Source organism: Bombina bombina, chromosome 3 (genome assembly GCF_027579735.1).
Source record: "Bombina bombina isolate aBomBom1 chromosome 3, aBomBom1.pri, whole genome shotgun sequence".
NCBI classification, from domain to species: Eukaryota; Metazoa; Chordata; class Amphibia; order Anura; family Bombinatoridae; genus Bombina; species Bombina bombina.
Genome location: NC_069501.1, coordinates 468,312,649 through 468,585,139, shown reverse-complemented (window position 1 = coordinate 468,585,139; position 272,491 = coordinate 468,312,649). Strand labels below are relative to the sequence as shown.

The window sequence follows — 272,491 nt, the reverse complement described above, 5'->3', positions numbered from 1 at the left end:
CAAAGAAGGGACCACAAATTCAATAACTGATATTGTCTGAAGACACAAACTTTATGCAAGAAATCAAATTTAGTCCTTAAGACTAAAGATAAGGAGGGTCACAAGAAAGAGCACACAATTCAGAAACTCTTTTAGCAGAAGAGATAGCCAAAAGGAACAAAACCTTTCAAGACAGAAAGCTTAATATCTACTTCATGCATAGGGGCCCGACAGTGCGGATCAGGTCCGCAAGACCTCGTATTGCTCTCCGCATTTAACATTGCACCAGCAGCTCACAAGAGCTGGTGCAACGCCGCCCCCTGCTGACTCGGGGCCAATCGACCGCCAGCAGGGAGGTGTCAATCAACCGGATCGTACTCGATCGGGTTGATTTCCGGCGATTACTGTCCGCCTCATCAGAGCAGGCGGACAGGGTTATGGAGCAGCGGTCTTTAGACCGCTGCTTCATAACTGGCGTTTCTGGAGAGTCTAAAGACTCGCCAGAAACGCGGGCCCACAAGCTCCGTCGGGAGCTTGATAAATGGGCCCCCTAGGCTCAAAAGGTGGTGCTTGCAAATCCTTTAACACAAAATTAAAACTTCAGAGAAGAGAAATTGGCTTGATCACAGGCTTTATTCATGCCAAAGACCGAACAAAACCGAAGGATTAGAGAGGGACTGAAGGTTCAGACAGGCTGACACCAATTTTTGCCTTCTCTGATCTGCTAGATAAACACTCATGGATTCTGAATCTATTTGAAACCCCAGAAAAGAAACCTTTATCTGAGGAGCCAAAGAACTAAAACTAAAATTGATCTTCCAACCATGCTGTTTGAGAAACAACAACAGTCTGTTGGTGTGAGATTCTGCTAAATGAAAAGATGGAGCTTGAACCAAGATATCATTCAGGTAAGGAAACACTGCATTACCCTGAGACCTGATCACAGACAATAGGGCACCTAGAACTTTTTTTGAAAATTCTTGGAGCTGTAGCCAGAACAATGATATAGCAACAAACAGAAAATGCTTGTCTAGGAAGGCAAACCTCAGAAACTGGTAATGTTCACTGTGGATTGGAACATGAAGATAAGCATCCTTTAAAACTATTGTGGACATAAACTGACCTTGCTGAACAAAAGGCTAATTAGTCCGAATAGATTCCGTCTTGAAGGAAGGAATTCTGACAAACTAGTTCAGAGCCTTCAGATCAAGAAATAGTCTGAAAGTACCTTCCTTCTGTAGAAAAATGAAGAGATTTGAATAAAATCCCATCCCCTGTTCCTACAAAGGAACTGTAACAATCAATGCCATATTTGACAGATCTGAAACTGACTGAAAAAAAGGCTTGGGCCTTTAAGGGGTTCTTTGGAACATTGGACAGAAAAAAACATTCCTCTCGGAGGCCTTGTTCTGAATCCTATTTAATATCCCTGGGCAACTATATTCAGAACCCAGAAATCTGGAACAGACTGAAACCATGCCTCATGTAAAATGCATAACATGCCCCCTTACTAGAGCCACACCTTCATGCAGACTTGGATTTTTTGGCTTGCCTGGGCCTGTTACAATTAGCACTAGGCCTCCAGACTGGGCCAGGGATGCTCTGCTTCTGAGAGGAATTAAATTTATGTTCCTTGTTCTGATGAAAGGAATGGAAATTATTTGAAGCTTTAGATTTCCCCTTGGACTTTCTGTCTGAGGAAGAAAAGCCCCTTTACCTCCAGTAACACAATAAATTATGGAATCTATATCAGAACCAAACAATTTATTTCCTGTCACGGATACCAGACGGCTAAGGCTACCCCCACCCCCCTGTTTTTTCTCAGTGGTTTTGGGCTCCTCAGAGCAACCACAATCTCTGGAAGCTTTTGGTTGCATGGTTTTGTGTTCCAAACTTGTTTAGAAAAGAGCTGGTCTATGACCTGGAAAACCCTCCTAGGCTGGCTGGGCTCCTGGAACTCCCGGTCGGCCACCCCCAAAACGGACACCCACCTAACTCTTCTCAGACTGGCCGGGCTCCTGGAACTCCCGGTAGGCCACAGGACAGCAGGACTCCTATGGAGGTGCCGGGCTGTCTGGAGGGGCGGGAAAATTGTGGGATTGTCCTTTGTGTTATCAAGATGAGCTGTGTGTATAAAAGGAGTGAATGTTTTACAATAACATCAGTTCTTGTTTAACCTGAATGCTAGTCTGTCTAGTTATTTGGGTGGGCTCCAGCTAAAATCACTTTCCTGGGCTACATTGCAGCCTGTTCCAGGCAGAGAAAGGATCATCAGGCAGAGCTATCCAGTCTGGGTAGCTGGAGTCTGCCACAGGGTGGGACCCTGGGTACTGATGCTGTCAGGCATCAGGGGTGGCTAAAGGCTGTGGTCACTTGCCAGCTACATAGCTGCAGTCGGCAGGGAGGAAGCAGGACCCGTTTGGCGGAGCTACCCAGTCGGGGTAGCCGGGGTATCCGTGACATTGGTTGGTAGGATCTGCTTCTTTTACACAGTTTCTGCTGACAGAGGAGACGTACCACAGTAGCCGGTAAATATGGAGGCAGAGTTCCTAGGGAGAGTACAAAAGATGCTGACCGGAACAAATGATCCTTGTTCCGAACAGGACATTATGGCATGGAGGAACCTTGCCCTCCGAGACCTCTGGTGGGAGGCTCTTCAACAGGAGCAGGAAAATGGAAAGGTCCTCCCACGAATGACACGAGATTCCGGGTTCGGTGGACCGTGAGACTGCCTTTCCTGGGAGAACAGCCAAAGAAGGAATGGCTAGCTCTATCAAGCCCTCCAATGGCTCGCTATGCAAGCGCAGCCATGGCTGGAGGATGGCTCCCCCACAGAGGGCTTTGGCTTTGGTGGCCCTGGATTGCTGTTTACAAAAAGTTTAGATAAAATTGTGTGTAACCCTGCGCAGGATTTTCTAAAATACCAATATGCCAGTAGGTAATGGAGAACCCCTGTCTCCACAAATAAAATAGAGAAGATAATAAAATAACTACCTTAAAAAAGATAAGATATTTTAAAACCTCTGGCGCTGCAAAAAATTGCTGCTAAAATTGGAAAATAGAAAATTGGATGAATATGATATGACCTACTTAGTTTAAAAATCGATATTAAAATATTATCAAACAAACTTTGGTCTTAATGATAACCTATGAACGTTTGTAACATGTGCAAAAAAATATATTTATTAGACACAAAATAAATAAACAGAAAAAATATGTAGATAAAAAATATATATATAGCTGATCAGCTAGTGCAATTGAAAATAAAAATAAAAGTAAAAATAAATAAGTGCAGTATCAATCAATAAAATAACATAAACACAACAGAAATACACAATAAAACTTGATCCAAAGAAAGTCCATAGGCCTTCAAGGGTTAATATAGGTTTGATCCAGAGCGGAAAGAATTCAGAAACTCCTTCAAACAGCTGAGATGTCGAATGCCAATTATAGCTGGAAGGGAGCTGAAATGACAATGAATCCAAATCAAAAGAACAGCAGAGAACCAAAATTAAGGTGTTCAATTTTACTTACACCGTGTTTTGGTCTCTGCAGCAGCGGTCAAACACTGAAAGATAACAGTGGAAGCGGGTGTTTTCTCTAATGTAGAAGCCGATGTCAGATAACTGCTCCACTCAGGGATTCTCACAGTATCGAAGCCGGTCTGTAATGACTACGTCACGTAACGTCAGAGTGGGCGGAGCAACGCGTTTCAGCCCGTTCAGGGCCTTTGTCAAGCTCCAGAAGAGAGTGTGATAGGTTCTTTTATACCTATAACTTTTATGTTAATTGGTTGGGTGCCATAAGTAGGAGTGTCTTGCAATTTAAAGACAAGGTTAGTAATGGCAGTGTGCGATCAAACAGTTACAAATAATGATACGTTGTTCATAAGTGCAAATTTGTTACCATATTGCTATATGTATTTTTTAAAAATTTCCATATTTAAAACAAAGATATGCAGTGATGTATGATCATGATTCAAAAGCGATACATAATTTGTTATCACCAAGACCAAAGAGCTAAACTAAAATAAATAAATAAATAAATAAATAAATAAATCAATCACAATCCATCCAATTGATCATAATAAAACTATTATAAAGAAAAAATATATATATAAAGAAAATATATATATATATATATATATATATATTAAAATGTTAAAATAATCTTTATAAAAACATTAAATAGACCTGTACATATAAGAGTTATTATCTTAAAAATAGGGGGAATTAAACGAATCACAATATTATATAATATATGTTTGCATATATCAAGACCAACACATATACACATATACAATGGTACTTAAAGGGATATACTAAGCACAATAACCAAACAGTAGTTGTGCATATCTTTCCTTTGTCCACATATACATGTGCTTATATTTTCAGACAATTGTTTAATTTTCAAAAGTAGTTTGATATTAAAACGTAAAAAATATATATATAAAAGACGTGGAATAAAAATAAATTTAAATTTAAATTACTTGACCTGCATATCTTTGCTTTAAATATGGAAATTTTTAAAAAATACATATAGCAATATGGTAACAAATTTGCACTTATGAACAACGTATCATTATTTGTAACTGTTTGATCGCACACTGCCATTACTAACCTTGTCTTTAAATTGCAAGACACTCCTACTTATGGCACCCAACCAATTAACATAAAAGTTATAGGTATAAAAGAACCTATCACACTCTCTTCTGGAGCTTGACAAAGGCCCTGAACGGGCTGAAACGCGTTGCTCCGCCCACTCTGACGTTACGTGACGTAGTCATTACAGACCGGCTTCGATACTGTGAGAATCCCTGAGTGGAGCAGTTATCTGACATCGGCTTCTACATTAGAGAAAACACCCGCTTCCACTGTTATCTTTCAGTGTTTGACCGCTGCTGCAGAGACCAAAACACGGTGTAAGTAAAATTGAACACCTTAATTTTGGTTCTCTGCTGTTCTTTTGATTTGGATTCATTGTCATTTCAGCTCCCTTCCAGCTATAATTAGCATTCGACATCTCAGCTGTTTGAAGGAGTTTCTGAATTCTTTCCGCTCTGGATCAAACCTATATTAACCCTTGAAGGCCTATGGACTTTCTTTGGATCAAGTTTTATTGTGTATTTCTGTTGTGTTTATGTTATTTTATTGATTGATACTGCACTTATTTATTTTTACTTTTATTTTTATTTTCAATTGCACTAGCTGATCAGCTATATATATATTTTTTATCTACATATTTTTTCTGTTTATTTATTTTGTGTCTAATAAATATATTTTTTTGCACATGTTACAAACGTTCATAGGTTATCATTAAGACCAAAGTTTGTTTGATAATATTTTAATATCGATTTTTAAACTAAGTAGGTCATATCATATTCATCCAATTTTCTATTTTCCAATTTTAGCAGCAATTTTTTGCAGCGCCAGAGGTTTTAAAATATCTTATCTTTTTTAAGGTAGTTATTTTATTATCTTCTCTGTTTACAAAAAGGACAGAGGACCCACAGTTTGGGAGCAAGACAGACCAGGGTCTGGAGGATATCTCTGGGCTCCAAGAGGAACTGCTGGACCTCTTGGAGGAGACCTGGCTGCTGGACGATCTGGATTTTATAATTGACCAGGAAGAGCCACTGGTCAAGGAATACAAGAGGCTGCTGGATCTTGCTAAGCAGCGTGCCAGGGGCATACAGATCTGGGGGTGCAGCCCTCTGGGATTCATGGAGCTCGACCGTGGAGGAGTGGCAGCAAAGAAAAAGGGAACCAGGGCTGCGGGATCCTGATCAGCAGTCTAGTTCTGAGCTTATAGACTTGGACAAGGGAGCCACCCCAGCAGAAGTGCTGACAACAGGGCAGAGAGCCGCCGGCCTCTGCCCAGCACCTATAACAGCTCCAGGAAACCCGGGAGCGGAGGTAGTCGTCCTCCCTCCCCTTACAGAGAACCCCTTGCAGGGAGAGATGGATGTCAATAACTCTCCCCAGCAGCAAAACCCCCTCCTGGGAGAAGAGACAGTCTGTCTCTCTCCCCAGCGGCAGAGCCAGGAGAGGAGACAGTCGGTCTCTCTCCCCAGCGGCAGAGCCATCCCCTGGGAGTGGAGGTAGTTGTCCTCCCTCCCCTTACAGAGAACCCCTTGAAGGGAGAGATTGATGTCAATAACTCTCCCCAGCAGCAGAACCCCCTCCTGGGAGAAGAGACAGTCGGTCTCTCCCCAGCGGCAGAGCCAGGAGAGGAGACAGTCGGTCTCTCTCCCCAGCGGCAGAGCCATCCCCTGGGAGTGGAGGTAGTTGTCCTCCCTCCCCTTACAGAGAACCCCTTGCAGGGAGAGATGGATGTTGATAACTCTCCCCAGCGGCAGAACCCCTTCCTGGGAGAGGAGCCAGTCGGTCTCTCTCCCCAGCGGCAGAACCAGGTACAGGGAGAGGAGACAGTCGGTCTCTCTCCCCAGCGGCAAAACAATCCCCTGGGAGTGGAGGTAGTCGTCCTCCCTCCCCATACAGAGAAGCCCTTGCAGGGAGAGACGGGTATCGAAATCTCTCCCCAGCGGCCGAATCCCTTTCTGGGAGAGGAGACAGTTGGTCTCTCCCCACAGCGGCAGAACCCCATACAGGGAGCAGAGACAGCCGGTCTTCCTCCCCAGCGGCAGCACAGTCTCCCATGGAGCGGAGGTTGCAGACCTCCCTCCCCAGCGGTAGATCTCCTTCTTGGGAGAAGAGACAGCTGGTCTCTCCCCTCAGTAGCTTGGCAGGGTCTCTACCCTTTTCTTGTCCCGGACTATTTCTCACCGGGGGCAGGCGTTACATTAGGCGAGGAGAAAAGCTTATACAGTTGGTGCCACATGTTTGGGCACCCGAGCTTTGCCTGCCCCACCAAGGAGCAACCTCCCCCTCTGTTCTGGGGTGGGTCCGCCAGTACTAAACCGAGTATCACGAAGAGAGACAGTGTGGCCCTAGAACTTGAGGACCCTGGAACTTGTGGGACAGCAATTGTTTGGGAGCCGGCCTTGGCATACTTGTTTGTGACGTTGCCTTATGTGACTATCCCTGCGCCCAGTATAAATGCCAGCCGGAACCCCCCAGGATGCCCCAAGCTCTGGAGAGATGGGATTACCTCTCCCAACAACCGAGAATTGGAGGGCCACCGTCGGACAGCCCCAGGCCAACCCGTTAAGGGTCTAGCCGGGTCTGCCGAACTGGAGGGGGGGAGATGTCACAGATACCAGACGGCTAAGGCTACCCCCCACCCCCCTACAATATCACCCCTGTTTTTTCTCAGTGGTTTTGGGCTCCTCAGAGCAACCACAATCTCTGGAAGCTTTTGGTTGCATGGTTTTGTGTTCCAAACTTGTTTAGAAAAGAGCTGGTCTATGATCTGGAAAACCCTCCTAGGCTGGCTGGGCTCCTGGAACTCCCGGTCGGCCGCCTCACAACGGACACTCGCCTAACTCCTCTCAGGCTGGCTGGGCTCCTGGAACTCCCGGTCGGCCACAGGACACCCGCTAACTTTACCCCTGGTCGCTCCAGCAGCCCTATGCCCCAGAGCTCCGCTCTTTTGGGGATTGGTAGCCCCTAGGGAGGACAAGAGCTGTGGCAAAGAGGGGAGCTCCTTTGGGAACTGGGGGTTTTGGACACCCCTAACCCCATAAATTCAACGGACTGTAACTCCGGTCCCCAGTAACGAATTATGCTGATTTTTGGACTGTGGCATCTGGGAGCTTTAAAATGACACCCTGGAAGTGCCGCCGCACCACCGGGTTCACCCGAAACCGCCACCCCGAGGTATTGGGATTATGTGAGACTGTGGCTCCTATGGAGGTGCCGGGCTGTCTGGAGGGGCGGGAATGGCGGGAAAATTGTGGGATTGTCCTTTGTGTTATCAAGATGAGCTGTGTGTATAAAAGGAGTGTATGTTTTACAATAAAATCAGTAGTTGTTTAACCTGAATGCTAGTCTGTCTAGTTATTTGGGTGGGCTCCAGCTAAAATCACTTTCCTGGGCTACATAGCAGCCTGTTCCAGGCAGAGAAAGGATCATCATGCAGAGCTACCCAGTCTGGGTAGCTGGAGTCTGCCACAGGGTGGGACCCTGGGTACTGATGCTGTCGGGCATCAGGGGTGGCTACAGGTTGTGGTCACTTGCCAGCTACATAGCTGCAGTCGGCAGGGAGGAAGCAGGACCCGTTCGGCGGAGCTACCCAGTCGGGGTAGCCGGGGTATCCGTCACATTTCCCTTAAAAGAAAGAGACAAAAGTCTGAATTTAGACACCATATCAGCAGGCCAGGACTTAAGCTCTTGTAGATATTACTGCCAAGGACATGCTTTTGACATTAATTTTAATAATATCAAATACAGCATCACAAATAAAAGAATTAGCACTTTTGAGTAAACCCAAAGTGCTGGCAAAATCATTAGAACACTGTTTAGAAAGACTAGCTAAGCCAGTAAGAAGCAGCAGCTACATCAGCAATATAGATAGCAGGCCTAAACAAATACCCTGCTTGCAGAAAGGCCCTTCTAAGAAAGGATTCTAACTTCCTATGTAAAGGATGCTTAAAAGAAGTGCCATCTTCCAAAGGGATAGTAGTATGCTAAGCAAGAGTGGAAATGGCCACACAGTTCAACATTAGAGGCAGGCAGTGACGTGCAGTAATAGGAGGCAGGGGAGGCAGTGCCTCCCCTGTCCAATGAGGGAAAAAAGATTTTAATTTATATTTATTAAAAAAAATAAAATGTTTGTTATTAGCTCGCCCCCAAGGGTACCCCCCCTCACCCCCATGGCGATTACTCTCATTCATTTTCATTACGATTTTGCGCATGCGCTGTGTGCACTGTAGATATTCACCGCATCCAATTTCCATTGTTGCCCAATTAGGAGGCAGTGAGCCGGCCCGCTGCCCTCCATTAATTGCGCAACAATGGATCTAAAGCTCACTTAGAGCTGCGCCACCCAGTGGTGACTCGCAGGGCCCTACTACAAGCTCAATGGAGGCGGTTCTCAAAACCGCCTCCATGATGAGCTCGGTCACTTCAGCCAATCACAGCATTCAGCAGCACTGCGGGGAGGCGTGCCTGCTGGGTTGCTGATTGACAGGTGTGGGCCATGTGACCATTGCGCGCGCTGACAGATCGAGTCAGATTCGCGGTTGGAAGACTCAGTGGAGGGAGAGCTGAGAGAGTCTCTGGCTCTGCGTGCCCGTGCTGTGCTGCCTAAAGTGCCCACTTGTAGTGACAGACTGTCACTGTTGTGGCTGTCTGTGGTCACGGAGGAGGTGCTGCCAGTGCCTGGCTGGAGTGGACTGGGAGTGGAGGAGACTGAAGAGGAGTGACTCGTCTCACTCAGGGACACCAGTGGGACAGAGAGGAGGACGACGGAGGAGCGGAGCCGGTGCCACGTGGGTGGTGGACCCGGTGTAGTGACAGTCAGAGAGGAGTCAGTGACAGTCATCTCGAGTCGGTTGTTGTGTCTGTCTGACAGTGTGACCGTGACGACCCGGATTCTTATTCTCAGCCAGGTAAGGAAGGAAACGACCAGAACACTTACTGGTTAACTTAAATAAAAAAATGTTGAACTGTTCATAATGTGGGACTGGGAGTCTGTCTGGGACTGGGACAGCTAGTTATATACAGATCAGTTTTACAGTGCTGATCATACTGTCAGTGTTATTATTTACCTACAGCTAGTTATATACAGATCAGTTGTACAGAGCTGATCATACTGTCAGTGTTATTATTTACCTACAGCTAGTTATATACAGCTCAGTTGTACAGTGCTAATCATACTGTCAGTGTTATATACATATAGCTAGTTATATACAGCTCAGTTGTACAGTGCTGATCATACTGTCAGTGTTATTTACCTACAGCTAGTTATATACAGCTCAGTTGTACAGAGCTGATCATACTGTCAGTGTTATTTACCTACAGCTAGTTATATACAGCTCAGTTGTACAGTGCTAATCATACTGTCAGTGTTATATACATACAGCTAGTTATATACAGTTCAGTTGTACAGTGCTGATCATACTGTCAGTGTTATTTACCTACAGCTAGTTATATACAGCTCAGTTGTACAGTGCTGATCATACTGCCAGTGTTATTATTTACCTACAGCTAGTTATATACAGTTCAGTTGTTCAGTGCTAATCATACTGTCAGTGTTATTATTTACCTACAGCTAGTTATATACAGCTCAGTTGTACAGTGCTGATCATACTTTCAGTATTATTTACCTACAGCCTCTGTACAACTGAGCTGTATATAACTAGCTGTAGGTAAATAATACTGACAGTATGATCAACTCTGTACAACTGAGCTGTATATAACTAGCTGTAGGTAAATAATAACACTGACAGTATGATCAGCACTGTACAACTGAGCTGTATATAACTAGCTGTATGTATATAACACTGGCAGTATGATCAGCACTGTACAACTGAGCTGTATATAACTAGGTGTAGGTAAATAATAACACTGACAGTATGATCAGCACTGTACAACTGAGCTGTATAGAACTAGCTGTAGGTAAATAATAACACTGACAGTATGATCAGCACTGTACAACAGAGATGTATATAACTAGCTGTAGGTAAATAATAAAACTGACAGTATGATCAGCACTGTACAACTGAGCTGTATATAACTAGCTGTAGGTAAATAACACTGACAGTATGATCAGCACTGTACAACTGAGCTGTATATAACTAGCTGTATGTATATAACACTGGCAGTATGATCAGCACTGTACAACTGAGCTGTATATAACTAGGTGTAGGTAAATAATAGGTAAATAAAAAGCGCATGCAGCTTTCAAGTTGAAAGTCATAATTACATTTCCATCATTCAGATAGATATTGCACACAAAAAATAAATAAATAAACTTTCTATTTTACTTTTATTATTATGTACTTCCTTCTTTTGGTATCCTTTGGTGTCCTTTGTTGAAGAGCATACCTAAGTGGGATGTGCACGTGCGTTTCTTGAACACCATATTGCAGCAGCAGCTGTGTTGGCAGTATTGATAACTTGTCCTTTGTGTATAACTTGTATAGTAAATTATTTCTATTTTTACAATACAGTAGTGAGTATAGAAGAGATTGTGTATCATTCTAATTGCTTAGTAACTGGCACTGTGCCACAGAATTGTGTGAGTGTGTATGTGAGCAGAGTGTGTGTGGGTGTCAGTGAGCAGAGTATGTGTGCTTTATTCTCCAGGTAATCAATACATTTCCGATGAGCTAGTGCTTTAGTGCAGTGTTTCTCAACAATGGTCCTCAAGTACCCCCAACAGGCCAGGTTTTCATTATAGCTGAATCAGTGCACAGGTGAAGTAATCAGCTGATCAGTAACTAAGTGGTTACTAACTTGCTCTCACCCATCACCTGATTATGTCACCTGTGCACTGGTTCAGCTATCATTTAAACCTGCCCTGTTGGGGGTACTTGCGGCCCTCTGTATATGTGTTTCTCCATCGTATCATATCTAGTGCCTCACCAGTCTCTGACCTCACTGCACGTCACTGGAGGCAGGTAAAGGATATAACTTCTTAATCCTTGCAGAAGGATTAAAAGAATTACCTGGCTTAGACCATTCCCCAGAAACTATCTCAGAGACAGCACCTGGAATAGGAAAAACCTCAGGGGATTTAGCAACAGTTTTAAAAACTGAACCTGAACAATTTGAAGGCTTATCATTAGAACCCTTAGATTCTTTAACCCCTAAAGTAAGTAAATCATTTTTCAATAGAGAACGGATATGTTTTAGGATGTATCAGGTACAACATCAGAGGAGGATTCCTCATCATCAGAGGAAACTTCCCTCTCCGAAGAAACAACAGTATTCCTGGCCTCAGAAGACATAGCACTAGTAGTACAAATTATGAATTTACCATTTACGCTTACTTGAAAACGGCAGAGCTGACAACACTCACCTGTAAATAACAATAAGAAGGACCAGTAATACCCATAGAAGCAGCATTAGGTTAGTCTGAATTCATTAACATATTTAAACATATTGGTATGAAGGTGTTTGGGGAATCAGCTTCTAAGGTAGATTTAGGGACAGAATCAGAAAGTTCCATTATAGCATTGAACTACAATAGCATAAACATTTATATCCCCTTAAAAAAGCTTTTTGAGGAACGGAAAACTTACCCCCTCCTAAAGAAGCCATATAAAACTTACAAACTCAAAGCATGCTAAGCTGAACTGAAAAATAACGCAGGAGACAAGTAAACTCCACATTCAAAGCATGGATAACACTAGGCTGAATAGGAGGATATGCGTGAACACTCAACTGTTATAAGAGAGATTAGTGCACCAAACCCAACGTGCATGCACAAGACAACATAAGTGCGCTAACCTGATGTACGTAAACCCAAAAGCTAAAGCAGATAAAAAAAAAAGTGTGCACAAAAATCCCCACAACGTGTGCAATCCTGAAGGGTCATGTGCACTATCCTGACCCGCGGAGACCCAAAGGGCGACGCACAGTAAAAAATTTAAACCAACTAAGTGCACCAAAACAATCAGACACACACAAAAAATCAAAGTGGAATAATATATAGATTCTGTCCCAAGGCTGTATATATGCATAAATACCTGATAATTTTCTTTTCTTCCGATGGAAAGAGTCCACAGCTGCATTCATTACTTTTGGGAAATAAGAACCTGGCCACCAGGAGGAGGCAGACACCCCAGCCAAAGGCTTAAATACTCCTCCCACTTCCCTCATCTTCCAAATATCTGGGTGAAAAGGTGCCAGAAGAATAAAAAACAAAGATACCCCACATAAAAAAGACGGGTGGGGAGCTGTGGACTCTTTCCATTGGAAGAAAAGAAAATTATCAGGTAAGCATAATTTATGTTTTTCTTCCTAAATGAAAATAGTCCACAGCTGCATTCATTACTTTTGGGAAAACAATACCCAAGCTACAGAGGACACTGAATGCCAAAAAGGGAGGGTATAATAGTCGGCCCATTCTGAGGGCACCAGGCCTGAAACCCATACCTAACAAAAAAAACCTGCTTCGTCCGAAGCCGAGAAACAAAAAGGGTAAAGGCCCCAAGGACACTGACCAGCAGATAGCCCGGAAGCCTAGCTAGAGACCGCAACATCAGACATAACTGAGCCAACAGTCCTCCAGGAGACACGGTTTCCCAACAGTCGGTCCCCCCACCACACACCCTTTACTAGCGAAGGGAACCCCCGCCAAAACACCCAAAAGAATAAGGCAAGTAAGAACCAAATGGGAACCGAAAAGGTTACCACAAACACCAAAAAAAAGGAAAAACCTCCATCAAACCAAGCTCGCAAGACCTAAATGGGTCCTGACAACAAGGGGAGGCAATGCCCAATCCAAATAGAAACCACAAGGTTTAGAACCGGTAGCAGAACAAAGAAAAAGGTCTCCCAACATCCTGCAAGGATTGGAACAGCTAGCTAGCACTCGATAAAGACGCAAATAGCTGTAGCTGGTTTCAAAGAGCAACCCTTTACTTGCCAGGCAGCAAGTCAACCAGCGCATAGGAACAACTGAAAACGAAGACCAAACATCATCCGAACTCAGAACCCTGAGGAATTCAGGCAAAATTACATGTAGCAGACCCAGACGAAGGTAAACACCTGAGTCAAGAATACGCAGCCATCCTCAGGATGACACAGAAGAAATACTTGCGAAAAGTGGTTCTGTAGTGCTAAACCTTCACTACAGAAGGCACACTCTAGGCAACCGAAACCGCCAGACCTACACATAGGTCTCGAAAATAAAAAGGAGAAACCAGAACCTCAACGAGGACAAATGCGCCCCCAAGATCCGAGAACAACGGATCTCAGGACCTACCTCCAGCCGGGCCAGCCCAAGCATTGGCAGGTCTGAAACCAGGAGACCAGAAAAACCCCAGGCTCAAACAACGAGCGGAAAAAATGGCACAGCCATTACAATAGTGCTTGGGTGCCCACCCGAAATACTACATGGAGACCGTAGACAAGGCCGTAGACCTAGAGATCTAGCTAAAGGCCCAACATAGACTTAAGGCGGAGCCAGCAACTCTCCAAATGGACAGAACAACCCAGAAAGCGTACCTCTCTCCGAAATAGGTTAACCCGTCTGTCCTAACCTCCTGAAGCCAGGAGAAGTCCTAAGATAGGGACCACACTTCACTTCCAAAGACAAAGGGGGCCGGCAAACGGGCCGGAAGGACAGAGCACCTGCCCCCAGGACAAATTTTGAATGCCCTAACCTGGAAGGAATCCCCTGAAGTATTAAACTGGCTAGCACACAGACAAGGTGCCATAGCTGCAGGGGTTCTACAGCAAACCCCTTTGCTTGCAGAGCAGCGAAGCCATCACACTCTTTCAGCAAGCTGACCAAGGGAAACCGTCCAAGGGCGAAAGGCAAACTCAGGGGGCATCGGCACCCAGAAAGACCTTGATCATCAGAACCAGTTCAACTAGCCCAACCAAAGGACACCGCCAAAGTTTCCTAGAACTGGGGAACCAGCTCTAGATCCTAACAGTCCGGTACAACCCGCAACGGGAGCCACAAAGGAAATGCTGAGAAAAACCTCAGCCACCGGAAGAACCAGAGTGAGGAGAGGTCCGAGCCCCCAAATAAACAAGAACCCGGAAACTGAAATCCCCCATATGATATAAAATCAGACCCCAGGGAGATACCATACAATGTCCAAAGTAAAATGGACAACGAGAAAAACTCGCAAGTACCGACCAGAAGATGAAACTACCCCTTGCTGGAGTCCAACGCTCCAAGAAGCTGAGGAAGCAAGACCGAACAAGGTCACTAGAGCCCTAGGCGCAATAGTCACACTACGACCAAGAAAAAGGGGATACCTCAAGGACAAAGTCACTCGAACAAAGGCTAGTCTCCACATCACCCCCCAAAAAATCAGAGAAGATGAAAGAAGGATGCAGAACATCCCCCAGCTACAGGGAAGAAACCCTAAACAGAGCTCAAGGAGACCACACTGCCCATGTCCCTACAAAGGAACCAACTCCCGAAGGAAACCAGGTCCCCCTAAGGAACCCGAGGAACAGAACAGCAGGAACAAGTCCAAGGACAATTTCAGAGCCTCAGAAGGCCATACCACTCAAAACAGCGGTAAGGAGGCGCTAAGCCCCCAATCCTCCCAAGAGAGGAAATAAACTCTAGACCCCGAGGAAATCGGAGCAAAGATAGTGACGCAGCGGAACTCCACTAACTCGGTCACCAGATTGAATGCTGAATAAGGACTGACACAATCCTCCAAGCCATACGGATTCTTTTAGAGTGTTTAGCTGAACTTGTAAAGAAAAACAAGAAAACACACAAATAATAATGTGAGCACTCACACCAGGCCAGCCAGGCAGAAAAGGTGCCACGTGTCTGAATAAGCCACAGGACAGAAGATCTGAATCCCAGCAGGACCAGCCGCAGCTGGGGTCATAACTGTCAAGTTGGCTAAATCCTCCCTCAGAGGGGAAGGTAAAACAGACACACCTAGGACTAACGTGTCCCTTAACAAACTTCCGAAGAAGCAACCAGAGAGAATCGATCCCAGAAGTTCCCGAAGGAAACACATAATCGAAAGTAAAAGACAGCCTAACCGGATAAAAAGTAAATATAAGGCAACCCGTAGGTTAATGCCCAGGAAGAAAGCAGGCATACCAGCAGGACCAGCCAAACGGAACCCTGATCTTCCAAACAAAAACTGGGAAATATTTCGATAATCAGACAATTTGGAAATTACGTCATTCCCCTCATGTCTAATGAGATGAGTCATTCGAAATAGAAGACTGCGGATTCCCGTATCCATTAAGGATAGGATCCTCTAATAACTCAAAGACGTGTCTGATTTAAATGCGAAGACGCGCTATTCTGTAATGAAAGGCACAACACTCAGGGACAGCTACACCCACAGGGAACTGTATAGGCCCACCCAAGGTCGGTAGACCCGGGACGATCGGGCACAAGCACAAACGCAAATAAACGTCTGGACTTTGCAGACGCAATATCGCCAAAAATATGTGAAAGCAAAAACAAGCTGCAACCTCCGGGGGGAACAAGCCGCCTTTAAGGAGGGATAAACATATTCTGGGTTACCCGCATGTGTAGTAGTAGGGAGCGGTAGGGAACTCGCCTCTTGGAGGACAGAACCCCAAGAGCGGATGGCTCAGCAGACCCCCGATTCCCCGATCCCGAGGAACAGGGCACTCTAATACGTCATATGGAACATAACTGATTGACCTGTGTCAACGGGGGCCAATTCGCATTCTTCACAAGTCGAAGAATCTGACATTTGAACAGTCTCAGCATCAGAATCCTCCATAACTAGATGGAGAATAAGGAAATTTATGCTTACCTGATAAATGTATTTCTTTTTTGACACGATGAGTCCATGGATCATCTTAATTACTAATAGGATATTCACCTCCTGGTCAGCAGGAGGAGGCAAAGAGCACCACAGCAGAGCTGTTAAATAGCTCCTCCCTTCCCTCCCACTCCAGTCATTCGACTGAAGTTAGGAAGAGAAAGGAAAAGCCAAGGTGCAGAGGTGTCTGAAGTTTATAATAACCCACAACCTGTCTTACAAGAACAGGGCGGGCCGTGGACCCATCGTGTCAAAAAAGAAATAAATTTATCATCAGGTAAGCATAAATTTCCTTTTCTTTTTTAAGACACGATGAGTCCACGGATCATCTTAATTACTAATGGGATTCAATACCCAAGCTAGAGTACACAGATGATACGCGAGGGACAAGACAGGGAACTTAAACAGAAGGCACCACCTGCTTGAAAAACCTTTCTCCCAAAGACGGCCGCAGCCGAGACAAATTTGAAGAACATTGGAAAAAGAGTGAAGAGAGGACCAAGATGCAAACTTGTTCCACAAAAGCTTCACTTTTGAATACCCATGAGGAAGAAACAGCCCGCGTGGAATGTCCAGCAGTAAAACATAAGATACTTTTCAACCAAAAAGAGAGAGAAATAGCTGTAGTTTTCTGACCCTTACGTCCCGAGAAAACCACAAGGTAAGAAAAAGACTGACAAAAGTCCTTAGTCGCCTGCAGATAAAACTTTAACGCACCGACCACATCCAAATTGTGCAGAATTCCTTCCTTCTGGAAGAAGGATTAGGATACAAGGAAGGAACAACAAGCTCCTGATTAATGTTCCAATCAGAAACAACTGTAGTAAGAAATCCTAATGTAGTACGAAAAACTACCTTATCTGGATGGAAAATAAGATAAGAAAACTCTTACTGCAATGCCAAAAGTTCTGACACTCTCCGAACAGAAGGAATAGCAACAAGAAATAAAACTTTCCAAGATAACAACGCAAAATCTAAGGAATGTATAGGCTCAAACGGAGTTCCTCTAAGAACTCAGAAAACTAAATTCAGACTCCATGGAAGAGTAACTGGTTCGAACACAGGCCTGATCCTGACCAAGGCCCGACCAAAAGATAGTACATCTGGGACATCTGCCAGACGTTTGAGTAACAAAATAGATAAACCATTCTCCAAACCCTCTTTGAGAAAAGACAAAGGTCTAGGAATCCTAACTCTACTCCATGAGTAGCCCATGGATTCACCCAATAGAAATATCTATGATAACCTTCTAGTGACAGGCTTACAAGCCTGAAACATGGACCTCAACGAAGAGAAAACCTCACTTGGAAAAAAAGGAAGCGTCCAATCTCCAAGGAATCTTCAGAGAAACTAGATGCGTGAAAAAGGAGGGGCCCTTGAATTTGAAGGTCCTTCCTTGCGGAAACTTCTAAGGTGGCAAAAATGACATGGTCACCAGATCGGCATACCAAACCCTGCGAGGCTAAGCCGGTGATATGAGAATCACCGATGCCCTCTCCTGCTTGAGTTGAATAAAGACCCGAGGAAGAAAAGAAAACGGGGGAAAAAGCTGGAGAACACTTCCGAATGGAGTTCCCACTCCTCCGGATGAAGGTCCGCCTGCTCAGGAAATCCACTTCCCAGTTGTCCACCCCTGGGAAGTGGATCGCCAACAGACAGCAAGAATGGACCTCCGCCCACTGAAGTATTTGGAATACCTCTATCATCACTAAGGAACTCCCCGTACCTTCCTGATGAATGATGTAGGCCACTGACGTTATTTGTCCGACTGAAACCTGACAAACTGGACCAAAACCAACTGAGGCCAGGCAAGGAGAACACTGTAGATCGCTCTCAGCTCCAGAAAGGCTTACAGGAAGAACAGCCTCTGGCTGAGTCCAAACCCCCTGAGCCCTTAGGTAGCCCCAGACCCCACCCTAGAAGGCTGGCATCTATTGTCACAATCACCTAAGGTGGTCTGCGAAAGCAGATTCCCTGATAAAAAAGATCCAGAGACAACTACGATAGAAGAGAATCCCATGTCTACTGTTCTAGAAGCATACGAGGAGACAAATCTGAATAATTCCAATCCAATGCCTGAACCTGCTTAACTGCAGAGGTCTGAGATGGAACCAAATAACGGGATGATGTTCTGCCAAACCTGAGCGAGACGAAAAGTCAGCCCGATTAACTCCATGCACTGAGTTGCTGATAGCTGAGTAGTAGACTAAAGAGCTAGACAAGTATCGAAGATCTCTGACTTTCCTGACTACTGTCAGAAAAAACTTCATTGATAGAGAACCTAATATGGTTCCCAGGAAAGCTACCCTTGTACTTGGGACAAAGGAACTCTTATCCAAATTTACCATCCATCCGAGAGATCGCAGGAAGGATAACAACATTTCCGTGTGGGATCCTGCTTGTTGTAAAAATGTCGCCTGGACTAGGATGTCGTCCAGATAGGAAGCCACTGCAATGCCCGGCAACCGAAGCACCGCCAACAGTGGACCCAGAATCCTTTGAGAAAAATCTGTGAGTTATGGCAAGACCGAAGGGCAGAACCACGAATTGGAAGTGTTTGTCTAGACAGGCAAACCTTAGAAACGTGATGATCCCTGTGAATGGGAACATGCAAGTACCCTCTTGGACCAAAAGGAGAATGGAACGAATAGTTTCCATCTTGAAAGACTGTACTCTGAGAAACGTGTTTAGACTCTTGAAATCTAAAATAGACCTGAAGGTTCTCTCCTTGATTGGGAACCACAAACAGAATGGAGTAAAATCCCAGATCCCGTTCCTGAATCGTAACAGGAACTATTACTCCCAGGTCGGAGAGGTTTCTTACACAGAGCAAGAACACCTCTCTTCTTATCTGGTCTACAAATAATCTTGAAAACAGAAACCTGCCTCTGGGAGGAAAACTTTTGAACTCTAACTTGTATCCCTGGGACCTATTTTCTAATGCCCAGGGAACCTGAGCATCTTGAACCCAAACCTGAGCGAGACGAAAAATCTGCCCCCTACCAGATCCGGTCTCGGATTGGGGGTATGTCCTACATGCTGTCTTTCATTCAACAGTAGGCTATTTATTTATTTTCTATATAGAAATTCTGTAAATTTCAAAAGAGATTATTTTCGTCAAGCCGAGTCCCAACAAGGTCTTCCCCTTGTAAACTTAATGAGGTCTAAATAAAAAATAAAGTGTCTAACCGTCTTCTGAGTTTACTTCAACTTCTCAAAAAGAAAGTCAGCACTTGCCTCATTTTCTGCCTGACAGCAAGGCAGTTCCAGGTTTAAGAGGTCCTCTCCCTCCCATGGACCTGTAAGATAACAAAAATCCTGAGTAAATATCCCTCAGATTTTCTTGGTAAGGGCAGCATTAGTATGGGAGGCACAGTGAGAATTATGTCCCACAAGTTCCCATTGCTCTAAAACCACCAAAAGCTCTACTGTAGAGACTGATATGGACTACGGCTACACCCTAGAACAAAGCAGAACAATCTTGCACTACTTTAAAAATAATAAACTCTTGATTGAAGAATCTAATCTAACACCTCACTTTACTCTTCCTATCACTAACGTAGGCAAAGAGAATGACTGGAGTGGGAGGGAAGGGAGGAGCTACTTAACAGCTCTGCTGTGGTGCTCTTTGCCTCCTCCTGCTGACCAGGAGGTGAATATCCCATTAGTAATTAAGATGATCCGTGGACTCATTGTGTCTTAAAAAATAAATAATAATATGGACTAAGAAAAAACTTAAACGGCACCTGACACCCACAATGGATGGGGCACTCACTCCCTCCTAGAACCAGACACAAGCAGACTCTAATTTTTCAGTCGCCACACGATCAGGAATGCGGAAATGGAAGACCAGAACGTAAACACGTCTAGTCACAAGGTGAACCGTACAATCCAAAAAAAGCGCGCCCAACTATAAGGTCGCGTTACTTCCAAAGGCCTTTATGTTCTAAGCCAAGAGCCCAGTTAACACTACACATAAGCAGATTGAATCACATAACAAACATGATTAAAAAAAACCCTGTTCAATAATCCTCCTCGGGAGATATTAACCCTCAATTCCAAGATACCAAAGGAGCCTCACTGAGGCCCTATAAATATACTTAAGTCCCGCAAGATAGTTCCTTACGGGAAACAAATTACAGTACATTCTGATTAAGTAAAATGAAACGATCTTACCGGAATCTACGCCGTGGAACAGGAATAGGCCCTTCAAAAATGACGAATAGTAGCAACGTCTCCGCCATGGACTTGAGAGAAGAAAGCAGGCAGCGAAGCGAAGTTTGACAACGCTGATTGCTTGTGGAGCTGTTAATATGAGACAGGATGGTTTCGCAGAAAGACTCTCCCTGCATCTCCAGATTCTAACTTGCATCCAGGCCTTCACTGAGAGACTGATAGGATTACTTAAATTTCCCGTCCCATGTCGAAGAGCACTACCCTCTATAAGAGACAAAACAAACTTCTGACACTTCTCTGCCAAACTCCTGGGATAAAAGGCAAAGAATGACTGGGGGATGAGGGAAGTGGGAGAAGTATTTAAGCCTTTGGCTGGGGTGTCTGCCGCCTCCTGGTGGCCAGGTTCTTATTTCCCAAAAGTAATGAAATTTAGGAAGAAAATATAACTATAATTGCCCACATAAGGCTATAGAGTATAATATAGATAAAAATATGAAACTTACCTACAGATACTCATCTACCAGTAAACCAGTAGAAAGCCAAACCAGTACTTAAATGTATTAGCAGAGGTTATGGAACAGGATTATAGTGTAGATCCATAGAAGGAGGGAAAAGACAAGTCCATGCGACCAAGCCACTAACAATACACCATATACATACTTCTGGCAAACGACTGAAAGCCCCTCTCACTGAAGAATCATATGCACACCTTCATTCTTCACCTTCCTGCAGTGGAGGCAAAGACAACACTAACGTACCTGTGAGGCGGGAGGGGTTTTATAGAGCTCCTGGGGTTTAGGAATCTTTGCCTCCTCCAAGTGGTAGGGAAGAATTATTCCCAGAAGTAATGGATTATGGACTCTCCCCACCTGTACGAAAGGAAACTGTGTGCAAGTGCACCTAGAAGAAATGACTGATTTGATTTAGATTTTTCTTCATTTTGCTCACTTTGTATTTTGTTAATTAATAAAAATAAACTATTACAATTTCTATTTTTAAAAGCATTCCTACTTTACAACATTTTTCTTACTTTCCTAAAACTTTTGCACAATACTGTATATTAATTGGCCAGTTATATGTATGTCATTTTTCACAGCACATGAAAACCAATACAAACGAAGAATACATAAATCATGATTGCAACATGTAAAAAAAAACCTCCTTCATACTATGCCTGTGTGTATTTAAAGGGATATAAAACCCAATATTTTTCCTTCATTATTCAGATAGCGCATAAGATTTTAAACAACTTTCCAATTAACTTATATTATCAAATTGTCTTCATTGTCTTGTTATCCTTTGTTGCAGAGCAGGAAGGTAAGCTCAGGAGTGTGCACGTCTGCAGCATTATATGGCAACAGTTTTGCAACAATGTAATACATTAGCAACAGCACTAGATGGCAGCACTATTTCCTGTCATGTAGTGCTGCAGATATGTTCACTCTACCTATCTTAGATATCTCTTCAACAAAGAATAACAAAAGAACAAAGCAAATTTGATAATAGACGTAAATTAGAAAATACAATTTTAAAGAAGTTTCCATCTAAATCATGAAAGAAAAAAACACAATTTATGCTTACCTGATAAATGTATTTCTCTTGTGGTGTATCCAGTCCACGGATCATCCATTACTTGTGGGATATTCTCATTCCCAACAGGAAGTTGCAAGAGGACACCCACAGCAGAGCTTTAATATAGCTCCTCCCCTAACTGTCATAGCCAGTCATTCGACCGAAAACAAGCCGAGAAAGGAGGAACCATAGGGTGCAGTGGTTACTGTAGTTTAAATTTAAAAATTACCTGCCTTAAAATGACAGGGCGGGCCGTGGACTGGATACACCACAAGAGAAATAAATTTATCAGGTAAGCATAAATTGTGTTTTCTCTTGTAAAGTGTATCCAGTCCACGGATCATCCATTACTTGTGGGATACCAATACCAAAGCTAAAGTACACGGATGAAGGGAGGGACAAGGCAGGAACTTAAATGGAAGGAACCACTGCCCGTAAAACCTTTCTCCCAAATATAGCCTCCGAAGAAGCAAAAGTATCAAATTTGTAAAATTTTGAAAAAATATGAAGCGAAGACCAAGTCGTCGCCTTGCAAATCTGATCAAAAGAAGCCTCATTTTTAAAGGCCCAAGTGGAATGAGCTGTAATCCTTTCAGGAGGCTGCTGTCCAGCAGTCTCATAGGCTAAGCAGATTAAGCTTCTTAGTCAAAAAGAAAAAGAGGTTGCCGAAGCCTTTTGACCTCTCCTCTGTCCAGAGTAGACAACAAACAAAGCAGATGTTTGACGAAAATCTTTAGTAGCTTGTAAGTAAAACTTTAAAGCACGGACCACGTCCAGATTGTGTAACACAAGGATGGAACAACAATCTCTTGATTGATATTCTTGTTAGATACCACCTTAGGTAAGAACCCAGGTTTGGTACGCAGGACTACCTTATCCGTATGAAAAATCAGATAAGGAGAATCACATTGTAAGGCAGATAGCTCAGAGACTCTACGAGCCAAGGAAATAGCTACCAAAAAAAGAACTTTCTATCTATGGAATGAAGAGGTTCAAACGGAACTCCTTGAAGAACCTTAAGAACCAAGTTTAAGCTCCATGGTGGAGCAACAGGTTTAAACACAGGCTTGATTCTAACTAAAGCCTGACAAAATGCCTGAACGTCTGGAACATCTGCCAGACGCTTAACTAGCTGACAATCCTTTTTCAAAACCTTCTTGGAGAAAAGATAATATCCTAGCAATCCTGACCTTACTCCATGAGTAACCCTTGGATTCACACGAATAAAGATATCTACGCCATACCTTATGGTAAATTTTCCAGGTGACAGGCTTTCGTGCCTGTCTTAAGGTATCAATAACTGACTCGGAGAAGCCACGCTTTGATAAGATCAAGCGTTCAATCTCCAGGCAGTCAGCCTCAGAGAAATTAGATTTGGATGGTTGAAAGGACCCTGAAGTAGAAGGTCCTGTTTCAGAGGCAGAGACCATGGTGGAAAGGATGACATGTCCACTAGATCTGCATACCAGGTCCTGCGTGGCCACGCAGGTGCTATCAGAATCACCGATGCTCTCTCCGGCTTGATCTTGGCAATCAGTCGAGGGAGCAGAGGAAACGGTGGAAACACATAAGCCAGGTTGAAAGACCAGGGCGCTGCTAGAGCATCTATCAGTGTCGCCTTGGGATCCCTGGACCTGGATCCGTAACACGGAAGCTTGGCGTTCTGGCGAGATGCCATGAGATCCAGTTCTGGTTTGCCCCAATGATGAATCAGTTGTGCAAATACCTCCGGATGGAGTTCCCACTCTCCCGGATGAAAAGTCTGACGACTTAGAAAATCCGCCTCCCAGTGCTCTACACCTGGGATATGGATAGCTGATAGGTGGCAAGAGTGAATCTCTGCCCAGCGAATTATTTTTGAAACTTCTAACATCTCTAGGGAACTTCTCGTTCCCCCTTGACGGTTGATGTAAGCTACAGTCGTGATGTTGTCCGACTGAAATCTGATGTACCTCAGAGTCGCTAACTGAGGCCAAGCCTGAAGAGCCTTGAATATCGCTCTTAGTTCCAGAATATTTAATGGAAGGAGAGACTCCTCCTGAGTCCACGATCCCTGAGCCTTCAGGGAGTTCCAGACTGCACCCCAACCTAGAAGGCTGGCATCTGTCGTAACAATTGTCCAATCTGGCCTGTGAAAGGACAGATGGACCCGAGATAGCCACCAGAGAAGAGAATCCCTGGTCTCTTGGTCCAGATTCAGTTGAGGGGACAAATCTGTGTAATCCCCGTTCCACTGACTGAGCATACATAGTTGCAGCGGTCTGAGATGTAAGCGTGCAAACGGCACTATGTCCATTGCCGCTACCATTAAGCCGATTACTTCCATACACTGAACCACCGAAGGGCGCGGAATGGAATGAAGAACCCGGCAGGAATTTAGAAGCTTTGATAACCTGGACTCCATCAGGTGAATTTTCATTTCTACAGAATCTATCAGAGTCCCTAGAAAGGAAACTCTTGTGAGTGGGGATAGAGAACTCTTTTCCTCGTTCACTTTCCACCCATGCGACCACAGAAATGCCAGTACTACGTCCGTATGAGACTTGGCAATTTGGAAGTTTGACGCCTGAATCAAGATGTCGTCTAAATAAGGGGCTACTGCTATGCCCCGCGGCCTTAGGACCGCCATAAGCGACCCTAGAACCTTTGTAAAGATTCTTGGGGCTGTAGCTAATCCCAAGGGAAGAGCTACAAACTGGTAATGCCTGTCTTGAAAGGCAAACCTGAGAAACCGATGATGATCTTTGTGTATTGGAATGTGAAGATAAGCATCCTTTAGATCCACTGTAGTCATATATTGACCCTCCTGGATCAGTGGTAGGATGGTACGAATAGTTTCCATCTTGAACGACGGAACTTTGAGGAATTTGTTTAAGATCTTTAGATCCAAAATTGGTCTGAAGGTTCCCTCTTTTTTGGGAACCACAAACAGATTTGAGTAAAAACCCTGTCCCTGTTCCTCCTTTGGAACTGGATGGATCACTCCGATAACTAGGAGGTCTCGTACACAGTGTAAGAATGTCTCTCTCTTTATCTGGTGTGCAGATAATTGTGAAAGGTGAAATCTCCCTTTTGGGGGGGAAGCTTTGAAGTCCAGAAGATATCCCTGGGATATAATTTCCAACGCCCAGGGATCCTGAACATCTCTTGCCCACGCCTGGGCAAAGAGTGAAAGTCTGCCCCCTACTAGATCCATTCCCGGATAGGGGGCCGTTCCTTCATGCTGTCTTAGAGGCAGCAGCAGGCTTTTTTACCTGCTTACCTTTTTTCCAGGTCAGGTTTGGTCTCCAGACCGTCTTGGATTGAGCAAAAGTTCCCTCTTGTTTATTATTAGAGGAAGTTGATGCCGCACCTGCCTTGAAGTTTTGAAAGGCACGAAAATTAGACTGTTTGGCCCTAGATTTGGACCTGTCCTGAGGAAGGGCATGACCTTTTCCTCCAGTGATATCAGCAATAATCTCCTTCAACCAGGCCCGAATAGGGTCTGCCCCTTGAAGGGAATGTTAAGTAGCTTAGATTTTGAAGTCACGTCAGCTGACCATGATCTAAGCCATAACGCTCTGCGCGCCTGTATAGCAAAACCAGAATTCTTAGCCGTTAGTTTAGTCAAATGAACAATGGCATCAGAATAAAAGAATTGGCTAGCTTAAGTGCTCTAAGTTTGCCTAGTATGTCATCCAATGGAGTCGCTACCTGTAAAGCCTCTTCCAGAGACTCAAACCAGTACGCCGCAGCAGCAGTGACAGGGGCAATGCATGCAAGGGGCTGTAGGATAAAACCTTGTTGAATAAATATTTTCTTAAGGTAACCTCTAATTTTTTATCCATTGGATATAAAAAAAAAAGCACAACTGTCCTCGACAGGGATAGTAGTACGCTTTACTAGAGTAGAAACTGCTCCCTCCACCTTAGGGACTGTCTGCCATAAGTCCCGTGTGGTGGCGTCTATTGGAAACATTTTTCTAAAAATAGGAGGGGAAGAGAATGGCACACCTGGTCTATCCCATTCCTTATTAATAATTTCTGTAAACCTTTTAGGTATTTGGAAAAACATCAGTACACACCGGCACTGCAAAGTATTTATCCAGTCTACACAATTTCTCTGGCACTGCAATGGTATCACAGTCATTCAGAGCAGCTAAAACCTCCCTAAGCAACACACGGAGGTGTTCAAGCTTAAATTTAAATGTAGAAATATTAGAATCAGGTATCTTTCCTGAGTTATTAACATCACCCACTGAATGAAGCTCTCTTTCCTCAGCTTCTGCATATTGTGAGGCAGTATCAGACATGGTTCTTAAAGCGTCAGTATGCTCTGCATTTTGTCTCACCCCAGAGCTATCTCGCTTACCTCTAAGTTCAGGTAGTCTGGCTAATACCGCTGACAGTGTATTATCCATGACTGCCGCCATGTCTTGTAAAGTAAGCGCTATGGGCGCCCTAGATGTATTTGGCGCCATTTGAGCGTGAGTCCCTTAAGCGGGAGTCAAAGGGTCTGACACGTGGGGAAAGTTAGTCGGCATAACTTCCCCCTCGTCAGATTCCTCTGGTGATAAATTTTTTTAAAGACAGAAAATGATCTTTATTGCAGAAAATGAAATCAGTACATTTGGTACACATTCTAAGAGGGGGTTCCACCATGGCTTTTAAACATAATAAACAAGGAGTTTCTTCTATGTCAGACATGTTTATACAGAATAGCAATGAGACTAGCAAGCTTGGAAAACACTTTAAATCAAGTTAACAAGCAAATATAAAAAACGGTACTGTGCCTTTAAGAGAAACAAATTTGGCAGAATTTGAAAGACAGTGAAAAAATGCAGTAAATCAAACGAAATTTTTACAGTGTGTATAATAGGCTAACAGAGCATTGCACCCACTTGCAAATGGATGATTAACCCCTTAGTTCAAAAAACGGATAAAAAAAAACCCGAAATAGACGTTTTTTAACAGTCACAACCAACTGCCACAGCAAGCTGTGGCCCTACCTTCCCCAATAAACGACTTTGGAAAGCCTTTGGGCCCTTCAGAGATGTCCTATAGCATTCAGAGGGCCTTTGAGGGAAGCTGGATGTCACAGTTTGTAATTTTAACTGCACCAACTGTAACTTTTATACTACAACAGTGGAAATTGTTTCTAGTCAAAATTTAAGCCAGCCATGTGGAAAAAACTAGGCCCCAATAAAGTTTTATCACCAAAGCATATATAAAAACGATTAAACATGCCAGCAAACGTTTTATATTGCAATATCATAAGGGTATTACCCCTGGGAGTAAGCATGATACCAGTCGTTATTAAATCACTGTATTCAGGCTTAACTTACATTAATCCAGTATCAGCAGCATTTTCTAGTGTTTGCCATCTCTAGAAAAAATTATAACTGCACATACCTGATAGCAGAATAAACTGCACGCCATTCTCTCGCTGAAGTTACCTCATCTGTGTAATCCCCTCAGACATATGTGAGAACAGCAATGGATCTTAGTTAGAACCTGCTAAGATCATAGAAACCTCAGGCAGATTCTTCTTCTATTTACTGCCTGAGATAAAATAGCACAACTCCGGTACTATTTAAAAATAACAAACTTTTGATTGAAGAAAATAAACTAGCTATATTTAACCACTCTCTCCTACAACGTCCTTGCTTGTTGAGAGTTGCAAGAGAATGACTGGGTATGACAGTTAGGGGAGGAGCTATATTACAGCTCTGCTGTGGGTGTCCTCTTGCAACTTCCTGTTGGGAATGAGAATATCCCACAAGTAATGGATGATCCGTGGACTGGATACACCTTACAAGAGAAATTTGGGTTTCACGCCCCTTTAATTTTTTGCACTAGTGTAATATTAAGTTTCAGTATTATCATATTTTTAAAACATGATTTTTTTCCCCTATGTAAATATGTGAAGGCAAACAGGATCTTATACTTTGTGCATATGTGTTGATTTTATTGTACACGTTTTTAAACATAATCAAGAAGAAAAATATGCAATAGACGCCATTTTGAAAGTACAGTATCTCGTGTAATAATGTGGTGACAATAGCAGCAATATTTAGAAATTGTGAAATTAATGGTAATTAAAAAAAATATTACTATATTACTGATTAATCAATCTAATTAATCAATCTATGTGTAAGATGTGTTTTTAGATGCACTATACTGTAAAATTATGTATGAAGATGAACAGTGCAGGATATTAATATCTCGCACAAGAAAGTGACCACAACATTTCCCATTTACAAAAGTGGGCTTTAGACAGTTCTCACACTGTTTTTTTTTTTTTTAATTTGTAACTGAAAAGGTTAATTTCACACATATAAACAGTTATTGTCTTTTTCACACTGCTAGATATCTTGCACAAAACAGCTCTCCATTTGTAATCTAAGTCCTAATGTTGTTAAAGGGACAGTCTACACAAAAATTGTTATGGTTTAAAAAGATAGATAACGCCTTTTACTACCCATTCCCCAGCTTTGCACAACCAACATTGTTATATTAATATACTTTATAACATTTAAACCTCTAAATGTCTGCCTGTTTCAAAGGCTCTATAGACAGCCTCTTATCACATGCTTTTTTATTTGCTTTTCACAATAGGAGACTGCTAGTTCATATGAGCCATATAGATAACATTGTGTTCACCCCCGAAGAGTTATTTAAGAGTTAGCACAACACAATACTAAATACAAGTCAATAGATTTTAAAGTCACAGTCATCTGATCAGGGGGCAGTCTACAGAGGCTTAGATACAAGGTAATCACAGAGGTAAAAAGTATATTAACATAACTGTGTTGGTTATACAAAAACTGGGGAATGGGTAATAAAGGGATTATGTATCTTTTAAAACAATAAAAACAAAATTTATGCTTACCTGATAAATTGATTTCTTCTACGATACAACGAGTCCACGGATTTTATCCTTACTTGTGGGATATTAAAGGGACAGTTCACCCAAAAACTTTCTCTCCTTTAAATTATCCCCAATGATCCTTTCTACCTGCTAGAGTGTATTAAATTGGTTGCAAGTAGCTCCTTTACTCATATTGCGGCATTTGAAATAGCTGATTTAGCCTGTGGTTTCCCAACCTATACTGAAAGTTTTGATACTGACGTATACGCTATTGACAAGCCTAAGTAAACACAGCCAGCAGAAGGAATTAAACTCACAGTGGGGGGCAGGATAGTTTAGTAATAAAATGATCATTTTCCATTGTTCTCTCTATGTATTGAGCTTTGGTGTTCCAGACAAATATAAGATACGGAAGCAAGTGTGTGTACACCAAGTGTTAACATAATGAGATCTGATATTACCTGAAGCTCAACCCATTGTAATAGGCTGTGGTCTCAAAGCACAAAACCAGCTACTTCAGATAAATAAATAAACCCGAAAATGCAATTTCTCAAATATTTTATACTCTGCAGTTGGTATAACAAGTAATTTAAAATACATTTATGGAAAAACAATTTTACAGTGTACTGTCCCTTTAACCTCCTGCTAACAGGAAGTGGCAAAGAGCACCACAGCAGAGCTGTATATATAGCTCCTCCCTTCCACCCCCAGTCATTCGACCAAAGGTTTAGGTAGAGAAAGGAAAAGCTAAAGGTGCAAAGGTGACTGAAGTTGTAAAAAATAAAATATAATCTGTCTGCAAAAATGACAGGGAGGGCCGTGGACTCGTCGTATCTTAGAAGAAATCAATTTATCAGGTAAGCATAAATTTCCTTTTCTTCTACAAGATACGAGTCCACAGATTTAATCCTTACTTGTGGGATACAATACCAAAGCTACAGGACACGGATGAAACGGAAGGGACAAGACAGAGATCTAAACGGAAGGCACCACTGCTTGAAGAACCTTTCTCCCCAAAAACAGCCTCAGAATAAGCAAAAGTATCAAATTTGGAAAAAGTATGAAGAGACGACCAAGTCGCAGCCTTGCAAATCTGTTCAACAGAAGCATAGTTTTTAAAGCCCATGTGGAAGCCACAGCCCTAGTAGAATGAGCTGTAATTCTTTCAGGAGGCTGCTGTCCAGCAGTCTCATTTGCCAGGCGGATGATACTCCTCAGCCAAAAAGAAAGAGGTAGCCGTAGCTTTCTGACCCCTACGCTTTCCAGAATAAACAATGAATAATGAAGATGATTGACGGAAATCCTTAGTCGCCTGTAAGTAAAACTTCAAGGCATGGACCACGTCCAGGTTATGTAACAGACGCTCCTTCTTAGAAGAAGGATTAGGACACAAGGAAGGATTAGGACACAAGGAAGGAACAACAATTTCCTGATTAATATTCTTATTTGAAACAACCTTAGGAAGAAATCCAGGTTTGGTACGCAAAACCACCTTATCAGAATGAAATATAAGATAAGGCGAATCACATTGTAACGCTGAAAGCTTTAGAAACTCTACGAGCAGAAGAAATAGCAACCAAAAAGAAAACTTTCCAAGATAACAATTTAATATCTATGGAATGCATGGATTTAAACGGAACCCCTTGAAGAACTCTAAGAACTAAATTCAAACTCCAGGGAGGAGTATTTGGTCTAAATACAGGCTTAATTCTGGTTAGAGCCTGACAAAAAAACTGAACAACTGGAACATCTGCCAAACGTTTGTGAAGCAAAATTGACAAAGCAGAAATCTGTCTCTTTAAGGAACTCGCCGATAACCCTTTCTCCAATCCTTCTTGGAGAAAAGACAGGATCCTGGGAATCCTAACTTTACTCCATGAGTAGCCCTTGGATTCACACCAGTAAAGATATTTACGCCATATCTTATGATAGATTTTTCTAGTGACAGGCTTACGTACCTATATCAAAGTATCGATGACCGAATCTGAGAATCCCTGCTTAGATAAAATCAAGCGTTCAATCTCCAAGCAGTCAGCTGCAGAGAATTTAGATTTGGATGTTGAAAGGCCCTTGAATGAGAAGGTCCTGTCTCAAAGGAAGTTTCCACGGAGGCAGAGAGGACATGTCCACTAGATCCGCATACCAAGTCCTGCGTGGCCACGCAGGCGCAAACAGGATTAACGAAGCTCTCTCCTGTTTGATCTGAGCAATCACGTGTGGAAGGAGAGGAAACTGTGGAAACACATAAGCTAGGCACTGCCAAAGCATCTATCAGTTCGGCCTGGGGATCCCTTGACCTGGATCCGTATCGTGGAAGCTTGGCATACTGTCTAGATGCCATCAGATCCAATTGCGGTCTGCCCCATTGGAGTATCGTGAGGCAAACACCTCCGGGTGGAGTTCCCACTCCCCCGGATGAAAAGTCTGACGACTTAGAAAATCCGCTTCCCAGTTCTCTACTCCTGGGATGTAGATTGCCGACAGATAACAAGAGTGGGCCTCCGCCCATCGGATTATCTTTGATACTTCTATCATCGCTAAGGAACTCCTTGTTCCCCCCTGATGATTGATATAAGCCACAGTCGTGATATTGTCCGCCTGGAATCTGATGAATTTGGCCGAAGCCAACTGAGGCCACGCCTGAAGCGCATTGAATATTGTTCTCAGTTCCAGAATATTGATTGGAAGTAGAGACTCCACCTGAGTCCAAACACCCTGAGCCTTCAGGGAATTCCAGACTGCACCCCAGCCCAGTAGACTGGCGTCCGTTGTCACCATCACCCACGAGGGTCTGCGGAAACACGTCCCCTGGGACAGATGATCCGGCGACAACCACCAAAGAAGAGAGTCTCTGGTCTCTTGATCCAGATTTATCTAAGAAGATAAATTTGCATAGTCCCCATTCCACTGTCCCAGCATGCACAGCTGCAGTGGTCTGAGATGAAAGCGAGCAAACGGAATGATGTCCATTGCCGCTACCATTAATCCAATTACCTCCATACACTGAGCCACTGATGGCCAAGGAATGGACTGAAGTGCTCGGCAAGTATTTCGAATTCTTGATTTTCTGACCTCTGTCAGAAATATCTTCATGTCTACCGAGTCTATCAGAGTTCCCAAGAAGGGAACCCTTGTCCTTGGAACTAGTGAACTCTTTTCTAGGTTCACCTTCCAACCGTGAGTTCTCAGAAAGGACAACACTGTGTCTGTATGAGATTTCGTCAGATGATAAGTTGACGCCTGAATCAAAATATCGTCCAGATAAGGCGCCACTGCTATGCCCCGCGAACTGAGAACCACCAGAAGTGACCCTAGAACCTTTGTAAAGATCCTGGGTGCTGTGGCCAACCCGAAGGGAAGAGCCACAAACTGAAAATGTTTCTCTAGGAAGGCAAACCTTAAGAACTGATGATGATCCTTGTGAATAGGTATATGAAGGTATGCATCCTTCAGGTATATGAAGGTATGATCCCTCTTGGATCATCGGTAAAATTGTTCGGATAGTCTCCATCTTGAACGATGGGACTCTGAGAAACTTGTTTAGACACTTGAGATCTAAAATGGGTCTGAAAGTACCCTCTTTTTTTGGGAACCACGAAAAGATTTGAGTAAAACCCCTGTCCTTGTTCCAGTCTTGGAACAGGACGAATTACTCCCATGGTAGAGAGGTCTTTTACACAGCGTAAGAACGCCTCTCTTTTTATCTGGTCTACAGACAATCGTGAAAGAGGAAATCTCCCTCTTGGGAGAAAATCCTTGAATTCCAGATGATACCCGTGGGTCACGATTTCCAATGCCCAGGTATCCTGAACAACTCTTGCCCAAGCCTGGGCAAAGAAAGAAAGTCTGCCCCCTACTAGATCCGGTCCCGGATCATCAGCAGACCACGATTTTAGCCATAATGCTCTACGCGCTAAAATGGCAAAACCTGTGTTTTTCGCCGCCAATTTAGCAATTTGAAAGGCGGCGTCTGTAATAAACGAATTAGCTAGCTTGAGAGCCTTAATTCTATCCAAAATGTCCTCTAAAGGGGTCTCAACCTTCAGAGACTCTTCTAGAGCATCAAACCAAAAAGCTGCTGCAGTAGTAACTGGAACAATGCAAGCTGTCGATTGTAAAGGAAAACCCTGATGAATAAATAATTTCTTTAGAAGACCCTCTAACTTCTTATCCATAGGGTCTTTGAAAGCACAACTGTCCTCAATAGGTATAGTTGTACGCTTAGCCAGGGAAGAAATAGCTCCCTCCACCTTAGGGACCGACTGCCAAGAGTCCCGAATGGTGTCTGATATGGGATACATTTTCTTGAAATTAGGAGGGGGAGAGAATGGTATACCTGGTCTGTCCCATTCCTTTTTTATAATTTCCGAAATTCTTTTAGGAACCCGAAAGACATCAGTGTAAGTAGGAACCTCTAGATATTTGTCCATTTTACACAATTTTTCTGGTGGTATCACAATAGTGTCACAATCATCCAGAGTCGCTAAAACTTCCCGAAGTAACAGGCGGAGGTGTTCAAGCTTAAATTTAAAAGACATGACGTCCGAATCTGTCTGAGGTAACATTTTCCCGAGTCTGAAAGTTCTCCCTCAGACAGCAATTCCCTGACCCCCAACTCAGAGCACTGTGAGGGTACATCGGAAATAGCCAATAAAGCATCAGAGGATTCAGTATGCACATTAATACTTGACCTACTGCGTTAACCCTGTAATACTGGTAATTTAGATAATACCTCTGTAAGGGTAGTTGACAGAACTGCAGCCATATCCTGCAGAGTGAAAGAAGTAGACGCACATGAGGTACTTGGCGTCACTTGTGTGGGCGTTAAAGGTTGTGACACTTGGGGAGTATTGGATGGCATATCCTGATTCTCTTCAGACTGAGAATCATCCTTAGGCACACTTTCATTACCTAAAATATGCTTCTTACATTGTAAGGCCCTTTCAGTACAAGAGGCACACAAAGTAAGGGGGGTTCCACAATGGCTTCTAAACACATAGAGCAATTAGTTTCCTCAATGCCAGACATGTTGAACAGACTAGTAATGACCACAATAGCCGTAGAACACTATTTATTGATTTCAACAATTTTTTAAAAAATGTGTACTGCGCCTTTAAGAAATAAAAAAGGGCACACATTTTCCTAAACTGCCTAAAACGTTATATAACGCTTCACAATTAAATATACAGATTCAATTGGGCCAAAAATTATTGCACCCTATAAGCAACGGGTGAATTTAACCTCTAAAAGACATTTTATAGCAAAAAATATATTTTAAGTGAAAAAATGACCCCTGCACCTCGCCCCAGCTCTGCTGTGCCGCCTACCTGCCCCCAGGGTACTGCAAAATGACTCGACTACGATCCGGTGAACAGAACACAAGTTTAGGCTCCACTGGAGCTAATGCCAGCTGCCTTCTCAGTTGGAGTAAACTGCGCGTCTGAGCGCGCGAAATAGGCCCTGCCCATCATGGACGTCGTCCTAAGAGTCTGATTAACCGCATGGGAAGCGGTTTAGAAAACAAGCCATGTGGTCCACTTATAAATTTTAAATAAAGCTTGCAGCCCTACTTTCTCATGTAAATAACATCTAAAATGTCCAGCTGCCTCTCCCAGTGTCAAGCCCATATAATGTTAATATTGCTTCTATATGTCCCAGCAATATGAATAAACATAGGATTTTCAGTAACACCCTCAGTGCCTAGGTCTACTGCATACCCCTTCCCTTGCAGGGAAAAAATGTCACCCAGTTCTGATATAACAAGTCTCCTCAGAATAAAAAGACTGAACATACCTCAATGTTGCTTGTAGCATGACACCGTTCTCCACACTGAAGATTTCTCTTGCACTACCTTCAGAAGCTCTGTGGGAACCAACATGGATCTTAGTAACATCTGCTAAGATCATCAACCTCAGGGCAGAAATCTTCTTCATTTCAAATCTCCCTGAGGAAAATAGTACTCACCGGTACCATTTAAAATAAAAAACTTCTTGATTGAAGAATCTAAAACTAACACCTCACTTTACCTCTTTCTATTACTAACACAGGCAAAGAGAATGACTGGGGGTGGAGGGAAGGGAGGAGCTATATATATATATATATATATATACACACAGCTCTGCCTGCTGTGGTGCTCTTTGCCACTTTCTGTTAGCAGGAGGTTAATATCCCACAAGTAAGGATGAAATCCGTGGACTCGTCATATCTTGTAGAAGAAAATTATATTGTAGACTGTCCCTTTAAAGCATTTAAAACTGTCATATTGTTAGCAACATTTTCATTGTTTTGCAATCCAAGTTCAGACCCCTTGAAAAGTATTTTGAGAGCTATTATCACCTTGCTGTGGCTAATTAGGGACGGATTAAAATGAGCTCATGCACATATTACACAGTTTGATTTTAATGTTCTTTTGACCAGCAAAAAAAAAAAAAAAAAAGTCAATGCAGCTATAACTACAAGGCAAGTGAGGAAAGAATTTGACCTGTACCTTTCTGCTCAGTCAGCACTGTAAGGTTTGATATCCCTTTTTAATCAAACAGAAGTTAGTAGTACACCCTTATGCTATTAGTTACAGTAGTAGATGAGGTTGGAAAAAAAAAAAGAAAAAAAAAAGAAGTCTATAGAGTTCAACCTATACAAATCTTAATATATTTACAACAAAAGCTCCAGTTGAGCTTAAATTAATCTCATTAAAAAGGTGACCGATTTAATACCAGCAATCATATATCTTAATTCTGTTTCTAGACAGAAATCTATCTAAACCATTTTCAAATGTATCCAAGGTATCGGCATTTACTACCTCCTTAGGTAATGAACGAGTTCCACAATTTGATTGCTCTTATAGTGAACAAAATGTTTACATTGCTGGAGATTCAATTTCCTTTCCTCCAGGCATAAGTGGTGCAAGAGGGCTCATGTCCATGTTTGTTTTTTAATATATATTTATAAATATTTAATTAAATATTTAATACCCATGTGTCTCTTGAATAGATTTGCATTTAGGGCCTGATAATCGAAAATTTGGCATCATGTACAGAAAGAAACCACGCAAAATATTTGAGGATTCAATTGTAGTGTAGGTGTCTCTCCTTTCCATCCAGAACCCTGAATAGCAAGATAAACAGCTCTCAAGCTAAAATGTTCCTGTCAAAAATTATTTAAGGGGACCTTGAAGTACTGGTGAGACTTTGTAAATAATTTCACCAGAGCTGAGAGCTTTAGATCATCAAACCAATAGCCTGTTAAAAATCAAAACAAAAAACAAACACAATAAAATACAATATGATTGGCAAAATGCCCTTTGTTAAATAAATCTTCCATACAGGCACTTTTCAAACACTGCCCCCAATTATCAAATTAAATATAATTGCCTCCTTTTATCTACATCAGGGGTCGACAAATCTGTTTAAAATGTAGGAGCTAGTAAGAATATATAGGAGCCACACATGCTTTTATAAAAGAGAGAGAGATTAACCAAAACAAGTTAGGAGTCAGGGGTAAAATTCTAGGAGCCAGTGGCTCCCTGGATTTGTCGAGCCCTGATCTACATTATATAATTTCAATTCACATTGATTATATGGGAGTCTGATATAATTGTAATATCTTTTATTCCACACAGTTTGTATGTGGGATTCATGCAACACAGTGTGCAATTTTCACATGACCTGTACCAGAACATAATATGTTATTGATTTTTAAGGCATATATTCACTGCTGATTTGATCGTATAATCTACTTTTTTGAAAAAATATTTTTTTTAGGGTTTATATAGAAAAGTTACAGACCAGCATGGAAATGTTACATTGCTCTATTATGTGGATTTTGAAAAATAAGATTGTGTACTATTTTTTTTTTTTGGGTTTTAGAAATCCAAACAAATGATCACAATAAGAGAATAAAAAATTCTGGGTATGGAGAACCTAGATAATGCGCACAGTTCTAGGCTCCCAAAATACCCTATTAGAAAAAGCAAAAGCAAGTAGGTGTACAAAAAAGGCACTCTGGAGTTAGGTTTCCATAAATTTACAATGCAGGAACTTCCTTGAAGCTTAGATCCTGGAAGTGTAGTATTTTAAAACCAAAGATGTAGTAACAAATAATGTCACATTAGTAGAATGTAAAATTGAATTGTTTTATACCTATGGTAGATGCTGCAGTTTATATCTAGCAATGCATGACCTGAAAGAAATTTTATTATTATTATAATTATTACCACCAAGAGGTTTATATTTTCCGCTCCTGAGTGTCTTGTGACATATAATACATAGGTTAAACTCCTGAGAATTTGGCAGGATTCTGCAGAAACAATAAGGCACCATGACATTTCAATAGTTACAGCCATAATATCAGCTGTGTAGAGCCATGTTAGTGAAATATAATAGTACTTATAAAACACAACAGTTAGGGTGTTATTAAAGGCACAAACGGACTTAAAGGGAAACTGTAATCAAGCAATTTCTGTCATCCATATTAAAAGGACCACTAAATAATAATGAATAATATAAAGACAATGCAATAACACTGAATTTCAAATAAGTAGATTTTTTTTTCTGACAAATGTATCTTTTCCCCATTTGCCGGTGTTCTAAAGTAAATGGTACACCATAGGAATGTGTATACTATGTCACTTCCGGTGACATATTATCAGCTGTTGGAGCGGCGTGGTGCACAGTGCGCATGCGCAAGAGCACCAACCTCCTACAAAAAGCTGTTTAAGGAGATTTACTTGCGAACAACGGGTCGAGGTTATTAAAAATGTTACTGAAATGTGTAATGGTGCTCATAAATCACAAGAAAGAATGCATGCTTCTGTCCAACTGACGTGACTGTGAAAATGCTAAATCTGAGGGTTTGTGTTGCGGTGACTCCTGATGTCCTATTACTTTCAAGATCATGTAACATAAATTTGTGACTACATGGAGGTGGATGGAAGATTTTGAGTCTTAGATATTTACTCTTTGATTCAACAACCCCCCAGATTAAATTGAATATAGCGACCGCAGTGCACGCATGCACAGTGAAGGCTATTAGCCTCTATAAATTATAATTACGGGCCATATATATCCTCGACCCGTTGCTTAATTTCCATCAGCTGTTCGGAAGAGGTTGGGCCTCTTGCGCATGTGCATTAAGCGCAACACCCCTCCAGCAGCTGAGTCACGTTACCTAAAGTGACGTGGTATACACATTCCTATGCGGTATACCACTTTCTTTAGAACACCGGCCCTCCTGCATTATGTGACAGCCATCAGTCATTTGCAGACTAGTATATATATATATACTCTATGAACATGTGCACATGCTCAGTAGGAGCTAGTGACTCAAAAAGTGTGTATATAAAAAGAATGTGCCAAATTTTATAATAGATGTATATTGGAAAGTCTCTTAAAACACATGCTCTATCTGAATCATAAGAGTATAAATTTTGACTTTAGTGTCCCTTTAAAGCAAAGCATTTAAAATGTCAACTTTTTTTTTTATAAAAACAAATATGAAGTAAAAGCAGTTTAAATTTAAATTGAAGCTTAAACAGCTGTACCAGTTGTGTACTTCTTAATAATGCGCATAGACTGATAGTTACTTCCTGCTAATGCTCATTGGCTGATAGTTACTTCCTTCTAATGCTCATTGGCTAAAAGTAATAGTTCCTGCTAATGCTAATTGGCGGACAGTAACTTACTTTCTGTCGCCAATACCCATTGAGTATTAGTATGAAGTACCTATAAGTCAATGATTATCAATAGGAATTGCAAAAAAAGAGGCTGCCATCTTAGTTAAAATTTAAACTTGAAGTGATTGTAAGGTTTTCAGATTTACTACACCTTACAGCAAATCATTCATAAAAACAGGGGCACTTTAAGTCATGAAATTTTTTAAGTACAGTAAACCTTGTGCCGTTCCTCCACCCGCATATAATACTTTATTTAGCAAATCAGTGACAAATCTGGCTTTATCCAACTGTTGCGTGTGGCACTTGCCGTTGAGCTCGTGGGGCACACAACGATTGAATAAAGCAAGATTCGTCAAGTATTAGATGCGGGCGGAGGAACGGCGCAATGTTTACCATTTCTAAATGGTAATGATTATACATGACTTAAAGTGCCCATGTTTTTATTAATGATTTGATCTGAAAACTTTACAATCACTTTAAAACCGCATTTACTTCGAATGTATCCAGGCAATACAAATGTTTAAATGCTACTTTTTAATATGGATGATAGAAAATGTTTGTGTACAACGTCCCTTTAAATTATTGCTGCATAGTAATAGTGGTTTCAGAAGATCAAGCAACTCCCCCATTATCTTTACAAGGGTAGAGACAAACCTTACTCAGTTATACAAAGGGATTTACACAAATAAACACTCAGCTCTCTATATACATGTAAGCTCACAGTCGTACATATGCAGAAATAAAATTATTCTCAAACTGAGAAGACAACAATAATATTTAAGGGGCCGTCACTGAAACATCAGACAGTTACAGACACTCAAAAACATACAAACACATTAAAAAGGTGCACTACACTTCTATACATCACAAGCCCACACACTGTAACAATTCAGGCAAACAAAGTCCTGCATACACAGGTATGCAATCCTACGCTTAGGTACTGCCCTGTCAGAATAATATGAGGCATTTTGTGGCAAATAATCCCTGTGATGCAAGTTACAGAGCAGTTTAAGGCAGTGGATGCCAGAGCGTACCACTCCTGCACATCTTTGGGTGATTGCTCCATGTTTATTAGTCCATCCTTCGCTTTAGGCGTCATTCCTACAATAATAGTGATGCTTTCTGGTGTGATATAGGTATCAAAGAACATTTGTGTCTCTGTATATGTGTACTGCACAGCTTGAATGCGTGTATATACATGGATAACTGTATCCATCCATACTGTCCTGTATAAAAGGCAGTGTGACTTCAGATTTTTCCTCCCTTCTCATAGCAGGGTAACAGTTACATTCCAGCAGGGTCACAGCCCATCCACCTCATCTATGCTGAAACTGCTCCGTCGACTACTGGCCTTGGAAGTGCCAGGGGAAAGGGTGGACATCAGAGGGTCACAGGTTAACATGGGGTCAGAGGTGAGCATGCTATCCTCCATCAGCATGAGGTCAAGTTCCGTCCTCGACAGAGATGGGAAGGTGGAGTCTGCACAAACATTGCTCTGGCAACCCAGCTCAGTGGAGAAGTCCAGCTGTTGCTGGTAGCATGTTTGTGGAGGAACTGTGAGTTGATTTTGAGCACTATGCATAGGATCCTGCTCCTGCTTAACGGGGTTTGATGGGCTTAGATTCTGTGGGGAGGGTGTTGGAAGGCCATATGCCTTGGCCTGCATCTCTAGCTCCTGTGAAAAAAATGGAGAAAAGACAAGAGTTCAAAAAACATAATTTATGCTTACCTGATAAATTTATTTCTCTTGTGGTGTATCCAGTCCACGGATCATCCATTACTTGTGGGATATTCTCATTCCCAACAGGAAGTTGCAAGAGGATCACCCACAGCAGAGCTGTTATATAGCTCCACCCCTAACTGCCATATCTAGTCATTCGACCGAAAACAAGCAGAGAAAGGAGAAACCATAGGGTGCAGTGGTGACTGTAGTTTAAATTTAAAAATTACCTGCCTTAAAATGACAGGGCGGGCCATGGACTGGATACACCACAAGAGAAATAAATTTATCAGGTAAGCATAAATTATGTTTTCTCTTGTAAGGTGTATCCAGTCCACGGATCATCCATTACTTGTGGGATACCAATACCAAAGCTAAAGTACACGGATGAAGGGAGGGACAAGGCAGGTACTTAAACGGAAGGTACCACTGCCTGCAAAACCTTTCTCCCAAAAATAGCCTCTGAAGAAGCAAAAGTATCAAATTTGTAGAATTTTGAAAAAGTATGAAGCGAAGACCAAGTCGCCGCCTTGCAAATCTGTTCAACAGAAGCCTCATTTTTAAAGGCCCATGTGGAAGCCACAGCTCTAGTAGAATGAGCTGTAATCCTTTCAGGAGGCTGCTGGCCAGCAGTCTCATAAGCTAAGCGGATTATGCATCTTAGCCAAGAAGAAAGAGAGGTTGCCGAAGCCTTTTGGCCTCTCCTCTGTCCAGAGTAGACAACAAACAAAGCAGATGTTTGACGAAAATCTTTAGTAGCTTGTAAGTAAAACTTTAAAGCACGAACCACATCCAGATTGTGTAATAGACGCTCCTTCTTTGAAGAAGGATTAGGACACAAAGATGGAACAACAATCTCTTGATTGATATTCTTATTAGATACCACCTTAGGTAAAAACCCAGGTTTGGTACGCAGGACTACCTTATCCGCATGGAAGATCAGATAAGGAGAATCACATTGTAAAGCAGATAACTCGGAGACTCTACGAGCCGAGGAAATCACCACCAAAAAAAGAACTTTCCAAGATAAGAGTTTGATATCTATGGAATGAAGAGGTTGAAACGGAACTCCTTGAAGAACCTTAAGCACCAGATTTAAGCTCCATGGCGGAGCAACAGGTTTAAATACAGGCTTGATTCTAACTAAAGCCTGACAAAATGCCTGAACGTCTGGAACATCTGCCAGATGCTTGTGCAAAAGAATAGACAGGGCAGAAATCTGTCCCTTTAAAGAACTAGCTGACAATCCTTTTTCCAAACCTTCTTGGAGAAAGGATAATATCCTGGGAATCCTAACCTTACTCCATGAGTAACCCTTGGATTCACACCAATAAAGATATCTACGCCATATCTTATGGTAAATTTTCCTGGTGACAGGCTTTCGTGCCTGTATTAAGGTATCAATGACTGACTCGGAGAAGCCACGCTTTGATAAAATCAAGCGTTCAATCTCAAGGCAGTCAGTCTCCGAGAAATTAGATTTGGATGATTGAAAGGACCTTGTAGTAGGTCTTGTCTTAACGGCAGAGTCCAAGGTGGAAAGGATGACATGTCCACTAGATCTGCATACCAGGTCCTGAGTGGCCACGCAGGCGCTATCAAGATCACCGATGCTCTCTCCTGCTTAATCTTGGCAATCAGTCGAGGGAGCAGAGGAAACGGTGGAAACACATAAGCCAGGTTGAAAGACCAAGGCGCTGCTAGAGCATCTATCAGCGTCGCCTCGGGATCCCTGGACCTGGATCCGTAACAAGGAAGCTTGGCGCTCTGGCGAGACGCCATGAGATCCAGTTCTGGTTTGCCCCAACGATGAATCAATTGTGCAAACACCTCCGGATGGAGTTCCCACTCCCCCGGATGAAAAGTCTGACGACTTAGAAAATCCGCCTCCCAGTTCTCTACACCTGGGATATGGATAGCTGATAGGTGGTGAGAGTGAATCTCTGCCCAGCTAATTATCTTTGAGACTTCTAACATCGCTAGGGAACTCCTTGTTCCCCCTTGATGGTTGATGTAAGCCACAGTCGTGATGTTGTCCGACTGAAATCTGATGAACCTCAGAGTTGCTAACTGAGGCCAAGCCTGAAGAGCATTGAATATCGCTCTCAGTTCCAGAATATTTATTGGAAGGAGTGTCTCCTCCTGATTCCACGATCCCTGAGCCTTCAGGGAGTTCCAGACTGCACCCCAACCTAGAAGGCTGGCATCTGTCGTTACAATTGTCCAATCTGGCCTGCGAAAGGTCATACCTTTGGACAGATGGACCCGAGATAGCCACCAGAGAAGAAAATCCCTGGTCTCTTGATCCAGATTTAGTAGAGGGGACAAATCTGTGTAATCCCCATTCTACTGACTGAGCATGCAGAGTTGCAGCGGTCTGAGATGTAGGCGTGCAAACGGCACTATGTCCATTGCCGCTACCATTAAGCCGATTACTTCCATGCACTGAGCCACCGAAGGGCGTGGAATGGAATGAAGAACACAGCAGGAATTTAGAAGTTTTGATAACCTGGACTCCGTCAGGTAAATTTTCATTTCTACAGAATCTATCAGAGTCCCTAGGAAGGAAACTCTTGTGAGGGGGGATAGAGAACTCTTTTCCTCGTTCACTTTCCACCCATGCGACCTCAGAAATGCCAGTACTATGTCCGTATGAGACTTGGCAATTTGGAAGTTTGACGCCTGTATCAGGATGTCGTCTAAATAAGGGGACAGAAGCGACCCCAGAACCTTTGTAAAAATTCTTGGGGCTGTAGCTAATCCAAAGGGAAGAGCTACAAACTGGTAATGCCTGTCTAGAAAGGCAAACCTGAGAAACCGATGATGATCTTTGTGAATCGGAATGTGAAGATAAGCATCCTTTAAATCCACTGTAGTCATATATTGACCCTCCTGGATCATAGGTAGGATGGTACGAATAGTTTCCATCTTGAATGATGGAACTCTGAGGAATTTGTTTAAGATCTTTAGATCCAAAATTGGTCTGAAGGTTCCCTCTTTTTTGGGAACCACAAACAGATTTGAGTAAAATCCCTGTCCCGTTCCTCCTTTGGAACTGGATGGATCACTCCCATAACTAGGAGGTCTCGTACACAGTGTAAGAATGCCTCTCTCTTTATCTGGTTTGCAGATAATTGTGAAAGGTGAAATCTCCCTTTTGGGGGGGGAAGCTTTGAAGTCCAGAAGATATCCCTGGGATATAATTCCCAATGCCCAGGGATCCTGGACATCTCTTGCCCACGCCTGGGCGAAGAGTGAAAGTCTGCCTCCTACTAGATCCGTTACCGGATAGGGGGCCGTTCCTTCATGCTGTCTTAGAGGCAGCAGCATGCTTTTTGGCCTGCTTACCTTTGTTCCAGGTCTGGTTAGGTCTCCAGACCGTCTTGGACTGAGCAAAAGTTCCCTCTTGTTTTGCATTAGAGGAAGTTGATGCCGCTCCTGCCTTGAAGTTTCGAAAGGCACGAAAATTAGACTGTTTGGCCCTTGATTTGGACCTATCCTGAGGAAGGGCATGACCTTTTCCTCCAGTGATATCAGCAATAATCTCCTTCAAACCAGGCCCGAATAGGGTCTGCCCCTTGAAGGGAATGTTAAGCAGCTTAGACTTTGAAGTAACGTCAGCTGACCATGATTTAAGCCATAGCGCCCTGTGCGCCTGGATGGCAAAACCAGAATTCTTAGCCGTTAGTTTAGTCAAATGAACAATGGCATCAGAAACAAAAGAATTGGCTAGCTTAAGTGCTCAAGCGGAGGTGTTCAAGCTTAAATTTAAATGTAGAAATATCAGAATCAGGTTGCATCATCTTCCCTGAGTCAGAAACATCACCCACAGACTGAAGCTCTCCTTTCTCAGCTTCTGCATATTGTGAGGCAGTATCAGACATGGTTCTTAAAGCGTCAGTATGCTCTGTATTTAGTCTAACTCCAGAGCTATCTCGCTTTCCTCTAAATTCAGGTAGTCTGGCTAATACCGCTGACAGTGTATTATCCATGACTGCCGCTATGTCTTGTAAAGTAAACGCTATGGGCGCCCTGGATGTACTTGGCGCCATTTGAGCGTGAGTCCCTTGAGCGGGAGTCAAAGGAGCTGACACGTGGGGAGAGTTAGTCGGCATAACTTGCCCGTCGTCAGATTCCTCTGGTGATAAATATTTTAAAGACAGAATATGATCTTTATTGCTTAAAGAGAAATCAGTACATTTGGTACACATTCTAAGAGGGGGTTCCACCATGGCTTTTAAACATAATGAACAAGGAGTTTCCTCTATGTCAGACATGTTTACACAGACTAGCAATGAGACCAGCAAGCTTGGAAAACACTTTAATTCAAGTTAACAAGCAAATATAAAAAACGGTACTGTGCCTTTAAGAGAAACAAATTTTGTCAGAATTTGAAAAACAGTGAAAAAAGGCAGTAAATCAAACGAAATGTTTACAGTGTGTATAATAAGCTAGCAGAGCATTACACCCACTTGCAAATGGATGATTAACCCCTTAATTGAAAAAACGGATCAAAAAACGTTTTTTAACAGTCACAACAAACTGCCACAGCTCTGCTGTGGCCCTACCTTCCCAAATAAACGACTTTGGAAAGCCTCTGAGCCCTTTAGAGATGTCCTATAGCATTCAGGGGACTCCTGGAGGAAGCTGGATGTCTCAGTCTGTAATTTTAACTGCGCAAAAAAGCGCTAAATTAGGCCCCTCCCACTCATGCTACAACAGTGGAAAGCCTCAGGAAACTGTTTCTAGGCAAATTTAAGCCAGCCATGTGGAAAAATTAGGCCCCAATAAAGTTTTATCACCAAAACATATATAAAAACGCTTAAACATACCAGCAAACGTTTTATATTGCAAATATATAAGAGTATTACCTCTGAAAGTAAGCATGATACCAGTCGCTATTAAATCACTGTATCCAGGCTTACCTTACATAAATCCGGTATCAGCAGCATTTTCTAGTATTTACATCTCTAGAAAAAATTTATAACTGCACATACCTCATCGCAGGATAACCTGCACGCCATTCTCCCGCTGAAGTTACCTCTCTCCTCAGTCATATGTGAGAACAGCAATGGATCTTAGTTACAACCTGCTAAGATCATAGAAAACACAGGCAGATTCTTCTTCTATTTACTGCCTGGGATAAAATAGTACAACTCCGGTACCATTTAAAAATAACAAACTTTTGATTGAAGAAAAAAACTAACTATATTTCACCACTTCTCTCTTACTACCTCCATGCTTGTTGAGAGTTGCAAGAGAATGACTGGATATGGCAGTTAGGGGTGGAGCTATATAACAGCTCTGCTGTGGGTGATCCTCTTGCAACTTCCTGTTGGGAATGAGAATATCCCACAAGTAATGGATGATCCGTGGACTGGATACACCTTACAGTCCCCCATGATCCTATCCCAGCCTTTTTCAAGCTCCCAGCATGAAGGGGTTAAAGGATCATTAAATGCAGTAGAACTGCATAATCAACAAGTGCATAATAAAAAAGATAATTAAATAGCACTTAGAAATGAGCAGCAGGTAAATTTGAAAAAAGAAAATTTATGCTTACCTGATAAATTTCTTTCTTTCTTGACACAGTGAGTCCACGGATCATCATAATTACTGTTGGGAACATCACTCCTGGCCAGCAGGAGGAGGCAAAGAGCACCACACCAAAGCTGTTAAATTTCACTTCGCTACCCACAAACTCCAGTCATTCGATCAAAGGGAAAGGAAGTAATACAAGGTGCAGAGGTGCCTGAGGTTTATAGAAAAATAAACTGTCTGACAAATACAGGGCAGGGCGTGGAATCACCGTGTCAAGAAATAAATACATTTATCAGGTAAGCATACATTTTATTTTCTTTCTAATGACACGGTGAGTCCACGGATCCTCATAATTATTGTTGGGAACAAATACCCAAGCCAGAGGACACAGATGATAAGGGAGGGACAAGACAGTTAACCTAAACAGAAGGCACCACTGCTTGAAGAACCTTTCTTCCAAAAGAAGCCTCGAAGTATCGAACTTATAAAATTAAAAAAAAGTGTGTAAAGATGACAAAGTGGCAGCTTTGCAAATCTGTTCCACAGAAACAGCCCTTGTGGAATGAGCCGTGATTTTCTCAGGAGGCTGCTGTCCAGCAGTCTCATATGCAAAGCGAATAACACTCCTCAGCCAAGAAGAAAGAGAAGTAGCCATAGCTTTCTGACTCTTGCGCTTCCCAGAAAAAACAACAAACAAAGAAGAAGACTGGCGAAAATCTTTAGTCGTCTGCAAATAATATTTCAACGCACGAACCACATCTAGGTTGTGCAACAAACGCTCCTTATGTGAAGAAGGATTAGGACACAAAGAAGGAACAACAATTTCTTGATTAATTTTCTTATCCAAAACCACTTTGGGAAGGAAACCTAAGGAAGTACGCAGGACTAACTTATCAGAATGAAAAATAAGGTAAGGAGATTCACAATGCAACGCTGAAAGCTCCGAAACTCTTAGAGCCGAAGAAATAGCAACCAAAAACAAAACCTTCCAGGATAACATCTTAATATCCAAAGAATGCATAGGCTCAAACGGAGCCTGTTGAAGAACTCTAAGAACCAAATTAAGACTCCAAGGAGGAGTAACAAACTTAAACATAGGCCGGATTCTAACCAGGGCCTGACAAAAAGATTGAACATCTGGCACATCCGCCAGACATTTGACCCTTCAAGGTACTTGCAGATAAACCCTTCTCCAGACCCTCCTGGAGAAAAGACAAAATCCTAAGAATCATAACTCAACTCCAAGAGAACCCTCTGGATTCACACCAATACAAATATTTATGCCATATCTTATAGTAAATTTTTCTAGTTACAGGCTTGCGAGCCTGAATCAAAGTCTCAATTACCGACTCAGAAAACCCCCGCTTAGATAATATCAAGCGTTCAATCTCCAAGCAGTCAGCTTCAGAGAAACGAGATTTGGATGAAGGGAAGGGCCCCTGAAGTAGAAGGTCCTTCCTTAACGGAAGTCTCCAAGGTGGGAAAGATGACATCTCCACCAGCTCCGCATACCAGATTCTGCGAGGCCACGCCGGAGCAATGAGAATCAGTGACGCCCTCTCCTGTCTGATTTGAGCAACGACCCGTGGAAGGAGAGCGAACGGAGGAAAAACATACGCTAGACTGAAATTCCAAGGAACTGCCAGAGCATCTATCAGCACAGCCAGAGGATCCCTTGACCTCGACCTGTACCTCGGAAGCTTGGCATTCTGACGAGATGCCATGAGATCCAGCTCCAGCTGCCCCCACTTGAGAACCAAGCTGGTAAACACCTCCGGGTGAAGCTCCCACACCCACGGATGAAACGTCTGTCTGCTCAGAAAATCCACTTCCCAATTGTCCACCACTGGAATATGGATCGCAGACAGACAGCAGTTGTGAGCCTCCGCCCACTGAATAATCTTGGCTACCAAGGAACTCCGAATTCCTCCCTGATGATTGATGTAAACCACTGAGGTTATATTGTCCAACTGGAACCTGATACACTGGACTGAAGCTAACTGAGGCCAGGCCAGAAGAGCATTGAAGATTACCCTCAGTTCTAGGATATTTATGGGAATAACCGACTCCTCCCGAGTCCATAAACCCTGAGCCCTTAATGAGCCCCAGACAGCTCCCCATCCGTGGTCATGATCACCCAGGTAGATCTGTGAAAGCAGGTTCCCTGGGAGAGAAGATCTTGAGACAACCACCACGGAAGAGAATCTCGTTGCCTGACCCAGAACAATTTGCGGAGACAGATCTGCATAATCCCCATTCCATTGACTAAGCATGCATAACTGCAGAAACCTAAGATGGAACTGAACAAACGGAATGATGTCCATAGCTGACACCATCAGACCAATGACCTCCATAAACTGAGCCACTGACGGCTGAGGAGAGGCCTGAAGACAAGAGTTGAAGATCTTTGTTCTTCTGGCCTCTGTCAGAAAAATCTTCATAGATAGAGAATCTATGATTGTTCCCAAGCACACCACCCTTGTAGATGGAATCAAGGAACTTTTTCCTAAATTCACCTTCTATCCATGAGAACGCAGAAAAGACAACAACATCTCTGTGTGGGAGTTTGCTTGTTGAAAAGATAGCGCCTGAACCAGAATGTCATCCAGATATGGCGCCAAAGCAACACCCCTCAATCGGAGCACCGCCAGCAATTCTCCCAGGACCTTTGAGAAAATTCTGGGAGCTGTTGCAAGACCGAACGGAAGAGCCACAAACTGAAAGTGCCTGTCTAGGAAAGCAAATCTCAGAAACTTGTGATGGTCCCTGTGGATGGGAATATGCAGATACGCATCCTTCAGATCTACCATTGTCATGAAATGGCCCTCTTGAACCAATGGAAGAATGGAACGAATAGTGTCCATCTTGAAAGACGAAACTCTGAGAAACTTGTTTACGCTCTTGAGATCTAAAATTGGTCTGAAGGTTCCCTCCTTTTTTGGAACCACAAACAGATTGGAATAAAATCCCAGACCTTGCTCCTGTATTGGAACAGGAACCATCACTCCCATGTCCGAAAGATCCTGAACACAATGTAAGAACGCCTCTCTCTTTATCAGGTCTACAGATAACCTGGAAAGAAGGAACCTGCCCCTGGGAGGAAAAGTCTTGAATTCTAACTTGTAACCCTGGGACACAATGTCCACTGCCCAAGGATCCGGGACATCCCGAACCCAAGCCTGAGCGAAAAAAGAAAGTCTGCCCCCCACAAGATCCATTCCTGGATCGGGGGCAGACCCTTCATGCTGACTTAGAGTCAGTAACGGGCTTCTTAGATTGCTTCCCCTTAGTCCAAGACTGATTGGACTTCCAGGAGGACTTAGTCTGTTCCCGCTTGGAAGAAGAGGGGGAAGGCTTACCTGAAAAGTTTCGAAAAGGAACGAAAATTACTTTGAAGACCCTTCTGCTTATTCCTCTTATCCTGAGGGAGAGAATGCCCCTTTCCTCCCGTAATATCAGAAATAATCTCAGCTAAACCCGGCCCAAACAAGGTCTTACCCTTGTAAGGAATCAACAAAATCTTAGACTTAGAGGACACATCCGCAGACCAGGACTTCAACCATAAGGCTCTGCGCGCCAACACAGCAAAGCCAGAAATCTTTGCTCCCAACTTGATGACCTGTAGAGAAGCATCCGTAATAAAGGAATTGGCCATCTTAAGAGCCTTGATCCTACCCTGGATTTCCTCAAGAGGAGTATCTATTTGAATAGAATCAGACAACGCATCAAACCAATATGCTGCCGCGCTAGTGACAGTAGCAATACACACCGCAGGCTGACATAGCAACCCTTTGTGAACATACATCCTTTTAAGTAACGCCTCCAACTTCATATCCATAGGATCCTTAAAGGAACAGCTATCCTCAATAGGAATAGTTGTTCTCTTAGCCAAGGTGGAAAATGCTCCCTCCACCTTGGGAACCGTCTGCCAAGACTCCTTAAAAGAATCAGCAATAGTAAACATCTTCTTAAAAAATGGAGAAGGGGAAAAGGGAATCCCAGGCTTCTCTCACTCCCGTGCAGTAATCTCTGAAGCACGGTCTGGAACAGGAAATACTTCCACCGCAGAAGGAACGTCAAAATACTTATTAAGCTTACTAGACTTCTTAGGAGTCACTATGACTGTCGTGTCAGTCTTCCAAAGTAGCCAAAACCTCCTTAAGCAACAGACAGAGGTGTTCTAGCTTAAACCTGAAGGATACAACCTCCACATCAGAAGAAGGAATTATACTGTCAGAATCTGAGACCTCACCCTCAGACGCTACAGAAGTATCTTCCTCCTCAGACTTATGGGAAGAAACATTCGACATAGCCGCAACTGAATCAGAAACCTTATACTTCCTTTTGCGCTTCCCCTGCAACATAGGAAAAGCAGACAGAGCATCAGACACTGCCGAGGATATATGGGTAGCCATGTCTTGCAGCGTAACTCCAACCGGAGTATGAGAGGAAACGCAGGGCACTGCATGTGAAGAGGATAAGTTTTGGGACGCCGGAGGAGAAAGCTGCTGCATAGCTTGAACAGGAGACCCCTGAACAGCATCCATCTTAGATAATGATGGCTCAGATTCAAAAAGTCTATCCCTGTAATGCAATGTTCTCTCAATAAATGAGGAACAAAAAGGGATTGGTGGTTCCACATTTGCATCAAAACACAAAGAACAAGTAGCATCTTGCGGGGCATCTTTACCCCACAATGAATAATAAAAATATATATATATATATATATATATATCTTTATTCAGCTTTAAACAACTTCAGAAATAAAGCCCAAAAAAAACGTTACTGTCCCTTTCATTTTTAAAGTAACGTTAAAATATTACTGCAAAGCAACAGCTCTAAGAAAAATAACTAACTCAAGCAGCCTCTACACCTCAGCAAGCTTTGCTGAGGTGCCTACCTGCGCTGCTGGATACTGGAGAATATTGTAGCAAAAACATCCGGACTCAACCCACTTTCTACCAGGCGACCTCACAACAGACCGCTGAAAAAGGAAATTTATTCTTACCTGATAACTTTGTTTCTTTTACAATACGATGAGTCCACGGATTTCATCCTTACTTGTGGGATATCGCCTCCTGGTCAGCAGGAGGAGGCAAAGAGCACCACAGCAGAGTTGTATATATAGCTCCTCCCTACCCTCCCACTCCAGTCTTTCGACAGAAGTTAGGAAGAGAAAGGAAAAGCCAAGGTGCAGAGGTGACTGAAGTTTAATAAAAAATAAAGACCTGTCTTAAAAAACAGGGTGGGCCGTGGACTCATCGTATCGTAAAAGAAACAAATTTATCAGGTAAGAATAAATTTCCTTTTCTTTTACAAGATACGATGAGTCCACGGATTTCATCCTTACTTGTGGGATACAATACCAAAGCTATAGTACACGGATGAAACGGGAGGGACAAGACAGGGAACCTAAACGGAAGGCACCACTGCTTGAAGAACTTTCCTCCCAAAAACAGCCTCAGACGAGGCAAAAGTATTGAATTTGTAAAATTTGGAAAAAGTGTGAAGAGACGACCAAGTTGCAGCTATGCAAATCTGTTCAACAGAAGCATCATTTTTGAATGCCCATGAGGAAGCCACAGCCCTAGTGGAATGAGCCGTAATTCGGGCAGGAGGCTGCTGTCCAGCAGTCTCATATGCAAAACGGATGATACTCTTCAGCCAAAATGAAAGAGAGGTAGCCGTAGCTATCTGACCCCTACGCTTCCCAGAAAACACAATAAACAAGGAAGACAATCGACGAAAATCCTTAGTTGCCTGTAAGTAAAACTTTAAAGCACGGACCACGTCCAAATTATGTAACAGCCGCTCCTTCTTAGAAGAAGGAATAGCCGTAATTCGGGCAGGAGGCTGCTGTCCAGCAGTCTCATATGCAAAACAGATTATACTCTTCAGCCAAAATGAAAGAGAGGTAGCCGTAGCTATCTGACCCCTACGCTTCCTAGAAAACACAATAAACAGGGAAGACAATCAACGAAAATCCGTAGTTGCCTGTAAGTAAAACTTTAAAGCACGGACCACGTCCAAATTATGTAACAGCCGCTCCTTCTTAGAAGAAGGAATAGGACACAAGGAAGGAACAACAATTCCTGATTAATATTTTTATTAGAAACAACCTTAGAAAGGAAACCAGGTTTGGTACGTAACACCACCTTATCGGAATGGAAAATAAGATAAGGAGAATCACATTGTAATGCTGAAAGCTCAGAAACTGCAAAGCAGAAGAAATAGCAACCAAAAATAAAACTTTCCAAGATAATAACTTAATATCTATGGAATGCATAGGTTCGAACGGAACCCCTTAAAGAACATTAAGAACTAACTTCAAACTCCAAGGAGGAGCAATTGGTCTAAACACAGGCCTGATTCTAGTCAGAGCCTGACAAAAAGATTGAACATCTGGAACATCTGCCAGATGCTTGTGTAGCAAAATAGACAAAGCAGAAATTTGTCCCTTTAAGGAACTTGCTGACAACCCTTTCTCCAATCCTTCTTGGAGAAAAGACAAAATCCTGGGAATCCTAACCCTACTCCATGAGTAGCCCTTGGATTCGCACCAATAAAGATATTTACGCAATATCTTATGGTAAATCTTTTTAGTAACAGGCCTACGTGCCTGAATCAAGGTATCAATGACCGAATCAGAGAACCCTCGCTTAGATAAAATCAAGCGTTCAATCTCCAAGCAGTTAGCTGCAGAGAAACCAGATTCGGATGATGGATGGGTCCCTGAATGAGAATGTCTTTCCTCAAAGGAAGCTTCCACGGTGGCTGAGATGACATGTCCACCAGATCGGCATACCAAGTCCTGCGAGGCCACGCAGGAACGATGAGGATCCTCTCCTGTTTGACTTGAGCAATCACCCGGGGAAGGAGAGCAAATGGAGGAAACACATAAGATAGGTTGAACTGCCAAGGCATCTATCAGTTCGGCCTGGAGATCCCTGGACCTGGACCCATATCTCGGAAGCTTGGCATTCTGACGAGATGCCATAAGATCCAACTCCAGCCTGCCCCATCTGAGAATCAGATTGGCAAATACCTCCGGATGGAGTTCCCATTCCCCCAGATGAAAAGTCTGTCTGCTCAGAAAATCCGCTTCCCAGTTTTCCACTCCTGGAATGTGGATTGCCGACAGATAACAAGAGTGAGCCTCCGCCCACTGAATTATCTTGGCTACTTCTGTCATCGCTAAGGAACTCCTTGTTCCTCCCTGATGATTGATGTAAGCTACAGTCGTAATGTTGGCCGACTGGAATCTGATGAACTTGGCCGAAGCCCACTGAGGCCAAGCCTGAAGTACATTGAATATTGCTCTCTGAACTCTAGGATATTGATGGGAAGTAGAGACTCTGATTGAGACCATACACCCTGAGCCCTCAGGGAGTTCCAGACTGCTCCCCATCCTATCAGGCTGGTGTCCATTGTCACTATCACCCATGAGGGTCTGCGGAAGCATGTCCCCTGGGATAGATGATCCAGCGACAACCACCATAGAAGAGAGTCGCTTGTCTCCTGATCTAGATCTATTTGAGGAGACAAATGTGTGTAATCTCCATTCCACTGTCTGAGCATGCTCAGTTGCAGAGGTCTGAGATGAAAACGAGCAAACGGAATGATGTCCATTGCTGCCATCAACAATCCAATTGCCTCCATGCACTGAGCCAGACGGCCGAGGATTGGACTGAAGGGTTCTGCATGTATTCAGAATCTTTAACTTTCTGACCTCCGTCAAAAAGATTGTCATGGATAGAGAGTCGATTAGAGTTCCCAAGAAAGGAACCCTTGTCTGTGGAACTAGCGAACTCTTTTCCAGATTCACTTTCCACCCGCGAGTCCTCAGAAAGGACAGAACAATGTCGGTATGAGACTTTTGCTAGCTGATAAGACGACGCCTGGATCAGAATATCGTCCAGATAAGGTGCCACTGCAATGCCCCGCGGTCTTAGAACCGCCAGCAGAGACCCCAGAACTCTTGTGAAAATTCTGGGTGCCGTGGCCAGACCGAAAGGAAGCACCACAAACTGAAAATGTTTGTCCAGAAAGGCAAACCTCAGGAACTTGCGATGATCTCTGTGGATAGGAACATGAAGATATGCGTCCTTTAGATCCACGGTAATCATAAATTGACCCTCCTGGATCAATGGAAGAATGGTACGAATAGTTTCTATCTTGAAGAATGGAACTGAGAAACTTGTTTAGACTTTTGAGGTCTAAAATAGGTTGGAATGTTCCCTCTTTCTTGGGAACTACAAAAAGATTTGAATAAAACCCTTGTACCTGTTCCTGTATTAGAACGGGACATATTACTCCCATGGAGGAGAGATCTCTTACACAGCGTAAGAACGCCTCTCTTTTTATCTGGTCTACAGACAATCGTGAAAGAAGAAACCTTCCTCTGGGGAAGGAATTTTTGAACTCCAAATGATACCCCTGAGACACACTTTCTAGTGTCCAGGATTCTAGTGTCTCTTATCCAAGCCTGGACAAAGAGAAAAAGTCTGCCCCCTACAAGATCCGGTCCCGAATCGGGGGCCGACCCTTCATGCCGACTTGGTAGTGGCAACCGGCTTCTTGGATTGCTTACCCTTGTTCCAAGACTGGTTAGGTCTCCAAGTGGACTTGGTTTGTGAATAATTCCCTTCCTATTTAACGGAAGAAGGAACTCCCTTGCAATTTCGAAAGGAACGAAAATTACTCTGACGCCCCCTCCGTTCGAATTCCTTATTCTGAGGGAGGGAATCGTACCTCCTGTGAAGTCAGAAATAATCTCCTTCAAGTCAGGCCCGAACAGGGTCCTCCCCTTGGAAGGAATAGTCAAAAGCTTAGATTTAGCTGACGCATCCGCAGATCAAGAATTCAACCATAAGGCACTGCGTGCTAAAATGGAAAGTCCCGAACTCTTAGCCGCCGACTTGGTAATCTGCAAGGAAATATCAGAAATTTTATAACTGAAACAGCTAAGTTAAGAGGTTTAATTCCTTGTACATCTTAAAGGAAACTCTATTGTTGTGTGCTGCTGTTCCATCCTAAGTCACAAAGGATGAATGCACACCAAAGAACAGCAGTAAGTCCTAATTAAAATGACCCTTACTGTCCCTTGAACTGTAAGAACAGAGATTATTTACTTATTGTACAAAAGCAAATGAAAGTCGCGTGCAATATTGCATCACATAGCTTCAGAAAGTTATCTAAAAACTAAAACCTCACTTTACCTCTTCCTATCACTAACACAGGCAAAGAGAATGACTGGAGTGGGAGGGAAGGGAGGAGCTATATATACAGCTCTGCTGTGGTGCTCTTTGCCTCCTCCTGCTGACCAGGAGATGATATCCCACAAGTAAGGATGAAATCCGTGGACTCATCGTATCTTGTAAAAGAAAAGAGCCGCACAAACAAACCTCACCCTTCCGATATTAAGGAAGTAAATGAGGAAAAAGTGCGCAACTCGTTGCTGTGCCAGACAAGCCCCGCCCAAACCTAACAGAACCTCCTGGCTGGCATTACACTCACTACGCAGAAAAAGCAGCCGGGAGTAAAAGCAAACACACAGACAAAAACCGGAACCCACCAAGACTGAACCAAAGTAAATGTTTAAACATATAAACTCCTCTCCAGTGCCCACACGAACTGCCATACAATAACCTGTTCAGCTAACAGGAATAATGTACACATCCCCAACAGAATTAACTGCCAATCTTTCTTTCCCATACAGAAAATAAAACTCAGCACTTATCTCCACAACAATCTGCCTGGCAGCAGGGCAGCTCACAAGGTTTGAAAGGCATCTTCCCTCACATGGACCTGTGGAAACAAAGGAAAGACTGAGTAAACCTACTCAAGCTTTCAAATAAGGGCAGCAACAAACAACTTGGGAGGCACAGTGGGGATTATACCCCACAAGTTCCCAAATGCATAAAAGCCACCACTGCTCTACTGAAGAGACTGACATGGACTACGGCTAGACCCCAGAAAAAGATCAGAGCAAACCTGCTCTGCTTTGAAAATAACAAACCCTTGATAGAAGAATTCTTTCAGACACCTAAACTTTACCACCTCCTTGCAACTGTTACAGGCAAAGAGAATGACTGGGGTTTGTGGGTAGGGAAGTTATATTTAACAGCTTTGCTGTGGTGCTCTTTGCCTCCTCCTGCTGGCCAGGAGTGATATTCCCAACAGTAATTATGATGATCTGTGGACTCACCGTGTCATTAGAAAGAAATTGACTTAAATTTGCCAGTCGCCTGTACCATGTGACAGCCATCAGCCAATCACAAACTCATATAAGTATACACTGTTAACTCTTGCACATGCTCAGTAGTAGCCGGTGCCTCGGAAAGTGTGCATATAAAAAAAAAACAGTGCAATTTGACAATGGAAGAAAATTGGAAAGTCTTTTAAAACTACATGTTCTATGTTAATAATGAAAGTTTAATTCTGACTTCAGCGTCCCTTTAATGTGAGTACTAGTATTTTGTATTTTAATGCCAGCATGTAGTGTTAATTGTGGTTATGTGCAGCAGTGTGTAAAACGCGATGCAGCATCACCTGAATCCGCAACCATAGATGCTTGTTGGCTTGCTCCAGTTGCTTAGAATGTGTCTCCAGTTCCCGGCTCCTTTGCTGATCCTTTTGCATGTGTTTGATGTAGTCCACGGATGCTCTCAAAATGGTGCCTTTATTCCAGCGTGAGTCACTGCTTTGGGGAAGAGGGACACACATTACTGTACTAACCAATCATCTGCCACTTCTGTCACTCTGCACAATAATAAACTGACTGACCACTTGTGCCTGTAGGGTTATCACAGGCCCTCAAAGTGGTCAATATATATTGTAAAGAAAATAGATTTTGTGTGTAACAAATACAGTGTTCTCTCTTCATGGTGCACCACCCAGCTGGTTTTACTGCCTACTTTGCTAATTTCTAGCCAAAAAGAAGCTAAGATTAGTTAATATTTAGTCTGTTTCAATATTTATTACTCAATTTATCATTTAATAAATGTATTTTAAATGATGCATTTAATTGTGATTTGGATAGCAGAAAGTGTTACATTATTAGAAAGTTACACTGCCCCACACCCAGCAACTTTATAAGGCAACATTTTCTGTGGAGAACCCAGAGATATCTGTATAATATGCTACCAAATGTACAGTATATGTATATTACATGCTATATCTGTATAATGTGCTATAACATTTATATGTATGATATTACATTATATATCTGTATAATGTGCTATAACATTTAAATGTATGATATTACTTGCTATATCTGTATAATGTGCTGTAACATTTATATGTATGATATTACATTATAAATCTGTATAATGTGCTATAACCTTTTATATGTATGATATTACTTGCTATATCTGTATAATGTGCTATAATATTTATATGTATGATATTACATGCTATATCTGTATAATGTGCTGTAACATTTATATGTATATTACTTGCTATATCTGTATAATGTGCTATAATATTTATATGTATATTACATGCTATATCTGTATAATGTGTTATAACATTTATATGTATGATATTACTTGCTATATCTGTATAATGTGCTGTAACATTTATATGTATATTACATGCTATATCTGTATAATGTGCTATAACATTTATATGTATATTACTTGCTATATCTGTATGTGCTATAACATTTATATGCATGATATTACTTGCTATATCTGTATAATGTGCTATAACATTTATATGTATGATATTACATGCTATATCTGTATAATGTGCTATAATATTTATATGTATGATATTACATGCTATATCTGTATAATGTGCTATAACATTTATATGTATATTACATGCTATATCTGTATAATGTGCTATAACATTTATATGTATGATATTACTTGCTATATCTGTATAATGTGCTGTAACATTTATATGTATGATATTACATGCTATATCTGTATAATGTGCTATAATATTTATATGTATGATATTACTTGCTATATCTGTATAATGTGCTATAACATCTATATGTATGATATTACTTTATATATCTGTATAATGTGCTATAACCTTTTATATGTATGATATTACTTTATATATCTGTATAATGTGCTATAACATTTATATGTATATTACATGATATATCTGTATAATGTGCTGTAACATTTATATGTATGATATTACTTGCTATATCTGTATAATGTGCTGTAACATTTATATGTATGATATTACATGCTATATCTGTATAATGTGCTATAATATTTATATGTATTATATTACATGCTATATCTGTATAATCTGCTATAATATTTATATGTATATTACATGCTACATCTGTATAATGTGCTATAACATTTATATGTATGATATTACTTGCTATATCTGTATAATGTGCTATAACATTTATATGTATGATATTACATGCTATATCTGTATAATGTGCTGTAACATTTATATGTATGATATTACATGCTATATCTGTATAATGTGCTATAATATTTATATGTATGATATTACATGCTATATCTGTATAATGTGCTATAATATTTATATGTATATTACATGATATATCTGTATAATGTGCTATAACATTTATATGTATGAGATTACATTCTATATCTGTATAATGTGCTATAACATTTATATGTATGAGATTACATTCTATATCTGTATAATGTGCTATAATATTTATATGTATGATATTACATGCTATATCTGTATACTGTGCTATAACATTTATATGTATGATATTACTTGCTATATCTGTATAATGTGCTATAACATTTATATGTATGATATTACATGCTACATCTGTATAATGTGCTATAACATTTATATGTATGATATTACATGCTATATCTGTATAATCTGCTATAACATTTATATGTATGATATTACATGCTATATCTGTATAATGTGCTATAACATTTATATGTATTATATTACATGCTATATCTGTATAATGTGCTATAACATTTATATGTATGATATTACTTGCTATATCTGTATAATGTGCTAAAAAATGTATATGTATGATATTACATTATATATCTGTATAATGTGCTGTAACATTTATATGTATGATATTACTTGCTATATCTGTATAATGTGCTGTAACATTTATATGTATGATATTACTTGCTATATCTGTATAATGTGCTGTAACATTTATATGTATGATATTACTTGCTATATCTGTATAATGTGCTATAACATTTATATGTATGATATTACATGCTATATCTGTATACTGTGCTGTAACATTTATATGTATGACATTACATGCTATATCTGTATAATGTGCTGTAACATTTATATGTATGATATTACATGCTATATCTGTATAATGTGCTATAACATTTATATGTATATTACATGATATATCTGTATAATGTGCTATAATATTTATATGTATGATATTACATGCTATATCTGTATAATGTGCTATAATATTTATATGTATGATATTACATGCTATATCTGTATAATGTGCTATAATATTTATATGTATATTACATGATATATCTGTATAATGTGCTATAACATTTATATGTATGAGATTACATTCTATATCTGTATAATGTGCTATAACATTTATATGTATGAGATTACATTCTATATCTGTATAATGTGCTATAATATTTATATGTATGATATTACATGCTATATCTGTATACTGTGCTATAACATTTATATGTATGATATTACTTGCTATATCTGTATAATGTGCTATAACATTTATATGTATGATATTACATGCTACATCTGTATAATGTGCTATAACATTTATATGTATGATATTACATGCTATATCTGTATAATGTGCTATAATATTTATATGTATATTACATCCTATATCTGTATAATGTGCTATAACATTTATATGTATGATATTACTTGCTATATCTGTATAATGTGCTATAACATTTATATGTATATTACATGATATATCTGTATAATGTACTATAATATTTATATGTATGATATTACATGCTATATCTGTATACTGTGCTATAATATTTATATGTATGATATTACTTGCTATATCTGTATACTGTGCTATAACATTTATATGTATGATATTACTTGCTATATCTGTATAATGTGCTATAATATTTATATGTATATTACATGCTATATCTGTATAATGTGCTATAACATTTATATGTATGATATTACATGCTATATCTGTATACTGTGCTATAACATTTATATGTATGATATTACATGCTATATCTGTATAATGTGCTGTAACATTTATATGTATGATATCACTTGCTATATCTGTATAATGTGCTATAACATTTATATGTATGATATTACATGCTATATCTGTATAATGTGCTGTAACATTTATATGTATATTACATGCTATATCTGTATAATGTGCTATAACATTTATATGTATTATATTACATGCTATATCTGTATAATGTGCTATAACATTTATATGTATCATATTACTTGCTATATCTGTATAATGTGCTATAATATTTATATGTATATTACATGCTATATCTGTATAATGTGCAATAACATTTATATGTATGATATTACTTGCTATATCTGTATAATGTGCAATAACATTTATATGTATGATATTACTTGCTATATCTGTATAATGTGCTATAACATTTATATGTATGATATTACATGCTATATCTGTATAATGTGCTGTAACATTTATATGTATGATATTACATGCTATATCTGTATAATGTGCTATAACATTTATATGTATGATATTACATGCTATATCAGTATAATGTGCTATAACATGTATATGTATATTACATGCTATATCTGTATAATGTGCTGTAACATTTATATGTATATTACATGCTATATCTGTATAATGTGCTATAACATTTATATGTATATTACATGCTATATCTGTATAATGTGCTATAACATTTATATGTATATTACATGCTATATCTGTATAATGTGCTATAACATTTACATGTATATTACATGCTATATCTATATAATGTGCTGTAACATTTATATGTATATTACATGCTATATCTGTATAATGTGCTATAACATTTATATGTATATTACATGCTATATCTGTATAATGTGCTGTAACATTTATATGTATGATATTACATGCTATATCTGTATAATGTGCTGTAACATTTATATGTATGATATTACATGCTATATCTGTATAATGTGCTGTAACATTTATATGTATGATATTACATGCTATATCTGTATAATGTGCTATAATATTTATATGTATATTACATGCTATATCTGTATAATGTGCTATAACATTTATATGTATGATATTACATGCTATATCTGTATAATGTGCTATAACATTTATATGTATCATATTACATGCTATATCTGTATAATGTGCTATAATATTTATATGTATGATATTACTTGCTATATCTGTATAATGTGCTATAACATTTATATGTATGATATTACTTTATATATCTGTATAATGTGCTATAACATTTATATGTATATTACATGCTATATCTGTATAATGTGCTATAACATTTATATGTATATTACATGCTATATCTGTATAATGTGCTATAAAATTTATATGTATGATATTACTTGCTATATCTGTATAATGTGCTATAACATTTATATGTATGATATTACTTGCTATATCTGTATAATGTGCTATAACATTTATATGTATGATATTACTTGCTATGTCTGTATAATGTGCTGTAACATTTATATGTATATTACATGCTATATCTGTATAATGTGCTGTAACATTTATATGTATGATATTACTTTATATATCTGTATAATGTGCTATAACATTTATATGTATATTACATGCTATATCTGTATAATGTGCAATAACATTTATATGTATGATATTACTTGCTATATCTGTATAATGTGCTGTAACATTTATATGTATTATATTACATGCTATATCTGTATAATGTGCTATAACATTTATATGTATGATATTACATGCTATATCTGTATAATGTGCTATAACATTTATATGTATGATATTACATGCTATATCTGTATAATGTGCTATAACATTTATATGTATGATATTACTTGCTATATCTGTATAATGTGCTATAACATTTATATGTATGATATTACATGCTATATCTGTATAATGTGCTGTAATATTTATATGTATATTACATCCTATATCTGTATAATGTGCTATAACATTTATATGTATGATATTACTTGCTATATCTGTATAATGTGCTATAACATTTATATGTATATTACATGATATATCTGTATAATGTGCTATAATATTTATATGTATGATATTACATGCTATATCTGTATACTGTGCTATAACATTTATATGTATGATATTACTTGCTATATCTGTATAATGTGCTATAACATTTATATGTATGATATTACTTGCTATATCTGTATAATGTGCTATAATATTTATATGTATGATATTACATGCTATATCTGTATAATGTGCTATAACATTTATATGTATGATATTACTTGCTATATCTGTATAATGTGCTATAATATTTATATGTATGATATTACTTGCTATATCTGTATAATGTGCTATAACATTTATATGCATGATATTACTTGCTATATCTGTATAATGTGCTATAATATTTATATGTATGATATTACATGCTATATCTGTATACTGTGCTATAACATTTATATGTATTATATTACATGCTATATCTGTATAATGTGCTATAACATTTATATGTATGATATTACATGCTATATCTGTATACTGTGCTATAACATTTATATGTATTATATTACATGCTATATCTGTATAATGTGCTATAACATTTATATGTATATTACATGATATATCTGTATAATGTGCTGTAACATTTATATGTATGATATTACATCCTATATTATGAGGATTTAATACATATAAAAATAAAACTAGGATAACTGTAAAACACAGTATTGCAGTCTCAAAGGGACATCAAGGTACAAAACAAAACTACTCTATTGTGAAAGAACAACACATAGTTTAAAGTCAGCTCCAGAGCAGCAATGCACTACTGGGAGCTAGCTAAAAACATCTGCTGAGATAATGGCAAGAGGCATATCTTTATAGCCACCAATCACCTAGTAGTGCATTGCTCTTCTGAGCCTACCTAGGTATGCTTTTAAAAAAAAGAATACCAAATGAATTAAGTAAATTTGATAATAGAAGACAAAACTGAAAAGTCTCTTATAAAATTGCATGCTCTATCTGAGTCATGAAAGTTTAATTTGGACTAGACTGTCCTGTTAGCTATGTATTATTTATAGAACATGCAGAGACAACCAAATAGACCCAAAAGTCCTTATGTTCTGAGAATGATTTGTTAGTACTTGTTTCTCTGGCTTCTAGTGTTGGGGTAGGGGGTGAGTGCGCGGGTCAAACTACTTACAGGTCATTGGATCTTGGGATTAGAGTACCCAGTTCCTTGATACGGTCGTTTATGTTAAACCGTCTCCTTCTTTCAACTGAAAAACAAGACATTGACAAAATAATATACAAACGGCTAAAAAATATGAGTTATAAAAGAATAGTAAGAGGTAATGAAGTGAGAGCAGTTAGGCCAGGGGTGGGTAACAGGTATCGTGCACAGCCCCTGAGACTTCATTAAGGCCACAAAGTTCATTTAAAGGACCAGTAAACCTAGGAAATAATGTTATATTGTTATAATGTTATATTAAAATCAATGTAGCTTGCTCCCGCTCTGATCTGGTAGCGGGAGCGAGTTACATTGATTTTAATAGCGCGATCGGGCCGGCTGTGATTAGACAGCGTGCCTGTGATGCGCTTAGGAGAAGAAAACAGACCCGCTCAGTAGAGCCAAGAGCGGTGTTCTGTTTTCGTTGCGTGATATCTATTTAACCCTTCACTTTAGAAATCTGGAGCTAAGCTAATGTTATATATTTCTGCACTTATATAGGTCCCACAAAAAAAGTTATGAAACTGACTATGTGTGGCGGAAATTTTTTTTTTATGCTTACCTGATAAATTTAATTTTCTTGTGGTGTATCCAGTCCACAGATCATCCATTACTTGTGGGATATTCTCCTTCCCAACAGGAAGTTGCAAGAGGATCACCCACAGCAGAGCTGCTATATAGCTCCTCCCCTAACTGCCATATCCAGTCATTCGACCGAAACAAGCTGAGAAAGGAGAAACCATAGGGTGCAGTGGTGACTGTAGTTTAAATTAAAATTTAGACCTGCCTTAAAAAGACAGGGCGGGCCGTGGACTGGATACACCACAAGAGAAATAAATTTATCAGGTAAGCATAAACTATGTTTTCTCTTGTAAGGTGTATCCAGTCCACGGATCATCCATTACTTGTGGGATACCAATACCAAAGCTAAAGTACACGGAGGAAGGGAGGGACAAGGCAGGCTTAAATGGAAGGAACCACTGCCTGTAGAACCTTTCTCCCAAAAATAGCCTCCGAAGAAGCAAAAGTATCAAATTTGTAAAATTTTGAAAAGGTATGAAGCGAAGACCAAGTCGCCGCCTTGCAAATCTGTTCAACAGAAGCCTCATTCTTAAAGGCCCAGGTGGAAGCCACAGCTCTAGTAGAATGAGCTGTAATTCTTTCAGGGGGACTGCTGTCCAGCAGTCTCATAGGCTAAGCGTATTACGCTCCGAAGCCAAAAAGAAAGAGGTTGCCGAAGATTTTTGACCTCTCCTCTGTCCAGAGTAAACAACAAACAGTGTAGATGTTTGGCGAAAATCTTTAGTAGCTTGTAAGTAAAACTTCAAAGCACGGACCACGTCCAGATTATGTAAAAGACGTTCCTTCTTTGAAGAAGGATTAGGACACAATGATGGAACAACAATCTCTTGATTGATATTCTTGTTAGAAACTACCTTAGGTAAAAACCCAGGTTTTGTACGCAGAACTACTTTATCTGAATGGAAAATCAGATAAGGAGAATCACATTGTAAGGCAGATAACTCAGAGACTCTCCGAGCCGAGGAAATAGCCATCAAAAACAGAACTTTCCAAGATAAAAGTTTAATATCAATGGAATGAAGGGGTTCAAACGGAACCCCTTGAAGAACTTTAAGAACCAAGTTTAAGCTCCATGGGGGAGCAACAGGTTTAAACACAGGCTTAATTCTAACCAAAGCCTGACAAAAAGCTTGAACGTCTGGAACTTCTGCCAGACGCTTGTGCAAAAGAATAGACAGAGCAGAAATCTGTCCCTTTAAAGAACTAGCCGATAATCCTTTTTCCAAACCCTCTTGGAGAAACTACAATATCCTAGGAATCCTAACCTTACTCCATGAGTAATTCTTGGATTCACACCAATAAAGATATTTACGCCATATCTTATGATAGATTTTCCTGGTGACAGGCTTTCGTGCCTGTATAAGGGTATCAATGACTGACTCGGAGAAGCCACGCTTTGATAAAATCAAGCGTTCAATCTCCATGCAGTCAGTCTCAGAGAAATTAGATTCAGATGATTGAAAGGACCTTGTAGTAGAAGGTCTTGTCTCAGAGGCAGGGTCCATGGTGGAAAGGATGACATGTCCACTAGGTCTGCATACCAGGTCCTGCGTGGCCACGCAGGGGCTATCAATATCACTGATGCTCTCTCCTGTTTGATTTTGGCAATCAGTCGAGGGAGCAGAGGAAACGGTGGAAACACATAAGCCAGGTTGAAGAACCAAGGCGCTGCTAGAGCATCTATCAGTGCCGCTTCTGGGTCCCTGGACCTGGATCCGTAACAAGGAAGCTTGGCGTTCTGGCGAGACGCCATGAGATCCAGTTCTGGTTTGCCCCAATGATGAACCAATTGAGCAAACACCTCCGGATGGAGTTCCCACTCCCCCGGATGAAAAGTCTGACGACTTAGAAAATCCGCCTCCCAGTTCTCTACACCTGGGATATGGATTGCTGATAGGTGGCAAGAGTGAGTCTCTGCCCAGCGAATTATCTTGGAGACTTCTAACATCGCTAGGGAACTCCTGGTTCCCCCTTGATGGTTGATGTAAACCACAGTCGTGATGTTGTCCGACTGAAATCTGATGAACCTCAGGGTTGCTAACTGAGGCCAAGCTAGAAGAGCATTGAATATTGCTCTTAACTCCAGAATATTTATTGGGAGGAGTTTCTCCTCCTGAGTCCACGATCCCTGAGCCTTCAGGGAATTCCAGACTGCACCCCAACCTAGAAGGCTGGCATCTGTTGTTACAATTGTCCAATCTGGCCTGCGAAAGGTCATACCTTTGGACAGATGGACCCGAGAAAGCCACCAGAGAAGAGAATCTCTGGTCTCTTGATCCAGATTTAGCAGAGGGGACAAATCTGTGTAATCCCCATTCCACTGACTGAGCATGCATAGTTGCAGCGGTCTGAGGTGTAGGCGCGCAAATGGCACTATGTCCATCGCCGCTACCATCAAGCCGATTACTTCCATACACTGAGCCACCGAATTTGTTTAAGATCTTTAGATCCAAAATGGGTCTGAAGGTTCCCTCTTTTTTGGGAACCACAAACAGATTTGAATAAAAGCCCTGTCCCTGTTCCGTCTGTGGAACTGGACAGATCACTCCCATAACTAGGAGGTCTTGCACACAGCGTAAGAATGCCTTTTTCTTTATCTGGTTTACAGATAATCTCGAAAGGTGAAATCTCCCTTGAGGAGGGGAAGCTTTGAAGTCCAGAAGATATCCCTGAGATATGATCTCCAATGAACATCTCTTGCCCACGCCTGGGCGAAGAGAGAAAGTCTGCCCCCTACTAGATCCGTTACGGATAGGGGGCCGTTCCTTCATGCTGTCTTAGAGGCAGCAACAGGCTTTCTTGCCTGCTTGCCTTTATTCCAGGACTGGTTAGGTTTCCAGCCCGGCTTGGATTGAGCAAAAGTTCCCTCTTGTTTTGTAGCAGAGGAAGTTGATGCTGCACCTGCCTTGAAATTTCGAAAGGCACGAAAATTAGACTGTTCGGCCCTTGATCTGGCCCTGTCCTGAGGAAGGGTATGACCCTTACCTCCAGTAATGTCAGCAATAATTTCCTTCAAACCAGGCCCGAATAGGGTCTGCCCCTTGAAGGGAATGTTAAGTAATTTAGACTTTGAAGTCACGTCAGCTGACCAAGATTTAAGCCATAGCGCCCTACGCGCCTGGATGGCGAATCCAGAATTCTTAGCCGTTAGTTTAGTCAAATGAACAATGGCATCAGAAACAAAAGAATTACCTAGCTTAAGTGTTCTAAGCTTGTCAAGTATTTCAGTCAATGGAGTAGCTGTCTGAAAGGCCTCTTCCAGAGACTCAAACCAGAACGCCGCAGCAGCAGTGACAGGCGCAATGCATGCAAGGGGCTGCAGGATAAAACCTTGTTGAATAAACATTTTCTTAAGGTAACCTTCTAATTTTTTATCCATTGGATCTGGAAAAGCACAACTGTCCTCGACAGGGATAGTGGTACGCTTTGCTAAAGTAGAAACTGCTCCCTCCACCTTAGGAACCGTCTGCCATAAGTCCCGCGTGGTGGCGTCTATTGGAAACATTTTTCTAAAAATAGGAGGGGGGGAAAACGGCACACCGGGTCTATCCCACTCCTTATTAATAATTTCTGTAAACCTTTTAGGAATTGGAAAAAACAGAATTTATGTTTACCTGATAAATTACTTTCTCCAACGGTGTGTCCGGTCCACGGCGTCATCCTTACTTGTGGGATATTCTCTTCCCCAACAGGAAATGGCAAAGAGCCCAGCAAAGCTGGTCACATGATCCCTCCTAGGCTCCGCCTACCCCAGTCATTCGACCGACGTTAAGGAGGAATATTTGCATAGGAGAAACCATATGGTACCGTGGTGACTGTAGTTAAAGAAAATAAATTATCAGACCTGATTAAAAAACCCGGGCGGGCCGTGGACCGGACACACCGTTGGAGAAAGTAATTTATCAGGTAAACATAAATTCTGTTTTCTCCAACATAGGTGTGTCCGGTCCACGGCGTCATCCTTACTTGTGGGAACCAATACCAAAGCTTTAGGACACGGATGAAGGGAGGGAGCAAATCAGGTCACCTAAATGGAAGGCACCACGGCTTGCAAAACCTTTCTCCCAAAAATAGCCTCAGAAGAAGCAAAAGTATCAAACTTGTAAAATTTGGTAAAAGTGTGCAGTGAAGACCAAGTCGCTGCCCTACATATCTGATCAACAGAAGCCTCGTTCTTGAAGGCCCATGTGGAAGCCACAGCCCTAGTGGAATGAGCTGTGATTCTTTCGGGAGGCTGCCGTCCGGCAGTCTCGTAAGCCAATCTGATGATGCTTTTAATCCAAAAAGAGAGAGAGGTAGAAGTTGCTTTTTGACCTCTCCTTTTACCGGAATAAACAACAAACAAGGAAGATGTTTGTCTAAAATCCTTTGTAGCATCTAAATAGAATTTTAGAGCGCGAACAACATCCAAATTGTGCAACAAACGTTCCTTCTTTGAAACTGGTTTCGGACACAGAGAAGGTACGATAATCTCCTGGTTAATGTTTTTGTTAGAAACAACTTTTGGAAGAAAACCAGGTTTAGTACGTAAAACCACCTTATCTGCATGGAACACCAGATAAGGAGGAGAACACTGCAGAGCAGATAATTCTGAAACTCTTCTGGCAGAAGAAATTGCAACTAAAAACAAAACTTTCCAAGATAATAATTTAATATCAACGGAATGCAAGGGTTCAAACGGAACCCCCTGAAGAACTGAAAGAACTAAATTGAGACTCCAAGGAGGAGTCAAAGGTTTGTAAACAGGCTTAATTCTAACCAGAGCCTGAACAAAAGCTTGAACATCTGGCACAGCAGCCAGTTTTTTGTGAAGTAACACCGACAAGGCAGAAATCTGTCCCTTCAGGGAACTTGCAGATAATCCTTTTTCCAATCCTTCTTGAAGGAAGGATAGGATCCTAGGAATCTTAACCTTGTCCCAAGGGAATCCTTTAGATTCACACCAACAGATATATTTTTTCCAAATTTTGTGGTAAATCTTTCTAGTTACAGGCTTTCTGGCCTGAACAAGAGTATCGATAACAGAATCTGAGAACCCTCGCTTCGATAAAATCAAGCGTTCAATCTCCAAGCAGTCAGCTGGAGTGAAACCAGATTCGGATGTTCGAACGGACCCTGAACAAGAAGGTCTCGTCTCAAAGGTAGCTTCCAAGGTGGAACCGATGACATATTCACCAGATCTGCATACCAAGTCCTGCGTGGCCACGCAGGAGCTATCAAGATCACCGACGCCCTCTCCTGATTGATCCTGGCTACCAGCCTGGGGATGAGAGGAAAGGGCGGGAACACATAAGCTAGTTTGAAGGTCCAAGGTGCTACTAGTGCATCCACTAGAGCCGCCTTGGGATCCCTGGATCTGGACCCGTAGCAAGGAACTTTGAAGTTCTGACGAGAGGCCATCAGATCCATGTCTGGAATGCCCCACAGCTGAGTGACTTGGGCAAAGATTTCCGGATGGAGTTCCCACTCCCCCGGATGCAATGTCTGACGACTCAGAAAATCCGCTTCCCAATTTTCCACTCCTGGGATGTGGATAGCAGACAGGTGGCAGGAGTGAGACTCCGCCCATAGAATGATTTTGGTCACTTCTTCCATCGCTAGGGAACTCCTTGTTCCCCCCTGATGGTTGATGTACGCAACAGTTGTCATTGAAACCGTATGAACTTGGCCCTCGCTAGCTGAGGCCAAGCCTTGAGAGCATTGAATATCGCTCTCAGTTCCAGAATATTTATTGGTAGAAGAGATTCTTCCCGAGACCAAAGACCCTGAGCTTTCAGGGATCCCCAGACCGCGCCCCAGCCCATCAGACTGGCGTCGGTCGTGACAATGACCCACTCTGGTCTGCGGAATGTCATCCCTTGTGACAGGTTGTCCAGGGACAGCCACCAACGGAGTGAGTCTCTGGTCCTCTGATTTAAAAACACTAAAAAACTCTAAGCCATCTCCGTGGAGATGTTGCCTGTACAACGGCAAAGAGAATGACTGGGGTAGGCGGAGCCTAGGAGGGATCATGTGACCAGCTTTGCTGGGCTCTTTGCCATTTCCTGTTGGGGAAGAGAATATCCCACAAGTAAGGATGACGCCGTGGACCGGACACACCTATGTTGGAGAAAACATCAGTACACACCGGCACTGCATAGTATTTATCCAGTCTACACAATTTCTCTGGCACTGCAATTGTGTCACAGTCATTCAGAGCAGCTAATACCTCCCCAAGCAATACACAGAGGTTCTCAAGCTTAAATTTAAAAGTAAAAATATCTGAATCAGGTTTCCCCGAATCAGAAATGTCACCCACAGACTGAAGCTCTCCTTCCTCAGCTTCTGCATATTGTGACGCAGTATCAGACATGGGCCTTAAAGCATCTGCGCACTCTGTATTACATCTAACCCCAGAGCTATCGCCCTTTCCTCTGAATTCAGGCAATCTGGCTAATACCGCTGACAGGGTATTATCCATGATTGCCGCCATGTCCTGCAAAGTAATCGCTATGGGCGTCTTTGATGTACTTGGCGCCATTTTAGCGTGAGTCCCTTGAGCGGGAGTCAAAGGGTCCGACACGTGGGGAGAGTTAGTCGGCATAACTTCCCCCTCGTCAGAATCCTCTGGTGATAATTCTTTTAAAGATAACAGCTGATCTTTATTGTTTAAAGTGAAATCAATACATTTAGTACACATTCTCCTATGGGGTTCCACCATGGCTTTTAAACATAATGAACAAGGAGTTTCCTCTATGTCAGACATGTTTATACAGACTAGCAATGAGACTAGCAAGCTTGGAAAACACTTTAAATCAAGTTAACAAGCAATATAAAAAAACGTTACTGTGCCTTTAAGAGAAACAAATTTTGCCAAAATTTGAAATAACAGTGAAAAAAGGCAGTTAAACTAACGAAATTTTTACAGTGTATGTAACAAGTTAGCAGAGCATTGCACCCACTTGCAAATGGATGATTAACCCCTTAATACAAAAAACAGATTAACAAAACGAAAAATATGTTTTTTAAACAGTCATAACAACTGCCACAGCTCCTACTTTTGAAGCCTTTTGAGCCCTTCAGAGATGTCCTATAGCATGCAGGGGACTGCTGAGGGAAGCTGAATGTCACAGTTTGTAATTTTAACTGCACCAACTGTAACTTTTATACTATAACAGTGGAAAGCCTCAGGAAACTGTTTCTAGGCAAAAATAAAGCCAGCCATGTGGAAAAAACTAGGCCCCAATAAGTTTTATCACCAAAGCATATATAAAAACGATTAAACATGCCAGCAAACGTTTTATATTGCACATTGATAAGAGTATATACCTCTGATAGCAAGCCTGATACTAGTCGCTATTAAATCACTGTATTTAGGCTTAACTTACATTAATTCGGTATCAGCAGCATTTTCTAGCAATTCCATCCCTAGAAAAACTTAAACTGCACATACCTTATTGCAGGATAACCTGCACGCCATTCTCCCTCTGAAGTTACCTCACTCCTCAGACATATGTGAGAACAGCAGTGGATCTTAGTTACTTCTGCTAAGATCATAGAAAACGCAGGCAGATTCTTCTTCTAAATGCTGCCTGAGATAAAATAGTACGACTCCGGTACCATTTAAAAACAATAAACTCTTGATTGAAGAAAAAACTAACTATATTACACCACTTTCCTCTTACTACGTCCAGCTATGTTGAGAGTTGCAAGAGAATGACTGGATATGGCAGTTAGGGGAGGAGCTATATAGCGGCTCTGCTGTGGGTGATCCTCTTGCAACTTCCTGTTGGGAAGGAGAATATCCCACAAGTAATGGATGATCCGTGGACTGGATACACCTTACAAGAGAAAAGTGGATTAAAAATAAAAATAGGAGTAGAAAGGGAGTTACGATGTCTGGTGGGGAAATGTACAACATATTTGTTTCCTTTTGGTTAGAAATTGGACATTAAAAGTGCAAAACGAAAATGCTCTCATATATTTTGTCATTTTATTATTGTACCATTGCTTTTATATAATGACATGTTTAACCCCTGGACATGGGTAAACACATAGTTAAAGTCAGCCCCAGAGCAGCAATGCACTAATGGGAGCTAGCTGAACACATTTGGTGAGCCAATGACAAGAGTGATAGATAGGTAGCCACCAGCTAGCTTCTAGTAGAGCACTACAGTTCCTAAACCTACCTAGGTATACTTTCAATAAAGGATACCAAAACAACAAAGTAAATTTGGTAACAGAATTGAGTTTAAAAGTGTCTTAAAATCACATGCTCTGTGTGAATGCCCTGAAAGTTTAATCTTTCCGCCAGCGGTGTAACCACACTAATTTTCCAAGCCATCCGGATGGAGTAATAGCACGGTTGTGCCGCTTGCGGCAAGACCCGCACTATTATAGGCACACAATCCCTTAACGACCAGCAATATACAGGGTATGTCATGGTCGTTATGGGGTTAAGAACAAAAGGTTAACACAGACATTTAAATTTAAAGGTGCTCCTCTACAGTAGGACTTACTCATGTTGTGGGTATCCTTCTTCTGACGTTCTCGTACAATGGCACGGTTTTCTGCATCTGTGGGCAAGGACCAATCAGGAAGAAGGATTCAGGTAACATGTTGGTTGAGCATAAAATAAACAGAATTTATCTAAGCAATGACAATAGAGGCTACAAAAAAATCAGCACTTCGGTGGATCACAGCGCACAATACATTGTACAGTCACAATACGCATTTTACTAACCTGTGAGCTCCCTTTTGATGGGAAGGTCAGCAGGACAGGAGTTACTGGTGACAGCGACAACAGTGTCACTGAGATGGGAATCCTCACTGTACAAGGCTAAATGGCTGCTGGAAAATGGAAGCTAAAGAAAAATGAGTGAATGAGTGAGTGTCTAACAGAGAACAAAAACTTACAGAGGGAGAGAGAGAGAATATATAAACACACTACTGGGCAAAAGTTATAGGCAGCTGTGAAAAAATGCTGTAAATTTAGGGTTGACCAAAAGAAAAATCAAAATCAAAACCAATATTTGGGGTAGTCACTTTTTCCCTTTAAAACCACATCAATTCTTCTAGCTGCGTCTGCAGGCAACAGTGAAGCACAGGTGGAGGTATATTGCAAGTTTGGTGCTGCATTTCTACAAATGGAGTTGGGGATTTGGTCAGAATGAATGGTCTCCTCACTGCTGAGAAGTACAGCCAGATACTCATCCACATGCTATATATACACCCATCAGAAAGGCATCTGATTGGCCTTAAATTTATTTTGTAGCATGACAACTGCCCCAAACATACAGCCAAAATCATTAAGAACAAGGAGTCCTGAAAGTGCTGGTATGGCCCCAATAGAGCCCCGATTCCCAACTTCATGATGAAACAGAAGAAACTGAGACTGCCTAAATCCACGGATGAAACTGTGGTTAGTTCTCCAAGGTGTTTGGAACAACCTACCTGCTGAGTCCCTTAAAAAACTGGGTGCAAGTGTATCTAGAAGAATGTATGCTGTTTTGAAGCTAAAGGGTGGTAACACCAAATATTGATTTGATATAGATTTTTCTTCTGTTCACTCACTTTGCATTTTGTCAATTTATAAAAATAAACTTAACATTTCTATTTTTGAAAGCATATATATATATATATATACACATATATATACACACACACACACTGAAATATATATACATATATATATATATATATATATATATATATATATATCCAAAAACAGTAGTCCCCAGCACAGTTTTTTTCAGGAAAGAGTCCTTTATTCAAGTGACAAGACAGACAGCAAACAGCTGTGTTACGGGCCTACATTGCCCTTAGTCATGCAGGCATGACTAAGGTCGATGTAGGCCCAAACATAGCTGTTTGCTGTCTTTCTTGTCACTTGAATAAAGGACTCTTTCCTGAAAAAACAGTGCTGGGACTACTCTATGTTTTTGGATCAATATATGCACACGCATACATATACATAACACATACCATACATACAAACTATGCACTAAAACCTAATTGCAACGCACCGTGTTTGGCATGGAGATTGCAGGCCTCTGTGTACCCAAACAGGTTATCCAGACCTATTATGTTTTCGATTACATCATCCATCTGTCAAAGAGTACCAATGATTAAGTCATTAAAACTCAGCATCATGTTACTCACCAAAATATTTGAAAGACTTTTAAAAAAAAAAAAATCTTAACTGTAAGTAAAACGTGAGTTAAAGAGACATCTTAATGGTCAATCTTGTAGCAAACTGTATATACCAAATATCACCATTAAAGTCTATTGGGGGAATTCCGAAGATAAATCATTTGCTTCATAAGCTTTTCTAAAGGCTTGTGATCCTCCAAAGGGGTTAAACACATAGTTAAAGATCTGGATAGAATCCTCCAGCATTGCAGAGGTTCGTGAGGGCATGGCTAGCCAGCCAATCGAGTGGCATTTGCATGTAGCCATCAATTGCAGGCTGTTTGAGACAAAAGTAACTGTCCAATCACAAAATAAAGGAGAAGTTGCTATTTGTAGACAATTGAATACATTAATGACAACACATTAAAGGGGAGAAAATGTTACAGTACATGGTTCCTTTAAGGCTCAGCTCTGTCAATATAATATAATAAATAACATTTTAAACAGTCACCAGATCCAATAGTAGCGGTTCTCTTTGTGTCTCCAATAAAGGTTTAGTTTTTTTTTGCATACAGTGCCTTGGTGAGTGCTTGTTTATAGAAAACCAGCCTTTGTATGCGGTATACTCCCAGTGACTGTGGATTGTTAATTGGCCATATTGGAATTAAAAGGAATTTCCAGCCAAAATTGGAATCCACATGGATGCATTTCAGTTGTGAATAGAAGCATTTTTGTACTATACATGTATTAGCATTAATGCTTTTAGTAAAAGGTATAGCGGTTTCAAGTGTGTATGTAAGTATTAACCGTGCACCAGCATTTTTAACCCAGCACTTTCTCAGAAAACCTAAGGTGCTTGTACCATCTGGTACTGACTATTTGTTAATTGCTGACATGATATAAGCCCCACTGGTGCTCTGAGCAGCTGCAGTACTTAAAATACTGGTGCACTGAGAATATCTATCTATTCCTCACATGCACGTGCAGAGGAAAAATCCTAACACTAAAACAGTGATAACTTTTACTAGAAGCATTTTTGCCAATACATGTATATTTCAAACATGTTTCTATTCAAAGATGAATACATGTTTATGCATTAAAATTTTGTCTAGAATGTTCCTTTAAAGGGACACTGAACCCACATTTTTTCTATCGTGATTCAGATAGAGCATGCAATTTTAACCCCTTAATGACCACAGCACTTTTCCATTTTCTGTCCGTTTGGGACCAAGGCTATTTTTACATTTCTGCGGTGTTTGTGTTTAGCTCTAATTTTCCTCTTACTCATTTACTGTACCCACACATATTATATACCGTTTTTCTCGCCTTTAATTGATCTTCATCATATCTTATAATTTACTATAAAAAAAATTATAAAATATGAGGAAAAAATTAAAAAAAAAAACACACTTTTTCTAACTATGACCCCCAAAATCTGTTACACATCTACAACCACCAAAAAACACCCGTGCTAAATAGTTTCTAAATTTTGTCCTGAGTTTAGAAATACCCAATGTTTACATGTTCTTTGCTTTTTTTGTAAGTTATAGGGCCATAAATACAAGTAGCACTTTGCTATTTCCAAACCATTATTTTTCAAAATTAGCGCTAGTTACATTAGAACACTGATATCTTTCAGGAATCTCTGAATATCCATTGACATGTATATATTTTTTTTTAGTAGACATCCCAAAGTATTCATCTAGGCCCATTTTGGTATATTTCATGCCACCATTTCACCGCCAAATGCGATTAAATACAAAAATCGTTCACTTTTTTACTAATTTTTTCACAAACTTTTGGTTTCTCACTGAAATTATTTACAAACAGCTTGTGCAATTATGGCTTAAATGGTTGTAAATTCTTCTCTGGGATCCCCTTTGTTCAGAAATAGCAGACATATATGGCTTTGGCGTTGCTTTTTAGTAATTAGAAGGCTGCTAAATGCCACTGCGCACTACACGTGTATTATGCCCAGCAGTGAAGGGGTTAATTATGGAGCATGTAGGGAGCTTTTAGGGATAATTTTAGCTTTAGTGTAGTGTAGTACAGTGGTTCTCAACCTAAGTGACCTCAAGGCCCAGTAAGTTTTAGCCGGACCGGTCCAGGGGCCCGGTAAGCATCGGGAGTGGGTTGCAGTAGGTTTGGAAGAAATATATATATATATATATATATATATATATATATATATATATATATATATATATATATATACATACACAGTCCTCTTTCTCTCCTCCCCTCTATCTCTCTCCCCCCCCTCTCTCTTTCTCTCTCCCCCCCTCTCTCTTTCTCTCTCCTCCCCTCTCTTTCTCTCTCTCCTCTCTATCTCCTCCCCTCTCTCTCTTTTTCTCTCTCTCCTCCCCTCTCTCTTTCTCTCCCTCCTCCCCCTCTCTTTCTCTCTCTCTGTCTCTATCTCCTCCCTCTCTCTCTCCTCTTTCTCTCTCCTCCCTCACCCACTGACACCAATGAATTATAAAATTAACCCACTATAAACCATTTATATATATTATATATGGATCCCACACCACTGAATTATCAAATAATTATAATATATATATATATATATATAACAGTGGGTTAATTATATGATAATTCATTGGTGTCAGTGGGATCCATATATATATATACACACACACACACAGTTTACAAATACACATTGGTGTCCAGTGGCCACCCTAAATATATACATTGGTGTCAGTGGCCGTAATTATGTAATTGGTGTCAGTGGGCTTACTTACCTGTGAGCCGATGCTTCACGCTCTGCACGCCGCCAGCCGCTTCTACCCGGTCACAGTGCCCCGCCCGCCCCGCCGCTACATGCTCACAGTGCGCAAAACTGACATGCGCAGTGGCACTCTGACAGGCCCGTCCAAAATTTAGGAGATGTGTAAAGGCGAGCCTGTCAGAGCGAGTGTCTGGAGGCAATGTCGGGTCGCGGCCCACCAGCAGGGCCGTCGCGGCCCGGTAGTGGGCCGCGGCCCGGCTGTTGAGAAACACTGGTGTAGTAGACAACCCCAAGTATTGATCTAGGCCAATTTTGGTATATTTCATGCCACCATTTCACCGCCAAATGCGATCAAATTAAAAAAAACATTAAATTTTTCACAATTTTAGGTTTCTCACTGAAATCATTTACAAACAGCTTGTGCAATTATGGCACAAATGGTTGTAAATGCTTCTCTGGGATCCCCTTTGTTCAGAAATAGCAGACATATATGGCTTTGGCGTTGCTTTTTGGTAATTAGAAGGCCGCCAAATGCCGCTGCATTTCACACGTGTATTATGGCTAGCAGTGAAGGGGTTAATTATGTAGCTTGTAGGGTTAATTTTAGCTTTAGTGTAGAGCTCAGCCTCCCACCTGAAACATGAGCCCCCCTGATCCCTCCCAAACAGCTCTCTTCCCTCCCCCATCCCACAATTGTCCCCGCCATCTTAAGTACTGGCAGAAACTCTGCCAGTACTAAAATAAAAGCTATATTTGGGCTTTTTTTGTGTTTTTTTTAAGCATATTTACATATGCTGCTGTGTAGGATCCCCCCTTAGCTCCCAGCCTCACTGATCCCCCACCAAACAGCTCTCTAACCCTCCCCCGCTGCCTTAATGGGCGCCATCTTGGGTACTGGCAGCTGTCTGCCAGTACCCAGTTTAGTAAAAAAATTTGCCTTTTTTTTAAAAAAAATGCCCTTTTCTGTAGTGTAGCTTCCACCCCCCCCCCCAAGATCAACCCCCCACCCCTTCCAGATCCCTTAGCTGTTTATTTACAGCTTTCAAAACTTTTTATTTTTTTACTTTTCACAGTTTATTTTTCTGTAGTGTAGCGGTTCCCTCCCGCTCCTGCCCCGTGCACGCACCCGCCCCCCGCCCCCCCGTGCACGCGCGCGCGCGCGCTCCCATGCGCGCTCCCGCCCCGTCCCGCCCCCCCTCCACTCGGCACATCGATGGCCGCCCACCCGCCTCCCAGACTTGCTCCCACCCACCAACGATACCGGCCACCGATGTCCGGTGCAGAGAGGGCCACAGAGTGGCTCTCTCTGCATCGGATGGCCAAGGGGGGTTATTGCAGGATGCCTCGATATCGAGGCATCACTGCAATAACCGGAAAGCAGCTGGAAGCGAGCAGGATCGCTTCCAGCTGCTTTCCAGACCAAGGACGTACGCCACACGTCCTCGGTCATTAACTGTTTTTTTTTTGAGGACGTGTGGCGTACGTCCTTGGTCATTAAGGGGTTAAGCAACTTTCTAATTTACTCCTATTATCAAATTCTTTTCATTCTCTTTTGTATCTTTATTTGAAATGCAAGAATGTAAGTTTAGATGCCGGCCCATTTTTGGTGAACACACTGGGTTGTTCTTGCTGATTGATGGATAAATTCACCCACCAATAACAAGTGCTTTCCATGGTTCTGAACCAAAAATAGCTTAGATGCCTTCTTTTTCAAATAAAGAAAGCTAAAGAACAAAGAAAAATTTATAATAGGAGTACATTAGAAAGTTGTTTAAAATTGCATGCTCTATCTGAATCACGAAATAATTTTTTTTGGGTTCAGTGTCCCTTTAAGTGAAGTTCATGCAATTCTTTGCACTAACAACTATTTCATACCAAGGTGTGTTTCCCTGCATACAACACAGCGGTCAAAGGCTTATTTGACCTCTACCAGAAAACATATGAGGTACTCTGTGCAGATGTCAATGTCCCTCCTAGCCATGGGCACACAATGCAAAGATCAATGCCAGCTAGTGGCATACCATGCAGTAGGCCAAAGTACCAGCTACCTATCACTCTACTCACCTCTCTCTCGCTGGTGGAACACAGATTCATTCTGGACATCGGACTGTTTGGCGCACTGTTGCCTGTGGAGGAGGAGAGTCGTGCAGCGCGGTGAGCGGGAGAGGAAGGGGCAGGAGGCGGCTTTGGGGACAACCTGTGCGGACTAATATGAGATGAAAACTTGTTCCCATAGGTGTCAGACAGGTAATCTCGCACCTTTCGATCCCGGGATTGCTGGATGTGATATGTGGTTGGGTTCTCCAGATGAGTTCTAACCTGTTATAAAACAGTAATGGAAAAAAGCCAAACTAGAGTGATACAAGACACAAGATGGTGAACATATCTATGGATTAGAGACAAAGGTAAGCTCTTTCATGATTCAGATAGAGCATGCAATTTTAAGCAACTTTCTAATTTACTCATATTTTCAATTTTTCTTTGTTCTATGAACCTGAACCTAAAAAGGTCTGGCTCCTAAGCTTTACATTCCTGCTTTTTAATTAAAGATAGCAAGAGAATGAACAAAAATTAATAGGATTAAATTAGAAAGTTGCTTAAAATTGCATGCTCTATCTGAATCATGAAAGAAAAAATTTGGGTTTAGTATCCCTTTAAATGGCGGTATAATCAAAATGTAATTCACCATAAAAGGGATTTTAAAGATTTAACCCCTAAACTATACTTACCTTACCTTCCTCGCCAGCCTCTTCTGCTCCTCTGTTTCCTAAAAAATGCATTACACTGGGTAAAGCTATCGGTTGCTTTACGTATCACGAATACACACTACATTTATTTCAACTGAGCTGTTGGGTTTACAAGTGTCCCTAGATTAATGTCTAACATTAATTTCTACGTTTATTGTCCCTTTAAAGTGATGGTAAATCCTAGCGTTTTTTTTTAAACAAATTGGAACAAATAAAGGGGGACTTTTAGTCATGAAGTATAATTTGTTTGAAGCATTTGCTGCACTGAGCTGCTCAGGAAGCCTGCGGCAGAACGCTATTTTGCTGAGAAGGGACGATTCCACCTCTTAGCCAATAGCCGTGTGGGCTATCCGGCTTGGTGCAAAATTGCGTTCTGACGCAGGCTGCCTGAGCAGCTCAATGCGGCGAACTCTTCAGACAAATAAAGGGACTTTTAGTATGAAATATTTTATACTTAATGACTGAAAGTTCCCTTTATTTGTTCTAATGGTAAATCCCAGCGTTTCCCAAATGCTAGGATTTACCATCACTTTAATTAGGCATAAATGGAAAAACAAACAAACAAAAAAAAACGTTGCTATGTACTTACTTACAGTTCCACCATAACAGGCTTCAATTGTGATTCTACAGACTTCAGAACCCTGGCCATATAACATTCTACACAATGATTGTTTGACCAGCGCATGAGCTCATTTTTATTTGTCCCTAATTAGCCACAGAAGATAATATATAAACACTCTAAAAGTATGAGGTATATCAAGTGCATTCATTATGAACTGAGTTCTCCGTGGTGCTATGAGTCCTTCATCAACACTAAGCAGCTAAACAATGCAGTCAAAATGTGTTTAAAGGGACATGAAACCCAGATATTATCTTTCATTATTCAGGAAGTAGACCTAGAGCCTATCAGAGAGGCCCAGTGTCCCCTTTGGAACAAAGCCAGGAAGAGGGCAGCGTAGAGGAGGGCGCAAACATTAGAAATGGAAAATGGATGAACAACCCCATGCCCAGGCGATCGAATCGGAAAAACAAACCTACATCACGCAAGTAGATAATTTCAATGTCGATAGCACTGTGGTTAATGTGTCTAGTTGTGAACTATCACTGCAGGAAATTCAATTGCTTGATATGGGCTTGTCATTCTGCCCTAGGACGGACACTGACTTTTTTTTAGTTAGACAAGGATATGCAGAAATTATACCGCAATATAAAGTTGAAAAGATGGCATGCTTTGAGAGAGAATAGCGGTAGCACATCTTTGTCTAGCCAAACTGAGGACACAGAATGGTCCTTACATTTTTTTTTAATTTGTATAAAAAAAAAAGCACCTTTAATCCTGTATTAAATGACTATAATGTAAATACTTTTATCAGACTGGTTGACTGGTTGATAAAGAATTGAATAAATTAAAGGAGAGTACTAAACATAAAGTGTTTGGGAAGACCAATTTTAAACATAACAATTTTTCAAAGTCAGATAGACAGTCTCTATTGCAATTAAAGAAAAATCCTAACATTATACTTAAGGGGGCAGACAAGAGAGGAGCCACAGGACTTTTGGATAAATCCTATTACATCACAGAGATTAATACTCAACTTAATGACACTGACACACACATAAAGTTTTGTCACATAATCCAATAGCTGAAATACAGAAAGAAATTAAGAATGTCCTAGACAGAGGTTTAAGACAAGGACATATTAATAAACAATTATTGGATTACTTAACAAATAAAAATCCTAGAACCCCAATATTTTACACTGTCCCTAAGATTTACAAGAGTGTTGAGAAGCCCCTGACAACACTGACTGTCTCCACTGTGGATTCCGTCTACACTAACATCTCTAAATTTTGGATAAGATTCTTCAAACAGAGGTAGTTAAGATGTCCTCATATTTGAAAGACACTGGAGACTTTTTAAATAAAGTCTGCAATCTAGAGTTAAACTCAGACAAATTCCTTCTGTATACTATGGACGTGAAAAGCCTGTATACAGCTATTAAACATGAAACAGGTATAGGGGTTATCATTAAAAATCTTAGAATCAATCAGGGGCACTCATTCTTAAAATGTGATTTTCTTGAAGTTATTGAGGCTGGTACTGTACTGTTTAAGTAAAGGGCACAGCTATAGGATCCAATGTCGCACCATCATATGCCAATCTGTTCATGTGTGAATTTGAGGAGAGAGTTGTCTATGAAAATGAGATATTTAAGAAAATGGGAGCAGTCTGGTGGCGTTACATAGACGACGTGTTTGGCATATCGTGGGGCGACATTGGATCCCTGAACAAATTTGTTGGAGAGCTTAATTCAGCCGTGAGGGGTCTTGAGTTTTCTGTAACCGACAGTGAGGAATCTGTATCTTTTGGATACTGTGATACATAAAAAGGAGAATGTGATTACTTTTGATATCCATACCAAAGATACAGACAAGAATACTTTGCTGTTTTACAATAGCTTTCACCCTAAGAAATTAATAGATTCACTACCTAAAAGTCAACCTCTAAAGGGGAAAAAGAATAGTAAGTAAAGAGAGGGAAGTGCATCAATGACTTGAGGAAAAGCAGCTTAAAAGGCCATAATACCCAAATGTTTAAACACTTGAAAGTGATGCAGCATAGCTGTAAAAAGCTGACTAGAAAATATCACCTGAACATCTCTATGTAAAAAAGAAAGATATTTTACCTCAAAAGTTCTTCAGTAGCCACATCCCATTGTAAAGGATTTCTAAGCAGCCTTTTAGTATGTCTGTCCTGGGACAGCTGAAAGGATGAGCCTCATGAACTCTCATATTATTTCACCAATCAGGTAAAGGAAGCTTACTATGAAATCTCATGAGAGTTAAGTCAAATCTCATGAGATCACAGTAAGAGTTCATGACCTCAGCACTGCTGATGCTGATTGGCTGCTGTTCATTTCTTCATTTTCTTTTTTTTTACCTGCAGCTGGGAGCAGCTGAGTATAACTTTTTACACAGAACTTACTCTGCTGAGCTGAGGAGATTGTGAGGTAAAATATCTTCCTTTTTTACATAGAGATGCTCAGGTGATATTTTCCTGTCAGCTTTTTACAGTTATACTGCATCAGTTTCAAGTGATTTTGCATATGAGTATTATGTCCCTTTAAGTTTAAGAAGAGAGGATACCCAAGACACGTTTAGATCAGAAGATGTGTGAAATTATTGATAGGGAGCCTATGACCAACAGAAAGAAGGCTGAGAAAGATTGCATGTATTTGTTACACAATACAGTCCACTAAGTCAGCAAACTAAATACATAGTCAATAAGCATTGGCATATACTGCGAGACTGTAATGAGGGAATACAGGCCTTTATGGAACTCCCTCTAATGGCTCATAGAAGAGTCAAAGATCTGAGAGATCACCTGGTATGCACTGACATAGGATCAGGAAAGAAATCAACGCATACACACATAGGAAAAAAAAGGTGACAGGCAGTTATCCTTGCCTCAGCTGCATGAGTTGCAGCTCTATAATCAAAGGAGACTCTTTTTACCACCCACATAATGGGGAAAAGATATAAAATGAATGAGTTTTTCACTTGTGAGTCCAAATTTGTGATCTATCTTATCAAGTGTCCTTGTTGGTTAATTTACTTGGGTGAAACTACTAGAAAGGTGAGAGACAGAATGAGCCAAAACAGGTCCAATATCAGGTTGTAGAGATTTAGAGGCTCCTCTGTCAGCACATTTTGTAGAAAAAAACACCAAGTCAGTCAATTAAGGTGGCAGGTGATTAACCACATAGGGCCACAGAGAAATGCAATGGACAGGGAGAAGATTTTAATAGAAAGAGAGATGCAATGGATCCATAGGCTAGAGACACTTAGGCCTTAATAAAGATTATGATTTAGTGATACATAGTTACAATTACATAGATTGCTGTCTCAAGAAATGTAATATATGTGACTGCAATAACTGGTTTTGTCCACTAGATGGCAGTAGATAACCAGGAATGGAGAGATTGGCGCCAAAAAAAGCCTTTAAAAGTTTGTAGAAAATGAATGCACATGTATGATTAAGGGGGAGACCCCGAAACGCCACTATTGTTTTTATCTGTTGCCAATAAAGTAAAGCTATACTTTTAAGGTGCTGATGTCTTTGTGATTTTCATTATTCAGAGCATACAATTTTAAACAACTTTCCAATTTATTTCTATTATCTAATCTGCTATTCTCTCTTGGTATCCTTTGTTGAAAAGCATACTACTAAACATATATGCCTCTTGTCACTAACTCACTAGCTCAGCTAGTTCCCAGTAGTGCATTGCTGCTCCTTCAAGGATGCCAACAGAATAAAGAAAATTTGAAAATGCAAATAAATTGAAAAACTGTTTCAATTGTATGCTCTCTTAAAGGAATACTAAACACACATTTACTTTTAGTGATTCAGATAGAGCATGCAATTTTAAGCAACTTTCTAATTTACTCCTATTATCAATTTTTCTTCGTTCTCTTGCTATCTTTATTTGAAAAGCAGGAATGTAAAGCTTAGGAGCCGGCCCATTTTAGGTTCAGTACCCTGGATAGCGCTTGCTTATTGGTGGCTACATTTGGCTAACCAATAAGCAAGCGTAACCCAGGTTCTGAACAAAAAATGGGCCAGCTCCTAAGCTTTACATTCCTGCATTTCAAATAAAGATAGCAAGAAAACGAAGAAAAATTGATAATAGGAGTAAATTAGAAAGTTGCTTAAAATTGCATGCTCAAAAATGTGGGTTTAGTGTCCATTTAATCATGAAAGAAACATTTTAGGTTTCATATTCTTTTAAACACTTAAATGAAATTAAATCTAGTGAATATTTTTTCTTTATATAATTACTGTGGAGAAAACACGGCCATTAGGACGAAGATTGTACACACTCTAGGAGGGCAACCTATCCTACAGACCTGAAGGTTTCTACCAACTATACAACCCCCATACTGACCTTACACTGCACCAGTATTTCTTGCGCTTTATATCACAAAGAACATGTGCACAAAAATGTCCATTTATCAGAAACTATTTACAACACAACACAAAAAATTGTCCATAATTAAGATGAATGTGCAGTCACCAACCGACAGCTACATCTGAGTAGTGCATTGCTTACTCCTGAGCCTACCTAGGTATGCTTTTCAACATAGGTTTCCAATACGATAAAGCAGATTAGATAATAGATGTAAATTGGAAAATTGTTTAAAATTGTATGCTCTAATTGTCCGTAATTAAGATGAAAGGGAAATTAAATTAAATTTTTAAAAGAAATCGCTACACCACAAAAACATAGATTATGCTTACCTGATAATTTCCTTTTCTTCTGATGGAAAGAGTCCACAGCTGCATTCATTACTTTTGGGAATTAAAAATCTGGCCACCAGGAGGAGGCAAAGACACCCCAGCCAAAGGTTTAAATACTCCTCCCACTCCCCTCATCCCCCAGTCATTCTGCCGAGGAACAAGGAACAGTAGAAGAAATATCAGGGTGAAAGGTGCCAGAAGAATAAAAGGACACCACACATAAAATCACGAGTGGGGAGCTCTAGACTCTTTCCATCAGAAGAAAAGGAAATTATCAGATAAGCATAATTTATGTTTTTCTTCTTAAATGGAAAGAGTCCATAGCTGCATTCATTACTTTTGGGAAAACAATACCCAGGCTATAGAGGAAACAGAATGCCAAGACGGGAGGGTACAAAAGGCGGCCTATACTGAGGGCACCAAGCATGAACCTCTACCCAATAAAAAAAAAATGCTTTGTCCGAAGCCGAGAACATTTTTTAAAGGAAAAGCCCCAAGGACACCGACTCGCAGCTAGTACACAAGCCAAGCTAGAGACCGCAAAACAGACTTCACTGAGCCAACAGTCCTCCAGGAGACACCGTTGCCCAACAGACGGTCCCCAACCACTCACCCCCCACTAATGAAGGGAACATCAGGGCAAAGGAGAACCAAGGAAATCGAAAGGTCCCCTCCAAAAAAGAACACCAATAGTGTTCAATAGTGAGCCCAACTCACAAAGACCCAAAGGGGCCCAAACAGGGAAAGGAGGCAACGCCTATACCAGCGAAACCCGGGATAAAACCGGGCACAGAGACAGAAAAGACTGCTCTGCAACATCCTGCAAGTACTGAATGCAACCAAAAAGGCAAAGTCCTCCCAGCGTCGGAACATAGAATACCAAAGTATTCATCCACAAAAAATGTGCAATAGACCCAGTCGAAAACCCCAAGTTAGAGAACACAGAGTCCATAACAGGACGACACAGAGGAAGAAAAAGCAGTTAAGCAAGAAAAGACTGCAAAAGCAACCCCCAGACAGAGGGCACACTCCAGGCAACCTAAGCCGCCGGACCCAAACACAGGTCTCTAAAAAGGGGAACACAAAACCTCAATCGAGGCCCCCCGAGAAGGAGAGTATACCTTCAAAAGGAAGCAGAGACCCCCTTCTAAAAGCAATGGAGCAAGTTGAAAGGAAAATCCATATCCTAGCAGACTGAGCCAACAGGATAGATTCAACAAAGCCCACACATCCAGAGGAGACTGCGACCTGAACGCAGCACCTTAGATGACTCCGCCATCCTGACCTGCAGACTCCCACTCAGCTGGACCAACCCAGCCTCAGGGATCCCTGCCCGGGGAACAGAAGCATCCCGAAACTGGTACAGGAACGAGTGTAAGGATAGCACAGCCATCCCCACAAAGTACAGGGACAACCTGACTCCAAAAACAGACGACAGGACCATAGACCTAAGGATCTGAAAAAAAAAAGGCCAAACAAGTCTGACTTGGAGCCAGCAAAACCCCAGGGGGAACCCATCCCACCTTTCCACCTCCCAACCAGGAGAACCCCGAAGAAAGGACTCTATCCCCATAGGGAGGAGAATATCCCCTAAAGAAAAGGGATGAGGCCAAAAGGGCATTAACTCAAGGCCCGAAGCCACCGGCTAATGGGAAGATAAATCCCCAACATGAATGTCTTGGAAAAGGACCTCCCCACAAGTAGCTTGCCAAGCAGAGACACAGCCAACCCATTCGGGAATCCACAGGTTACACTGGCAAGCTGACCAAGGGACTGCAACCGTAAGGCGCACGAGAAGTTGGACATCTAGTGCCAGCAGCTGGGTATGAACCAACAACCTTTGAGGCGCAAGTCACAAAGCTAAACCTAGAGCACCTGGGCGGCTCTGTTACAAAGAGTAATAAATACTCCGAAAACCTGGCCACCATGACCAGGTCAGATAGATGGAGCAAGGACACAGCCCAAGTTCCCACTACCGTGGAACACCCCAACCAGCCCTGAGATCCAAGATTCCAAAACAACCCAAGACTGGGTCAGGAAAAAGGACAAGCGAAGCCTCAACAACCGGAAGTCTCAGGAAGAAAAACAGGTCCGGGCACCTAATAGTTCAGGCAACCTTACCCTAGAACGAAACACCCCAACTGGCCAACAAGCCAGACACAAGGGATATGAATGCATATCCAGAGAATCTGGATAGCTAGAAGAACTCTAAAACCTTGAACAAAGGAAGGAACCACCCCTAACATAAGCCCACGGCTCCAAGGAGCAAGGCTAGAAGTCTTAAGAAGAGACTTCTCAAGGCCTCAGGACAACAAAAGGGATACCTCAAGGTCAAAAAAACCCTTCTAGCAGGGCTAGTCTCCCCATCACCTCCACACCAGCAGGACACAGGGAAGAGAAAGGTGCTAAGCCTTCTCAGCTTTGGAAAACCCCAAGCTAAACAAAGTCCCCACAGGGATCAACCAACACCTAGAACTACAGATCCCTAAAAGGAGATCCAACTCACCCGGAGACAATGGAAGGAGACCCGAAGGTCTCATCAATCAAACAGACAGTACACGTCAAGAGTAAGAGTTGTATCTAGATACACTCTAAATAGAGTATGCGCACACCTGCAAGGTGCCAAGAGCGGCAACAGGTTTCAAACTGAAAACCCTCTGCATGCTAGACAGCCTATTCTGATACAAGCTGTTAGATCAAGCCCACAAGGGCAATCCAGAGCCCTAAAACCAAAGGCCAAACCTTTTTAAATTGCGGCAATGGGGTGCTAAGCCCTCCAACCGTCCACCGCATGGGGGAGGAAAACACTAGGTTCTGATGATATCAGATGCCAGAGTGACTCAGCGGAAAAACTCCCCTGACCCGGTCATCTATGACTGAAGGCTATAAGGACTGAAAGAATCCTTCCCGTCTTACGGACCCACTGGTCCTCTCAACTGCTTAGTTGAACATGAAAACCAATGATAACCTGAGCACTCTGCACTTCTACTGTACCAGCCCAGCAGAACAGCGCCACGTGTCTGAACAGCCGCAAGACCGAACGAACCCAACAGGACCAGCCTGCACTTAGGATCCCAACCGGCAAGCTGCATAAATTCTCCATCATAGGGGAAAAAAAGAAAACAGACATTTTAATATAGGACTAACGTGTCCAAAACAGCTTCCGAAGAAGAAAAAGAGTATCGATCCCAGAAGGTTCCTGAAGGAAACAAAACCAAATAAAAGACATCCCATTGGATACAAATAAAATATAAGGCAACCGAGGTTAGCGCCCAAAAAGACACAGGCCTACCCGCAGGACCAGTCAAGCGGAGCCCTATCTTCCAAAAAACTGTGAAAGATCTCAATCAAATGACAATCAGGAGATTACTTAATCCCCACATGTCTAATGAGGTGCACCATTCAAATAGGCAGACTCAAAATCCCCATACCTACTAACAATAGGGTCATTCAATAACTAAAAACATGTCTGAGCAATACGCGAAGGCGTGCAATCCTGTAACGAAAGGCACAACACTCAGGGACAGTTACACCTGCGGGGAACTGCAGAAGCCCTTTCCCAAGGCGGAAGGCCCGGGACAATAGGGCACGAGCACAATCTCAAATAAATGTCTGGACTCTGCAGACGAACAATCGCTAACATTATGTGGAATTGAAAATGTGCTGCTACCTCTGGGGGGGGGGACACGTCACCCTGCATGGAGGAATCATAAACTGGGTTACCCGCATGTGTAGAAGTATGAATTGGTAGGGAACTTGCCTCTCGGAGGACAGGACCCCCAAAGGCGGATGGCTCAGCTGTCCCTTGATTCTCCGAGCCCGAGGAACAAGGCGCTCTCATATGGCATACTGAACAAACCTGGTTGACATGTGTCAACGAGGCCAATCCGAATTTGTTACCGGACACAGAATCTGAAATCAAAATAGTCTCAGCATCAGAATCCTCCATAACTGGATAGAGGATATATAAATATGGACTAAAGTAGTAAAACAAAAACGGCACCTGACACCCCCAATGGCTGGGGCACTCACCATCTCCTATGACCAGACCCCTGCAGACTAGAATATTTCCTTCGCTACACGGTCGGGAATGAGGAAATGGAAAACGGAACGTAACCCCGCCCGATCACAAGGTGAACCGTACAGTCCAAAAAAGCACGCCCAACCAAAAGGCTGTGTCACTTCCAAAGGCCTCAATGTTCCAAAACACGAGCTTATAAACATAACACATAAGCAGGTTGAATCACATAACAAACATGATTATAACCCCCCCTGTTCAATAACCCCCCTCAGGAGATATTAACCCTTGATTCCAAGATACTAAAAGAGACTCACTGAGACCCTTATGTTAAATTGGTAGGGTGGTAGCCTCTTGGGAAACATTCACATTACAGTACATTGCGAATAAAGTAAAATGAAACGATCTTACCGAAATCTATGCCGTGGAACAGGAACACGGCCCTTCAAGTGTGACGGATAGTAGCATCGCCTCCACCATGGACTTGAGAGAAGAAAGCAGGCAGCGGAGCAAAGTTCGACAACGCTGATTGCTTGTGGAGCTGTTATTATGAGTCGGGATGGTTTGCAGTAAGAAACTCCCTGCATCTCCGAACTCTAACTTTCATTCAAGCCCTCATTGAGAGGCTGACAGGACTACTTAAAACTCCTGTCCCATGCTGAAGAGTACTACCCTCCATAAGAGACAAAATAAATTCTGACAACCTCCTGGGATGAAAGGCAAAGAATGACTGGGGGATGAGGGAAGTGGGAGGAGTATTAAAGCCTTTGGCTGGGTTGTCTTTGCCTCCTCCTGGTAGCCAGGTTCTTATTTCCCAAAAGTAATGAATGTAGCTGTGGACTCTTTCCATTTAAGAAGAAAAAAATCTGCATACAAAATAATTTAAAGGGACATGAAATCCAAAATCTTATTTTCATGATTCAGATAGAGCATGCAATTTTATTCTATTATCAAATTTTCATCATTCTTTTATCTTTTGTTGAAAAGCAGTGACGTGTGCTCAGGAGCTTACAATGGCTGGAGCACTATATGGCAGCAGTTTTGCAAGAATGTTATCCATGTACAAGAGCACTAGATGGCAGCACTATTTCCTGCCATGTAGTGCTACAGACACCTACCTAGGTAGCTCTTCAACAAAGAATAGCATGGGCATGAAACAAATATAATAGAAGCAAATTGGAAACTTTAAAAATTGTATGCTCTGAGTCACAAAAGAACATTGTTAGGTTTCATATCCCTTTAATTCATAAAGCTTGTATATATCCGTTTCTGATTGAACACTGTAAAGGAGCTAACACTCAAAAAGCTTTTCAAAGGGTGTGCCCATAAACTGTAAAACAATTCTAATTTTGAAAACAAAATTACAGTTTTAAAAGGGACAGTAAAGTCTAAAGAAACATTCATAATTCAGACAGAACATGCATTGTTAAACAACTTTCCAATTTACTTCTATTATATAATTAATTTTTTTTTCTCTTGGTAAAAACATACCTAGGTACGCCAAGGAGCAGCAATTCACTACTGGCAGCTATGTGGTTATTGGTGGATGCACTCAAATGCTTCTTATCATTGGCTTAGTAGTGCATTGCTGCTCTTTAAACAAAGGATACCAAGAGAACAAAGCACATTTCATAATAGAAACAAATAGGAAAATTGTCTGAACGTGCATGCTCTATCTAAATCATTTAACAAAAGTTTTGGTTTTGTGTCCTTCTAATTTTGAAAGAGTGCATAGTAATAGTGAAATAGACCATTTACAAAGTGGTTTTCGGTTATTTTAATTTTAAGCACACTCTAACCTAACCCTAAAATGTGCAAATATATTGAAGTATTCCTGTAAAAATCATAGTTAATGTTGCTACATAATGAGACTGCCCATATGATACATACTGGCGACATTAAGAGTACAAAATAGCTTAACAAAGCATTCATAGTAAAACTGAAACCACAAATTGTAGTGTTTGCTTCTCAGGATTATTAGATAGATAGAATACACATCACAGAAGAAGTCACATGACAGCTTCCCCTTTCTCTCAAATTCATTTTTATTTATATTGAAGTGACTATCTTTTTCTGCTGATGCTTAAAAACCCATTATTTTTCTGTCGTGATTCAAATTAATTATAGAGATTTTTAAAATGGTTTCCAATTTACTTCTATTATCAAATAGAATTTGTCCTGGTATTCTTTGTTGAAGAGAATACCTAGGTAGCATGTAAGTGTCTGGAGAACTTTATGGCTGCAGTTTTGCAAGAACGCTATTGAGCACTAGATGGCAGCAGTGTTTTCACAACGTATAACTGTTAAAAGCATTTTGCAAAACTGCTGCCATGTAGTGCTAGGTATGCATTTCAACAAAAGATACCAAGATAACAAAGTAAATTTGATAATAAGTAAAACTGGAAATATATATATATATTTTAAATTGTACATTTTATCTAACATTTTGGAGTTTAATGTTCCTTTAAAGGGACACACAATATTTTTTTTATTGTGTTAAATATAAAAAGATAGCATTTTAAGGTACTTGCTTTCTTCCTGATAACTATTGCATGGTTTTGTGATAGGAAGAGCCCCGGACGAATGGAATAGAGGGAGGGGGTAACTGAACCCTATTGGAGGAGTGGAGGGTCAGGTAAGGGACAAGGGGCGGAGACTTGGAGGTGAGCCTATTTGTATTGGTGGTTCAGTGTGTTTGGCGCTCTTTTTACTTACCTGGCTGGAGACAACAGCTTAAGTACCCATACTTACCATGGAAGGCTTGCTGGAGGAGTTGACGGCTGTGGCCAGACGCAGAGGCGCCGATTGGATCCGGGAGCAGCTTCGGACGGCGGTGGAACAGGGAGGAACACCGGTGTGGGATGCTGGCCGTGGAGGATCCAGGAGACGGAGGCCGGTGTGGTGGGAGGGGCCTCCGGCGAGGCCGAGTCCTGAGGTGGCATCCGGTTCCAGGAGGAGATCCGCGGCGAGGCCTGGTAAGCAGAGGGCGTCGGGGTCCAGGAGGAGTGCGGAGAATGTGGCGGCAGGATGCGGTGGAGAGGCAATGGCGCGTGGTGATGACGTCACTGCGCCCCGGAGTTCCAGGAGTGCAGAGGAGCCGGGCAGGACAGGCGGTAGGAGTGGGGCCAGTATGAGGTGGAGATTGGATGCGGGAGTGTGGCGGTAGTGAAAGTGGGGTTTAGGCCTAGTGGTAGTAGCATGTAAAAGGTTCAAGTTTAGCAAATTAGAGTGTGGATTCTTGTTACCTGGAGTGCCCCTTTAGGCTATTGTTATAGTAATGGATATTCAGCAAAGTTAGTAGGTAGTGAGGAGTGGTTTAGGTGGTGTGTCCTAAGTGTTATCATTGATAAGGATATTAAAGTTAATAGATAGTGTGTTGCTTGTTAGGGATTGGTAAGTAGTAGGGGTCTTAGGTGTTTGTTAGTCGGGGGGCATTGGGTTGACTGTGCTGATGGTTGGGGGGTTTTTTAAAAAAAAAAATAATAATAATGTTGGTGGGTATGAAACTTAAGGTTTTAATTTTTTATACAGAAGATATCTTGGAGACTCACAGCCTTTCCAGTCGAGGGGAAGAGGCCCCTACAGCACAACGGGAGCAGGGGACGAAACCGCTGCTGGAATTGGACGCTGGAAGCGACATTGAGTACTCCTCCTCAATGTCGCTTCCAACGTCCAATTCCAGCAGCGGCTCCGTCCCCTGCTCCTGTTGTGCTGTAGGGGCCTCTTCCCCTCCACTGGAAAGTCTGCCCCGTCTGGAGGTGGTACGGCTGGTCAGGTAAGCGATGTGTCTGTCCTTGCGCTGCTATTGCAGTTAATTTTGCCCCAAAGAGGGGTTAGGGAGGTAGGCTTAGGGGGGTCTGGAGGAGTTAGGGTTAGTGGGGCTAAGGATAGTGTTGAGCTTCACACCCTCCTGTCCTTTGCAGTCCCCAAGAGCTGGAGCTAGTACGGTGCCTAGCAGGCATCGGAGGAGGAGATCATTGTCTTGTTGTGGCCAGCGAAGTCAAAGGAAGGTGGCGGGAGGAGAGAGAGAGGGCAGTCACTGCCAAAGAGATCGAGTGGGGGACACAGATCAGGGCGTAGCGAAGGAGACCAGAGAAGTGATGCGGGAAAGGTATCCCAAGCTGGAGCTAGTGGGGAAGTGGCTAATCTGGAAGGATCGAGGACAGAGACCCAGTCTGTAGGTGAGAAGGCTGGGGGTGCCTGGGTGGGGTGGATTCTTGAGTGGTGAACGTGAGAAGCTACTGAGTGGTTTGAAGACTTTGATGGCAAGCTTGGAGGCTCTGAAGGGGGGAGGATTCAGTGGCAAAGGCGTGGGCTCCGGGCAGCAGTGTGGCGGTGGAAGGGTCGGTTACTGCTGCAAGTGGCGTGAGTACGGTCGCAAGTGGTTTGGGGGGAGCGGGATGTTCCTTGAAGGTGGCTGAAGAGGCTTTAAGGCGTCCGTGCTTGTGTTCCATTGGCCCACTGGGAATCCATCTTATGAATGAGGTAAAAGAGAAAATCTGGAAGCGTGAGTTTCTGGAAATCTTCTCCTTGTTACCGTTGGATCAGGTGTTAGAAATCAAAGAGGATGACAAATCGGAAAAAGGGAAGAAGGAGGAGGAGGAGGAGCATAAGAAGAGGTATTGTAAGCTTCCTAAGATACTGGGGAACTGGTCCAAGGCATTGTGTATCCTGGCAAGTGTGCAACGGAAAAATCTCTGAAGCAAGGGGGGCCCTCTTCTGTTACTTTGATGAGATCTAAGGTGCGTATAGGACGTATGGGGGAATGGCGTGGTGGAGGTATGATGAAAAGTTTCATCAGAGGTTGGCGGTCAGGCCAGAGATGAGGTGGGATGACCGCGATATGGGTATCTGGGTCGAGGGTTGGATCTGCCGGCCCCGTGTCTGGGGGCAGTGCAGCAATCGTCATGCGCAAAGGACTTTGTTTCCAATTTAATGATGGGGTGTGCCGGTTCGGGGGGAAGCTGTAAGTTCAAACACGAATGTTCGGGATGTGGGGGTTCCCATGGGTATGCCATGTGTTTCAAAAAGGGAAAGTTTGTGGGAAAACCGGGTGATGCCGCTTCGAGCGCGGACGCCAGTGAAGGTAGGAAAGATGGTGGTGTGGTTAGAGGCTTACGCCAGTAGAGGGGGGGGGGAATGGGAAGGCGCGGAACTGCTGTCGTCAGGGTTTATTTCCGGGTTTGTGATTCCTTTTAAGGATCAGAGGGGTGGGAAATTTTCTGGTAATTTAAAGTTGGCAAGGGAATTCCCGAATGAGGTTCAGAAAAAAATGGAAAAAAGAGGTGGCTTTGGGACGGATGGTGGGCCCCTTTGTGGACCCTCCTTTTCCCAATATGAGAGTTTCGCCATTGGGGGTGGTGCCCAAGAGGTCTGAAGGTCAGTTTCGTATAATCCATCACTTTTCGTATACGAAAGGTTCGTCCGTCAATGATGGCATTGATCCAGAGTTAGTCTCAGTTAACTATGCGTCATTTGACAAGGCAGTTAATTTGGTGAGAATTGCAGGTCCTGGGGCTTTGTTGGCTAAGGTGGATGTTGAGGCGATGTTCAGGCTTCTGCCGGTTCACCCTTGTCATCATTTGCTTGGTTGTAAGTTTGAAGGGGTGTTTTTTGTTGACCTGTGTTTGCCTATGGGGTGCTTGAAATCATGCTCTTATTTTGAGAAGTTCAGCACGTTCATAGAATGGGTCGTTAAACAACGTTCAGGCTTGTCGTCCTTGGTTCATTACCTGGACGATTTTTTTTTGTGGGTCCTGCTGATTCGGCGGTCTGTCAGAGCCTTATGGATATGTTTGGGTTGGTGGCTTCAGAGTTTGGGATTCCAGTCGCAGAAGAGAAATCTTTGGGCCTGGTGACTTAGTTACGTTTTTTGGGCATTGAGTTGGATTCAATGTTGATGGAGTGCCGACTTCCATGGGACAAAGTGGTGGACCTGAATTAATCTATTCAGGGTGCTTTAGCAGCAGAAAAAAATTAAGCTAAGGCAGCTTAAATCTCTGTTGGGTAAATTGAACTTTGCATGTCGTATTATCCCAGTTGGAAGGGTTTTCTGTAGGAGGCTGTCTTTGGTGACGGTGGGGGTCATGCCCCCCATCACTATATTCGTTTGTCAAAGTAATTGAAAGATGACCTTAGGGTATGGACGGCTTTTTTGAAGGACTTCAGTGGCCGTTTGCTGATTCAAGAGATTGGTTGGTCTGATGAGCGCGTATGTTTGTTCACGGACGCGGCTGGTGCATGTGGTTTTGGGGCTTACCTAAATGGTAAATGGTGAGCGGAGGTGTGGCCTGTGAGTTGGGAAGCCTCGGGGCTAACAAAAAATTTGACGTTCCTGGAACTGTTCCCGTTGGTGGTGGAGTTGAAGGTTTGGGCAGGCGAGCTTCCATTCTGACAACATGGGGGTGGTGTATTCAATCAATAACTTGACTGCCAAATTGCCTCCTGTGGTGCGTCTGTTGCGGGTGTTTGTTCAGGAGTGTTTGAGGCTTAATGTTTCCTTTAGGGCAGTGCATGTAATTCAATTCAATTGCTGATGCCTTGTCCTGTTTTCAGTGGGAGCTGTTCTGGCTGGAGGCTCCGGAGGTGGAAATGGAGGGTGTGGCTTGCCCAAGGGAATTGTTGAGTCTGGGATTTCAGAAGCGTTGGATCTGTTAAAAGGGGCACTAGCTCAGTCTACGTGGAGGGCTTACGCCTGGGTGTGGCGATTGTGGGAATCTGTGGCGGGAAACCGGGGGTGGATGGCTTCTGGTGATACCTGTTTGGAAGTTTTTCTGGGTTGGATCAAGCAATGGGGGGGGTCAGAATGGCGGTGCAAGGTTTATGTAGGAGTAGGGTTGCTAGGGATGGGAGGCGGCCGGTGGTTTTCTCACTATTGGAAAAGGTGGTGGGAAGGTTGCTGGATGTTTGTTAGTCGGGTTACGAGGTTGTTTTGTTTAGGGCCGTTTTTGTTTTGGCAGTTTTTGGGGCTTTTCGGGTCTCAGAGCTGGTGGGAAGTTATAGGAAGTTGGCGAGTGGCCTCAGGGTGCAGGACGTGTGGTTGAATAATGGGGTTTTGGAGGTTTGGTTGCGGCGGTCTAAAACTGACCAGATGGGTAACGCAGTTGGGGGTTGTTGTTGTCCTGTGGGTGCTGTGGTTGAATTTTTGAAAAGGAGGCCTGAGGGCAGCGGGACTTTCTTCATTCATGAAGATGGTTCAGTTTAATCTATTTTACAATTTGTGGCAGTTTTTAGAAAGGCTTTAGGGTTTTTGGGTTTAGAGGCCAGGGAATTTGGTTCGCATTCGTTTCGGATAGGGGCTGCAACAGAAGCTCAGGGGTTGGGGTTGGAGGCTTCGGTAATTAAAAAGATTGGAAGATTGGGGTATGAGCGTTTTAGGGTGTATGTGAGGCAGTTGGGAAAGGGTCCTAAGTGTTGTTCTTTTTCTGCAGGTCCTGTGAGGTGCTGGCTGGTGGGACACTCTTACGTGTATTGGGCGAGGAAGGTGGCAGCTGTTAAAGAAGACGGGGTTCAGCTTGGGTTTTGTAGGGAGGTGTTGTTGAGATGGTTTGGCGTTAGGGGTATGAGGTGGGACCAGCTGGTGGGGACAATTGTTAATTATGCTAGGCTCTTTGCCCCTCCACATATTTTGGTCATTCATCTGGGTGGCAATGACCTTGGATTTATGGCTCAAAAGTGTTTTGTGTATAGGATCAAGTGGAACTTGAACAGATTGGGTGTTTTGTTTCCAGGGCTGGTTATTGTTTGGTCGGACATTAAATGTAGGTTGGTATACCGGTCGGCTTGGAATGGGGCTAAGCTGGAGAATTCTAGGCGAAAAGTAAATAGGATGATAAGCAGCTATGTAAGGAAGTTGGGGGCCTCGCTTTGAGGCATGTGGAATTTAAAAGGGGAGTCTGGGAGGTGTTTTATCCTACAAGATGGGGCTGCATTTATTCAACTTTACATTGAAGGAAGGAATTGAAATGGCCGTAGCTGTTTTGGCCAGTGCTCGTCGGTAGGTTGAGCTGTGGCGGGGTGCTTGCCCTGGGTGTGTTGGCTTACGCCATTGTGTGGGCTGCTGGTACCTCCTGTCGGAGTGGACAGGAGAGGTGGTTTTCATGGGGAGGCGTGCCTTATGTTGGCAGGCACGGGGAAACAAATTATTTGGTGGGGCAAGCTCTGGTTTGGGTTTTCAAAGCTATTTATGTTTGAAAAAATGGTTAATAAAACAAGCTGCAGCCTTTTTTTTTATCCCATATTGGTATAATTGTCTTATTTGGGGATTGGTAGTGGGGTGAACGGAATGAATGTACATTTTGGGGTCAAGTGTCTGATGATAGGTTTTCATTTAGATTCAATAATATATTAAATATGAAGTTCATTGAAGGTTTTAATGCTTAGAACTGTGGTATATGATGGTAGAAATACACGTCATTTGCTCTCTCTCTTTGTAGCTCATGTTCCCATTTTTCTTTCCTCCACACTCTGCTCAGAGCCCCACTCTAGCATTTTCCTTTAATCCCTCTTTTTATTTTTAAAGGGACATACAAGTGGGAAAAAAATGCTGTAATATGTAAGAACATTTTATATTTTTCTGTTCCTTGCACATAACTATATGTTTAACTCCTGCAAAGGGATTTGCCTAAGTAAACATGCACTTTCTGTTAGCTTTACCTAAGCAAACTTGCATTTCCTGTTAGCTTTACCCAAGTAAACATGCACTTCCTGTTTGCGTAAACATGCACTTCCTGTTAGCTTCAAAATCAATATAAACAGCTTGTAAGTTCCCACGGGAATAGGGCCCTCTATTCCCCCTGTATTTGTCTTATTGTATTGTTTTTCCATTGTACTGTTATCCTTGTACCCATGGGCAGCGCTGCAGAATCTGTCGGTGCTTTATAAATAAAGAATAATAAATAATGTAACCATAAGCATTACAGGTTTTTAGTTTGTAGCTTTATTACTTAATTTTCTCCATCTCCATTCTTGCCCTCTTTCATCTATTTCCAACCACTTTTCTAACTGCTCTTCCTATGCTTCTTTGTTTCTCAATTCTCCATTTTTGTCTCCCACTTCTCCTATAACATTCTCTCCCATAATTTTCCTTATGTTTAACAGGGTATATAACATTGTTAAAAGAACTGATGCAAATCTGCTGCCATATACTGCTTTAGATACAGGCATGCTTGTGACCCTACCTAGGTATGCTCTCCAACAAAGGATAATAAGAAAACAAAGTACATTTGATAATAGAAGTAAATTTGAACATTTTTTTAAAATGATATGCCCTATCTCAGGGGTGATCAACCTTGGGCCTCCAGAGGTTTTGGAACTACATTTCCCATGATGCTCAGCCGTTGGCTGAGCATCATGGAGAATGTAGTTCCAAAACCTCTGGAGGGCCTAGGTTGATCACCCCTGCTCTATCTGAATCATGAAAGAAAAACTGGGTGTTTTAGGTACCTTTAATGTAATCATAAAATACTCAAATTCATTAGTTACACAAGAACTGACATGTGATAAAAAAAATACACTTTGTTTTAAACCACCAAAATGTCATGATTGAAAGCTGCAATGCAGTAACTCCTTAGCCAATCAGGATTGGCATATGCACCCAGCCACCAATCACAGACCATGTCCTGCTCATGATTGGATTGTTTACCCCTCTGTATAGGTTATACACAGTTACCAAACAACTTCTGTATAAAAATAAAATTCTCCTAAACGGACACAATTTTAGTTATTACAATATGTCACATTAACTGCTTATACTTTACTGCAGACGTGTTAACAAATGACAATATCCACATTAGAAATGAAAAATAAATAGATAACACTTTTCTGCATCACACCATTTAGTATAAAATGTTTTGAATTTCAAGATTCTCATATAAATCGGAAATAAAAAAGTACGCCCCTTGACTAGTTCTCATTTCTCCCCATGGTGCTTATGCGTTAATGACACGGGGTAGAAAGAGAAAGGTGTATTATAGAATGAGAGTCACCTGCAGCACCTCCATGGGGACAGGAGGGGGTTGCTGGTACGATGCAGGGGTGTTGATGGCAGTGGATGTATTAACAGACAGGCCATGATGTTGTTGCTGATGAAAATGCTGCTGATTCTGAAGCTGTATTCTTTCTCTCTGCTCCTCCTGCTGCGCCTGCTCCCTCATCAGCTGCATGCGCAGCCCGATGCGAGATGCCATGTTGAAGTGGCCAATGTGCCCAGCAAATGGAGATTACGTCCTACAAACAAACAAAACAACAACACATCAATACATCATTTACCATGCATGCATGTGCAAATATCATTATTAACTATCCTATCTCTAAATTTTACTTTCTTCTCACTATAGGGCATGACAGCAAGAAGGAGTTAAGCATTGCTGTGCTTTAATGTCCTCTCCATCAGTAGCTAATCTATACAATGCATACTTCTATAACAATTCAACAGGTTAAGCACTGCACTTTAATTCATAGAAATAAATACACACATACACACACACAAGAAAAGGAGAACAGTTTGTAAGCTAATCATACCATTTGGTCATTGATTATTCAATTAGCTCATTAATTACTTTTATTGTGTAAGAAGCATACACGTGTTGAATTACTTATATACTTTTAACATTGGGATTTTAATTTGAAATATCTTCCCATAAATGCCGAGTCCCTTCCTGTGGGCTTAAAGGGACAGTCTACTCCAAAATTATTATTGTTTAAAAAGATAGATAATCCCTTTATTACCCATTCCCCAGTTTTGTATAACCAACACTGTTATATTAATATACTTTTTACCTCTTGAATCTAAGCCTCTGCAGGCTGCCCCCTTATTTCAGTTCTTTTGACAGACTTACATTTTAACCAATCAGTGCTGACTAAATAACTCCACAGGAGTGATCAAGATGTTATCTATATGACACAAATGAACTAGCACCCTCTAGCTGTAAAAAACCCTGTAAAAACACCCTGAGATAAGAGGTGGCCTTCAAGGGCTTAGAAATTAGCATATGAGCCGACCTAGGTTTAGCTTTCAACAAAGAATACCAAGAGAACAATGCAAATTTGATAATAAAAGTAAATTGGATCATGAAAGTTTTATTTTTGACTAGACTGTCCCTTTAAATCCGTCTATCCCATTTGCAGGGATTAAACACAGTTATATGCAAGCAATAGTGCAATAATAAAATACTAACACATTAGAGCATTTCCTTTTGGCACTTTTATGTCCAAATTGCATTTCCTGTTATCATTGAAAATAAAACGAACATCTATTCCTTTTAATACACACAGACACACACAGCAGATGCGCGCACACAGACACCCACAGCAGATGCGCACACACATACACACCCACGGCAGACAGATACATACATACACCCACGGCAGACAGATACATACATACACCCACGGCAGACAGATACATACATACACCCACAGCAGACAGATACATACACACACACAGCAGACAGATACACACACACACAGCAGACAGATGCATACACACACACACAGCAGACAGATGCATACACACACACACAGCAGACAGATACATACACACACACACAGCAGACAGATACATACACACACACACACACACACACAGCAGACAGATACATACACACACACAGCAGACAGATACATACACACAGATACATACACACACACAACAGACACGCGCGCACACACACAGCAGACAGATACATACACACACACACACAGCAGACAGATACATATACACACACACACAGCAGACAGATACATACACACACACAGCAGACAGAAGCGCGCACACACACACAGCAGACAGATGCGCACACACACAGAAGACAGATGCGCACACACACACACAGCAGATACATACACACACACAGCAGACAGATACATACACACACACACAGCAGACAGATGCGCGCACACACACACACAGGAGACAGATACACACACACACACACACACACACAGACAGATGCGCGCACACACACACAAACAGCAGACACTAGAACTTGTGTGTCTGTAACAAGGCCAAAAATTCAAGGTTGGCTAATTAGCTCCTACACTGATCAAACCTGTATACCCTATTGGATGCTATACAGCATATCTGAGCAGGAGAAAGAAATAATAAATATGATCCATGTATTTTACATCAATATTAGTGGTTTTTAAGAAGTTATAGGCAGGAAGTCAGAGATTAGCAACACTCTTGAAAAAGTTCCAGCAAGGAACGAAACGTACGTCGAGTGAGGGGGCAGTAATATTGCTCTTAACATTGTTATTTGTACTAGTCCAGTGAGGCCGCAGTTGTGTATTTCCTGTGATTGAATTACACCTAGCGGGCTGAGGATTTCATGTAATGCATGGTTAATATGCCATCGTATGGTTCAGTATAATTTTCCCTGTGTGAAAGAGACTTATCGCTCTATTGGGAGAAGGATTCCAACTACCAGCATAAACCAACCAATAGCGGTGAGTCTATCCACGGAAGTAGCCACCGGATTGGTCAAAATCCAACACACCCACAGACAGCCGGGTTACTGACGCCGCACGCAACGCTATTGAAGCTGAAGGAAAGGAGAACTCATCGGGTGATATTATACACCGCTTGTTTTATTCTTTTAAATTGTGAGTGTGATTCTTACGTGTGATATATGTATTTTGTGTAATAAATTTGTACAGACTGTCTGCACTTAGATGCATTTGGGCGCTCTCTTTTCTCTATTTTTTTCCTTAGATTACTGCAACAAGTTCGTTATGGGACTTTTTTAAGGAGCTGCCTGCATTTTAACTATCTGAAAGGAACACTGACTTTTAATTGGACATTCGTTTCTGATATTTGTAAGAACTTATTTTTACTTTTTATATCGAATGTTATCTCTGCACTTTACTAGGGATATTACCTTTAAGTGTATTTAAATAATATTACTCATTAGAGGAAAACTAGTACATAGATTTAAAGCAGCTCCTGTATATCCTTTCTTTTTTGTGTGTCTTTTTACACACAGCAGACAGATACACACACACACAGCAGACAGATGCGCACACACACACACACACACACACACAGCAGACAGATACAAAGACACACACACACACAGCAGACAGATACATACACACACAGCAGACAGATGCGCACACACACACCCAGCAGACAGATACATACACACACACACAGATACATACACACACACACAGCAGACAGATACATACACACAGCAGACAGATGCGCTCACACACACAGCAGACAGATGCACACACACACGCACAGCAGACAGATACATACACACAGCAGATGCGCACACACACAAAGCAGACAGAGACACACAACCAGACACACACAGACTCACAAAAACAAAACACTTGTAAAATGTTTAAATAGTGTACTTTCATATGCATCACAAAACATGTTAGTTTTTAATTCCTTTAAAAGCAGTACAGGTACAAATCCCCAAATCCAGAATTGCAAAATCCAAACTTATTCTGAAATCAGAATTTTTTAATTAATAATTATTTTTTTAAATTAAAATGACCAAAAATGACCCCCCCCCGTCTGTAAGTCACAATCCTCTCTGCATGTGTCTTTAGTTTGGTTGTTGTGTTATAAAATGCAAAAAAAAAAAAAAAGGTCTATATTTATTTAAAACACAACATTTACTTTATAATTCTAGTACTGTTATATCATTGAGGTACTATATATACAAAAGTATTAAAACTACATTTAGGTTGCATCTTGTATGTATACGCTGTATTACAAAATGTAAATATTGCCTAAATAACATAATATGTTGTTTACACTTTGTCCCATCCCCTCTCAAAACTATCCCATTTTAAAGATGCAAATATCCCAAAATCCAACCTATTCCGAAATCCAAACCTTTTCCAGACCCAAGCAGTTTGGTTAAAAGGGTTTTCCACTTTGAGGAAGAATTTGTTTCTCACAGACCAGGCAGCCTGTTCATCAGGTTGATTTCAGTAGTAAATCAATCAGTGAAATACCATTGCAAGGCAGTTATGTTTATCTTTAGCAGGTGGTAAGAGAATATATAGATCAAACACTTTAGTATCCTACTTCCTCAACCATTCTAACCAAGCTATAACATTAACTGTATGTTTTTCAAAATTATTTGTCTTATTAAAATAACAAAAAAAAGTGCAACCCCCCCTTTTTTTAATATTTGCCTTATTTATAGAAGTTAGGTAAAATACTGGAATAGGAGAAAGGAATATTATAATGATTTATTTGGCAAAGATATTAATTATACCAAATCCAATACTTTTACACAAATACATTATTTTCACATTTTTCCTGGACAAAATAAAAGTTCAAATACAGGTAGAAAACCTTTTATCCAAATTGCTTGGGACCGGAAAAGGTTTGGATTTCGAAATAGTATGGAGTTTGGAAAATTGGTATCTGTAAAATGGGACAAATTCCCTCTTTCACACTGCTAGGCAAATTAATCTGAGTACAAACACCATTCCTGCATTAAAGGAACATAATACTAATATGCTAAATCACTTAGTAATGCAGCATAACTGCAAGAAAAACAGAATTTATGTTTACCTGATAAATTACTTTCTCCAACGGTGTGTCCGGTCCACGGCGTCATCCTTACTTGTGGGATATTCTCTTCCCCAACAGGAAATGGCAAAGAGCCCAGCAAAGCTGGTCACATGATCCCTCCTAGGCTCCGCCTACCCCAGTCATTCGACCGACGTACAGGAGGAAATATGCATAGGAGAAACCATATGATACCGTGGTGACTGTAGTTAGAAAAAATAATTCAACAGACCTGATTAAAAAAACCAGGGCGGGCCGTGGACCGGACACACCGTTGGAGAAAGTAATTTATCAGGTAAACATAAATTCTGTTTTCTCCAACATAGGTGTGTCCGGTCCACGGCGTCATCCTTACTTGTGGGAACCAATACCAAAGCTTTAGGACACGGATGAAGGGAGGGAGCAAATCAGGTCACCTAAATGGAAGGCACCACGGCTTGCAAAACCTTTCTCCCAAAAATAGCCTCCGAAGAAGCAAAAGTATCAAATTTGTAAAATTTGGCAAAAGTGTGCAGTGAAGACCAAGTCGCTGCCTTACATATCTGATCAACAGAAGCCTCGTTCTTGAAGGCCCATGTGGAAGCCACAGCCCTAGTGGAATGAGATGTGATTCTTTCAGGAGGCTGCCGTCCGGCAGTCTCATAAGCCAATCGGATAATGCTTTTAAGCCAAAAAGAAAGAGAGGTAGAAGTTGCTTTTTGACCTCTCCTTTTACCAGAATAAACAACAAACAAAGAAGATGTTTGTCTGAAATCTTTAGTGGCCTCTAAATAGAATTTTAGAGCACGGACTACGTCCAAATTGTGTAACAAACGTTCCTTCTTTGAAACTGGATTCAGACACAAAGAAGGTACAACTATCTCCTGGTTAATATTTTTGTTGGAAACAACTTTCGGAAGAAAACCAGGCTTAGTACGCAAAACCACCTTATCTGCATGGAACACCAGATAGGGCGGAGAACACTGCAGAGCAGATAACTCAGAAACTCTTCTAGCAGAAGAAATTGCAACCAAAAACAAAACTTTCCAAGATAATAACTTAATATCTACGGAATGTAAGGGTTCAAACGGAACCCCTTGAAGAACTGAAAGAACTAGATTAAGACTCCAGGGAGGAGTCAAAGGTCTGTAAACAGGCTTGATTCTAACCAGAGCCTGAACAAACGCTTGAACGTCTGGCACAGCTGCCAGCCTTTTGTGAAGTAAAACAGATAACGCAGAGATCTGTCCCTTCAGAGAACTTGCAGATAATCCTTTCTCCAAACCTTCTTGTAGAAAGGATAGAATCTTAGGGATTTTTATCTTGTTCCATGGGAATCCTTTAGATTCACACCAACAGATATATTTTTTCCATATCTTATGGTAAATTTTTCTAGTTACAGGCTTTCGAGCCTGAATCAGAGTATCTATTACAGAATCTGAAAACCCACGCTTTGATAAAAACAGAATTTATGTTTACCTGATAAATTTCTTTCTCCAACGGTGTGTCCGGTCCACGGCGTCATCCTTACTTGTGGGATATTCTCTTCCCCAACAGGAAATGGCAAAGAGCCCAGCAAAGCTGGTCACATGATCCCTCCTAGGCTCCGCCTACCCCAGTCATTCGACCGACGTTAAGGAGGAATATTTGCATAGGAGAAACCATATGGTACCGTGGTGACTGTAGTTAAAGAAAATAAAATATCAGACCTGATTAAAAAAACCAGGGCGGGCCGTGGACCGGACACACCGTTGGAGAAAGTAATTTATCAGGTAAACATAAATTCTGTTTTCTCCAACATCGGTGTGTCCGGTCCACGGCGTCATCCTTACTTGTGGGAACCAATACCAAAGCTTTAGGACACGGATGAAGGGAGGGAGCAAATCAGGTCACCTAAATGGAAGGCACCACGGCTTGCAAAACCTTTCTCCCAAAAATAGCCTCAGAAGAAGCAAAAGTATCAAACTTGTAAAATTTGGTAAAAGTGTGCAGTGAAGACCAAGTCGCTGCCCTACATATCTGATCAACAGAAGCCTCGTTCTTGAAGGCCCATGTGGAAGCCACAGCCCTAGTGGAATGAGCTGTGATTCTTTCGGGAGGCTGCCGTCCGGCAGTCTCGTAAGCCAATCTGATGATGCTTTTAATCCAAAAAGAGAGAGAGGTAGAAGTTGCTTTTTGACCTCTCCTTTTACCTGAATAAACAACAAACAGGGAAGATGTTTGTCTAAAATCCTTTGTAGCATCTAAATAGAATTTTAGAGCGCGAACAACATCCAAATTGTGCAACAAACGTTCCTTCTTTGAAACTGGCTTTGGACACAGAGAAGGTACGATAATCTCCTGGTTAATGTTTTTGTTAGAAACAACTTTTGGAAGAAAACCAGGTTTAGTACGTAAAACCACCTTATCTGCATGGAACACCAGATAAGGAGGAGAACACTGCAGAGCAGATAATTCTGAGACTCTTCTAGCAGAAGAAATCGCAACTAAAAACAAAACTTTCCAAGATAATAACTTAATATCAACGGAATGTAAGGGTTCAAACGGAACCCCCTGAAGAACTGAAAGAACTAAATTGAGACTCCAAGGAGGAGTCAAAGGTTTGTAAACAGGCTTGATTCTAACCAGAGCCTGAACAAAGGCTTGAACATCTGGCACAGCTGCCAGCTTTTTGTGAAGTAATACCGACAAGGCAGAAATCTGTCCCTTCAGGGAACTAGCAGATAATCCTTTGTCCAATCCTTCTTGAAGGAAGGATAGAATCCTAGGAATCTTAACCTTGTCCCAAGGGAATCCTTTAGATTCACACCAACAGATATATTTTTTCCAAATTTTGTGGTAAATCTTTCTAGTCACAGGCTTTCTGGCCTGAACAAGAGTATCGATAACAGAATCTGAGAATCCTCGCTTCGATAAAATCAAGCGTTCAATCTCCAAGCAGTCAGCTGGAGTGAAACCAGATTCGGATGTTCGAACGGACCCTGAACCAGAAGGTCTCGTCTCAAAGGTAGCTTCCAAGGTGGAGCCGATGACATATTCACCAGATCTGCATACCAAGTCCTGCGTGGCCACGCAGGAGCTATCAAGATCACCGACGCCCTCTCCTGCTTGATCCTGGCTATCAGCCTGGGGATGAGAGGAAATGGCGGGAACACATAAGCTAGTTTGAAGGTCCAAGGTGCTACTAGTGCATCCACTAGAGCCGCCTTGGGATCCCTGGATCTGGCCCCGTAGCAAGGAACTTTGAAGTTCTGACGAGAGGCCATCAGATCCATGTCTGGAATGCCCCACAGGTGAGTGACTTGGGCAAAGATTTCCGGATGGAGTTCCCACTCCCCCGGATGCAATGTCTGCCGACTCAGAAAATCCGCTTCCCAATTTTCCACTCCTGGGATGTGGATAGCAGACAGGTGGCAGGAGTGAGACTCCGCCCAAAGAATAATTTTGGTTACTTCTTCCATCGCTAGGGAACTTCTTGTTCCCCCCTGATGGTTGATGTACGCAACAGTCGTCATGTTGTCTGATTGAAACCGTATGAACCTGGTCCTCGCAAGCTGGGGCCAGGCCTGGAGAGCATTGAATATCGCTCTCAGTTCCAGAATATTTATCGGTAGAAGAGATTCTTCCCGAGACCAAAGACCCTGAGCTTTCAGGGATCCCCAGACCGCGCCCCAGCCTATCAGACTGGCGTCGGTCGTGACAATGACCCACTCTGGTCTGTGGAACATCATCCCTTGAGACAGATTGTCCAGGGACAGCCACCAACGGAGTGAGTCTCTGGTCCTCTGATTTACTTGTATCTTCGGAGACAAGTCTGTATAGTCCCCATTCCACTGACTGAGCATGCACAGTTGTAATGGTCTTAGATGAATGCGCGCAAAAGGAACTATGTCCATCGCCGCCACCATCAAACCGATCACTTCCATGCACTGAGCTATGGAAGGAAGAGGAACGGAATGAAGTATCCGACAAGAGTCCAGAAGCTTTGTTTTTCTGGCCTCTGTTAGAAAGATCCTCATTTCTAAGGAGTCTATAATTGTTCCCAAGAAGGGAACCCTTGTTGACGGGGATAGAGAACTCTTTTCCACGTTCACTTTCCAGCCGTGAGATCTGAGAAAGGCCAGGACAATGTCCGTGTGAGCCTTTGCTTGAGGAAGGGACGACGCTTGAATCAGAATGTCGTCCAGGTAAGGTACTACTGCAATGCCCCTTGGTCTTAGCACCGCTAGAAGGGACCCTAGTACCTTTGTGAAAATCCTTGGAGCAGTGGCTAATCCGAAAGGAAGCGCCACGAACTGGTAATGTTTGTCCAGGAATGCAAACCTTAGGAACCGATGATGTTCCTTGTGGATAGGAATATGTAGATACGCATCCTTTAAATCCACCGTGGTCATGAATTGACCTTCCTGGATGGAAGGAAGGATAGTTCGAATGGTTTCCATCTTGAACGATGGGACCTTGAGAAATTTGTTTAAGATCTTGAGATCTAGGATTGGTCTGAACGTTCCCTCTTTTTTGGGAACTATGAACAGATTGGAGTAGAACCCCATCCCTTGTTCTCTTAATGGAACAGGATGAATCACTCCCATTTTTAACAGGTCTTCTACACAATGTAGGAACGCCTGTCTTTTTATGTGGTCTGAAGACAACTGCGACCTGTGGAACCTCCCCCTTGGGGGAAGTCCCTTGAATTCCAGAAGATAACCCTGGGAGACTATTTCTAGCGCCCAAGGATCCAGAACATCTCTTGCCCAAGCCTGAGCGAAGAGAGAGAGTCTGCCCCCCACCAGATCCGGTCCCGGATCGGGGGCCAATATTTCATGCTGTCTTGGTAGCAGTGGCAGGTTTCTTGGCCTGCTTTCCCTTGTTCCAGCCTTGCATTGGTCTCCAAGCTGGCTTGGCCTGAGAAGTATTACCCTCTTGCTTAGAGGACGTAGCACCTTGGGCTGGTCCGTTTTTACGAAAGGGACGAAAATTAGGTCTATTTTTTGCCTTGAAAGGCCGATCCTGAGGAAGGGCGTGGCCCTTACCCCCAGTGATATCAGAGATAATCTCTTTCAAGTCAGGACCAAACAACGTTTTCCCCTTGAAAGGAATGTTTAGTAGCTTGTTCTTGGAAGACGCATCAGCCGACCAAGATTTCAACCAAAGCGCTCTGCGCGCCACAATAGCAAACCCAGAGTTCTTAGCCGCTAACTTAGCCAGTTGCAAAGAGGCGTCTAGAGTGAAAGAATTAGCCAATTTGAGAGCATTGATTCTGTCCATAATCTCCTCATAAGGAGGAGAGTCACTATCGAGCACCTTAAGCAGTTCATCAAACCAGAAATATGCGGCAGTAGTGACAGGGACAATGCATGAAATGGGTTGTAGAAGGTAACCCTGCTGAACAAACATCTTTTTAAGCAAACCTTCTAATTTTTTATCCATAGGATCTTTGAAAGCACAACTATCCTCTATTGGAATAGTGGTGCGTTTGTTTAAAGTAGAAACCGCTCCCTCGACCTTGGGGACTGACTGCCATAAGTCCTTTCTGGGGTCGACCATAGGAAACAATTTTTTAAATATGGGGGGAGGGACGAAAGGAATACCGGGCCTTTCCCATTCTTTATTAACAATGTCCGCCACCCGCTTGGGTATAGGAAAAGCTTCTGGGAGCCCCGGCACCTCTAGGAACTTGTCCATTTTACATAGTTTCTCTGGGATGACTAAATTTTCACAATCATCCAGAGTGGATAATACCTCCTTAAGCAAAATGCGGAGATGTTCCAATTTAAATTTAAATGTAATCATATCAGATTCAGCCTGCTGAGAAATGTTCCCTAAATCAGTAATTTCTCCCTCAGACAAAACCTCCCTGGCCCCCTCAGATTGGGTTAGGGGCCCTTCAGAGATATTAATATCAGCGTCGTCATGCTCTTCAGTAACTAAAACAGAGCAGCCACGCTTACGCTGACAAGGGTTCATTTTGGCTAAAATGTTTTTGACAGAATTATCCATTACAGCCGTTAATTGTTGCATAGTAAGGAGTATTGGCGCGCTAGATGTACTAGGGGCCTCCTGAGTGGGCAAGACTCGTGTAGACGAAGGAGGGAATGATGCAGTACCATGCTTACTCCCCTCACTTGAGGAATCATCTTGGGCATCATTGTCATTATCACATAAATCACATTTATTTAAATGAATAGGAATTCTGGCTTCCCCACATTCAGAACACAGTCTATCTGGTAGTTCAGACATGATAAACAGGCATAAACTTGATCAGAAAGTACAAAAAACGTTTTAAAATAAAACCGTTACTGTCACTTTAAATTTTAAACTGAACACACTTTATTACTGCAATTGCGAAAAAACATGAAGGAATTGTTCAAAATTCACCAAATTTTCACCACAGCGTCTTAAAGCCTTGAAAATATTGTACACCAATTTTGGAAGCTTTAACCCTTAAAATAACGGAACCGGAGCCGTTTTGAGCTTTAAACCCCTTTACAGTCCCTGGTATCTGCTTTGCTGAGACCCAACCAAACCCAAAGGGGAATACGATACCAAATGACGCCTTCAGAAGTCTTTTCTAAGTATCAGAGCTCCTCTCACATGCGACTGCATGCCATGCCTCTCAAAAACAAGTGCGCAACACCGGCGCGAAAATGAGACTCTGCCTATGCTTGGGGAAAGCCCCTAAAGAATAAGGTGTCTAAAACAGTGCCTGCCGATATTATTATATCAAAATACCCAGATAAAATGATTCCTCAAGGCTAAATATGTGTTAATAATCAATCGATTTAGCCCAGAAAAAGTCTACAGTTTAAATAAGCCCTTGTGAAGCCCTTATTTACAATCGTAATAAACATGGCTTACCGGATCCCATAGGGAAAATGACAGCTTCCAGCATTACATCGTCTTGTTAGAATGTGTCATACCTCAAGCAGCAAGAGACTGCAAACTGTTCCCCCAACTGAAGTTAATTGCTCTCAACAGTCCTGTGTGGAACAGCCATGGATTTTAGTTACGGTTGCTAAAATCATTTTCCTCATACAAACAGAATTCTTCATCTCTTTTCTGTTTCTGAGTAAATAGTACGTACCAGCACTATTTGAAAATAACAAACTCTTGATTGAATAATGAAAAACTACAGTTAAACACTAAAAAACTCTAAGCCATCTCCGTGGAGATGTTGCCTGTACAACGGCAAAGAGAATGACTGGGGTAGGCGGAGCCTAGGAGGGATCATGTGACCAGCTTTGCTGGGCTCTTTGCCATTTCCTGTTGGGGAAGAGAATATCCCACAAGTAAGGATGACGCCGTGGACCGGACACACCTATGTTGGAGAAATCAAGCGTTCAATCTCCAAGCAGTCAGTTGGAGAGAAACCAGATTCGGATGTTCGAATGGACCTTGAACAAGAAGGTCCTGTCTCAAAGGTAGCTTCCATGGTGGAGCCGATGACATATTCACCAGGTCTGCATACCAAGTCCTGCGTGGCCACGCAGGAGCTATCAAGATCACCGAAGCCCTCTCCTGATTGATCCTGGCTACCAGCCTGGGAATGAGAGGAAACGGTGGGAATACATAAGCTAGGTTGAAGGTCCAAGGTGCTACTAGTGCATCTACTAGAGTCGCCTTGGGATCCCTGGATCTGGACCCGTAACAAGGAACCTTGAAGTTCTGACGAGAGGCCATCAGATCCATGTCTGGAATGCCCCATAATCGAGTTATTTGGGCAAAGATTTCCGGATGGAGTTCCCACTCCCCCGGATGGAATGTCTGACGACTCAGAAAATCCGCTTCCCAATTTTCCACTCCTGGGATGTGGATTGCAGACAAGTGGCAGGAGTGATCCTCCGCCCATTGAATTATCTTGGTCACTTCCTCCATCGCCAGGGAACTCCTTGTTCCCCCCTGATGGTTGATATATGCAACTGTCGTCATGTTGTCTGATTGAAACCTTATGAATTTGGCCTTTGCTAGATGAGGCCAAGCTTTGAGAGCATTGAATATCGCTCTCAGTTCCAGAATGTTTATCAGGAGAAGAGATTCTTCCCGAGACCATAGACCCTGAGCTTTCAGGGGTTCCCAGACCGCGCCCCAGCCCACCAGACTGGCGTCGGTCGTGACAATGACCCACTCTGGTCTGCGGAAGCTCATTCCCTGTGACAGGTTGTCCAGGATCAGCCACCAACGGAGTGAATCTCTGGTCCTTTGATCTACTTGAATCGTCGGAGACAAGTCTGTATAATCCCCATTCCACTGTCTGAGCATGCACAGTTGTAATGGTCTTAGATGAATTCGTGCAAAAGGAACTATGTCCATTGCTGCAACCATCAATCCTATTACTTCCATGCACTGCGCTATGGAAGGACGAAGAACAGAATGAAGTACTTGACAAGAGCTTAGAAGTTTTGATTTTCTGACCTCTGTCAGAAAAATCCTCATTTCTAAGGAGTCTATTATTGTTCCCAAGAAGGGAACTCTTGTTGACGGGGAAAGAGAACTTTTTTCTATATTCACTTTCCATCCGTGAGATCTGAGAAAGGCTAGGACGATGTCCGTATGAGCCTTTGCTTTTGACAGAGACGACGCTTGAATCAGGATGTCGTCCAAGTACGGTACTACTGCAATGCCCCTTGGTCTTAGAACCGCTAGAAGGGACCCTAGTACCTTTGTGAAAATTCTCGGAGCAGTGGCTAATCCGAATGGAAGTGCCACAAACTGGTAATGCTTGTCCAGAAAAGCGAACCTTAGGAACTGATGATGTTCCTTGTGGATAGGAATATGTTGGTACGCATCCTTTAAATCCACCGTGGTCATAAATTGACCTTCCTGGATGGTAGGAAGGATCGTTCGAATGGTTTCCATTTTGAACGATGGAACCCTGAGAAATTTGTTTAGGATCTTGAGATCTAAAATTGGTCTGAATGTTCCCTCTTTTTTGGGAACTATGAACAGGTTGGAGTAAAACCCCATCCCTTGTTCTCCTATTGGAACTGGATGAATTACTCCCATCTTTAACAGGTCTTCTACACAATGTAAGAATGCCTGTCTTTTTATTTGGTTTGAAGATAATTGAGACCTGTGGAACCTTCCCCTTGGGGGTAGGTCCTTGAATTCCAGGAGATAACCTTGAGAAACTATTTCTAGTGCCCAAGGATCCTGAACATCTCTTGCCCAGGCCTGAGCAAAGAGAGAAAGTCTGCCCCCCACCAGATCCGGTCCCGGATCGGGGGCCATCCCTTCATGCTGTTTTGGTAGCAGTGGCAGGCTTCTTGGCCTGCTTACCCTTGTTCCAGCCTTGCATCGGTCTCCAGGCTGGTTTGGGTTGAGAAGTATTACCCTCTTGCTTAGAGGATGTAGAAGTAGAGGCTGGTCCGTTTCTGCGAAAGGGACGAAAATTAGGCTTATTTTTAGCCTTAAAAGACCTATCCTGAGGAAGGGCGTGGCCCTTTCCCCCGGTGATGTCTGAAATAATCTCTTTCAAATCAGGACCAAACAGTGTTTTACCCTTGAAAGGGATGTTAAGCAATTTTGTCTTGGAAGACAAATCCGCTGACCAAGACTTTAGCCAAAGCGCTCTGCGCGCCACGATAGCAAACCCTGAATTTTTCGCCGCTAATCTAGCTAATTGCAAAGCGGCATCTAGAATAAAAGAGTTAGCCAATTTAAGTGCTTGAACTCTGTCCATAACCTCTTCATACGAAGATTCTTTATTGAGCGACTTTTCTAGTTCTTCGAACCAGAAACACGCTGCCGTAGTGACAGGAACAATGCATGAAATTGGTTGTAGAAGGTAACCTTGCTGAACAAACATCTTTTTAAGCAAACCCTCTAGTTTTTTATCCATAGGATCTTTGAAAGCACAACTATCTTCTATGGGAATAGTAGTGCGTTTGTTTAGAGTAGAGACCGCCCCCTCGACCTTAGGGACTGTCTGCCATAAGTCCTTTCTGGGGTCGACTATAGGAAATAATTTCTTAAATATAGGGGGAGGGACAAAAGGTATGCCGGGCCTTTCCCACTCCTTATTTACTATGTCCGCCACCCGCTTGGGTATAGGAAAAGCATCGGGGGGCACCGGAACCTCTAGGAACTTGTCCATCTTACATAATTTCTCTGGAATGACCAAATTGTCACAATCATCCAGAGTAGATAATACCTCCTTAAGCAGTGCGCGGAGATGTTCTAATTTAAATTTAAATGTTACAACATCAAGTTCAGCTTGTTGAGAAATTTTTCCCCCTCCTGGCCCCTTCAGATTGGTGTGAGGGTATGTCAGAAACGTTATCATCAGCGTCCTCTTGCTCTTCAGTGTTTAAAACAGAGCAATCGCGCTTTCTCTGATAATTAGGCATTTTAGATAAAATATTAGCAATAGAATTATCCATAACAGCCGTTAGATGTTGCATGGTAATAAGTATTGGCGCACTAGATGTACTAGGGGCCTCTTGTGTGGGCAAAACTGGTGTAGACACAGAAGGGGATGATGCAGTACCATGCTTACTCCCCTCATTTGAAGAATCATCTTGGGCAATATTATTATCTGTGGCATCATTGTCCCTACTTTGTTTGGACACTATGTCACAATTATCACATATATTTAAATGGGGAGACACATTGGCTTTCATACATATAGAACATCGCTTATCTGATGGTTCAGACATGTTAAACAGGCTTAAACTTGTCAACAATGCACAAAAAACGTTTTAAAATAAAACCGTTACTGTCACTTTAAATTTTAAACAAAACACACTTTATTACTGAATATGCGAAAAAGCATGAACCAAAATTTCACCACAGTGTCTTAAAGCCTTAAAAGTATTGCACACCAAATTTGAAAGCTTTAACCCTTAAAATAACGGAACCGGAGCCGTTTTTACATTTAACCCCTATACAGTCCCAGGTATCTGCTTTGCTGAGACCCAACCAAGCCCAGAGGGGAATACGATACCAAATGACACCTTCTATAAGCTTTTTCAGTGGTTCTTAGCTCCTCACACATGCATCTGCATGCCTTGCTTTCCAAAAACAACTGCGCATTAGTGGCGCGAAAATGAGGCTCTGCCTATGACTAGAGAAGGCCCCCATCTGAAAAAGGTGTCCATACAGTGCCTGCCGTTTTTTAACAACAATCCCCAAGATTATAATAACTATAAAGAGTTATAATCTGCCAAATATGCTTAGCAAAGTAATCGTTTTAGCCCAGAAAAATGTCTACCAGTTTTTTAAGCCCTTATAAAGCCCTTTATTCTTTTACTTAATCTAAGAAAATGGCTTACCGGTCCCCATAGGGAAAATGACAGCCTTCCAGCATTACAAAGTCTTGTTAGAAATGTGGCCAGTCATACCTCAGGCAGAAAAGTCTGCCAACTGCTTCCCCCAACTGAAGTTACTTCATCTCAACAGTCCTGTGTGGAAACAGCAATCGATTTTAGTAACGTTTGCTAAAATCATCTTCCTCTTACAAACAGAAATCTTCATCTCTTTTCTGTTTCAGAGTAAATAGTACATACCAGCACTATTTTAAAATAACAAACACTTGATTGAAGAATAAAAACTACATTTAAACACCAAAAAACTCTTAACCATCTCCGTGGAGATGTTGCCGGTGCAACGGCAAAGAGAATGACTGGGGTAGGCGGAGCCTAGGAGGGATCATGTGACCAGCTTTGCTGGGCTCTTTGCCATTTCCTGTTGGGGAAGAGAATATCCCACAAGTAAGGATGACGCCGTGGACCGGACACACCTATGTTGGAGAAATATCACCTGAACATATCTATATAATAAGGGAAGATATTCTACCACAAAATTTCTTTAGCTCACCAGAGTAAGTGCTCTGTGACTAATTATACTTCAGCTGCTGTCTAGCTGCAAGTTGAAGAAAAAAAACAAAACAAAAACAATAGCAATCAGCATCAGCAGTGCTGAGGTCATGCATTGCTTTGTTGCGATCTCATGAGATTTCACTGAAATCTCGTGAGATTTCATAGTAAACTTCTTTAAACTGAATAGGAAAATAACATGACTATGCCCGCACATGCCAGATGCATACTCCCTTGCAAGTCCTGGGACTAACATCCTAACTGGTTGCTTTATTTAAAGTCTCTTTACAGTGGGGTGTGAAATTTGACATAAAAACATAATTTATGGGGCGTGTCTCTGGGCAGCACCTTGAATGGTAGCAATATCGGTTGCTCCAAGGGAATCACAGATAATCTGCCTTTTATCAGTGGCCAGGAAGATCATCCAACTCCCACACCTTGATATTAAAAATCCACAGACCAAACTGAGTCGGGTGATAGTAAATTTTTGGTATTATAACCTTTGGAAATCGATCTGGAGCGTTGAGGCCTAAGGCAGTTACTTCAGTAAAGGCTCTCAACACCCCCCCCCCCCGGTATCTTGTACGCCGGGTATGCAGTGCAAAGACACTGACACTTTTTGCAGAAAAAGGGACTGAAGTAAAGTAAAACGACAGCATAACTACAGTTGGAATCTCCATTCTACTGCCTTTCGTGATAAGGGACATCATATAGCTGCTCAAAATATAGCGCACCATACATAAAAAATGGCGCTGGATACTACGCTGATATTAAGGGAAATGAAAGTCATGCTGGATGCACACTTTAAAAAAATTTGCACAATATTTGGAGAAGAATTTGCATCCCTAAAAGACACATGTGTCAAGGCTAAGGGAGAGAAGCAGCCTTCACTAGAGCTCCCCACCAAACCTCCTCCATACCCGATCCAAACACCTGCATCTAAGCCAGTAGAAAAGTTTCTCCTAACACCAGAAACTTACCCAAGCATAGTCATGATGGCTGCAACTGCGAGTGACCCATCGGGCAAACGGATGAAGCAGCCGGCTAGTCTGGAGCGGAGAGTCGCGCCGCCGGGTTGCGCAGAGTATAGTGAGGTGGATTCGATTGGACTTGGGCCAAATAGCAGCGCTCCGGTCATGGGCAAATTGACTTCAGCTAATCGCAGGAGGAGCCCTAAAGTGGAGGATCTGGCCATAGCAATGGGACTTGCAGCTGCACATCACCGTATTCCTCCGGTAAGAATGGGGCTGAGAGGCAGACCATCAGTGTGGGACATTTATCAGGACACTTGCTACCAGCCCGCGGTTTATGCGGACACACTACAGTACTGCAGGCCCTTTGACCCCGGAGGCTACTCTCCTGACCCTGGCGAACAGGGAAGTTTCCGCCATGGCAGACCGCTACCTCACTCCTGGTTCCACAAGATCTGCGCAATTAGCGCATATAACGATCCCCACTTTTTGGAAGCGGCCCTTTCTCAACTTGAGGTCTCATGCCCATAGTGCTTCCCTAGATGTGAGACATGGAGTAGGGTAAATTATAATTATGCACCAAGAACTGCTTTTGGGACGCATGCTGATACCGGGAGTTCAGTGGGGTATTATTATTGCAGATCAGGGTTTGTTTGTTTCTTATGATTTGGTGTGCATGTATGAGTCCTGTTTTGGGTTAATTAGCTAGTAGGTTTGGGAGGATTGTACCATTCAAAAATCTTGCTACTAGCTTTAATCCGCTATTTACTAGCCCTCATGCATGTATATCCCCCAAGTTGCCTAATAGTAATTGTGTTGAGAGCCCTAAGAAACCCCCATAAGCCCTGTCTAAACTGTCCCTTTTCAGACTAATGGTTCTCCTCCATGTTTAACCTCAGACTGAATGTATTATTTAACAACTGTTTTGATCCACTGTACAACTGTGCTATATTGATATGCTATCTTTAGGACCTCATCACATCGTTAACTGTTCTGGCTCAGTTGCTCCATACAAGATCAGTATTCCCTAATCTTAACCTATAGTTAACCTATTGGTTAGGCTCATACTGTTTGTTTCTTTTATGTTGAAGTTATTGTGAATCTCAGTTACCCTCTATCATCCTGACCCTTTACAATATATGCATTTTATATCTAATAGTCCCTATAGGTCCCTGGATAAAAATGTACCATAATCAATAATCCTGACTAATTTATTGAGCATTTATTGATGGTTCCCTTTTATATTTATTTTTATTATTATCTCTCATTTTCATTTTACTCATCAATGTTAGAAATTGGGTCCAAAAGTGGCCCTCCCAACCTTATACCTTAGTAGTCCCCTTTCCAACAGTACACTGTCATTAGCGGTCCAAGAGTGGCCACTCTTTTCCAACTGGGGGAAATCATTTTACTCCATAATGTAAGTACTTTTAAAAATGAGGTTCCTGTAAAGCAAAGTCAGCCCCTTGATACGGGTACACATGTAATATGATATGGTTAATGTTTCACACTGTATTGTACTATTCTTTTATTTTTATTTTTGCTTGCTTACTTCCTTGTACACTACTTTTAAAACCTCAATAAAATATTAAAAAAAAAACAAAAACAAAAAAACATAATTTATGTAAGAACTTACCTGATAAATTCATTTCTTTCATATTAGCAAGAGTCCATGAGCTAGTGACGTATGGGATATACATTCCTACCAGGAGGGGCAAAGTTTCCCAAACCTCAAAATGCCTATAAATACACCCCTCACCACACCCACAAATCAGTTTAACGAATAGCCAAGAAGTGGGGTGATAAGAAAAAAGTGCGAAGCATAAATATAAGGAATTGGAATAATTGTGCTTTATACAAAAAAATCATAACCACCACAAAAAAAGGGTGGGCCTCATGGACTGTTGCTAATATGAAAGAAATGAATTTATCAGGTAAGTTCTTACATAAATTATGTTTTCTTTCATGTAATTAGCAAGAGTCCATGAGCTAGTGACGTATGGGATAATGACTACCCAAGATGTGGATCTTCCACGCAAGAGTCACTAGAGAGGGAGGGATAAAATAAAGACAGCCAATTCCGCTGAAAATAATCCACACCCAAAACAAAGTTTAAATCTTATAATGAAAAAAACTGAAATTATAAGCAGAAAAATCAAACTGAAACAGCTGCCTGAAGTACTTTTCTACCAAAAACTGCTTCAGAAGAAGAAAACACATCAAAATGGTAGAATTTAGTAAAAGTATGCAAAGAAGACCAAGTTGCTGCTTTGCAAATCTGATCAACCGAAGCTTCATTCCTAAACGCCCAGGAAGTAGAAACTGACCTAGTAGAATGAGCTGTAATCCTTTGAGGCGGAGTTTTACCCGACTCGACATAAGCATGATGAATTAAAGATTTCAACCAAGATGCCAAAGAAATGGCAGAAGCCTTCTGACCTTTCCTAGAACCGGAAAAGATAACAAATAGACTAGAAGTCTTTCAGAAATTCTTAGTAGCTTCAACATAATATTTCAAAGCTCTAACTACATCCAAAGAATGCAATGATTTCTTCTTAGAATTCTTAGGATTAGGACATAATGAAGGAACCACAATTTCTCTACTAATGTTGTTAGAATTCACAACCTTAGGTAAAAATTTAAAAGAAGTTCGCAACACCGCCTTATCCTGATGAAAAATCAGAAAAGGAGACTCACAAGAAAGAGCAGATAATTCAGAAACTCTTCTGGCAGAAGAGATGGCCAAAAGGAACAAAACTTTCCAAGAAAGCCATTTAATGTCCAAAGAATGCATAGGTTCAAACGGAGGAGCTTGAAGAGCCCCCAGAACCAAATTCAAACTCCAAGGAGGAGAAATTGACTTAATGACAGGTTTTATACGAACCAAAGCTTGTACAAAACAATGAATATCAGGAAGATTAGCAATCTTTCTGTGAAAAAGAACAGAAAGAGCAGAGATTTGTCCTTTCAAGGAACTTGCAGACAAACCTTTATCCAAACCATCCTGAAGAAACTGTAAAATTCTCGGAATTCTAAAAGAATGCCAGGAAAAATGATGAGAAAGACACCAAGAAATATAAATCTTCCAGACTCTATAATATATCTCCCTAGATACGGATTTACGAGCCTGTAACATAGTATTAATCACAGAGTCAGAGAAACCTCTTTGACTAAGAATCAAGCGTTCAATCTCCATACCTTTAAATTTAAGGATTTGAGATCCTGATGGAAAAAAGGACCTTGTGACAGAAGGTCTGGTCTTAACGGAAGAGTCCACGGTTGGCAAGAGGCCATCCGGACAAGATCCGCATACCAAAACCTGTCAGGCCATGCTGGAGCCACCAGCAGAACAAACGAGCATTCCTTCAGAATCTTGGAGATTACTCTTGGAAGAAGAACTAGAGGCGGAAAGATATAGGCAGGATGATACTTCCAAGGAAGTGACAACGCATCCACTGCTTCCGCTTAAGGATCCCTGGATCTGGACAGATACCTGGGAAGTTTCTTGTTTAGATGAGAAGCCATCAGATCTATTTCTGGAAGACCCCACATTTGAACAATCTGAAGAAATACCTCTGGGTGAAGAGACCATTCGCCCGGATGAAACGTTTGGCGACTGAGATAATCCGCTTCCCAATTATCTATACCTGGGTTATGAACCGCAGAAACTAGACAGGAGCTGGATTCCGCCCATACCAGAATTCGAGATACTTCTTTCATAGCCAGAGGACTGTGAGTCCCTCCTTGATGATTGATGTATGCCACAGTTGTGACATTGTCTGTCTGAAAACAAATGAACGATTCTCTTTAGAAGAGGCCAAGACTGAAGAGCTCTGAAAATTGCACGGAGTTCCAAAATATTGATCGGTAATCTCACCTCCTGAGATTCCCAAACCCCTTGTGGTGTCAGAGACCCCCACACAGCTCCCCAACCTGTAAGACTTGCATCTGTTGAAATTACAGTCCAGGTCGGAAGAACAAAAGAAGCCCCCTGAACTAAACGATGGTGATCTGTCCACCACGTCAGAGAGTGTCGTACAATCGGTTTTAAAGATATTAATTGAGATATCTTTGTGTAATCCCTGCACCAATGGTTCAGCATACAGAGCTGAAGAGGCCGCATGTGAAAACGAGCAAAGGGGATCGCGTCCGATGCAGCAGTCATAAGACCTAGAATTTCCATGCATAAGGCTACCGAAGGGAATGATTGTGACTGAAGGTTTCGACAAGCTGATATCAATTTTAAACGTCTCTTGTCTGTCAAAGATAGAGTCATGGACACTGAATCTATCTGGAAACCTAAAAAGGTTACCTGTGTCTGAGGAATCAATGAACTTTTTGGTAAATTGATCCAACCATGATGTTGAAGAAACAACACAAGTCGATTCGTATGAGATTCTGCTAAATGTGAAGACTGAGCAAGTACCAAGATATCGTCCAAATAAGGAAATACCACAATACCCTGTTCTCTGATTACAGACAGAAGGGCACCAAGAACCTTCGTAAAAATTCTTGGAGCTGTAGCTAGGCCAAACGGCAGAGCCACAAACTGGTAATGCTTGTCTAGGAAAGAGAATCTCAGAAACTGATAGTGATCTGGATGAATCGGAATATACAGATATGCATCCTGTAAATCTATTGTAGACATATAATGCCCTTGCTGAACAAAAGGCAGGATAGTCCTTACAGTTACCATTTTGAATGTTGGTATCCTTACATAACGATTCAATATTTTTAGATCCAGAACTGGTCTAAAGGAATTCTCCTTCTTTGGTACAATGAAGAGATTTGAATAAAACCCCAGTCCCTGTTCCAGAACTGGAACTGGCATAATTACTCCAGCCAACTCTAGATCTGAAACACATTTCAGAAATGCTTGAGCCTTCGCTGGGTTTACTGGGACACAGGAAAGAAAAAATCTCTTTGCAGGAGGCCTTATCTTGAAGCCAATTTTGTACCCTTCTGAAACAATGTTCTGAATCCAAAGATTGTGAATGGAATTGATCCAAATTTCTTTGAAAAAACGTAATCTGCCCCCTACCAGCTGAGCTGGAATGAGGGCCGCACCTTCATGTGGACTTAGGAGCTGGCTTTGATCTTCTAAATGCTTGGATTTATTCCAGACTGGAGATGGTTTCCAAACTGATACCGCTCCTGAGGATGAAGGATCAGGTTTTTGTTCCTTGTTGTGACGAAAGGAACGAAAACGATTATTAGACCTAAATTTACCTTTAGATTTTTTATCCTGTGGTAAAAAAGTTCCTTTCCCTCCAGTAACAGTTGAGATAATAGAATCCAACTGAGAACCAAACAATTTATTACCCTGGAAAGAAAGGGAAAGCAGAGTAGACTTAGAAGACATATCAGCATTCCAAGTTTTAAGCCATAAAGCTCTTCTAGCTAAAATAGCTAGAGACATATACCTGACATCAACTCTAATGATATCAAAGATGGCATCACAAATAAAATTATTAGCATGTTGAAGAATAATAATAATGCTATGAGAATTATGATCTGTTACATGTTGCGCTAAAGCTTCTAACCAAAAAGTTGAAGCTGCAGCAACATCCGCTAAAGATATAGCAGGTCTAAGAAGATTACCTGAACACAAGTAAGCTTTTCTTAGAAAGGATTCAATTTTCCTATCTAAAGGATCCTTAAAGGAAGTACCATCTGCCGTAGGAATAGTAGTACGCTTAGCAAGAGTAGAGACAGCCCCATCAACCTTAGGGATTTTGTCCCAAAACTCTAATCTGTCAGATGGCACAGGATATAATTGCTTAAAACGTTTAGAAGGAGTAAATGAATTACCCAAATTATTCCATTCCCTGGAAATTACTTCAGAAATAGCACTAGGGACAGGAAAAACTTCTGGAATAACTACAGGAGATTTAAAAACCTTATCTAAACGTTTAGATTTAGTATCAAGAGGACCAGAATCCTCAATTTCTAATGCAATTAGGACTTCTTTAAGTAAAGAACGAATAAATTCCATTTTAAATAAATATGAAGATTTATCAGCATCAACCTCTGAGACAGAATCCTCTGAACCAGAAGAACCATTATCAGAATCAGAATGATGATGTTCATTTAAAAATTCATCTGAAAAATGAGAAGTTTTAAAAGACTTTTTACGTTTACTAGAAGGAGGAATAACAGACATAGCCTTCTTAATGGATTTAGAAACAAAATCTCTTATGTTATCAGGAACACTCTGAGTATTAGATGTTGACGGAACAGCAACAGGTAATGTAACAGTACTAAAGGAAATATCTGCATTAACAAGTTTGTCATGACAAACAGTACAAACAACAGCTGGAGGAACAGATACCATAAGTTTACAGCAGATACACTTAGCTTTGGTAGCTCCAGCACCAGGCAGCGATTTTCCAGAAGTATCTTCTGACTCAGTTTCAACGTGGGACATCTTGCAATATGTAATAGAAAAAACAACATATAAAGCAAAATTGATCAAATTCCTTAAATGACAGTTTCAGGAATGGGAAAAAATGCCAGTGAACAAGCTTCTAGCAACCAGAAGCAAAAAATAATGAGACTTAAATAATGTGGAGACAATAGTGACGCCCATATTTTTTAAGCGCCAAAAATAACGCCCACATTATTTGGCGCCTAAATGCTTTTGGCACCAAAAATGACGCCACATCCGGAACGCCGACACTTTTGGCGCAAAAGAACGTCAAAAAATGACGCAACTTCCAGCGACACGTATGACGCCGGAAACTGAAAAAAAATTTTTGCGCCAAAAAAAGTCTGCGCCAAGAATGATGCAATAAAATGAAGCATTTTCAGCCCCCGCGAGCCTAACAGCCCACAGGGAAAAAGTCAAATTTTAAGGTAAGAAAAAAAAAATTGATTTATTCATATGCATTATTCCAAATATGAAACTGACTGTCTGAAATAAGGAATGTTGAACATCCTGAGTCAAGGCAAATAAATGTTTGAACACATATACTTAGAACTTTATATAAAAGTGCCCAACCATAGCTTAGAGTGTCACAGAAAATAAGACTTACTTACCCCAGGACACTCATCTACATGTTGTAGAAAGCCAAACCAGTACTGAAACGAAAATCAGCAGAGGTAATGGTATATAAATAAGAGTATATCGTCGATCTGAAAAGGGAGGTAAGAGATGAATCTCTACGACCGATAACAGAGAACCTATGAAATAGACCCCGTAGAAGGAGATCATTGAATTCAAATAGGCAATACTCTCCTCACATCCCTCTGACATTCACTGCACGCTGAGAGGAAAACCGGACTCCAACCTGTTGCGGAGCGCATATCAACGTAGAATCTAGCACAAACTTACTTCACCACCTCCATAGGAGGCAAAGTTTGTAAAACTGATTTGTGGGTGTGGTGAGGGGTGTATTTATAGGCATTTTGAGGTTTGGGAAACTTTGCCCCTCCTGGTAGGAATGTATATCCCATACGTCACTAGCTCATGGACTCTTGCTAATTACATGAAAGAAATATCTTCCTTTTTACATAGAGATGTTCAGGTGACATCTTCTAGTCAGCTTTTTACAGATATGCTGCATCACTTTCAAGTGCTTCCTACATTTGGGTATCTTGTCCATGTAATCCCCATGTCAAACAACTACTGGTTTAGCCACAATAATTCAGCATGTCAGTTAAACTGAAGAGATCATTTTATAAAACCTTGATAACTAATCAAATAAGGCAAGACTAGCCACGTTACTGAAAGCATGGCATTTTCTTTAATTCACCCATTTTTAAACCTGTTAGATAAAATTAAGTTTTCACACAACTACGCATTAGAATTGAAAAGGTATAATTTTTCAGTATTTCATACTGAACATGTAAATAGTTACACTTGATTCACATAACCTTTAGTCATACAGATACATGAGTAATTAAAGGTTAATAAATATTAATTATAAGAAAGGCTAGTTCCCTAGATATACAAGTAATGGTGACATTAGGATTCATTTAGTAATTGTAGGTCAGTAAAATCTGTCAGGTGGTGTGCCCAATAAGGGTTATATTACAAGTGGAGCTAGGGTTGCCACCTCAGCCATGTTTTCCTGGAAACATATGAGATACACATGCTGCAGGGTAAGCAGGTCAGAACATGTATTGTGCTTCTGGACATTACATGAATAGTGCTGATGAACAGCACAATACATGTTCCTCCCTGCACACCCTACAGCATGTGTAACTCATAAGTGTCCAGGAAAACATGGCCCAGATGGCAACCCTAAGTGGAGCACAATTTAACGCTCACACTCGAGCATAAACTACGGAGGCTTTTTGCGCACAATGGGTTGTGCTAGCATTACAAGTTAAAAGCGATAACCCAACGCGTGTGAAATTCAATTGCGCTCAAGAAAATGTGTTTAATTTCAACAGCACGCTATTTCTGACGCAATCAAAATAATGAAGTGATATAAATGTAAAAATGGGTGTGTTTATGTGTGAGATGGCTGCACTATATTTTTAGTTGAGCTAATTTGGAAAACACTTTATTTACAAAAGGCCCTTAACTTAAAGGACCATCTAAATAGGGGGTACTTGAGAACCACTGTTGAGAAACACTGTTTTAGATAACTCCAACAGGTCAGGTTTTTAGTCTAACTTAACCAGTGCACAGGTGAAATAATCAGCTGATCAGTAACCATGGTTACTAACCTGCTTGCACCCATCAGCTGATCATTTCACCTGTGCACTGGTTCAGCTATAATGAAAACCTGGCCTGTTAGGGTACTTGAGGGCCGCGGTTGAGAAACAATGATGTAAGAGACAAAAATTTAACAACAAGCTGGTTGCCTAATAAACAAATATGCATTATAAGATGTAACTCTTGCAATGCATGTAGCCTACTACGGCCTAGTTTCCATTGATGTGATCAATATTGGAAACCGTTGATAAAAACATTTATCTCCATTAAAGTCTATGGAGAATTTGTATTTTACCACCAGTTTCCAAACGTTACCACCTCAGTGGAAAGTAGGCCCTAGATGGAAGAAAGCTGTTTATGCTTACCTGATAATTTTCTTTTCTTCAGATGGAAAGAGTCCACTGCTTCATTCATTACTTTTGGGAATTTAGAACCTGGCCACCAGGAAGAGGCAAAGACACCCCAGCCAAATTCTTAAATAATCCTCCCACTACTCTCATCCCCCAGTCAGTAGAAGAAACATCACGATGAAAAGGTGCCAGAACAACAAAAATAACGCCCCACAGAAAAAATACGGGCGGGGAGCTGTGGACTCTTTCCATCAAAAGAAAAGAAAATGATCAGGTAAGCATAATTTAAGTTTTTCTTCATAAATGGAAAGCGTTCACAGCTGCATTCATTACTTTTGGGAAAACAATACCCAAGCTATAGAGGACACTGAATGCAAAAACGGGAAGGTACAAGAGGCGGCCCATTCTGAGGGAAACTGGCCTGAAAACCCCTACTCAAGAAAGTCCCGCTTCATCCGAAGCCGAGAACAACTTTGAAAAAAAGGAAAAGGCCCAAGGACACTGACCAGCAGATAGTCCATAGCCTTGCTAGAGACCACAGGAACTAGACTCGACTGAGTCAACAGCCTCCAAGAGACACCGTCCCCAGCAGTCGGTCTCCAAACAACACACCCCTTACTAAAGAAAAGGGAACAAACTAACATATTCTTCCACAAAGAAGAAAAGGCACTGAGAAAACATGATTGTACTTGTAAAGCGCGGCTAATTCCCCTTAAGGGACTCAAGTCTCTGCTCATTTTATCAACCTCGAAAGGAGGAAAGGCTGAGTAGACCTCGCCGGGGATCGAACTTGCAACCTTCGGTTTGCTAGAGTGCAGAGTAGCCACAGTGCATTAGTATGCTGAGCTAGCTTCTAGCTAGCATAAGGAACTCCAGAAAAAAAACCTAAAAAGGGCACAACGAGTCCTAAATAAAAACACAGAGCAAAAACCTGAGAAACCGGATCAGGCTAACAGAGACCCAACCAGTCTCATAGAAACAAGGGGAGGCAACGTCCAGACGCCAGAAATACAGAAACCACGGTATAAGGCCAGGAGTCTGAAACAGAGAGAGGATCTTCCCCTAACACAGTGCAACCGCACTCTAGAAAGCAACTGAAGACGAAGGTCCCCAAGTCGCAAAATTGTATCTCAGAATACCGAAATATTCAGAACGAAACCTCGTGCAGCAAGCTCAGATAGGTTTGACGAACAACACCTGAAGCAAAAACACTGCACGCTGCAGTCATCTAAAAATTACTCTGAAGCTTAAATACTTGCAGGGCAAGTAGAAAGCAGCTGAAGATAGGATCCTTCAGATTGCTAAGTATCCACTAACCAGCGGATAACGTCGTAGGCTAAGAGCCGCCAGTCCTTCTGGCTTACTGTACCTCGAATGCTCCGAGGACGAATAGCAGAGCAACAGATCTCAGATCCTGCTCCAACACCAGACCAGCCCAAGTGACAGACATGTCTGATAGACAGGGGGACAGAAGACCCCAACCACAAGCCCCCAGGAAATGGAAGAAAAAAAGGGGGGGGACTCACCCACCCCAACAGAGCTCGGGTGCCAACCCAATCCGCAGGTGGAACAGAGCCCACAGAGGAGCAGATACTGCCTTTTACAGAAATAAGCCACCTGATCCCACCTCCTACACACAGGGCAGGACAAGGACCCTCCAGAGAGAGGAAACCCCAACTCATAAGGAAGATAAACTATCCCCTCCAAAGGGAATGGCACAGATAACAACAGCGTACATGTCCACAAGACATGAAGCCATAGTATGATCAAAACAAGGACCAAATGAAAACTCATCCAGACACCACTGTTGACCCAACAGAGAAAAAAACTCCCCATAGAGGAGCACACTCCGTCCGAAGGACAAGTCAGGCCTTAAAGTTTATAACCAGTACCCGAAGGTGGATGAGAACTATGGCCTACATGCTTGCAAGCCCAATGAGCTAGCGTCTATGTCGCAACATAGGTTCCCTGAAAAAAACTGGGACGTCGCGAACCAGTCCATCGGATGATAAGTCTCCAGACATCCAAGAAGGATCCAAGACAAGAACTCCAGACCCGGGACCCATAATCGTCCTAAAACGAACGACACCCTCAGAGAACACAAGATACCCCGTCAGAAGCAATCAGATCTCACAGGGGATGAGAACCGGGAAACCCGGAGAACGGGTACAGGACTCTTAATTCCCAGTCCAAAGGGAAAAAACACCCTTAGCCGGTGGTCAACACCCCCCAGCAAGGTACTAGGTCGCGACAAAGTCATTCAATTTCTCTAGAGCTCAAAGGCCCCAAGGACAGCACTAAGGGGAATGAAAATGAGAACAGTCACCCGAAAGAGAGTAGAAGAAAGGCTAGTCTCCATAATCCTTTCAGATTAACGTTCCAGAGGACCACACCCAAGGGAGAAGAAGGCAAAGCATCCCGAACCCAGGCAGAAAAACATCCCCTAAGCAAAAAGCTTTGAAAACGGACAACACCTCCTATCGCCCCTGATATGGAGACGACTAACTCCTGAAGGAAGACAGAGCCTCACGGCCTTCACTTCCTAATTAAGCGGCCAAGGCCGCCACAAAAATCGGATGAAGTCCAGAAAATCTCGACCCAAAGGAAGAGAACCTCTAAAAGGAATAAGTCCTAATAGGACACTTCCAAAGAGACCAAGAAGGGCAAAACCGTAAGAACGGCGGTATGAAGGACCTAAATCCTCCAAGCCTCCAACCCACAAAGGGGAAGAACACTCTAGTTCCCGAAAAATTCGGAAACGACTGAGCATGTCGCTGTGGATCTCAACGGAGTCCCGGACCACTAGATTGAAAGGCGAATGAGGACTGAACCAATCCCCCATGCCCCTAAGCAACCACAGACCCTCAAGTTGAAGCTTGTAAAACAAGACGATCACACAATCATATTGTGCTCACTAGGCGCCCTCACCAGACCAACTGGACATAAAAAAAAAGTGCCACGTGTCTGAACTAGGCCTCAAAGACAGAAGAATTTGTACCCAGTCAGGACCAGCCTGAAACCAAGGGCCCCAGCACTGTCAAGGCCACATAGAGTCTCCCCCGATGATGGAGGAATAAAGAACAGTCAGACAGACTTTTGTAAACACAGTGAACAAAATCGCGAGTATCAATTCCAGAGAGGAAAGTACCCGAAGGAAACATCACACCACAACATGAGCTTTAAACCAAATAAAAATCATCCTCACAGGATGAAAATAAAAGATAAGGCAACCTGTAGGTTATCGCCCAGGAAGAACGGAGAGACCTGCAGGACCAGCCAAACAGGGGTCCGAGACTTCCAAGCTCAGAACTGGAAAAGGATACACAAATATCCAAGACTATAAGAAGATTACTTCATCCCCTTATGTCTATGTATGCAAGCCAGTCGAAGAGTAAGATTGAGAATCCCCAGACCCATTATGAGTGGGATCCTCCAGCAACGCCAAAAACGTGCCTTAGTAGGACACAAAGGCGCGCCAGTCTATAATGAAAGGCGCAACATAACTCCGCCGGGACAAAAGGAAACACCAGCCCGGAAGGTTAACCCCGAGGCCTCAGGGGCAGTCGCTCCCCCGGAGGCTAAACTGGACCAGGCGATCCCACGCCTGACGAGCCCCGGTTAACAAAACATTGACAATATCGTAAGCACACTCCCGGGAGGTGCAGATGCGCCAGTGCCAAAGATATGGCCATGCTGAACAGTATCGTAACCTCCGCTGGGAACAGGCCACACTCCCTAGAAAGGATAAGTAGCGTTTGGGTTACCTGCATGCGTAGTAAGAGTTGATGGCAGGGAACTCGTCTCATGAGAAAAAGAATCCCCAGAGTCGGATGGCTCAGTGGGCACCCGATTCCTCGATCTCAAGGAACAGAGCACTCTAAAACAGTATTCGGAACATAACTGATGGGCATCTATCACCCGGGCCAATTCATATTCTTCGCAAGAAGTAGAGTCTGAATCAGAGACATCCGTCTCCAAGAATCCTCCATAACTGGGACACTGCCGCCTCCAGAGAACCAGACACCAGCAGACCAGGATTTCTCCGTCGCCACGCGGTCAGGGAAATGGAAATGGGGTTACAAGGTAAACCGTGCAGTCCATGCAAAAGCGCGCCCGACCGAAAAGGCCACGTTACTAGACATAGGCAGTTATGTTCCAAAATAGCCATGAGCCGAAGCAACACTACACAGTATAAACAAATGATTATAAACCCCCCTGTTTAATAATCCCCATCAGGAGATATTAACCCTTGATTCCTAGATACAAAAAGGAGCCTCACTATGTTAAAGCTATCCTCGAAAGGTTGTTGCCCCTCTCGGATAAATAGTTGAAATTACAATACATCCATGATGAAAGTAAAATGAAACAATCTTACCGGAATCTACGCCGTGGAACAGGAACACGGCCCTTCAAGTGTGACAGAGTAGCGTCGCCTTTGCCATGGACTTGAGAGAAAAAAGCAGGCAGCGAAACTCGTCAACGCTGATTGCTTGTGGAGCTCTGGAGCTCTTAATATGAGTCAGGATGGTTTCACAGAAAGACTCTCCCTGCATCTCCGGACTCTAACTTTCACCCATGCTCTCACTGAGAGGCTGACAGGACTACTTAAAACTCCAGTCCCACACCGAAGAGTACTACCCTCCATAAGAGACTATTGAAAACTTCTGACACTTCTCTGCCAACCTCCTGGGACGAAAGGCAAAGAATGACTGGGGGATGAGGGAGGTGGGAGGAGTATTTAAGCCTTTGGCTGGGGTGTCTTTGCCTCCTCCTGGTGGCCAGGTTCTAAATTCCCAAAAGTAATGAATGCAGCTGTGGACACTTTCCATTTATGAAGAAAAAGAGAATTTTCAGAAATAAGAATACTAATAATTTGTACTAGCAAAATTGTGGTGCACACGTCCCCATGACCTCTTCTCTTGAAAACACGTTTATATGAACATATATGTAGGAAAATTAGGATTTTTTTCCAATTCAATTGTCTTACACTATAATATTTTTCTTTTCACATAGAGTAAAATACTATATATTGTAATATGGAAGTCTTGTTCTGATTTTAAAGGGACACTGTAGCCAAAAAACAAAGTAAATAAAGGAATTACCTAAATAGAATTTTTGAAATATATCTGTAATAATATTTTTGTATCTAGTTGTTAGAATTAAGAGTGAAAAAGTTGTGCTGGGCTCATGGGGCCCCTTAGCCCAGTGGGCCCCTGACAGGAGTCACCCCTTTCACCTCCTGGTGGCGGCCCTAATCACAAGGACAGTTGTAGCCCAGTTACAGAGAGCTTCATGGATGGGAATAGACCGCTGAAGGAAGATTTTAGCTCTATTTGCTGCCATCTGGACTAAACATAGACTTTTGTGGTCATATTAGGAAACATAATACCATTACCCCAAGTGACTGTTAATTGTTAAATTAACTATACAATAAAATAAAAAGTATTAAATAAAACTATACAGATTTTACGCTTTTCTGTAAAAAAATGTGCTTGTCCTGCACTCCTTCGAGAGGTCAAAAAGCAAAATTTGTAACAGGTTTTCTTGAAAATATTGTAAATTGTCCAAACCCGTTTTTAATTTGCAGTATATTGAAGAAAGCATAGATTAGAACATTTAAAATGACAAAAAACATTATTTATTAGATTAGTTTAAAATGAGAGCACCCACATAAGATTTAATTCTATTTTACTTGTTAAAGGGACATTAAAGTAATTGTTTATATATGTACTGTATATGTCAACATATAAGTACTGAATTCCAAATATCTGCATACAAAATAAATGTCACTTTATTAATGATTTTAAAAACTCTCCACATTTTGCTCTAAGCAATTACTGTCTAGTATGTAGCTGGTTTAGGTAATTTGCAGCATTTGCTTTTTTCACAAATCTGACCATTTTATACCTAAAAACTAAAATAAAAAAAAGGTATGCTGCAATGTGGTTTCATTTTAATGAATTTATGGGGAATAATTATTATTGAGTTTAATATTTCCCTTTAATTAATGAAAAGTACTTCATATGAATGACACTGTTTGGAAAATAGCTGCCGTCTCAGAGCGACATGAGTTAGCAATTCATTTAGGTATAGAAAAATCAAAAATGTAATTATGCATGGGTGCATATTAATTTTAAATAGAAGCATTTTTGCTATATACAGTACTTCCATTAGCAAAAATGCTTCTAGTAAAAGTTATCACTATTTTCAGTGGCATATGCACCAGCATTCACACAACACACCTTCACCTTCTTAGAGAGTCAGCAGTGACTTGTATTTAGGGTGACCATATTGCCGCTTTAAAAAGGGACAAATATGAAAAATACATATGTCAGGGTTCTTGCAAAAAATATTTATTTAACCCCTTAATGACCGGACCATTTTTCAATTTTCTTACCCTTAATGACAATGGCTATTTTTACATTTCTGCAGTGTTTGCGTTTAGCTGTAATTTTCCTCTTACTCATTTACTGTACCCACACATATTATATACCGTTTTTCTCGTCATTAAATGGACTTTCTAAAGATACCATTATTTTCATCACATCTTATAATTTACTAAAAAAAAAATGATAAAATATGAGGAAAAACACACTTTTTCTAACTTTGACCCCCAAAATCTGTTACACATCTACAACCACCAAAAAACACCCATGCTAAATAGCTTATAAATTTTGTCCTGAGTTTAGAAATACCCAATGTTTACACGTTCTTTGCTTTTTTTGCAATTTGGCAATAAATACAAGTAGCACTTTGCTATTTCCAAACCACTTTTTTCAAAATTAGCGCTAATTACTTTGGAACCCTGATATCTGTCAGGAATACCTGAATATCCCTTGACATGTATATATTTTGTTTTAGAAGACATCCCAAAGTATTAATCTAGGCCCATTTTGGTATATTTCATGCCACCATTTCACCGCCAAATGCGATAAAAAAAAAAAAAAAAAGTTCACTTTTTCACAAATTTTGTCACAAACTTTAGGTTTCCCACTGAAATTATTTACAAACAGCTTCTGCAATTATGGCACAAATGGTTGTAAATGCTTCTCTGGGATCCCCTTTTTCAAAAATAACAGACTTATATGGCTTTGTGGTTGCTTTTTGGTAATTAGAAGGCCGCTAAATGCCGCTGCGCACCACACATGTTTTATGCCCAGGAGTGAAGGGGTTAATTAGGGAGCTTGTAGGGTTAATTTTAGCTTTACTGTAGTGTAGTAGACAACCCCAAGTATTGATCTAGGCTCATTTTGGTATATTTTATGCCACCATTTCACCGCCAAATGCGAGCAAATTAAAAAAAAAAAACTTTACATTTTTCACAATTTTAGGTTTCTCACTGAAATTATTTACAAACAGCTTGTGCTATTATGGCAGAAATTGTTGTAAAAGCTTCTCTGGGATCCCCTTTGTTCAGAAATAGCAGACTTATATGGCTTTGGCGTTGCTTTTTGGTAATTAGAAGGCCGCTAAATGCTGCTGCGCACCACACGTGAATTATGCCCAGCAGTGATGGGGTTAAATTAGGTAGCTTGTAGGGAGCTTGCAGGGTTAATTTTAGAGATCAGCCTCCCACCTGACACATCCCACCCCCTGATCCCTCCCAAACAGCTCTCTTCCCTCCCCCACCCCACAATTGTTACCGCCATCTTAAGTACTGGCAGAAAGTCTGCCAGTACTAAATAAGAGTTTTTTGTTTTTTTTTAATAAAAATTATAAAATATTTTAGTTGTGATTGACCCCTGCCTTAGCACCAACCTCCCTGATCCCCCCCTCCAGCTCTCTAACCCTCTCCCCTACCTAATTATCGCCATCTTGGGTACTGGCAGCTGTCTGCCAGTACCCAGTTTGGCCCCACAAACCAAACTATTTTAATTTTATTTATAACTTTTATTTGTATGTTTAATTATTTCTGTAGTGTAGCAGCCCCCCCACAATACCCCCACCCCCTCCCCCTCCCAGATCCTTTTAAATGTAAAAAAAATAACTTTTTTTCCCCTTCCTTCTTCATTGGTGTCAGTGTGGCTAATGCGTGCATGTGCACGTGCACGCGCGCGCGCACGCTCCCTCCTCCCACCGGACAAAGGCACCATCGGCACCATCACTACCGGTGCAGAGAGGGCCACAGAGTGGCTCTCTCTGCATCGGAGGCTTGTAAAGGGGTATTGCAGGATACCTCCATATCGAGGCATCACTGCAATACCCTCAGAGCTGCTGGAAGCGATTGTGATCACTTCCAGCACTCTGTTAGACAACTGACGTACCAGGTACGTCTATTGTCATTAACAGTTAGTTTTTGCATGACGTACCTGGTACGTCAGTTGTCATTAAGGGGTTAAACAGCCCTGAAAACAGCCCTGACATATGTATTTTTTTTTATATGTGTCCCTTTTTAAACTGGTCACCAGTTGTATTACACAAATTAAAGAGGCAATAAACCAAATTTTTTTCTTTCATGATTCAGCAAGAGCATGCAATTTTAAGCAACTTTTTAATTTACTCCTATTATATTTTTTTCTTCGTTTTCTTGCTATCTTAATTAAAAAAGCAGGAATGTGATGCATAGGAGTCGGCCCATTTTTGGTTGAGAACCTGGGTAATTCTTATTGGTGGGTAAATGTAAGCCTCCAATAAGCAAGCGAGCGCTATCCATGGTGCTGAACCTAAAATGGGCTGGGCTGCTAAGATTTACATTCCTGCTTTTAAAATAAAGATAGCAAGAGAACGAAGAAAAATTGATAATAGGAGTAAATTAGAAAGTTGCTTAAAATTGCATGCTCTATCTGACTCATAAATGGGTTCAGTGTCCCTTTAAGTCTTCTCTGATGCAGTAAATACCACCACAAGCTATCTGAACAGGAATGGAGTTTGAATCCTGATGCTCTAGTCACACACAGCATATGTAAGTATGCCACTGAAAAGGTAATAGTTTTTACTAGAAGCATTTAATAAAAGTATACTGCAAAAATGTTTTTATTTAAAACTGTTCTGACCTTTCTTATCCCTTTATTTTAGTATTTATTTAAATAATTTGTAGCTAATGTATTTTCTTTCTAGGTGTGTTCCTTTGTTTTATAGCATTGATTTTAATATATATATATATAATAAGCAGCGGATGTTGCTTTTGAACTTGCTTTCTGCAATGTAAGAAGCAGCTGTCTTAAAGGGACACTGAACCCAAATTTTTTGTTTCGTGATTCAGATAGACCATGAAATTTTAAGCAACTTTCTAATTGACTCCTATTATCAAATTTTCTTCATTCTCTTGGTATCTTTATTTGAAATGCAAGAATGAAAGTTTAGATGCCGGCCCATTTTTAGTGAACAACCTGGGTTGTCCGTGCTGATTGGTGTATAAATTCATCCACCAATAAAAAATTACTGTCCATAGTACTGAACCAAAAAAAAAAGCTTAGATGCCTTCCTTTTCAAATAAAGATAGCAAGAGAACGAAGAAAAATTAATAATAGGAGTAAATTAGAAAGTTGCTTTAAATTGCATGCTCTATCTGAATCACAGAAGAAACAATTTGGGTTCAGTGTCCCTTTAACCTTAATACGTTTAAATCAAGATGATTGACAGGTCGCGTGAGATCAGGTGGTGTTGGCACTGCCCAAGGTAGTTCTTGAGCAATACTACATGTGGAAAATAGATATAAAGGGTCTGCTGCCTGTTCGCCGAAAAGGCCAGTGGACAGGTTCCCAAGTCGAGGCTTATAATATATTTTGCAGCATGTTATACACTAGGATCTGAAAAGGTAATTTATAGGTTGTCCACTATACTAGTTAAAGGGACAGAAAACAGATTTTTTTTCTTTCATGATTCATATAGAGCATTAGGCTTTAGGCTTGCACTAGCAGGCTGAAACATTAGTTAATTAGCTGCGGTTTAAAGATGGAGTAAAATCATCCTGATCATAGGATGTTTGACAAGCCCTGCTCTCGCATGATTGATTGCATGAGAGCAGGGGGCGTGGCTGCACGAGCATTTGATAAATGGGAGGAGTGAATCTTGTTGCCTGTCATCTGATAAATGGGGACCATAAATGGGAGGAGTGAATCTTGTTGCCTGTCATTTGATAAATGGGGACCATAAATGGGAGGAGTGAATCTTGTTGCCTGTCATTTGATAAAGGGGGTCATAAAGGTGGATGAAAGAGAAAACTAAACTTTCATGGTTCAGATAGCGCATGCATTTTCCAATGTGTTTGTATTATCAAATTTACTTTGTGCTTTGGTATTCTTTGTTGAATTGCATACCTAGGTAGGCCTAGTACTGTCCATGTGTCTTGAGGACACGGCAGCAGCGTTTATAACAATATTTGTAACAATGTTATACATTGTTACAAACAATTCTGCCATATAGTTCTAAAGAAAAGTTCACTCTCTAGGTAAGTTCGAAAGTTGTTTACAACTCTTATGCTCTATCTGAATCATGAATGTTTAGTTTTCCCTTTCATGTCCCCTAGAACCATAGAAAAACTTACCAAGTTAGAAAAACATAACAATTCTTAAATAGCGCTCACACTATTGCGCTCTGAGCCTAGGGTTGCCGCCCGTCCCTTAAAATACAGAACACTTATAAGTTAGACATGCTGCAGGGTGTGCAGGGAGGAATATGAATAGTGCAGTCCAGAAACACAATACATGTTCCTCCCTGCACACCCTGCAGCATGTGTAACTCATAAGTGTCCAGGAAAACATGGCTGAGGTGGCAACCCTATTGAGCCTAATGTTGTAATAGGCCCAAAAGTGTGTACAAGGATTATTCCAGCAAATTGTAGACATACTACCAATGAAACAAACCATATAAAATAACTTACAGTGAACAAAATACTTCATAAGATATGTGCAACTGATTTTATTCATGCAAGTGTCAATAGTTTCATGACAATAGGATGCAATGATTGTGTACGTCAGTGATGACCAACTTCTTAACGCATAAGGGCCGCAGATCAATATGTAAGAAGAATTAAAGGGATACTGAACACAATTTTTTTCTTTCATGATTCAGATAGAGCACTGGTTTTCAAACCTGTTCTCAGGCCTCCCCAACAGGCCAGGGTTTCAGGATTACCTTTGATCAGTGCAGGTAAAATAACCATGCTTACTAATCAGCTGATTGTTTCCCATGTGCTCTAGTTCAGATATCCTCAACATGTGCCCTGTTAGTGAGGTCTGAGGACACGTCTGAAAACCAGTGGGATAGAGCATACAATTTTAGGCAACTTTCAAATTTACTAATGTACTCCTATTATGATTTTTTTTTGTTCTCTTGGCATCTTTATTTTAAAAAGCAGGGATGTAAGCTTATGAGCCGGCCCATCTTTGGGGTTCAGGACTTGGGTAGCGCTTGCTGATTGGTGGCTAAATGCCAAAGAAGTGTCATAAAACACATAAAAAATACAAGTAAAAGTACAGTCACACTCATAATAGCACTATATAATAAAAACTATTCAAAAAAATATTGCACAAAAATGTTATAAGGACTCAAAGATATGAGGTCATAGGTGTTAGCAAAAAAAAGTCAGGCAAAGTGCTTTAACATAGAGACACATATATATACATATATATATATATATTTTTATTTTTTATATATATATATATATATATATATATATATATATATATGTATTTACAGATATATATATATACACATAAATACATATGTATACATATATAGCTATATATAGAAGTGCATTTAGATAAAAACATGTTAAAGCATATTTATGCAATAATTATATTTAATAGTTTTTAACTATGTATTTACTGTAAATATTTCACATTCCAATGTCCTGCATGTAGCAGAATATGTTCTATGTTTTTTTTTTTAAATAGTCTCTCTCTCTCTCCCTATATATATATATATATATATATATATATATATATATATATACTGTATATAGTATATCTGTTAATATCTATACCTATATATAATCATCTCTCTCTTAAGTCAGATATTGGGTAATCCTAGGATTACCCGGATAAAGCAGACATTACCCAAGCGGCTGTGGTTAAAGACCGATGTATGATCATAAATCCCCTCAGAGTGCGGAGTCACCGTATCAAACATACAGTATATACTGTAGCATGCACTGTAATCCAATGTACTTCTTTAATTAAATATAATGTAAATGAAATGTCTTCTAGTTTGCAGCTTAGCACCCTTCCATGACAGCATACTGAGGTAGGCTCAGGTCTGTGCATGTGTCTTGAACATTATGAGCCTGATTACAAGTGGAGCGGTATTTAACACTCCCACTTGCATGCTAACTCTGCTAGACGTAAGCTTTTTTGTGCGGACGATTAGCGTTTGTATTACAAGTTGAAAGTAAAATGTTTTAGCTTGCGCGCTACTCTGACGTACGCCTTAACAAATTTCCACATAGAAGTAAATGGAGCAAAAAAAAGTGGAACAAAACCTAACATCCTACTTGCGCGCAAACCGATCGCATATTTTTTTAAGTGCACTAATCCAACTTTAAAATATTAATATTTCCCATTACAATGTTCTTCACATAGAAGAAATAGGTTCTATTTATTCATAAATATATAATATATATGTTACAGGTAGAGTACGAGATCTGGGTAATCCTAGGATTACCCGGGTAAAAGAGACATTACACAAGTGGCTGTGGGTAAAGCCCAATGTACTGTAATTTCCCCATCTACACTATTTATTTTTACTCCGTCTGGGGGTACAAGGAAGGTGACCCACCGATCCTCTGGCATCCACCCCAAGTGAACCCCCAGGCGGAGGCAAAATAAAGATGAAGACTGGGGAATTTTTTCTCCCATGATGCAGTTTCTCACAACTATCAGAACTCTTATCACTACATAGGGTTAAAAAATAAGTTGTTGGCTACAGACAATCCGCTTGTCATCAGATGTCTTGTGTGTGTAAGACTTTGGTTGCTGTATTCCTATAAAGGGGCAGTAAACAACCTGTAATTACAATATTTTTCTGTAGTTCTCCAACAGATTAATATATCCGAGTCTGAACCTTATTGTAATAAACACCTTGTTTGCTGTAGTTGTTTTTCAATGGTCAAACTCCACCCACTACTTTCTTTATTTGGAGGAGTCAATCCAGACTTGAGTCTACAGAAGATAGGACTTGCCACTGTCATTATGTTAAAAAAATAGCAATTGTTTGGCTCCAGCAGATAACACACTACCAATCAGAGAAATATATGTAGCAAAGTTAGGCTTGTGCAGCCTGTCATGTGCTCTTTCAGTTTTCAGGACTGGAAAATCCACTTTTCTGATGTACAGGAAAAGCATGCAAAATAAATTGCAGTCTCAAAGTGTTTACTGTCCCTTTAATGAAGAATGGTTTCCCATGGATCTTTACAATAATTCCTTCTTGCATTCAGATGCAGCGTTGCTATTAGCTGGTGGGTGCTGCGGTAAATATGTAGGATGGGTCTCCAGCTGCAAAATGTCTAAACTGCTCACATGAAGATTGAGGTAATTCAGTCTGGCTGGTCATGAAGTGTAAGCTGTGTCTTGTAATATTTTGTGGTTACAAAAGAAAAGTCAGGGAGCAGCTCTAGTGGTAGGTTGATTTCTGCTGATACCTCTTGATTCCATATCTTTTCTGTAAAGAATAGTGCAGTATTCCTATTTACAGTGTAGATAGCAAATGACAATATAAAGGTATATAGCTATTTGTAAACAATTTAAGACATTAAAAGAGATATAAAACACAATGTTTTATCTTTCATAAAGCATTCACACAGCAAAGACGATAAGATAAACAAGAATCAAGAAGGCTTTTAAGTGGCGAGTCCCTGGACTGCAAATTAAAATTTTGCTAGCAAGATAAGAGCGTTAAATACTTTTAAACCATTTATTTTTAAAATAATCTTTTTGTAATGCAGCGATTAAGTTGTAATGCATACATGAATAAATTACGTTACTGTCCCATGGAAATACAACTGGCTAGCCATTTTGTTGCATCCAAGCCTGAATTACTACAAATACTCATGTTTGGGAAGCCAGTAACAAAACTGCATCCTTTTTAAGAAACCTCAATGGCTCACATATCTCGAACATGTGTGTGTGTGTTGGAGGGAACTATTGAAATAAAAGATGGTACGGCAAATGTAAAGTACCTTTTCCGTCACATGACCGGTAGGCTAAAAGTCAGATGTAAGCGTTGTTCAAAGGCTCTTGTCATCTTTAATGCATGTGATGTTTTTTTTACAGTGCAGATTAATGTGGGAACACCCTGCATCACGTAGCTTGTGCAAGACGTCCTCTAGTAATGATGCAGTAAGAGGGTCAGCGCTTGGCTCAGTAACTTTAAATCTATAGAAACCCTTAATCTATAAAGTTTCTATTTAATTAGCTTGCTACATAACCTCCTCTGACATTATCCCAGCAGCTGGGCTAGTGAGTCACGCTACATTTTCAGACATTTAGGATGAAAACACTAATAAAGCTCACATGATGCTAGAGAGTTCTACTTTGCCCTGTTACAAGCCCAACAACCGTTACAGGGACATGAAACACATTTTTCTGTCATGATTCACATTTGTGAGTGCAGTCAAATTTGAAAAGGTTGCAAACGTAATAACACAGAAATACACATATAAACACTCACATAGACACACAAACACAAACTAAGTGACGCACACAGACACACAAACATACACTAACTGACGCACACAGACCTTTACAGCAATTATTAACCCCTTCAGCAATACAGACCTGCAGGTCTGTAATTAACCCTTTCCCTGACAACATGCCAGCAGATCAGTGCTTAATAGCATAAAAACAGATTATCATTTACACTTAACAGGAGAAAACAGATTATCATTTAATGTAAAGTGACACAAAATTCCATAGCTAATGACGTCACAGAAAAGCAATATGGTGATTGAGTTTAACTATATCATGTCAGGATAGTTTAAGGCTAATAAATTCTCAGGAAAGCCTTGTGCATATTCTTGAGTTTGAATGTATATTCTTAAAGGGATATTGGTGGCTACATTTAGCCACCAATCAGCAAGCTCTACCCAAGTGCTGAACCAAAAATGGGCCGGCTTCTAAGCTTACATTACTGCTTTTTAAATAAAGATACCAAGAGAACAAATGAATATGTATAATAGGAGTAAATTAGAAACTTGCTTAAAATTGCATGTTTTATCTGAATCATTAAAGGAAAAAAAATGGACATCTTGGGATATTGCTTGGCCCGGATATCAATAAGGTCATTAAGCACAACTTTGAGCCACTGATCGCTGAAATCAAGAAACTCCTACAGAGGTGGGATTTCAGGGAAATCTCATGGATGGGACGAATCTCTACCTTGAAAATGTCCATCTTGCCCAAAATCCTCTACCTCTTTCGGTGCATACCTTTCACTATCCCGAAAGTCTACCTCTCTCAGTTCCACTCCTTATTCATTAACTATGTGTGGAAAGGCAAACAACCGAGAGTGGCGTATCGTATTCTCCAACGGCCTATATGCAGAGGCGGCATTGCTTTTCCCAATATATACTTATATCATGACGCTACTAGATTGACCCATATCGCTGGTTGGAGCAATGAAGAAGAGAAACCTGCATGGTTTCTGATTGAAGCTGCTGTCATTCCTTAGTATCTTCACCTAAAAGACCTAATTTGGGTTCCCAAACATAGGCTCCCTGATCTGTTAATCACGAACAGCATAATCCTTGACAATTGCCAGACCTGGCATAGACTTAGACACTATAAGGGAATAGCTCCACACCCCTCACCTATCCACAGTCTTAAGGGTCTTTTGACAGGCCTTCCGAATATTCATGTACAGGACTGGTCCTCATGGAACATTACTTGTACAGGAGACCTCTATCACCAAAAGAGGATGCCGACATCTAGGCAAATAGTGGACCGAGTGGATGAAGATCCCAGGTGGCTTATGTTTGAAAGCCACAGAATATTGGGATATTGCCAGGCTTGGGGATTCCCCAAGACAAATCTTAGGGAAAACACTAACTGGGAAAAAAAGATGGACACAAGGGACCAAGCTTATAAGACCTCTTACGAATCACCACATAATCCTTATAAATGATTTCAGTGAGACAATACCATGGCAGATAAAGGCCTGGGGTCGTGAGATGAATGTCCAGATTACCCTAGAAGACATAGACCATGCAACAACAATTACTAAAATCGGCCATACATTGTGTATCACACTTAGAGACCTACTTTAAAGTCCTCCTAAAATGGTATCTAACTCCCCTTAAGCTAAGATCTATCCCTCTGCTTCTCAGCAGTGCTGGAGGGAATGCGGTCAACAGGGCTCTGATATTCATATATGGTGGTCCTGTGAAAAAATTGCCCCTCTGTGGGACGAGACATTTTCCTTACTCACAGACCTAGGTTTTTCATTTCCCAGATCTCCTGCTCTGGCTCTTCTACATATAGGTCTACAAGATTTGTCAAACTCTCAACAAAAGTTAATAGCTGTGATTCTGATTGCTGCGAAAGTCTGTATTGCTAGGGCATGGAAAAAGACGGAGGCTCCTACTTTGGCTCAGTTAACACAACTCATAGACTACTTAGCTTCTATGGAACGGGGCTACTATAACGCGACTGAGCGTATGAAAAAATACTGGATGATCTGGAGTATGTGGCTCCTTAAACCTCTTTAGGTACCTGCAGGTACTTAATAACCACTAAGGTCTATGGACTGGTTCCTTCCCCTTTGGATGTACCTATACCCCTTACCCTATTTCCCCTCCTTTCCCCCCCTTTTTTTTTCTCTCTCCCCTTTCTTCTCTTTTCTTCCTTCTCTCTTTTCCTGCTTTCTGTTCTTTCACTTCTGTACTGTACTCATGTGATGTGCAGGCTACACAGATTCTGCTGGGAGTAATGTATCATTACCATACATCACACATTTAAACTGCAACATTGGGAATACACATCCTTGCAATACTCAGCTACGGTATTGATTTATATTGCTTTGCATATGAGATGAAAATACCTCCTATGAGATCTTTTACCCTAAGTACAAAAGAAAGTAAGTTGTTTCATTGGATACAATTGACTCTTATGTGAAAAGAAAAATAATTCAAATGTTGGATATGTACAAAACTTGATTCTACTCTGTACACTTAAGTGAAATGATTTGTGTTATTATTATCGGTTATTTGTAGAGCGCCAACAGATTCCGCAGCGCTAATTATGTTATGTTTCTATTGTGTACTTTAAGCTATTCAATAAAGCTTTTTGAAAATTTAAAAAAAAATAAAGAAAAATAATATGGGTTTTATATCCCTGTAAGCATCCTCTACTGTAAAAGAGTAAAAAAATGCCTGGGACATGCAGAAGGCTACCCTAAGAAAAAAGTAACATGTAATAATATGTGTAGACTTGATGGGCCTTTTTGGTTCATATCCAACGTCAAATTCTATATTACTAGATGTCTATTTCATGAATCAACCATCCCTCCTGTGATGTATCCCTTCACGGATATACAGTCGTATGCAAAAGTTTAGACACCCCTGACAATTTCCATGATTTTCATTTATAAATAATTGGGTGTTTGGATCAGCAATTTCATTTTGATCCATCAAATAACTGAAGGACACAGTAATATTTCAGTAGTGAAATGAGGTTTATTGGATTAACAGAAAATGTGCAATATGCATTAAAACTAAATTAGACAGGTGCATAAATGTGGGCACCCCAACAGAAATATTGCATCAATATTTAGTAGAGCCTCCTTTAGCAGAAATAACAGCCTCTAGACGCTTCCTAAAGCCTGTAATGAGTGTCGGGATTCTGGATGAAGGTATTTTGGACCATTCATCCTTGCAAAACATCTCCAGTTCAGTTAGGTTTGATGGTTGCTGAACATGGACAGCCCACTTCAAATCACCCCACAGATTTTCAATGATATTCAGGTCTGGGGACTAGGATGGCCATTCCAGAACATTGTACTTGCTCCTCTGCATAAATGCCAGATAGATCTTGAGCAGTGTTCTGGGTCGTTGTCTTGTTAAAATATCCAGCCTCGGCGTAACTTCAACTTTGTGACTGATTCCTCAACATTATTCTCAAGTATCTGCTGATATTGAGTGGAATCCATGCGACCCTCAACTTTAACAAGATTCCCAGTACTGGCACTGGCCACACAGCCCCACAGCATGATGGAACATCCACCAAATTTTACTGTGTGTAGCAAGTGTTTGTCTTGGAATGCTGTGTTCTTTTGCCGCCATGCATAACGCCCCTTGTTATGACCAAATAACTCAATCTTTGTTTCATCAGTCCACAGCACCTTCTTCCAAAATGAAGCTGGCTTGTCCAAATGTGCGTTTGTGGCGTGTGTGCAGAAAAGGCTTCTTCTGCATCACTCTCCCATACAGCTTCTCCTTGTGCAAAGTGCGCTGAATTGTTGAACGATGCACAGTGACACCATCTGCAGCAAGATGATGTTGTAGGTCTTTGGAGGTGGTCTATGGGCTGTTTTTGACCGTTCTCACCATCCTTTGCCTTTCTGATATTTTACTTGCCCTGCCACTTCTGTCCTTAACAATAACTGTGCCTGTGGTCTTCCATTTCCTCACAGGGGACACTGACAGCTTACATCTCTGCATTAGCTTTTTGTAGCCTTCCCCTAAACCATAATGTTGAACAATCTTTCTTTTCAGGTTATTTGAGAGTTGTTTTAAAGCCCACATGTTGCCACTCTTCAGAGGAGAGTCAAAGAGAACAACAACTTGCAATTGGCCACCTTAAATACCTTTTCTCATGATTGGATGCACCTGTCTATGAAGTTCAATGCTTAATGGGCTCACCAAACCAATTGTGTGTTCCAATTAATCAGTGCTAGGTAGTTACAGGTATTCAAATCAACAAAATGACAAGGGTGCCCAAATGTATGCACCTATCTAATTTCATTTTGATGCATATTGCACATTTTCTATTAACCCAATAAACCTAATTTCACTACTGAAATATAACTCTGTCCTTCAGTTATTTGATAGATCAAAATGAAATTGCTGATCCGAACACCCAATTATTTATAAATTAAAATCATGGAAATTGTCAGGGGTGCCTAAACTTTTGCATACCACTGTATGCTTCTGCAGTGATTAACCCCTTACATGTCACAGATGCAAAACAGTGGTTAACCCCTTGACCAGGAAATCAGATTTTAGTTTCTTCCCTGATAAAAGATGGAATGTGACTAATTTGTCCCCTGATACAGAAACAATCAGAACAATGATTTAGCCCCTTTTCTGCTAGACATGAATATAAAGAGCAGTGATATCTATTAGGTATGTGCACTTATTCACTTCTGGCATTTTATTCACATAAATTCATACGGTCTGCATCATTCGGATATTTACAGAGCTGAATTTATTAGAGAAAAAAGTGCGGCACAAAAATCAGTGCAAATCCAGATAATTTGTTTGTTACACTATTTCTCTAAGAAATCCGGCTCAGAAAATCCTCGAATGCTACAGACTGAAGCTAGGGGCTGTCTCTCACTGTGCAGGGTGTGTTTCGGACTCGTAGCAAATTACGGAAAGTGGAGCCTGAAACACTCATGATACCAATAACCACCTGATGGTTGCCCTGGGTAGGCTCACAAACGTGCATGTGTCCGGAGCACTATATGGCAGAATTTTTGCAAGAATACTTTTAACAATGTTATAAATTTGCAAGAACACAAGATGGAAGCAGGGTTTACTGACATGTAGTGCTGCAGATAATAGAAAATATCACCTGAACATCTCTATGTAAAAAAAGAAAGATATTTTACCTCAAAATGTCCTAATTATTCACAGTCTATTGCAAAGGACTTTAAGCAGCAAATCAGTATGTCTGTCCCAGGACAGCTAAGGGAGTGAACTTTTGTGCACTCTCATCTTATTTCCCTATTCGGTTTAAGGAAGTTTACTATGAAATCTCATGAGAGTTAAGTCAAATCTCATGAGATCACAGAAAAATAGTTCATGACCTCAGCACTGCTCATGGCTGCTGTTCATTTCTTCATTTTTTATTACCTGCAGCTGAATTATAACTTTTTACACAGAACTTACTCTGCTGAGCTGAGGAGATTGTGAGGTAAAATATCTTCCTTTTTTACATAGAGATGCTCAGGTGATATTTTCCTGTCAGCTTTTTACAGTTATACTGCATCAGTTTCAAGTGATTTAGCATATGAGTATTATGTCCCTTTAATATTGATTTTCTTTTGTGATTCAGACATAGCAAACAATTTTAAAATCGTTTTCAATTTACTCAAATTTGCTTTGATCCCATGGTATTCTTTGTTGAAAAGATACTAAGGTAGGCTTCTAGAGCACTACATGGCAGGAGATAGTGCTGCCACCTAGGGCTCTTACAAATGGATAACATTCTTTCAAAACTGCTGTCCCATAGTGCTCCAGAAATGTGCACGCTCCTGAGATTAGATCCCTGTTTTTCAACAAAAGATACCAAAAAAACAAAGAAAATTTGATAATAGAAGTAAATTAGAAAGTTGTTTAAAATCCCATGCTCTATTTGAATCAACACTGGAAAAGTTTTGGATTTCGGAATAATATTTAGTGAAAAATAGCAGTGATAATGAATTAAAGTTAATGCTACTAGTTGCAGTAAAGAATTGATAGATGTGTGAGCTTTACTGAATTGGCTGCAAACAACAGGGGCTTGAGAGACAGAAGAAAGATCTTAATGGATTGTATCTGTTACAAAGACAAATAGATTTATTTCCTATACAATGTCTCACATACAGTTCTGTGTATGACCCATATTGAAGGAACCAGGAACTACAATTAGATCAAAGGTTAAAAAGAAACACATTTGTACAAGGTCATATTATAACATTATGCCACTAGGTGGCAGCAGTTTGCATAATAATTCCACAACACCGTACGTAGCAGGGAGCTCCAATTGAAAAACAATTCAAAATAAATTAATTCACACTTTTCCAATACTGGTATAGTTCAGTGTTTCTCAATTCCATTCCACACGACCCTTAACAGACCAGACTTTCATGACATCTGAAATATAGCACAGGTAAAATAATCAGCTAATGGGTGAGAGCAGGTTAATAATTATGGTTACTGATTATTTCACCTGTGCTGTATTTCAGATATCATGAAAATCTGGCCTGTTAGGGGTCTTAAAGGGACATTAAACCCAAAAAAATGATTTCATGATTCAGGCAGAGAATACAATTCTAAACAAAATTCTAATGCACTTCTATTATGTAATTTGCTTAATTCTTTAGATGTCCTTAGTTAAAGAAATAGCAATGCACACAGGTGAGCCAATCACATGAGGCATCTATGTGTAGCCACCAATCAAAAGCTTCTGAGCCTATCTAGATATGCTTTTCAGGAAAGAATATCAAGAGAATGAAGCAAATTAGATAATAAAAGTAAATTAGAAAGTTGTTTAAAATGGTATTCTCTATCTGAATCATGAAAGAAAGAAAAAAAATTGGTTTATTGTCCCTTTAAGGACAGGGATTGTGAAACACTGGATAGTCTATTAAATGTCTATTCTTGCTAAGTTTGCTTTAGATTCAAATCAAGTAAAGCGGTTCTGATGCATCATTAATGCTGTTTGGTTAAATAGGATTACTTATACTACACCGTGCAGCTGTCAAGTTTCATTAACCCCTTGAGTGTTTATGACGGCTCTGAGCTGTCGCAGAGTGTCCCACTCTGGTGCCAACGATGGCACAGAGCCGTCGCTAGCACTCTACCACCTTGAGGGAGATCTGGGGGCTCCCACCCGCTCCTACCCCGGATATCGGGCCAGCATAGTGACAGGCATTGCCGGGGCTTCACGTTATGCGTGGTGACGTCAGGCGTGATGACGTCACCGCACAACTTTATTTATACTTAACAATGTTAAGTATAGGAGCAGGGGGCATGCTGCTTAGGTACTGTATCTCAGGCATCTAAGCAGCTACAGACACCCAAGACCCACCGTTGGAAAGGTAATCGCATAACCTTTCCAACAGTGTAAGTCTTGGGGATCTGGAAAAAAAAAACAACTTAAAAAAGCTTAGCACCCAGGTGGGAAAGTGCTTAGCACTCAAAGGGTTAAAGGGATATGAAACCCAGAACTTTTCTCTCATGATTCAAATAGAGAATGCAATTTTAAACAACTTTCTAATTTACTTCTATTATCAAATTTTCCTCGTTCTCTTAGTATATTTTGTTGAAAAGCAGAGATTTAAGCTCAGGAGCAGTATATGGCAGCGGTTTTGCAAGAAAGTTATCCATTTGCAAGAGAACTAGATAACACCACTATTTCCTAGCATGCAGTGCCCCACACAACTACCTAGGTATCACTTCAACAAAGCAAATTTGATAATAGAAGTAAATTGGAAACTTTTTTTTAAATTGTGCTGCGCATTATTACTTGCTATTGCACATACAAATACACATTAAATGCTGTAGAAATAAATGAATGGAGGTGAATAAATGCTTAATACACATAAAACAATGGGCTAATTTGTGTGGGGAAGGGTTAAAAAAAAGATATATGAAAAGAGGCAGTAGTGGGAAGGAGACAAAGGTGTATGTGTGTACGCAAAGAACACAATGAAAAACGCCAGTTCAATGACTTTTAGAGCAGGCCCTCATATAAATCTATTATCTAGTGAACAGCCACATACATTGTTGTAAATGGATAATCACTGCTATGTATTAACAGCAGTCATGGGGTTAAAGGGATATAAAAAGTACACAAAAAACTAAATTATGCTTACCTGATAATTTTATTTCCATCGTGGGGAGGAGAGTCCACGGCTTCATTCATTAATTTTGGGAATAAAGAACCTGGCCACCAGGAGCAGGCACAGACACACCAGCCAAAGGCTTAAATACCTCCCCCACTTCCCTCACCCCCAGTCATTCTGCCGAGGGAACAAGGAGGAGAAATATCAGGGTATAAACTGTGCCAGAAGATAAACTAAATTTAGGTCCGCCCAGCAGAGTTATGGGCGGGAGTCATGGACTCTCCTTTCCACAATGGAAATTATAAGGTAAGCATAATTTATGTTTTCCATCTAAAGGGGAGGAGAGTCCACAGCTTCATTCATTACTTTTGGGAAACATATACCCAAGCTTTAGAGGACACTGAATGAAACCGATAGGGTAAAAATGCGGACCCTAGTCTGAGGGCACCCTGTAGAACCTCTCCCAAAAGCAGCTTCTACAGAAGCAAAAACATCAGATTTGTAAAACTGTAAAAAAAAAAGTGTGTAAGGAGGACCAGGTAGCCGCCTTACAAATCTGCTCCATAGAGGCCTAATTTTTGAAGGTCCAAGACGAAAAGCCACAGCTCTAGTTGAAAGAGCCGTGATCCTCTGAGGAGGCTTATGTCCCGCTGTCTCATAGGCCAAGCGAATCAAACTCCTCAACCAAAAAGACAAAGAAGTAGAAGAGGCCCTCTGCTCCTTGCGCTTCCCGGAATACATCACAAAAAAGAGATGTAGACTGTAATATCCTTTGAAGCCTGAAGGTAGAATTTTAAGGCACAAACCACATCCAGATTATAATAACAATAACAATTATTTCCTGATTGATGTTACGGTTAGACACCCCCTTGGGAAGAAACCCCAAACCTGTGCGAAGAACAGCCTTATCTGCATGAAAAACCAGATAAGGAGGCTCGAATTGCAAGGCAGCTAGCTCAGATACTCTGCGTGCCGATGCAATAGCCAACAGGAATACAACTTTCCAGGACAGAATCTTAATGTCAATGGAATGCATAGGCTCAAACGGAACCCTCTGCAATACCTTAAGGACCAAGTTTAAGCTCCATGGGGGAGCAGACTGCCTAAATACAGGTCTGATTCTAGACAGAGCCTAAACAAAAGATTGAATGTCAGGAAGATTAGCGAGTCTCATGTGCAACAAGACTGATAATGCCGAAATTTGTCCCTTTAAGGAACTAGCGGCAAGACCCTTCTCCAAACCCTTCTGGAGAAAGGACAGAATCCTGGATACCTTCACCTTGTGCCAAGGATAGCTATGCTTCTCACACCAGGACAAGAAAGTCCTCCACACAGGGCCGCCATCAGGGGGTGACAGGGGTGACTCCTGTCAGGGGCCCAATGGGCTAGGGGGGCCCCATGAGGCAAGAACTAAAAAAAAAAAAAAATTTTTTTTTTTTTAAATTTTGGCAGCCACCAGCGGCTACTACAGCAGAGTGCTAATTGAGCATGGGAAATGTTATTACAAACAGTAAAGTATTAGCATTTGAGAGGATTTCTGAGTGCGCACTAAACCACTATGCACAGTGTGAGACAGACTTGGCACTTTGTTTGTACAGTGTGTGCCTGAGTCAGTCGGCTGATCACTTTCATTTGCAGAGGAGGTAGGAATTACTTAGCAAATGTTTTTTATTTCTTTGTGCAATTTAAGATTGTAACTTCAGTGTGGTAGTAGTTGTATGGTGGGGCCAGGGGTCCATAAAAACACTTTTTTTAGCAGCAGTGTATTTATGATTATTTGACAATGCTGTAGAAATTCTATATTTAAAACCATGCAGAAATGTTTCCTCCTCAATGCACAAATGATATATATTACATTCCAGTTTACTGCCCCTTTATGCAAGGACTTTCCAGATACAAGGAGGCATTTTATCTAAGATTTTTACATCTGCATAACATGTTATACTCTCAGACTAAGATTGCTCAGTGTTTGAAATGAGACAGGTTAACTTAAAACTGTTCAGTTTACACTACAGCTGACTTAATTTTGAAATGCATACCAACAAGCTTAAATCCTGCATTTAACCCGATCTAATGGTATGAGTACCACAGCTTATGGTTCCACCAAGACCATATAGAGTACAGCATTTTCAAAATCCACAAGTACAGCTGACAGATGGGAACATTTGTACACTATATTTGAAGTGGTGCTCTTGGTTGGGGAAAATATCAGACAAACATATGTCAACCTTCTAAAAGTACTTTTCTTCATCTAGCCATCTACCCAGCTCATTAATGTACAATTTTGAATTCACAGAATTATTTTTGTTTGCACATTTACAAATATGATTCTTTAAAATGTGATCTCTTAATTTCTGCATTTTTTTTATCATGCATGTCACACACTGTGGATTTAGGGGATGCAAGGTACATAAATGTTTCCTCCTGTGAGTGTTTCTGTGGGTGTCTGTGTTTATGTCTTTGTGCTTTGGTGTGTGTCTCTATGAGTGTGTATGTATTTTTTTTCTGTTTGTCTCTCTGTGAGGGTGGGTGTGTATGTCTTTGAGCTTTTTCTATGGGTGTCTCTGTGAGGGTGGGCATGTGTTTGTCTTTGTGTATTTTCTCTGGATGCCTCTGTGAGGGTGGGTGTGTATGTCTGTGTTTTCTGTGGATGTCTCTGTGAGGGTGTGTGTGTGTGTGTGTGTGTGTGTATGTATGTCTGTGTTTTCTGTGGATGTCTCTGTGAGGGTGTGTATTTTCTGTGGGTGTCTCTGTGAGGGTGTGTGTATGTCTTTGTGTGTTTTCTGTGGATGTCTCAGTCAAGGTGTGTGTATGTATGTCTTTCTGTGTTTTATGTGGTTGTCTCTCTGTGTGTGTATGTCTTTGTGTGTTTTCTGTGGGTGTCTCTGTGTGTGTGTGTGTGTATGTCTTTGTGTGTTTTCTGAGGCTGTCTCTGTTGGTGTTTCCTTGGGTGTATGTGCGTTTGAGTTTGTGTGTGTGTGTCCATTGTCTGTTCCTTCTGATTATTCACATCTTTCTACAGACTTTGAGACTAATGAGCCCTTTCCAGAAGTCACTAATCTACCATTTAACCTTTAAATTATTGTTTAGGCAGTTCAGGGCCCTTCCTTTAAGCCACTGCATGCTGTTGTCATCATTTATTTGGCATCTTCCTTTACAAAAAGATAATCAGAACTCCATATTTTGTTTTCTAAATCTCCTTTTTTTACAAAACTGTAGTTTACCTCATTACTTGTCAGGTCAATGTAAACAAGTGCTGAGTGTCTGTTTAGTTGTGTGTGTCCGAGTTTCTTTGCGTGTCTGCTAGAGTGTCTATATGTGAATCCTTATGTGTGAGTGTGTGTTTCAGTGTATGTTACTACCTTTACAATATTTCCAAGTTTAAATAGACACTTAATATTAAAGTGCATATATACGTTTTAGTCACTTGGTCAAAAATTGCACATGTCAAAGGAGGGGGGGGGGGGCCCCTGACCAATGGTTAAGTCAGGGGCCCCAAAATTTCTAGTGGCGGCCCTGCCTCCACACCTTATGGTAGATGCGACAAGTTACTGGCTTCCTTGCCTGAACTAGAGTGTCAATCACACTTTCAGAAAAACCTCTCTTGGCTAAGACTAAATGTTCAATCTCCACGCAGTCAGCCTCAGAGAAATTTTGATGTTGAAAGGAACCCTGTTCCAGCAGATCCCTGTGACAGGGTAACCTCCATGGCAGAAAGGATGACATCCCCACCAGGTCCGCAAACCACGTCCTCCGCGGCCACGATGGAGCAATCAGGATGGCCGGAGCTTGCTCCTGTTTGATGCGTGCCACTACATGAGGTAAAAGTGGTAACGGTGGAAAAATGTAAGCTAGGCTGAATCCCCAAGGCACCGCTAAGGCATCTATCAGCTCTGCCTGGGGATCCCTCGACCTGTATCAGTGTAGCTTGCAATTGAGTCTGGACGCCATGAGATCTATCTCCGGCGTTCCCCATCTGAGACAAATCGCCGCAAACACTACGGGGTGAAGAGACCATTCCCCCGGTTTGAAGGATTACTTGCTGAGAAAGTCCGCTTCCCAGTTGTCCACACCTGGGATGTGGATCGCTGAAAGCGAGCAGCTGTGGGACTCCGCCCACTCCAAAATCCGAGACACCTCCCTCATTGCTAGAGAGCTCCTCGTACCCCCTGATGGTTGATGTAAGCCACCGAGGTAATGTTGTCTGTCTGGAATCTGATGAAGCTGAACGACCCCAGAGGAGGCCACGCCCTCAGAGCATTATAGATTGCTCGAAGTTCCAGAATATTTATCGGAAGGAGAGGCTCCTCCCGGGTCCATTTTCCTTGTGCCATCCTGGCACCCCAAACAGCTCCCCATCCTGCCAGACTTGCGTCTGTGGTCACAATCTCTCAGGACAGTCTCAAGAAGGATGTTTCCAGGGACAGATGCTCCGGACGGATCCACCAAGAGAGGGCTGTGATAGATCTGAATGATCACCGTTCCACTGTCTCAACATGCACAATTGAAGAGGTCTGAAATGAAACCTGGCGAAAGGGATGAATCTATGCTGGAGACCATACACTGAGCCACCGAAGGGATTAAGAAGGACTGAAGGGCAAGACAGGTGGACGCAATCTTCCTGCGTCGTTGATCTGTGAGAAATATTTTCATGGACATAGAGTCTGTTATCGTGCCCAGGAACTCCACCCTGTTGCTGGGAACCAGGGAACTCTTTCCTGAGTTGATCTTCCAACCGTGAGATTGGAGCAAGAAAAGAAGAGCCTTCGAATGATCCTCTGCGAGGCTGAACGACAGCGCCTGGACTAGGATGTCGTCCAAATAGGGCGCCACAGCAATGCCCCTGGATCTGCCCACTGCAAGTAGCGCCCCAAGAACCTTCGTGAGGACTCTCGGGCCGTCGCCAGACCAAAGGGAAGGGCCACAAACTGGAAGTGTTGGTCCAGAAACGCAAATCTTAGGAACTTGAAGTGGTCCCTGTGAATTGGAACATGAAGGTAAGCATTCTTCAAGTCTATTGTCATCATGAACTGCCCCTCTTGAACTAGGGGCAGAATAGATCTGATCGTTTCGATTTTGAACAATGTAACAGCCAGAAACTTGTTTAAACACTTTAGATCCAGAATCGGGCGGCACGTGGCCTCCTTCTTTGGAACCACAAAAAGATTTGAATAGTACTCTAGACCCCTTTCTGCTTGGAGTACTGGTACGATAAAACCTAGAGAGGAGAGATCCCTTACACATTCTAGAAAGGCCTCTCTCTTTTCCGGTCTTGAAGACAGGTTTGACAGGAGGAATCTGCCCCTGAATCCTATCCTGTAACCCTGGGCGACAACCTCCAGAACCCAAGGGTCCTGAACGTCCTGCAGACAGTCTGCCAGTACCTAAGATGGTGGGAATGAGTGTGGGTGGGGGGGAAGATAGCTGCTTAGGAGGGATCAGAGGGTGGGAGGGAAATCTCTATACTACAGCTAAAATTAACCTTACTAGCTACCTGGTTAAGCCCTTCACTGCCTGGAAAAGGATAGGTGTGGTGTGCAGCTGCAATTAGCAGCCTTCTAATTACCAAAAACCAATAGCAAAGCCATGTATGTCTGCTATTTCTGAACAAAGGGGATCCCGGAGAAGCTTTTATGCAAATAATTTCAGTGAGAAACCTAAAGTTTGTTAAAAAGTTAACAGAATGGGCCTAGATCATTACCTTGGGTAGTCTACTTAAAAATATAGTTTTGATACGTAAATAAACAAAACAAGGCTCTATTTCTGGTTAAATGGAGGAATAGCAAAAAATGCTAAAAAATATCTGATATTTTGGGCAAGTTCTTTTCTGAAATTCCTGGTAGTGAAGAGTCAATTAGAGGTGTGTGGGGCAGCCAACTGTTTAATCACTGTTGTATGTGTGACAGCTAATTGTTTAATGTCTGTTATCTATTAAAATAATAATCTAGAATATAAATGTGCAAGAGGAAAACTTTGAATTAAAAATAGTGGCAAGGGGGCAGAGTGTTCGTGGCACAAAGAGCATAACAAGAACAAATTATGCCTTTGCAGTAAGTAGACAGATACACTAAAGCCTGAAAGACACATCTGGTGTAATACACAAAGTGCTTATACTGAATGCATTATTTTAAAAGGGCATTTCAATTAGAATATAAAACACTTATCAATAGAACCGTTATTTTCCACACATTCATATTTGTAGGCTTGCAGCGGCCTCTACTAAGTCCTTAGCTCAGTGTACCCTAGGATAATTTTCAGTGTACAGCTGTCATCATACTGATTAAAACTGGTTGGGAGATAATTAACAGCTCATTGGCTGTTTTCTATTTCAGCAAAGCTCAATACATTAGATTTCTTGGTGCTGATCTGCATTAGTGAAGGCTGATTCACTAAATATGTTTATTTATCTACAGATGATTTTTTTTTTTTTACTGACATCTATATCATCTATATCACTTCAGACTGTTTAAAACTTTGTAATTTTAGCAATGGGGAATTCTGTCTAAGTATTTAAGGGACAAAAATAAAATGCTTCTTCAATGTGTTTAACTACTCAAAAAGGATTAAACACTTAAAGGGACATTGTACTGTGTGAATTTCTATCCTTTAATGGGTTTCCAATTATCTATTTTACTTGCTTGAATTGAAATAGTTTAAAAATAGCTCATTTACCTTTATTTGCTATTTGGAATAGCTGTTTATTTCTTTAAAACAACCACCTTATACTGAAAATATAAATACTGTAGAAAGAGAAATCTTTGTATTTGAAATCTTTGTATCTGGTTTTGCTCATTAAAAGGGACATGAAACCCAAAAAATGTCTTTCATAATTCAGATAGAGAATACAATTTTAAACAACATTCCAATTTACTTCTATTATCTAATTTGCTTCATTCTTTAGGTATCCTTTGTTTAATAAAATGGCAATGCACATGAGTAAGCCAAACACGAGGCATCTATGTGCAGCCACCAATCAGCAGCTACTGAGCCTATTTAGATATGCTTTTGACAAAGGATATCAAAGGAATGAAGAGAATTAGATAATAGAAGTAATTTGGCAAGATGTTTCTTAATCATGAAAGAAAAAAATTGGGTTTCTTGTCCCTTTAAACCCTCCACCCTTAATTAACATTTCAATACCGAAGTATTGGCCTTTTTGTGTGTTTTGTATGTATGTATGAGAATATATATATATATATATATATATATATATATATATATATATATATATATATACATACACACACACACACAAGGTATATATACATACATACTGTATATATAAGGCAACAAACGAATGCACTCTCAGCTCTTGTTAATGGTGGGTCATAAACCAATGTTTATTGACGTTTCGGGGTTCACACAGACCCCTGATGAAGGGGTCTGTGTGAACCCTGAAACATCAATAAACATTGGTTTATGACCCACCGTTAACAAGACCTGAGAGTGCATTTGTTTTTTGCCTTATTTATTTCATGTTTGCACCCTGGCTGCTGACCCAGGAGGGCAGATTTACTTTATATATATATATACACATACACACATATATATATATATATATATATATATATATATACACACACACATACATACACGCAAATAACAGAATTTATGCTTACCTGATAAATTACTTTCTCTTGCGGTGTATCCAGTCCACGGATTCATCCATTACTTGTGGGATATTCTCCTTCCCTACAGGAAGTGGCAAAGAGAGCACACAGCAAAGCTGTCCATATAGCTCCCCCTCTAGCTCCACCCCCCAAGTCATTCGACCAAAGGTTAGGAAGAAAAAGGAGAAACTATAGGGTGCAGTGGTGACTGTAGTTTAAACAAAAAATTTTTTACCTGACTTAAATGCCAGGGCGGGCCGTGGACTGGATACACCGCAAGAGAAAGTAATTTATCAGGTAAGCATAAATTCTGTTTTCTCTTGCAAGGTGTATCCAGTCCACGGATTCATCCATTACTTGTGGGATACCAATACCAAAGCTTTAGGACACGGATGAAGGGAGGGAACAAGACAGGTACCCTTTAAACGGAAGGCACCACGGCTTGTAAAACCTTTCTCCCAAAAATAGCCTCCAAGGAAGCAAAAGTATCAAATATGTTAAATTTGGAAAAAGTATGCAGCGAAGACCAAGTCGCTGCCTTACAAATCTGTTCAACAGAAGCTTTGTTTCTTTAAAAGCTCATGTATACACCAACAGGCTTGGAATCACTTTAATCAAATAAAAAACACAATTTGAAAAAAACGTTACTGTGCCTTTAAGAGATAAAAAGGACACACAATTTTACAAAACAGTGAAAAATGCAGCAATTCTTTTGAAATTTTTACAGTATGTACCTACAGCCTTAGAAAGGTTGCACCACTAGTATCAAAACGATTAACCCCTTAATGCCCAAACCGGAGCAGCCTAAAGCCAACACCCGGTTAAAATCACTACAGCACCTTGCCACAGCACTGCTGTGGCCCTACCTGCCCTTAGGGACCAGATTTGGGGGAAAAGGCTTCCTTGAGGTCCTCAAACAGCAGCAGGACCCTCCATGAGAAGCAGCATGAATTTCTCTGCAATTCCAAGTGCGCATCTGAGGCGCGAAATTAGGCCCCTCCCACTCCACTCCGGAGCTGTAAGGCCTAAGAATTCACTCCTAAGTGAATAAAAGTTAGCCATGTGGGAAATAACCCCTGAAAAGAACCCAAAGGGACTTCCAAGTGTCTTACAAATGATTTATCTAAATAAAAAATCGATTGCCCTGCATGAGTGTCAACCAGCATAATTAGCCCTGATATGTAAGCATTCAATTCCATACTAAGTCTGTGAACATAGCTTACCCACCCCTCATGGGGATATTGTCAGTCACTTCTAGCATTATCTCAGTCTTGTCTAGAAATAAATAACTGAACATACCTTATTGCAGTGTACCCTGCAAAACTGTTCCCCCCAACTGAAGTTTTCTGGTACTCCTCAGTCCTGTGTGGGAACAGCAGTGGATTTTAGTTACAACATGCTAAAATCATTTTCCTCTCAGCAGAAATCTTCATCACTTTTCTGCTAGAGAGTAAATAGTACAAACCGGTACCATTTAAAATAACAAACTTTTGATTGAAGATAATAAAAACTACAATTCTAACACCACATTCACTTTACCCTCCCGTAGAGAGACACTAGTGCTTAGAGCCGGCAAAGAGAATGACTGGTGGGTGGAGCTAGAGGGGGAGCTATATGGACAGCTCTGCTGTGTGCTCTCTTTGCCACTTCCTGTAGGGAAGGAGAATATCCCACAAGTAATGGATGAATCCGTGGACTGGATACACCTTGCAAGAGAAATACATACACACAACTTTGAGCCTTTCCCTGTCCAACATCTTGTCATATACCATATCACCTTAAAGGAATATAAAACAAGTTGGGATAGAGACAAAATAATATAAATATGTACTTTAATTACTTTACCTGCAAATGTATACTGCAGTGCCTCGCCATTAACCCTTTCTTTTTAGTTTGAGAATTGTAAAGCTCTAACTCCCCCCCCCCACACACTCAATTCCTTTTATGGCTGTATCTATGTTTATTGTTCTTTTGATAGAATGCAAAAGTCCATAGGGATTATCTGCTGGAGCATGCGTAGAAGCTGTGAACTCAGTTGAAATACAATGCCAGTGTCTAAACACTGATAACAGGGGTGGAGTTAGCTGCTCCAGGCAGCTTGGCTATGTAATTAATTTTGCTTATTTTTGTAAATTATTTTAAAATACTTGCTAGCAATTTTTAAACAATTTTTTTATGCAAAATATTTTAAAGTAATGAGAGAGAGAGAGAGAGAGAGAGAGAGAGAGAGAGAGACTGTATTTTATTATATTATACATGTTTTGTTATATTTTATTTTAGCCCTAACTCTTTACTTAAGGCCCCCAGGTGCGTTCATTTTTTTATCACTACACAAAACTCACCACTTGAAATATGAGCGATGTTAGTGTGGCACAAACTATCCATTGAAAGTAGAGGGTGCGCTAATATTCTCTGGTTAACATCTTTAACAGCTGACTTGTAATATCAGATTGTGCAATGTTCTTAGCTCAGGGTCGCAATATGGATAGCTCCCCCCGTGCTATCAATAAAGATCCACTTGTAATCTAGGCCTAAATGTGCACTTATTTCACAGGCTAACTTTGTAATTGGACATTTACTGTACATTTAAAGGGATTTAATCAAGATACAAAGCATGTTTTTAACAAACAATTAGAGACCACTATTCAATGCCATAGCCCAGAGTTGACAAATAAAAGAATACTGAAGAGCAAGCTGCACAATACTGAAAGTCAAGGGAAGATTATAAAGATATATGTCCTTTTTTTATAGATTTGGATACACCACAAAATCTAAAAATGCAACATGCTATTTAGGCTCCTATTCTATCACACTAATCATTTTATCATGTCATGACCTAATGAGACATGTAAGCGGTGGCTTATTTAATCATATTACACCAGGTACTCCCTTTGAAGCTATGAAGCCATTATACCTTGTACTTTCTTTGAAGCTATGAGGAGGTGCATGTTTGAGTACAACTGGATCTTAAAGGGTAGCTAAAAAACTAAATACACATTTATAAGCATAGCAGTGAGGTGTTTCCCCACTTCCTTATAGTCATGGATGCCGCCATGTTGAAATTTAGGTTCTATTGCATTCCAATGCTGACGTGTTTGCACTGTGCAGCAACACTCATTAATATACAGGTATATGAGCTTGTTGCACATCCCCTTTCAAAACTATGGGCAGTAATATAGAACTTCCCTTGTTACAACTATAACAGCTGTCACTCTTCTCTGAAGGCTTTCCACAAGATTTTGTAATGCTTCTGTGGGAATCTGTGCCTATTACGCCAAAAGTCAATTTGTGAGGTAAGACACTGTTGTTAGACAAGAAGATCTGGCTTGCAATCGATGTTCCAATTCATCCCAAAAGGTGTTCAATGAGGTTGAGGTTGAGGTCAGGGCTCGGTGCAGGCCACTCAAGTTCCTTCACACTAAACTCGTCAAACTATGTCTTCATGGACCTCGCTTTGTGTACTGGGCCACAGTTATGCTGGAACAGGAAAGGGCCTTCCACAAACTGATGCCACAAAGTGGCAAGCACCAAACGGTCTAAAATGTCTTTGTATCCTGTAGCATTAAGATTACCTGTTAATGGAACTTTGGGGCCTAGCCTAAAACCTAAAAAACAGCCACAGACCATTATCCTTCCTCCACCAAGCTTTACAGTAGGCGCTATACATTACATCAGGTAGAGTTCTCCTGGCATCCGCCCCACCCAGATTATTCCATCTGACTTGTAAATGGTTGTAGTGATGTACAGTAGGCTGCGAACGGACTCTGAAGACGTTGAAACGTGTTCTTTGGAGTGATAAATCACTGTTTACTAACTTGGCATTGTGCATGTTGATTTGAGGATTGGATACAGCTGCTTGGACAAGCAAACCCATTTCACAAAGCTCCTGACGCACAGTTATTGTGCTGATGTTGCTTAGAAAAGCGGTTTGGAACTCTGTAGTGAGTGATGCAATAGATCAGTGTTTCCCAAAAGCGGTACTTAAGTACCCCCAACAGGCCTGGTTTTCATTATAGCTGAACTAGTGCATAGGTGAAATACGGATAAGAGCAGCTTAGTAACTATGGTTACTGATCAGCTGACTACTTCACCTGTGCACTAGCTCAGCTATAATGAAAACCAGGCCTGTTGGGGGCTTGTGAAGTCCGCGTTTGGGAAACACTGCAATAGATGATAGGTAAAAACACCTGAACCAAATATTTAGTAGGTGTGTCCACATACTTTTATCCTTATAGTGTACCTGCAGTAAACCTAGGTTCCAAAATGGTGGCACCCATAATTAGTGGGAGGTGGATTAAATGTATTCAGTGTTTAATATCCCTTTAAGGACTGAATGTTGATTGGCAGAATTTCAACTGCTTTATTGGTAGACAGTCATGCCCCACAAGCAAAATAAAATAAAAACAATGCTTTTTTTTCACCAATATAGAAAATTATATAGCTATATAAATACATGTTAAAATGCCCTCTATTTTAGGTGCAACAAAGAAAAAAAATATACCTTATATCCCTTTAACCATACTAAAATGTTTCATTATAATGTTGTAATATAAAACAACCTGTTTAATCAGCAACATACTTTCCATACACAGAGGGGTTAATATGTTTTTGTTGACCAGCTGCTCAGGCCAACCATATTTAGAGCTGCAGGGCTGAATCACAGAACAGAATGTGACCCAACTGTGCTGAATGAACTAAACCGGTTATATTTTATCCAGGAGCCTCTGTTACTCAGAAAAAAATAAATGTACTGGGTCAATGAGGCAGAACACCTGCAAAATAAGTGTGCAGACTAGTGAGCGGAGAGACCATATGTGCAGGGGCTAAACGTGTGTGCCCCTGACTATGCACGTACCGTTAAATAGAAGTTTACAAGATTAAATAGTAATATTAATCTGGGGATACAAGAACACAAGAGAATGTTTTGGATCAGTAGTTCCATGCGTAGGTTGTTTATAGTTGTATGAAGTAAGGGGAAGAAGAACATTCATCTGGACAGCTCTGCCCCTTCTCTCGTGTCGATGACACATGTTCTTGCCAAGGTATCACCTGCCCACCTGTTCCCTTATGTGATAAGCAGGAACAAAATGACATCTGCAAAAGGTTCCCATATTGCCACTTTAAATGAGGACACTTATGAATACTACATGTCAGGGGCTCTTTAAAGGAAACACTTTGAATAATGTTTTGGTGTAAGAACCATGACATATGTATTTTTCATATTTCCTCCTTTAAAGCGGCAATACAGTAACCCTACATATGCAAACCAGCAGGTTTCTGTCACATTGTGCACTAGCCCACTTCATTTGTATCTGATAATGTGCTCTTATGTGCATCAGAGTGTGTCACAACCACTGTTTTTTTCTAGTGCTTCTTATGTATAAAGAGATTATGTGAGCTGAGAGTGAATTTTGGTTCTGACCATACGATTCACTTGTAAATGTGTCTGCTTGTGAGAGTCTCTCCCTGTGTGTCTGTGAGTGTCACTGTGTGTAGGAGAGGGCTGCAGTCTCTGGGCGGGATTTGTTCGACAGAAATAGCTCTCTCTGGTTCTGTTTAAGATGTTTGTGTGTAACTTCTGCTTTCTGTCTGAGTCAGTGAAGCACACCAGTGGTGTGATAAATAGGGTGGTAACCGTTACAATCACTAAAGAACCCCCTAAAATCTGTGTACCCCTCTACAGCACACAATATGCACATATTTCTTATGGGGAAATGATCTGTCTATCTTGCTACATATGTACTAGATAGATAGATTAGATAGATTAGATAGATAGATAGATAGATAGATAGATAGATAGATAGATAGATAGATAGATAGATAGATAGATAGATAGATAGAACCTAACAGTCTGAACCAAGAAAATAAATTCTTGAACTATTTTATACAGTCCCTTTTCTGTAAGAATATCCAAAATCAGGACTGTTCTACCACAGTCTGCCAAACCCTAAGAACTCTCCCAGTCCACAAAAATAGTGCAAGGGACATAAAGGTGATTTTAGGGGTTAGGAAATGGGTAGAAAAAAAGTGTGATAGGACAAAGGGAAAGAAATGAACCACTTAACGACTGCCGATGTACCCTGTACGTCGGCGGTCATTCGCATACCCCCCTTCGAAGTCTCGGAAATAGCACAGTTCTAACACAGCTTCGCTGCTGTTGACAAAGCTGCCCTAGTAAACCTCTTAAAGACCACACAATGTACAGTATATTTCAGTCGTTGAAGATGATTCTGGATAAATTTGAATTGAACACGTCCTAATACTGTTACTAATTATTCACAATATCAATATGGTATATTCCTTTTAAAGGGAAAAAATGTCAAAGAAATGTCAAAATTTAAATGGGCATGGATGCATTTCAATTTTAAATAAAAGCAATTTTGCAATATACTACATTAGCAAAAATACTTATAGTAAAACTTCTTACTGTTTTTCAGATGCATATGCACATATGCTGTGAGGGCCCGTGCACCGGCATTCAAACTGCACACATTCTCAGAGAGTCAGCAGTGGCTTGTGAGGCACAAATTGCATCTTCACAGACACAATACACTCTCTGAGCTTGAACACTGCTACACGGGCACTAACAGCATAAACGTGTATGCCGCAGGAAAACACAGTAATAACTTTTACTGAAAGCATTTTTGTTAACGTAAATATATTGCTTCATTTCAGTCTACAAAAAAAAAAAAAAAAATGATGACCAATGAATCAAGACGTTGGACAGCAGGATTCTAAACAGCTGCCAATAACCTAGATGTAGGTTAAATAGACATTCAAGTTTAAAAATAAATTGCACAGTTTTGTTAGAGCATTTTATTTTTAAACAAATTAAATTCTCACACTATGGCAGTAAAAATGATCTATCCACCATACTCTTTCAGATAAGGATGGGACCAGTGATTAACAGGGGTTTTTGACACTAGAATGTCTCTTTAAAGTGACATTAAATGCAACATTAACTCCACAATAATATTTGTATTTAAGATCAATACTAAAAACTGCAATGTATATTTATTTTTTATTTATAATTTACCTCTGAAATTTGTGTTTTTTTCACTTTCCCAATAAAAGAGGAGGTGCAATATTGCATACTTAAAAGGGATATAAAAACCAAATTTTTTTCTTTCATGATTCAGATAGAGCATGCAATTTTAGGCAACTCCTGTTATCAATTTTTTTTCGTTCTCTTGGTATCTTTAATTGAAAAGCAGGAATGTAAGCTTAGGAGCTGACCCATTTTGGGTTCAGCACTTGATGATTGGTGGCTAAATAAGTGACAGCACTTCCGGTTTTCAAATATTCCACTGGAAACTGGAGTCCTACAAATCCTTTTTAATATCTACTACAGTGTTTCCCAACTCCAGTCCTTAGGACCCTTAACAGGCCACATTTTCATTATATCTTAAAGGGACAGTCTAGTCAAAATTGAATTTTTATGATTCAGATAGGGCATGCAATTTTAAACAACTTTCAAATTTACTTTTATCATCAAATTTGCTTTGTTCCCTTGGTGGTATTTTTTTAAAAGCTAAACCTAGCTAGGCTCAAACTGATTTCTAAAACCGTTGAAAACCGCCTCTTCGCTCAGAGCATTTTGAAAGTTTTTCACAGTTAGACAGTACTAGTTCATGTGTGTCATATAGATAACATTGTGCACACCCCCGTGCAGTTATTTAGGAGTCTGCACTGATTGGCTAAACTGCCTGTCTGTTAAAAGCACTGAGGTATGCACTGATTATGTAACAAAAGTATTAGACAAGGGAGGAGCAGTTGATGTAGCATATCTAGATTTCAGCAAAGCATTTGACACCGTCCCACACAATAAACTTATTCACAAACTATATCTCCTTGGTCTAGATTCAAAAATTGTGAACTGGGTGGAATGCTGGCTTAAGGACAGAAAACAAAGTGTCTTAGTAAATGGAGTTCATTCAGCAGAGGGGGCTGTTACTAGTGGTGTTCCTCAGGGGTCAGTTCTGGGGCCTGTTTTGTTTAACATATTTATCTGCGATATCAGCAAAGGGCTACAGGGGAAAGTATGTCTCTTTGCAGATGATACAAAAATTTGCAACAGAGTGGATGTTCCAGGGGGGGTAGACAAAATGAGAAGTGATATACAACAATTGGAGGATTGGACAAACGACTGGGATCTAAAGTTTAACACAGCAAAGTGTAAAATAATGCATTTAGGGAAGAAAAATCCAAATGTTAATTACAGACTCAATGACACTTTACTGACTGTTACAGACGAGGAACAGGACTTGGGAATTATTATTTCAGATGATTTAAAACTTAGTAAACAATGTAGTAAGGCAGCGAGTAAGGCTAGCAGAATGCTTGGATGTATTGGTAGAGGTATTTGCAGCAGAAATAGTAAGGTTCTTATGCCACTTTATAGATCATTAGTTAGGCCTCATCTTGAGTATTGTGTGCAGTTCTGGAGGCCATATCTTCAGAAGGATATTAACAAACTTGAATCTGTGCAAAGGAGGGCTACCAAAATGGTACATGGTCTAAAAAATAAAACTTACCAGGATAGGCTCAATGACCTAAATATGTATAGCTTAGAGGAGAGAAGGGAAAGAGGTGATATGATAGCAACTTTCAAGTACATTAAAGGGTTTAGTAAAACTGAGGCTGTGGGTATTTTACATAAAATGGAAAATTCAAGAACAAGGGGTAATGAGCTCAAGCTAAAGGGTAGTAGATTCAGGAGTAATTTGAGGAAGCACTTCTTTACAGAAAGAGTGATTGATTTATGGAATAAACTTCCTCAAGAGGTAGTAGCAACAAACACTGTGGGGGACTTTAAAAATGCATGGGACAAGCATAGGGCTATCCTACGAACTAGATAAGTTTATACTGTTAGGTAAGGTGGGGCAGACTTGCTGGGCCTATGGCTCTTATCTGCCGTCAATATCTAAGGGGGCAGTCTACAGAGGGTTAGATACAAAGTAATCACAGAGGTAATATGTGTATTAATATAACAGTGCTGGTTATGCATAACTGGGGAATGGATAATAAAGAGATTATCTATCTTTTTAAACAATAAAAATTCTGGAGTAGAATGTCCCTTTAACTTGAGCACAGGTGAACTGATCAGCTGATTGTTTCACCTGTGCTCTAGTTAAGATATAATGAATATGTGGCTTGTTAAAGGACCAGTAAATACAGCAGATTTGCTAAATCAACAAATGCATGATAAAAAGACAATGCAATAGCACTTAGGGGTCAATTTATCAAGCTTCTTACGGAGTTTGATGCCCCTGAAGGCTTGCCGCAAACACAAGTTATGAAGCAGCGGTCTAAAGACCGCTGCTCCATAACCTGTCCGCCAGCTCTGAGCCGGCGGACAGAAATCAACCTGATCGAATACAATTGGGTTGATTGACACCCCCTGCTAGCGGCCAATCGATTGGCTGCGAATCTGTAGGGGGGGGGGCATTGCACCAGCAGTTCACAAGAACTGCTGGTGCAATGATAAATGCCGACAGCGTATGCTGTTGGCATTTATCGATGTGCAGCGGACATGATACGCTACATCGTATCATGTCCGCTCGCACATTAATAAATTGACCCCTTACTCTGAACTTCAAATAAGTATTTGATTTTTTTTAACAAATTTTAAAGTTATGTACATTTCCACTTCCCCTATACCATGTGATAACAATCAGCCAATCACAAATGCATTTACGTATATTCTGTGAATTCTTGCACATGCTCAGTAGGAGCTGGTGACTCAAAAAGTGTAAACATAAAAAAAGACTGTGCACATTTTTTTAATGGATGTAAATTGGATTAAATTGGATGTAAATTGCATGCTCTATCTGAATCATTAAAGTTTAATTTGACATGAGTGTACCTTTAAAGGGACACAAAACCCATAAAAAAGGTGACCTCCAACAGCCAGATCAATAAAAATATGAACTTTTTGTAATTATCATTGAGCTTCTTATTTGTACCCTTTTTCAGAAATCTTCATCCGAAATTTTATTGAATTCCGAACCCACCGCCGGCAATTTCTAATCCTCCAATCGAGACCAATAACCTCAGTTATCAACATGGCAGATTTTTGCCGCTATGCGCATGCACGCTTGCGTTATTCCCATACCATTGTATGGCTAAATGTGGAGTCAGTGAACGGATATGCGCAGGTAGACAAAAAGAAATGCGCATGCTCATGGTGACAACATCGCAAGTTAATTAGATGCAATTATTGTAATTACTATTGGTACGTTTGTTGTATCGTGCGCCTCCCATATTTGAGGGTTGACTGATATGACGTAATTGCCGAAAATAAAAATTTATTTTTCCCATGTTTAGAAACTTTGTTTCAAAGAACAAATAGGTATGTGAGGATATGTAAACATGTTACATATGATCTTGATGGTCATTTGGATGAAAAAATACTAAAGTTTTGGAATCCTTTAAGGGTCCTGAGGACTGGGTTTGGGAAACACTAATCTACTACCTTATTTACTCTCTTTAAATATCCACTTCTGCACACTATTATCACAGACAGGTATATAGATCCCCACAATATTGGATACATACCTCATATCATTGAGGTATGCTGAGGTGAGCATTTATTTATTATTTCATCTGCCTTTACAGTTACCTAATACTACTACCCCAGAAGCAGAACTTTGTTTCACGTTCTGCGATCGAGATTTTATTTTTTTATGAAAAATGTTCTGCATGTCATTTCGAAACAAAACTCAATTTGAAATTAGGCAGTTACATTAAAGCATCACCTCAGTTGCAATGTGCAGATTCATTGGAGAATAAAGCCATTTTTTTTAAGTTTTAAAATATATCGCAGCAGTTGAAAATTGTATTGCAAATTAGCTGCAGAGAAAAAAACAAAACTTTGTTACGTTTTTTAAAATGTCTTATATAATAAATAAATGTTTCCTTTTCCCTTGATCTAACATCCCATAATTTTAAGGTAGAAATGTAGTAATAAAAAAAAAGATACATTGCTCACAAGAATGTCTTACTTTCAGGCATCACAGCTTTGCAGACCAGCAAAGGCTAGGGGGCAGGGTTACATTTTTTTTAATTCAGAGCAGGTCATCAGTCAATGCACTGACTTTTCTCTTCAAACAGCGCTTAGCTCTGGCTGTACTGTGTTAAGAAAGACTTACACAGTGCACTTTGGTATTTAAATAGTACGGCCTGGTGTGGAACAGTGCTGCAAAGCAAAAGCCACAGTTCATGCATGTGTTCTAACCTTTTTGCAATCATGCAGCATTTTCAGCTAAGATATCTCAGATCACAGCATGTTCTGCCTTAGGGAATACTACACTATATTCTCCTTTTTTGTCTACCCTTGTGTCTCTTTTTCTGTTACTTGGAGTACAAATCCAACCAGCACACCCTCTTTTTTGAATTACACTTGCTAGTGGAAGCAAATACTTTTTTGGAATCAATAGCTCGCTATAAGTTCTTAAAATCATTTGTCTTAAATGCAGAAAGGAACACAATATCATATAAAGAGATTCATTTAAAGAGACATCGCTTGAAATATTCCTTCCAGCAAAACTGATTTTTGCCCTGACGGTGGAAATGAGCATTTTCAACACCTTTGCTATTTTCTTAAATCCACTTCCCATTTTGTTAAGCTCAACAAACTTTTGCCGCACATCACAGCTATATTCTTTGGTCTTACCCATTGTGATGAATGACAAAGGGAATTTGGCCTATGTGTTACCTCATATTTATACCCTTGTGAAACAGGAAGTCATGGTTGAAAAATGTCCTGTTCCTAGTCACCCAGGTGTACTAAAAAATGAAAATATCAATGGGAATATACTTCAAATATATTTTACTCATATGAATTAATAGGGGTGCCAATAATTGTGGCACACACATATTTAACAAAGACCTTTTTTTGTGGATAAACCTGTGTTGTGTTTGCAATTGTTTGATATCTATGAGAGTAGAGTATTTTTGCGTATTTTTTTAACAAAAGATCAAAAGGTTAAACAATTTTTCCAATGTAAATATTAGTGGAGGGCACTGTATAGGTATGTACCTGTATGTTAAAGCCCTTTGCCTGCCTTTTTGAGACCTCATATCTTTGAGCCCTTATAACTTTTTATAGCAGGTTTTTTAAAAACCAGACAGTTATGAGTGTAACTGTACATTTAATGTATTTTTGATGCGTTTTGTGCAACTTTTTTTGTCAAGTGTAATAGTTAACCAGGGCTTTGAGGTTGCGCTATCCCGACGTGCGTTAAATTCAATTAAGCTTAAGAGAACGCGTCTACTTTCTACTCATAATAAAGATCCACGATAAACCCCTTTACACTCGCATGCAATGGTTAGCGCGCCACTCCTAATCTAGCCCTAAATGCGCTAACGAATATTTGGTTTACAAAGTCCATTTACGAATACAACAATTCTGAATTCTGGTCTCTAATTGGTCATGCCATGGAAGACCAGGTCAACTAAAGAAGGCTTCAAGCGGTGGATATCTGGTGTGCTCTAAAGTACAAAAACCCTGAAGATTTTCATGGAAATTATTTGCCATGCAGTGTTTAATCAATTATTTATAGCTATCTATTACAGGTGCAAATCACCAAATCCGAAATTCCAAACTTTTTAATTAATATATTCTTAAAAATAAAATTATTAAAAAATTACTATTTTTTCTGCTCCTCTTAATGCTGAACGGGGCAAAAGGGCTTATCCCAAAACACTGGAAGACACCTACGTTTTTTTTTTTTGGGGGGGGGGGGGGTTCTTCCCACACCATACACCCCTCCCCTAACTGCTCTCTTTGCCCTTTCTTCAATATCCGATTATGCAGTCACAATAGGCTCTAAAACATCCCCAATTCGGTGTTGTAAGAGAATTGGGCTTATGACTACCCACTAATTGTAAATAATAATAAGCTGTTATAACACTAATATCTATCTTAAAGGATATTGTACCAATTGTTCTAAGTATACAGATCAAATGATAGAGAAATAACAAGCTCAAAGAACTATGGATTCCTATTCTCGTAATGACTATGAGATAACAGACTTGAATAATCTTGATTAAAAGAATTGAACTGATGTTAGACAAAGCAAAGGAATGAAAACTCAGAATGTTTAATTCAATATTGTTGATGAAGTTGTATTGATGATGTGAAACTGATATTCTTAATAAAGCTTGTTACAAAAAAATAAATTAAAAAAATACTATTTTTCCCTGCCAGTACTTCACAATCTTCTATGCCTGTGTCTTTGGTTTGGTTTTTGCATTTTAAAATGTAAATAATAGTCTATATTTATTTAAAGGAACACTGAACCCAAATTTTATATTTCATGATTCAGATAGAGAATGCAAATTTTAAGCAACTTTCTAATTTACTCCTATTATCAATTTTTCATCATTCCGTTGCTATCTTTATTTGAAAAGCAAGAATGTAAGTTTAGAAGCCGGACCATTTTTGGTTCACAACCTGGGTTGTCCTTGCTGGTTGGTGGATAAATGCTGTCTAGTGTGCCGAACCAAAAATTGGATGGCTCCTTAGCTTACATGCCTTCTTTTTCAAATAAAGATAGCAAGAGAACAATGACAAAATAATAGGAGTAAATTAGAAAGTTGCTTAAAATTGCATGCTCTGTCTGAACCATGAAAGAATTTAGTATCCCTTTAAACAACAATTATAACCTTTCTAATTACAGTACTGTTCTATCTTTCTGAGGGTACTATGTATATAAAATTATTAAAAAAAATATATAAAACTACCTTTAGGTTGCATGTATAAACTGTATTATGACAAATATTGCCAAATTGTCTAAAAAAATTACATAAAATATTGTTGTTCAAACTGTCCCATTTTACAGATGCAAATATACAAATATTATAATATAACAAAATACAAACTATTCCAAAATTCAAACCTTTCTTTCCTAAGATATGGTGAGTCCACGGCTTGAGTAATTACCGTTGGGAATATCAATCCTGGCCAGCAGGAGGAGGAAAAGAGCACCACAGTTAAACTGTCAAGTATCACTCCCTTACCCACAATCCCCAGTCATTCTCTTTGCCTTCGGTGCATTAAGGAGGTGAAGTTTAGGGGTCTGAAGAAAAATTTTCATTTAATCTACAAGCAAGTTTTGGGGTATAGCCATATTCCATGTCATTCCTTGCAGTTGGGTAGTAGAGGCTTTAAAGCAGTTAGGAACTTGTAAAGAGGTACTTATTGTGTTTTCCTAACAATTGCAGCCCTAGTTTAGAAAGCCAGAGTTGGCTACTCTGTTCTTTCTTATTCAAAGGTCTCTGTGAAGAACTGTGTCTTCTCATACCTTGTAACGGTCTACATGCCGGACAGCGGAGCATGCTGGAAACTGCTTTTTTATTGGGACATAGATAATCCTGTTGTATGGGTTACACTGGGGCATGAAGCAGGCACTGTAGCGTGTGTGAGATCAACATTTAAACTCTTTTAAAAAGAAAGGGTAAAATGTTTTTATTAGGCTTTATTTTCTGACACATATTTACGTGATAAAACAATACAAGTTTAAACTGAAAGTAAGGCTGAATTTTCTATTTCAGCAGCTTATTCATTTGCCCTTTGCTTTAAAATAAAACAATGCAACATTTTAAACTGTCAGGTTTGAAAAAACGGTTATTTCTGGTACTCAGTGTACCAGGAAGCTATTTTTAGTGCCTCTCTATGTCGCAGCATTAATTTGAAAGTCAGACAACATAACGGCAGTTGTGGTCACATCGGCTTTACTTCATAACGTTTCTGAAGAAAAAGTTGTTCTTTCTCCATTTCTGGGTGATCCGGTCTTAATTGGTAGCGGTAAGGTATCTCAATAATTGAGGTGTGGGGATGCCTGAGGGGTATTTTAGAAGTTTATTTGATGTTTATTAAATGTTTTTTCTTAAAGGGACAGTCTACACCAGAATTGTTATTGCTTTAAAAGATAGATAATCGCTTTATTACCCATTCCCCAGTTTTGCATAACCAACACAGTTATATTAATATACTTTTAATCTCTGTGATTATCTTGTATCTAAGCCTCTGCAAACTGCCCCTTTATTTCAGTTCTTTTGACAGACTTGCAGTTTAGCCAATCAGTGCCTGCTCCCAGATAACTTCACGTGCACAAGCACAGTGTTATCTATATGAAATACATGAACTAACACCCTCTAGTGGTGAAAAACTGTTAAAATGTATTCTGAAAAGAGATGGCCTTCAAGGTCTAAGAAATTAGCATATGAACCTCCTAGGTTAAGCTTTCAACTAAAAATACCAAGAGAACAAAGCAAAATTGGTGATTAAAGTAAATTGGAAAATTGTTTAAAATGACATGCTCTATCTGAATCATGAAAGTTTATTTTGGTCTAGATTGTCCCTTTAACTTTTTTCACAGAATTTTAGCTGGGGATCGATCCTAATTTGGCATAAATTATCTCTGATATTACAGGTGGAAAACAAATTATGCTTACCAGATAATTTCCTTTCCATCTGTATGTGGAGAGTCCACGGCTTCATTTCTTACTTGTGGGAATACAGAACCTGGCAACCAGGAGGAGGCAAAGACACCTCAGCCAAAGGCTTAAATACCTTACCCACTCCCCTAATCCCCCAGTCATTCTGCCAACAAGGAACAGTAGGAGAAATATCAGGGTATAAAAGGTGCCAGAAGAATAACAAAAATTTAGGTCTGCCCAACGAAGAAAACGGGCTAGGGCCATGGACTCTCCTCATGCAGATGGAAAGGAAATTATCTGGTAAGCATAATTTATGTTTTCCATCTTAATATGAGGAGAGCCCACGGCTTCATTCCTTACTTGTGGGAAACATATACCCAAGCTCTAGAGGACACTGAATGAAAATGGGAGGGTAAAAAGGAGGCGGACCCTATTCTGAGGGCACCAAAGCCTGTAAAACCTTTCTCCCAAAAGCTGCTTCAGCCGAAGCAAAAACGTCAAATTTTTAAAACTTTGAAAATGTATGTAAGGAGGACCAGGTAGCCGCCCTACAAATCTGTTCCATAGAGGCCTCATTTTTGAAGGCCCAAGAAGAAGCAACAGCTCTAGTTGAATGAGCCGTAATCCTCTGAAGAGGCTTATGTCCCGCTGTCTCATATGCTAAGCATATAATGCTCCTCAACCAAAAAGATAGGGAAGTGGAAGAAGCCTTCTGCCCTCTGCGCTTCCCAGAATAGATAACAAACAATGCCGAAGTCTGTCTAAAATCTTTCGTAGCCTGACGATAGAATTTCAAGGAGGAGCGGAATGTCTAAACACAGGCCTGATTCTAGACAGAGCCTGAACAAAACACTGTATATCAGAAAGCTCAGCGAGCCTCTTGTGTAATAACACAGATAGAAATCTGTCCCTTTAAGGAACTAGCAGCAAGTCCCTTCTTCAAACAGTACTGGAGAAAGGAAAGAATTCTGGATACCCTGACCTTATGCCAGGGGAAGCCACGTCCTTCACACCAAAATAAGTAGGTCCTCCACACCTTATGATAGATGCGACGGGTGACCGGCATTAGCTTGAAAGAGTATCAATCACCCTCTCAGAAAAAACCTCTCTAGGCTAGGACTAAGAGTTCAATCTCCACGCAGTCAGCCTCAGAGAATCTAGATTCTAATGAACAAAAGGACCCTGTGCCAGCAGATCCCTGCGACAAGGTAACTTCCAGGGAGGAGATGATGACATCTCCACCGGGTCCACAAACCACATTCTTCGTGGCCACGATGGAGCAATTATAATAGTCAAAGCTTGCTTCTGCTTGATGCTGGCCACTACCTGAGGTAGAAGTGGCAACGGAGAAAAAATGTAAACTAGGTTGAACCCCCAAGGCACTGCTAAGGCATCTATCAGTTTTGCCTGGGGATCCCTGGACTGCAACCCGTACCTGGGTAGCTTGGTATTGAGTCTGGACGCCATGAGATCTATCTCCGGCGTCCCCCATCTGTTGCAAATTTCCGCAAACACCTTGGGATGGAGAGACCATACCCCCAGATGAAACGATTGTCTGCTGAGAAAATCCGCTTCCCAGTTGTCCACACCCGGAATGTGGATTGCTGACAGTGAGCAGTTGTGGGCCTCCGCCCAATCCAGAATCCAAGATACATGGCTAGGGAGCTTCTCATTCCCCCATGATGGTAGATGTAAGCCACTGAGGTAATGTTGTCCGATTGGAATATGATAAACTGGGACAAACCCAGAAGAGGCCAAGCCTTCAGAGTGTTGAAGATCGCTCAAAGTTCCAGAATGTTGATCGGAGAAGAGATTCCTCTCGAGTCCACCGGCCCTGTGCCTTCCTGGCACCCTTAACAGCTCCCTATCCTGATAGACTTGCGTCCGTAGTCACAATCTCCCAGGATGGTCTCAAGAAAGATGTCCCCTGGGACAGGCGATCTGGACTGAGCCACCAAAAGAGCGATTCTCTCAATCGGTTGTCCAGAGAAATCTATTGGGAAAGATCAGAGTGATCGCCGTTCCATTGCCTCAGCATGCACAACTGCAGAGTTCTGAGATGGAACCTGGCAAATGGGATGATATCTATGCTGGACACCATGAGCCCAATCACCTCCAAACATCGGGTTACAGATGGTTTTAAGGAGGTCTGTAGGACAAGACAACTGGAAGTAATTTTGCAACGTCTCTGGTCTATAAGAAATATCTTCATGGATACGGAATCTATTATCGTGCCCAGGAATTCCACTCTGGTACTGGGAACCAGAGAACTCTTTCCAAAGTTTATCTTGCATCCATGAGATTGAAGAAGAGGAGCTCTCGAATGTTCTTATGCCATCCGGCAGGACGAAGCATGGACCAGAATGCCATCCAAATAAGGCGCTACTGCAATACCTCTGGCTCTCGCCACCGCGAGCAGAGCCTCCAGAACCTTCGTAAAGACTCTTGGAGCAGTTGCCAGACCAAAGGGAAAAGCTACAAACTGGAAGTGCTGATCCAGAAAAGCGAATCTTAAGAGCTTGACTTTCTTTTTGGTTACAAAGTATAATTCGTTTGGCTTATGAGACTGCTGGACAGCAGCCTCCTGAGAGAATTATGGCTCATTCCACAAGAGCTGTTTCCTCTTGTTGGGCTTTCAAAAATGAAGCTTCTGTGGAACAAATTTGCAAGGCTGATACTTGGTCTTCTCTACATACTTTTTCAAAATTTGCATAGGCTGAGGTTTCTTTTGGGAGAAAGGTTCTTCAAGCGGTGGTGCCTTCTGTTTAGGACTGCCTGTCTTGTCCCTCCCTATTTATCTGTGTCCTCTAGCTTGGGTATTGGTTCCCAACAGTAATTTCTCAAGCCGTGGACTCACCATATCTTAGGAAAGAAAAACTAAATTTATGCTTACCTGATAAAATGTATTTATTTCCGGATATGGAGAGTCCACGGCCCCACCCTTTATTTTAAGACAGTTGTTCATTTGACTATAACCTCAGGCACCTCTACACCTTGAGTTACTCCTTTTTCTCCATTTCCCTTTGTTCAAATGACTGGGGGTTGTGGGTAAGGGAGTGATACTTAACAGTTTAACTGTGGTGCTCTTTTGCCTCCTCCTGATGGCCAGAAGTGATATTCCCAACAGTAATTACTCAAGCCGTGGACTCACCATATCCGGAAAGAAATACATTTATCAGGTAAGCATACATTTTTGTTTTTTCCAGTCATAAGCAGTTTGGATAGAGGGTTTTCTACCTGTATATGTATGGATATACAGTGCTTTTTTGTAAAAAAAAAAGAAGGTGCTGGTAATCATTAATTTTTGATTTATATAGTGTGCTCATTAACTTTGAGAAAAGCAAAGAGACACAGTTATTTACAATGCTTGATATATTTTACAAGATAATTACAAATATTACCTGTTATTAGATGGCAGAAGTGGTGAAAAAAGCCCTGGATAGATAGATAGATATATATATATATATATATATATACACACATACATACAAATTAATTAAATGTGATTTTATAAAATGACTTCTAATGCCCCTAAACTGAATGGGAAAGCAGTGACACCTCCCTTCACAGTGTTGTGTTTTTAGCTGCTAAAATTTCAGGCCTACACTTGGACAACGGCCAAAAACATATTCAATTACAAAACAGCTTTTTCACAGGTTACAGAGGACAGCACATGGCTCGGTGTAGAATCACAACAAGAAATTGTACTACTAGTATTCTACTAAAATAACAAAATGGTGCACATAACTTCTCAAAAAGAAAATGATTATAGCAGATTTTACACAAAACTAGTTAAAATAGTGAATATAATACGGTTTTCAATTTTCTAGTTTTCAATCCTGGAAAAATAAGGAATTTCTGCAGCAGACCTATCAACTGGACTGTGTGTGTGGGAGTCAGACTTGAAAGAAATAGTCATTGTTAGAACTTCTGCAGCATATTAAATGGGAAAAGCGAGTCAAATGTAATGTTCTAATGTTCGTATATATTGTATAATATTTTCAATGTCAGAAATTAGAGAGAATCTTTACTACTGTTATTTCTTAAAGTGATGGTAAACTTACTCCTTTGTTTAAACAGATCCAGAACGTTAGCAATATTTTAAATTAAGTTTAAATCATCAGTTTTAATGAAGAAATGCTATAACTGACTTTTTAAATTTAGCGCTGAACTTCAAAATACCTCACACTCTGGCTGCCCACTTTAAAAGTAATATTTTTTGTGAGTTAACGGTTTGAATTGTTCTCCAATCAGCGCTTTAGCCGTACGGCACTCACACAATTTTTTTGAAGCTACAGCACTGATGGGAGAACAGTTCAAACGTTAGTTAACAAAGAAAAATTACTTTTGAAGTGAGGGTATTTGAATTAAAAAGAAAGTTATAGCGCATCTTCATTATAACGGATAAATAAAACTACATCTAAACGTTTACCATCACTTTAATTCTGACATAGCAGTAGAATGCCAGCTGGAATATGTGATATCTAAGATAAAGCTCTTATCTTACGCTGCAAATCACATAACAGAACTTTAAAGCAAAACGTTACAGAAATACTCTGGAGTTTTTTACTTTCATTTGCTCCACTTGCTCTGGAGTTAGTTAATATGCATTAGTTTCACAAAATGCATCTACCAAAGTTTGTGAGCAGAGCCTAATAAAGAAATGCTTGACTCGGAAGAAAATCTCACACAGCAAAATAACATTTGGAAACAAACTGATTTAAAGGGGCATGCTTCATTAAAACAGTTATCTTTTAAATGAATTTTCTACTTTTATTATTTGTTTAACCCCTACTAAGGAGCTTAAAGACACAGTCAAAGTAACAGAACTTGGGTACACTCCAGATAGCAGCACAGCTATATATGTATGATTTTTAGAATGAAGGGCACTCTCAGGATTTGTGATAATTGCGTAACAGCAAAATTTATTCTTAATAACAACACTTGTTCATAGTCGACGTTTCGGCTTTCATAGAAGCCTTCCTCAAGACAAATAACATCTCATATCAGCATCCAGCTGCGCTCCCCATTCACAATAGAGTTAAATTCAAAATTCTCACCCTGACCTACAAAGCCCTCACCAATGCTGCCCCATCCTACCTGTCCTCACTCATCAACAAATATACTCCTGCCCGTCCCCTAAGATCCAACAACGACCTGCTTCTTGCGTCCTGTACCATCACCTCCTCTCATGCTAGATTACAGGACTTCTCACATGCAGCACCAACCCTCTGGAACGCACTTCCTCGAGCTCTCAGACTTGCCCCTAACCTCTCCTCCTTTAAACGTTCCCTAAAGACCTTTCTGTTCAGAGAAGCTTATCACCCGACTTATTAACAAACTTCACTTAACAGTTGCCCTCTATCTCCTCACTAATAGCATTTTCACCACTGCAGTCCCCACCTCCTGTTTCCCATCCTCCTACCCATCTAGATTGTAAGTTCCCATGGGAATAGGACCCTCAATTCCCCCTGTATTTGTCTGTAAAATGTTGTCTTTTATCGTATTGTTTCTTCATTGTACTGTTATCCTTGTACCCAAGGACAGCGCTGCGGAATCTGTCGGCGCTTTACAAATAAAGAATAATAATAATAGAAATAATAGCATTGCAAAAAAGTAAAAGCTCTCTTTTAGAGCATTTCACTATACAATATTTCTTGTATATAGCGATGTGCTTAACCCTTGCAAAGAATTTAAAATAAGTCTGCTCCAGAACAGAAATGCATTACTGGGAACTAGCTGGACACATCTGATGAACCCCTGACAAGAAGCATATGTACATAGCAACCAATAGCCATCTAGTGCATTACAGCTCCTGAGCCTATCTAGGTATGCTTTTGGATAACATGAGAACAAACTGCATTTTACAATAGAAGTAAACATAAAATATACATTAACATTATATATCTGAACTATGAAAGTTTAATTTTGACTTTCATGTTACATTATCTAAAGCTGCAACAGGGAAGAACACAAGGCAAGTGAGTTTGAATACGTGTTTAACCCCTTAGCAGTGGTTACACATTCTAATCATTTTTTTTCCCTACAATATCTACCATTAACTTCTAGGACATTTTTTCATTGAATTGATGTTCTAACCCATTTGTCTGTGCCCCTTTAAACCTTGAGTGAAGAAACCATAGAAAATGAAAATAACTTGTTAAAATACAGAGGCTCACAGCTAATAAGTAAACAGTCAAAGAGTGCAACTCTGAACCAGGCTTACGCGTTTCGGACGTCTGCCATAACCATAGCCTATAAGTTCATGACCATCAAGTCACTATTTAAAGGAATGTGTTTCATTGGAAGCCAGTTAATTTGCAAGCACTGTGGAGTTACTGATAAATACATGTAAAGTACTTCAATCAATGAGAGAATGTGATCTTTCTACATCACCTATGCATTTGGAATACCAAGGGTATTGTAGGAATCCTTTGACCTTTTGCTACAAATATCTATTTTTTAAATACATTTCTATATTACACTTGATTTTTTTCCCATTTAGTTCTCTGATGGCTTGCATGGTTTTAAAGGGACAGTCAAGTAAAAAAAAAAAAAACTTTCATGATTTAAATAGGGAATGTAATTTTAAACAACTTTCCAATGTACTTTTTTCACCAATCTTGCTTTGATCTCTTGGTATTCTTAGTTGAAAGCTAAACCTAGGAGGTTCATGTGCTAATTTCTTAGACCTTGAAGACTGCCTCTAATCTGAATGCATTTTGACCACTAGAGGGCATTAGTTCATGTGTTTCATATAGACAACATTGAGGTTATGCACGTGAAGTTACCCTGGAGTGAGCACTGATTGGCTAAACTGCAAGTCTGTCAAAAGAACGTAAATAAGGGGGCAGTTTGCAGAGGCTTAGATACAAGGTAATCACAGAGGTAAAAAGTGTATTATTATAACTGTGTTGGTTATGCAAAACTGGGGAATAGGCAATAAAGGGATTATCTATCTTTTTAAACAACAAAAATTATGGTGTTGACTGTCCCTTTAAGATCTGTTTTGCCATCTCTGTATTGGCAGTCTCCCTCCTTTCTGGCATGCACTCTTGGTTGTGTCTAATATGTCTCTCGCAGGGTAATTCCCACATCACAGACATCTCTGCTTCTGCTAGCAGGAAGCCACAGTCATACACAAGCAAAAATCTGCTGCCAGACTTAATAGGAATTTCCGTAAATGCCTTTATTACTTATTATTATTATGATAGATACACACACTATATATATATATATATATATATATATATATATATATATATATATATATATATATATATATATATATATATATATATATATATATATAATATAAAAAGTCTACACACCCCTGTTAAAATGTCAGGTTTCTGTGATGTAAAAAAATGAGACAAAGATAAATCATTTCAGAACTTTTTCCACCTTTATTGTGACCTATAAACTGTACAACTCAATTGAAAAAAAACCTGAAATCTTTTAGGTAAAATAAAAAAATAAAATAATATGGTTGCATAAGTGTGAACACCCTTTAACTAATAAGTTATGGAAGCACCTTTGAGTTTATTACAGAACTCAGTCTTTTTGGGTATGAGTTTTTTAGCACGGCACATCTTGACTTCGCAAGATTTGCCCACTCTTCTTTACAAAAACACTCTAAATCTGTCAGAATGCGAGGTCTCCTGTGCACAGCCCTCTTCAGATCACCCCACAGATTTTGAATTGGATTCAGGTCTGGGCTCTGGCTGGGTCATCCCAAAACTTTAATCTTCTTCTAGTGAAGCCATTTCTTTGTTGATTTGGATCTGTATGCTTTGGGTCGTTGTCATGCTGAAAGATGAAGTTCCTCTTCATGTTCAGCTTTCTAGCAGAAGCCTGAAGGTTTTGTGCCAATATTGACTGGTATTTGGAACTGTTCATTATTCCCTCTACCTTGACTAAGGCCCCAGTTCCAGCTGAAGAAAAACAGCCCCAAAGCATGATGCTGACACCACCATGCTTCACTGTGGGTATGGTGTTCTTTTGGTGATATGCAGTGTTGTTTTTGCACCAAACATATCTTTTGGAATTATGGCCAAAAACTTATACTTTGGTTTCATCAGACCAGAACACCTTTTGCAACATGCTTTTGGGAAACTTCAGATGTGTTTTTGCAAAATTTAGCCGGGCTTAGATTTTTTTTTTGTAATAATTCTGAACACAGCTACATCCGCGGTTATAAAAGGGTGTTCACACTTATGCAACCATATTATTTTAGTTTTATTTCCCTTTACCTAAAAGATTTCAGTTTGTTTTTCAATTGAGTTGTACAGTTTATAGGTCACATTAAAAGTGGAAAAAGTTCTGAAATGATTTATCTTTGTCTCATTTTGTTACATCACAGAAACCTGACATTTTAACAGGGGTGTGTAGACTTTTTATATACACTGTGGGCTCCATGTACTAAGCAGTCAGCGAGCTACCCGCAACAAATCTCGCGTCAAAACTCGCAAACTGATATGTACAAAGCCGTCAATTATGTTAAAACTCGCATCTTTAAAATTGCGAGCGTACTTATCCGCCAAACCTCGCTACCGCTCCATTTTTCACTGTAATTAGACACATTTGACCACCAACTCGCCAAAAAACGAATGTACTAAAAAATCTATTTGTCCGCTCGCTACAATTTCCGCTCCCACCTCGCTATTTTTGCCTCGCCACCTTTTAGGTGGCGGGCAAGGTACAAAACAATAGGAAAGTCAATCTAGACGCCAGTCTAGACATATATAAAAGGCAGTAATATCAGCATTGTACTTACAGCATAACTGGCGTCTAATTTGTCTCTCATTTCCATGTACATAAATTGCGCCCAATTTGTCGACTGTAATTAAAGAGTAATCTATTTAAATTTGTATTGTTAGTTGTCAATCTTTATAATTATTTTTATATTAATATTTATATATTATCAGATCCAGATGAAGCCATATCCAAATTGTAAATAAATATTACAAAAATAACGCTCTGTTATCACTCTTCAAAAAATTTTGAACAATAATAAAGTTGTTTAGATAAGTTGAACTTTTATAGGAGCAAAATTCTATTCCCGCGACTACTATGATGTTCGTGACACCTTGCATGTCACGTGTTAATAATTGGCCAGACAATTCAACTGAAAGTTAAGTACCATCAGCTTAGTCGCGGCGAGCGAGGCGCCAAATTTATCAACAATCCGCAACTGCTCGCGGCGGGCTAGACTTGTCTATTTATTGGGGGAATATTAGTACATAGCGACAGCGGACACCATTTCGCCCGCGGCGAGTAACGGCGAGTTTATCCGCGTCTACAATGACGGATGAATTGACGGCTTAGTACATGGAGCCCTGTATGTATGTATATATATGTATGTATATATATATATATATATATATATATATATATATATATATATATATATATATATATATATATATATATATATATATATATATATATATATATATACAGTGGGGCAAAAAAGTATTTAGTCAGCCACCAATTGTGCAAGTTCTCCCACTTAAGAAGATGAGAGAGGCCTGTAATTTTCATCATAGGTATACCTCAGCTATGAGAGGCAAAATGTGGAAACAAATCCAGACAATCACATTGTCTGATTTGGAAAGAATTTATTTGCAAATTATGGTGGAAAATAAGTATTTGGTCAATATCAAAAGTTCATCTCAATACTTTGTTATATATCCTTTGTTGACAGAGGTCAAACGTTTTCTGTAAGTCTTCACAAGGTTGTCACACACTGTTGCTGGTATGTTGGCCCATTCCTGCATGCAGATCTCCTCTAGAGCAGCGATGTTTTGGGGCTGTCGCTGGGCAACACAGACTTTCAACTCCCTCCAAAGGTTTTCTATGGGGTTGAGATCTGGAGACTGGCTAGGCCACTCCAGGACCTTGAAATGCTTCTTATGAAGCCACTCCTTCATTGCCCGGGCGGTGTGTTTGGGATCATTGTCATGCTGAAAGACCCAGCCACATTTAATCTTCAATGCCTTTGCTGATGGAAGAAGGTTTGCACTCAAAATCTCACGATACATGGCCCCATTCATTCTTTCATGTACACGGATCAGTCGTCCTGTTCCCTTTGCAGAGAAACAGCCCTAAAGCATGATGTTGCCACCCCCATGCTTCACAGTAGGTATGGTGTTCTTTGGTTGCAACTCAGCATTCTCTCTTCTCCAAACACGACGAGTTGTGTTTCTACCAAACAGTTCTACTTTGGTTTCATCTGACCATATGACATTCTCCCAATCCGCTTCTGGATCATCCAAATGCTCTCTAGCATACTTCAGATGGACCCAGACATGTACTGGCTTAAGCAGGGGGACATGTCTGGCACTGCAGGATCTGAGTCCTTGGCGGCGTAGTGTGTTACTGATGGTAGCCTTTGTTACGTTGGTCCCAGCTCTCTGCAGGTCATTCACTAGGTCCCCCCGTGTGGTTCTGGGATGTTTGCTCACCGTTCTTGTGATCATTTTGACCCCACAGGGTGAGATCTTGCATGGAGCCCCAGATCGAGGGAGATTATCAGTGGTCTTGTATGTCTTCCATTTTCTAATTATTGCTCCCAGAGTTGATTTCTTCACACCAAGCTGCTTGCCTATTGCAGATTCAGTCTAGTGTAGCCTGGTGCAGGTCTACAATTTTGTTTCTGGTGTCCTTCGACAGCTCTTTGGTCTTCACCATAGTGGAGTTTGGAGTGTGACTGTTTGAGGTTGTGGACAGGTGTCTTTTATACTGATAACAAGTTCAAACAGGTGCCATTAATATAGGTAATGAGTGGAGGACAGAGGGGCCTATTAAAGAAGAAGATACAGGTCTGTGAGAGCCAGAAATCGTGCTTGTTTGTAGGTGACCAAATACTTATTTTCCACCATAATATGCAAATAAATTATTTCCAAATCAGACAATGTGATTGTCTGGATTTGTTTCCACATTTTGTCTCTCATAGTTGAGGTATACCTATGATGAACATTACAGGCCTCTCTCATCTTCTTAAGTGGGAGAACTTGCACAATCGGTGGCTGACTAAATACCTTTTTGCCCCACTGTGTGTATGTGTATATATATATATATATATATATATATATATATATATATATATATATATATATATATATATATATATATATATATATATATATATATATATATATATATATATATATATATACACACACACACACACACACACACACAAACATACACTTTTCCAACTTGTGGCCCTCCAATGCACTTTAGCTGTTCATCCCCAGCTAAATACTATGGGTGTCTGAAACAGGTAGGGAGTTTTCAGTACACTGATCATGAAAAAATTGTTCATGGAGCAAAATGTATACTGTACTACCACAAATACATTACTGTGCCACACTTCAAGGCAAATATTCCTAAGAGCTATAGTAACATGACTTGACAGTAAATCCCTAAATGTAAGCTTCAGTTATTTCCCCAAATAGCTTGTGTTGAAGGCAGCTAAAGGAAGAATGGTGAATGGTCCTTCCTCTCCAAATATGACAATGGATATTAAAAGATGGAGACCACATTTTTATAAAGAAATGTTTGTACAGAAAGGAGCCTCCAGTGATTCATGCATATGGGAAAACATGAATAAAACAGGGAAGATTAGGTGACTCTACCTTTTGTAAAAGGGAAACTCTACCCTTTTACTGCCTTAAAAGGGGTTACATAATTGTTCTCTGTTATTAGAGGAAGATAAGGGGGTAAAATCACTGATCTGTGTATGTTACAGATAGACACAAGGGGGTTAAGTCATTGCTTCCTATTAGCATGTTTTAATCAGATCTAGAAATGTGGAAGCTGTGGCTCAGAGGTTCTTGAGATTTGCTAACCCCTGGGTTAAATTATTGCTCTGCCTGCTACTACTAAATCTCAGCTAAGCTGTTCGAAATATATATATGGTAGGTTTTGCTGAGGAAGCACCTAGAGAAGGTGTATATATATATATATATATATATATATATATATATAATCAAACACACTGTGTGATCCCTCTCTCTAAGGGCCAGAGCTCTTCTCTCGCTTTCAAGGGGTTTCAGGCTAGCCACTTTGGCTAATTTCTCTATAATTAGTGATCTAGTGATTCCTGGTTGGCCATTCCTTGGAGACTACTAAGTGGGCAGACTCCATAGCGTTGAATCATTGTGTTTTTTTTAGCTTTGTGCTTTGAAGAGGGATGCCTGTTAGTACCAATTCTGTGTGTGAAATCTAAGTAGTTTGTGTGACGGGTGGAAGCAGGATAGCCCAAGACAGCTTATGTAATTTTACTGTGCAACTACAAATAATTAGCACATGCTTGTACAGAAAGTTACAAAAAAATGCTTTATGCATTATTTTATATCACAGAGTGTTTTTTGATAGCTCTGCATGATGAATATGTATTGGCATTTTTCTATCAAGTCTACAGACTTGTGAAGGCCATTCTCCTGTAACTTATGTGACCCCTGCACCCGCACATAACTTTGAGCTATACAATGCTTTATTATTAACATGCTCACAACAGTCAAATCAACCCCAGCCTGCAAGAATAATCTGGAACCAAAAGGAAGGGACAAGCTGAAATAATTTTGCCGTTTGCAAAATGAAAAACAAAAATATATGTTTAGTGTATGTTAGTCAAACATTATTTTTGTTCAGCTTATTGCTTAACTCCTTCCCTACTATTGCAGTTTCAAATGTGTATTAAGCGCAAATTCATGGTACCCACATCAACTGAGTAACACTGGCTCTTAAAGGCAAGGTAAACTTGTGCGCACTCGTTAACTACCTCTTAAATTACATACAAAACTAGCCAAGTTTCATTCATCATTTTCCATATATGTCTTTCTATTACCGCAATTCTTACTTTGAAAGCTTCATCCGACAACGATTTCTCGTCCGCCCGAGTTTTGTATAAGAATGATTGACACTTCTCTAACACGGTGTCCTCCAATCAGCGTTTTCTCCACGTGGTGGTCAGCGCAGCATATTCTACGTCATACTAGCGCAGAGCGCATGCGTCCGACCCTAATAGTCTACACTATTCACCGTGCTCGTTCATGAGTCGCGCATGCTCCGTGAGACTTACACTGTACTTCTACATCAAACAGCTGCACAGAGATCGATCTCGTTACTAGTGAGTAAAAGCAATTTTATACTTTTTTTAATTTTTATGAGGAAATAGTATTGTTTGTCTGTAATCACGGACAGTACAATACACAACGAGTCTGTCTGATACATTGAATACAATGTATCTGACGAAAGTTGCGCATGCGCATATAAAAATGTATCCGTGAACGCGCAAAATGCGGACGTAGATAGCGGGTGGGTTGGGTCTCTATGATGAGAAACAGAAAAGCGGAAGTAGAAGTGGGGAGGAGTTTGAGAAGAAACAGTAGGGATAAAAAAAAAAGATGTTTCATAAAAATAATGTTTGCAAACTTTATAAAAACTTAGCGACTGCATTGCAATGTTAAAGAGCAAACTATAGGTGTTTTCAGATGCAGCTAACTTTACCTTTACTTTAAGATAGATCTATCTCACTGGTTTTCAACCCTGTCCTCAGACCTCCCCAACAGTCCAGGTTTTCTGGATTACCTTGGATGAGAGCAGATAAAATAACCTTCTTTACTAATCACCCTTTACTTTCACCTGTGCTCTAGTTCAGATAACCCCAAAATGTGGCCTGCTAGGGAAACCTGAAGACAGGTTTGAAAACCAATGATCTAGATAGATAGCTTTCTATATCTACATATCCATATTGATCTTTTCATACACACACAACTATACATATATTACATTTTTTTTTTTTTTAAAGGGACATACTACTCATATGCTAAATCACTTGAAACTGATGCAGTATAACTGTAAAAAGCTGACAGGAAAATATCACCTGAGCATCTCTATGTAAAAAAGGAAGATATTTTACCTCACGATTTCTTCAGCTCAGCAGAGTAAGTTCTGTGAAAAAAGTTGTACTCAGCTGCAGCCCAGCTGCAGGTTAAAAAAACAAAACTGAAGAAATGAACAGCAACCAATCAGCATCAGCAGTGCTGAGGTCATGAACTCTTTTACTGTGATCTCATGAGATTTTATTACAAGACCAGAGAATTCATATTTTGCTTTACTTTCTTTTACTACTAGTGTGCAGCATTTTAAAGTATAATAAATCACATAATAATTCCATAAATGCAGAGAAAAAAGAACCAATGTAGATAGCCCAGGAAAAGGCTAATGCAGATATCAGTGTAATAATGGACCAATCAGAAGAACCATACTGTCCATAAACTGACCACTGAGCTCCCCATCTTCCTCTTTCTTTTGCTCTTCAGAAAGGTTTTTCTTACTCTCATCTCATTCCTTTATCTTCAGATTCCAAAGAGGAACTTTCTTGGTGGCTTGCTCATATGGAAGCTTGGAACGGGAAAGCTATTTTTGGCAAATCACTGGATATAATTATTGAGTCGGATGCCAGTCTTTCGGGATGGGGAGCAAGTTGTGGCCCGTCTATAACAGGGGGCAAATGGTCCTTAGAAGAGAAAAACCTTCATATAAATTGTTTGGAACTTTTGGCCGAGTCGTTTGCTGTAAAAAGTTTTGTAAAATCTCTTACTCTAGCATCCATACTTCTTCACATGGACAATATTTCTGCAGTCAAATATCTCAATCGTTTAGGTGGTACAAAGTCAAGAAATCTATCCAACATTACCAAAAGACTTTATTCACATGTGCCTAGACATGAATATTTCCATCAAAGCGGAATATATTCCCGGTCTCTCAAATTCAGCTGCAGATTGGGGTTCTCGTTTTCTAAAAGATTCCAGCGATTGGATGTTGAACAGAAACATTTTTCTCTCAGTTCAAGCTCTTCGTGGTCCTTTTTCTTTGGACATTTTTGCATCCCGTCTCAATCACCAACTTCCTCAATACTTCAGTTGGCGTCCGGATCCAGATGCACTAGCTATAGATGCGTTCCTTCAACAATGGCCGAATCTCAGAGTTTATGCATTTCCTCCCTTTTCCCTGATTGCTCGGACGATTTCGGTGGTTCGCAGGAATTTCTTCTCTCATTCTGATAACTCCCCTTTGGCCAACTCAAGCCTGGTAACCCTCCCTTCTAGAGATGTCGTTCAAAGCTCCTCTCCTCCTCCCTCTATTTACAGAACTTCTTTCAGATCCAGTAGGCAATTCACACAGTCTTATTCTGAATCAATCTCTCAGACTAATAGCTTGGTCAATTACGGGGAGATCAGAAACCTCCACGATCTTTCGGAATCGGCTAAATCTCTCATGCGGGATTCATGGGCTCCAGGAACCCATAAATCCTATCTTTCCACATGGTCCAGATAGTCTGGCTGGTGCTTGTCTAGGGACATGGATCCCTTTTCAGCTCCTTTAACTCAAGTGTTAAAATTTTCCTTTCTCATCTTTTCGACAGTGGTCTTGTTTATAGAACTATAAATCTTTCTAGATCCGCTATCTCTGCAAGACATGATTTTATCAACAATTCTCCTATTGGTAAACATCCTTTAGTTTGTCGTCTTCTTAAATCAATCAGATTAAAAAATCCCCCTTAACCAAAATATTATTTCTTTTGGGATGTAGATCTTATTTTTTCTCTTTTTAGATCTTAGCCTTCTAATGACTCTTTATCCTTGAAACAGATTTCTGCTAAACTCGCTACTCTTCTCTGTCTTATCTTTTTTCGCAGAGTTTCCGATGTCTGGGCTCTTGATTTTAACTCTAAATGTTTTTCTCCTGAAGGTGTCACTTTTCTTATTTCTCGAAGAACAAAAACTTTATCTTCTTCTATTTTTTATCCTTATTTTCCCATCTGAACCTTCTCTATGTGTTGTTTCATGTTCAAAAGCTTATGAATCTAGAACTTCCTCTTTTAGAGACTCTGTAAAAAATCAACTTCTTTTATCTTTTGTTCCCCCTCATGCTCCTGTGTCTTTTACTTCTATTGCGAGGTGGATTAAATGGGTTATGTCTGAAGCCGGAATTAATTGTTCCCTTTCAGCTCATTCAGTAAGAGGCTCTGCTTCTAAAGCGTTTTTAAAATCTGCTCCTCTTCAGGAGATTTTAAAGGCAGCAGATTGGTCTTCTGATTCAACTTTTAAACATTTTTATTTCAAACCCATTCAACACGCCTCTCAAAATCTTTTTAAATAACTGCTTTAAACTAGCAAAATATGAAGTCTCTGGTCTTGTAATAAAATTCCGATTATCCTAGCTTTGTGAAGGGATAATCTAGATTTTATTAAAGACACAGAGACGAATATTTTCCCTCCACTACTTTTCTGTCTTTCCCTCCCGATATGTTTTTTATATTTATATTAACATTATGATTTTATTTTTTAGTTACCAACTTCACAAATATCCCTAATTAAGACTGGATTTTCTCCTTCCATCAAGTCTCGATCATCATTCTGGAACAAGAAATGGATTTACAGACTACCTTCGTTCAACACTCAGAATTCTTCGAGTCAAGTCTTTTCCAAGTTATTTCAAGTTCTGTGGTTCCTGTTTATTTTATTGTTAATTGTTGGACTTTTAAGTATCTTCTGTTTTTTCGGAAATTTCTTTTTCCATCAGCTTTAAGCAAGAAAGAGGAAGATGGGGAGCTCATTGGTCAGTTTATGGACAGTATGGTTCTTCTGATTGGTCCATTATTACACTGATATCTGCATAGCCTTTTCCTGGGCTAACTATATTGGTTCTTTTTTCTCTGCATTTATGTAATTATTATGTGATTTATTATACTTTAAAATGCTGCACACTAGTAGTAAAAGAAAGTAAAGCAAAATATTTGTCTCTGTGTCTTTAATAAAATCTAGATTATTCCTTCACAAAGCTAGGATAATCAGAATTTCACTTAACTCTCATGAGATTTCATAGCAAACTTCCTTTAAACTGAATAGGGAAATAAGATGAGAGTGCACGTAAGCTTGCCCCTTCCGCTGTCCCGGGACAGACATACTGATTTGCTGCTTAGAAGCCCTTTACAATAGGATGTGGCTACTGAGAAACTTTTGAGGTAAAATATCTTTCTTTTTTACATAGAGATGTTTAGGTGATATTTTCTAGTCAGCTTTTTACAGCTATGCTGCATCACTTTCAAGTGTTTAAACATTTGGGTATTATGGCCCTTTAAACTTAGGAGCCACAAAGAAAACAATGAACAGCAGGTCACACAATGTTTATGGAATTAAAAGGAGCATCAAACAATATGTTGAAGCATTTTATTATTGCACTGTTGCTTGCATGTAACTATGTGTTCAAATTGTTTAAATTTAACCCCTGCAAAGCCAGCTCCAGAACAACAAATGCACAACTAGGAGTTGGCTGAATACATCTGGTGAGCTAACGGAAGATGAAAAAATGTGTGTTGCCACCAATCACAAGCTAGCTACCAGTTCTGCTCCTGAGCCTATCTAGGTATGATGGTCAACAACAAATACCAAGAGAACAAACTAAATGTAATACTATGAATACAGTACATTTAAAACTGTCTTAAAATTACATGTTCTAACTGAATTCTGAAATTTTAAATTTAGACTTTTGATGTCCCTTTAATCTATAATGTGATGTATGTAAACAGTATCCAAAAAGTTAGAAGCCAGAACTACAATTTTATGGTATTCATTGTGAAAAGTAATCACAAATGATCATATAATTAAAGGGACAGTCAAGTCAAAATTAAACTTTCATGATTCAAATAGGGCATGCAATTTTAAACAAATTTCCAATTTACTTTTATCATTAAATTTGCTTTGTTCTCTTGGTATTCTTAGTTGAAAGCTAAACCTAGGTAGATTCATATGCTAATTTATTAGCCCTTGAAGGCCGCCTCTTATCTCAATGCATCTGACAGTTGTTCCCAGCTAGAGTGCATTTGTTCAAGTGTGCCATATAGATAACATTGTGCTCATGCCCTTGTAGTTACTTATGAGAGGGCACTAATTGGCTAAAATGCAAGTCTGTCAAAAGAACTGAGATAAGGGGGCAGTCTGCAGAGGCTTAGATACAAGGTAATCACAGAAGTAAAAAGTATATTAATATAACCAAGTTGGTTATGCAAAACTGGGTAAAGGTAATAAAGGGATTATCTATCTTTTTAAACAATAAAAAGTATGGGAGTAGCCTGTCCCTTTAATTGTTCACAGAAATCCCTTTAAAATCTACTTCATTTTTCAACTTTACAGCCAAGGAAAAAAAAATCACATGATCCTGGTTGGTTGATTTTTAAAACAGAAAGCAAAAGTTTCTAAGTTTAAAATCTAGAATCTGTATTAAACTGAATGAATACTTTCATATAAAGAAGTGGTCCCTGTAACCCACAGTGTTGTGCAGAATTAATCCAGCTCTGTTGCAATCACTGGCCTGCAAATTGCACAATGCTCTGATGTTCTGCAAATATTTCTCACATCTTCATAAATAAACTTCTGAATTTGTTCCTTTTTGGGCAAAACAACCTTTAGAGAGATGACACAGAGACACCACACAAATGACAAAAGTCACTCGTGACCAATATTTGTCATCTCATACAATCAGAGTAGACAAAAAAGTGCAAAAAGATAATGCTCTGTCTGATATGTTATATGCAAGCAATACAGAAATTATAAAATTTCCTAAATGTGTGTTTAATCCCTGCAAAGAGGTTAAACACATAGCGTCAAATTACAAGTGCTGCGCTAATTAACGATCCTGCTCGTAAGCTTTTGCGCTCATCGGGTTGCACTCGTATTATGAGTTAAAGGTAAACTGTTTTTGCTCGAGCGCTAACCTGACGAGCGCAAAAAACTAACTTACAATATTGTGTGCGTGTTCACGTATTCCCCCATGGAAGTCAATAAAGAAAAAAAAAAGTGGAATAAAACCTAACACCCCACTCTTGTTCAGCAAATGTAAATTTGATAATAGAATTGAATTGAATTGAAAAGTCTCCTAAAACTGAATGCTCTGATTCATTAAAATTTAATTTTTAGTGTCATGTCCCTTTAAGTGCCTGAATAATATGAAATTAATCAAACTTATTTTCTGATATATAAATCCAAAATCAAATCCAGATATCAACAGTTATAATCTAAACCACCCAGTTTACACAGCCAATCAAAATACAACTATATTTTTTTTTCTCATCATCAGTTTTAGAGCTATGATCAGTGCAAAACATTTTAACTTGTTTGAAATAATCCAAAAATGAGAACAATATAAACTAATATGTTACTACAGCATTTAATCCAAAATGTTACTACAGCATTTAATCCAATTTTCATGACTATCATAACCATAAATATAAAATCAAAACAAGGATGCACTTGTCAGTTGATTACTATTTCATAGTTAAAGCGGAAAAGCCATAAAATACATTCCTCCCAGTTGTCACGATTATATCCATTTCTCTACAGGGCTTTCAAATTTTAATTGGAGATTTCACTCACACAATATTTAATAATTTTGTTCCAGGAGTGTGACAGTGTGACAACCAAATTTGGGATCTGTGGGGAGGATGTTGAAATATTTTGATCACATTAAAACCCATAAATCTTTATTTTTAAAAATTTTACACTTTAGGATTCTGGAATTTTAAATTTATAAATAAATGTCCCAAATTTAAACTACTGGAAGCAACTAACAAACAGCATTTTTTTTTTTTGCTTCTATTATTAAAACGTCATTGATATATAATTTGAACATTTCTCTTTTCAATTTTGTAAGTTTCAGTTTAGGTGGAAAATAATCGCAATGTGATATATGAAATCTATGTGACTTCAATTTAGTAGAGTAGTTTTATGGAGTACGAAAGCAGTAATGGTATATAAGCAATTGCTGTGTTTATTAACTAATACAAACTCTGTTAAGAGTGGCTTCTAAGCACCTACTAATTTCTATAATGGAACAATGTTTATGCCAACCAAAAAAACTAAATGTTTTACCAACAAACTTTAGATGCCTCACAAAGTAAATAAACAACCTGCCTAACAAGAACTATCTAGAGTAGACCACCCTACCAGAACCTATCGACCTCTCCTAACCATTACTAGTAATTGCCAATTTTGGAGAGAACCATTCAGTCCCCATCAGCACCAGTCATGTGCAACTCCTCCCTGATTGCAGCGGACCTGTTCATTATTAAAGCTGCCAACCAAACCAGTAGTGACCCAGTAACCTCCTTCCCAGCCCGGATATGCCCCGTGCCCAGGCAGTGACAGGTGTCACCGGAGTCCCTCCCCTGGGACACTCCCCGTTACAACACGGTGATTGTCACTCGTGTGTGTGTGCCCCCAGGAGGGTCCCTGCTCGGGTGATCGTGTCCCCCGTTGAAGGTCACCCTAGGGGTAGTGACGTTACCTGCACTGCGTATTTGTTTAACTTTGAAGCAGCTCCTTCTCAGTGTGCTCGGCTACCTCCTCCAGCAGCTGTCAGACCCGGATACCCAACTCAGTGCGCCCCTGTGCAAAAGCGGCTCCCGCCCCCTGTCACCGGCTCCTGTCTGTCACTACCGAGATGGGACAGCAGCCACCAGGGGGAGCTGGGGAGCCGCAGAGGACCCTGGGACATGAAGTTCATTGCCGAAATTAGTTATGGGAAATGAAGTCTGTTAGAGTCAGGGTTGGACATATTTAAGAAGGGCACGGTGACATTTCATGGAAATCAGCTAGTTTATATGCAAACTGTGTACCCGATAGCCACAAGTCATGACATCATATACGTAGATTACCTTATAGTAAAGTGAGCGAGAGAAACTATACAGGGAATAAGAAGAAAAAAAAAACTCACTGAACGTCAGTCAGAATCTGGGCTCTCAGTATGTTATTTTCTATTTCAATGATGTGTAAGTGTGAGTGGATTTGCAGAGTCTTCTTCACTCTTGCCACTCAATCAGAAGGGTCATCTTGAAGTAGCTCAGTCCGGCTGTCCCCAAGTTCTCTAGTGTTTCTTTCTTTTTAGAAACCTGGGAGAACACAAACCTCATCCTATCATGTCTACTCCCCTACTTTATTCTTCCCAATTTGGGAGTGAAGTCCTGCTGTCCTGGCTGCAACCAAACCCCACAGTCACCCTACAACCAGAGTACTATTATAAGACAATAACTGACACATAACCATAAAACTTTATTAACCCATATATATAACAGACTCTACAACAAAGGTTGAGGAAAAGACCAAATTGGTTGCATTTATTAACCTATATAAATAATATATCAAATATGGTCACCCTCAGGAGGTTAACTTTTAACCGATTGGCATATTTAAATATGCATGGCTGCAATGAGTCCCTAACAATACTCCTACATTAAGAGGTAATGGCCTAACTCTCAACAGGGATATGGCGGAGCCCCCCGATGACTCTCAGCCAAATTGCATGAGAAGGGGGTATAAGGGAGATCTTCTGGCCTGCTTACCTGCAAGGAAAGGAACCCTATACCTGCACCTAGTGTTGTCGCCAGTCCTCTCAGCCTGACCATCACTCCTCCCCAAAACTGCAAACAAGGCCGCTACCTCTCGCCACTGGAGCAAATATCACCCCACCTTTAAGGGGCCCAGCTCATGACAGTCGCTCTTCCCTACCAGGCTTCAGCCTTTAATACACTCCAAGCCCTCTAGGGAGTCTACACTAGCAGAAAAGTTCCAATTAGATATTATCACTTTTATTTAATGTGTATCAGTTAGCAGTGGTAACATTTAAAAATCTCATTTTTGGAAAAACAAATACAGTATAAGTAAAAATGGAATTTCAGATACCACATACCATTTAGCCCCTAAACTGCTGAGCCTTTTCCACCCTTGTGCTGAGCTGTTTTGCAGTTTTTAGATGCTGCTTATATTTAGGCCCTACTGTAGGTAATTTTACAGTGAGAAAACCAAATATATTATATATCTTAACCTAACAGGTTAAAACCATACAATTGTTTTGTGTATATATCATGAAGTGTAAGAAACCTTTAACAAAAAGTGTAAAAAAATAAATTTTTCATTAAGAACTATCTAGAGTAGACCACCCAACCAGAACCTATCAACCTCTCCTAACCATTACTGGTAATTGCCAATTTTGGAGAGAACCATTCAGTCCCCATCAGCACCAGTCATGTGCAACTCCTCCCTGATTGTAAACAACAATAATTGTAAACAATAATGGTGTGTGTTTTCCCTAAACTTTATAGTAAAAATAAGGGGTTATCAACATATAAATAAGTGGCTTTCGGTATAGTTATGTAACTTGGATCTGAACTAACGGGCTCCCATGAACCTCTGTGCAATTAAATGCACATTTATTCATGCCAGGTGATCTCTATTTCCACATTGACCACCTGACTACTAGAACTTATATAGATGCTTTTTTCCAAGAGGGGCTTAGGGACTTTAAAACAAGGGGTATTGGGGGTATTTATGCCTTTTTGATGGCCTGTTATAGGAGTATTTATATGTTGTGCATTAAAACAGTGTGCGCCTTTATTAATTATTTTTGTTTTTTTTAAGTGATTTTACTTAAGCCCCCAAGACACATTTAATGCTAATTCAATTTGTGGATCTTATAGGTTTCTATGGCTTAAAGGGACACTGAACCCAAATTTTTTCTTTTGCGATTCAGACAGAGCATGAAATTTTAAGCAACTTTCTAATTTACTCCTATTATCAAATTTTCTTCATTCTTTTGCTATCTTTATTTGAAAAAGAAGGCATCTAAGCTTTTTTTTTTTGTTCAGATGTATGGACAGCACTTTTTTATTGGTGGATGAATTTATCCACCAATCAGCAAGAACAACCCAGGTTGTTCACTAAAAATGGTCCGGCATCTAAAGTTACATTCTTGCATTTAAAATAAAGATACTAAGAGAATGAAAAAAAATTGATAATAGGAGTAAATTAGAAAGTTGCTTAAAATGTCATGCTCTATCTGAATCACTAAAGAATTTTTTTTTGGTTCAGTGTCCCTTTAAGGGAGCTGAGAATGAGGGCTTTGAACACCAACCCCTCCATCCAGCTCCATTAAGCCCTCTTCTCCATCTTGGCACTTCCGGGTTTTCGGGGCTTTGTGACATTACCATGCACATGCCAGAGTTTTAGATCATCAGGGATGAGGTAAGGTGAAGTGAAGGTGGGGGGGGGGGGGGACTGCAATGAGGTCCTCTCTTTTCTTTTTCTTTCTTTTTTTTCAGAGGGATTGGTTAGTATTTGGGAGCTGGTCTTTTTTAAGTGGGGCCAGAATGATAGTATGCAGAAACAGGGTAATAATGAATTATATAAAAATAATAGAAGAATGTTTAAACTACAAAAAGTTAGGTCTAACCCCTAGTACTGTAGTAAAACGATAACACCAAACAAACACCAATACCCTAAAGCACTGGTCTTCAAACCTGTCCTCAAACCTCACTAACAGGCCACATTTTGTGGATATCTATACTGGAGCACAGGAGAAATCATCAGCTGATTAATAAACATGGTTATTTACCTGCTCTCACCCAAGGTAATCCTGAAAATCTGACCTGTTAGGGAGGCACAAGGACAGGTTTGAAAACCAGTGCTCTGCAGGGATTTCCTTGACATGTCCCCTACTTTTACTGTACACCTAACCTGTTCTTTTTTTGATATCTGCAAATTTGTGCTTGCTCAGAAGATGAGGCTAGCATCTTGCTACCAGGTGATCATTATTACGATGACACTTAAGGACATCAAACTATTTTAATGGTGGGGAACATTTTTTTAATTGTGGATTCTAATAATATATTTCCATTACTTATACAGTACTGTGACTTCTGTAGTGTTACCAATACTATGAAGTATTTGTCATTGTTATAACAATCATCCTGTAGCTGGATGGATTCAGGACCACTCATTCATACAGAATTGCCTCTTTCAAATAAGGGGACCCGCCCCTATATGTATTGAGTGAGTAAGAGAGGTGCTCCCCGACTTACATTATTTTGTTCCTAATACAAAGGGTTTCTTTCTTTCTAGTTAGTGTTTGTTTTCATGGTTATGGTGCAATGGTTCTTCACTCTAAGCTATCATGGTATGTGGAATCCCTTTTAAAAGATGGGGTCTATACTCTCTCAAAAAAAAGAGTTCACTACTATTTTAGTGTATAGTTGCCAGTAAAATTATAATTGTTATTGTCCAGAGCATCTATTACACATTTGATAGCAATTTATTTTGCAAATACCTGTTACTTAGAGGGACACATGACCCATTACTTGAAAGGTAATACAGTGTAAAACTATCTAAAATGAGTTAAAGGGATACTAAACTCAATTTTTTTTATTCAACTTTCTAATGTACTACTATTATCAATTTGTCTTAGTTCTCTTGCTGTCTTTATTTAAAAAGTAAAGCTTAGGAGCCGGACCATTTTTGGTTCAGAACCTTTGTTACACTTACTTATTGGTGGCTAAATATAGCCACCAATCAGCAAGCACTATCCATGGTGCTGATTCCTCCTTTTTTTTAATTAAGATAGCAAGAGAACAAAGAAAAATGATAATAGGAGTAAATTAGAAAGTTGCTTAAAATTGCATGCTCTCTCTGACTCATGAAAGAAAAAATTGGGTTTAGTGTCCCTTTAAGGGTATGAATTGTGTTTGTATTTATGTAAACAATATAGACAATTTATAAGTATTGTTTCAAATGGTATGATACAAACTACATAATATCTTAATTATAGATAGTTGTGGTAGTTTTCAGGGGATACTGATCTTCCACTAGGCCTGGGGTGTAATTACAGCAGTATCAGTTGAGACTGGGCCCAGCCTTTTAGGAGGCCCCTCCGTCAGCCATGAATAAAGATTTTGTGGAATAAGGCATCTGTTATTGTTATTGTTAAGGTATGGTGATTAAAGGGACAGGAAACCACAACATTTTCTTTCTTGATTGATATAGAGCATGCAATTTTAGACAACTTTCCAATTGACTTCTATTATCAAATTTGCTTCATTATCTTGATATCCTTTGCTGAAGGAACAACAATGCCCTAATGGCAGCTATCTGAACACATATAGTTAGCCAATCACAAGAGACAAATGTGTGCAGGCACCAATCAGCAGATAGTTGCCACTAGTGTAGGATATGTGCGTATGCTTTTTCAACAAGGGATACCAAGAGAACAAAGCAAATTTGAAAATAGAAGTTAATTTAAAAGTGTCTTAAAATTACATGCTCTATCTAAATCATTCCAATTTTATTTTGACTTTCCTATCCCTTTAATTATGTGGCTTTTATGTTGTGTAATATAACTATTGGGAGTTTGTGGTGCTTCATAAAGGGTGCTGGGGAAATGGGGGAGCCACAGACTTTAAATTGTTATGCATCTGCTTAAAGGGACTTTAATACTTTGAAGTTATAATCAAACATGTTTAAAGGTCATGAAACCCACATTTTTCTTTCATGATTTAAAGAGCACATGCAGTTTTAAACAACTTTCCAAATTAACTTACACTATCTAATTTGTTTTGTTCTCTTGCTATCCTTTGTTAAAAAGCATACTTAGGTAGGCACAGGAGCTGCTGATTGGTGGCTGCACATATATGCCTCATGTTATTGGCTTACCCTTAAAAGGGACACTAAACCCACATTTTTTCTTTTGTGATTCAGTTAGAGCGTGCAATTTTAAGCAACTTTCTAATTTACTCCTACTATCAATTTTTCTTTGTTCTCTTGCTATCTTTATTTGAAAAAGAAGGCATCTAAGCTTTTTTTGTTGGTTCAGACTCTGGACAGCACTTTTTTATTGGTGGATTAATTTATCCACCAATCAGCAAGAACAACCCAGGTTGTTCACCCAAAATGGGCCGGCATCTAAACTTACATTCTTGCATTTCAAATAAAGATACCAAGAGAATGAAGAAAATTTGATAATAGGAATAAATTAGAAAGTTGCTTAAAGGGATAGTAAACCCACATTTTTTTTTTACATCTTTCAAAACAACTTACCAAGTAATAATAATACAAGTAACATGTATTAGCCAATTTTAATTGTTTACCTTTATTTTCCTGACAAAATTATTATTGCTGTCAAACCCTTCAGGAACCTCATTATGCACAGCAAATTACCGTGTTCTACCATAGTAGAACAATCATGGCGGCCCGGATGCGCATTTCCTATTGATTCTGGCCCACGCATGCGCAAATTTGATCTTTCTGTTTCAGCTGGCGCATCATCATCCCTACGCTGCTGTTCTGTCGAAATATGCGACCGGGACGTCACCCCAATTCTGAGTGCACACATGACTGGTTGCAAAATCTGACAGAATAGCTATCTGTCATCGGATTTTGCAATCACAATGTGCGCATGGGACAGACGGGTCATAGAATCCGACAGGCAGCCGCTCTTGCTCACCGGTATGTACCTCTCCCTCAGCCCCCATTCTCTATTACAGCTTGTGTCACGCACGGCTAGGGTGGGTACGATGTTGGGTCTTGTAAGGAGCTGGCAGATGGCAGTGAATAGAGGTAATTGGCTCCATCACACCTAATTGGTTTCAGTAAATGAAGATTCTATTTGTAGAAAAATAAAAATGCTGAACGTTAGTTAAAGGGACACTGAACCCAATTTTTTTTCTTTTTTGATTAAGTTAGAACATGCAATTTTAAATAACTTTCTAATTTACTCCTATTACCAATTTTTCTTCGTCCTCTTGCTTTCTTTATTTGAAAAAGAAGACATCTAGGCTATTTTTTTGGTTCAGCACCATGGAAAGCACTTGTTTATTGGTAGGTGAATTTACCCACCAATCAGCAAGAACAACACAGTGTGTTCACCAAAAATGGGCTGGCATCTAAACTTACATTCTTGCATTTCAAATAAAGATACCAAGAGAATGAAAATAATTTGATAATAGGAGTAAATGAGAAAGTTGCTTAAAATTGCATGCTCTATCTGAATCACGATAGAAAACATTTGGGTTCAGTGTCCCTTTAAGGTAAACAGCACGTATGCTGTTATTTTTAAATTATACAGCACATGCGATCTTTCAAGTGGCATAACATAATGAATATTCAAATTAGAGGCATGAAACTGCGACGCGATTGGAGAATGTGAGAACCTGAATAATTCTGAATTTCAGCCTTTTTTTTGGGCGGTCGTTAGAGCCATTTATAGAAGATATAAAAATATTAATTATATTTAAGAAGATGCTTTGTTTTGGGATAAAAGTAAATGCATTTAAAACTTTTAGTATTGAAGTATCTTATAATGTATTTGTTATTCATACAAATTAGAAAAAAATTATAACCCTTTAAATTGTCATGCTCTATCTGAATCACGAAAGAAAAAAATTGGGTTCAGTGTCCCTTTAAAGCAAATTAGATAATAGAAGTAAACTGGAAAATTGTTATAATTTAATTCTTATTCTGAATCGTGATAGAAAACAAAAAAAGGGCTTTGTGTCCCTTTAGTTAATACAGTAAAACAACTTTATATTATACTTGAACTATGTAAATTATGGGCTTTCAAGTTCCTGTTAAAAGTGGAAGTGCAGACCCCATAGGTTTAATGCAAGTAAATGTTCCATAATTTAATCGTGTGATTTCAGCAATTCTACTACTTTTTTTTTATTAAACCAAATAATTGTGGTTAATAAAATGTTAAGCAAGCATTTTATAAAGAAAGCAAAACCTTCTTCTTTGATAAAAACAAAGTCTTGCAAATAGCTAAGACATGCTGTGTGAATTGCCAAAACTGGTTTTTAAGACACCAAGCATGTAAAATTTTAAATATCCTACAAAGCGCAGCTGAAAATTCACTTTCCGATTGGTTGGAATACCACTACTGAATTGTCCCCATGCCAAGTATAGTGGCTGTTGTACCACAAATTCACTTGAATAGCTTGTGATAAGTGGGTTATGGAATTTCTTTTAATGAACTGGAATGGCTTTGAATTTGAAAACTCTGGAAAAAGCGTGGAGGGTATATAGATGCAAATACAAAACATTGTGACAGCACGACCTTTAGAGCTCTGGTTAACTGTAACGCAAGACAAAAAATTACATTTAAAAGTACAGTTACACTCATAATAACACTAATAACAATTATTAAAAAAATTGCTTAAAGTTATAAGGGCAAAGAGATATGAGGATATCAGGCGTTAGAAAAACAAAAAAGTACTGCAAAGGGCACATACACAAACACATAAATACATATGTGTATGTATATATATATATATATATATTTCTCTCTCTCTCTCTATATATATATATATATATACACACACTGTATATATATATATATATATATATATATATAAGCGCATCAGAGCCCTTTGCAGTCAAGTAGCTGGAAACATGAAAAATCATATTTATGCTATTTATATACAATATATATATATATATATATATATATATATATATATATGTGTGTGTGTGTGTGTAATTAAGAATAAATAGAACATATTCTGCTATGTAAAGAACACTGGAATGTGAATTGGAATATGTTAACGTGGTCGCAATATTTAAAGCTTTTGCTCAAGTGAGGTTAGCGCACAAGCAAACACATTTTACTTTTAACTTTTAATACGCACGCAACCGACTTACTTAGAAAGCCGAAGTCTAGTAGGGTCAACGCGCGAGCAGGAGCACAAACTATCACTCCACTCATAATCTGGCCCAAAGACACTTAAAGAGACAGTAAAGTAAAAACTAAACTTTCATGATTCAGATAGGGCATGCAATTTTAAACAACTTTCCAATTTACTTTTATCATCAAATTTGCTTTGTTCCCTTGGTGGTATTTTTGAAAGGCTAAACCTAGCTAGGCTCAAACTGATTTCTAAACCATTGAAAACCGCCTCTTAACTCAGAGCATTTTGAAAAATGTTCACAGTTAGACAGTGTTAGTTCATGTGTGACATATAGATAACATTGTGCTCACTCCTGTGAAGTTATTTAGGAGTCCTCACTGATTGACTACACTGCATGTCTGTCAAAAGCACTTAGATAAGGAGGCTGTCTGCAGAGGCTTAGATACAAGGTAATCACAGAGGTAAAAAGTATATTAATATAACTGTGTTGGTTATGCAAAAACAGGGAATGGGTAATAAAGGTATTATCTATCTTATTAAATAAGATTATTTTTTTTGGTGTAGACTGTCCCTTTAAAGATACTAACACACATACAGGTATAGACAAATAACACACATACATGTCTAATTTTTGTCATGAAAACAAACCATGTTCTCTTTTATTGTTTGATATAGGGCTAGATTTTATTGGGAAAATATCATCCCTTTGCTGCTCATTCATGAAATACATTGTTATTGCTGCTGAGGTAAATATCTCAAGAGCTTCCTTGATGGCCTGAAATATTTGGAAATCTTCATGCAGCCTGAGCAAAGCCCACCCTGTTGTTGCTCATATCATAGACAGAGTAGTACTGCCGTAGGAACACATCTCCTAGGATCCATAGAGGTTGTCCATTCTGGGATGGAAGGTAAGTTTCCTCAACGCCAACTGTGCAGTAGCCATTATTCTAAAATGAAAAAGGCAGACTCTTTGCGGTAAACCATGAAATTATAATTATGAAACATGTTTAATTTAAAATTCACTATTCAACTGGTAATATTTTTCTAGTTATTGTTGGCTCAAGTTTATATATTGCATATTGTCTAACAAGAGCTTGTTGAAAGGATAATGTCCCAGAATATTCATTTATATAGCTGATACAAACCACAAAAGAGAAAAAAAAGTATGGTGCAGATAATCTTAAAACTAACTATTATTAAACCAACATTTTTATGGTCTCAGAAAATACATAGAGAATATGTGAATTGACAAAAACTAAATACACCATATTATGGCATCAAAGAATAATGGTTGCTAGAGCTAATCTCCCAAAGAAAATACTAAAGAAATTTGCCAAGGTAGCCAGCCATGGAACCTCTATTTTCATGGTTGATAACTAGATATAACTCAGAGTCAGGTGGGGGCACCATTTGCTGGGCTAAATGCTGGATTTTCTGTCAGAAAATGGGCCTTTGTCAAATACAAATGACCTATTGGGGTTTGTAGGTGTAATAAGTATTGGAAATTAGTTGCACCTGAAGGCTCTGTGAAAAGAAAAGGTTTTGGGGTTTATCATTTCTGGCCCAACAACTGTAACTAAATCCTAAACTGTACTCTTTATATAAATCATAAGTCCCTGTAATTAAAAATTTATTGGAGAGTTAACTCTAAATTTATATATATGTTATGTTCCAAATTGTGTAAAAATAAGCCTTTTGCTGCCTTTGTACCTGCTACAATTTTACTCCATTTCAGTATTCTGACCCCCATGTACCGTTACTTACCCACTGGTCTCCAGCCCTGAAGTGAGTATTTTTCAAGTCCTGCTTACACTCGGTAATAGCAGGCTCCGACCCTCTGCTTTTCTCACCCTTCACAACACTGTCACTGAATGTAAAAGAGGTAGCAGGTGTGCGCTGTTACTGAGGGTAGAAGAGAGTGGTCTTCTGACTTGCAGGGCTTGAGAAAAGCACACTTTAGTGTTGGGCAGATGGTGGATCAGGTAAGTATGTTGACGCAGGGTCGGCTCCAAGGGGGGCTTTGGGGGGCAATGCCCACCCAAATGGAATGCTGTGCCCTCTCAAAAAATATTGATATGATCATACGGTTTAAAAATAATAAATAAAATAATGAATTATGTAGTGCTGCATGCTGGGGACGTTAGCTGCCGAACTGTGAGGTCGCATCACGCATCTGCAAGGAGCTTTGGGTCTTAACCTCTGATTTGGAATTGGAAGTTACTTAGAGACTTTTTGAACTTGTCTTTAACCCTATCAATTTTACCTTACTATCGTGAGTTACTCATTTTCTTAAACAATAGACCATGATAAGAATATGATTGTATCATATAAATATATGTCTATAAATTGCTATAATATACTTTCCTGCAGAAGATGTAGGTCTGCTCTTATTTTGACTCTCATACATGCTTTGTAAATGCGTGCCCCCTCATGAAAAAAAATGCCCCCCCCCCATTTAATTCGTTCCGGAGCCGACCCTGTGTTGACGTTGGGGTCAAAATAAGAATATGAAGGGACACTGGAGCCCCTACAAAGGCAGCAACAGGCTTAATTTGAAGCACTTAGCAGCATAATGTATAAATACAGAATGACATGTCATAAATTGTGCTTGTTATGAAACTCAAAACTACAAGTACATAAGGCAATTTTTCATTGCCAACTCCTGTTACAGAAGGAAGATTCTGTGTTTTTAAAACAAAATACTGTAATATATTTTTAAACTTTTTGATGAAACAAAGAAATAGAAATGTGTACAATGTCCCTTTAAAAAAGTCATGTGTTCTGTATTATTTTGTGCACTTGTCACAGACACGAGGACCACTTACCTGAAGTATATATCCAGAGGCTGGGATAGAGAACTGGACTCCATTGATGGTGAAGCTGATTGGAGGCATGTTCTGAACATTGTTACAATTCACCAGAAACTGCATAAAGAAAATATTATAATATAGGTCACATCCCCAAATATATAAATTATTTAAATGAACTAGGTAGCCAACATTATAATATTACATTGTAATTACTCCCATCCAGTTCATAGCTTTGTGTCTCTATTGTTGCATATATTTGTCTGCCAACATAATTTGGTGACTGACCTATCTTTGATCAAGCTTGGGCATCGTTATTATGGTTTGTGTCTGATCAGATAGAGAATGCCATTTTAAGCATCTTTTACATTTACTCCTATTCTCAAAATTACTTCATTCTTATGTTATCCTTTATTTAAGGAGCAGCAATTCACTACTGGGACCTAAATGAACACACTGGGTGAGTTAATGTCTAGAGGCAAATATTTGCAGCCACCAATCAGCAGCTAGCTGCCATCAGCCCATTACTGCTCCCAAGTCTACCTACCTATGCTTCACAACAAAGGATACCAATGGAACAAAGCAAATTAGATAATTGAAGTTGTTAATTTGTTTTTAAATTGTTTACACTTGGCTGATATGTAATTACAAGGTGTTTAGTGGCCTACATTATTAAAGATCTGCATACAAAATATATGTTTTTTTTATTAACAACATTTGTAATGTCTTTCTGTCCAGAGACATAACCCTCTTGGGTATATTTATCTTATCTCCTTTGAAATGGCAAGTTAAGAACAGATATAAATGAGCTCCTCAACTAATCAAGTAAAAACTGTGTGGAATGTTGCTGGGTCAGTGCTCTGCAGTTTGCATTATACATTCCAGCATCTCTGACACAAACGAAAAACCCTACAATTTTCAATTACAGAAAGAGTGGGCAAAATAAAAAATTAAACTGCAATGTATTTGTTTTGTTTTTTACTAAAGATAATTGATTATTTTGTAATTGCATGCCCTTTTAAGAATAGCAGTTAATTAGCAGCTCCTTTATTATACTACAAGACATGAGTTGTTTTATATATTCTTTTCTCTGTGTTATTGTATACCTTTAAACATACCCACCAGCACTACAGAATTTTGCAGCAATTTTTATAAAAGTTGATAATAATCTTGTGAGACACTGAGCTTGCCAACATCACAAGGCTCCTCAAAACTTTTAATAGGCAACATGGAAGACTGGTCAATGTTTGCCAATATTTTAACTAAAAATCGGAAAAAAGTCCACACATATAGGAGCTAAATCTATTTAAGTAAACAGTTCTAACACAATGTGAAAATTTGTGAGAGAAGCTTATTGATCCATGCTTCAATAATGGAAAGTGTATGATTAAGCGCCCACAAGAGGGCGCGAAACGCGTCACACTACTTTGATTCCTTCCATGTCTGCCCAGGTTTTATTTTTGCCTCAATAAATGTGGCTTTTTGATTGACCGGTTGTGCAGCGTCTTCACTTGTATTCAGTAATGGAAAGTGTATGTCTATGATTACTGCTGGCAAGCTGAAACGCGTTAGATGGATTTAGCTGTCCACACATGCAGTTTTGTATTTCCATCATTACAGGGACATGAAACTCAAAATTTTTCTTTCATGATTTAGAAAGAGCATGCAATTATAAACAACTTTCTAATATACTTCTATTATCTAATTTGCTTCATTCTCTTGATATCCTTTGCTGAAAATATAAATAGGCTCAGTAGCCATTGATTGGTGGCTACACATAGATGCCTTGTGTTATTAGCTCACCCATGTGCTTTGCCATTTCTTCAACAAAGGACATCTGAAGAATGAAGCAAATTAAATAATAGTAAATTGGAATGTTGTTTAAATTGTATTCTCTATCTGAATTATGAAAGAAAAAATTTGGGTTTCGTGTACCTTTAAAAGATTTTAATGCAGATTGGAATAAAGAAATACGTTTTTAACTTTTAATGAGCAGTTGAGCTAGTCTGTTTCTCTGTCTTTCATGGCCAATATTTGTGACTATCCCAATGCTCAAAGAGAGCCCACCCCAGGGCAATTAATTAATAGGATGCCCAATAAAACCCATATATCACAGTCATGTTCCTTTAGATTGAAGGTACAGTCTAGTATCAATTTTGCTTTGTTCTCTTGGTATTCTTACTTGAAAGCTAAACCTAGGTAGGCTTAAATGTTACTTTCTAAGCCCTTGAAGGCCACCTCTTATCTGAATGCATTTTGACAGATTTTCACAACTAGAGGGCGTTGGTTCATGTGTGTCATATAGATAAACATTGTGCTCACGCCCGTGGAGTTACCTAGGAGTCAGCACTGATTGGCTAAAATGCAAGTCAGTCTGTCTGTATTACCCTTTGCATGTACTACTTTATGCTTACTGACTAAATATGATTACTGACTAAATATGCCTTTATAAATGCATGAATAGGGATATATTTGTGTGTACTCACTTCTCCATTGTTATTCTGTGCACCCAGATACTGCAGAAAAGATCCCATATACTGCTGAGGGACTGTGAGAGGAGAGGTTCCAGTATCTACAATAGCCTGACATCCTTGACTGCACCATCCTGTAGCTTGTCCATTAATTGAGAACCTAGAAAAAGTAACCTTATTAGAAAGAGTTAGCATTGGCTATACCTATATCTAATTTACTACATCTTGGCCAAATAAAACATAGATTAAAGTGATACTAAACCCAAATTTTTTTATTTCATGATTCAGACAGAGCATGCAATTTTAAGCAACTTTCTAATTTACTCCTTTTATCACATTTTCTTCGTTCTCTTTGTATCTTTATTTTAAAAGCAGGAATTGGAATTTAAGCTTAGGAGTTGGCCCTTTTTTGGTTCAGCACCTGGGGAGCACTTGCTGATTGGTGGCTAAATGTAGTCACCAACCAGCAAGTGCTACCCAGGGTGCTTAACCAAAAATGGTCCGGCTCCTAAACTTACATTCCTGCTTTTTCAAGCCGATACTTGCCTAAATTAGCTAATTGCCTGTGCAATAATTATGTTGCTTTGTATATATATATATATATATATATATATATATATATATATATATATATATATATATATATATATGTAGTAAATGAATTTCAAATTTACAGTAGATTTTTTTCCCGCCGTTTGACCCCTGTATCATGTGACTGCTGTCAGCCAATCACAGATTAGTATACTTATACATTGTGAAGTTGTGCACATGCTCAGTAGGAGCTGATGCCTCATAAAGTATGTATGTAAAAGACAGCAAAATGTAATAATGGAAGTAAAGTCTCTTAAAACTGCATGCTCTATCTGAATCATGAAAGTTTCATTTTCACTTTAGTGTCCCTTTAACAACCACCACTATGAACAATGCTGCCATATAGTGCTCAAGACACGTGCACGCTCCTGAGCCTACCCTAGTATGTTCTCATGAGAAGGTGCAAAGTTTCCACAAAGAATACCAAGAGGAAAATTTGATAGCTGAAGTTAAATTGAACATTTTTAAAATGCTGCACTCTATTTGAATCATAAAAGTTAAATTTTAACTTCCATGGAGATACATTGGAAACTTAGGGCACTATTTTCTCCATTCAAAGTTTTTTTTTTTCACAACCCTGAGAGCAGTACAGATGTGTTCATAGAGGTCACATGACACTTCTGCATATCATTCTTCTGTGTCACTTCCAGTGAACTTTACTTTTTAACACTATCACTACTTTTCCATATTTAGCATTAATTCCATTTGGCTCTGCATTTTCAAGGTTTTCTGCCAATTACCAGCTTTCCTGATGTCAGATCTACAATTCAACTTTTTCTTTTTTTTTTGCCACAGATTTGCCACAAAGAACACACTAGTAATTACAGAGTTAAAATTTTTTAAAGGAATATTAACATATGTATATTTATCTGTTTCATCTAAAAATTTATTGTTAAAAGATACGTCTTTGAATTTTTATTTTATGCTGGTCTCATAGTGCAGAAATGATTTGTTATGGAATTTTCTTTATTTTGCTCATTCATTTTTGATTATGCTGTTCTATAACTTGTATGTTTTTTATCCCTATATTTTCTTGCATTACAAGCTGAACGTCACTTTTGCATCCTGTGAAATGCTTTTCCTGAATGTATATAGTTTAACTTCTAGGGGCTGATTCCCCTTGTTTCTAAAGACCGCTGCTCCATAACTTATCCGCCTGCTCTGAGGCCACGGCTAGAAATCAACCCAATCGAATACGATTGGGTTAATTGACACCCCCTGCTAGAGGCCGATTGGCCGCGAATCTGCAGGGGGCGGCATTGCACCAGCAATTCACAAGAACTACTGGTGCAATGATAAATGCCGACAGCATGGGTTATGTGAGAGGTTTAATAGAACCTTAAAACAGATGCTGAGGACATTCTCCGCCACCCACAAAGATTGAGAACGGTTCCTGCCGCACCTCCTTTTTGCCTACAGAGAGGTGCCCCAGGAATCAGGAATCCACAGGGTTTTCCCCTTTTGAGTTAGTTTACGGTAGGCAAGTACAGGGACCATTGGACCTTGTTAGATGCCACTGGGAAGGGGGCTCCGGGGAGGAAGGACACTCCATTGTGGAGTACGTCCTCTGCCTTTGGGATAGACTGAAGGATCTCACTGACCAAGTTCAGGGGAGCCTCCAGAGTGCTCAGAGTAAGCAGAAGCGGTGATACAACAGAAATGCTCGTGCCCGCACACTGATAGTGGGACAGAAGGTGCTTGCCACCTATCAAAAGCCTATCAAAACAGGCAAGTTACAGGCTGCCTAGCAAGGCCCTTACTGGGTAGTAGAGCAGATTAATGACACCACCTACCTAGTAGCCAAATGCTCAGATGGCAGGATCAAGAGAACCTTCCATGTGAACATTCTGAAGGCATACTCCGGGTGAGCCCAAGATGTGGCCACGATATGTGCCCCAGCTGTGGAGGACTCAGAGAGTCTCCCCATGCTGGAGCTTCCCCTCCCCAACGAAACCCCCTAGGGAATAGCTGATATCACCCTAGGTGAGAGGTTAGCGGCTGCCCATTGGCAGCAAGTCCAGCACTTACTAGAAGGCCCGCAAGAGATGTTCTTTAATGTCCCCGTGTATACCACAGTAGCCATACACTGAGTAGAGACCCTGAGGCAGACCCCCCTAAAGGCAGGCAGCTTACAGAGTCCCCGAAGCAGTCAGAGACAGTATGCCCCGGGAGCTCCAGGGAATGTTGGACCTTGGTGTTGTTGAACCATCCAACAGTCCCTGGGCCTCCCCGGTGGTACTGGTACCCAAGAAAGATGGCACTACCTGGTTCTGCATTAACTACCGTAAGCTCAATGACAGAACCACCACCGACGCCTACCCCATGCCCCAAGTTGATGACCTCCTGGACAGAATTAACCAAGGTAATTTCCTGACCACTCTTGACCTCTGCAAGAGATACTGGCAGATCCCCCTAGACCCAAGTCTGCCTTCATCATCCCTTTCGGCCTCTACCAGTTCACGGTAATGCCATTTGGAATGAAGAATGCTCCAGCCACCTTCTAGAGAATGGTGGATCGCCTGCTGGATGGCTTCCAGGACTATGCCTGCACATATCTGGATGACATCGCCATCTTTAGCGACACCTGGAAGGACCATTTGGTCCACCTAGGCATTGCCCTAGATCGCCTCAGGGCCGCCGGGCTCACTCTAAAGCCAGAAAAATGCACTATAGGGCACTCGGAGGTCCAGTACCTGGGCCACCAAGTGGGTGTGGAAAGCAGCGTCCAGAGCCGGCAAAAGTTGAGGCAGTGGCAAACTGGCCCAACCCTTGAACCAAGACCCAAGTCTTAGCATTTCTAGGAACCGCCGGTTATTACTGACGATTCGTCCCTGACTACAGTACCTTGGCCAGACCCCTGACCGACCTGACCTGTAAAAGACTGCCCCTACAGGTCCTGTGGTCAACAGAATTCGAGACTGCCTTCCAGAGCCTCAAGGCTGCTTTGCTCTCTGCCCCTGTCCTGGCCGCTCCTAACCCCAACACACAGATGCCTCCATGTTCGGGTTGGGAGCAGTCCTAAGCCAAGTGGACGAAGGAGGACAAGACCACCCCGTAGCCTACATCAGTAGGAAGTTACCCAGAGAGGTAGGCTACACGGCAGTGGAAAAGGAATGCCTGATCCTGGTATGGGCCCTCAAGAAACTGCAACCATACCTGTATGGAAGGCATTTCACTGCCCTCACAGACCACTACCCTCTGGTGTGGCTGAACCGAGTATCGGGAGATAATGGATGCTTGTTAAGGTGGAGTTTAGCTCTGCAGCCCTTCAACTTCAACGTCCAGTACAGGCTGGGAAAAAGCAATGGGAATGCTGATGGACTTTCCCGGCAGACTGAAATAGAGTGCTCCTTGGACAGCCCCAAGTAGACCCGTGTGGATCTAGTCGGCTCTATCGAACTGGAAGGAGGGAGTTGTCACGGGCACCGTGCTGCAAGAGTTAAATCCCTACCCCCCTACTACCTCACCCCTGTTGTTTCTCAGCGGTTTTGGGCTCCTCAGAGCAACTGCGATCTCTGGGAGCTTCTTGTTGCTTGTTTTGTCCCACTGAACTTGTCTTGGGAGAGCTGGATTTTGAACCGCCCACTGCCTCAGCAAACAGCCGGCCCCCCTGAAACTACCGGCTGGCTGCACGGACCCGCATTTTCGACCTCTTTACCTCCAGCCATCTTAGAAGCCCCTTGCCCCAAAGCTCCGCTCCTTTGGTGGTGACACCTCTGGGAGAGGGCAAGATGTGGGCCAATTGCCGGAGGTGTGCACCATAAGGAACCAGGGATTTTCTGGAGCCTTCTATGTGGACCGTCCTTTGGCTGACCGAGCCATGGAACTGCCGGTCGGCCACCTCAGCTCCGATCCCCAGTCGCCTTCAACCTCAGACGCTCCAGAGGCTATTTGTCCTAGAGCTCCGCTCTTTTGGGAATAGCTAGCCCATGGGTAGGGCCAGAGATGGGGTGATTGCCGGAGGGGAGCTCCCTTTGGGATCACCCCGGAATCACCATCCTGGGGCCGCTGGGACAAAATGTAACATGGGGGTCTATGGAGGCACCAGCCTGTCTGGAGGGGTGGGAATGGCGGGAAAATTGTGGGATTGTCCAGTGTTTTATCAAGATAAGTTTGTGTATAAATGTTGTGTGTTTGTCCCAATAAAATGTTCTTCTTTGTTCCACCTAAATGCTAGTTGTTTAGTTATTTGGTTGGGGATTGCTGAAATCACTTCCTCTCCGCTACATAGCGGCTGGTTCCAGGTGTTGGAGCGGCGGAGCTACCAAGTCGGGGTAGCAAGGGATCCGTCACATGAGATTATCATGTTTTGGTAGGTCTACCCCACAGTTCCCCCTGCAACTTGTCTTTCAGGACACAGGTCCAGAGTTAAACCAGGGACTGCCCTGATTCCGCCCACAGCAAACCATGTCTCTGCCCATGGCCAACCAACTCTGCCTACAACATAACAACAGCCAACTGCACATCAATGGACCCACCCCTCTACTCATTTTTAGCGGCCAACAAATGACAAGTGGAAGATGTACACCCCTCTAATCCCAGAAAGCCTCTGGGAAATGTTGATAGATTCCCTTGCAAGTGTGGTAACATAACTTAGAGATTTTATACCTGGAATATTCACATAGACACTTTTTAAAGCAACCTATTGAAAACACCAGGCCTATTTTTATGTAAGGAATCCCTTCCCCCAGATACACCTTTGTAGCCTCGATAAGGTTTTTTGCTTAGTCAAAGGATACTCCCATATAGCCTTTGAATGACATATAATAGGCCACACCACAGTGAATTGGCCATAAAATTGGCAAAACCATAAATTTTCTTATCTCTTCTCCTCCTGCCATAGGTGGCAGATCTTGGACAGAGACAAAGCACACATCAGAAAATTTGTATTCTACCTTTTATTCTTCGGATAAATTCTCTGTGATTCTTATATTTAGTCATTGGTGTTGCTCAAATTAGGATTATGATAGCTAGGGTTACCCTGTAGAAATTGGACGGTTTTGTTTGTAAATATATTAGTAATCATCTTATCCCAACATTTATATTGTGGTTACTAATAAACACTTTTCAAAAAATGATGGGCGGACCTTTCAGTGTTTTACTATAGTTATAATCACTTAGTTGTGAGGGTTTAGTGGCTTTTAACCATATAATTATATTTAGCTAGATTAATTTAAAAATACATCAGATTTAAAACCACAGCAAGGTAAATGTGTTTTTTTTAGTTCAAAATAATTACAAATTGTTTGAGAATCTATTTATCTAACAGTTTTCTAAGGCATTTGTGCTACAAACAAAAAAACAAACAAACCCTATATTTTGCATGAGGACAATATTGCAATCAATCAGAAAACGTATTTTTCAAATAATTTTTCGACTTTAAAAATTTTACATTTTGAACTTGTTGTAAACATATTTTTCCTGTTTTTAATGGGATTCCATGGTTGTTTGCACAGCTTTTTTCAATGTTAAAGGGACAGTCTAGTCAAAATTAAACTTTCATGAGTCAGATAGGGCATGCAATTTTAAATAACTTTCCAATTTACTTTTATCATCAAATTTGCTTTGTTCTCTTAGTGGTATTTTTGAAAAGTTAAACCTAGGTAGGCTCAAACTGATTTCTAAACCGTTGAAAACTACCTCCTAGCTCAGAGCATTTTGAAAGTTTTTCACAGTTAGACAGTACTAGTTCATGTGTGCTCATTCCGTGGAGTTATTTAGTCTGCACTGATTGGCTAAACTGCATGTCTGTCAAAAGCACTAAAATAAGGGGCAGTCTGCAGAAGCTTAGATGCAAGATAATCAAAGAGGTAAAAAGTATATTTATATAACTGTGTTGGTTATGCAAAACTGGGGAATGGGTAATAAAGGGATTATCTATCTCTTTAAACAATAAAAATTCTGGTGTAGACTGTCCCTTTAAAGTTCTTGCACATACTTAATTCATGCTAATTAATTACATTTAAACATTTTAATTTGAAAATGAATCAAGGTGATATGACACTATTAATTGCACAGATGGTGAATTAATATAATTGGTTAAAGGGACAGTCAAGTCCAAAAAGTTTCATGATTTAAATAGGGCATGTAATTTTAAACAACTTACAAATTTACTTTTATCACCAATTTTGCTTTTGTATTCTTAGTTGAAAGCTAAACCTAGGAGGTTCATATGCTAATTTCTTAGACCTCGAAGACTACCTCTAATCTGAATGCATTTTGACCAATAGAGGGCATTAGTTAATGTCTTTCATATAGATAACATTGAGCTTGTGCACGTGAAGTGACCTAGGAGTGAGCACTGATTGGCTAAAAAGTTGTTCACTTCTCTAGACTCAAGCATTCAAAACAAGGCCCTCTACTACCATTATCTTTTTGTAGTTTCTAGCACTTTGTTTATGACTATTTAATACAAAGTTAATTTACAAATATATTGTAATAATTACAAATAAAAAAACAGGAAGTAAGCACTTACGCATCAATTCCAATCTGCCAATAAACCTGCTGTGTCACTGGGGCCCACATGATTTGTCCAGAGTACAGTTGGTTGTCAACGCCTCCAAAAATAACCTCTCCTGATTGGCTGAAACAAGAAAGCAGTCATCAAAAAATAACATACCATGCATCTCTTCCTATTTTCTTAAATCCAATATACTCCCTGTTTTATATTAAGATGACTTATTTGATCCTGGTTTTTGTAAGACAATCCTAGTGTAACAGCTATGTTCTATTATCCCTCCCACATAGAAGTGAAGCCAAACATTCCCTTAAACTGGCTGACTGGGGCACACACATATGACTCCCCCTCCCCTCTGCCTGTGAGCTGCCCTGAAATCCACTAATCATTCTAATCAGGAAATGTTAGAAATTATGGAAAACTTTTTGTGTATATTATATAATCATTTCCCCCACACCCTATCCCATTGCAGTCGGACTTGACCTCCCATCGACAGCTTAACTGTTTTTTCTTTGTAGATTTTCTAGTAATGGAGACATATTTTCCAAAATAGTATGCCATGTAACCCCTGTAAATATTTCATTATAAATTATAAACATTAAACAATCCTAATACATTTGCATAGTGCACAATATTTCATATGGACTGTATTATTCATTTTGCCCCTTTTCATGAATTCTAATTCCTGTTCCATTTTGTACCCTGCCATCTACTTACTGTTTGGGTTACTGAATATCTTTTGTAGACTTTGGAGTAGATAGTATTTCAATTCTAAACTGGTACTTACAACAACAACAAAAATATCCCCAGTAATACATTTTCAGTAATTTCCAGATTTTTAACTTTGCTACTGAAATGAGACTTAGGTCTGTGTATATTTAATGCAAAACAAATAAAATAAAACCTTAATCATATGTGTACAAGGCATGTTAAAAATGTATATCACTTTTAGCACTCAGAACACGTTGCAAGTGTCAGTCTTATGCTCATTGAGATAAGTTATAAGTAAACCTGTGATAAGATTTTTTGTTGTTGCAAAAATGTTCTTAAGTGAATTTGTAATGCATTAATGTTCCTTTAAATAAATTTGTGATATACTATATGTGTAAATATGTTTGTGATATAATATATGTGTAAATATGTTTGTGATATATGTGTAAATATTGTTTGCGATATAATATACTGTATGTGTAAATCTATTTGTGATATATGTGTAAATATATTTGTGATATACTATATGTGTAAACATATGTGTGATATAATACATGTATAAACATATTTGTGATATATATGTGTAAACATATTTGTGATATAATATACGTGTAAACATATTTGTGATATAATATATGTGTAAACATATTTGTGATTTAATATATGTGTAAACCTATTTGTGATTTAATATATGTGATTGTGTAAACCTATTTGTGATATAATATATGTGTAAATATATTTGTGATATAACATATGTGTAAACCTATTTGTGATATAATATATGTGTAAATACATTTGTGATATACTATATGTGTAAACCTATTTGTTATATAATATATGTGTAAACATATTTGTGATATAATATTTGTGATATAATATATGTGTAAATACATTTGTGATATACTATATGTGTAAACCTATTTGTTATATAATATGTGTAAACATATTTGTGATATAATATTTGTGATATAATATATGTGTAAATATTTTTGTAATAATAGTGCGTTTTTGGCTATTTATCGCACCTAAGATTGCGTTTTTATTTCTAGCTACTTTATAAAATTCCTATTTACTATGGGTCCAAAAAGTTCTTGGCCATCAGAAACCACTTTTAACCCCGTCACGCTATTTGGACATTCCATGCTGTCCTAACATCGCTGGGCTTTAACTCCAAAGGACGTCTTGGAACGTCCGACCTTATAAACTGTCCTGCAGCCTCTCCCTTTTGATGAACGCAAGATCGGGCTGGGAGAGTGCCTAGCAACATAGGCAATCCCTCAATATCCACTCCTGGCCTTGAAATCGACGATTGCGGGATTTCGTTTTTGCAGCTCTTTGTTCCGATGTTTAACACTTGTGCCGGGCGTGAAGAGATTAAATCTCTCAGTAACTTTTCATTTGTAACACATTTTGTATATTTCAGTAGTATATACAGTCAATATAAATAAATATATATATATATATATATATATACATATATATATATATATATATAATTGTTGTTTTTTTTGTTTTTTTAAATAATATGATGGCCAATGTCAAGATTAGAAATCAGCCTTCCATTTAAAAATAAATAAAGTTTGGGCACCCCCGTTAAATATTATCACTAGTTCACTCTTTCTGATGCAGATATTGGTTTTCCTGACACTCATAAACTTTTATTTTTCCTTTTGGTAAACCATATAGATCATAGATAACATACCTGCCCATATAGACACTGAAGATGGGATTATTGAGCAGGTTCTGTTGTAACATTCCCTGCATGACAGTGGTAGCGCCACCTGCTGACATAGCTGGATAGGCCATGCCGAAGATTCCATCAAACTTGGAGTAGTAAAAACTGCTGCCACTCTCGGAGTAGGTCAGGCCAACTTCTTGGTTGCTGATGGTGATTCCCTGAACCTGTATGGTAAAGTAAGATATTTGCTATCAATAATAAATACCAACAAACTACAAAATATTAGATAAACTGCAATGTTAGATAGGCAAGTGTTATTCTAAATATTCAACACTAATCATAGTAAGGGGATACATAACAAAGAAGGGGTTAGCAAATTAATGTGGAAGCCAGAAAACTGAGGAGCCAGCTGCATAGTTTTTAGGAGTGCATAGATATATGAATCTAAGATATTAGGACACAGGGGGCCCTTGGTTTCTTGGTTAATCTTTTTTAGTTTTAATATGCAAAATTATAACTACATTTGGTCTAAGTTTTGATTACTGTAAATAGGAATACAAGTAGAATTAAACATGCACAGTAGTGTATTGCACACTAGGGTCTAGATTACAAGTGGAGTGCATGCAAGAGATATTAGCGCTCCACTTGTGCGCTGCTATTACAAGTAAATCTCACAAGAGCACGCTTTCATAGGCTCCATCAGCGACGGCATCAGAACCTCGGCAGCGAAGGGGGTAAGTAGCACATCAATGGGCAGCAGTTAGTAAATATATATGAATACACACATATTAACACATAAATATATATGTATATAAGCATCTACATATATATTTACATTGCGGTCTATGAGAATACACAGTTCCCATAGACCACAAAGTAAAGGCACTTTTCATTGCCATTTTTTTTCTAACACCCCACTCCCACCAACTTTAAAGCCTCAAAACTGCCTAATGCAGTTTTTTTTATTAAAAAAATTGCTAGATTTTATTTTAATACAAAACTATAATGCCCTCTATTTTGAGGGCATTTGGGGAACTCTTAGAAAATTATCGGATCTCTGGTTAATTTTCTGAGTGCTAATTGCTACTGAGAGCTCGTGGTAGTAATATTATAACCAGTCACTTGTTTTGAAGACTAATTTCTAAATGCATCCCTTTGACATCAGTTAAAATATTGAAATAATCAGATACAGAAAAAGGCATAAAAAAGTAGTGGTTCGGAAAGAAAATTGCTGGAGTGGTGCGGCTGGTGCCATCTAGGAGCATTGCTTTGTAAGTGGTATTATGGCTAAGTAGATTGAATTTTATTTGAGATAAAGACACAGTTTCAGAGCCCTCCCACATTTAGGGCTATATTACTAGTGGTGCGCTAATGATAGCGCAAGACGCGATAAGCAGTATTGCTGGACTGCGCCAACATAAGCACGCAACTTGACATTACAAGTCCATTGTATATTCCATTCACCCGAGAAGGGTTAGCGGGTCGGCAACGCTCTAGAGCAGCGGTCGCCAACCAGTGGTCCATGGACCACTGGTGGTCCACAAGAAGATGTTGGTGGTCCTTGACACCAACAAGCAGGAATTAGTCTCCTCTGATGGTGACACCCTGTCATGCCGCAACTCCCTACAGTGTCTGGCTGGGCATCAGTGAAAATGGAGGAGGAGTTAAATTACAATCTCCCTGCGAAATCTCCCTACTCATTAGGAAGTATTCTCTCAGTTTAGTCATTCAGTTAGTTAATTCCAAAAAATAATTCTTAAACATGTAAATATATACATAATGTAAACTTAGCTATGGTTATACTAGTTATGTACAGTATGTGTGTGTTTGTGTATATATATATATATGTATAAAACAATTATTATTATGTTAGTGGTCCACGGGATTCAAAATTGTGAGTTTAGTGGTCCCTGAGGTCCGAAAGGTTGGCGACCCCTGCTCTAGAGCAACCTATACTTTCAATGGAAAGGTGAAAGTTATAGGATGCACTCGAGCATTTAGCGCAACTTGTGACCTAAAGTAAAAATTCACAAAACACATAAAAAACATATTAAAATAAAGTGTTACACTTATATATACACTTTTTACTAAAATATAATTTTAATATTGATAAGAAGGTTTTTAAAGGATTAAAAAGGGATATGGTATAGGGCAAAGAGTATGACTGGAAAGGACTCTAATGTTTGTGTGGGTATATATATATATATATATATATATATATATATATGTGTGTGTGTGTATATGTAAGCATGTCTATATATATATATATATCCATATATTTGAATATATGTGTGTTTTTGTGTTCATATGTGTAAATATGTATGTGCACACATATATATATACATGTTTACATATATATATATATATATATATATATATATATATATATATATATATACAGTATATATATATATATATATATATATATATATATACTGAGCCCTCCCTAGTCCAATACCTTTAAACATGCAAAATCATTTTTACTCATTTATAACAGGTTTTAATGTGTTTTGAATGGCAATACTTGAAATTCCTGTTTCTCACTTAGAATTTTTTCTTCTTTTTATTTAAATGTGTATGTATGTATATATATATATATATATATATATATATATATATATATATATGTATGTCTATCTACAGTGGGGCAAAAAAGTATTTAGTCAGCCACCAATTGTTCAAGTTCTCCCACTTAAGAAGATGAGAGAGGTCTGTAATTTTCATCATAGGTATACCTCAACTATGAGAGACAAAATGTGAAAACAAATCCAGACAATCACATTGTCTGATTTAGAAAGAATTTATTTTCAAATTATGGTGGAAAATAAGTATTTGATCAATATCAAAAGTTCATTTCAATACTTTGTTATATATCCTTTGTTGGCAATGACAGAGGTCAAACATTTTCTGTAAGTCTTCACAAGGTTGTCACACACTGTTGCTGGTATGTTGGCCCATTCCTGCATGCAGATCTCCTCTAGAGCAGTGATGTTTTGGGGCTGTCGCTGGGCAACACTGACTTTCAACTCCCTCCAAAGGTTTACTATGGCATTGAGATCTGGAGACTGGCTAGGCCACTCCAGGACCTTGAAATGCTTCTTACGAAGCCACTCCTTCGTTGCCCGGGCGGTGTGTTTGGGATCATTGTCATGCTGAAAGACCCAGCCACGTTTCATCTTCAATGCCCTTGCTGATGGAAGGAGGTTTGCACTCAAAATCTCACGATACATGGCCCCATTCATTCTTTCATGTACACGGATCAGTCGTCCTGTTCCCTTTGCAGAGAAACAGCCCCAAAGCATGATGTTGCCACCCCCATGCTTCACAGTAGGTATGATGTTCTTTGGTTGCAACTCAGCATTCTCTCTCCTCCAAACACGACGAGTTGTGTTTCTACCAAACAGTTCTACTTTGGGATTCATCTGACCATATGGCATTCTCCCAATCCACTTCTGGATCATCCAAATGCTCTCTAGCATACTTCATACAGGCCCGGACATGTACTGGCTTAAGCAGGGGGACACGTCTGGCACTGCAGGATCTGAGTCCCTGGCGGCGTAGTGTGTTACTGATGGTAGCCTTTGTTACGTTCGTCCCAGCTCTCTGCAGGTCATTCACTAGGTCCCCCCTGTGTGGTTCTGGGATGTTTGCTCACCGTTCTTGTGATTATTTTGGCCCCACGGGGTGAGATCTTGCGTGGAGCACCAGATCGAGGGAGATTATCAGTGGTCTTGTATGTCTTCCATTTTCTAATTATTGCTCCCACAGTTGATTTCTTCACACCAAGCTGCTTGCCTATTGCAGATTCAGTCTTCCCAGCCTGGTGCAGGTCTAAAATTTTATTTCTGGTGTCCTTCAACAGCTCTTTGGTCTTCACCATAGTGGAGTGTAACGGGGTTTGGCCTAGGCCCACAATTACCCCTGTGGGTCTTTACCCCAGCTACCTCCATGTGCTCTGCAGGCTGATCCTGAGTCTCCGCTACCTGGGAGTTGGGGTACATGACTGTGGCAGTGCCTCCACCTGACTGGGCATCCAGGGCAAGAATGGGTTTCCCAGACAGGAACATAATAAATAACTACAACACACACAGTAATAACAGTAAAACAGTATGAACATGTATTAAAGGATTATGGCAAATAAAAAATAAGGCAAGAAATACAGTGACTAACTAACACACCAACTCTCTCTAACCAGGCCCAGCACCCTCCCAAACCACCTGCGAACCCACCCTCAGACTTCACCCTAATGGCTGATGGGTACCAGTTGGTGCACAGAAATGTTGGGGCCCTTTAAGGTAATCCACATGCATTTAAACAGTTACAGCTCATAGGAAACTGCAATCCACAGGAAGAGCTGTTTATAAGTTTATGTGATGGACAGAATGCCATGTTAGTATGACAAGGAGAGAGGATACTTCTTACCACTAAACAGGCTGAAAGAAAACTCCAAGGTCTGCCAGTCATTTACTTTGTCTGCATTCTTCTCCACAGCTCTCTCACAGGGTCAGACTGCAGCTGGCAGCATACACTAAATCAGCAGAGGAATGCTGTTACTTTACAAGATGAAGTCTGCAGCTCTCTCACAGCCAGGCCTCACACACACACCTTCACTGCTCTGACATGTCTGCTTCCTCCTGTGTCTTACACTCTTCTTTCAGTTTCACTTGATCACATGACCAACCAGTCTAATAGTTGCCTAGGCAACATCTCCTGCAGATTGTATACAGGTGCAAAAGTTCACAGGAAAATGTTCAACAGGAAGGGCTACATTCTCCCCCTCGTAAAATCCTTGCCTTCCACTGGCAAGGTTCCACCAAGAGGTAATTGAAAAAACAAAACATATAAATAATAATAAATGCACTAACAGTCCTATAAACAAATGTTAACTATCTTACAGTTTATTCTAGTACAGAGGGGTTCCAACATTCATAATGTCCGCAACCGCATACAGAAAATCAACCATTTTAGACTGTACCTGGGGCATATGTACATAACTGGGTTCTCCGACTTGATCGTAAGTAAGAACCCTGGGAGGCTGTCGTATTCTAGTACCCAGTCTCTGTTCTCTCTGAGGAAGTCCAGAATGTGCCTGGGAATCTTCAGCTCTGGCCACTTGGGTGGGGAGATCACCAGGTGCTTGAGACCCTGGCTCTCCCATGATACAAGAGTCTCTTTTTGGGGTCCCAGGCACAAAGTTGGGGCTGTTGGGATTCAATGTAGAGGAGGCTAAGGGAGGAGAGGAAGGAAAGCGCTGTGTTTCCTCAGCAGGAGGAGACCACCATTGATCCTCAGCACTAAGAGCTTCTGGAGTCTCTACTGCCTCATTTTCAGGACTCTCCGTTGTGCTTTTCTCCCATTCACTACTACTCCCTTCCTCTTCATCGATATAGGCTATTGGTAGTAGATGGTTCCTATGCCAAGCTTTGATCCGGCCTTCTGGGCCTTTTATATTATACACTGGCAGCCCCTTTAGCTTAGACACAACTTCAAATACTGTATCCTTCCATCTGTCTGCTAATTTGTGTTTCCCAGGTACCCCTAGATTCCGGAGGAGAACCTTATCTCCCGCTTGGACTTCCCGATGCTTCACTTTGGTATCGTATCTTCTTTTGTTGCGTTCCTCCATTTTTGCCGCAGCTTGAGTGGCCAACTCGTAGGCACTGTGAAGGTTTTGTCTGAGGGTCCTCACATACTGGAAGTGAGAGTCTGACTTTGTCCCATCTGGGGACACCCCCAACCGGACATCTATCGGTAGTCTGGCTTCCCTTCCAAACATTAGGAAATAGGGTGAGAATCCTGTAGACTCATGCCTTGTGCAATTATATGCGTGGACCATGGCTTCTACATGCTTACTCCAGGACCGCTTCTCCACTTGTTTCAGAGTCCCGAGCATGTCTAGGAGTGTCCTATTAAAACGCTCAGGCTGGGCATCACCCTCAGGGTGGTAGGGTGTTGTTCTGGACTTGTGAACCTGCAACATATCCAACAGTTCTTTGATCAGCTTACTCTCAAAGTCTCTACCTTGATCAGAATGTATTCGATTGGGCAGACCGTAGTGCATAAAATATTTCTGCCAGAGGACCTTGGCTACGGTCACAGCCTTCTGGTCTTTAGTGGGAAAAGCCTGAGCGTATCTGGTGAAATGGTCTGTTACTACCAGAACATTCCCAATTCCGGTAGTATCATTCTCAATACATAGATAGTCCATGCACACAAGATCCAGGGGTCCTGTACTTCTCAGGTGGCCCATAGGGGCAGCTCTCACAGGCAGAGTCTTTCTCTGAATACATCTTCTGCAGGTCTTCACATAATGTTCAACATGTTCTCTCATGCGAGGCCAATAGAACCGGTCTTGTACCAGGCCATAGGTCTTGTCTACCCCAAGATGCCCATGTTGATCATGGAGGGCTCTTAGGACCATTCCCCGATATCTATGAGGTAACACTAGCTGCTTTCGACCAGGGTGGTCATGGTATTTTATAATTCTATAAAGGATTCCATCTTCTAGATGTAGTTTACTCCATTCTCTCCGGTACAAATCTCTTTGTCCAATGGGAAGGGAGCTCAGTAATTTAGGGTTCTTGGCTCTCATTGCCTTGAGGACTGTCCCTATATACCAGTCCTGTGACTGGGCTTTCTTCTTGTCTTCATTGGTTATGTGAGACCACTGTTGGAGCATTGCAGGAGCACAGAATACCTCTGGTACGGCTTCTGGGGAGTGACATATGGAGTCTATTCCTCTGAGTTCAGAGAACTCATCCTGCCTCTCAGCCACTACATATGTTTGGCACAGGGCTCCTACCCCAGGCACAGGGATTTCTTCCCATTCCTCCTTTTCTTCATGAGGAGGAAGTCCAGGTCTGCGGGACAGAGCATCCGCACTGACATTCTTAGGGCCTGGCTTGTATTTAAGGCTGAAACTATAGTTCGACAATGCTGCCAGCCACCTATGCCCTGTGGCATCCAGCTTTGCTGTTGTTTGAATATAAGTAAGCGGATTGTTATCCGTCCTTACCTCGAATGTTGCTCCATATAAATAGTCATGTAACTTGTCCACAATTGCCCACTTGAGCGCCAAGAATTCTAGCTTATGGACCGGATAGTTTTTCTCTGCACCAGTTAGACTTCTACTTATGTAGGCCACTGGTCTTAACCCTTCCGGGTAGCTCTGATGCAATACGGCCCCTAGGCCTTCCATACTGGCATCAACATGGAGCACATATGGTTTCTCAGGATCTGAATATGCCAATACAGGAGCTTCTGTGAGTCTTTTCTTCAAGATTAAGAAGGCTTCTTCGCATCCTGAGGTCCACTTCTTTCCGAAGGAGTCTTTAGGACTTGGCGCCTTAACACCCTCTATAGCAGAGGTAGTCTTTAACAGGTTGTGTAGCTCTCGAGCAATCTTTGAATAGTCTTTCACAAACCTCCGGTAGTAACCGCAGAATCCAAGAAATGAGCGCAGCTCACTGATGTTATCTGGCCTGGGCCAGTTCATCACCGCTTCAATTTTGGTCGGGTCAGTTGTCACACCTTGTGCGGAAACAATGTGACCTACATATGTAACAGAGTTCTGGGCAAACCGACATTTGTCTATTGATAATTTCAGACCCTCTGCTTGGAGTCGATCCAACACCTTCAGCAATCGCTGTTCGTGCTCTTCTGGTGTCCTTCCAAACACTATGAGGTCATCAAGATAGACTAGGCACTCTTTGGGATTCATATCCCCCACAGTCTTCTCCATCAGCCTTTGAAAGGTGGCGGGAGCTCCAGTGACCCCTTGGGGCATCCTGGTAAACTCGTAGAATCCCAAGGGACAGATGAAAGCTGTCTTTTCCTGATCCTCCTTCTTCATGGGTACCTGATAATACCCAGACCTCAAGTCCAGAACGCTGAACCACTGGCTTCCAGAAAGGGCATCTAGCAGATCTTCTATCCGTGGCAGAGTATATTGATCTGGCACAGTCCTTTTGTTTAAAGTCCGATAGTCTATGCAGAGCCGGACTGTGCCATTCTTTTTCCTAACTACCACTATGGGTGAGGCATATGGACTTCTGGACTCTCTAATAATGCCAGATTCTTCCATCTGTTTGAGTATATCCCGGACATCTTCCACATCTCGAGGGGGTATTCTCCTTGATCTTTCTCTGAAAGGAGCTGGGTCAGAAAGTCTGATAGCATGTGTGGCACTCTTTGCACATCCCACATCCATTTCTTTCCTGGAGAAGACTTTCTCTCGAGTAGCTAATTTGGATCGGAGGCTATCTCTCCACTTTTGTGGTAGAGGAGAATCTTCCAGTTCAAAAACTATAGGTCCTTCATGATCACCTCCCTGTTCTGCCTTTACAGACATTACTGAAGAGACTTGGTCCAACAAGTGAATCACACCAATCTTCTGGTGACGATCAATTCTGATCTCTGTGGGTGTTAAGTTTCTTATCATTATCGGAAAATCTTTACACCAGTGATTCCGCCAGTCTTTCACCTCAGGTATGAGAGTCCACCCCTTTTTTGCATCCTCCTCAGGCAAGGACTCAATGAGGTATTGCCTGGTTCCTCCTGATATTTCATGGTGCATAGATGCTATGGCTCGTAGAGTCTTAGTCTCTCCAGGCCTTACAAATAAAGGTTCTTTCCCCGAGTAGTGGCATGATCCTGGTCTAGCTTGTAGGGCTAGTCGATGGCACTCTTTCCCTAGAACAGGGCTGACTTCCATCAGTCTGGTTAGAGATACATCTCCCACTTCAGTTAGGTAGGCCCTGAACATGTCCTGCACCATTCTTGCGTTGGTACCCAAAATTATTGGGGCGCACATTGTTTTCTTCATGGAGCATACAAGAGCTTCCAATTCCATAGGGCAGATCATTCCTGTGTTTAACTGTGGGATGGTTATTGTCACTCTTATACATCCCTCTACAGGCTGGGCCTGAGATCCCACTCCCCACAACTGCAACTCTCCTGCTGGCTCCAGGGGAATATGTTTTAGATGATGGTCATAGAAGTCTCTATTAATGATGGTGACCTGGGATCCAGTATCTAACAAGGCCGAGGCATGAATATCTTCTATTTGTAACTGTATCAGAGATTTGGGCCCGATCTTGGCCCCCACAGATAACATGGGTGTGGTTTTTTTTCCTCTTTTCCTGAAAGGACTGGTAACTTGAGCCTCCTCCAGCTCAATAGCTAGCACTTCCACTCCTGTATCTGATGAATTAGTGGGACACTCCCGCTTGAAATGTCCTGATTTTCCACACTTAAAACAGTTCCCTTGGGGGGACTGTTCCTCTGGGAATAACCTTCCTGTGGTCTCCCTGCGGTGCTGCCTCCTGGTAGGAGAATAATCTGTTCTTCTTGGCAATGACTTAGACAATAATTCTAATTCAGCTACCTTTTTTTTAAGGACGAACAGTTCCATATCCTCTTTCTCTGCAGCTTTAGAAGAATTTCCTTTTTGTGGAGGAGATGGGGACATTTGGTTCTCCAGTACTTTTGCTTTTCGGATCAGTGTGGAATAGGACAAGACTTGATCATCCAACTTAACTCTTAACATGATCATGACTGGATCATTGCTAAGGCCTCCCTTCTGAATTTGTTTGGATAGTCGAGCATCCAACTCAGATGCAGTGACTGCTCCATTATGAAACAGTTTTCCCAGTGACAATTGTAATCGATTGATATAGTCTGAAGCTTTCTCATGTTCCTTCTGTTTAGTGGCTAGGAACTTAATTAATAGATCATCAGAGTCCTCTGATTTTCCATACGCATCCTGCAAAACTTTCAGGTAATCTTGTGCAGTAGCTTGTTCATTCACTCCCCTAAACAGCCTTATCATATTCGTAGCTGGGAAACGAAGACTCTCCATTATCCGTTGTTTTTTTATGTTATCCGTACAAGACCATTCTTCCAATAATTGTACAGCATTATCCTTCCAGGCCTTAAAGGGTTCCTCCCCGGCAGGAACAGGCTGATTCCCAGAAAACACTTTCAGCTTACGGTAACTGTGGGTATGGGTAGCTGTTACTATGGCTTCTGAAAGTTTTTGCAGTATTTCAGATATGTTACTCTCTCCTGAACTTGTGGCTCTCAATAGGGAATCGCCTGGTTTTGGGGATGTTGGAGATGAGGGAACCACTAGATCTTGGGTCTTAGGGGCAGTTGTCCCTTGCACACTGGAAAAGTAGACATTTCGTTTGGGGATGGCCCCAGTCTCTACAGGGGTAACCGGTAATCTCCTGGCGGGTTTCTCTGACAAAGGGGACAGAATCTGGGAATAACTTGATACATTAAAGTCTCTTTGGCCTATACTGGAGGGTTGCTGCAGTGTAACCCCTTCCTCCTTATCAGGGAGAGCATACACTAAGCGACATCCTTCAGGAGCTGCTTCAAGAAGGTATAGACATGTAGGCCTATGACGGCCTCTCAAATCTGCATGGGAATATACTAACATGTAAGTTTGACCGTATGAATCATGCAGGATATCTCTGATGGTAGCCATCTCTATTCCCAGTACAATCTCTACGCACTTGGTGATATGTTTTATTTCACTATAGGGAGGTACCTGGCATATCATCACTGCATGATGCAATGGTACCTTCTGTTGCTGGGCCCAATCTGTTACAAATGGGAGTGTGGGCCGGGGAATTAACGTATCCTTACTGGGTGTACCCCAATTTATCTCAGCAGTGCCTCCAAATGTAACGGGGTTTGGCCTAGGCCCACAATTACCCCTGTGGGTCTTTACCCCAGCTACCTCCATGTGCTCTGCAGGCTGATCCTGAGTCTCCGCTACCTGGGAGTTGGGGTACATGACTGTGGCAGTGCCTCCACCTGACTGGGCATCCAGGGCAAGAATGGGTTTCCCAGACAGGAACATAATAAATAACTACAACACACACAGTAATAACAGTAAAACAGTATGAACATGTATTAAAGGATTATGGCAAATAAAAAATAAGGCAAGAAATACAGTGACTAACTAACACACCAACTCTCTCTAACCAGGCCCAGCACCCTCCCAAACCACCTGCGAACCCACCCTCAGACTTCACCCTAATGGCTGATGGGTACCAGTTGGTGCACAGAAATGTTGGGGCCCTTTAAGGTAATCCACATGCATTTAAACAGTTACAGCTCATAGGAAACTGCAATCCACAGGAAGAGCTGTTTATAAGTTTATGTGATGGACAGAATGCCATGTTAGTATGACAAGGAGAGAGGATACTTCTTACCACTAAACAGGCTGAAAGAAAACTCCAAGGTCTGCCAGTCATTTACTTTGTCTGCATTCTTCTCCACAGCTCTCTCACAGGGTCAGACTGCAGCTGGCAGCATACACTAAATCAGCAGAGGAATGCTGTTACTTTACAAGATGAAGTCTGCAGCTCTCTCACAGCCAGGCCTCACACACACACCTTCACTGCTCTGACATGTCTGCTTCCTCCTGTGTCTTACACTCTTCTTTCAGTTTCACTTGATCACATGACCAACCAGTCTAATAGTTGCCTAGGCAACATCTCCTGCAGATTGTATACAGGTGCAAAAGTTCACAGGAAAATGTTCAACAGGAAGGGCTACAGGAGTTTGGAGTGTGACTGTTTGAGGTAATGAGTAGAGGACAGAGGAGCCTCTTAAAGAAGAAAATACAGGTCTGTGAGAGCCAGAAATCTTGCTTGTTTGTAGGTGACCAAATACTTATTTTCCACCATAATATGCTAATAAATTATTTCCAAATCAGACAATGTGATTGTCTGAATTTGTTTCCACATTTTGTCTCTCATAGTTGAGGTATACCTATGATGAAAATTACAGACCTCTCTCATCTTCTTAAGTGGGAGAACTTGCACAATTGGTAGCTGACTAAATACTTGTTTGCCCCACTGTATCTATCTATCTATCTATCTATCTATCTACATATATATATATAGGTATAGATATATTTTTTACAAAAAACATTTTTTATATATATATATATATATATATATATATATATTAAAAAAAAAATTTTTAAATAAAAAGAACATTTTCTTCTATGTGAAGAATACAGGAATGTGAAATAATCTTAATATACCTTTGGCTTTAGCACAGTGATGGGTGAGTGATAACTAATATGGCTTTTTGCAGTCTATGGGGAGGAGTTAGCGTGTCTGAGTTTTTTGCTTGCGCACTTACTTTTAAAGAGACAGTGAACCCAATTTTTTTCTTTCATAATTCAGATAGAGCATGCAATTTTAAGCAACTTTCTAATTTACTCCTAGTATCACTTTTTCTTCATTCTCTTGCTATCTTTATTTAAAAAAGAAGGCATCTAAGCTTTTTTTATATTCAGAACTCTGGACAGCACTTTTTTATTGGTGGATGAATGTATCCACCAATCAGCAAGGGCAACCCAGGTTGTTCACAAAAAAATGGGCTGGCATCTAAACTTACATTCTTGCATTTCAAATTAAGATACCAAGAGAATGAAGAAAATTTGATAATAGGAGTAAATTAGAAAGTTGCTTAAAATTTCATGCTCTATCTGAATCACGAAAGAAAAAAATTGGGTTCAGTGTCCCTTTAACTTTCAACTTGTAATATGCTTGCTAATGCGGCCGAGTTAATTTTTTTTTTTTTTAAGCACAGTTTGCACTCAAGCGAAAAAAATCTTCATTCTGTCAGTGAAAACCAGAACACCAAGTTCCCTGTTTAACAAAATAAAGATTCTCCTCTTTCCAATAAAGAGCAAAATTACCATCTTCTACATTGCACTGGGGTTGAGCTAATGTTTTTTCCCTACAAGTCACCAAGGTAAGACTCTAGACATATGCTTAAGTCAAAGGACGGGGTTTAAGCTCTCTAAATGCTCATAGTTGTGAACACAATTGACCTATCTTTGTATGTGATGGAAATGCACAGAGGCAAATTCCCTTTGATCTTCTTTATTTGTGAGTTTTTGAAATCACTCATATTCCTATTATGCAAAACCATTCTATTGCTTGTTGCTCAAAATTATAGGTAACCTAGATTATCAGATCTGTTTAGCTAAAATATGCCGGATAGCTAAAAACTGAAGATTATTTCCTGCCTTCCTTGGACAGGTGATTAGAAAAATCAATATTCTCTTCATTATTATTTGAATGATAGAAATATAGAAACATAGATATTGATGGCAGATAAGAGCCATAGGCCCAGCAAGTTTGCCCGATATTACCTAAAAGTATAAACTTATCTAGTCTGTAGGATAGCCTAATGCAAGTCCCCCACAGTGTTTGTCATTACTACCTCTTGAGGAAGTTTATTCCATAAATCAATTACTCTTTCTGTAAAGTAGTGCTTCCTCAAATTACCCCTGAACAAAGGCGTAACTAGAAACCACAGGGCCCAGATGCAAGAATCTAGGGGTTGTTCGAAATCACTTCCCCTGCTATTCCCCTTGGGGGACATCTTCAGGGCAACAGAGGAGCAGCTGGATAGTAACTTAAACACATTTAAAGTACTATGTAGTGTCACTACTATAAGCCAGCAGCAGCACAAAATATTATTGTTATTTTTTATTAATGGCTAGAACTCTCCGTTAACGAAAGTAAATCTTAGATATTTATTGGCAGATACCAAAATCTATCAACTGACAAGGACATTGTTAAATCACGATTGAAAAGTGTACATTTTAAATTTCAAAGTTTTTCACTCCTAAAAAAGTGTAAACTGGACATGAAACCACAACTTTTTCTGTAACAATTTAGATAGAGCATGCAATTTTAAACAACTGTCCAGTACACTTTTATTATAATAAATTATTTGTTCTCTTTGTATCCTTTGTTAAAGGAGCAGCAATGCACTACTGTGAGCTAGCTGAACACATTGGGTGAGTCAGTGATAAGACGCATATATGTGTAGCCACCAATCAGCATCTAGTTCCCAGTAGTGCATTGCTGTTCCTGAGCCTACATAGGTATGCTTTTCAACAAAGAATGTCAAGAGAATTAAGCAAATTAGATAATAGAAGTAAATTGTAAAGTTGTTTAAAATGTTATGTTCTTTCTGAATAATGAACAGTCTTATCATTAAGGTATCAATTCTAACCTCAACAACATTTATTGTCATGTGAATTTGTCCATTTTTTGTTAAAGGGACTGCTCATTTTTCAGGCAAATGCACAAATCAACAAAAAAAAATTTGTATTTTTTTTATTTTTCCGAATACACGTGTATCTGTAGGAAAGCTGACAATGATTGAGTAAATATTTCTATATCTAGTCACTTACTGTTACTGTATCGTAGCCAAAAACACCAGTCACGCTTCCACTTCCATAGGACATAGTGAACTGCTGGTTATTAGTTGTGTAAGTGGATGATTGGCTGGGATTGAACAAGTTATGATTGCCTGGAAGTCAAAAAAGTATTATCATCATCCTACTCCAATAACTAACAATTTGTAAACGATCTAAGATATCCAAATTAAAGGAACAGTCTACTCAAAATTAAACTTTCATGATTTAGATAGGGCATGTCATTTTAAACAACTTTCCAATTTAGTCTTATCATCAAATTTGCTTTGTTCACTTGGCATTCTTTATTGAACTTGAAAGCTAAACTTAGGTAGGTTTATATGCTAATTTCTAAGCCCTTGATGGCCGCCTCTTATCTCAGTGCATTTTTACACTTTTTCACAGCTAGAGAGCACTAGTTCATGTGTGCCATACATATATATATATATATAACATTGTGCTCATGCCTGTGGAGTTATTTATGAGTCAGCAGGGATTGGCTAAAATGCAACTCTGTCAAAAGAAGTGAAATAAGGGGCAGTCTGCAGAGGCTTAGATACTAGGTAATCACAGAGGTAAAAAGTATATTAATATAACTGTGTTTGTTGGGTAAAAAAGGTATTATCTATTATCTTTTTAAACAATAAAAATGCTAGAGTAGACTGTCTCTTTAACTCACTTGCAGAATATTTTACTAACCCTATTTAAATTATATAGGGAAAGGAAACTAAAACCCAGAATTTTTATTTGATGATTCATACATTTTTTTTAAAAAAGTTTCCAATTTACTTTGTTCTTATTTCCTGAAAAGAATATCTATTACCAGTGCTTTTGAACACTAGATGGCAGCATAACATTTTCTTTTAAAACCGCTGCAATATAGGAAATACTAGGAAACTAAAGGATGCCAAGAAAACAAAGTCAATTTGATAATAGAAGTAAATTGGAAAAAATAATAATTGTACATTCTATCTGAATTATTAAAGAAACTTTGTGAATTTGCAGTACCTATAAAGGGAAATGAACCCCATTGTTTTCCCTTTTATGATTCATATAGAGTAAACAATAAAAAAAGTTGACTTCTATTATCATATTTGATTTGTTAATGTTATTCATTGTGGAAGGCATATCTAGGTAGCCCATCTCTAGAACACTACAGGAAATAGTGCTGCCATCTAGGGCTCTTGCTAATGTATAACATTGTTGCAAAACTGCTGCCATATACTGATGAAGACACGTGCACACTCCTAAACTTACCTTCCTGCTTATCAACAAAGGCTAACAAGAAAGCAAAAAATTATAATAAATTGGAAACATGTTTAAAAATGTCTGTTCTGTTTGAATTGTGAAAGAAAAAAAATGTTGGGTTTTATGTCCCTTAAAGGGAACACAATGCTTTTCTTTCTTGATTCTAATTTTCTCCTATTATTAATTTTTCTTTGTTCTCTTGGTATCTTTATTAGAAAAGACTGAATGTAAACTTAAAAGCCGGCCCATTTTTTGGTTGCGCTTGTTTATTGGTGGCTAAATGTAGCCACCAATAAGCAAGCGCTATCCAGGTTTCTGAAACTAAAATCCTTGATAATAGAAGTAAATTAGAAAGTTGTTAAAAATTGCATGCTCTATCTGAATCACAAAAGAAAGACAAATTGGGTTTATTATCCCTTTAAGTTTTATTTTTTGCTTCTAAACGCATACTTCCTTTTGCAATGTTCAAAGAGACACCATATTCCAACTTTTTCTGTCATCCATATATTTTGTTTTGCATGAAAAATGTGAAGAAAAAGCTTATTACAATTAAACTGATAGAAAGGTCAAAACTGGAATGCGCATGAATGCGTTTCAATTTCAAATAGAAGCATTTTGCAATATACTTCCTTTACATATGCTGTAAGGGCCAGTGCACCTGTATTCAATTTCAAACTCAGAGAGCTGGTGATGGTGTGATCTATGTCTTTGAAGATTTAAAGGGACAGTATACACCAATTTTCATATAACTGCATGTAATAGATACTACTATAAAGAATAATATGCACAGGCACTGATATAAAAATCCAGTATAAAACCGTATAAAAACTTACTCAGAAGCTTCCAGTTTAGCTCTGTTTAAAAGGTTACTGGAACACCCACTGCAAGTGGGAAATAGCAGACACCCCCCCCCTTCCTTTTCATATGAAAAGACCCTTTACACAAACAGAAGCAAGCTGGAGTAGGTATACGGCGGTATTCTCCTAAAACTTTGGGGCTTGGTTAGGAGTCTGAAAATCATTGCAATGTTATTTAAAAATAACCGAAACTATCCATTAAAAAAAACAAAAAACTTTATGGGCTATATAAATAGATAATTTACAAACATTTATGCAAAGAAAAAATGAGTATATAATGTCCCTTTAATTTGTGTCATACCAGCCACTGCTGACTTTCTGAGAAGGTTTAGTGTTTGAATACTGGTGCACGGGCCCTCACAGCATATGTGCATATGCTGCTGAAAACCAGTAATAACTTTTAATAGAAGCACTTTTGTTAATGGAAGTATATTGAAAAAATCCTTCTATTAGTGCTCTTAAGGCATTTTATGAAAATATTAAATATTAAGAATAGTAATTATTCTTAAAAATGATTAAAGATACTGTAAAAATATGTATTCTATGAATTATTTAAAATGTTAAAGTGTCTATAATAATTTTAAATTATTATTAATAGGTTTTAATATCTCCATAATGTGCCTTAAAGTGATAGTAAATTCTAGCATTTGTGAAACGCTAAGATTTACCAGTGGAACAAATAAAGGGGACTTATGTCATGACGTATAAAATACTTCATGCTGAAGGTTCCTTTATTTGTTTGAAGCGTTCGCCATGCTGAGCTCCTCAGGCAGCCCACAGGAATAAAAATACTTTTCAGTAAGGTGACGTTTCCACCTCTTAGCCAATAGCCGCGTGGGCCGGCTGGCATTATGCCGGATAGCTAGCACGCCATTGGCTAAAATCACCTCAGTAATAAAATAGCGTTCTGCCATGGGCTGACTAAGGCGCTCAGTGCTGTGAATGCTTCAAATAAAGGAACTTTCATCATGAAGTATTTTATACTTCATGACTAAACGTCCCCTTTATTTGTTCCAATGGTAAATCCTAGCGTTTCACAAACGCTAGGATTTACCATCACTTTCAGATTGCTAATTCTTCATGTGTACTAACCCAACAGCTTGTTAGACCTAAAGTGTGAAACCAGAAACGTGTTGCGCATATTTTACATTCATATGTTCTTCACATAGAAAATTTTATTTATACATATATCTGATAATGTTCATGTAAAACATATATCTATACCTATATATCTATAGGAATAGATATACAGGTTTATACAGATATATATAGATCTCTTATCACTGGTTCATCAGATATGTTCAGATAGCTCCCAGTAGTACATTGCTGCTTTGGAGCTTTAAAGGAACAGTAACGTCAAAATTAAACTTTCATGATTCAGAATAATTTTCCAATTTACTTCTATTATCTAATTTACTTTGTTCTCTTGATATTCTTTGTTTAAGCATATACCTAGGCAGGCCCAGAAGCAGCAATGCCCTACTGGGAGCTATCTGCGGATTGGTGGCTACACATATATGCCTCTTGTCACTGGCTCACCCTATGTGTTCCTAGTAGGGCATTGCTGCTATTTCAACAAAGGATTCCAAGAGAATGAAGCAAATGGGATAATAGCTGTAAAATGGAAAGTTGTATAAAATAGTTTGCTCTATGTAATCATGAAAGAAAAATCTGATTTGATCTTTCACCTGTTTTTGTGTATCCACGTTTAATAACCATTTCATAAGAAGTATAGTTTTGAAAAGTATATACTGTATCTCTCCCCTAAAGTGAATGCTTGTTACAACACCAATAAAGATGTGTGTTTACATTCACCTATTCTTAAAATAAAAACATGGTCACTGCAAATGTTGCAAGTTAAAGGGACATGACACCCAACATTTTTCTTTCATGATTCATTGAGAATACAATTTTTAACAACTTTACAATTTACTTCAATTGTTTAATTTGCCTAATTCTTCAGATATCCTTTGTTGAAGAAATAGCAATGCACATGGGCGAGCCAATCGCACGATGCATCTATGTACAGCCACCAATCAGTAGCTACTGAGCCTATTTAGATATGCTTTTCAACAAAAGAATGAAGCAAATTAGATAATATAAATAAATTGGAAAGTTGTTGCTTTCTAAATAATGAAAGAAAAATAAATTGTGCTTCATGTCCCTTTTAGTTGATGGTTTAGACAATTTGGAGCATTTTGAAAACCTAGGTTACAGATTTTGCTCTTTGTCCTCTCTAGAGAGCGTAGGACAAAGCCCATTTTTTACACAAAAACAAGAGGTGTTGTATGTCCCTTTAATGCCCCAGCATTATACTTACCACAGGCTGCACTTTGACAGTAAGTGGATGGTACCCACAAGTTGGAAGATCCTGTATCAAACAGGACCAGGAAGTTCTGGGGTGGTGTCCCAATGCTGATCTCTCCATAGTAGTAAGTCTGGAAAATAATTGAAATACAGTAAATTAAAGGGATACTGAACCCAAACTTTTCCTTTAATTATTCAGATAGAGCATGCAATTGTAAGCAACATTCTAATTTACTCCTATTATCAATTTTTCTTCATTCTCCTTGTATCTTTATTTGAAAAAACAGGAATGTAAGCTTAGGAGCTGGCCCATTTTCTTGTTCAGCACCCTGGAAAACACTTGCTGATTGGTGGCTACATTTAGTCACCAATCAGCAAGTGCTACCCAGGTGCTGAACCAAAGATGGGCCAGCTTGTCAGCTACATCACTGCTTTTTCAAATAAAGAAACCAAAAGACGAAGAAAAATTGATAATAGGAGTAAATTAGAAAGTTGCTTAAAATTGCATGCTCTATCTGAATCATTAAAGAAAAAAAAATTGGGTTCAGTAGTAAAATAGGTATTCACTGAACATCCTGTTATACGTCTGGTATATACAATACTCATTACACTCACATCCATGTACATGGGTTCATAAGCCACAGCAAAGTCAAATTTTTGGTTGAAGTTGTATTTCAACGCTGGGTCTCTCTTGTGTGTTTTCATATATTCTTTAAGAATTCCCTTCTCGCGCATGACATCACGGGCAGATTTACCCTTCTTCAGAGGGACCCTGAGATAAAAAAAATTAGCAAGGTAAATTTAATTTAATTTAAATATATAGACGTTAGTAGAAATTGTCTAACTGTAAAACATATTTTAAATCAACATCAACAAAATGGAACCCCTTAAAACAAATAACGTTGCTGTTCAAATATACCAGATTACTATTGTTCTGTGATGGTTTTACATACCTCCCAAAATTCCCTCATTGCCTTCCAGGACTGTGTAATACTGTGTGAGGGGGCGTGGTAGTTGGTGTAATGTGGGCGGGGCCACAACCAGAGAGGTACAGTCTCAAGTGGAAAATGGGAGGAGTTAGGGCAGGATATGGTCAGAGTATTGGAAATGTCTAGTTTTCGGTTCAGAATCTGTTTGCCATGAAAGGAAAGTTGAGGGGGAGGGCACAGAGGTTCTAGACCATAATATTTGGGGGTGCAAAAGACTAAAGATCAATAATAGTACAAGGTTCATCTTTTGCTAACTATTCCCCTTTTTTATGTATTTATTTATTTCCAAAAAGGAACATTAAACAACTTTTGTGTAAAAATTGTGCTTTCCCAAAAGAGGCCAAAAAGCAAAAATTGTAACCTCGGTTTTCAGAATGCTGTAAATTGCCTATATAAGCTATTTGATTTTGCAGCATTTGCAAATCACAAATGTTGCTTTTAAGCCTCTCTAGGGAGTGTGTGAAAAGTAAAATTTTCATCCAAAAGAGGGGTTTAAGGTTCATCTTTTACCTCTTTGTTCTACATAGAGAAATGGACTTATAATACGGCAATATCTTTTAAATTCAATGCAGTTGGTGGTGCTACACAAATACATAGAAATGCATAGCACCCCAGCACAACTTTAGAACTGCCACTGCTAGGGTTGCCATCTCAGCCATGTTTTCCTGGACACTTATGAGTTACACATGCTGCAGGGTATGCAGGGGGGAACATGTATTGTGTTTCTGGACAGCACTATTCATATTCCTCCCTGCACACCCTGCAGCATGTGTAACTTATAAGTGTTCTGTATATTTTAAGGGATGGGTGGCAACTTCCTAACTGTCCCTGTTTAAGAGGGACAGTTCCGGATTCTAAGCTCTGTCCCACTGAGGCAGCCAAATGTCTCTTTTTGAGGAATTCTCCTTAGCCCCTTACACAGAGCACCCAGAAACGCCCCAATAACTGCCCAGGCATACTCATTGACCACCCAGACACACCCACAATCCCACCCCCTCCAAACACTGGTCCACCCACAAAATGGCGACAGGGCCCCATCCAGCTCCTGAGTCTCTGATACCCAGCCACAAATGTTAGGAGGGACACAAGTCAAAATAAACTTTTATGATTCAGAAAGAGCATGCAGTTTTAAGACACCTTCCAATTTACTTCCATTATAAAATGTTGTACATTCTTTTTATATAAACACTTTCTGAGGAACAAGATCTTACTGAGCATGTGCAGAAGCTTACAGGGTATACGTATACTAGTCTGTGATTGGCTGATGTCTGTTACATAATTTACCTCAAAAAAATCTACTGCTTATTTGAAATTCAGAGTAGGCGTTATTGCATTTTCTTTTATTATGTAATACTAAATCTACTGCTTGTAGTAGTCCTTTAATTATAATAACAATATGCCTGGAATGTAACATGTACAAAGCTTATAGGTAACCTTATATATCGCTTTGTGGCAACTCATATTTCTGTGTCTTCCCATAGTTTATATCCATAGTTCAATATGAGATAAAGTTGCAATAATAGATCCAAGCAGCATTTTTTAGATTAAAGGGACACTGAAACTTTTTTTCTTTTGTAATTCAGATAGAGCAGCAATTTTAAGCAACTTTCCAATTTACTCCTATTATCTTCGTTCTCTTGCTATCTTTATTTGAAAAAGAAGGCATCTAAGCTTTTTTTGGGGTTCAGATCTCACAACAATTTTTTATTGGTGGATTAATTTATCCACCAATCAGCAAGGACAACTCAGTTTGTTCACCAAAAATGGGCCGGCATCTAAACTTAAATTCTTGCATTTCAAATAAAGATACCAAGAGAATGAAGAAAATTTGATAATAGGAGTAAATTAGAAAGTTGGTTAAAATGTCATGCTCTATCTGAATAACAAAAGAAAAATTTTGGGTTCAGTGTCCCTTTAATGTGTTATTAATGGCACTCAAATTTCATAAACAAATAATTGTGTGTTGTGCTTTGTATTGTATTTATACCTCTGTCCTTTCCCATTGAGAAAGAATTTAAAGGTATTGGACACCAACCAACTTGTTTTCTTAATTCAGGGGAAACCCTTTAAAAGACTGGAAGAATCTTTTCAGGAGATAAAAGTACATTATACAATAAAAAAAAGTTTCCAATGTATTTCTATGATCAAATTTGCTTTGTTGTCATGTTATTCTTTGTTGAAGAGATGCCTAGGTATCTGAAACACTACATGGTAGGAATAGTGCTGCCATCTAGTGCTTTTGTAAATGGATAACATTCTTGCAACACTGCTGCCATATAGTGCTATAGACACTCGCATGTTCCTGAGCTTAGACCCCTGCTTTTCAACTAAAGATACCAAGAGAAGAAGGGACATTTGATTTTAGAAGTAAATTAGAAGATTATTTAAAATGTAATGCTCAATCTGATTCATATCCATTTAACCTTTAATTGCCTATGGAAACATCTTCAGGGCAGCTGGATAGCACCTTACTGTAGTAGCTACTGCTACAAGCCAGCAGCAGCACAATTTTTTTTAATGTGGTCAAGTGCAATAGTAAAGCATTTTATTATTTTTGGATAACAGAAATTAATGAACTGACAAGGTTGCTGCATCACTATTGAATAGTGTAATTTTTTCCCCTCTGCAAAAAAAGACTTTCCTGCCTGCATAAGAACCTTTCCCACCAACACGGTTTTAACCATCTGAACAAAACAACTACTTTTTTGTGGCGAATGCATTTGCATGTTTATTCTGTAGCGGGAGGCCTGATTTGTGTCAGGTCTGGACAGGGATTAAAAAGCATTCCTGGAAAATATTTCCACTAGTTTTTTTTAGTCCCCCCCCCCACCCAGAATTAAATTATATTAGTTTATTAAAAAAATAATTTCAAATTGTTGCAGCCACTAACCAATTTTTATCCATGATTATCTATAGTGTGATATGGAGAAAGCACTCAAAACAGTGTGTCACCCTTTCACTAGCTCAGAGGAGAAAAGAGCGGGGATACAGCTGCATTGTATTAAATTGTACCTAGCCAACTCCAGTTGCTACAGCTCACAGGGAAATCTCTTGGTTTCCCGGTAGGCCAATCCGGCCTTGATTTGTGTTTTCATACCAATGCAAATACAGCAAAATTAGTGTTAACCCTTTTGTGACAGGGTTATAAAGTCTACATCGGAACACTGTTCCGATGTAGACAAATTGAAATCACGCGATCGTACAAACGATCGCAAGATTTCAATGATGGGATCGGGTCTGGGGGGTGTCCCTATCCTGCTAGGAACGCCCTCCAGACCACGATCAAATCCTGCAAGCGCAGTAGACTTCAGGACAGCTGTTGGCTATGACGTTGTATTCCGTCATAACGGCTTTAAAGGCCAGTGCCTTTGTGACGGAATACAACGGCATAACGGCGGTAAAAGGTTAATTTGCATTAACCCAAAGCTTAATGCACATGCCTTTAACACATGCATTAACAGTAATATTTTAATGGCTGATTTCAAGTTTAAATGTAGTTTATCAAAACAAGTTAAAGGGACATAAAACACTTTGAGGTGTTAATATAAATGTTGTATAGTTAAAAAAAAAACTTGTGCAAAACACATTTATTATTTATTTTGATTGCTTTGCAGTAATTACCTTGCTTTTGTTTAAATAATTATGCTCCCTAAAAAAAAGACTATAAAACAAATTCTGTAGATCTGGGTTTCTTTCAAAATGCTGCAAATGGCGTCCACCAGCACTGTGGGCCTGATATTCAAAACCTCACCACTCAGGTAAAATATTCTAAGAAGTCTCATCAGTACAGTGAGGTACTTACATTTTTTTTATAAACACAAATTTTATCTTAAAAAATTATTATGTTAGTATGTAGTGCTCTTTATGTGAAACAGAGACTCCTACATTACAATACAGGGTCTAAAAAAATCCCAAAGATTTTGCATGATTTCTCTCCTTGCTGGGCGAGATTTTGCATAACATGCCCTAAGCAACAATTACATAGAGCAGTGCACTAATTCATTTGCAGCCAGCCCTAATTGGCCCCATTTAAAGGACCAGTAAATAGAGTAGATTTGCATAATCAACAAATGCATGATAAAAAAGACAATCCAATAGCACTTAGTTTGAACTTCAAATGAGTAGTAGATTTTTTTCTGACAAATGTCAAAGTTATGTCTATTTCCACTCCTCTTGTATCATGTGACAGCCATCAGCCAATCACAAATGCATATACCTATATTCTGTGAATTCTTGCACATGCTCAGTAGGAGCTGGTGACTCAAAAACTGTAAATATAAAAAGTCTGTGCACATTTTGTTCATGGAAGTAAATTAGAAAGTTGTTTAAAATTGCCAGCTCTATCTGAATCATGAAAGTTTAATTTTGGTTTGAGTGTCCCTTTAAGGAAGATAAGATAAACATATGCCCCAAAAGGTTTAATTTTTTTTTTACAAGATATTAATAAAGTAACAGTTTTAAATACTTTGAAAACATTTATTTTCTACGCAACGCTTTTGCAATTCAGTTGCATGTGTAAAAATATATTTTACTGTCCCTTTATGTCAATTTTTATAGTCAAGTAAAAATATACTCTAAAAAAAATGCTCACCTTACGAGCCCCTCTGTTAGTTGGAGACAGAGGAAGGCTAACACCACCCACTTCATCATTATGGCTCTGTTTGCAATAAGAGTCCTGATAGTCATCAAGCTCTCTCTCTTATAAGAGCAATTTTGATATCCTCCTTCCTATGCCTACATCTATCTACCAATGAAATCCCTCATCCAACTGTGTCAAATATTTCCACTTAAGCTTCCAGAATGATTAGATTAGAAAGATTGCACGATATGCGGAATGTAGAGAACAGTAAATTATACACGTTCTTCATTCACCTTCACGCTACAGAATGTTTGATCTGCTGTAGAGTCTACTTGTTGGAAGATGCCAAGTTATTTTGGCAAAGTATTAGTAAATAATGAATTTACCTTGATTAACACTTTAAACATTTAATAATATTTATGATACCTTTCATTAGGGCAAGGTTCTTAACCTGGGGTCCTGGATAGATTTCAGGGAGTTTATGAAGTTGGATTGGAAAATAAATGACCTCCTTATTTTCCCTAAACCTCTAATTGAAATTTAGCATATCCTTCAGTTATGAATGTAGGCAACAGACCACTATAACATTAGCAGTACCTGCTTGTTTGTCACCAACAAATATCATAGACATTTCAACTCAAACATTTATTTTTCATGATTCAGATAGAACATATAATTTTAAAAAACTTTCCAATTTACTTCTATTATGAAATGATATAATTTTTTATTGTTATCCTTAGTTGAAAAGCAGTGACGTAAGATCAGAAGCCTGCATGTGTCTGCAGCCCTATATGGCAGCAGTTTTGCAAAAATATTATACATTAACAAGAGCACTAGATGGCAGCACTATTTCCTGTCATGTAGTGCTGCAGACATGTGCAAACTACCTATCTAGATATATCTTCAACAAAGCATAAAATGAGAATGATGCAAATCTGATAATAGAAGTAAATTGTAAACTGTATTCTCTATCTGAATCATGAAAGAAAAAATTAGGGTTTTATGTCCGTTTAAAGCTATCGGAAAAACAAAATTTATGCTTACCTGATAAATTTATTTCTCTTGTGGTGTATCCAGTCCACGGATCATCCATTACTTGTGGGATATTCTCCTTCCCAACAGGAAGCTGCAAGAGGATCACCCACAGCAGAGCTGTCTATATAGCTCCTCCCCTAACTGCCACCTCCAGTCATTCCACCAAAGACAAGCAAGAGAAAGGAGAAACTATAGGGTGCAGTGGTGACTGTAGTTTAAAAATAAAAAACACCTGCCTTAAAATGACAGGGCGGGCCGTGGACTGGATACACCACAAGAGAAATAAATTTATCAGGTAAGCATAAATTTGGTTTTCTCTTGTAAGGTGTATCCAGTTCACGGATCATCCATTACTTGTGGGATACCAATACCAAAGCTATAGGACACGGATGAAGGGAGGGACAAGGCAGGCGCTTAAACGGAAGGCACCACTGCCTGTAAGACCTTTCTCCCAAAAATAGCCTCCGAAGAAGCAAAAGTATAAAATTTGTAGAATTTAGAAAAAGTATGAAGCGAAGACCAAGTCGCCGCCTTACAAATCTGTTCAACAGAAGCCTCATTCTTAAAAGCCCATGTGGAAGCTACCACTCTAGTAGAATGAGCTGTAATTCTTTCAGGAGGCTGCTGGCCAGCAGTCTCATAAGCTAAGCAGATTATACTTCTTAGCCAAAAAGATAGAGAAGTTGCCGAAGCCTTTTGGCCTCTCCTCTGTCCAGAGTAGACAACAAACAATGCAGATGTTTGACGAAAATCTTTAGTAGCTTGTAAATAAAATTTTAAAGCGCGAACCACGTCAAGATTGTGTAATAGACGTTCCTTCTTTGAAGAAGGATTAGGACACAGTGACGGAACAACATTCTCCTGATTGATATTTTTATTAGATACCACCTTAGGCAGAAAACCAGGTTTGGTACGTAACACTACCTTATCTGCATGGAAAATGAGATAAGGGGAATCACATTGTAAAGCAGATAACTCCGAAACTCTTCGAGCCGAGGAGATAGCTACTAAAAACAGAACTTTCCAAGATAAAAGCTTAATATCTATGGAATGCAAAGGTTCAAACGGAACCCCTTGAAGAACTAAATTTAAACTCCATGGCGGAGCAACAGGTTTAAACACAGGCTTGATTCTAACCAGAGCCAGACAAAACGCCTGAACATCTGGAACCTCAGCCAGACGTTTGTGCAAAAGAATAGACAGAGCAGAAATCTGTCCCTTTAAGGAATTAGCTGATAAACCCTTCTCCAATCCTTCTTGGAGAAAAGATAATATCCTAGGAATCCTGACTTTACTCCATGAGTAACCCTTGGATTCACACCAATGAAGATATTTACACCATATCTTATGATAGATTTTCCTGGTGACAGGCTTTCGCGCCTGTATTAAGGTATCAATGACTGACTCGGAGAAACCACGCTTTGATAAAATCAAGCGTTCAATCTCCAAGCAGTCAGACGCAGAGAAATTAGATTTGGATGGTTGAAAGGACCCTGAAGTAGAAGGTCCTGCCTCAGCGGCAGAGTCCATGGTGGAAGGGATGACATGTCCACCAGATCTGCATACCAAGTCCTGCTATCAAAATCACTGAAGCTCTCTCCTGTTTGATCTTGGCAATCAGGCGAGGGAGCAGAGGAAACGGTGGAAACACATAAGCCAGCTTGAAGGACCAAGGCACTGCTAGAGCATCTATCAGTGCTGCCTTGGGATCCCTGGACCTGGATCCGTAACAAGGAAGCTTGGCGTTCTGACGAGACGCCATGAGATCCAGTTCTGGTTTGCCCCAAAGTTGAATCAACTGTGCAAATACCTCCGGATGGAGCTCCCACTCCCCCGGATGAAAAGTCTGTTGACTTAGAAAATCCGCCTCCCAGTTCTCTACTCCTGGGATATGGATAGCTGATAGATGGCAAGAGTGAATCTCTGCCCATAGAATTATCTTTGAAACCTCCAACATTGCTAGGGAACTCCTTGTTCCCCCTTGATGGTTGATGTAAGCTACAGTCGTGATGTTGTCCGACTGAAATCTGATGAACCTGACCGCAGCTAGCTGAGACCAAGCCTGAAGAGCATTGAATATCGCTCTTAGTTCCAGAATGTTTATCGGAAGGAGTGCCTCCTCCTGAGTCCACGATCCCTGAGCCTTCAGGGAGTTCCAGACTGCACCCCAGCCCAGAAGGCTGGCATCTGTTGTTACTATTGTCCAATCTGACCTGCGGAAGGTCATACCTTTGGACAGATGGACCCGAGATAGCCACCAGAGGAGAGAATCCCTGGTCTCTTGATCCAGATTTAGTAGAGGGGACAAATCTGTGTAATCCCCATTCCACTGACTGAGAATGCAGAGTTGCAGCGGTCTGAGATGTAAGCGGGCAAACGGCACTATGTCCATTGTCGCTACCATTAAGCTGATTACTTCCATACACTGAGCAACTGAAGGGCGAGAAGTAGAATAAAGAACATGGCAGGAATTTAGAAGTTTTGACAACCTGGCCTCTGTCAGGTAAATCTTCTTTTCTACAGAATCTATCAGAGTTCCCAGGAAGGAAACTCTTGTGAGAGGGGATAGAAAACTCTTTTCTTCGTTCACTTTTCACCCATGAGACCTCAGGAATGCCAGAACAATGTCCGTATGGGACTTGGAAATTTGAAAATTCGATGCCTGTATCAGAATGTCGTCTAGGTAAGGGGCTACTGCTATACCCCGCGGCCTTAGGACCGCCAGAAGTGACCCCAGAACCTTCGTAAAGATTCTTGGTGCCGTAGCTAACCCAAAGGGAAGAGCTACAAACTGGTAATGCCTGTCTAGGAAGGCGAACCTGAGAAACCGATGATGATCTCTGTGTATCGGAATGTGAAGATAAGCATCCTTTAGATCCACAGTAGTCATATATTGACCCTCCTGGATCATAGGTAGGATGGTTCGAATAGTCTCCATTTTGAAGGATGGGACCCTGAGAAATTTGTTTAGGATCTTGAGATCTAAGATTGGTCTGAAGGTTCCCTCTTTCTTGGGAACCACAAACAGATTTGAATAGAAGCCTTGCCCCTGTTCCTCCTTTGGAACTGGGTGGATCACTCCCATAACTAGGAGGTCTTGAACACAATGTAAGAATGCCTCTCTCTTTATCTGGTTTGCAGATAATTGTGAGAGGTGAAATCTTCCTTTTGGGGAAGAAGCTTTGAAGTCCAGAAGATACCACTGGGACACAATTTCCAACGCCCAGGGATCCTGGACATCTCTTGCCCAAGCCTGGGTGAAGAGAGAAAGTCTGCCCCCTACTAGATCCGTTATCGGATCGGGGGCTGATCTTTCATACTGTCTTAGAGGCAGCAGCAGGCTTTTTGGCCTGCCTTCCTTTGTTCCAAGCATGGTTAGGTCTCCAGACCGGCTTGGACTGGGCAAAATTTCCCTCTTGTTTTGTATTAGAGGAAGTTGATGCTGCGCCAGTCTTGAAGTTTCGAAAGGCACGAAAATTAGTCTGTTTGGTCCTTAATTTGTTGGACCTATCCTGAGGAAGGGCAAGACCTTTTCCTCCAGTAATATCAGAAATGATCTCCTTCAGTCCGGGCCCGAATAGGGTCTGCCCCTTGAAGGGAATGTTGAGAAGCTTAGACTTTGAAGTAACGTCAGCTGACCAGGATTTAAGCCATAACGCCCTACGCGCTTGAATAGCAAAACCTGAGTTCTTAGCCGTTAGTTTGGTTAAATGAACAACGGCGTCAGAAACAAATGAATTGGCTAGCTTAAGAGCTTTAAGCTTGTCAAGTATATCATCCAATGGGGTTTCTACCTGTAGAGCCTCTTCCAGAGACTCAAACCAGAAGGCCGCAGCAGCAGTGACAGGGGCAATGCATGCAAGAGGCTGGAGAATAAAACCCTGTTGAATAAACATTTTCTTAAGGTAACCCTCTAACTTTTTATCCATTGGATCTAGGAAAGCACAACTGTCCTCGACTGGGATAGTTGTACGCTTAGCTAGGGTAGAGACTGCTCCCTCCACCTTAGGGACCGTTTGCTATAAGTCCCGTGTAGCGGCATCTATGGGAAACATCTTTTTAAAAACAGGAGGGGGAGAGAACGGTACACCTGGTCTATCCCATTCCTTAGTAATAATTTCTGAAAACCTCTTAGGTATTGGAAAAACATCAGTGTAAACAGGCACTGCATAGTATTTATCCAATCTACACAATTTCTCTGGGACCATAATGGTGTCACAGTCATTCAGAGCAGCTAAAACCTCCCTGAGCAACACGTGGAGGTGTTCAAGCTTAAATTTAAATGTAGACATATTAGAATCAGGTTGAATTATCTTCCCTGAGTCAGAAAAATCACCCACAGATAGAAGCTCTCCTTCCTCAGCTTCTGCATATTGTGAGGGGATATCAGACATAGCTACTAAAGCGTCAGAGTGCTCTGTATTTGTTCTAGTCCCAGAGCTGTCTCGCTTTCCTTGTAACCCTGGTAGTTTGGACAATACCGCTGTAAGGGTATTATCCATAACTGCCGCCATGTCTTGTAAGGTAAACGCTATGGGCGCGCTAGATGTACTTGGCGCCTCTTGAGCGGGCGTCCCTTGAGCGGGAGTCATAGGTTCTGACACATGGGGAGAGTTAGTCGGCATAACTTCCCCCTTGTCAGTTTCCTCAGGTGATAAATCTTTTAAAGCCAGAATATGATCTTTATAACTTATAGTAAGATCAGTGCATTTGGTACACATTCTAAGAGGGGGTTCCACAATGGCTTCTAAACATAATGAACAAGGAGTTTCCTCTATGTCAGACGTGTTTAACAGACTAGTAATGAGACCAGCAAGCTTTGAAAACACTTTAATTAATGTAAAAAAGCAGAATATAAAAAACGGTACTGTGCCTTTAAGAGAAAAAAACAAACACAAAAACTGCAAAACAGTGAATAAAGCAGTTAACTCTATGAAATTTTAACAGTGTATGTACTAGGGTAAAATAGCATTGCACCCACTTGCAAATGGATGATTAACTCCTCAGGCTCAAAAACGAAGGCAAAAAACGGTAAAACCGTTATAACAGTCACAGGCAAACTGCCACAGCTCTACTGTGGCTCCTACCTTCCCATAAAACCACTTTTGTAGGCACAAAAACCCTTTACAGAGGTCCAATATGTCAGGGGACTCCTTCAGGGAAGCTGAATGTGTCAGAGTTGAAGGTTACTGCGCAATTAGGCCCCTCCCACCATGCACTGAAAGTCAGAGGGCCTAAAAAACTACTCCTAGGAGTCAAATAACAGCCATGTGGAAAAACTAGGCTCCAAATAAAGATTTATCACCCTTAGTAAAAAACGTTCCTTATAACACATGTAAACGTTTCACATACTAAGCTATTAGAGCAATTAACATGAAAATGACCCTTAACTGCAAGCATGATGCCAGTCGTTATTAAATCACTGCAATCAGGCTTACCTCAAATATATCAGGCACTGTCAGCATTTTCTAGACTTCTTATTATCACTCTAGAAAAAACATTTACAAATAACAAACTTTTGATTGAAGATAAACTACACTAAGTCACCACATCTCTCTATGCTACTTCCCTTGTCGAGAGCTGCAAGAGAATTACTAGAGGTGGCAGTTAGGGGAGGAGCTATATAGACAGCTCTGCTGTGGGTGATCCTCTTGCAGCTTCCTGTTGGGAAGGAGAATATCCCACAAGTAATGGATGATCCGCGGACTGGATACACCTTACAAGAGAAATATATTTTATGCCCATCAATACTACAAAATCAATAATTATCAGACCCACAATTACATCAAACCAAATGTGATCACAGTATTCTGGTCTACAAACTCTCATTGCAGTTGGCCAATTATTGAGTAACTCTGTACATATTAGTCATCCAGCCACCAGTGAACTCATGTGTCCTCACATTGGTGACTCAGACATCTAGGTATGCTTCCCAGTGTTCCCTACCCATATTAATTTGTTAATCAATATATAGAAGGAAGGATGTTGTTTTCAAGAATTTGCAACTCTCTGTAAAAGGATGTGGTCTTTTGTAATCTAGATACGTGCACAGACTACAAGTTTAAACATTTTCTTCTAAGATGGGATCCATAGGCTTTATCAGACTGCCAAAGTGGTGCATGATACAAAAAAATGTTTAGAACCTCTTCATTCGGATTATTTTAATAGTAAAATCAATGGGCTAAGCTGCCCCTATCAGTCATGAAGTTCTATTTTTCTGTGTAATGTATAAATCCAGCTACGGTTGGTGCAAGTTAAATTCTCCCACATCAAAAACAGTTTAACTTGACTATACATACATTTCTGTTGTGTAATGAATTGAAGTAGAACTTACTATTAAAGACAAACTGAGTTGCTCTTGACAGACATGGACAAATATTACAACCATTATTTGTTTTAACATAAAACACATCATTCAGTCATTATTTTATGATATACAAAACTGAAATTAGTTTTTTAAGATCTAAATTACACAGGAGTATAGAGCTATAAGATATTGGCCCATATTTATCAAGCTCCGTGCGGAACTTAAAGGGCCGTTTTTCTCCATAACCCTCCATAACCCTGTCCGCCTGCTCTGAGCAGGCAGACAGACATCGCCGGAAATCAACCCGATCGAGTATGATGGCTGCGAGTCAGCAGGGGGCGGCGTTGCACCAGCACTGTCGGATCAGGTCCGCAAGACCAATGATAAATAGAGGCCATTGTATTCTTCACACAGAAGATACCTTTGAGGTTTTTAATTCTCTGATCACATTAAAAAAAATCTCTAAGAGCTTTGGACAGACTTAAAGGGACACTGAACCCAAATTTTTTCTTTCGTGATTCAGATAGAGCATGCAATTTTAAGCAACTTTCTAATTTACTCCTATTATCAAATTTTTTTCATTCTCTTGGTATCTTTATTTGAAAAGCAGGAATGTAAGTTTAGATGCCGGCCCATTTTTTGTGAACAACCTAGGTTGTTCTTGCTGATTGGTGGATAAATTCACCCACCAATAAACAAGTGCTGTCCAGAGTTCTAAACCAAAAATTGTCTGGCTCCTTAGCTTAGATGCTTTCTTTTTCAAATAAAGATAGCAAGAGAATGAAGAAAAATTGATAATAGGAGTAAATTAGAAAGTTGCTTAAAATTGCATGCTCTATCTGAATCATGATAAAAAAATTTTTTGGGTTCAGTGTCCCTTTAATGATATGAAGGTTTGTGCAAAGGACTACTTTTGTTTACAAAGCTTATAAATAAGCAATAAATAGTGGGATATTCTATTAATGAACTTTTAACATTTTAATTCTATGATCACATGATAAAGAAGAAGGTTTCTGTATGGTCAGATATATTTTCTGCGTACATAGTAACATAGGTTTTGAGGATAAAAAATATGTATGTCCACTCAGGCCAAACCTTTTTAGGTTGCATCTGATTTACGTTTGCTGGTGAAACTTGGAGGAAAGAAAACCAAACAAAAAGCATCTCTGTTGTAATATGCATTGTAGTCATCCTTTATTGTTCATTAGTCCTCCCAAATCTTCAGTATTCGTGTGTCACATATATCATATGGCTTTTTATGGGCTTTTCAATTTTCACAAGCTTTTCAAGTGCCTTTGTGGTGTAGTAAAACCCCTATACTTTGCATGTGGACAGTTCAACAAGGGCAATGGCGTTTTATACTTTTCATATTCTGCACCTCGAACCTATTGAAAATGAATTGTTACCTGTTTAAGTGAAATTCTCTTGCTATTCACACAGATTTTTTTATGTTATTCCCAAAATATTCTAATGTTCTCATTATTTACAGGTAATGGATCACAAGTTCACAGTCATAAAAGACTTACATTTCTTTGCGCAAAAAGTGGTACTTTCACATGTAATGAAGGGTAAACAAAACCAAGAAACATCTCAAAGTCTTCAAGAAATTAATTTAAATCAGGAAGACCGAGAAACTGTGGACACTGTAGTGCATTTGCTGGATACTAATGAAACTCCAATGATCCATTACCTGTAAGTCAATCTAGTGAATCAGAGAGTTCACAAGTCATGAATGTTAAGTTAAATTCTAGTTTAAAAAGAAAATCAGAGTTTATGCCAGCACTAGCACTTGTCCCTGCAGTACAACTTTTTGTAAAAGAGGTAGAGAAGGAAATCAATAAAATTTCTTTTGACAAGATAACAGAAGATAATTTAACACGCAAGGAAAGAGTAGCCCTTAATGAATAAATCAGGTATCATTATAAAACAGGCGGACAAAAGAGGGAATTTGGTGGTCATGAATGAGAAAAATGATGTCAATTAAGTAAAAAGACAGCTGAGAAATAAGGACCAATACCTACTGTTACAAAGCAAGCCAATAAATAAAATACAAACTGAATTACTCCATCTATTGAATAGGGCAAGGAAAGATGGGATAATTGATAAAAAAAGAATTTGGGTACCTATATACTGAGTTCCCCAGTGTCCCAGTGTTCTACTGCATCCCAAAACTCCATAAAAATATGAGAGATCCACCTGGACAGCCCATAATATCTGGGATAGGGAGTATTACTGAGAACCTGGGGAACTACATAGATACTTTCCTTAAACGATTTTTACTGACTTGCCCACTTATGTAAAATATACCAGTGACCTTCTGAGGAAGTTGGATGGAATAAAAGTTGAACACGACACTATATTGGTTTCCCTTGACGAAGAGGGACTCTATTAATCCATTCCTCATGAGATCGGATTAAGGGCAGCCAGACATTTTGTGGACAGCAGAGGCACTCCGTATAAAAAACATACAGAATTTGTCTTGGAACTTCTTGAATTTGTTTTAACAAATAATGTTTTTGTATTTGATCATAATTTCTATAAACAAATTAGAGGAACAGCGATGGGGGCAACATGTGCCCCATCATACGCTTGCTTTCATTTGGGACTGTGGAAAATCCTGATAGTTTTTGGAGATCTCCAAGAATGGATTGATAGACATGTCCTAATTTGGCTACGCTATGTTGACGACGTGTTCCTCCTTTTTAAGGGGCACAAGTGAATCTTTAAAAGAGTTTGTGCAAATTCTTAATAAAAATATATTCAATATTCTGAATATATTTGAATATAATACAGATGAGTTAACCTTTTTAGATGTAAAAATTAAAAAAGAGGGAAACTCTCTGGCTACTGAAATTTATCGGAAAGAAACTGCCACCAATAACATACTGGAGGTCATCATCCACAATCCCTTTTATGAGGGATACCAATAGGACAGTTTCTCCATTTAAGGAGAAACTGCTCAAGCAAAAGTAAGTTTGATACACATGCTACTGACATGTATAACAGATTTAAGAACAGAGGGTATTCCAAATGAAATTTGAGATATGCCATGAACAGTGCTAGGAAAGAAAAGAGAGATGATTTGCTTTATAAAAAAAAAACTAGAACAAATGATCAAAAAGTGTGATTTGTCACTGAATACAATTGCCATTGGGAGAGAGTTGTTACAATTATTTCCCAAAATGGCAATTCCTACAAGTTGATGAAGCAATAGAAAAAATAGTAGGAGAAATACCTTCTTTGGTTGCTAGGAGAGCTCCGAATCTCAAAGACAAGTTGGTAAGAAGCAATTTTGTGAAGAGCCCTAATGAGAAAGACTGGCTAGTGGAACATAGAAAAATTAAAGGCTGTTTTCAATGTGGACATTGTGTCCTTTGTCAATATATAGTGCGAACTAAACATTTTTCAACAGGGTCCCTCACCTATCCAATAAAGCAGTTTATAAACAGCAAAACTGAAAATGTTATTTATCTCCTTTCCTGCAGCTGTCCAGTATTCTACGTAGGAAAAACCAGACGGATGCTAAAAGATAGAGTGACCAAACATCGAGATGATATTAAAAATGCAAAGGATGGTGAGATCAATAGTGGTATAGCTTTGAATTTTGTAAGACACCACAATTGCTCTCCAAATGACCTTAAGGTAGTAGGAATAGAGACTTGCTCTCTATTTGGAAACATAGACAATATCTTTGTTTTAAAAAAAAAGAGACTGCCTGGATGCATAAATTGAACACTGTAGTTACAAATGGGCTCAATGAAAAGTTTGAGTTTGCAGCATTTCTTTCAATTTTGAAAATTAAAAGTATAACTTAACAAAAATGTCATCCTGTTGCTTATCTGCTATCATAGTGTTATGGCTGGAGCAGCTGGGGGTGGTCATTACAGTTTTCTTTTGAAACTAAACTACCTTTTAGATTTTGAATAATGACAATGAACTATTTTTAATTAATTGAATTTCTTCTTATAAACCTAAGAAAGTAATGATCTAGATTGTGATCTAACTCACTTCACTATGTCTTGTTTAAAAAAAAAAAAAGTGTTTTCTTATATTCACAGATATTTTCCTATGTTATAGTGCAATACTAGTATTGTCAAAAACTTTCACCTATCCAAAGGCAGGGGTGTGTCCTGGAGACTTTCAAATTGGATGTGTGGAATAATGAAGGGCGAATCAAGCTCCGTAACGGCCTTTAAATAAGCAGGAATGCCATTCCTCCAATGAACGTTTGCCCTGCGGAAGCCCCAATGACGTTGTAGTCACGTGGGGGTTGAAACACGCGTCGGCAGTGACGCAACCAGAGAGTGTGGCTCTGTCTCTTACCTTAATGGTTGGTCTCAGCTAAACAGAAGTTTTTGCAATTTGCAGCTGATCCCTATTCAAAGCAGGCTATTTGGAGTTCACCAAAGAGGATGGATATTTACAATAGTTATCGGATATATCACAGACATCCCCTCTATTGAATACATATCCAGGAGCACAACTGAAACTGTGGAGGACTTAAGGTGGTAACTATATATACACCTATTCACAGCGGAAAATTACAGTTTAATACGCTGAGCTATTCCTTGTCACATGATGGACTACTAAGTCTCCACAGATGCCCTTTTGAGAACGCCATGGTTAAATGTGCCATGTATGCATAAATAAATATATGCTTCTGTAAATATTTTACATTATATCCAACCTTGTTCTGGTGGCGACTTGATTTAACTGGGGGTGTACATAGATCCTACATAATTATTCATTTTATGATACCATGTACTATTATATTATAGTGGTGTCCTCTGAAATAGGTGTTGTACACCTTATCATGTTACGCTTACCACTTTATTACCTTATGTACCTCATTATTTACGACTTAATGTTAACTCCAGCATATATCCTCACGGGTCACTAAGGCAGCCGTGTAGTGAAGCTACCCTCTGGTGGAGGTGTTGCTGGACAGCCATAACATATGTACTTGATTGACGCTTTATTAATACTTAAAAGGTACTTTGTTTATAAAGTACTGTTGGTTTTGGAGACCTTAAGTTAAACAAGCATAGATCCTCAAGGATCACTATGGTGGCCATTTTCCGCCCAGGTTGGGAAGCCACCCTCTAGTGGAGGTGTTGCCTTGTTTCTTTCCTTCTTACTTTTTAGGGGTCAGAACTACCCGCTTCTGATTGCAGTTCATATTAATTATAGTTCATTTGTCCATATTACAATTAGAGATTTCTTCTCACGATGTATATGCATGATTACATAGGCACTGCATTTACCACTGTTGGTGGTTAAATAAACTAATAAACTCAATTTGTTTGTGCTGAAATCCCTGTCTTGTGTGTAGTAACTGATTGAGTTCCTACCTTTTTCTTCCTTTTTTTGTGTCTTAAAATGTTACTTTAAAGGGTCTGCATGCTATTCCCTTATAAGGGTTAACACACCCATTTAAATTATTTGGGTCCATTAATAAATAGTAAATCTCACTTAAAAATTTAAATTCTTTTATACTAATACACTTTTACCTCTGCAATTACCTTGTATCTAAGCCTTTTCTGACTGCCCCCTGATCACATCACTTTTTAATTATTATCTATTGACTTGCATTTTATCCAATTAGTGCAGTGTCTGCCACAACCCATGAGCGTGAGCACACTGTTATCTATATGGCTCACATGAACTAGCAACTTTGTTGTGAAATACTAATAAAAAAGCTTGTGATAAGAGGCTGTCTGTAGTGGCTTAGAAACAGGCAGAAATTTAGAGGTTTAAATGTTATAAAGTGTATTAATATAACAATGTTGGTTGTGCAAATCTGGGGAATGGGTAGTAAAGGCATTATCTATTTAAACAATAACACTTCTGGTGTTGGCTGTCCCTTTAAGGTTGGATATCATAAATTAATTAAAGAGTAATTAGGCCATTCATAACTTATTTACTATTCCCCTTTGCCTCACTTCAGCTTAAAGGGATAGGAAAATCAAAATTAAACTATTCTGGTTCAGATAGAGCATACAGTTTTAAGAGACTTTTTAGTTTATTTATTTTTTCAGATTTGCTTCATTCTCCCGGTATAATTTGTTGAAAAGCATAACTAGGGCTTCAGATATTACTTTCCCCACGTTATAAACAAGACTTTTCTTCAGTAATATTGCAACCGCTCTTGTAGCTTTAGAAAAGGATGCAAACATATCTTCAATGTGCTTTCAATTATTTGTGTTAATTTTCTGAAATATATGTTTCCTGTAATCAAATAATCTCAGTTGTCCTTAAATTGACATGGATTTTTTTCTTTCACGATTCAGATAGAGCATGCAATTTGAAACAACTTTCCATTTAAATCCAAATATCTAATTTTATTTGTTCTCTTAGTATCCTTTGTTTAAAAGCATAACTAGATAGGCTCAGGGGCAGAAATGCACAACTGGTAGCTAGCTGGTTATTGGTGGCTGCTCTGGAGCTGACTTTAACTATGTTATAAACCACTTTGCAGAGTTAAACATATAGTAATAAACTAGCAAAAGTAGCATAGTGACATAGTAAATGAGGTTGAAAAAAGACAGAGCTCCATCAAGTTCAACCTATACAAATCTTAATTTATCTGCAATAAAAGCTCCAGTTGATCTTAAATTAATCCCATTTAAAAGGTGACCCATCTGACAATAGCATTCACATCCTTGAATTCTATAACTAAACCATTTTAAAATTTATTTAAGGTATTGGCATTTACTACCTCCTCGGGTAATGAGCTCCCTAATTTAATTGCTCTTACAGTGAAAAAAACATTGACATTGATGGAGATTAAATTTTCTACCCTCCAGCCTTAAGTTGTGACCTCTTGTTACAAAAAATTGTTTGGGAATAAACAGAGCTTCCGCCATCTCTGTATGTGGGCCTTGAATATATTTATATAAAGTAATCATGTCACCTCTCTAGCGAAAACAGACCCAGTTTGGCTAACCTTTCCTCATAGCTTAAATTCTCCATCCCCCTTATTAGTTTTGCGGCCCTTCTCTGAACTTTTTCTAAGTCTGCAATGTCTTTTTTAGAGATGGGTCTTCAAAACTGTACTCCTTACTCAAGGTGAGGTCTTACCAGGGATTTATATAGTGAGAGCATTATGCTTTCCTCCCTTGCATCAATGCCTCTTTTAATACATGCTAGTATCTTATTAGCCTTAGAAGCCACTGCCCTGTATTGTGCACCTATATTTAGCTTATTTATAAGTACTCCCAAATCCCTTTCCTCTTCTTTTTTGCTAAGTATAGTTCCATTTAAATAATAGGTTGCCTGCTTATTTTTGCTTCCAAAATATAGAACCTTACATATTCCAGTATTACATCTCATTTTCCATGTAACTGCCCATTCTTCTAGTTTTTGTAAATCCCCTGGTAAAGCAATTTCATCCTGCACTGACCTAATGATCTTACTCAACTTTGTATCATCTGCAAAAATAGAGATGTTGCTATTTAATCCTTGCTCCAAGTCATTAATAAAAGTATTTAAAGTGATGGTAAACTCACTATAATGACAATGCTATTTCCTAAAGCTTTTATTTCAAATATACCTTGTATATTCTTATTTCTTTACTAATCAATGTTTAAGACAGAGTAAATTACTTTTTTTATTTGCAGGATTGCCTGTCCCTGGCCGCCTCCGTGTAAAAAATACTGATTGTGAAATTTGATTGACATATGGCACATCCAATAGCAGATGCACCATACACCCTATGTATTTGATCTTCAGCACGCTCCCGTGCCGCTGCTTTGAGGGCTCTGAATTAGCAATGCACACTGCGCAAGTGCAGTTATCAGATGAGCCGACAGCGGCCTCATGTAAACAGACTGTTTACATGAGGCCGCTGTCGGCTCATCTGATAACTGCACTTGCGCAGTGTGCATTGCTAATTCAGAGCCCTCAAAGCAGCGGCACGGGAGCGTGCTGAAGATCAAATACATAGGGCGTATGGTGCATCTGCTATTGGATGTGCCATATGTCAATCAAATTTCACAATCAGTATTTTTTACACGGAGGCGGCCAGGGACAGGCAATCCTGCAAATAAAAAAAGTAATTTACTCTGTCTTAAACATTGATTAGTAAAGAAATTAGAGTATACAAAGTATATGTGTAATAAAAGCTTTAGGAAATAACATTGTCATTATAGTGAGTTTACCATCACTTTAAAAGAACAGGTCCCAGTACTGATCCATGGGGACTCCACTGATTACCTTTGTCTAATATAAGTATGACCCATTTACTACTACTCGTTGCTCCCTGTCTTTTATCCAGTTATTTATCCATGAGCTAACATTTTCAGATATTCCCAGTCCCTTAATTTTGTACATTAATCTCTAATATGACAGTGTATCAAACGTCTTTGCAAAATCCAAGCATATTACTGCAACTAATTCCCCTCTATCTATATTTTTGCTTCCTCACAGAATTTAATTAGATTAGTTTGACATGATCTATCATTGGTAGGAAAATGATTAGATGGATGTGGAGATTAAAGAAAGCACCTTTATTTAAACATTTTAAATTAAATCAAGACACAAATGATAATAGAACAACAAGATGTGTTGGGTGATATAGAGAAAAGAGTAATTAGATATGTAAAAAATGTGAAAAGGTTCTTGTTAAACACAATGTTGAATTTCAAAAACTCAAACGTTTAGAGCAGTGCTTTCCAAACTGTGTGTCGTGACAAAATTCAACAAATTCAACAAATTTGTTTGAATTAAAAAAAAAAATAACATTTTTTATTTGGTTTCTGACTTTCCACCTGCCTGCTACGCATATCACATGGTTGACACGTGATTGATACCTAGTGGGTCACAGATCATCTTAACCTATTGGCGCAGCTCACCTGGAACTGAAACTATTCCCATTGGCGGCTTTGGCGGCACATTGGCTCCTGACTGTACGTGTAGTCTCCTCAATCGGCTCGTGACTGCATGTGTAGTCAATGAGTGGGACAGCAGTGTGTTTGCAGCGTGGGCAGTAGTCAGTTGGACTAGGGTGGCAGCTTAAATGCTGAGCTGAAGTCAGAAGTCAGTGTTTTTAGTGCACTGCTGCTCCTGCTCTTGATATATGGATAGGAAGTGGAAGCTAAAAAATGCTTGATAATGAAATGCGAGTGTCTTTATCTAATATTCCACCAAATATTCAGAAATTGTGTTCATCCCATCAACCTCATACATCCCAATAAAATAGTAAGTAGTTATTGGTGTTATTAAACTTTTTTTTAATACTTGCACATACTTACATACTGTTACTTGTAAATACATTTTGTTATTATATAATTTATGTATGTGTCCGTATCTCTTAAAACAGTTAGTTTAACCTCCTGTTTGCTAGTACAACTAAATTACTGTGTCTCAAAATGATGTAGGGCTAAAAAGTGTGTCACAAACATGAAAAGTTTGGAATGTTTAGAGAAATCTAATTACATAATCACAGCTTGGTAAGAGGACAATGGATTTTGAATTAATATCCATCTGAAAATATTATTTTGTTAAGTGAATTGTATACGATTCATTTCACTCGGCTAGATTACAAGTTTTGCGATAAGGTGAAAAAACAGGGTTAACAGGTCCTAACTCTGGTTTTTTACGCCTGCTGCTATTAAGAGTCTTGCAGGTATAGGTCTACCGCACACTTTTTTGGCCTTATCGCAAACCAACTTACGTAAATTTCGTAAAGGCTTTTTTCTATGGGACTTCCATAGCGCCGGTATTACGAGTCTGCCTGGGAGGCCAAAAAAGTGAGCGGTACACCCTCTACCGCTAAGATTCCTAACGCATTTTATAGTCAGTAGTTATGAGTTTTACACTAGAAAGCTGTAGCATAAAACTCATAACTAAAGTGCTAAAAATACACTTACACCCATAAACTACCTATTAACCCCTAAACCGAGGCCCTCCCGCATTGCAAACACTAAAATAAATTTTTTAACCCCTAATCTGCCGCTCTGGACATCACCGCCACTAGAATAAACATATTAACCCCTAAACCGCTGCACTCCCGCCTCGCAAACAATAGTTAAATATTATTAACCCCTAATCTGCCACCCCTAACATCGTCGCCACCTACATTATACTTATTAACCCCTAATATGCCGTCCCCAACGTCGCCGCCACTATTCTAAATTTATTAACCTTTTAAACCTAAATCTAACCCTAACACCCCCTAATTTAAATATAGTTAAAATATATCTAAATAAAATCCCTATCATTACCTAAATTATTCCTATTTAAAACAAAATACTTAACTGTAAAATAAACCCTAAGCTAGCTACAATAACTAATAGTTACATTGTAGCTAGCTTAGGGTTTATTTTTATTTTACAGGTAAGTTTGTATTTATTTTAACTAGGTAGAATAGTTACTAAATAGTTATTAACTGTTTACTAACTACCTAGCTAAAATAAATACAAATTTACCTGCAAAATAAAACCTAACCTAAGTTACACTAACACCTAACACTACACTACAATTAAATAACTTACATAAATTAAATACAATTAATTAAATTAAATGCAATTAGCTAAATTACAAAACCCCCCCACTAAATTACAGAAAATAAAAAAACAAATTACAAGATATTTAAACTAATTACACCTAATCTAAGAGCCCTATCAAAATAAAAAAGCCCCCCCCCCAATAAAAAAACCCTAGCCTAAACTAAACTATCAATAGCCCTTAAAAGGGCCTTTTGCGGGGCATTGCCCCAAAGAAATCAGCTCTTTTACCTGAAAAAGAAATACAAACAACCCCCCCAACAGTATAACCCACCACCCAGACAACCAACCCCCCAAATAAAACCCTAACTAAAAAAAAATAAACTCCCCATTGCCCTGAAAAGGGCATTTGGATGGGCATTGCCCTTAAAAGGGCATTTAGCTCTATTGCTGCCCAAAGCAATAACCTAAAAATAAAACACACCCAATACACCCTTAAAAAATCCTAACACTAACCCCCAAAGATTCACTTTCCGGGAGAAGTCTTCATCCAAGCGGCAAGATGTCCTCAACGAAGCCGGCAGAAGTGGTCCTCCAGATGGGCAGAAGTGGTCCTCCAGACGGGCAGAAGTCTTCATCCAGAAGGCATCTTCTATCTTTATCCATCCGGCGCGGAGCGGCTCCATCTTCAAGACATACGGCGCAAAGCATCCTCTTCCAACGATATATAACAATATCTCTTTAAGTGACGTCATCCAAGATGGCGTCCCTTAGATTCTGATTGGCTGATAGAATTCTATCAGCCAATCGGAATTAAGGTTGAAAAAATCCTATTGGCTGATGCAATCAACCAATAGGATTGAACTTCAATCCTATTGGCTGATCCAATAAGCCAATAGGATTGAGCTCGCATTCTATTGGCTGTTCCAATCATTTTTCAACCTTAAATCCGATTGGCTGATAGAATTCTATCAGCCAATCGGAATCTAAGTGACGCCCTCTTGGATGGCATCACTTAAAGGAACCTTCATTCAGCAAAAAGACGTCGGAAGAAGAGGATGCTCCGCGCCGGATGTCTTGAAGATGGAGCCGCTCCACGTCGGATGGATGAAGATAGAAGATGCCATCTGGATGAAGACGTCTGCCCATCTGGAGGACCACTTCTGCCCATCTGGAGGACCACTTCTGCCGGCTTCGTTGAGGACATCTTGCCGCTTGGATGAAGACTTCTCCCGGTAAGTGAATCTTCGGGGGTTAGTGTTAGGATTTTTAAGAGTGTATTGGGTGGGTTTTCTTTTTAGGTTAGGGCTTTGGGCAGCAATAGAGCTAAATGCGCTTTTAAGGGCAATGCCCATCCAAATGCCCTTTTCAGGGCAATGGGGAGCTTAGTTTTTTTTAGCTAGGGTTTTATTTGGGGGGTTGGTTGTGTGGGTGGTGGGTTTTACTGTTGGGGGGGTTGTTTGTATTTCTTTGGGGCAATGCCTCGCAAAAGGCCCTTTTAAGGGGTATTGATAGTTTAGTTTAGGCTAGGTTTTTTTTTATCTTGGGGGGCTTTTTTATTTTGATAGGGCTCTTAGATTAGGTGTAATTAGTTCATATATCTTGTAATTTGTTTTTTATTTTCTGTAATTTAGTGTTTGTTTTTTTGTAATTTTTTTTGTAATTTAGCTAATTGTAACACATTAGAGCATGTAGTGTCTCGTCTATAATGGCCCTTTAAGGGCCAGATTAAAAGTGAACCGCTAATTATTGTTCCTGCCCGAGTGTTAATTGCGCTAGAAGTAAGCTTTTTGCGCTTGTTGGGTTGCTCTCATTTTATGAGTTGAAAGTAAACTATTTTCGCTCTAATTCAAAAAGATGATCTTAGAATATCGCATGTGCATTCACGTATTCCCCCATAGAAGTCAATGGAGAAAAAAAACACCCCACTCTTGCGCAAACCTGATTGCATATTCTCATGTGCGATAATACGATATGAAAATATAAATATTTCACATGGCAATGTTCTTCCCGTAGAAGAATATGTTCTATTTATTCATAAATAAATATTTCTACATATATCCGATATTGTTTTGTATAACATATATCTACACCTATATATATATATATATATATATATATATGGTATAGGTCTATACAGATATATAGATATATATATATATATAAATATCTATTTAAAAATACTTAGAACATATTCTATGTGCAGAACATTGGAATGTGAAATATTTAAAGTAAATACACAGTATCACACTTAATTAAATATGGATATTGCATAAATATGCTTTAAAATGTTTACATCTACTTAACTGCAAAGTACTCCAATGCACATACATATATATATATATATATATATATATATATGTACATACGTATTTAGGTGTTTATGTCTGTAAATACATATATAAGCATATAAATACATAAATACATGTGTATAAATATATAGACCTAAAGTCTCATATAATTGATACACTTTTGTTTGCAATATTTTTTAATAATTTTATTAGATAGTGTTATTATGAGTGTAACTATACTTTGTAATGTATTTTTGTAATGTTTTGTGCAACTTTTTAGTTTTGCGAAACAGTTAACAAGAAGTTGTGGTAATCATTCTAGCCTAAATTGCGATTGTGCTCAGTCGATCGCTTTTACTTTCAACTCGTAATACCAGCGGTAAGTCTGACAAGCGCAAACACCCACGATAAACCCCTTATGCTTGCACGCAAACATAATTTGTAGCTTTTTATTTTTGCTCTGTTCAAGCTGCTTTTAATTTTTTTTTTCCTATCTAGGACAAAGCATTGAATAGAAACATCGTTCCCAACAACTTAAAACTTCGGCAACAATCACTGGTAAAAGTTATTCAGAGAGAGGGGTTCCCCCTGTTCTCTGGCTGTATATATTTGCTTTCAGAGCTAAATTATGCAGGGGCAAAGGGGAAGTGATATGAGCTAATAAAATAATAGATGATTTATTTTTAAATACTGAGCAAACACTCACTGCAGGTCACCTCTGACTACAGATAAGAATTATAACAGTAAACCTCTTTTCTGTACATACACATATCTATCTTGGACGCATATCAAGGGCTTGATTAAAAGCTGATTTTCTTAACTCTTTTGCTTCTGTGAATAAGAGGAAGAAATGAATGACACACAAGATTTATTTTCTTTAGCTGATAACACATTGCATTGCTTCACTTCCCCTAACATATTGAATGGAACTCTCTGCCTCGCTCCACAAGACTCTCCCCTAGTTTTGAAAGTTTCAAGCGGTCCTTAAAAACTCTACGTTCAGGAATGCATACAATGTACGCTAACCTTTTCTTACCTCAGTTCCTCTCAGCCTTTTGTCATCTCCTTGATCTCCCTTAACATGTAAGCCTATGAGCCCAGCTGTTTTGTAGATCTCCCTCATGAGAACAGATTTACAACAGTGCAACGCTTGGCAGGGCCCTCTACCCATTTGTCTCCTATAAATGCTACCTTTGCACATTTTACCTATTTTTATAACATTGCGGAATCTGTTGGTGCTCCACAAATAACTGATGATAATAATAATAATAATAATAATAATAATCACAATAAAGGGAAGCCAGGTGCAAGAGGCACAAGTATGTACATTATTACGCTCTGCATCAGTACATCCATATCTGTTTGGCTGATGGTGACAGCTATTAAATTGACAATACAATTGGGTCCTATGGGAAGAGGCATACTGGTTTAAAGAGAGTATACAGTCAAGTGACAGAAATACTAATTAGACAAACATGTTTTCCAGAGGATAGGGTAGGCATCTATCTGGAGTCAGTCTTTATTGAGACAAAATGTACATTTTCCTTCTTGATTTACCACATTGGAATACTTGAACAGTGTAGACTGATGGCATTCTTTATGGGACAAAGACAAGTGTGTGGCATAGGCACTAGTCAATCAGCAATCACTTTTCATTATATTTCTTTCCTCATTTATACTCCACAGTCTGGAAAATAAGGCAACCGAACCGTGTGACCATTAGCATCCTCCCAATCCTGACCTTGTTGATATTACAGAATAACATTGCTTGAGGGATTTGTATTATTTCCAAACACCCTGTTCAGCTGCTGAAGCATTCTGTGGTTCATAATGATGATAACATCCACTCTATGGATATGTCTTTTTTCAACAGAAGTTAAAGGGACAGTCAAGTCAAAATTAAACTTTCATGATTTAGATAGGTCTTGCAATTTTAAACAACTTTCCATATATTTTGCTTAACCTTTTCCTTTACTGCTCTGACAGCTCTTAAAAAAGCAAGTACAATATTAACCAAAGTACATAGAGAAACATGAGTACAGAAAATAGACCAATGAAAGAAAACCTTGCGTGGTCAGATAAGAATGTGACCAATCAGAACAATTTAAATTACCATAAAGAATCAAGTAAGTTGCTAATCCTCCTCTTTTCTCTTTGCTGCTACAATAGATGTCATTTCATATAAGTTTCAGTAGATTTTTTTTGTCATTTTATATTGTTCTTACTGTACAACTTTTTTTTACTGTTTTTTTTTCTTTTCATAACTTCTATATTTTCTTCTATCTCTTTTATTTGTCCTAATTTCTTTCCCCTAAAAAGTTTTTTCATTTATTCTTATCGCAAACCGGCTTTTTATTGAAATCACATTTATATTAATCTTTTTTCTGTCCCTTATTTCCTCCCCCCCTTACTCTCGTGCAGTCCGCTACCGACACTTCTCTCTTGCTCCCAGCAAGTCTCCGACATTTCCATTCCTTCCTTTGCTTGCAGCCATGCCCCCATATATCAACATCATGACCCTCTATCTTTCCCACACTCCTCCCGCCTTCGCTTAACCTCACAAACTTGCACAGCCCTAAGCTAGCTTCTCCTCCTTCCTTCAGTCTGTTACTGTCTTTATTTTCTAACCGGAACAGTATTAACTGCTACTTTTATTGTGAATTCCTGTTTTGCCTCAGCATTTAGATTTCTTTTAACTTACATTCAGGTAGATTACGAGTTTTGCGTTATGGCTTTTAACACTGAAAAAATTGCAATTTCAGTGTAATGGCAGTAACGCAACTATTGCGAGTCGTGTCGGTATAGCTATACCGCAAGCATTTTAGCCTGTGTGATGAGAGTGGTAGGTGATGTCACGGATATAGGCGGGGCTTAGGGTCGGTATTGTCTATGTCGCACTTACTGAGTTAGATGTGTTGTGCTAGCTGTATATATTTATGCTCTGCAATAAAATAGCGTTGTACCGTCTATGCTGTGTCCTGCATCTCATGACATGGTGTCAGAAGTATTTGCCTGCGCTCCTGTTTCCTGATTGATGACAATGTCGAAGTTTACCCCACCTGAACCTTTTGATTTCTCTCAGCCTGCAGCTTGTCCCACATGGCGTCAGCGGTTTCAACGCTTCAGAATTGCTTCCAAGCTGGACAAGGAAAGTGGTGAAGTACAAGTTAATTCTCTTTTATACTCAATGGGGAAAGATGTGGAGCCAGTGTTCAATGCCTTTACTTTCCAAGAAGAGGACGAATTTGACTTGGAAATAGTTATGAACAAACTCAGTGCTCACTTTCTGCCCAAAAGAAATGTGATTTATGAGAGGGCTTGTTTTCACAAACGTGATCAGCGTGTGGGAGAATCAGTGGAGTTATTTGTGCGCAGCCTGTATGAACTAGCTGAATTCTGTGAGTTTGGTGTTTCTAAAGAAGAGCAAATCAGAGACAAAATAGTCATAGGAATTGCAGATGCTGAGGTCTCACTGAAGCTACAGTTGGAGGCTGAATTAACATTAGATGGGGCTATTAGGATGGCCGGCCAGAGTGAACTGGTGAAAAAGCAAAGTGATGATCTGAGGTCTGAGAGTATTGTTGATGAAGTGCAGCAGTTCAGGAGAGCTGCAGGTGAAAGGCACGTGTGAGCGGTAGACCAAGGGCAACAGATAGGCCCAGAAGAGGATGGGCGCAGCAGGCTCGCTGCACACGGTGTAACCGTACCCATGATCAGAATGTCATATGCCCTGCTAAAGATAAAAGATGTAGAAAATGTAACCGAATGGGCCATTTTGAAGTGGTGTGTAAAACTGAATACATTAAGGAGATGCAGGTGGATAGTAACCAGGAGGGTCAAGAAGTGTCCTTTGTAGGGTCTGTTGTTGAACGGTCTGGTTCAGACGAAGATTGGTGGGTTGCCCTTACTGTAATGGGAGCCAAAGTTGCCTTCAAGATTGACACAGGAGCAGACATCACTGTTATGTCCCTTGCAGCATTCATAAAACTGCCTCAACAGCCTCAGCTGGTGAAAGTTACAACAAAAGTTCATAGTCCTGATGGCCGCATCAATTGTGCGGGGATATTTCTTACTAGCTGCGAGTACAAGCAGAGGAAATTCACAATGTGGGTACATGTGATTAGAGGTCAGTGTGTTAACAACCTATTGAGCAGAAAAGCAGCCTGTGGTTTGAGCCTGGTCGCCAGAGTGAATGAGATTTCGGAAGACATGTTTGGTGAATTGGGCCTACTGAATTGCAACCCAGGCCGAATATCGCTTAAAGGTGACGCAGTCCCATACAGCATTATCACTCCTCGTAGAATTCCATTCCCGCGAATGCCTCAAGTGGAGAAGGAACATCTGTGTATGAAAAATATGAGAGTTATTGAAGAGGTTGTTGAAGCAACTGACTGGTGTGCCCCCATTGTGCCTGTTGCAAAGAAAAAACGGGAAGGTACGCATCTGCGTAGACTTGAAAAGGCTGAATGAGGAGATGAAGAGAGAGAGATATGTACTGCTGACACTTAAAGACATAGCTCCGAAATTGGCTAGGGGCGAAGTTCTTCTCTACACTGGATGCTTCCAGCGGCTTCTGGCAGATACTTCTAGATCCAAAGTGCTGCAAACTGACTACATTCATTACACCGGTAGGTCGGTTTTGCTTCTACAGACTCCCCTTCAGGATATCCTCTGCTACTGAAATCTTTGAAAGAGAGATGAGTTCTCTTCTAAAGGACCACAAGGGCATGGCAGTCATCATGGATGACATTTTAGTGTATGGGTCTACATTCGAAGAACATGATCAGCAATTGAGCTGTGTGCTGCAGACCATTAGAGAGTCCGGGCTGAAATTAAATAAGGAGAATGCTATTTTAGAAAGGCTGAGTTATGTTACTTTGGGCATATCATCAATGAAGATGGCATCAATCCGGACCCTGATACAATCCTTGCTATTGAACAGATGAAAAGTCCTTCTAATGTACACGAGCTGAGACAAATATTGGGCCTTGTGAATTATGTGGGCAGGTTCCTTCCAGATTTATCCACAGTAATACACCCTATCACAGAGTTGTTGAAGAAAGATGTTGCCTGGGTCTGGGGACCTTCAAAGGAAGAAGCTTTTGTGCATGTCAAGTCCCTGCTGGAGTCTACCCCAGTGTTGGGGTTCTACGACCCTTCTAAAAAGACTGTGGTTAGTGCTGATGCGAGCAGTTATGGGTTAGGGGCCGCCTTCCTGCAGCTGAATGAGAACAAACTACAGCCCATCGCCTACTGTTCCCGTACACTGATGGCTGCTGAGTTGAAATATGCCCAAATTGAGAAAGAGTGCCTGGCTGCAGTTTGGACCTGTGAACGCTCAGGTCAGGGAAGCTAGAGCAAATAAGGAAGGAGACAGGTTTAGATACAGACCTTTAAGAAGTTATTAAGTATATAAAAGAAGGTTGGCCCGAGAACCGGGCAGCCTGGATATCTTTAAGTTCTTACCAGTCAGAGAGGTCGCAGCTCACGGAGCTGGATGGGTTGGTACTGTTCCAGGACCACATTGTTATTCCTGTTAACATGCGGCAGGAAATGTTAAGCAGAATTTATGATGTCCACTTGGACATTACAAAGTGCAGAGAAAGGGCAGCTACGGCAGTATTGTGGCCTGGGATCAGTTCCAACATTGCAAGCCACGTGTCAAAATGTGCCTTTTGCCGGGAATGCCGGCCTATTGAGAGAAGGGAGCCGTTGATTTCTACTCTGCTTCCTGCAGGCCAATGGCAGAAAATAGCTGCTGATTTGTGTGAACTGCACAGGAAAAAGTACCTAGTCGTGATTGACTACTATTTCAGGTATTTGGAGATTGCACCCTTGAATGAGATCACCAGTCAAGTCGTTATCACTTGTCTCAAGAGCTTGTTTGTCCGGTTGGCATACCAATGGAGTTAGTGAGTGATAACAGAATGCAGTTTGCTTCCATGGAGTTCAGTTCTTTCAGCAGTAAATATGATTTAGTCCATTCTACGTCAAGTCCACATTACCCGCAGGCCAATGGAATGGCTAAAAGGGAAGTTTAAACAACAAAGTTCATTTTGAAGCAATCAGAGCCATACCTAGCTCTCTTGGCCTATAGGGCGACTCCCATTCAAGCCACAGGTTTTAGCCCGGCACAGCTGATGCTAGGACATCAGATTTGCACCACTTTACCCTCTGTGGGTGTCTTCCAGCCAACCAGCTCTGTTCCTCGGGACAAGGTCCTTAGGAGGGATGAAGAGGCAAAAAGGGGTTATCGATTCTTCTACAACAGAAAACACCCTGTGAGGCCCTTGCAGGAGCTGAATGTGGGGCAAAGTTTCAGAGTTAAACTGGATGATGAGAAGAAATGGAAGACACCTGCTACGGTAATTGGACGCTCTCCAGAACCAATGTCTTATGTAGTCTTTACTGATGGAGGGACAGTCACACATTGAAATAGAAGACATCTTCAGTCAGTACCTGTGAGTTTGGGACTGGATGCCTCAGAGCCACGCCGGTGGGATCCCCTGTTTTTAGAAGGGTGCCTTCCTCTCAGCAAGATCACAGCGGGGATACTTCTTTGCTTCCAGCAGACTCTCAATCACCTTCTTTTGTATCAGAGGACAGTTTATGTAAAATTACATCAAGTGGAAGAGTGGTGAAACTCTTCCAGCCTGATACCGGGATTAGCACTAGTTAGAGCAGTGACCGGAAGAATGGGCAGAATAATCCCATGGTCACTGTGGACTAGGGTAGTCTACCCCGATGTTCAAGTCAAGATTGTATTTCTTGTTGTTCATATATATATTCTCTTTAGCTTGTTATTTGTTGTATACTAAACAAAACTATTTTTGTATGCTTCTTGTATACCTTGTTATTTGATGTATTCTAAAAATAAAAATAAATGTATGCTTTGTCCTTTGAAAAGGGGGAAGATGTTATGACAGTGGGAGGTGACGTCACCGGATGGGGGAGGGGCTTAGGGTTGGTATTGTCTATGTTGCACTTACTGAGTTAGATGTGTTGTGCAAGCTGTATATGTTTATGCTCTGCAATAAAATAGCATTGTACCTTCTATGCTGTGTCCTGCATCTCATGACAACCTGTAACGCAACGTCCATTCCGCACTCAAAAAAATTATGTTTTTTTTGCGTGGGATTTTCATAGCACTGGTATTACAGGTTGTTAGGTGAGGCTAAAAAGCTTGTATTACAGCCTATACCAACACAATCCATACCGGCATCTCAAAGCAGTAGTTATGAGTTTTGCGCCACAAAAATGTTTCACAAAACTTATAACTAAAGTGTTACTAAGTACACTAACACCCATAAACTACCTATTAACCTCTAAACCGCCACCCTCCCGCATCGCAAACACTATATTAAACCTATTAAACCCTAATCTGCCGTCTACCCACATCACAACTATTAAATACATCCCCTATTGCGCAGCTCCTCGACATCGACAACACTATAATAAATCCCTATTCCGCCGCTCCCCGACATCGCTGACACTATAATAAAGTTATTAACCCCTAAACCTCCGGCCTCCCACATCTCCACAAGTTAATAAACCTATTAACCCCTAAACCTCTGGCCTCCCACATCTCCACCACTAAATAAACCTATTAACCCCTAAACCGCCGGCCCCCCACATCGCAAAACACTAAATTAAACTATTAACCCCTAAACCTTTTACCCCCTAACTTTAAATTAAAATTACAATATAACTATATTTAAATAAATAAAAACTTACCTGTGAAATAAAAAATAACCCTAACATTAAACTATAAATTAACCTAACCTTACTATTCTAATAAAATAAAACATATTACCAATTAAAAAATCTAAATTACAAATTTAAAAAAACTAACACTACTAGAAAAATTAAAAAATCTAAAATTCCAAAAAATAATAAACACTAAATTACAAAAAATAAAAAACACTAAGCTTACAAAAAATAATAAACGAAATTATCAAAAATAAAAACAATTACACCTAATCTAATAGCCCAATAAAAATAAAAAAGCCCCCCAAAATAAAAACACCCCCTAGCCTACAATAAACTACCAATAGCCCTTTAAATGGCCTTTTGTAGAGCATTGCCCTAAGTTAAACAGCTCTTTTACCTGTAAAAAAAATACAAAGTCCCCCCAACAGTAAAACCCACCACCCAACCAACCTCCCCCCAAATAAAAAAACCTAACTCTAAAAAAAACTAAGCTACCCATTGCCCCTAAAGGGCATTTGTATAGGCATTGCCCTTAAAAGGACATTCAGCTCTTTTTTATTGTCCTTAGGGCTCTTTTTCAAAAGCCCAAACCCTAATCTGTAAAAAAAAGCACCCCAAAAAATATAAAAAATACCTAACACTAATCCCAGAATATCTACTCACGGTTGCTGAAGTCTGGAAATCCAGGCGGCGAGAAGTCTTCATCCAGGCGGAAACATCTTCATCCATCGCGGGGGCGTCTTCTATCTTCATCCCGGTGGCGTGGCGTCCTCTTTATACGGTCCCCACCGTACACTGAAACTTCAATGCAAGGTAGCCGTTTCAAAATGGCGTACCTTGCATTCCTATTGGCTGATTTGATTATTCAAATTCAAATCAGCCGAAAGGATGAGAGCTTCTAAAATCCTATTTTCTGTTCAAAACAGCCAATAGGATGAGAGCTACTGAAATCCTATTGGCTGTTCAAATCATACTGATAAGCTAATACTAATACACTCATACTGATACACTAATACACTCATACTGATATCCTAATACTAATGCACTCCTAATGATATCCTAATACTAATGAACTCATACTCCTATCCTAATACTAATACACTCATACTGATACACTAATAATAATACACTCATACTGATACCATAATACTAATTTACTCATACTGATACCCCAAAACTAATACACTCATACTGATACACTAATACACTCATACTGATAAACTAATACTAATACACCCATACTAATATCCTAATACTAATACACTCATACTGATAAACTAATACTAATACACTCATACTAATATCCTAATACTAATACACTCATACTGATAAACTAATACTAATACACTCATACTGATACACTAATACACCCTTACTGAAAAACTAATACGAATAAACTAATAATAATAAACTACTACTAATACTTTAATACTAATACACTCATACTGATATACTAATACTAATTCAATTATACTGATACCCTAATACTAATACACTCATACTGATATTCTAATACTAATGCACTCATACTGATACACTAATTTTAATACAATCACACTGATACACTAATGCTAATACACTCCTACTGATATTCTAATACTAATGCAATCATACTGATACACTATTTCTAATACACTCATACTCTTATACTAATACTCATACTGATACACTAATACTAATACTCATACTAATACTTTAATACTAATACCCTACTCTAATACTAATACCCTCATATTAATACACTAATAATAATACACTTATTCTGTTTTTATAATTTTAAGCGAAAAATATCACTTTAGCTAAGGATGACTCAGGATATGGTTGCTGACTTGGGGGTCGATCCGATATAAATCGTCGCCCGCAAAAGTCGGCGACGCCAATATTTGCGCGGATTTGGTATCCTATATACGGCGTAACCTAGAAGTTACGCGCGTATATTTCTGCCGTCGCCCGCAGTTTTTTGGGACATAGGCAGGTATACCAAACCCGCGCAGTTTGGTATCCAATATGCAGGGTAAGGACTTACGTGGCGAAAATGGAGAAAACTTACTCCATTTTCACCTCGCCACAAAAAGCAGCCGTAAGAAGCCTTACGCTGACTATTGGAGCCCCGTAACTCCCTAAACTAACTAGAAAATAAACCTAACACCTAACGCATGCGCAATGTCTATCTCCCTGCCAACCGCGATCTGCTAAAATAAACCTAACACCTAACGCATGCGCAATGTCTATCTCCCTGTCAACCGCGATCCCCCCCCCCCCCCCGAAATCCCTAATAAAGTTATTACCCCCTAAACCGCCGCTCCCGGACCCCGCCGCCATCTACATAAACTAACCCCCTACTGTGAGCCTCTAAAACCGCCGCCATCTACCTTATCTATCCCCTAATCTGACCCCTTACACCGCCGCCACCTATATAAAAATTATTAACCCCTAATGTAAGCCCCTTACACCGCCGCCATCTCTATTAAAATGATTAACCCCTAATTTAATCTACCTACCCCGCCGCCAGCTATATTATCTATATTAACCCTAAGTATATTATAGTTAATATAGGTATTACATTATATATATTAACTATATTAACCCTAATTATATTAGGGTTAATATAGTTAATATAGTTACTATAGTATTTATATTAACTATATTAACTCTATCTAACCCTAACTAAATTTATATTAAATTAATCTAATTCATTTATAAACTAAAATATTCCTATTTAAATCTAAATACTTACCTATTAAATAAACCCTAAGATAGCTACAATATAATTAATAATTACATTGTAGCTATGTTAGGGTTAATATTTATTTTACAGGTAAATTGTTAATTATTTTAACTAGGTATAATAGATATTAAATAGTTATTAACTATTTAATATCTACCTAGTTAAAATAATTACCCAATTACCTGTAAAATAAATCCTAACCTAAGTTATAAATACACCTACACTATCAATAAATTTAATAAACTACAAACATCTATCTAAAAATACAATTAAATTAACTAAACTAAATTACAAAAAAAAACAAACACTAAATTACAAAAAATAAAAAAAAGATTACAAGATATTTAAGCTAATTACACCTATTCTAAGCCCCCTAATAAAATAATAAACCCCCAAAATAAAAAAAATTCCCTGCCCTATTCTAAATTCAACAAATTTCAAAGCTCTTTACCTTACCAGCCCTTAAAAGGGCCTTTTGTGGGGCATGCCCCAAAGAATTCAGCTCTTTTGCATACAACAAATACAATACCCCCCCCCCATTACAACCCACCACCCACATACCCCTATTCTAAACCCACCCAAACCCCCCTTAAAAAAGCCTAACACTACCCCCCTGAAGATCTCCCTACCTTGTCTTCACCACACCGGGCCGAACTCTTGATCCGATCCGGGCGATGTCTTCCTTCAAGCGGCAAAGAAGAATTCTTCCTCCGGCGATGTCATCCTCCAAGCGGCAAAGAAGAATTCTTCCTCCGGCGACGTCTTCCTCCAAGCGGCAGCAAAGTCTTCATTCTTCCGGCGGCATCTTCAATCTTCTTTCTTCGCTCCGCCGCCGCGGAGCATCCATCCCGGCCGACTGCTGAGCTTGGAATGAGGTACCTTTAAATGACGTCATCCAAGATGGCGTCCGCCGAATTCCGATTGGCTGATAGGATTCTATCAGCCAATCGGAATTAAGTTAAAAAAATCTGATTGGCTGATTGAATCAGCCAATCAGATTCAAGTTCAATCCGATTGGCTGATCCAATCAGCCAATCAGATTGAGCTCGCATTCTATTGGCTGATCGGAACAGCCAATAGAATGCGAGCTCAATCTGATTGGCTGATTGGATCAGCCAATCGGATTGAACTTGAATCTGATTGGCTGATTCAATCAGCCAATCAGATTTTTTTAACTTAATTCCGATTGGCTGATAGAATCCTATCAGCCAATCGGAATTCGGCGGACGCCATCTTGGATGACGTCATTTAAAGGTACCTCATTCCAAGTTCAGCAGTCGGCCGGGATGGATGCTCCGCGGCGGCGGAGCGAAGAAAGAAGATTGAAGATGCCGCCGGAAGAATGAAGACTTTGCTGCCGCTTGGAGGAAGACGTCGCCGGAGGAAGAATTCTTCTTTGCCGCTTGGAGGAAGACATCGCCGGAGGAAGAATTCTTCTTTGCCGCTTGGAGGAAGACATCGCCCGGATCGGATCAGGAGTTCGGCCCGGTGTGGTGAAGACAAGGTAGGGAGATCTTCAGGGGGGTAGTGTTAGGCTTTTTTAAGGGGGGTTTGGGTGGGTTTAGAATAGGGGTATGTGGGTGGTGGGTTGTAATGGGGGGGGTATTGTATTTGTTGTATGCAAAAGAGCTGAATTCTTTGGGGCATGCCCCACAAAAGGCCCTTTTAAGGGCTGGTAAGGTAAAGAGCTTTGAAATTTGTTGAATTTAGAATAGGGCAGGGAATTTTTTTTATTTTGGGGGTTTATTATTTTATTAGGGGGCTTAGAATAGGTGTAATTAGCTTAAATATCTTGTAATCTTTTTTTTATTTTTTGTAATTTAGTGGTTTTTTTTGTTGTAATTTAGTTTAGTTAATTTAATTGTATTTTTAGATAGATGTTTGTAGTTTATTAAATTTATTGATAGTGTAGGTGTATTTATAACTTAGGTTAGGATTTATTTTACAGGTAATTGGGTAATTATTTTAACTAGGTAGATATTAAATAGTTAATAACTATTTAATATCTATTATACCTAGTTAAAATAATTAACAATTTACCTGTAAAATAAATATTAACCCTAACATAGCTACAATGTAATTATTAATTATATTGTAGCTATCTTAGGGTTTATTTTATAGGTAAGTATTTAGATTTAAATAGGAATATTTTAGTTTATAAATGAATTAGATTAATTTAATATAAATTTAGTTAGGGTTAGATAGAGTTAATATAGTTAATATAAATACTATAGTAACTATATTAACTATATTAACCCTAATATAATTAGGGTTAATATAGTTAATATATATAATGTAATACCTATATTAACTATAATATACTTAGGGTTAATATAGATAATATAGCTGGCGGCGGGGTAGGTAGATTAAATTAGGGGTTAATCATTTTAATAGAGATGGCGGCGGTGTAAGGGGCTTACATTAGGGGTTAATAATTTTAATATAGATGGCGGCGGTGTTAGGGGCTCACTTTAGGGGGTTATAGATATAATATAGCTGGCGGCGGGGTACGGGAGCGGCGGTTTAGGGGTTAATAACTTTATTAGGTTGCGGCGGGGTACGGGAGCGGCTGTTTAGGGGTTAATAGCTTTTTTATTGTTAGGCTAGTGAGGGGGGATAGCGGATAGAGGGTTAGACAGTGCGGGCTATGTTAGGGAGGCGTGTTAGACAGTGCGGGTGTTTTAGACTTTAGTCAGGTTTTATAGGCGCCGGCAGATTCTAACGTGCCGCAAGTCACTGGCGACGCCAGAAATTTGTACTTACGCAGATTTCTGGACATCGCTGGTTTGTGAGACTTACGGCACGTTAGCATCTGACGGCGACCTATATGGGATGGCTCGAGTTGCGAGCTGAAACTGCGGGCGACGCCGGTTCCCTCGCTTGCGCCGCAAACTGCGATCGATATCGGATCGCGCCCTTGAACGTGTGGGAACAGTTTCTGTTACACTTTAATGGTGTTTGTTTGTGGAGGTCAGACTCAGTGTCCTGTCTGTCTTTTCATTTATTTACAGATGTGGTGGGTGCTTTCAGTGACATTCCACATTTGGATGGTGTCTGGAGTGCTGAGCCGTGGCCATTCGTAAGGGTCAGGAGGGGCTTGACACACAACATGTCCTTGTTGGTGCTGTTTCTCATTATTGTTGCAGTGGAACATTTTCTGGACCGATAATATGAGTGTGGTTTTTGCCAATAATCATTTTTCGGCTGCTTCTCCGATGGTGGTGCATTTCCTTCAGCACCTTGTGCTGCGTTATTTTCAGTGTAACATTGATTGTTGTGCGCAGCACATTTCTGAGGTGCGGAATGTAGTGTATGATGTCCTGTTCAGGTTCAGGTGGGGTTGTACCTAGAGCTGCTGATTATGGTTGCCCTTGTCCCTTTTTCCTCTGGAAGTTGGAGGCAGATGCGGTGTGATCTTGCAGATGTTTCAGGCTACTTGAAATGTGTATATAAGGCATTAGAGGGAATGGGAGGAGTTTTGTTGGTCGGAGGGCAGTGCCACTGCAGCTTCTAGTCAGGTAATGCTTCTGGAGTAGTTGGCATCCTTGAGAGGTAAGCAGGTTAGAAAAGGCACTGTGCAAACTGTTTGGTCTGGAGGAGGAGACCAGTACTTTTTTGGTGCAGCAATTGGTGCGCGGATGGGCATTTGGAGATACTGTAGCGGGATGCTTGTGAACCCATAATGGATCCTCAG

At 40.0% G+C, this 272,491-nt stretch overlaps 2 protein-coding genes across 2 annotated transcripts; both read right to left on the bottom strand.

Moving 5' to 3' along the window:
• Positions 1–36,211: 36,211 nt before the first annotated feature.
• On the bottom strand, positions 36,212–191,361 carry TFEB (transcription factor EB). Its single transcript, XM_053706750.1, is given in 10 exon segments — positions 36,212–40,281; positions 56,419–56,569; positions 63,243–63,318; positions 72,350–72,406; positions 72,574–72,694; positions 73,856–73,879; positions 73,881–73,937; positions 78,754–79,008; positions 98,740–98,980; positions 191,184–191,361. Coding segments are annotated over 9 exon segments (1,317 nt in total). The 5' UTR covers positions 98,941–98,980; positions 191,184–191,361; the 3' UTR covers positions 36,212–39,906.
• Positions 191,362–200,007: 8,646 nt separating this feature from the next.
• LOC128651721 (gastricsin-like) lies at positions 200,008–238,349 on the bottom strand. Its single transcript, XM_053704707.1, has 9 exons — positions 238,294–238,349; positions 233,329–233,485; positions 232,727–232,844; positions 228,299–228,417; positions 214,084–214,283; positions 211,689–211,796; positions 204,638–204,782; positions 202,170–202,268; positions 200,008–200,291 (listed from the first exon to the last, which is right to left on the bottom strand). Exons 1-9 carry the CDS (start codon positions 238,347–238,349, stop codon positions 200,139–200,141), a joined length of 1,155 nt encoding a protein of 384 aa, XP_053560682.1. The 3' UTR covers positions 200,008–200,138.
• Positions 238,350–272,491: the final 34,142 nt, after the last annotated feature.

What these genes read in the sequence shown, in the direction of transcription:
- LOC128651721 (XM_053704707.1), bottom strand. Translation starts at nt 238,349, where the DNA reads ATGAAGTGGGTGGTGTTAGCCTTCCTCTGTCTCCAACTAACAGAGGGG. An exon ending in TTGGCTACGATACAGTAACA is followed by an intron (nt 214,284 to 228,298) that starts GTAAGTGACTAG and finishes TTTACCATACAG; the next exon opens with GTTCAGGGAATCACCATCAG. An exon ending in TGGCAGATTGGAATTGATGC is followed by an intron (nt 204,783 to 211,688) that starts GTAAGTGCTTAC and finishes TACTTTTTCTAG; the next exon opens with GTTCTCAATTAATGGACAAG.